The sequence below is a fragment of the Dromiciops gliroides genome, chromosome 2, assembly GCF_019393635.1.
Source record: "Dromiciops gliroides isolate mDroGli1 chromosome 2, mDroGli1.pri, whole genome shotgun sequence".
Lineage (NCBI taxonomy): Eukaryota > Metazoa > Chordata > Mammalia > Microbiotheria > Microbiotheriidae > Dromiciops > Dromiciops gliroides.
The window spans coordinates 154,048,054-154,336,411 of record NC_057862.1 but is presented as its reverse complement, the minus strand read 5'-3'; the positions used below and the strand labels follow the sequence as shown (position 1 = coordinate 154,336,411).

General features: G+C 40.2%; 3 protein-coding genes across 9 annotated transcripts; 1 reads left to right on the top strand and 2 right to left on the bottom strand.

The window, feature by feature from the left end:
• The first annotated feature begins 79,255 nt into the window (after positions 1-79,255).
• On the top strand, positions 79,256-81,964 carry LOC122742585 (60S acidic ribosomal protein P1). Its single transcript, XM_043986908.1, has 4 exons — positions 79,256-79,471; positions 80,999-81,073; positions 81,419-81,536; positions 81,847-81,964. The coding sequence occupies exons 1-4, from the start codon at positions 79,400-79,402 to the stop codon at positions 81,924-81,926; spliced, it is 345 nt and encodes a 114-aa protein (XP_043842843.1). The 5' UTR covers positions 79,256-79,399; the 3' UTR covers positions 81,927-81,964.
• A 3,793-nt stretch (positions 81,965-85,757) lies between these two features.
• LOC122739741 (60S acidic ribosomal protein P1-like) lies at positions 85,758-90,202 on the bottom strand. Its single transcript, XM_043981400.1, has 4 exons — positions 89,977-90,202; positions 86,873-86,947; positions 86,337-86,457; positions 85,758-85,910 (listed from the first exon to the last, which is right to left on the bottom strand). Exons 1-4 carry the CDS (start codon positions 90,043-90,045, stop codon positions 85,828-85,830), a joined length of 348 nt encoding a protein of 115 aa, XP_043837335.1. The 5' UTR covers positions 90,046-90,202; the 3' UTR covers positions 85,758-85,827.
• Positions 90,203-93,104: 2,902 nt separating this feature from the next.
• On the bottom strand, positions 93,105-235,057 carry KIF23 (kinesin family member 23). Of its 7 annotated transcripts, XM_043989238.1 has the most exons (29): positions 234,986-235,057; positions 234,216-234,448; positions 176,832-177,037; positions 170,238-170,365; positions 166,498-166,703; positions 162,324-162,450; positions 119,996-120,065; positions 117,259-117,387; positions 114,424-114,529; positions 113,825-113,961; positions 113,456-113,565; positions 113,030-113,200; positions 110,657-110,698; positions 109,937-110,049; positions 109,667-109,788; positions 109,004-109,106; positions 106,395-106,474; positions 106,187-106,306; positions 105,872-106,031; positions 105,203-105,361; positions 104,400-104,557; positions 103,050-103,223; positions 102,567-102,746; positions 101,759-102,070; positions 98,325-98,555; positions 97,338-97,420; positions 97,077-97,155; positions 96,199-96,269; positions 93,105-94,024 (listed from the first exon to the last, which is right to left on the bottom strand). In XM_043989238.1, exons 3-29 carry the CDS (start codon positions 176,880-176,882, stop codon positions 94,009-94,011), a joined length of 3,438 nt encoding a protein of 1,145 aa, XP_043845173.1. In that variant the 5' UTR covers positions 176,883-177,037; positions 234,216-234,448; positions 234,986-235,057; the 3' UTR covers positions 93,105-94,008. The 7 variants fall into 7 exon arrangements, with proteins under 7 accessions (XP_043845173.1, XP_043845167.1, XP_043845169.1 ...); XM_043989232.1 differs by lacking the exons at positions 162,324-162,450; positions 166,498-166,703; positions 170,238-170,365; ... (1 more) ...; positions 234,216-234,448; positions 234,986-235,057 and adding an exon at positions 125,134-125,298 and having other exon boundaries at positions 93,110-94,024; XM_043989233.1 differs by lacking the exons at positions 93,105-94,024; positions 162,324-162,450; positions 166,498-166,703; ... (2 more) ...; positions 234,216-234,448; positions 234,986-235,057 and adding exons at positions 94,687-95,648; positions 125,134-125,298.
• Positions 235,058-288,358: the final 53,301 nt, after the last annotated feature.

The window sequence follows — 288,358 nt, the reverse complement described above, 5'->3', positions numbered from 1 at the left end:
CACTGTGCCATCTAGCTGCCCCTGACCCACTTATTTTTAAGCCACTCCTGCATCAAGCTCTCTCAATTTGGCTTGCTAAGGGAACTACTTGCTCAATGTTTCATCTTCTTCCTCTGCTTTAGGTAGGACTCTATTGTTGTTGTTTGTCCTTCATTCTCAAAGAGGACCCATGGCATTGGAAGGTGATGTCATGACTTGCAATGAATTGGATTTAAGTGAGGGAAGGCTGTGCCAGGTGACCAACTTCACTTTCTCTTTCAGAGCTATTTGCAAGGTAAATATTTGGATAACTGGAGATGGCCCAGGATGCAGTGGGAGGCCTTGGCCTTTTTAAGCCTTTAAGCTAAGGTCTTTCCCAGGTCTCAGTTTGCCTGAGGCAACCTTCAATCAGTGAATAAGGCTAGGTAAGAAAAGAGGAAAAGAATGGCCTCCTTTACCTGGTCAAAACAAACAAATAAATAAATATATGGAGAAAGAAAGAGAAAGGAAGGAAGGAAGGAAGGAAGGAAGGAAGGAAGGAAGGAAGGAAGGAAGGAAGGAAGGAAGGAAGGAAGGAAGGAAGGAAGGAAGGAAGGAAGGAAGGAAGGAAGGAAGGAAGGAAGGAAGGAAATGAGAAAGGAAAAAAGGAAGTGAGGAAGGAAGTGAGGGAGGGAGGGAAAGGCCCTGATAAGAAGCTATTCAGGCTATGTCACCAAACGGTGGCTGATGGGACTCAGAATATAGAGAGAACAACAAAATCTGTTATTGACTCTTCTTTCTCAGAAGCCTCCATGGTTCTATGTGGTAAAGGACCTGAGGGCAAACTCCATTTTCTCCAGTCTTCCCAGCATTATTTCTGCATCAATCCCCAATTGTAATGTGAGCACACAGTTTATAGGAAATAGACTCCTTGTTCTCTTTAGACCCAGGCATCCTGGGAAATGTAGTCCTTTCCTGCCTCAGTCATGCCTTTTAGACTACAACAAGAGTCCAAGTTCCCAGACGTTATAACCTTCTCCTCTTGCCTTAGCTCATCAATCTTTGCTTAGTAGGCATTCCACACCCTCCCCAGTTTTAAAACGTTACAATTCTTGAAAGATGTCACTGTCAGTTATCTTCGATAAAAAGGCAACATTTTGTATATTTAGATTTTGATACATTGATGATCCTAGACAAAAAAACTTCTATAGTAGGAATAGTACTTGACAATGATCCAGGAAGGCTGGGTTCTGGTTAACATCTTGCCCATCATTAGATGTTTGACATTGAACAGGTCACTCAATCCCTCTGGCCCTTAGTTTGCTCAACTTCAAAATGAAGATATTAGATAAGGGCCTGTTTTTCTATGACTCTCAAATCTCAAAGTCATAAACACTAAATAGGAAATTATCCTAGGGATCATCTGCTCTGATTACCTGACCTAGATTAGTCTAGATTATCAAAATAGCCTGCTGGTTGGTCTCCCTACCTCATGTCTCTTTCCATGACAATCCACCCTCCATTCAGCTGTCAAAGTGATCTTCCTAAATCCCAGATCTGACTGTCACCTCAATTCAACAAACTCCAGTGACTCCCTATCACTTTGAGGATCAAATATAAAATCCTGTTGGCATTCAAAGCTCAGTTTATGGTGACCTGGCTCCCTTCTATTTTTCCTATCTTTTCACTGCTTATACCTGTTTCACATACTCTAAGAGCCAGTTACACTGATCTCCTTGCTTTTCTTTCTCTGTGCATTTTCGCTGGCTGTCCTCCATGCCTGGAATTCTCTCCCTCCTTATCTCTTCCTCTTAGCTTCCCTGACTTCTTTCAAGTTTCAGCTAAAGTCTCATTTTCTATAGGTAGCCTTTCCTGATAGAGCTTAATTACAGTGCCCTCCCTCTGGTAATTACTTTCAATTTATTCTGTCTATGACTTATCTGGACATAGCTGTTTGCATGTTGTCTCTCCCATTAGATTATGAGCTCCTTGAGGTTAGGGATTGTCTTTAGTACGTGGAACATAATAATAAGCACTGAATACATGTTTGCTGACTGACCAAGGTCCAGAGATAGAAACTGATTTGTTCAGTCACACAGCTAATAAGTTGAAGAGCCAAGAGATTCAAGCCTAAGTCTTCTGGCCCTGAGTCTAGTGCTTTCCCCACTCCCCCATGATGCCTCTGTGTGAATGAGAACTAATCCATGCTGAGCTATGGGGATGCTTTCTCACAGACATGGCTCACTGCCCAATCAGGCTAGAACTTCACATCTGTGAAACCTGGGAAAACTCCCCTGCTCTTTCAAATCCTTTGGCCTGACACTCTAAAAAATGCATTGTCCCTTGCAATCATCATAAAATAGGAATACTAAGGGGTGTGGGGGGTGAACTTGGAGAAATCCTTGAGAAACTGGAATCACATGTTCATTTTATCTACTGCAGTATCTCTAGGAAAATTTTATACCAGTAGATTCAGATTGTAATAAAACACTATGTAAACATTTATGTCAGTCCTGGTTTAATTTTGAAAAGTGGGGGTCAGGGGAGCCTTTTTTCCTCAACAGAGGACTCTTGCATTCTTTTTTTTTCTTCCCCTCCTTTCTTTCTTCTCTTTACCTCTCTGTATCTCTATCTAGCAGTCTCTGTCCCCCTATCTCTTTCTCTCTGTCTCCTTTTCTTTAATCAATAAAAATTTATTATTATTAAGAGCTTACGACATGCCAGACACTTTGCTAAGCACTGGAATCTTTATGTTTTGGTCTCTATCTCTGTTTTTGTCTCTGTCTGTCTCTGTGTATGTGTGTCTCTCTCTGTCTCTTTGTCTCTCCACTTTCTCCTCTCTCTCTCTCGATGTCTCTTCCTATCTCTCCCCTGTATCTCTTCTTTTCCCCTGTCTCAAGCCAAGTATATGAGCATTTATAAAATGCCTACTAGGTGCCAGGCATTGTGCTAAGTACCATCTCGGTTCTCTCTCCCTGTATCATCTCTCTCTCCATAATCTCACCCCTCCCTCTATCGCTGCTCCATCTCCCTCTCCACGATCTCTTTCTCTGTTCTCTTTCCCTGTCTCTTTTCTTTCTAACAAAGTATTTAGTTAGCTGGCAAACGCATTCTTTCCCTGGCATCGCCTAACCTGATTATACATTTTTGCAGGCCACCCCAAAATCTCTTCCTCAAAAAATATTAGAAACACACAACACAGAGATAAGAAACACCCAAAGGAGACAAATGTCTAAGTGGCAGAGAGACAGATACAAAGACAGTGCTATCAGCCCTTCAAGTCTACAGCAAATTACAAGGAATTTATTAGCGATTCTAAGCCAGCGGGGTGCCAGCTAAATTTAATACGGATCTACATACAAAGAAAGTGCCTCGTATGCCACGATGAATATTTAATCATGTGTGGATCAGGCAATTTTGCAGAAGTAATTAAAAGCACGCTTTTGTTTATTGCTCAAAAATTATAGTGACCCTGCTGACCCAGAGTTACAGATTCAGTGACATACCGAACATGCCACCTACTGACATTTTGTTATTAAAGAGGCATTAGGGGCAGCTTTCCGCCTCCCTTCAGAAGCTAATAGCTTTATTAACACTATCAAAACAACTACTGTGCATACTCATACGGGGAATCCGGGAGTAGAAAATAAAATCAAGATAAAGAGAAAAGGTTAAGAGAAAACCCCGGAAGAACAAAGCCTCTCTCTTCTACCCCACCCTCCTAAAATATGGAAATCATTATTAACCACCCAGGTCTACCCAGTAGACTAGCCTTTCCCACCTGCCTGGGAGTGATTAGGAAAGAAAAACTGCTCCTTACTTTCTATATTGCTATGAGAAGTATACAATAAGAGTAATAATAATGTCTGCTTGCGTTTACCTAATGTTTTACAGCTTACGAAGTCAGTCAATAAACATAATTAAATATCTACTATGTTCCAGGTGCTGAGCTAAATGCTGAGAATTCCAAGAGATAAGACAACCCCTGTCCTCAAAGACCTTATTATCTAATGGGGGAGACAGTGAAGCAAAGAGAGCGCTTTCCTCACAATTCTGAGGTAGGGAGTATAACTCCTCATTTCATACCTAAGAAAACTCCTGGGAAGGAAGAGATTGTGTTTTATTTCAGAAGAAAAAGGGAAGGGGAAGGGAAAAAAGGGTTGTTGTTGCTGTTTCTCCTTCCTTCTCAAAGAGGACCATGATATTATGGTGATGTCATGACTTGCAGTGACTTAGATTTAAGTGAGGGAGGGCAGTACAAAGTCACCAAACTCACTCTCTCCTCCAGAGATATCTGGATCCGGTGGCAAGATATAGATCAGGACAACTGGAGATGGCCATGGATGTTTAAGACAATTGAGGTTAAGCGACTTGCCCAGGATCTCATAGCTAGTAAGTATCTGAGGTGAGATTTGAACTCAGGTTCTCCCAACTTCAGGGCCAGTGCTCTATCCACTGCACCACCTAGCTGCTCCAGGCAGTGAGGAAGGAGGAGGAGAGAGAAAAGAGGGTGAGGAAGGGGAACGGGGAAGGGAAGGAAAGGACAGGGGAAGGGAAAGAAGGGGGGGGGAAGAGGGAGGGAAAGGGGAAGAGGGAAGGGGGAAGGGGAAGAGGGAAGGGGGAAGGGGAGAGGGAGGAAAGGGAGAGAAGGGGGAGAGGAAGGGGAGGGGGAAGGGAGAGGATTGTTATTGTTATTATTTAACTTTCAAAGTAACATTCCACTTTTCTGGAGAGCAGTTTTCAATCCTCCCAAATACAACCTTAAACCTGAAAGTGAAAGATGCATCTGAACAGCTGAAATAGATAATGTAATGATCTTATATGGAAGCCCAACCCTTAGGTTCACTCAGAGCCCAGCGACTTATTTTGTTTTATTTTTTAACTTTTAAATAATAAACATTTTTATTTAAAGTTTTGAGTTCCAAATTCTATCCCTCTTTCCCTCCCTCTCCTCACCCCTCCCTGAGGCAGTAAGCAATCATATATAGGTTATATATGTACAATTATATAAAACATTACCATAGGAATTTTGTATATGAAAACTTGAATAAAAGAAAAAAATGAAAGAAAGTGAAAAATAGCATGCTTCAGTCTGTATTCCATCAATATCGATTCTTTCTTTGGAGGTGAATATTATGTTTCATTGGTAGTCCTTTGGGATTGTCTTGGATCATTGTATTGCAGAGAATAGTTAAGTCATTCACAGTTCTTCGTAGAACAATATTGCTGTCATTGTGCCCAATGTCCTCTCCTGGTTCTGCTCACTTCACTATACATCAGTTCATACAAGTATTTCCAGGCCTTTCTGAAATCATTCTGCTTATCATTTCTTATAGCATAATAATATTCCATCACCATCATATACCACAGCTTGTTTAACCATTCCCCAATAGATGGACATTCCTTTGAACTCCAATCTTAGCCACTACCAAAAGAGCTGCTATAAATATTTTTTTATAAATAGGTCTTTTTCTCTTTTTTGAAATGCCAGTGACTTATTTTAAACTGATTTCTAACAAGCTTGATTATCTTCTTTTCCTATACACAACACATTAGAAGGGAAGGGTAGAAGGAAGGAAACAAGCTTTTATTAAATGCCTACTCGATACCACTGTGTTAGGCACTTTACAAATGTTATCACATTTGATTCTCACAATTACCCTGTGAGGGAGGTGCTATTATTATCTCCATTTTAAAGGTGGGAAAAGAAAACTGAGACAAACAGAAGTTAAGTGATTTGCACAGCATTTATGTATCTGAAGATGGATTTGAATTTGGGTCTTCTTGACTCTGGGGCCCAGAACTCCATCCACTGTGCTTGTGGATTTTTCAAGCAAATATGTGGATTAAAAGAAAAGTGACAACAAAAGTGAAAAGAGAAATAATAGCTGATACAGTACTTGTTGCACATTACAGCAAAAATAGATATTTATGATGATGACCTTGAAATACCAATAAAAGTTAAAATTATGTTATCTAACACAGTGGCCAGCCATTGATTGGTCAGCTGAGACCACAATCACTGGTAGCCTTCACTAATTTCTGTCCCTTACCTGTCCTCAAGGTTTGTCCTGTAACGATTGGAATGACGCCACCTGCTGGATACTTACTGTAGAAGAGTTCTGCCCATGAAGCGAAGGTCTTTGAGGGCAAGACCAGGAGTCTTTTCTTTGGCGGGGAGGAAGTGACACAGACTAGTGGGAGGAGGAAGGAAGAGACTGGCGCTCGGTCTGGCGCTCTTTCCTCTGGACTCTGGCGGAGAAGGGAGCTAGAAATGCGCTCTCCCTTTAATAGATAGGAATCTAGACCTTTCTCTCTCTCTTTACCAAATTCTTATTCTCCTTAATAAATGCTTAAAAGTCTAACTCTTGCTAAAGCTTATAATTTATTGGCGACCACTCATTAGATATTTTAGACAGTTTAGCTAGAATTTTAACCCTTAACAGATGGCTGACCACGAAGAGGAAAGCTAACCCCCAGTCTTCTTCTGATCTTCTGGTTGGGTAAGAAATTTCCCCTCCCTCTCCCTTTAACTGCTAAGTACTGGTGTACTGGCTATGTTTTCCTTCAAATTTTTTCGAATGGACCTTTTAGACTCCCTAATTATCCTATTTTTGATTTTAGTCTGTTTAACCAGACAAATGGGAGATAAGATCATGTTAATGCTTTGTTTTTGTGGATTTTCTATTTTTCTTTTTATTTTTGTTAGAAGAGCCAGCAACATACTCCCACAAAGAAATATCTCCCCCTCTCCCAACCATGCTTTTTCAGAGAAACCTGAAGAGATTCCTGCAGCTTTTCCCAGTTCTAACACTAATTGTTGCTCTAATTTTGCATGCCTGGAGGCAATGACCCACCCTCTAGAAGCTTTTAATCCCCTAGCACCTGGAGGCAAAGTGGGGGAAGAGGAATCCAGGCCTGAGTTCAAAATCAAGTCTGATTCAAATTGCGCTGGTCCCTCCCCTCCTCTCCAGACCCCACCCTCTACTCCTCCCATGGCCAAGCCCATTGCTTCCCCAGCCCAGGAAGTCCAAAGATCTAATGCTCATGCGCAACTTTCTCTAACTACATTTGCAGCTTCAGGCTCAGCCCTTCCCCAGCCTGGCTGTGCTTTTGAGACAATCTTAGAAAACTCTTTAAATTCCAGATATGCTCGTTTTGTTCATAATTTTGCTAACCTGCTTTTGTCTTTAATTAGTAATCTTATAAAGCGTTTGTATGGTGAAAAACCCGACAGACAATATAGAGGGGTTAAAGAAGAAAAACTTAAGCTGAATAAGAATGACAATCATCACCATAGTTCAAGACTCCGCTTCTTTTGCCATGGAAGGGTATATATTGTACAGAAATGTAGAAGTAAGCAGCAAGGTATTGATATGAGTATTGGGGATTTTAGATACCGAAATCAGAAGTGTTCTAAATTCACTCAGATTATTAATAGTATCAGTTCAGAGGTTACATAGGATTTCTGTGCTATTACATATACATTTTGAAATTAATGGTATGGGTTTCTTTTCATAGAGATTTTCATGCTTTTGAGATTGTGTCTTATACTTAGTTTCTAAAACAAGGAGAATATTTGTAAAAGCTTTTTATAGTCATGTGATCAAGTTTATATTTTATAATACTCTTATTGATATTAAGTTCATATTCATTTAGATTTCCTTAGTTTGAATTTCACTGTATTTTATTGTTCCATGTGTATTTTCTTCTATTCATTTGTCTATCTAATTTTGAAACATTGCAAGATGGTTTTGATTTTATTATACAATGTTAATTCTAGGAGTATTGTGCTCCCATATTCTGAGTTATTTGTTTTTGCTTTTTTTTCTCAACTGATTATTTGATCAAACTCTTTAAAGCATTTCCCTGGCAAATTGTTTGCCATGGCAAGTGTAAATTGATTCTAGAAGTATTATTTTTGATAAGCATATTCCAAAAAAAAAAAAAAAAAGAGGGGAACATTTGTAAAAGTTTTCTTTTTTCAAAAAAAAAAGTTTTCTTTGAGATTGTGTTGTGCTTTAACTTGTATTTAAATATGTTCAGATTTTTCAAAAAAGTAATTGTATACTAAGTTAAAAAAAAGGGGGTATTATTTGAAATTGTTGCATAATTATATATTGTGTTCTGAGTCAAGATGTATTCACATTTTTTGCAATCATTTATTATCCTCAATTTTAAATCCATATGAGACTTGGATTATGGGAACTTATCATTTAAGACATTAATTGCCTTTATTCTGAGTTATCAGATGCCAGTTGGCCAAGATGCCATCCAATCACAAGAGGAATACATGCAAGAGCAGACACTGAACTGTCACATGAGGGGAGACATGCATGAAGTCAAGGTATGGCCGAGGGAACGGCTTTTGACAAATGTTGAGGTTGGATTCTCTTGGTTTAATATTTTATTCTCTTTTTCCCCACAATATTGTACAGATGGCTGGAAGTATTCATCCCACCCATCTCACTTCTACACCTGGCTTCTATGCTCCCTCCTATATGCCTGATGCCATGGACATCTCAATCCCATGCATCTGATTAAGTCTGACTCAGTTTCTTCCAATATGTTCGGTGGCATGGACATATATTCCATCCACCTATTTTAAGCCTGGCATACTGTATGGGCAGTACATATTGCTCAAGTGTGGGAATGCTCATATCCCATCATTTCTCTGTTCTTTTATGGTAACCCCCATAATTATCTCAGGTGTCATGATAAATAACAGTGTTGAATTTGGCCTTGACACCTGTTACCAATTATATTAGATTTTCTAATTTCTCATAATGGCATGAGGATAATTAGGCAGATGATGCAAAAAGTGATGAAACAAAGATAAAAATTATTTTTAAAAATTAATATCACAGCAATTGTCTTCTCAGTAATATTATAATTTTAAAGAATGTTTCAATTTTGTTTTATTATATGTTTCATGTGTAACAACTAAGATTCTGAATTCCCTTAGACATGTTTTTGAGAACTTTCATTGTTTGATTTGATTATTGATAAAGCTATTTTAAAGTTGTGTTAAGCTCAATTTTGTAGGAAATTTTCCTGGCTGATTACCAGCATCCACACATCAACCCCTGAAAAGACTTCCATTCCACGATTACACCTAGAGGACATCTGAGAAAAGACTTTCAGAGACTTTAAATGAACAGTTTTGATTTGTTCTTTTTGTTGGTTTTTTTTCTCTTTCTGTTATAATATACACCATCTGTAACATGTATTCTCTGCAGAGGCCCTCCCTTTGCAAGACTAATGTCAAAGCGTCGGTTCATGAGGACAAAAAAAAAAATCGCCCCTCTGGACAAAACTTTCCTCTCTTCCTTTTCTATATTGTTGTTCACATATTATTAGTTAGCAATAGTTATTATATTGTTTTTACTGTTCCGTCAAGGAAACATTTTGTTTCTTGAGGAACAACAGGGGGGACTGTAACGATTGGAATGATGCCACCTGCTGGATACTTACTGTAGAAGAGTTCTGCCCATGAAGCGAAGGTCTTTGAGGGCAAGACCAGGAGTCTTTTCTTTGGCGGGGAGGAAGTGACGCAGACTAGTGGGAGGAGGAAGGAAGAGACTGGCGCTCGGTCTGGCGCTCTTTCCTCTGGACTCTGGCGGAGAAGGGAGCTAGAAATGCGCTCTCCCTTTAATAGATAGGAATCTAGACCTTTCTCTCTCTCTTTACCAAATTCTTATTCTCCTTAATAAATGCTTAAAAGTCTAACTCTTGCTAAAGCTTATAATTTATTGGCGACCACTCATTAGATATTTTAGACAGTTTAGCTAGAATTTTAACCCTTAACAGTCCTGGATTTGTTGCCTATTTTCCCAGTGGGGGCAATGAAGTTCCACAGGGCTTTGATTTCATTCCCACCAAGGATTCTGGAGAACAATTCTATTTTGGGGTCTATTCCATGAGTTCTCCCCAGAAAAAGGGAAAAGGAAAAAGGCATCCAGAGTACCAACAGTCATCAGGTATGGATCAGGTAATTTGATTCCCACACAGAAAAAGAATTCCAAGTCCTCTTCTTCCCCCCCAAAATATCAGAGAATGATTAGAAAAGAATCCAGTAGCATCATTCCTCGTAAAATTAGTTGAAAGGGTCGGTCAAGCCTTGCCAATACATTTGCAAACTGTGACGGCTGTGAACTAGCTATTTTATATTTTACCTTTTCTAAGTACAGCTCTATCAGCATCAAGGGGGTTCTTTCTTTCCAGTGGTCTATCTCTTTTTCTTTGACTCTCCATCTCTATCTCTGTCTGTCTATGTGTCTGTCTCTAGTTCTGTCTCTGTCTCTCTTTCTGTCTCTGTTTCTCTGTCTGTCTCTCTATTTGTCTCTTTCTCTGTTTCTGTCTCTGTGTCTTTGTCTTTTTTTCTCTCTGTATGTCTCTGTATCTCTCTCTGTCTCTGTCTCTCTTTCTGTATGTCTCTGTATCTCTGTCTCTTGTCTCTGTATCTCTCTGTGAGTGTCTGTGTGTGTGTGTCTCTCTCTGTGTCTTTGTCTCTATCTCTGTCTCATCCTCTGTCTGGGTCTTCCTGTCTCTCCATCTCTCTCCTTCTTTGACCAGTCTGTCAATGCTGCTATCGTCATTACTAATTTTCTAATAGATCTTACCTTTATGCTGAAATACCTGGGAAAGGGGAAGATGCCAGCTGCCTTTTGAGATTTCACAAAAGAAAGAAAGAAAAACAAATGAGAAAAGAAAACACAAAATGAGAAGCAGGCCCATCCCATGCCCAGGCTTGCTAAGGAGGTCATGAACTCAGTGCTTGTGGTTTGGTGGGATTGCATATACTGCCTGAATAACAAAGAATTGACCTATGGGGAGTAGGGGGAGAGGAGAAGATACCTGAGGAGTAGGGATTACTCTTTTTGCCTCTTTAATATATTCACAGAGTTCTAGCTCAGCTGCCATTTAAAGGCTTTCCATCACCACACATCAGAAACCTCTGACTTCCATCAATCAGCAACCATTTATTGAGCACCTACTGTGTGCTAGGAACTGCTAGGCACCAGCAATAGAAGCATAAAGTAGGAAGTGCAAGGCTCATGACCAACAAGTAGAAGTCAGAGGATATCTGGGTCTGCTCTGGAGTTCGTGTTGGGAGAGGAGCAAGCAAAGACAGGGACCTTTTATCATGAATGCTGGGAATCAGGCTTACCCAAAGCTATTTGCTTGACTGAAATGCCAACTGAGCATGATCTAATCTTCTTGCTGGGAGTAGGGGGTGGGAGGGGGAGAAGAGGGCAGGGCGGGTTTCCTTTCCTACTTCTGTCTAAAGTGTTTAAAATAAACCATGTTTTGCTTTCCTGTAGGAGTAAGCTTCCATTACATAGAAAAAGTCACTTATACAGAACACTTCAATCTTTGTGACAATACCAAATAAATGAGGCATTACTGTATCACAACTGTTACTAATATTCTATTTCTCTACTGACTTCATGACCAATCTTGAGCAAGGTTTTCCACTTCCTTTTCAATCTATGAGAATAAGTACCAGGAAAACTTCCTCCCACCTACTTTCCTAAAAAAGACTATCCCAGGCCAACCATGGGCCCCATTAAAGGGGACATTGCTCTGTTTATATGTGGTACTAACCATATCCACAGACAAATTGTGCCACACGGGGAATTTTCTCAGCGGATCTAACTTTTAATCTACTTACTTTCCCAAGTTTCCCTGACCATTAGTGAGGCAGAGAGTTTATGAATAATAATTTGGAACAATCCCAAGAGCCTCTTTCATGAGACATCAGTTTATTCTCTTGTCAGCAAACCAAGATGGCACAGTCTGTGTATGCCCCCAAGAGGCAAGGCTTTCACTCATAAGGCTTACTTAATTGGAAGAAAACCTTATTTCCTCCTAAATTGGATGGGCATTGTATATCATTATCACTGACCAAACCAATGGGCTGGCCTTTGTGAGTCCACAAGAGAGATAACCAGGCCTCTCTTTCCCAGAAGACATCTTTTCTCTCTGAGACAAAGTTGAGTAACAATTGACTTTTGTAACTTTGCCCTACTTTCCCATTGCTCTCATCTACTTCCACCTCTAAATTTTTACCCTTTCTTTTTTCATTTCTAACATTTATTTATTTATTTTTTATTTTTTTTAGTGAGGCAATTGGGGTTAAGTGACTTGCCCAGGGTCACACAGCTAGTAAGTGTTAAGTGTCTGAGGCCGGATTTGAACTCAGGTCCTCCTGACTCCAGGGCCGGTGCTCTATCCACTGCGCCATCTAGCTGCCCCTCTAACATTTATTTTAAATGATCCCATTAAAATGCAACAAAACAAGGAGAGGCAGCCCAACATAGAGCATACAGAGAGAGATTGGAAGATCTTTGCACATTCTGCCTCTTGGATTGGGTGTCATATGCCATAGAAAGGTGAATTTTGACCCAAAGGGCCATAAATAGAGCAGTCCAGCATTTTGAATATACTGTCAGATGTGGTTTCTGTGTTTGTTCTGCTTAACTTTGTCATAATGGAGGTTTGATTATGCGGTGAGGATATAAGATATATATGGGAATGACTTTGATGTAAAGATAAATAGCATAAATATTTTTAAAAATTAAACTAGTTTGGTCAAGTTGCCCTTGTTGAAGGTGCCTAGTCCTGTTTCTGACACGTATTAACTGCTCTGCCTTAGACAAAGAACCCAGGTATTCATAATATGATAGGAGGTAAAGTCAAACTGAGGGCTGGGAAGAACTTTAATTTAGAAAGGTCAAGGTCATCAACTGAATCCTGGGCCATCACTAGTCATCTTGACCTTTGTCTTGCCCATGGACTTTGACGACTGGAGAAAAGAGTGAGGCTGATAATTTTGCACAGCTCTGCCTCACATAAATCCAATTCATGACACAAGTCAAGACATCACCCTGTGATATCACTGGTCCTCTTTGAGAATGAAGGATGAACAACAACAGGAGGTAAAGTCCAAAAATACCAAAAATTAAGTTTATGTTACACATTCTGCTTCTTGGATTGGGCATAATATTCCATAGAGAAGTGAACTGTTACCTGAAGGGTCATAAATAGAACAGTCCAAAAAAGGCAAATGAACCTCAATCAGAGGGAAGCCTAGTGAGTCACAAAGTTTCCTTCTAGAATAAGCAGAGAACCTAAATCACGATGAAAGATTTAGCACAGGGGGAGAAATAAGCCATCTTTTGACAAAAGGTAGAAATATTCTATGTTGGAGGGACTGTGGGAAGATAGCCACACTAATATTCCATTGGTAGAACTGTGAAGTGCTCTAACTATTCTAGAAAACAACTTGAAATTACATGAGAAAAGTCACTGAACTATTCTTATATCCTTTGATTCAGAAATCTCACTTCTAGACATATATCCCAAGGAGGTCAAAGAAAAAAAAAAGTCCTACATAAACCAAAATATTCATAGCAGCACTTTTGGTGGTAGCCAGGAGCTAAAAACCAAGTTGGGGCTTATCCACTTGCAAATGACTGAACAAAGTAGCATATTAAAGTAAATGCTCTATTACTTCATTATAAGAAATGGAGAATTCTGTGAAACATGGTGAAACTATACAGGAATTGATGCAGAGTAAAATAAGCAAAACCAGAACAACTGAGTTGTTCTATACTGTAATACCATAAATGAAAAGAACACTGATACAAAGTTGCACATGAAAGTAAATGCTCTATTACTTCATTATAAGAAATGGGGAATTCCATGAAACATGGTGAAACTATACAGGAATTATAATATCTGAATGACCTCAGAGAAGAAATGAGTATCTACACTTTCCTCCTTTCTACAGAAAGGTCAATAGGTGTAGAAGGTTGAATGTACTGTCAGATGTGGTTACTCTGTTTGTTTTGCTTAGTTTTCTTTGTTAGATCATTCTGAAGAGCAATTTGGAACTACGCCCAAAGGGCTATAGAACTGTGCATATCCTTTGATCTAGCAACACCACTGCTAGGTTTATATCCCAAAGACATCCCCAAAAAGAGAAAAAGACCTATTTGTACAAAAAAAAATTTATAGCAACTCTTTTTGTGGTGGCTAAGAATTGAAAATCAAAGGAATGCCCATCAATTGGGGAATGGCTGAACAAGCTGTGGTATATGATGGTGATGGAATATCATTGTGCTATAAGAAATGACAGGGGCAGCTAGGTGGCGCAGTGGATAGAGCACCAGCCCTGGAGTCAGGAGTACCTGAGTTCAAATCCAGCCTCAGACACTCGACACTTACTAGCTGTGTGACCCTGGGCAAGTCACTTAACCCCAATTGCCTCACTAAAAAAAAAAAAAAGAAAGAAAAGAAATGACAAGCAGGATCATTTCATCATTTCAGAAATATTTGTATGAATTGATGTATAGTAAAGAGAGCAGAACCAAGGGAACATTGTGCATAGAGACAGCAATATTGTTTGATGAAAAACTGTGAAAGACTTAACTATTCTCAACAATACAATGATCCAAGACAATCCCAAAAGACTACTGATGAAACATAATATTAACCTCCAAAGAAAGAACTGATATCAACTTTTGGGACGGAGCCAAGATGGCAGAGGAAAGGCAGTGAGCTCTCAAACTCATGACATGATTGCTCCAAAAAATATCCAAATAACACCATAGGAAAATGCCCAGAGCAGCAAAACTCACAGAAGAATGTGCTGAAATCATCTTCTAAATAAGAACGGCTTAGAAGGTCAGAAAGAGGAATCTGCTGTGCTGATACAGGAGTCGAGGCCAACCCTACAGTCACCCTGACACAGACCCAGTCCCAGGAAGGCCTCACCAGAGAAGGAGACCCCCAGAGCCTCTGAATCAGCTAAAGCGCCAGTGTCATCTGGAACTAAGCTCATAGTCTGGTGAGAAGGCTGAGCCCTGGGCAGGAGGGAGACTACAGGGGGTCTATGGTGGTGATGAGGCAGAACTTGGATTTTTCACCCCAGCTGAGAACTAGGAGGTAGGCTTGAGTAGCAATGGCCTAGGTGGGGGAGGGGCACAGGCTCCTCAGAGCTAACAACCACAACACGCAAAGTTGGTCGATTAGCAAGTTGGTCTGGGGTCATGTATGGATCAGGGAACAGGCCAGGTGAGTGAAGAACCTGATCCTCCTTAAATCATACCACCTGGGATTTCTTAAGCTTGGGATACTGCAGCCTAGAAACAGTGCCCCCACTTTAAGGAGCTAAAAGTCAAGTAAAAGAAAGGAAAGATGAGCAGACAGAGAAAGGTGAGGACCATAGAAAGTTTCTTCAGTAACAAAGAAGACCAAGGTGCACTCTCAGAGAAAGATGTCAACATCAGGGCACCTATATCTAAAGCTTCCAAGAAAAATATGAATTGGTCTCAGGCCATAAAGGTGCTCAAAAAGGACTTTGAAGATAAAGTTAGAGAGGTAGAGGAAAAAATGGAAAGAGAAATGAGGCTGATGCAGGAAAGACAGGAGAAAAAAGTCAGCAGCTTGAAGTCAAATTGGCCAAATGGAAAAGGAGGTACAAAAGCTCTCTGATGAAAATAATTGCCTAAGAACGAGGATTGAACAAATGGAAGCCAGTGACTTTATGAGAAACCAAGACACAATAAAGCAAATCCAAATGAATAAAAAAATAGAGGGCAATGTGAAATATCTTCTGGGAAAAACTGCTGACCTGGAAAATAGGTCCAGGAAAGATAATTTGAAAATTATTGGTCTACTTGAAAACCATGATCAAGGAAAGAGCGTAGACATCATCTTCCAAGATATTCTCAGGGAAAATTGCCCTGAATCCTAGAAGAAGAAGCTAAAATAGAAATTGAAAGAATCCACCAATCACCTCCAGAAAGAGATTCCACAAGGAAAACTCCTAGGAATAATATAGCCAAATTCCAGAGCTCTCAGGTCAAGGAAAAAAATATTGCAAGCTGCCAAAAAGAAAGAATTCAAGTACTGTGGAGCCCCAGTCAGGATAGCACAAGATCTAGCAGCTTCTACATTAAAGGACCGGAGGGCATGGAATATGATATTCCAGAAGGCAAAGGAAATGGGATTATAACCAAGAATCACCTACCCAGCAAAACTCAGCATAACCTTTCAACAGGAAAAATGGGACTCAAGACTTTTAGATATTTGTGATGAAAAGACCTGAACTGAATGGCAAATTTGACTTTCAAATACAAGACCCTAGAGAACCATAAAAAATTGGAGCTGGGGGATATACCTGGGGTCGTACAGTGGGCGACTGTCTTGTGTCTGAGGCCGGGTTTTGGCTGGGATCCCCCTGGGTCCAGGGATGGTGCTTTGTCCACTGTGTCACCTAGCTAGCTGATGACATCTTTAGGGTTAAATTGAGGGGTGAAGGGAATGCACTGGGGGAGGGGGAAGGGCAGAGGTGAAATCCTACATGAAAGAAACAGGAAACGGCTTATGAAGTGGGAGAAGAGATGGGAGAAAAACAAGGCAGTAAATGAATTGTACACTCTTCAGAAAAGGCTCAAAGACCTTAAACTCATCTGAGCTGCCTCAAGGAGGGACTAACACACACACACACATACCCAACTGGGTGGAGTAATCTATTTAGTCTGGGCAGTAAATGAGCCTAACACTCATCAGAATTGGCTCAAAGACCTAAATCTCATTAGAATTGTCTTAAAGAGGGAATAATGTACACACTCAATTCGGTGGAGTAATCTCTCTAACCCTGCGGGGAAAATAGGAGGGGGAGGGAATAAAGAGAGAGGGGCAAAAGAAGGAAGGGCAGAGTGGGGGAGGGGACAGACAGAAGCAAATCTCTTTTGAAGAGTGATAGGATGAAAGAAGCTGGATAATAGAATAAATATCATGAGGAAGGGAATAGAATGGAAGGGAAACAGTTAACAATAGTAATCATGAAAAAGAGAAACGGGGGAAAAATTGTACAAAAATATTTATAGCAATTCTTGGTGGAGGCTAAGATTTGAGAATCAAGGGAATGTCCATCAATTGAGGAATGATGGAAAAAGTTGTGCTATATGATTGTAGTGGAATGGTCTTGTGCTACAGGAAATGACAAACAGGATGATCACCAAAAAACCTGGAAAGACAAATGAACATCGATGTATAGTGAAGTGAGCAGAGCTGGGAGGACATTGTGCATAGTGACAGCAGTATTGGTCAATGAGCAGTTGTGAATGACTTAACTACTTTCAGCAATGCAATGATCCAAGACAATCCCAAGGAACAAATGAGGAAACTTACTATGCATAGAAAGAACTGATAAAAAGAACACTTGTGTATTGTACATATATAACCTGATTGTGATCTTGTGGAGAGGGGAGGAAAGGGAGAGAGGGAGGGAGAAAAATTCCGAACTCTAAATCTTATGAAAATGAATGTTGAAAACTACCCTTACATGTAACTGGAAAAAATAAAAATAAATAAAAATAAATGTTTGTTGCTAAACAAAGAAAGAACTGATATTGATGGAATACAAACTGAAACATACTGTTTTTCACCTTCTTTCATTTTTTTTTATTTTATTCAAGTTTTCATATACAAAATGACTAACATAGTAATGTTTTACATAATTGTTCATGTATAACCTACACAAGATTGCTTACCGCCTCAGGGAGAGGTAAGGGGAGGGAGAGAAAGAGGGATAAAACTTAGAACCCAAAACTATAAATACAAATGTTTATTACTTTTTATAAAAGTCAGCAAACAACTAAAATTCAAAACCAGAAAAAAATTTTTCTTTGTTATAATGGAAGTTTTATTAGGTGGTAATGGTATGAAATATATGAGGAAATAACTGATGCAAAAACAAACAGCATCAATGTTTTTAAAAAGTAAACTAACTTGGTCAAGGTGCTCTACAACAAGACTTTATTCCACTTTGGGACAAGGAGATATCTATTGTAAAATTTCACATGACTACCACCCAAAATGAAAGGGGCTAGTAGGTGATATAGCAAATCTCTGCATCCTTGACCTGAGCACAAACTTAACATGACTAGAAAAGCCAAATGATTATCATTTCTTGGCCAAAATAACCAGAAGCCATCAGCAAATATGTAAAGTCTTGAACGAGCCTCTAGATCAAATGGCATAATATTTGTAAAGCACTTAGCACAGTGTCTGGCACATAGTCGGCACTTAATAAATGCTTGCTCCAAGTGAAATGAACAGAACCAGGAGAACGTTATACACAATAACAGCAACATTATATGATGATCAACTGTGAATGACTTAGCTATTCTCAGCAATACAACAATCCAAGACAGTTCAGAAGGACTTATGATGAAAAAAAGCTCTCCACATCCAGAGAAACTGATAAAGTCTGAGTGCAGATTGAAGCATACATTTTCTTTACTTTATTTTTTGTGGCTTTTGGTTTTTTAGTCTTTTTTTTTTTTTCACAAAATGACTAACATGGAAATGTTTTCCATGACTGCATATGTATAACCTATATCAAGTGGCTTGCCTCCTCGATGAGGGGGGAGAAAATTTGGAACTCAAAATTTTAAAAACTAAGTGTTAAAACTTGTTTTTACATGTAATAGTACAAAGAAAAAAAAATGCTTGCGCCTTCCCCTTACCCCCCAACCTGGCCACAATCTGCCAATAGGCTATTAAGGGGGCGGCTAGGTGGAGCAGTGGATAGAGCACCAGCCCTGGAGTCAGGAGTACCTGAGTTCAAATCTGGCCTCAGACACTTAACACTTACTAGCTGTGTGACCCTGGGCAAGTCACTTAACCCCAATTGCCTCACTAAAAAAAAAAAATTAAAAATAGGCTATTAAAGCTGCTTATCAAGTTTAGCCCGGAAGAACATGCAGGCATGAATAGAGGTGCCAGATTCTATTCAACACTAAGATTTTCTGGAGAACCACATCGCACCTGTTGACCTTTGTACTTTGCCCTACTTTCCCATCCCTCTTCTAACTCCACCTCTACAGTTTTACCCATTCTTTTTTCATTTCTAACATTGATTTATTTTAAATTATCCCTTTAAGAAGAACTTTAAGAGGCAGTATAACATAGGGGTGGGGGGAGAGAGACAGAGGCAGAGAGAGACAGAGAGACAGAGAGAAATTGGAAGACCTTTGCATATTCTGCCTCTTGGATTGTGCATATGGACAAATGATGCATAGATAGAGTACTGGTTAAGTGATTTGACCAGTTAAACAGCCAGTCTGTGTCACAAGGCAGCACTTGAACCAAGAACCCCTGACTCTAAAGCCATTGTATTAGATATTATGCTACATTGTGTTTCATATATCCCAAGGAAATCCCTCTGTCTCTCTCTCTGTTACTTTGACAGTTCTTAAATTTGGGGAATTTTTGTGTTTGCATAGGCACCGGAGGGTGATTTGGACCAATTCAGTGTTCAGGGCAAAATCCCAGAAGTAGATGATAATATGATTGAGATGAACCACCTCCCTATGGCCCCCAAGTGTTTGGGTTTTTTTTTAAGGCAATCAGGGTAAGTGACTTGCCCAGGATCACACAGCTATTAATATGTTTTATGTGTCCGAGGCAGGATTTGAACTCAGGTCCTCCTGATTCCAGGGCCAGTGCTCTATCCACTGTGCCACATAGCTACCCTTGAACGCCAAGTCTTAAAACACCAAATCAGTTACAACCTCAGGATCTCAGTGTCTGAAGGTACTTCAGAGGTCACCTACTCTAATTCATACCTAAAGTAGAATTCTCTCTGTCAACATATCTTTAGCAAATGGTGATCCAGCCTTCTCTTCCAGACCTCTGGTGAGAAGGAACCAGCTCCCTCTAGAAATAATCTGTTCTACTTTGGGCCAACTCTAATTTTAGTCAATTTTTCCTTCTAATGAGCCAAAATCTGCCTCTGCTGCTTCCACCCACTTCTACTGGTTTTGCCCTCTGGGACTAAGAATAAATCGAATTCTTTTTCTATATTAAAGACCTTCAAATACTTGAACACAGTTACCAAGGCTCCTAACCTAAGGCTCTTCTTCTCCAACCTAAACATCCCTAGGCTTTCAAATCATTTTTGTATAACCTGGTTTTGAAGTCATTTATCAAGCTGGTTGGGGCAGTGAGGTGGCACATAGATAGAGCACTAGGCTTAGAATCAGGAAGACATCTTCCTGAATTCAAATCTGGTTTCAAAAACTTGCTAGCTGTGTGACCGTGGGCACCTCACTTAACCCTGTTTGCCTCAGTTTCCTCATCTGTAAAATGAGCTGGAGAAGGAAATGGCAAACCACTCTGGTATCTCTGCCAAGAAAACCCTCAGTGGGGCCATGAAGAGTCAGAAATGGCTCAACAACAACACCATGCTAAGGGCAGCTAGGTGGCACAGTGGATCAAGCACCAGTCCTGGATTCAGGAGGACCTGAGTTCAAATCCAGCCTCAGACACTTGACACTTACTAGCTGTGTAACCCTGGGCAAGTCACTTAACCCCAATTGCCCTGTTAAAAAAAAAGTACTGGGGCGGCTAGGTGGCGCAGTGGATAAAGCACCAGCCCTGGACTCAGGAGTTCCTGAGTTCAAATCCGGCCTCAGACATTTGACACTTACTAGCTGTGTGACCTTGGGCAAGTCACTTAACCCCAATTGCCCTGCAAAAAAAAAAAAAGTACCAACTAAGGGCAGTTCCTGGGGGGGAATCCACTAGAGCCCTCCCTCTAAGCTGACAATCTAAGTTGACAATGGCAATGATATTTTTTTAAAAAGACAATGACAATGTTAACTATCCTTTGAATCTAATGTTTCAACTGTTTTCTAATCTGCTCAACTATACTATAGGCTGGCTCATATCTCTCCATCCTTTTCTTTCTTTCTTTCTTTCTTTCTTTCTTTTCTTTTCTTTCTTTTTTTTTTAAGGGTATTGAGGGTTAAGTGACTTGCCCAGGGTCACACAGCTAATAAGTGTCAAGTGTCTGAGGCCAGGCTTGAACTCAGGTCCTTCTGAATTCAGAGCCAGTGCTTTATCCACTGTGCCACCTAGCTGTCCCCTCTTTCCATCCTTTTTACAAGAATATCATGAAAGTCTAGCAAATATTTTGCTGTAATCTAGCTAGTAGACATCTATGGCATTGCCCCAAGATAGCCATCTAAATGATCATGTTAAAAAAGGAAATTGTATTAAACTATAATGACCTATTACTTATAACAACCATGTTGATTTTAGGTGACTGCTTTTTCCTTATCTAAATGTTCATTCAGACCATTCCTTTATTAATATGTTCTAGGATTTTTCAGAGGCAAGCTCCCCATCCCTCTACAACCCTTATGTCATGGGCTTTGCTGATGATAAAAAAAAAAAGATCCAGGGCTGCTTTGGGAGGGAACTTCTCATTTCTCTGATTCATTGACCCACCCAGATGATCCAAGAACTTTACTCTCTGACACCTGCCAAAGAGACTTACTGACTTCCCATAGAGCACACAGGCTCACAAGGCTCAAAGCATGGACAACTTTATCTCCAGATACACAAAAAGAGAGTTTTCAACATTCGTTTTTGTAAAGATTTTGAGTTCCAAATTTTTCTCCCTCCCTCCCTTCTCTCCCCCCTCCCCAAGATGGCATAGGTTATATATGTACAATCACATTAAACATATTTCTACATTAGTCATGTTGTAAAAGAAGAATCAGAACAAAAGGGGAAAACCACAAGAAAGAAGAAATAAAACCAACAACAACAAAAGTGAAAATAGTATGCTTCAATCCGCACTCAGACGCCATAATTCTTTTTCTGGGTGTGGAAAGCATTGCCCATCAGGAGTCTTTTGGTATTGTCTTGGATCATTGCATTGCTGAGAAGAGCTGAGTGCATCACTGGATAGCTTTATTTCCAAGCAAATGCTGACAGATAGCACTCATACCTGAGGCCATGGAAAGTAATGCTACCCACCAGGAAGCAACTCTACGTACATCCTTGGTGACTTACGGTGCCAGGTAGATCCACAGATGGTGACAAACAAGTGTGCTCAGTGACTTGCAGTGCCAGGTAGTGCTCTAGAAGAAGGTGGTTGGGGTTTGTTCTTTTCCATAGGAGTTTGCCTCCATAGCCCTCTACCCAGTGCGCCACATCACTGCCTGATAGTCATGGCCTTTTATTCTTCTCAATGTGTTATTTTTGTCTAATTTTATAAAAAATACCCTCTCCCTTCAATTATTTGATGAGGATTTCTAACCATTTTCTGGGTTTGGGGGCTGTTACATGGCCATTATATGGGATGAGTTGGCTTTGGTTGTTATTGCAGAATTCTCTTCTGGAGACTTCTTCTGGCATGCTTATTCTCCTACAATAGTCTTTGTTGCATTGGTAGCTTTTCATTGCTTACTCATTTCTTCAGTCTCTGTGAGGATCTATGAAGATCGCATTGTGAGGACTTCCTTCCTTTCCCCTCTTTAATTTGTTGTTCTCTTACTTCACTTGGCCCTCAGCTAGCTGTTTTGATGTAATGAGTGGGAGCTGAGCTTAGATACAACCTCCCATGCAGCAGCCTTACCACAAACTTCCCTTTGCCTATTATCCTTAAACTTTGTCACATTCATTTCTAGAGCCCATATCCTACAGATAAGATCTTTCAGGAGTTATTGGAAACCCCTCCTCTTTAACCTCAAAAGTAGCTCTCCTCCCTCTCTCCCTCTCCCTCTCCCTCTCCTCTCCTCTCCACTCCACTCCGCTGTCTCTGTCTCTCTCCCTGTCTGTGTCTGTCCATCTATCTGTCTGTCTCTAGTTTCAAATGGGCTCACAGTTGTTGATTACAGGTTGCATCTTGTCTCATCCAACACTTAGTAGGTAGCCTACTCATGTCAGGACTTCAAATTGAATCTAGGAGCTTAGGGAAATACCCTGCTATTGCTCTCATTGTCCTATCCATACCTGTCTTCCCCAATATTACTTTATTTATGATAAACATTATAATATAATTATAATGGCATATTTGCATGTTATGCTGAAAGTGGGAATTAACATTCGGGTAATAGAATACTGTAATGCAATTAAGGACAAATACAAGCAATACAAAAAAATCAGGAAAAACATTTGTGAAACAATGCAAAATAAACCAACAAAAATTAACCAAAATTTAAAACCATATAAGAGGGGCAGCTAGGTGGCGCAGTGGATAAAGCACCAGCCCTGGAGTCAGGAGTACCTGAGTTCAAATCTGGCCTCAGACACTTAACACTTACTAGCTGTGTGACCCTGGGCAAGTCACTTAATCCCAATTGCCTCACTAAAAACAAACAAACAAAAAAAACCAAAAACAACAACAACATATAAGAAAGAAAGTGAATGAGGATAAATGGATAAATAAGGACTTGAGAGGTGATGACTGAAAAATACTTCTATTTTATGCACTTAAGTGTAAACAGTTACTGAACAAATTTAATTGGTTTTTACTAATGTTTAGTGTTAAGATAGAATCTTAAAACTGGAACGGAGCTCAGAGGCCATCTAGCCAACTCATACCTGATTAATTCTCCTTTAAAAAATGATTGTCCAGTCTCTGCTTAAAGACCTCCAAAGAAAGGGATCCAACTATCTCCCCAGGTAATTCATTCCACTTTAGAACAGTTCTAATTGTTAGGGATTTTTTTCTTTATATCAAACCTAAATCTACCTCTCTGTGACTTTTTTGCTTCCTCTCTCCCTTCCTCCCTCCCTCGCTTCCTTCCTTCCTTCCTTCCTTCCTTCCTTCCTTCCTTCCTTCCTTCCTTCCTTCCTTCCTTCCTCCCTCCCTCCCTTCCTTCCTTCCTTCCTTCCTTCCTTCCTTCCTTCCTTCCTTCCTTCCTTCCTTCCTTCCTTCCTTCCTTCCTTCCTTCCTTCCTTCCTTCCTTCCTTCCTTCCTTCCTTCCTTCCTTCCTTCCTTCCTTCCTTCCTTCCTCTCCCTATCTTACGCAGTCTAGAATTTCAATGGCCACTCATAGATGCAATCCCACTGCTACTGGCCAGGGAAGCTTTGTCCTCCTTATTTCCAACCCTGCACCTGTTTGCCCCTCATCAGGCATCTGATGATTCCCCCACCCCCAAGGGCTCCCTCTATTTGTGCTTCAGCACAGACACCTGATTGACTTAGCCCTCTTGCAGCCAACAACTCCCAAACTCCAGCAATCCATCAACCTCAGCCCCCTGCATAGCAGAGATTACTGGCATGTGTCCACACTCCCAGGCCTTTTCTGAAATTTCTACTCACTGTAGTTCTTCCCACTGAGGTCAAGCACAATAAATATAGTTCCTCCTCCAAATGACAAACCACCAAATGCTCAGAAACAGCTATCATGTCTGCACTTACATGTAGGTGTGTGCATGCACACACACATCTCTTCTACAGGCATTAATCAACCTCAGTTTCTTTATCCTTGTTTACCAGTCTACTAGGCAATGAGGTAGTACAGAGGTTAGACTTGGATTCAGGAAGATCTGAGTTCATTCCTGTCTCATACTTTACTAGCTGGGTGACCCTGGACAAGTCATTTAATTTCTATTTGCCTCAGTTTCCTTATCTATGAAATAGGAATAATAGTAGTACCTGCCTCCAAGAATTGTTGTGAGGATCAAGTGAGATAATAATTTGTATAGAACTTTGCAAATCTTACATTGCTATATAAATGCTAGCTCTTCAATTTGAAACTATGCCCAAAGGGTAATGGGACTGGTTCATACCCTTTGACCCAGTAATACCAATCCTAGGTCTGTATCCCAAAGAGATCATAGAAGAGGGAAAAGGACCCACATGTACAAAAATATTTATAGCAGTTCTCTTTGTGGTGGCAAAGAATTGGAAATTGAGGGAATGCCCATCAATCGGGGAATGGCTAAACAAGTTGTGGTACATGAATGTAACGGAATACTATTGTGCTGTAAGAAACAAAGAGCACGAGGATTTCAGAGAAACCTGGGAGGACTTACATGAATTGATGCTGAGTGAGATGAGCAGAACCAGGAGAACATTGTACACAGTAACAGCAACATTGTGTGATGATCAACTGTGATAGACTTGGCTCTTCTCAGCAGTGCAATGAACCAAAACAACTTCAAAGAACTCATGATAGAAAATGTTCTCCTCATCCAGAAAAAAGAACTGTGGATTCTGAATGCAGATTGAACTATACTGTTTCTACTTTTTGACTGTTTTTTTTCTTTTTTGAGGTTTTTCCCTTGTGTTCTGATTCTTCTTTCACAATATGACTAATGCAGAAATATGTTTAATGTGATTGTACATATATAACCTATATCAGACTGCTTTCCTTCTTGGAAAGGGGGGGGGGGAGAAGGGAGGATGGGAGAAAAATTTGGAACTAAAATCCTATGAAAACAAATGCTATCTTTACATGTAACTGGGAAATAATGAAATACTTTTATGATAAAAATAAATAAATGCTCTTTTATTTTTATATTATTATTCCCCATCCTGTTACTCTATTGTGAATATACCCCAGCTTGTCTTGTCTTTCCCAAATATGATGTTCAGAACTGAACATAACATTCTAGATGGGTCTTGAGAAGGAGAGAGTAGAACAAAATTACCACCAATAAGCATCATCTGAACCCTATGCCTCTTAATGGATCCTGGTTTCACTGTCATACCCCTGACTTTAATCGAGCTCATGGTCCACTAAACTCCCCCAATCTTTTTTCACACAGTCTTCCCTCTTCCCCAACTGTGTGCTTGCAATTCTTATTATTCTTAGCCCAAGTAGAGAACTTTATTTGTGTGTGTCCTTATTGAAGTAAATTTGATTTGCTTCAACTGAAGTCATACCTGTTGAAATCCCTTTTGTTAAGAATGTCCATCATTCAGTGTGTTACCTATCCCCTTGACTTTTATGTCATAAGAAAACTTGACATGCATACCCTCTGTGAGAGTTTTGTGGTTTAGTAGTTTTTCAGTCATGTCTGACTCTTTATGACCCCATTTGGGGTTTTCTGGAATATTTTGTTATTTCCTTCTCCAGGTCATTTTAGAGATGAGGAAACTGAGACAAACAGTGTTAAGTGTTTTGCCCAGGGTCACACAGCTAGGAAGTGTCTGAGGCCAGATTGGAACTCAGGAAGGTGAATCTTACTGACTCTAGGCCCTACGTTCTATCCACTGTACCACCTAGCTTCTCTATAAGGCTACATCCCCAGATAATTGTCCCTGCTAGATTGGAAGACCTTGTAAATCCAGTGTTGTAAGTGGATGCTGTGCCAGAAATTGAAGTGCTTTCTAAATTTCCCTCTGAAGACCTCCATGTGATTCTGAAGCCTCATCTCAGTGTAGGAGTGACCTTAGTTTTTCCAAGGCTGTATCAGTCAAGCGTAAGCTCTGGCAAAACCTTTCAAGCTGAAAAGGCTTTGAGTCTGGACCTACCAATTAACAGCATGCATAACATCCCAGGGCCCACTTAGCTAAGTGCAGAGAGGCTCATTGCCAGAAGGCTGACTGCTCCATGATGAATTCTTGCAACCATGGCAACTAATGACGTGGGAAGGGGTTGGGATCTTTGACAGTGAACAGAGTAACTGTATTGCAGAAATCACAGATCATTCATTTATTAATGAATGCTGGAATCCAGCTGACCTAGATAGGAAACTGGAACTGAACCAAATGGTGAACCCAGTCACCATTTAACAAGGCAAAAAACAACTAACTCCTAACTTCATAAAAAAAAAACAAAACCTATAATGTAAGTCAACAGAACAGTGGAGAGGAGGGGGAGCAGTTGTAACAAGAACATAAGGTCAAAGATCAAGAGTTGGAAGTTGGGGGCAGCTAGGTAGTACAGTGGATAAAGCTCCAGCCCTGGATTCAGGAGGATATGAGTTCAAATCTGGCCTCAGACACTTGACACTTACCTAGTTGTGTGACCCTGGGCGAGTTACTTAACTCTCATGGCCCTGCAAAAAAAAAAAAGAGAGAGATGGAAGTGACCCCAGAAGCCATTTATTTCACTCCCTCCTCATTTTACAGATGAAGAAATTGAGATTCAGAGTGCTTAAGTGACTTACCCAGGGTCACACAGTTATAGTAAGTGTAGAAGGTAGGATTTGAACCCAGATCTTCCTGACTGTCGATCCTGCATTTTATTCATTCCACCATGCTGTGATAGCCCTGAGATACTTTGTTCCAATTGGACCCAATCTGGAATATCGGGTTCATTTGTAGGTGGTCTATTTTAGAAGGACTATTAAGAGACCAGAGCTTTTGTAGAGAGAGTTGACCAGGCTAGCGAGGAGCCTGGAAATCCTGTCCAACAAGATAAGATGAAGATGCTTAGTCTGAAGAAGTAAAGTCTTAGGGAAGTGTGAGCATCATCACTGAGTATTTGAAGGGAAACTAAACATATGAAAGGTTAGACTGGCTCTGCTTCACTTCACAGTACAGCACTAGGAGCAATGGGTGGAGGCTCTAGGGAGGTGGATTTTCATTCAATTTAAGGGAAAACTTCTTATCAGTTAGAGTGACCCCAAAAATGGGATAAGCAGCTTTGGAAGGTAATGGGTCCCCTTTTCCTGGTGATTTTTAAGCATAGCCTGAATAGCTTCTTATCTGGGATGTTAAACCTTCCTCAGCCTTAATTTTCCCATCTATAAAATGGGAATAATAATAGCACTTCCTTCACAGGGTTGTTGTGAGAATCAAATAACATGCATGGTTCACCTTGCAAGCCTTAGAGCACCATATAAATGGAAACTATTGTTAAGATGTTAAAGAAGAGATTCCTAATGATCTATGGTTTTGTCACCCTTGAAGATCCCTTGCAACACCAGCATTGATTCTGTAATATCTGAATTAGGTTTTATGGCCTCTTGGAAATATAAGGTACAGTGGGAAGAGCACTGGCTCTTGAATCAGGGAACCTGGGTTCAAATCTTGACTTTGTCACTTTGGACAAGTGACTTCACCTCTCTGCACTCAAGGTCCCCATTTGAAAAATAAAAGGGTAGGACTAGAGAGCTGCCTTGGTCCCTTATGGCTCATAATCGATGATCCGTTAATATTGCCACACCTGTTACTTGTTAACTGATCCATCAGATACCAAAGGATGCTTCATACACTGATGGCTTTTGGGATCCTAAAGTTGTAAAGGAGAATTAGCTCTCCACTTGTTTTTTAAATGAATAGAACTGGATCCCCTTTGGGGAAGATCTGTTGTTTTACCATTTTCAGTCATGTGTGACTCTTTGTGACCCCATTTGGGGCTTTCATGGTTTGCCATTTCCTTCCCCAGCTCATATTACAGATGAGGAAACTGAGGCAAATAGGGTTAAGTGACTTGCCCAGGGTCACACAGCTATTAAGTGTCTGAGGTCAGATTTGAATTCAGGAAGAGAAGTCTTTCTGATTCTAGGCCTGGTGCTCTATCCACTGTACCATCTAGCTGCCCTAGGAAAAGTCTAGACCTGGATAAAATGCCTTCTGGTTCTCTTCCAAGAGTTCCCACAGGATGGCCATCTCTGGCCTAGTCAACAAGAAGATCCAGCCAGCTGGAACTGGGGGTCCCAGAACCAAGTTGTTCATACAATCTAACAGTGTATGTAGAAGACAGCTTCTCTGCCTCAATAGTGTTAAACAGATGTCAATAATCCTACTAATAGAAAAGGCCCTATGGCATAGAATGATATGTCACGTAGCGGGGATAAACCATGCATCTGGAAGTGGTGGTATGGAGAAGGGGAGTGACCTTTCCTGAGTCTCTCATAATACCTGAATTGTGCTATTATTCAGTCAATTTACCACAGCATTAACCCCAGCATTACCAGGAAGAAGGCAGTATGTATATATTTAGCATATATTTATTATATACATTATTTATTTACACCTACTATTTATATATATTTATTATTTATATTTATTAGTATATGTTTAGGCAAAGTACCTCACATTATTTCCCTACTCAGAACCCAAAAGGCTTGGTCTCCTGGATTCCTATTTTCAATTAAAATGGATGCCCACTGAATGTGGCACAATATCTCTGGGGTACTGACTCTTTGAGGTGTATGGGGTGTTCTGGGAGGACCAGAACCTCTGGTGTGAGGGCTTTCTAAGCCCTTTTCAGGACTGCTCATCTACCTTTGGTGTCCACCTTTACCCAAGTCTCACCTGTGGCCCCAAGAAACTGTAGCATGTGCAGCGACCACATCCCAGTAAAACCATCTTGGCAGATGAGCTAAACTAGACTGAGGGTAACCAACATGTCTCCAATCCATCAGTGAGTTAGCATGTGAAGATGTCCCCCTGGCAGAATGGGCAGATGAGAACAACTTGTTCCAACAACCATGAAGGTGCTTGGAGCTTGGTCAGACATCAAAGATGCCAAGATCATTCACTGCATCTTGGGCCATCACCAGTCATCCTGGTTTTTGTCCTGCAGCTGGACTTCAAGGACTATGGAAGAGACAATGAAGCTGATGACCTTGCACAGCTATGCCTCACAAATCTAATTCATGGAAAGTAAAGACATCACCCATGATGTCAACAAAGGATGAACAACAACTGACTCTTTTGGGGCCAGGACTGAGTCTGTAAAGTTTACAGAGGTTTTCAATTCACCATAACTGGGGGTGATGTGGGTGATTGTTGGAGCCCACCTTATAGCTCCTGTAAACTTATCTCTACTTATGTTCCCAAAGATGGCTCCCACAACTCTCCATCTAGTAGATAAGGATGAGGGGCTTCTCTGATTACCTTCATTACAATAGGATCCAAAATGCCCAGGGCCCTGTCATTTCAGTCTAGAGCAGGGCTTAAACTTTTTCCACTCATGACCTGCGAGAAATTTTTATGTGACCCCAGCTGTATATGGATATAAAATAGGCACCTTTTACTGTTGCCAAATTTTTTGGGAACCCCCACATTCAGTTACATGATCCCATATGGGGTTGCCACCCACAGTTTAAGAAGAGAATTGGAGGTCTAGAGGTCTAGAGAATTAGAAATATAAGGGCCAAGAAGTAGGAGGATCTAGTCTCATAAAGAAATGACCCTTCTCATTAAGGCCAACTTTTCCACTTGGCCACTTAGGATCATAGGTTCTAGAAATGGAAGGGAACTCAGAGGCCATCTAATCTAGCACCTTTATTTTACAGATGAGAGAACTGAGGTCAAGGGAGGTAGTTGCCTGTGGTAGATGCTGATGCAACTAGATGATAATAATCAAACATTGGACCTGGAGTCAGCATGTCCTGAGTTCAAATCCAGTCTCAGACTGTTTGACTCTGGGTAAGTCATTTAACCTCTACCTGTCTCAGTTCTCTCAACTGTAAAATGAGGATGAAAACAGCACTTATTTCAAAGGATTTTTGTGTGAGGATCAAATGAGATATTTGCAAAGATATTTAGCACAATATCTGGCAAATAGTATGGCTGTGGTTCAGTTGTGTACAACTCTTTGTGACCCCATTTGGGGCTTTCTTGGCAAAGATACTGGACTGGTTTGCCATTTCCTTCTCCAACTCATTTTACAGATAGGGAAACTGAAGCAAACAGGGTGAAGTGACTTGCCCAAGGTCACACAGCTAGTAAGTGTATGAGGCTAGATTTGAACTTATGTCTTCCTAAGTCCAGGTCCCACACTCTATCCACTGAGCCTCAGCAACTACCTCCTGGATCTCAGTTTCATCATCTGTAAAATAAAGGTGTTGGGTTAGAAGACCTTCAAGGTCCCTTCCTGGCAATCAGTAGGTGCTTTATAAATGCTTGCTCCCTTCCTCCTCTCATTTCCTAGATGTTCAAAGGCACACAGGTAGCAAGCATCAGAGGTGGGATGAGTCGGTGCTCACCCTACCACACCACATTGCTCCTTCCTCAAGTTTCATATAAAAACAGGGTTTCTAGAGAGAAATTTGCCTTAATAAATACTTGTTCACTGACTGACTGAATGAGTGATTGACAAGTCACTAGCAGCTAGTTATAATCAGAACAACGACTAGAATTCAGTTCTCCTGATTCCTCATCAGGACAAGTTAAATCACAATGGTGGACTAGAACAGGGCCTGCCTCCTCCAAGAAGTTTCCCCTGATCACTCAGGTCCACAGGGAACTCTCTTTCCTCTAGAACTCATGGTGCTCACTACCGTTGGTATCACTCATGTGCCACTTCTTAGTAAACCAATCTTATTTTGTGGGGGAGGCAAGGAAGAGTCAGAGAGTTGCTTAGACTCTAGTGAGTCATTATGATGCAGTGGTTAAAGCACTGGATATGGAATCAGGAAAGAGTAGGCTCAGATTCAGCCTCAGATGTTTGCTGTGTGACCCTAGATAAGTCACCTGATGACTCTGAGCCTCAGTTTCCCTATGCATGAAATAAGGATAATAATTGAATCTACCTTACAGGATATTTGGAAGGATCAAATGAGATAATGTATGTAAAGCGCTTGGCAAACATCAAATTGCTATGTAAATGGGAGCTATTATTTTGGTGCTTCTCGTAACATGAACGTGCTATGTAAATGTGAGCTACTATTTACTTCTCATATATTGCCTTATATTGTGGGAAAGCTGGGTAAAGATGAATGTAATCCGAGCCTTGCTAAAATGAATGGCCTCTCAACTACTTTTCCCTTGTCTTCTAGAATGTTCCCAATGCCAACTGGCTAAGAGCATGGGGAGTGGCTAGAGAGTAGATTATCCTGTCTGACAAGGCACAAGTGGAGACCATGTGTAATTTCTTGGCCTTTAATTCAGCAAGTACAGGTACAGATACAGATATAGATATACACACATATGCATATACATACACACATATACATATGCATATACATATACATGTGCACACACATATATATGCACATACATATATTTCAACATATGCCTATGTGTATATATGTATTTAAGTTACATATATTTATATATGTGTGTATATATCACTTATTGTATACAGAGTACTATGCTGGGCCCCATCTAGGGTCATCTCCAGTCATCCTGATGTACATCTTGCCACTAGACTCAGATGGTTCTGGAGGAGAGAGCGAGGTTGGTGACCTTGCACAGCCCTCCCTCACTTAAATCCAATTCACTGCAAGTCATGACATCACCCCAATGGACAAACAACAACAACAACCCCTGGTGCTTAGCCCAGTTCCTGGCACATAGTATACATTTAATAAATACTTGTTGATTGACTGTCTGACTGACTGACTGTTTAACTGGAGGGTACACACCCTCTAGGCCAAGTCAAACATAAAATCCCCTTTGTGTAGCCTATATTTTACATGCCAGAAAACAGCACTTGCTGATCTCTTGGTTAAGGTAGCTCAGACCCACCACTACCTGAGAATCTGTCAGACAGGGCAGCATTGCAAAGCAGAAGAATGGAGCAAAGGGGCCTGGAGCAGGGGGATGGGAAAAGTGACCCAGGCCTCAGCAAGCTGTTCAGGCTGCATTCATGAAGCCCTGGCTCCAAAAGTCCCATCTGGAATGTCATGATGCAGGGATGGAGCCTACCCACCACTAAAAATAGCTGATTGAGCTCCCATAAAAGGTCTGAGATGCTTCTCTCTTAGCCTGCTCTGTGTGGGCTGGGGGCGGGTGTTGCAGTAGCCATAAAAGAGGCCTAAAAGACAAGAGGTTTCCCCACAGCAACAGAAATTGCCTTTGTCCTCAGGATATAGAGTCACCTGAGAGACAGAGGCAGAAGTGTCTAGAAGGCTGGGAGAATTCTGTGCCCTGATCTCATTCAAAATAACCAAGAGCCTAGGGAGGCATCGGAATGAGGGAAACTAAGCCCGTAGCCCTGGCCGAAAGTCAACATTGCCCAAGGTCTCCATATGGTTGACCTTTTCCTTCCCATCCAGGCTGATCTCCCCACCACTCTGCTGAATGTAAATGGGGGTCTGTGAACAAAGGGAGATGCCAGACATGTTATAGGAGAAGAGATTTTAAGGCCTACAAGCCGAAGGGAAGGGGTTAGGAGAAGAAAAAAAAATTACAACCCCCTTAGAGAGAGTCAGCCTTAACACAATTTTCCTCATTTATAAAAATATCAGGATAAATGTAGTGTTGTAGAAAAAGCACGGAGCTTGGAGTCAGAGGAACTAGGTTGGAATTCCACCCCTGCTACTTAGTCCAGGTGTGATTTGGCGTAAGTCACTTAATTTCTTCAGGTTTTACTTTCCTTATTTGAATAACGTAGGGGGTTGAACTAGATGACTTCTGAGGTTCATCAGCAAATCCAAACCCTAATTTTATAATATCCCAGAGTATCTAATCACCTTGGGGCAGGATGCAGTTTATAGAATCATCTAAACAAAATGTATGTAATAACCACTATCCAGAGAAGACTGTGGGTTTCAGCCAGCCTCCCTGTTTTTTCTACATTAGTCTCCAAGGTCCTTTTCAGGTCTAAATTCTATTACCCAATATGTTTATCATTCCTTTCCAAAACAGAGGGATCCCTAAGGGCCCTTCTGTTCTATGATTTTGACTATTATTCTGCCCAGCCTTATCCAGGAGCCTAAGGACTGCTAGGTGGTGCAGTAGATAGAGTGCCAGGCCTCGAGTCAGAAAGACACATCTTCCTTACTTCGAATCCAGCCTCAGACACTTACTAGTTATGTGACCCTGGGCAAATCACATGAGCCCTGTTTGCCTCAGTTTCCTCATTTGTAAAATGAGCTAGAGAAGGGAATGACAAGCCAGTCCAGTATCTCTGCCAAGAAAACCCCAAATGGGGGTCACAGAGTATCAGACACAATTGAAACAACTGAACAAAATCCAGGAGCCTGGTCCTTTTTTTTTTTTTTTTTTAGTGAGGCAATTGGGGTTAAGTGACTTGCCCAGGGTCACACAGCTAGTAAGTGTTAAGTGTCTGAGGCCGGATTTGAACTCAGGTACTCCTGACTCCAGGGCCGGTGCTCTATCCACTGCGACACCTAGCTGCCCCAGGAGCCTGGTCCTTAATGCAACATTTGGCTACCCAGGGTCTCTCAGCATTCCCCAATGCCACAACAAATGTGCTGGACTTTATGGTATTACCTTTCTTTCAGTCAAACTGCTTCACCCACCCATTACCACCAGTCTTCTCTTGACTCCAAATCTTATGCCCTTTCCACTTCACTATGTGGTATAGACTTAATTCCACAAGTTTAACTCCTGGTTTTGAGGTTTTTGTTATTACCTTTCATGGCGTCTAATAATTTCAGCGGATGTTACAGAATGGTTTAAACAAAATGTACATAATGGGCATTCTCCAACAGCAGAGAGTTCTGTGAATTTCACCCAAGCTGATAAGCTTCTTTTTGTCAGGATCTCTGGGCAGTTGGCTGCCAATCACTCCTTAGTTCTGTTCTTCGATGGGTGGTGGCAGTTTCCACTGTCTGTCCAGTGGTGTGTTTATGCCTACAAAAAAAAAAAAAAAAAACCCAAAACAAAAAACAATGGGATCATAGGATTATAGACTTATCACTAGAAGGGATTTTGTTGTTTGTTGTTGTTGTTGTAGTACACTCCTGACTTTTTTTCTTTTTTTTTTCCTTTGGTGAGGCAATTGGGGCTAAGCGACTTGCCCAGGGCCACACAGCTAGTAAGTGTTAAGTGTCTGAGATCAGATTTGAACTCAGGTCCTCCTGAATCCAGGGCTGGGGCTCTATCCACTCTGCCACCTAGCTGTCCCATATCTGACTCTTTTTGACCCCATTTGGGGTTTTCTTGGCAGAAATACTGGATTAATGTGCCATTTCCTTCTCCAACTCATTTGACAGATGAGGAAACTGAGGCAAACAGGGCTTAGTGACTTGCCTAGGGTTGCACAGCTAATATGTAGCTAAACTCAGGTCCCTCTGACTCCAGGTCCATCAAGCTATTCACTGTACCATATTAATAAAGAGATTCCATTGTACTACTGCACATTCTACCCATATTCAGTCTTCCTTTAACCTTTTAAAGACCTTTTCATCAAACTTTTAAGAGAGGGGGATTTTTTTTTAATTAAAAAACATCTTGTTCTGTGTTCAGGTCATTTGGTGTGTTGTTAGGAAACATCAAGAGGCCTTTTTTAGTTGCTGAGCAGTGTGGTTTTAGGTCAAGAATTGGGCAATTGTTTAGACCAGGCTGATAAATACAGGAACTTCAGGGGATCTGGTGTCTTTTCCAAATGCTGCATACACTGGTGGGAATATGAAAGCAGCTAGAGCTGCCTTCCTTTCCCACCTCCCCATCCCACCCACATTCCCTTCCCACATTGTATACTTGGTCATCTCCTCTTGCCTGAGATGTGGCTCAGGCATCTGTCTCTTTACTCCTGGAACAAAGTCAGTTGGGTTTCTCCACATGGAGACATCATCACCTGGCCTTCAGAATTCTTCAAAAGGCAAATAGTGTGAATGGGGTGAATGGTATGGCTTGCTCCTGACTTCATTATTCTTCTCTCCTCTCCCTCTCCCACCAATCTCAGTCCATCATTCTTTTTTTTATTTTTTAGTGAGTCAGTTGGGGTTAAGTGACTTGCCCAGGGTCACACAGCTAGTAAGTGTTAAGTGTCAGAGGTCGGATTTGAACTCAGGTACTCCTGAATCCAGGGCCGGTGCTCTATCCACTGTGCCACCTAGGTGCCCCTCAGTCCATCATTCTTTACACTCCTGCTTGCTGGCTCCTCTGCCAATGGAAGAGAATGTTCTTTCTAGAGTCACAGAAGCAAGCCAAGATAGAGAGAGGAATGCTTTTCATTCCCATTACTCCTCTGATCCTCGACTTAAATTGTTCTCCACCCAGAGACTTGTGATCTGTAAGACTGTCATCTGAAGCAACTATATCCATGTGCCCAGATATATCTGTATTCATTCAATCAGTTCTTTCACAAACATTCCCTCAGTGCCTGTCATAGGTAAGGCACTGTCTTAGGCACTGTAAAGTAAAATTCAACATTGTTCATGACCTAGAGATCTGAGTGATGAGACAGGGTATATACACATAAAACCCCCTTATAATATGAGGTAGCATCTGGTGAGCAAACCAGACAATAAGGGTAGAAGGGTTAAGAGGAAGGAGAATCCAACGTAGGCTGGAGTGGGCAGAGAAGGCTTTATTGATTTGAATTCAATTAAGCACCTAGTACATGTAAGGCTCTGTACTACGCACTAGAGATAGAAAGACAATAATGAAATGGTTTCTGCCCTCAAGAAGCTTACATTTTATTGATGATAAAACATTTACAAAGACAAATGAATATTGGGTAATTTGAGAAAGGAAAGAATGCCAATGAATGGAGAGGTTGGAAAAGGCTTCATGGAGGAGGCAGAATGTGAGCTAAAACTTGAAAGAAGCTAGGGATTCAAAATGGTAGATGTGAGAAGGGAGGAGGCACAGCATTGGCCAAATCCACAGTTACAGGGGATGGAATGCTAAATGTGGATAATAGTAGGCTAGTTATGTAGAAACAGAGTGTGTGAAGGGTTGTGATATAAAATAAGTCTGGAAAGGGAGGTTGGAGTCAGATTATGGATGCTCTTAAATGTCAGGCTGAGAAGTTTGTATTTCATCTAGAAAGCAATAAGCAGTCAAGAGAAAGCTGAGAAATTGGATGGTTGCTGAAGCTAATTGACCTGTTTCTTTGAACTCGTGTCCAATTCTTAGTGAACCCACTTGGGGTTTTCTTGGCAGATACTGGAGTGTTTTGCCATTTCCTTCTCCAAATCATTTTACAGAACTGATTTATCCAGGGTCACAGATCCATATATCCAGTATTTTATCCACTGTACCCCCAAAATATCCGATTTAAGTGATATATGACTGCAATAAATCAGGTCAGTTGACTATTGTGCTGTAAGAAATGATTAGTGGGGGGCAGCTAGGTGGCGCAGTGGATAAAGCACCAGCCCTGGATTCAGGAGTACCTGAGTTCAAATCTGGCCTCAGACACTTGACACTTATTAGCTGTGTGACACTGGGCAAGTCACTTAACCCCCTTTGCCCCACAAAAAAAAAAAAAGAAATGATTAGTGGGCAGATTTCAGAAAAACCTGGAAAGACTTATATGAACTGATGCTGAGTGAAGTGAACAAAACCAAGAGATCACTATACATAGTAACAGTAACATTATTCAATGATCAACTATGATAGACTTAGCTCTTCTCAGCAATACAATGATCCAAGACAATTCCAAAGGACTCATGATAGAAAATGCTCTCTAGAGCCAGAAAAAAGAACTATGGAGTCTGAATAAAGATTAAGGCATGCTATTTTCACTTTTTTGTTTTTTCTTTCTTGTGGTTTCCCCTTTTGTTCTGATTTTTCTCTCACAACATGACTAATATGGGGATACACATAACATGATTGTACTGTATAACCTATATCAGATTGCTTGCTGCCTTTGGGACTAGGGAGGGAAGGGAGGGAGGGGAAAAAAATTGGAACTCAAAATCTTACAAAGATGAATGTTGAAAACTATCTTTACATGTAATTGGGGAAAAAAAACCAAAATACTATTAAGTGAAATTAAAAAAAAAACAGATCAATTGACAGTGATAGCCAAAGACCAGAAACTCTATTTGTCAAGAAAGCAGCTAGCTACCCAGTGGATATATAGTCATGAAGACCTGAATTAAAATCCTACTTCAGATATGTAGGTAGGACCCTGGGAAAAGTCAGTTAGCCTCTCTCAACCTCCATTTCTTCATCTGTAAAATAGGGATGATAATGGAACCTATCTCACAGAATTGTTGGGAGGATCATATATGACATGTTTTAAAATGCTTTGCAAAACTCAAAATACTATATAAATACTCCCTGTTATTATTATTGCATTGGCCCCAAAACCACAATTCACATTTCTACAGTGCTTTAAGGTCTGCAGAATGCTTTCCCAATAGCTCTGTGGTTAGACCCCATTTTCTCTAATGTCCCTTCCAGCTCTAAAGCAGAAGTAAGACACTCAGGGGTTATCCTTCTTTTATTGTACTATAACTGACCTTCTAGAGACCTGCATACTTCCCCTCCATGAAGTATATCTCCCATGAAGCTTTGGAGTAGAGAGCACATGACTCCTAAAGCTGATTTATTTCAGGGACAATTCACACATATCACTGGGTACCTGGTGTTTGAAGCTGAAGATTAGAGAGACTGAGGAGAAGCCGAGCAAGAGGGTCACTGCCAAGGGCATGATCTTTTCTCTGATCGAATCGGGATATCCTTTCTTTTACCTACCTTTTCCCTTAAGAAAAGTATTTCATCTTGAGCAAATATTTAGCAGAAAACCAAGCTTCTTAGCTCAACACTCAAGTCCTTCCATGGTTTTACCCAAAACTACCCTTTAAATATTATCTACCACTACACACTCTATACACACCCCAGGGTCCAAAGAAACTGAACCATAATAAACACCATGTATACACCTTTCACTCTCTTTGCCTAGAATGCCACTCTCAAAAATCCCCACCACCACCACCACCACTCCTTAGTCAGTGAGAGCATGAGTTTGGACATTGTGAGTGGTTGTGTTTCCAAAGTCACAGACATTCCTGATAAACCAAGTCAATGAGCAAGCAGCATGAGGAGCTTGTGGAGGAAATAATTGAAGTCTTTGCAGTTATCTTGGCCAGGGAAGGAAATCCCAGCTTCTAGCCACTGTAGGCTGTCATATGAGCAACTAAAACTACCCTTTCCCTGTACAGAAACTGGGAGGTTTGCATTAAGATAGAAATTTCAATATCTTTCATGCTCCTATAGAAGCCAAATGGGAGTGAGGCTCTGGTTGTTCAGAAGATCTGTGACAGGCACTGCTTTTGAAATACATATGTCTGTTATTTGACCTTTATTGACCTTTTAGTCAGTCCATTTAAACTCTTTACTAAGGTAATGACCCTTGCACAGAGGCTTGGTTGACACAGCTTTATGGGGAGGAAATGAAGGGTCATGACAAGAGGTTGGAAAGGTGAGAGAATTATCTGTGAATTGTTTGAGTCATAAAGAATGGAGGGTATATAATAGTACAAGTGAGATGCTGAGATGGATGAGAATCACTGCTATCCATGGTACTGATTACTTTTAGCAAACCACACAACCCCACTATCACATTCATACCATTACATTACAGATGAGGGAACAGGGGTGCACTAAAGTTCAGTAGCTTATGATACAGTGGGGAAAGCATTAGATTTAGGATGAGAGGGTTCAAATTCTACCAGTGTGATCTTAGGAAATTCACTTAACCTTAATATGTTGCTGCTTCCTCAGCTATGACATGAATAGGCTGAACTTGATGGCTTCTCTGGTCCCTTGTTGCTCTAAGTCTATGATCCTAGGATCATACAGGTAGTTAGTAACAGAGACAGAATGCCTCTGAATGCTCAATGTTTATCCAGGCTCACTTAAACCCATGCTTTTTGGTAATGGGATTTGTTATAATGGGATTCAGCCTGTAGTCAATTAACAAATATTTATTGAGTGCCTACCATGTGAAGAGAACCCTGGGAGGGTTATGAATATGTATTAGACAAAATTCTTGCTTTATAAGAAGTCTATTATCTAATTGGAGGAGGAAGAGATATGCAATAATAGATAAAGCTATTAGCAGGTAAGAACCAAGTGGGAGATTTCCTGCTCACAGAAACAGAGTTTGAAGAAAGTTGAAAGGTCATTTAGTTCCACCTTACCTGAATAGGAATCTCCTCTACAACAACCCTGGCAAGGAGGTATTTAGCCTCCACTGGTGTGGAACCACTGAATCCAGAGGCAGATCCTTCCATCTGGGGGCGAATCTAATTGTTAGGAAGTTTGTGGGGTTTTTTTTCTTACCAGGAGTCAAAAACTATATCTTGCAATTATTACCACTTGTTCTTGCCTCTACAGCCAAGCAGATAGTCAAATCTCTCTTCTACATGCCAATCCTTCAAGCACCTAAAGATATCCTTCATGTCCCAGTTGAATTAGAGCTTAGGTAGAGGTTAGTAGGTAGAGACTTACTCAGGTAGGGTATAGTAACAGTTCCATAGTAGTACTTAGGTAGAGACACTCAAAAGTCTCTTCCAACTCTGAGATTGGGTTATTCTTGACTCTTAGTTGACTTATCTTTCTAATACAATCTAATTAAGACTTCTGTTTTTCCTTTGTCTTTTCCCTTAAACAATTCTGTTCATCTCCAGTAAGTATATAGTGGAAAACCAGGCTTTTGGTCCAAATTTCTTAGCTTGATACCCAAGGCCTTCCATGATTTTATCCCAAACTACTATCACTAACATATCCCATGAACCAAGAAAATTGAACTATAGTCAATATCACAAACATGCCTTACACTCAAGTTTTGTGTCTTTGATAATGCTACTCTCATTGCCTGGAATGCTACCCTTCCAAACCCCACCTTCCCCTCAAAACCCTATCCATATTTTAAGGCCAATTCACCTAAATAAGGGTTTTCCCCTTCCTGCTTTACCCTTAGCCTGAAGTGATCTCTCCTAATTCCCATAGTACTTAGTCACCCTAAGGTAGGAATGACAACTATAGGTTTCTTGTGCTGTTCTTGTCATTTTTGCAACTTAAAAACAGAGTACTGAAGCTCTCTTTGCCCCATATATCCTTTATATACAAAAATAAAACTGTGATAGAAAAGACTTGTTTGCCTCATTCCATACTAGAGTGCAAGTTCTGTGAGAGTCTGTACCATTTGTTCTTTGTCTATGTATCCTCTAATGAACAATGTAGTATTTTGTATTTGCTCCAGTAAGAACTTGTTCAATTTTTTTTTAAATAAAAGAATGGCTGAATAACACTTTGATTTGACTCACTGGGCGGGGGGGGGGCAGATTATAAAGAGACTGTTCTAGGAACTGGGGGTATAAAGATGAAAAGGGGCACAAACCCTGCCCTCAAAGAGCTTATATTCTACTAGGAATGGGAAGAGGGGAAGACTACAACATGGACACAAAGCAATTACCAGTATCAGAGCTGTAACCAGCAGATTTGGTATCAAAGGCAAACAGCATGAAAACAACCTCAAATCAACTTTTAAAGACAACTCTGGTAAATTTGTATGGAGCAGGGGAGAGAAAACCAAGACACTATGTAGGGAGGAGGCAGAGACCACAGGATATGTTGAAGTCACTACTATGGAGACCAATACCCAGGGCAAGGTGGATCAGTGTGGTTGGGACAGACAGAAACTTACCTCCCATCTGGTACCTTCCTATTTTAACTAACCATTCTTACTAACTAGGTGCCAAGTTCATTTGTGACTAGACTTCTGAAGGACTCCTAGTACTATCAGTGCTCCCCAAATTTTAGTGTGCCCTGGGAAAAAGCTCTAGTCACCATGCCCTTGTTTTAGATTTCTCCACTAGATATGGATACATGACTCCTTTTCACTTCCTTTGCCTCTTCTCCTGTATCTTTGCTTTTTTCTTTTTCTTCTCCTCCCTTTCCATACTCCATGCCTTCAACTCTAGGCCAAATTATGAGAGAGGCCAAGTTTTTCTTCCTTGCCCTTTCTTCCCTTTGAGCACCATCAGCCCCTGGATATCTCTATCCCTCCTCATTCCCTAAACCTATTCTCAGCAAAGAATCTGATAAACTCTTACAATAAAGTATGAATGGCTGATATAGCCTTCTTGTATTAGCCCTCCTTAGGGAATATGAATTTTAATAGACGAAACCCTAAAGCAAAGTGATAAATTTCTATTGTCTGAATTTCAGGCATCATTGATAAGTTGGGTGCAGTGGGAGAAAGAAGATAAGGGTCCTTTCCAACTGCCCTCAAATCACATATAAGCAACTGCCTATGGCTGAAACTGGCCTGAGGCCTCAGGCATTGCTTAGTTTTTCTGAGCCCAGAGTAATAACAAATTTCCTAATCCTTAGTCTATTGACTTTCATTCTTCCTCTTTCATCAGAGCTCATCTGATCAGGCACCTCTTTCTACAGGTGAGCAATACCTACCCTATTTACTTTTGTGGGGCTTTTCTTCCTTGCCCCTTCCCCACCCCACCCCCCAAAATTCAAAGTTTTAAATTAAGGTTCATACTTTTCTTTTCCCAGGGTTGGGAAGTAATAATTCTATTTTTTTAGACATGTCATAAAATCAGAGGACCAGAGAACTAAAGCTATAAGGAACCTCAGAAGCCATCCAATCCAATCCCCTCATTTTACAGATGAGAAAAACAAAACCAGGGAGGTTAAGTGGCTTGCCCGAGATCAATCAATCAAATATCCACTCTATTCTAAGTATCTACTCTGTTCTAGACACTGGAGACCCAAGAACAAAATTAAAATCCCTATTCTTAAGATGCTTAAGACAAGTCCATATGTAAATACAGACATCTTCGGGCGTATTTCTAATCACATAACTTCAGTCTGCACATAGTTCAAGATGAAGCCCCAAATTTCACTTGGAAGACACTGGGACTGGGCCATACTGACTGAAATTGGCAAGGCCACACTTTAAAATAAGTCAGATTTATTTGCCAAAGGCAAGGAATTTAATTCCTTCTGTGTTCACAGAAGTGCCAGCCATTTATTTGTTGCTGTTGTTCAGTTGTTTTCAGTCATATCCAACTCTTCATGAGCCCATTTGGGGTTTTCTTGGCAGAGATACTCGAATGTGTTTTGCTATTTCCTTCTCCAGCTCATTTTACGGATGAGGAAACTGAGGCAAACAGGGTTAAGTGACTTGCCCAAGGTCACACAGGTAGTAAGTATATGAGGCTGGATTTGAACTCAATGAGATGAGTCTCCCTGACTCCAGGCCCAGCACTCTGTGCACAATGGTGCCACCTAGCTGCCCCATATGGTGCCAGATATAGCATGACATTTTATACGTCTATACATGCTACCAGCCAAGATAGGAAGTCATATCACAATAATCACTTGGCACAAATTAGCCCCACCCCCAGGGTGAGAATAAATGAATTAATTAAGTAATGAAAATGCATTTATTAAGTACCTATTGTGTGCCAGGCTCTGAGTAAGGCACTAGAGATACACGTACAAAAGGGAGTCTCTGCTCTTAAAGAGCTTACATTTTGATCATGGTGAAATCACATAGAAGAAAGAGAGTGATGACCAGGGAAGGGAATTTTGGTCTAAGAGGCACAGGGATTGTGAGTGAAGGCACAGGGTAGTCATTATACTATCATCTCCTTGCCATTAACACTGGTAGTATTGATTTGATTATTGTTCCCTGAGGCTGGCTAGAAATAGTACGTGATATCTCACTCTATCATTCACTCACCAGTCAGGGTCAGCTCATTCTCAGGGGAGGGTTCCAAAGTCCATCAGATGAACTCCCCTCAAGAGAGGAGCAGGAAAGAAAATGGTCTATGGAGTTCAGTGCTAGAGGGGTGGCATTCCAGCTGGGGTGAGGGGAGCAACAGCAGAACAGATAGCCAGATGTCTGGATAGACTCTGTTTTCCCAATGGATGGCTGAATGGATTGAGAAATAGCTCATGGGCAGGGAAGCTAGGTGGCGCAGTGGATAGAGCACTGGCCCTGGATTCAGGAGTACCTGAGTTCAAATCAGGCCTCAGACACTTGACACTTACTAGCTGTGTGACCCTGGGTAAGTTACTTAATCCCCATTGCCTCACTAAAAAAAAAAAAGAAAGAAAGAAAAGAAAAAGAAAGAGAAATAGCTCACAGGACCATCAACAGAACAATACACTCCCTTACTGTAAGGCAGCTGATGACCATGCTTCAGCTGACCAGACCATAAGTTCTCTGAGATGGCCACCAGGGAAGATGATGCCCTGTGGGAAATCATACAACCTCCGCTTCTGGAGATGTATATGGTCAATATTGTTACCTGGAAGTCTTGGGATTGTTGGGTCTAGAGATGGAAGATAGCTGGCAGATTAACCAGTTGAACCCAGTCATTTTACAGATAAGGAAAAGGAGAGTCACAGAGTCTAAATGATTTGGCCAAAGCCAAATAGGTAATAAGTTGCAGAGCAGGAATTTTAACCTAAATCTTCTAAGGACTCCAGATCTTTCTCCCACATCATGCTGTCTGTCCTATCATGCTCAGTTCTGCTTTTCTCTGCCTCTTTTATCTGTCTCTTTTGATCAGCCTGGAAATCCTGGTGCCACACTGACATCTTATGGAATAAAGCTATTTACAGTTTGGCTTCTACAGGACTGAGATACAAACCATAAGCCCAGCCATCCCTCTTGGCACAATCCTTGTTTTGTGTTTTGGGGGAAGGGGCATGGGCAGGAGGCACCGAAAGCCTGGAGGAAGCGGGGATTGGAGATACGCCTAACCTAGGGGTCATGGCAACCCACTACTCTCCCAGTCCAAGGATCTCTTGCTCTCTCTTCCCTCAGGGTGCCAGATGAATTAATAAATGGAACAAAGAAATACTGTTTTAGAAAAGGGGCACATTTTAGGAAGAACACTGACAAACTGAAGTGAGGGCAGAGGAGGGAGACTAAGAAGCTGAGGGACCCAGAGACCCTACAGTATAAGGATCTTGTAAAGGAAGTAGGGATGTTTAACCCAGAGAAAAGAAGATTTAAAAGGTTCATGAAAGCCTCCTTCGAGTTTTCACGTGGAAGAGGAATTGGGTTTCTTCCATTTAGCACCAAGAGACAGAACTAAAAGTAACAGGTAAAGAAAAAGAAAAGCCTCATTTTAGAGGCAGCTCGCTGGCACAATGGACAGAGAGCACTGGGCCTGGAGTCAGGAAGACCTAAATTCAAATCTGTCCTTGAGCCCTCTGTAGCTGTGTGACCCTAGGCAAGTCACTTAATCTGTTTACCTCAGTTTCCTCAACTGTAAAATGGGGATAATAATAGCACCTATATCCCAGAATTGTTGTGAGAAATAAAAGATTTATTTGTCAAGCACTTATCACAGGGCCTGACCCACAGTAGAAGTTTAATAAATATCTGTTTCTTTCCCTCCTTCCATGTAAGAAAATCTTCTTTATAGAGACTTCTAAAATTGGAAAAAGCTGCCTTAGAAGGTAGGGTCCCCTTTCACTATAAGACTTCATAAAGGGGGCAGCTAGGTGGCACAGTGGATAAAGCACTGGCCCTGGAGTCAGGAGGACCTGAGTTCAAATCCGGCCTCAGACACTTGACACTTACTAGCTGTGTGACCCTGGACAAGTCACTTAACCCTCATTGCCCTGCCCCCCCCAAAAAAAAAGACTTGGTAAAGAAGCTGAATTACTACTTTGGGGGAATATAATCTCTGAGATGTGTTCCAACTCCATTTCCATGATTTTGTGATCAGAAACCATCAACTGACCTTTCTGGAGTGTGCCTTCAGCTCCCTGCCTGGAGGCCTTAGTGCTCTGATTGGATTAGAGAGAGGCATTTGTCCTGCGCCCTACTCTTCGCCAGGTAGCTCATAAAAGTACGTGTCCAGACTACAGACATAGAGTGGTCACTAATGGGGACAGACTTGGACATTCTCCAGCTGCAGTTCCAACTCATCATCAAACCAATTATATTTCTGTGATTTCCCCAGGACCAGCTGTAAACACAGTGGTCTCTAGAGGGGACAGATTTATAGAGGAGCCCAGGGAATAAAAATATCTTCCTCTCACCCCTGCCAAATGATGACTGACATTCAAAAACTTTAAAATTCCTTTGAACTAACAGGGTCTTTTTCTTAAAATCTAAACCCCTGCCTTCTCCCCACCAACAGGTGATCTATTGTCTAAAATTCATTTACTGAGAGGGACAGAACCTTTTATTCCTCCATTGAAAAGAAGGTTCAAAATGCAAATTCCCCTGAAGAGGAAAGCAAGTGTCTTGAACTTATATAAAAGTATAAAAGACTGATATCACAGCTTCTCCTGAGATAAAGAATAGAGAATGAGGTCATGGGGCGCCTAAAAGGGACCCTTAGAGCAGGGGAAGGGGATCAGCCCAAGGGCAAAGAGAAACATTGTGCCATTCACAATTTAGCCTACAACAAGCCCTGTTCCAGTCTCTAGAAGGGAAATCCCTCTTCCAGCTCCCTCCTACTTTACTTCTTATAACAGAATCCAATGAAATCATTCATATAAAGCACTTTGCAAACCTTAAAGTGCATATTAACTAACGTTAGTTCTAATAACCAGTTATTTTTTGCACAGCTTCTGCACAAACCAAGCAAGCCTGCTCCATCCCTCCCTCCCCTGCTAACACAACCTTCCTTCTGATCCCTTACTCAACCTGCTCCAGCTTCATCCATGGCTTCCACAGTCGCCTGTCTACCTCCTCTCTGCCACCTCTACCAGGAAGCCCTCCCCAACTAACCCCAGCTGATATTTCATAGCACTCAGTCTGGCTGGGCTATACTTCAGAAAGCATAAGTTCAGGCTATTTATGATCTATCAATCAACTGGCTAACATTAACAGAGCACCTGGAAGCTTTGCAAAGTGTTATTCTAGACACCGTTCCTTGCCTGAGAAGAAAAGACTCAGTGATACTGGCCTCCTTGCTGTTCCTTGAACAAGACACTCCATCTCCCCATTCTGGGCATTTTTGTGTGTGAGGCAATTGGGGTTAAGTGACTTGCCCAAGGCCACACAGCCAGTAAGTATTAAGTGTCTGAGGCTGGATTAGAACTCAGGTACTGACTCCAGGGCCAGTGCTCCATCCACTGTACCACCTAGCTACCCCCCCCCCATTCTGGGCATTTTCAATGACCGTTTCCCTATGCCTAGACTGCTCTTCCTCCATCTCAGCCTCCTTATTTTCCAGGCTTCCTTCAAGTCTCAGCTTCCTTCAGTCCCATCTTCTGCAAGAAATCTTACCCAGTCCTCCTTAGTCTTAGTGCCTTCTGAGATTATCTCCAATATATATCCTGTATATAGGGCAACTAGATGGTGAAGTAGATACAGTACCTAACCTGGAATCAAAAAGATTTGTCTTGGGGCAGCTAGGTGGTACAGTGGATAAAGCACCAGCCCTGGATTCAGGAGGACCTGAGTTCAAATCCAGCCTCAGACACTTGACACTTACCAGCTGTGAGACCCTGGGCAAGTCACTTAACCCTCATTGCTCCACAAAAAAGAAAAAAGAAAAAAAGAAAAAAAAAGACTTGTCTTCCTGGGTTCACATCTGGCTGTCTGAAGCCACTTTCTAGTTGTGTGACCCTGGGCAAGTCACTTAACCCTGTTTGCCTCAGTTTCCTCATCTTTTAAATGAGAAGGAAATGGCAGAGCACACCTTTATCTTTTCCAAGTAAACCCCAAATGGGGTCACATGACTGAAAAATCAATGAAAAATATCATGTTCCTTATACCTTCTTGCAATCACAGAAACCCAACTCCCCCTTAAAGACCCTTATCCATGTTTCAGTCCTCATTCTTCTAAATATTCTTATATTCCTTGACACTGTTGATCACCCTCTCCTTCAGAATGTCTCCTCCCTGGTTTTCGTGACCCTGACCCTTCTAGTTTCTTCTCTCTATAGGATTGTTCTTCATCTCCTACCCTCTCTGCACAGGTATACCCCAGGTTTCTGACCTGAGCCCTCTCCTCTTATCTCTACACTGTCCCAGTGATATTCTAAGATCAGTTGGATTCAACAATCATCTCTATGCAAATTACTCTGAAATCTATATATCCAACCCTCATCTTCTCCTGATCCTAAATTTTGTTTGTTTGTTTGGTTTGTTTTGGTTTTTGGTGAGGCAATTGGGGTTAAGTGACTTGCCCAGGGTCACACAGCTAGTGAGTGTCAAGTGTCTGAGGCCAGATTTGAACTCAGGTCCTCCTGAATCCAGGGATGGTGCTTTTCCCACTGTGCCACCTAGCCGCCCCTTCCTGATCCTAAATTTTAATCCTGCATTTCTCATTGTTTGCTGGCCATCTCCAACTGGATGTTCCATAAGTATCTCAAACTCAACATGTTCAAAATAGAACTCATGATCTTTCCCTCCAAACCACCCCCCACACACACACACACCTCCTAGCTTCCCTCTTTCTGTTGAGGGAACCACCATTTTCCCAACCACCTGGAATCACAATCAAAAACTTGTCTTTGGCTCTTCTCTCTCACACAGGACACCCCTTCCCCTACATCTAATTAAAGTTGCTAGTTCTTCTCCTTTTCATCTCTTCAACATGTCTCAATTCTGTTCTCTTCTAGATAATCAAACCACAACCACTCTACCACTCTATGGCTACTTCCATAGCTACCTAATTGGCTCCTCTCTCCAATCCTTTCTCCCCATACAGCTGCCAAATTGTTGTTCCTAAAAGGTAAGCTTGACCATGCCACTCTGCTGCTGAAGAAGCATCAGTGGCAGCCCATTATCTTTAGGATAATTCACAGATTTATCCATCTAGCATTTAAGACCCCTCATACTTTGGCTCCAGCCTGTCTTTCCAGGCTAATTGCACATTAATTCCCCTCATGTACTCCACACTTCAGCCAAACTGGCCTGCTTCTGTGCCCCTATGACACATTCCATCTGGGCCTTCACTCAGGCAGCCCGTCCTCCATGCCTGGAATGCTATTCTCCTCAACTCTGTGTCTTGGAACCCCAATCTCCCTTCAAGGCTCACCTCAAACACCCCCTCCTTCTAAAGACCTTCATTTATTGCCTCAGCTTTTAGTGTCTCCTTCCTGATCATTGGCTATTTGGGGGGTGGTCTACATCCTCTATTTACTTAATCTGCATATGTGTTGTATCCCCCCTGGTCTAAAGGTACTTAACCCAGGCTCAGTGAACTTGTTATTTTTTAAAATAATGATAACTGCCTTGGCAATCCTATATGTTTTACTTTTGCATCTAAAACATTCTCAAAAGGGTCCGTAGGCTTCACCAGATGGCCAAAGGAAGCCATAACAGGAACAAAAAATGGTTAATACCTGCATAGATCCAAGCATACTATTTTCACTTTGGGGTTTGTTTGCTTTTTTGTGGTTTTTCCCTTTTGTTCTGTTTCTCCTTTCACAACATGACTAATGTGGAAATATGTTTAACATGATTGCACATGTATAACCTATATCAGATTGAGGAGTGGGGAGAGGAGGAAGGGAGGTAGAAAAAATGGAACTCAAAATCTTTTTAAAAAAATGAATGTTGAAAACTATATTTATAGGTAATTAGAAAAAATAAAATACTATTAAAAAGGAAAAAAAGGAATGCTGGCATAGAAGGTAAATTCCTTGAGGCCAAAGATTTCCTCATTTTTTTGGTCTGTTTTCTCAGTGCCTTGGTACATATTAGGTGCTAAATAAATGCTTATTGACTGCTTGATTAAATGATTCTAAAACCTACCTCTCGTGGTTATTCTGAGGATATAATTTGATAACAGAAACTCTTAGTACAGTGCTTTGGAAATTGTAAGGTACTGTTGAAATTCCCAGGGTGATTATTATGAGCCCCATCTCCATCGCCTTCTCTGGCTCTGACAAATGGCATCAACAATAATGGCTGTTTTTTGCTGCCTCTCCTCTTTTCTGACTCATGCTTACATTCTCACTGTGTGGTCAGCCACCGTGTCTCTCCCATTAAGCCATAAATGTTTTGGAACCAAAAGCCAGTTCAGTTCCATGGCAGAGACATCAGAGGGATTCCCAAAACATTTCATCTCAGCAGGAGCCAAAGTGCCTTTCAGATGAGAAAGCAGGGGATGTTCTTTTAACCCTAGGAATGTTGCAAGGCCATGATCCCCCCTGCATCTCAGCCTTCCATTGGCAGTCAATGTTTTTTCCCTGAACACTAAGTCAATAGCCCAAGATGGGTTACATGAGGCTGCTGCTCTTGACTGAGAGGCACTGGGGCAGTTCTTAGGGCTGGCTGCTGCTGCTGCAGGCTGGCTGGGGGCTGCAGCCACTTTGTTCCCTGCATGCTTCATAGGTTAGTATGCACCAAACCATGCTTGGGTGGCTGTTTTCCATAACTCTTGGCAGATAGTGGAGCAACATGTGTGTCCTCTGCAGAGCCCAGAGGTGATGACTGCATCTGGCAGGGTTGACTGATTTATTAGCACACCCTGCTCCATCCCTACCACAACCACCACCACCCTCACCACCAAACAATCCATCATGCAATGTGAAAGACAGGGCAGAAGAAGACATAGTCCCTGCCCTCAGGAATCTTCTAGCCACATCAGGAGAGATTAGACTAACATATAAGGCAGGCCAATGGCAAATCTGGCACAGTAAAAAGGACACTGCACCATGAGGCAAGAGACCTGAGCTCCTCAGCTCCCAAGGATTTAGTTATCATCTCTATGCAGTTGACTTTCAGATCTACGCATTTACCCATCCCCAATTTCTTGCCCAACCTCCAGCTGCCTTTTAGTTGAACTGTATGTCCCACATTGAATTCATTATCTTCCATCAGCAACCTTCTTCCCTTCCAAACTCTTCTATTGCTGTCAAGGGCATCACCATCCTCCCAGTCATGGGGCTCCCAACCTAGGTGTCATTCTCAACTTCTTACTCTCATCCCCATATCCATTCTGTTTCCAAGGTCTTCTCAATTTTTTTCCATTTCACCAATATCTTTTGCATCCACCCCCTTTTCTGCTCTGACACTGCCATCATTCTGATGCAGGTCCTCATCACCTCATGCCTCCATAGGCATCTGATTGGTCTCCCTGACTTATGCTCCATTCAGCTATGAAAACAACCTCCCTAAAGTGCCATTCTATAAGTATCAGTTGTTTCTTATTGCCTCCAGCAGCAAATGTAAAAATCTTCTCTTTGGCTTTTAGAGTCATTTAGAGTTATCATAGCGTCACCTGCCCCTTCCTACCTTTCCACTGACCTTACACCTCACCTCCTACTTACTCTGCAATCCAGTGACACTGGCTTCCTTGTTGTTCTTTGAACAAGACATCTCCCAACTCTAAGTATTTTTACTGGCTGTCCCCCATACCTGGAACTCTCTGCTTCCTCATCCCTACCTTCTGGCTTCCCCGTATCCTTCACATCCCAGCTAAAATCCAACCTTCTGCAAGAAGACTTTCCCAATCCCCCTTACTGCTAATGGCTTCTGTGTTTTACATCCAATTTACCTTGTTTGTATATAGTCGTTTGCCTGTTGTTTCCCGTGTGAAGAGGGGATATTTTTGCTTTTCATTTTATCCCCATTTTATTCCCATTTTCTAGTTGAGGAGACTGAGGTTTAGTGATTTGCCCAGGTCACATACCTCGTAAGTGTCTGAGGCTGGATTTCAACTTAGGTCTTGCCGACTCCAGATCCAGTTCTCTATCCACTGTGGTACCTATTTTAATATTTTGGGGGTGGCTCAGCAATTGGGGTTAAGTGACTTGCCCAGCGTCACACAGCTAGTAAGTGTTATGTGTCTGAGGCCGGATTTGAACTCAGGTACTCCTGACTCCAGGGCTGGTTCTCTATCCACTGTGCCACCTAGCTGCCCCTGATTCATTAAAGTATTAAAAAATATATATTCTTTGATTCCCACCTAGACTATAAAGTGCTTGAGATTATGAACTATATTTTAGACTTCTACACCATTCCTTATAGTACCCAGCAGAAATATAAACACAAAGTAGGGGTTCATTGAATAGATTTTGGTTGTACAGACTTTGGAGTCCTGAGAACAGAGGAGAAGGCAAAAAGATAAAATGAGAAGTAACACAGAGGCAATATATAAATCAGAAGTGAGACTCGTGCAGTAATTAGTGGGTAGTGGATCATTAGAAAGTGTCAGCTATAACTATTCCTCCTTTCCCATCCCATCCTCCAAATAGAGTGGAACCTCACTAAATTTATCAACGAAATCCATTGTTAAAGAAATGTTTTTATTACTTGGAAGTACATATAACAAATGGGCCAAGTAGGTGATGCAATAGATAGTGCTAGACCTGGAGTCAGGAAGATTCATCATCATGAGTTCAAATCTGGCCTCAGATACTTACTAGCTAGGTGACCCTGGGCAAGTCATTTAACCCTGTTTGCTTCAATTTCTATATCTGTCAAATGAGGTGGAGAAGGAAATGGCAAACCACTCTGTATCTTTGCCAAGAAAACTACAAATGGGGTCACAAAAAAATTAGACACAACTGAAAAGATTAAACAACACATATAACAAATAAAGGCTCATAAAGTGTTGCCTAGTAGAAGTCCTTAGGGGACCAACTTTAATGAATAGATAAGAGTGATCTTTAATTTGGAAAATCAATTATTTTACATGTGAATGATGCTTCTAAAGTACTTGATTGTGTGTTCCTTTAAACTGGTTAAACATTCCCCAATCATCTTATATCCACACTGTTTATTTGATTAGACTATTCTTTCCTTATAAATAACACAAAAGTGAGTTTTAGACCAGACACTGTACTAATTATTAAAAAATAGTAAAGTAGTGAGCTCTTATTTAATAAGGATTGTATTGTGTTTCCAAGGCACTTGGGACATAGTAAAAGAGATAAGAAAAAAAGAAGAGAGAAGAAGAGAGGAATAAAAAAGAAAGAAGACAAAATTGTAGCAGAAGAGAAAGGAAGAATGGAAGGAAGGAAGAGAAAGGAAGGAAGGAAAAGAGAAGAGAAATTTAAATGGAGACAAAGATGAGGCACTGTATTCTTTTTATGAGTATCTCATAAGGTAGCCTAAATAATTGTCCCTCCTCTTTCTTCTTCCTCTTTCCCTTCTCCAGTAGAGACCCTATTCCATGTGAATAGGAAAAGATTTTAGGTACTGAGTTCTTCTTGATACCTACCCAGAGAAAACCGGAGAAAGAATTGTAGGGACTGAGATATTCATTGCAAGCAGCACCTTCCTTCCTGCTGGACCAATGCCTTAAGCATTAAAAAATGGAGCTCTTTTCTTTACTAGATACATTAGACATTCAATTAATACCGGTGGTTGGTGATCAGGAGGAAGATAAAGGAACAGAGGAGGAAGAAGATGGATGCATTATTTTGATTTTCTCACTTCGTTTCCCATGGAAGAAATATCCTCTAGTGGTTGAACCTGACTTGGGCACATAGTCCAGGCATTAATGATCCTGCTATGCATGGACTATCAAGAGAAATTCCTAGCTCAGCATAAACAAATACATTAAAAATGACTCCTACATAATAAAAATAGAATCCTTAACAATTATTCTAGAAAAATGAGGCACACTCTATTTGGAGGATGGGATGGGAAAGGAGGAATAGCTATAGCTGACACTTTCCAATGATCATCTACTGTCCACTAACTACTGCATGGGTCTCACTCCTGATTTATATATTCCCTCCTTGTTACTTCTCATTTTACCTTTCTGCCTTCTTCTCTGTTCTCAGGACTCTAAAGACTGTCCAAACAAAGTTAGAAGGGCATTGCAATGGAAGGCAGGCAACCATATTTCTTTAATCATGACTAGCCTGAGCTTCATTGGGCAGGGCTGGACCAGGTTGATGTTTAGAAATGGAGACAGTGGGGCAGCTAGGTGGCACAGTGGATAGAGAACCAGCCCTGGAGTCAGGAGTACCTGAGTTCAAATCCGGCCTCAGACACTTAACACTTACTAGCTGTGTGACCCTGGGCAAGTCACTTAACCCCAATTGCCTTACTAAAAAAAAAAAAAAAGAAATGGAGACAGAGTCATCAGACCATGGAGAAGAAAGTGATTTATATTATTCTAAACACATTGAAACCCATCCAAGTTGAACGTAATCTACAGGCTCCTTGCCTGTCATATGCCTCCTCCCTCTCTATTTAGAACCATAGAGCTCGAAGGAACCTAAAAGTTCATCCAGTCCAACCCCTTCATTTTCTAGATGGGCCCCCAAAAGGCCCAAGGTCACACAACCAACCAGCCTCGGGCCAGGACCAGGGGCCAGGTTGCCTGCCTTCCACTGCAATGCCCTCCCTGTTTTGCTCCTCTGCCTGTTTACTCATCCATTTTTTTAATTTATGCCAAGATATTGACAACAGTTTGCCAGACTATCTAGGAAAATTTACTTAAAATCGATTTCTTATGGTCTGATAATTGGTTTTCCATTTAAATGACCTCCAAACAGATCTCAGCATCTGAGTTGGCTTCTCCAATCTGATATCAATCAGAATATAGTGAGAATGGCCTTTGTATACCAAGGGGCCAGATTTCTTGGAATAAGATGTGGGGGTGGGGGGTATACTTGGGGAGGGGAAAGTTGGAGGATGGGAGGGTCATGTAAAGGATAAAGCTACTGTGACCATAGGCATGGGGTAAAACCTGGGGCAAAGGAAGAAGAAAGCAAGATAATTCTTTCTCAGTATTTCCAGGAACTAAACAGAGTGATCCTGCAACAAACCACAGGCAGTGAATTATTTATGTAATAAACTATAAAATCTAGTCCAGTGGACCAAGCACTTCCCTTAGAGTCAGAAAGCTCAAGTCCCTCTTATGCTACTAACCACATGACCTTGAACAAATGAGAGAACTTGGAGCTACAAGGGATCATCTAGTCAATTCCATCCTTCCTCTTTTTACAGAAGAGGAAACTAAGGGCAGGAAAGTTATAAGCCATCCAGTCAACAAGTATTTATTAAATGATTCCTACGCACCAGGTGTGGTGCTAAGCACTAAGGATACAAAGAAAGGCAAAAATCAGTCTTCGGGCTCAAGTAGCTTGCATTCTAATGGGGAGACAACATGGAAGTAACTGGGCACATACAAAATACATACAAAGAACATGGAAGGCAATGAGGGAGGAAGGCATTAGTGGCTGAGGAAAAGGGGAGAAAGACAAATTATTTCAAGGGAAGAGTGGGACCAGGGGTAGGCCTTAGAGGATGGTCATAGAGGAGTGGGATTTAAGCTGGAGAAGGTGGGATTTGAGCTGAGTCTTGAAGGAAGCCAAGGATTTGCTCAAAGTCACAATGGTAATAAATAACAGAACTAGGATTTGATCCCCAGGTATTCCATCACTGCTCTTTTGATTATGCTGCATGGTTTTCTAGCTTCAGAACTCTCTGGGCCTCAGTTTCTTCATCTATAAAATGGGGATAAAACTCATACCTACTACAAGGAGGTTTATAGAAAGGTATGTGGCCAGGATTGGAGGCACACACCTGAGGCAGAGGCATTCTGAGCTGCAATGGGCTAAGATTGGGTTTCCATATAAAGTCCAGTAACAATATTGTGAGTCACCTACCAGGTTGCCTAAGGAGGAACAAACTGGCTCAGAAGAGAAATGGAGCAGGTCAAAGCTCCCTTCCCAATCCACAGTGGAATCAACACTTAGGTGGTCACTGCACTTCAGTCTAGGCAAGATAGGAAGGTTCAGACTTAAAGTAGTAGCAGTAGTATCAGTGTAATAGCAGTAGCAGTAGCAGTAGAAACAGTAGCAGCAGCAGTTGTAGTAGCAGTAGCAGCAGCAGCAGCAGCAGCAGCAGTAGTAGCAGTAGTAGTAGTAGTAATAGATTGTTAATTATTTTATTATTGTTTCCTCTACTTAGAATACCTTACCTACCACTCCTTTGTGACTGAACAAATCCCACCCATCCTTCAAGGCCCAGCCCAGTCCCACTTCTCCCTTGAAATAATTTGTTTCAGATGACATAGCTGGTCCTGTGGCCCAGCCAGGCCTCTTAACTCCCAGGGTTCCGCCATTTTCTACCCTGCTTTCCTGTGTCCTCACCTGCCAGTGACAAATTCCCAGAAGGGGGAGAAGCCATCTGGAGACCTGACGCTGGGAGCCTACAGAGAGGCCAAAAATAATAATAATTACTATTATTACCATGCTGTCCTAAAGTCAACAGGCAGGAGAGCAGGAGAAAGGGAGAGTGTGTAAGCAGTTATGAGACAATGTTTGACTGCCAGCTGGGGAGAAGCCCCGGGGGACCACGTGGTGTTTGTTTTACCAGCACTTAACAGTTGTCCTGTAGAAGCTGAGAACAAAGTGGAGGTGTTCTTGAGTCAATATTGTTCCAGGAAACAATGTCACTGAGGTTGTTCTTGGTTGATGTTGGTGGTAGAACAGGGCAGCCCCTGGGCTGAAGCTGATATGATTTCTCCAGAATGCTTTTTTTCCAGAGATGCGTGCCAGGGAAGATTAGGATCACAAAGCGCAACATGTTTATTCTTGCTGATGAGATTAGCAGCTTTGGGGGTGTTTTTCTCCCTGAGAAAGGAGGGTTTGGGGTTTGATTCCAAGTCACCCGTAATGAAGCCAAGCCTGTCTCAGATTGGGCCTGGGAAGTGAGGAAGCCAAAGCTGACGGGAGGAAACCCTCTGGTTAAAACTAAGGATTTCATCATCCAGAGAATGAGCCTGGGCTCTCTTTCTCCCTAGGTTATGGGCCTTGGAGAGAAAACAACTGAAAAGTCTGTATTCAAAGCTCATTGGGCTTCTCTTCCAAGACCTTCCTAAACCAAGGACTGGATCGAAAATCTAGAGGTGAAAAGGATAGCAGAAGCTATCTAGTCCAACAACTTCTTCCTTCCATTTTACAGATGAGGAAACTGAGATCAGTTAAGTGAAGTTAACTTATGGAGTTTAAGTGGCTTGCCCAAGGAAACACAGGTAGTATCAAAAATGGGATTTGAACCCAGGTCCATTAACTCCAGAGCCAGGGTGCTTTCCATAATGCCACATTCAAAGGAAGGGGGCCAAGTACCCAAAGCTTTCTCCAAACTGGTCATGTTTGGGGCAGCAACTCCCTTACGCCTCTGCTCATTAACCAGAGACAGAGCATATCCTGACTTCAAATGTGGATTTTAGGTTAACATAGTAAAACCTTAATGAACAGGCATGACTGTCAAGTGGCAGCCGTGGTCTTGTTCTGGCTAACTGAATTTTCTATTTAGAGTTGGAGGGGATGTGTGACTTACTAGCTGTGTGACCCTAGGCAAGTCACTTAACCCTCATTGCCCCACCAAAAAATAAAAAATAAAAAAAATAAACCTGAGTTCAAATCTGACCTCAGACACTTGACACTTACTAGCTGTGTGAACATGGGCAAGTCACTTAACCCCAATTGCCCTGAAAAATAAATTAAAAAAAAAAAAGATTATTTTGCTGAACCTCCTCATTGTACACATGAAGAAAATGTGAATAATACTTAGAGGGAGGAGTCAATTAAACCCCTTTGGAGCTCAGCGTCTTTATCTGTACAATAGCAGGTTGGATTAGGTGATCTCTCTAAAGTCTTTTCAAGATTTTAAATGACTTGTTCAAGGTCTCACAGCAAGTTACAGAACAAGGATGTCCTTACCTGAATATACTCCCCCTGGTCTCTATACTTCTGACTGTCTAGTGTAGGATTAACCCCAACCACCTTTTTTTGTGTCAGTCCTTATTGTTACAAATCTTCCTTAAACACCTCAAGGTCACTTTCCTTTCTTAGTCTAAAGAGTCTGGAGGCCAGAACTAAATCTTCCTTTGCTTACTGAGGATCATACAAGACCTTAAGATCATCTCTGTGAACAGAGATCCTCATGGTCCAAACCTCTGAGTAGATCAGAGGATGTAAGAGATTGGGAAGAGTATTCACTAAACCCAGGGCAGGTTGTAGAAGTTGTTACATATTAGGGAGGGGGAGGGATTAATCCAAATCTCTATTATTAACTTGTTATGTTGTCCTTTTCCTCTTCACCATGAACCAAAATTGGACAGATTTTCTTAGAAGCCAACATTTTATTTGACCGTCCCATTGGTTGATGCTTTAAGTTGGTCTCCTATTTCTTGGACGACATTATTTGTTTTTTCACGTTATGGTAAAACAGAGCTCCTAAAACTGTGAGTCTGATGATGGTAGAATTGGTAATGCTGGTACTAATAATGGTGGTAGAAGCAACAATGAAAATAATAATGGCAATAACTAATGGTAGTAGCTGTTGTTCATCCTCCAATAATCATGATGAAGGATAGTAGTGGTAGCGATGATGGTAGATATTGGGGATGCCAATAATGGTGGCAGTGAATACTGTGTCTGCTTCCTCCAGGCTATAGACACTTCTGGAAAGGTGTATCCACATTTCAGTATGGCTGTTACTTCCTTGTCCCTTGTGTTTCTATAACAAAACTCCATTAGACCTTTTTCTTCTGTCACTGTCTGAGTCAGCAATAAAAGAAAAGCAAGAATACCTCTCTGAAAAGTATTTTGGGCAGAGTCTGGGACAGCTCCAACCAAAGACTTTTAGGGAAGACCTTGAAGACAAAGCAATTGCTGAGTGTAGAGAAGTCATCCTCAGAACCTCAGAAGCCCATAAGCATGGCTACGCCAATGGCTCTGGCAGGCACCAACCAATGTCTCCCATTAAAGCTACCTCCTTTTTCATTGGTTACCCTCTAGTAAGAGAGCATGTGAGGGCAGCTAGGTGGCACAGTGGATAGAGCACCAGCCCTGGAGTCAGGAGGACCTGAGTTCAAATCTGGTCTCAGACACTTAATACTTACTAGCTGTGTGACCCTGGGCAAGTCACTTAACCCCAATTGCCTCACTAAAAAAAAAAGGGGAGAGAGCATGTGAGCTATATCCAGGAAACACTGAGGATATTTAATTGCACTAAAAATTTGTATGGCAAATATCTTTTTCAAAACACTTGACATTCCTTATGCCATCTGATCTTGTGTGATACTTAGAGAAAAGATAAGTGTTTCCATTTGACAGTTGAGGAAATTGAGGCCCAGAGAGGTGGAATGACTTCTGCCAGGGGTGCTGTAATACAACATTCCTAGAGAGAGCAGAAGATTAGATTAAATGATCTCTAAGGGCCCATCCAACCCTTAAGATACTGTGCTATTCGGCCTCAGACACTTAACACTTACTAGCTGTGTGACTCTGGGCAAGTCACTTAACCCCAATTGCCTCACCAAAAAAGAAAAAAGAAGATACTGTGCTATGGCCCAGGATAAACAGTAAATTAAAGACAAAGTAAAAACTAGAACTCAGGTCTCCCATTCTCTCATCCAGAGATAATTTCATTATACCATGCTGCCTTACATTTAATGTAATAAATATTTATTAAGTGCCTACTATGTACAGCAGTACATAGGGTAGGGGTCTAGGGATACAAATGTGAAAAACCTTATATTCTTTTCCCTCAAGGAACTTTCAATCTGGTAATAATAATTATTATTATAATGATAGCTGGCATTTATATGGGGCTTTATGCTCCAAAAGTGCTTGTTCACATATTATCTCATTTGATCCTCATAACGATCCTATGAGCCATGAAGTACAGATGTTCTTACCCCCATCTTACCCGTGAATCTCATGGATTCACAACATTAGTGAAGGAAAATATTTCAGTTTCCTCTCCAAAGCCACACCATCCCCCTCAGGCACCACCTCTCCTTGGCTCACTTGTGTGTCTCCCCCACCCCCCAACAACCATATTCTGATACTTTGATACTGATTTTTCCCATTCTTAGTCAATAGCAACAGAGTCTTATTTACTGAACTCATATTGATTCTGTATTGCAGATAGCAGTGTCCAGATGATAAAAGTTAATTATTTGTTATTTGAAAGTTAATTTGCCCAGAAGCTGGGTAATGTGTGTTCCTCCAAGCTTACCAGACTTCCAGACCCTAACAGTCATGTTATATTGGAAAGAACACTGAACAGGGAATCAGAGTCCTCGGGCCCAAACTGGCTCTGCCGCAGACTTGTTGTGTAATATGGCTAAATCACCCTAAGCCTCAGTTTCTTCATCTATATATTCTATATAATATATTCTTATATATCTTATATACCTGCCCTGCCTACCTCACAGACAGGGTTATCATAAAAAGACAACAGGTGTAGAGGAAAGAGTAAAGTAGCATGCTCTTGTTTCAGCTGTCATTTACAGCAGACAAATATCTTTGCCACTCTGGTTTTTTAGTTTCATTGTTAATATTAGGTGATTGGGGGGCAGCTAGGTGGCGCAGTGGATAGAGCACCGGCCCTGGATTCAGGAAGACCTGAGTTCAAATCCAACCTCAGACACTTAACACTTACTAGCTGTGTGACCCTGGGCAAGTCACTTAACCCCAATAGCCTCACTAAAAAAAAAAAAAAAAGCAAACAAATATTAGGTGATTGGGGCAGTTAGGTGGTGCAGTGGATAAAGCACCAGCCCTGGATTCAGGAGGACCTGAGTTCAAATCTGGTCTCAGACCCTTGACATTTAACTAGCTGTGTGACCCTGGGCAAGTCACTTAACCCTCATTGTATTGCAATAAATAAAAATTTTAAAATAAAATAAAATTAGGTGATCCCCAAGGTCCCTTCTAGATCTGAAGTTCTATGACTATAGAATTCAGTGATAAAGTATCTGGGAAATGATTGTGCAAGCTGTAGTCTTCACTGAGTTTGGAGTCAAAATACCTGAGTTCGAATTCCATCTTTGCCACTTAATACTTTTGTGATCTTAGGCCATTCATTTAACTTCTCTCTGGGCCTCATTTTCCTAATGTAGAAATTGAGTGAGATGTCCTCTGAAATCCCAACAGGTCCTCAATCCATGATCCTATGGCTGTAGGATCACATACCACTCACTATAAGGGGTTACTTAATTTGTACTGGTGTGTATTACATTTGGGGACCATATTTTATTGGGAAAAGGAACATCCTATATCAGTGTACATTAGCACCAGCTCTGGAATTTAGAGAGGCTAAGAGACACACCCAGGATCATACAATCAGTATATCTCAAAAGCAAGATTCAAACCCAAACTATCTTGAGTCTGGGACTCTATGCACTAAGCAATACTACCTCTCCTTGCTAAAGCATTATATGATGTCATGGAAAGAGCTTGACTATAAACATATGACCAAGTTTAGGATCCTGGCTCTTCTACTTACCCATTTGTAAGACACAGAGCAAATCACGTGCATCCTCTGATCCCAGTTTTATTATCTGTCGATTGAGAGGATTGGACTGTATGATCACTGAGGTCCCATCCAAAGGATCCTATGAGGAATGTCTCAGATTAGCTAGTCAATTACCTAGTAGAGAGTAGGGATCCTGAGGCAATAGGAGTGGTAAGTCAGGGCTGAAGAAGGGAAGACTCAGAGGGCATCATTCCACCCAGCAAGGACAGCCAGGTAGGACACTCACATGAGGAGTGATGAAAAGAAATTTTACCTATTTCCCAATTTTTCCCACAGTCAAGATTCTAAGGTTTCCTTAAGATTTCTCCCCACCCAGACCCATCTTTTGGGTCTGTCCTGGTTTCTCTACCTTGACAAAACTGCAGTGTGAAGAAATGGGAAATGGTCTCTCAATAAGAATATGGTAGTCACTGTTCAAACTACACTCCTCCAGACCCCTGTTTGAGGACAAAGGTCTCAGATCCTCTCCTCCCCCTCCGGCAAACAAAATCACATGGTTCTAGGAGCCCCAGCTGGTCTCAATTAGGTCATTAGGGCTGGGAATACTGTGTTCCAATTAGCTAGTCTTTACGTGTAGATTGTAACCCTTGAGTAATCAATTAGAGTTCAAGTTAGGGACTAGGGGATAAAACAGGCCTTTAAGCCTCCATTCTGGGCACCCACCAGCTGCACATTGGGTTGCCCATTCTCGAGAGAATGACAATAAATGAGTCTTTGACACATCACCACCACTGAGTTCCAGAGAATTATTGTTGGAGTAATGTTCCTCACATTCCTCAAACACTTATCAGCTGTGTGACCCTGGGCAAGTCACCTAACCTTTCTCTGCTTTATTTTCTTCATCTGCAAAATGGGGGCAAACCTTACAGACAATGCAAGAATCAATTTTAACTCTAGGCAAACCACATAACTGCCCTCAGTTTCCTCATCTTTAAAATAGTGCTAACAGTGCTTGCCTCCCTGGGTTGTTATAAATATCAAAATTGAAAATATACATAAAGAGTTTTGGAAAACTTAAAGTGTTCTATGTTAGCCATCATCACCACCACCACCACCACCATTGACATCATCACCAGAATCCTTAGTCTGACATTTCATTCTGTCTCATTTCCTATTGGAATAGTTTCGACCTTACTCTCAATTACACAGCACCACCTGCTGTTCTTACTTAGAAGCTGGGTCTCACTTCAAATCTCAGGTATCTAAGGAAGATGTTTTTCCCCTTCAGTGTTGAAATGGGAGGTATATCGAAGGTGTCTGAGATTTCAGGGTTCGTTTTTTTTTCAACAGCTTAGATGAAGATGTGGAAGCATGCTTACTGTATTTCAAGATGTTGGATGGCTAGAACAATGACCCAAAGCTCCCAAGATGCATGTTAATAAAAACAAAGGCCCCTGGGTTCAAAGAATCCACCACACAAATATAGGGTGGGGAAGACATGTCCAGAGAACGGGTCCTGTGAAAAATCTTTGGGGAATGAAGTGAGCAGAACCAGGAAAACAAAGCAGTCAGTCAATCAATCAACAAATATTTTAAAAGGGTCACTATGTGCCAAGGACCGAACCACAAAAAATGTAAATGAAAAGAACAATAACAAAAAAGAAACCCTGTACACTATTTAATTATAATGACTAATCTTTGACCCACAGAGAATAAAATGTACCTCCCTCCCTTCTTTGCAAAGGTGGACTCTGGGAGTGGAACACTGCATTTAATGTTGATGTATGGTTAAGATTTGCTGATCTCCTTTTTATTCTTCCTTTTTTTTTTTTTTACAAGGATGGCTCACCCTGTAGGGAATGGAGACAGATGAATTCCAAAATAAAAGTGATATGAAAACAAAACATATCAATAACTTTCTTTTAAAGAGATAGGTATTTTAATGATTATGTGGCAGGGAAAAGTGTCCAGAACAAGAGAAATGATGATGAAGCATTCCCTTTAGGCTCCCTCTCCAAACCCCCACTGTTATTGGCAGATCGGTCAGATCCCCAGAGGACAGATAATGGACTGCTCCTCCCCTCCAGATTCTAAGGGTAAGCCTGAGGGGTTCTGATTTCTATTTCAATCAGTTACTAGTCCCATCTGGTTTACTCTTCCCAATATCAATTAACCAGTTGACTTTTCTCCGATATCAATCAACTAGTTGACATCAATTAGCTTTTGCAAAAAGGAATTTACTGAGGTTTAGCAAAGAACAAAGGTAAAAATAATCCCCCCAAATCAGTGATGTACTCTCACCTCTGTACACACTAAGTCTCTGGGGAGAGTGTACTCAAACTGAATGTACTGAAATATACATGTAGGGATGATGTGGGGCCAAGGAGTATCAAGACTCCTGACCCCAAGAGTCTCCCCACCAAGTTAGCTCCTGGATAAGGTATTGATTGAGTCATTCTCCTTGCTCATTGTGGGTGGCTCCTTAAAAATATGACGTCTCAGCTGATAGTTCAATGCTTTGCTGGGCTGAGTCGAACAGGTCACTTATCAGGACTAGCTCCTAACCGGGATCAGCAGCACCATATTCAGTTAGTGGTCTCTGTTACTGACTGCTTGCTGAAGGAGGCTCTGCAGGACTTTCTTTGGATTTTAGGAAGGTTACAAGATCATGACCTGGTCAATTCCATTTCCAGATCTTCATCTATGGTCAAGAAAGGATAAACACAAGAAACAAGAACCAGAGACACTGTGTATTTGTAGGTACGGAGCAGCTTGGTGGGAGATAGGGCAGCCTATTGCTTCCCCCATCCGATGGGTCACAGCAATCCTCAATGGAAAGCTGTCAGAGAGTGAGCAGGCATCCATTTGAACATTTCGCATCCATGTCCAGTTCCTGCTCAGACTCTGCTCCTCCTTCTAACTTCTCCACCAACCAGAAGACCTTTCATCACCACCTAGGACTAGGCCATTGGGATTCAAATGGAGCTACTTGACTGTACCTTTAAATACAAATCACTCTGGCTCTCACCTCTTTGACTTCATTGACCTCTTTCTATCCTGATTGCTGCCCACAGGAAGGCTGGCTTGATTTATTTTCTCTCTGCCAGTTTCCCTCTGGTCCTATGTTCTGTCTGTCGTGTGATACTCTCCTCCTCCTATTGCACCCTAGAATCCCTGTCCTCACTCAACCTATATTAAGACACAGAACCAGAGGGGCAGCTAGGTGGCACAGTGGATAGAACACTGGCCCTGGAGTCAGGAGGACCTGAGTTCAAATCCGGCCTCAGACACTTAACACTTACTAGCTGTGTGACCCTGGGCAAGTCACTTAACCCCAATTGCCTCACTAAAAACAAACAAACAAACAAAAAAAGACACAGAACCAGAGAAAGAGATCAGAGATTTAAAGTCAGAAATGACCCCAGGGACCATCCAGTCCAACACCACCACCTCTTAATTTACAGATGAGAAAACTGAGGCCCAGAGAGGTTAAGCTACTTGTCCAAGGTTGCACAAGTAGAGCTGTGGTTCAAATATGGGTCCTCTAATTTCAAATCCAACACACTTTCCATTCTATCACACTTGCTCTATTCCATTTACTTCAAGATAGATTAGAGATAGCTCACATATAACCAGTTTGGGAGGTTGTTCCCTAAAGAATCGCCTCTCAGTCAGTGTGACATCACGGCAGCTGTGGCAGAAGGAGCCTTCTTATCACAAATAAGGTGCAGAAAAGGTAGGCCAAGACTTGAGTCATATGACAACACAAGATACCACAGTCTAGCATCCTGCTGAAGGACTGGTTAGGCCTAAGGGCAATGCAGCAAGATGCCCTAAGGAGCCTTCCCCTTCAGCTATCACAGAGAGGCAGAAGCTCTAAAGTTGTGGTTGTCTGGGTCAACAGGGCCCTGGGGGACAACGACCAGAGCTGATCTGTAGGTGACACTTTAAGGATTACAAGGAGCTTTACGTCCATGTTGCATCTGACCCTCACAATAATTTAGGGGACGTCTGTTCTCTTATTATCCCCATTTTATAACTGAGGAAACTAAGGTCCAGGATCACATGCCTAGTAAGATTTCAGAGGCAGGAAGAATCAAACACGGGCCTTACTGAATCCAGATGCAGGACTCTATCCATTATGACACACTGCCTTCTTGACAGGAGCCTCAGCTCTCGGATCCCCAGGCTTTGAGCCAATGGAAAAATAGAAGCCCTTTCCTTTATCAAAACAAAACAAAACAACAAAACACAATCCCCAGAAAAGCTCCAATATACCACACACTTAAGAAACTCTGCAAACACAACGCTGTTGTGTTTAGAGTCAGGGTTGGGTCTCCCTGGGAAACTAAATTGCAAACACCTGGGCTGTGAGAGGAAGACACAACTGAATTTCACGCAACAACCACACTTTACCTTTAAGAGGAGGACCTGAGTTCAAATCCAGACTCAAGACACTTGACACTTTCTAGCTATGTGACCCTGGGCAAGTCACTTAACCCCAATTGCCTCACCAAAAAAAAAACCAAACAAACAAACAAAAAGAGCAGTTCTCAACCTTTTCTAGTTAAAGGATCTGAGATTTAGTGTTAGAAGGCATCTTGAAGGTCATCTGGTTTAATGTCTTCACTTTATAGATAAAAACTGGGACCCAGAGAGATTAAATGATATAGGCAGTCAGTGACAGAGATGAGATTTGAACCCAGGTCTTTTGACTTAGAAGTCAGTACTCTTTCTACTGTGCCTTTCTCCTTACAAAATCTTCATTCTCCTCCACTAAATTTTCACCACAACTCTGTGAGGAAAGTAAGGCACACAGAGTGCAAATTCTTTGAGGACAGGGACTTTGTGGGTACCATCCAATTCAATTCAGTCCTACAGATGTTTAATTGAGTACCTACTATGGTTTTCATATGTTTCTTAATGATGGCTCACACCTAAGAAGTGGAGAACATTAGATCTGTGAGCTCCCTGAGAGCAGGGACTATCCTCTACCTTTCCTTTGTATCCCTTTGTATCCCAGTGCCTGACACATAGTAGGCACTTAATAAATATTGATTGACTCACATGCATGCTCAGAAAAGGAGGCAAGCTGGCCACATAAAAGGATTGAGGCTAAACAGCCCTATTATTTCACAAGTATCTGCGACATATTCAACAATACCAAAAGACCTCGAAAAGCATCGTGTATGGACCTTCTATGAAGGGTGTGGGAGAAAATATAGGAAAAAATTATATGAAATGAGAAGGGATGGATGGGTTAAGATCTGGGCATGGAAGCTAGTGCTAACATGACTGAGACCATGGATCCATTGATAGGCTGATATACTCCCAGTGCCTAGAATAGTGCTTTGTACATTAATTATTCATTCTATCATAGTGGGTGCTCCTTACACCAACCCATAATACATCCCATAGGCAACTGAGTAGATTGTCTTCAAGAGTTTTTGAACCAAAAGCTATGACCCCACAACCAATCTGGTGATATGCTTCATCTAATTTAGCTAGGCTGTTACTTGAACAACATCGTCTAGCACTGATCCTGTATTCAAATTGCTGGAGCTCACAGCAGTGAACACCAGAACTGGGAGGAGAGGGAGGCAGGTGGCACACTCTATCCACTATGCCATTAGCTAGGGGTGGCTGGGTGGTACAGTAAATAGAGCGCTGGCCCTGCTCACCTCAGACACTTACTAGCTGTGTGACCCTGGGAGTGCCACTGGGAGGAGGTGGCAGATCCCCAGCCAGAGCCCTGGCAAAACCATGAAATTGGTGAAATTGGCGTAATTGGCTTTCCACACGTCCACTTTCCCACCCTGACTCTTTGCTCCGTAAATATCATATGATACAGACAAAAAGAGTTTGAAGCCCAAGGGAGAGAGAGAGAGAGCTGGATCAATATGGCAAAGGCAAATCTTGAAGGATAAAGTCATAGGAACATGGGATTTAAAACTGGAAAGAGAAAAGTCTCTTTCATCTAATCCAACCTGTTCTCTTTACAGAAGAAACTGAGGCCCAGAAGGGGAAATAATTTGCCCACAGGCACAAAGGTAGTAAGTAGCAGAGTCAGAATTCCTGACTAGGTCCTCTGACTTCACATCCAGGGTCTTTTCAACTAGGAGTTTGAACTAGGTCCTAAAAGATGGGTTCACTTTGGATAGACAGAGGGCATTCCAAATAAGTGGAAGGACATGAGCAAAGGCAGGGAAGGAAGGGAAGGAACATGGCATGCCCTGGAGGATAGCAATGAAGCCCGCTGAACTGGAAATGAAGGGGTGATTGGAGGACCAAAAAACCGATCAATGACCATGAAGCTCATGGGTGGCATGCATGTTAGTTGTGCATGTGCATACACGAATACAGAAAACCCAAGCCTTCAAAGGGCACAAACGGCCTTTGGACAAGAAGCAATCACTTCCCACCTACTCTGAGCCAAGGTTAACCAGCCCTCTTTGGTTTGTTGACAGAGGGAAGAAAAAAAGTCATCAGTTTTTCATGGCCCTCTTGTAGTAAACTGAATGCCTCAGCATGTCAACAGTTTCCAAGCAACAAAGGCAAACCAAATATATACAGTCACCTCACCCTGGAAGACATTTTCTTTGTAAACACAGCAGCAGGGAGAAGGGATGAGGTAAGCAGGTGCAAATATTTCATCGTGGGAAAAGGGAAAGGAATAAGGATTTATTAAGCACCTACTATGTGCCAGCAGTTTTTTTTTTAACTTGGAACATTCAGAACAATTCATTGAAGTCAATCTCAAGCAAAATCTGGAATCAGTGGAATATCATTAAAAATCTTTCCAAATTAATCCTCACAGAAGCAAAAAAAAGCATCTGAACTCCAGAGTATTTGTAAAATAAAAAAGACAACATTTCAGTAAATAGAATGTACCAAAATTGTAATGTTGCCACCAGCATGCACATTCAATTCAGTAAGAAGATTAAATATTACAGGCAATTCTAAATATATTAGTCAACAGTAGGCTATCTATATACAGTTTAACCAAGCTTTACATGTTTCACACTATGCAATAGAATATAGGCCAAACAGCAAAACTCCCCAAATATCGTATATTTCAAAGTCAATAAGGCAACATCATGTCATAATACAGTAATGCCTCAGTGGAACATATCCAGGGAGAGTTAACACTAATTTGTTAGTGTTAAAAGCCTCCACCCGAGTCACAGAAACTCCTAGGAGCTTGACTTTAGCCCATATTGATGGTTTCCTATTAAAGGCTCAAGTGATTTCATTAAAAGGACATTTCACAGAATCTACAAAATTTGTTACAGATAAAGTCTACAGAAGACAAATTTACAAAGATCATTATTACAGATAAAGATCACACAGAAATGAAAACAGAGTCTTTTAGGTATCGGTGTTTATTGCACAACATCATTTAAAATGGGTACAAAAGGGCTTAAATTCTTATACCAGTCCTAAATATGAAAAAAAAAATCTCATTACTGCCAGCAGTTTACAAATATTATCTTATTTTTTCCTCACAACTCATTATCCCCACCTCACAGTTGAGGAGGCTGAGGCAGACAGAGGTTAAGTGACTTGCCTAGGGTCACACAGCTAAGAAGTGTTTGAGGTTAGATTTGAACTCAGGTCTTCCTGATTCCAGGGTCAGTGCTCTATTCACTGTGCCACCTCGTTGCCTTGTGTCTATTAAATCATTATAAAGGCTGTAGGATGCTATAATAGTATAAAAGATTATTATTGGGGCAGCTAGGTGGCACAGTAGATAAAGCACTGGCCCTGGATTCAGGAGGATGTGAGTTCAAATCCGGCCCTGGACACTTGATATTTACTAGCTGTGTGACCCTGGGCAAGTCACTCAAGCTCTCTCAGTCTGTTTCCTCATCTGTTAAATGAGGACAATATTAGCTCCTGCCTCCCAGGGTTAATGTGAGGATCAAATGAGATAATACTTGTGAAACTTACAGCGTAGTGCGGGGCACATAGCAGGTGTTCGGTAAATGCTTGTTACCTTCCTTTCAAATGAAATTATATATGTGAAGTACTTTGCAAACTTCAAAGTATAAATGCCGGTTATTACAACCAAGGCCTTGAACTCCATAGCTAAGCTTCATCCTCTCGGAATCTGTTTCCTCATCTATAAAATTATTGAGGTAGATAGATGATCTCTAAGCATCCTCTGACATCCAGGTCCTATGACATGAACGCAGAGCTTCTGACTCCAAGTCCGGGGCCCTTCCTATTTTTCTTCATGGCTAGGTGCATGGTAGGTGCCTGAACAAAGTTTGCTGCACTTGTAGCTGACCATCCTGTCCAGCACTGGTGCTGCCAGTCTCCTACAGGTCATTGTGGGAAAGAATGAAAGGAAGGAAGGAAGGAAGGAAGGAAGGAAGGAAGGAAGGAAGGAAGGAAGAAGGAAAGGGACATTAGAAAGAAGAAAGGAATGTTAGAAAGAAGGACGGAGGGAGGGAAAGAATGAAAGGAAGGAAGAAAGAAAGAAAGAAAGAAAGAAAGGAAGGAAGGAAGGAAGGAAGAAAGAAAGAAAGAAAGAAAGAAAGAAAGAAAGAAAGAAAGAAAGAAAGAAAGAAAGAAAGAAAGAAAGAAAGAAAGAAAGGAAGGAAGGAAGGAAGGAAGGAAGGAAGGAAGGAGGGAAGGAGGGAAGGAGGGAGGGAAGAAAGAAAGAAAGAAAGAAAGAAAGAAAGAAAGAAAGAAAGAAAGAAAGAAAGAAAGAAAGAAAGAAAGAGAGAGAGAGAAAGGGAGGGAGGAAAGAAAGTTAGAAAGAAGAAAGGAGTGTTAGAAAGAAGGAAGGAAGAAGGGAAGGAGAGAGGAAAGAAGGATGAAAGGAAGGAAGGAAGGAAGGAAGGAAGGAAGGAAGGAAGGAAGGAAGGAAGGAAGGAAGGAAGGAAGGAAGGAAGGAAGGAAGGAAGGAAGGAAGGAAGGAAGGGAACACACATTCTGTTCCTTTGGGCACGTTTCTCAGAGGATAAATTGACACTGAAGAAGTTCTTTCAAATGAAACACCCACATTTAAAACAAAAATGACAAGAGAACTCTCAGCAATACTGAGTACAAGGGTTGTTCTTGGGCACTTTCCCCAGCTAAGTGCCAGCCTGACCCAGGTCAAACTGTCTCCTCTTGTTTATTTTAACATTTCCCACTGAATGTCGATGAAGAATAGAGAATAAGTCAACCTAGATCCTCACAATAAAGGCCAAACCTTGTTAGCAGAGTAAACCATGTGCTTAGCCCAGTCTTAAAAGAATCTTTGCCAAGTAAACAGAACAGAGGCTGCACTTGAGAGTAAACAAAGGGAAAAGTCACTGGGACAGAGACTTCAGCTAGAATGTGGCTCCATTTGGCAAAGAATAAGGAGTTTGCCTTCCTGAACGTGCAGGAGGGGCAATGGAGCTCTTTCTAGAGGCAGAGAATATCACAGCTGGAAGGCATCTTAGAAGTCAAGCAGTCTAAGGCCCTAATTGTAACAGATGAGGTAACCGAGCTGAGAGAGGTAAAGGGATTTGAGGCAAGTCACACAGCAAATTAGTGGGATTCGAACCCAGGTTTCTAAATATCTACTTCAATTTTCTTTTCCCCTACCCTATGATCCCTCTTCCCTCCTCAAGTGTCATTTATTTTATAGGATTGCAAAACCCCTGACTCCTTCCCAAGAAAGAAATGGGGAGATCCCATTTATATTGCAGTGCTAGGAAATGGACTTCCCAAAAGATGAAGGGTCAGCTCTCTCTCAAATTCAAATTCAAGTTTTGACTCTTATAGGTCCTTAGAGGGAAAATGGGGCTTACAGGAAGGGAATATATATATATTTGTAGAGACAACGACATAAGCAATATTCTGATGTTCCCAGAGGAACAGGGGCAGCTAGCTGGTACAGTGGATAGAGTGCCAGGCCTAGAGTCAATAGGACCTGAGTTCAAATCTGACCTCAGACTCTTACTAGCTATGTGATCCTAAGCAAGTCACTTAACTCTGTTTGCCTCAGTTTCCTCATCTATAAAATAAGATGGAGAAGAAAATGACAAACCATTCCACTGTCTTTGCCAAGAAAATCCCAAATGGGGTCAAAAAGAGTTGGACATGACTGGGGGAAAAAAGATGACTCCCAGAGGAGACCTTGGGTGGGGGTATGAACAAAAGAGTGTGTAAAGTTTCAAAATTGAACCTGCTTCCTATAAACCAAGATCTCGGTGTTCTAGGTTTACACAGATTACATAAATATTCTCTCTCCTAGGAATATTTGCATTTAAAAAACTACAGAAAGAAAATGATCTTTAATCCAAAGGAATAAATAATGAAGAGCAAACTTTGAGGACTCAGTAGGGGAGAGGTTTAGGGTAGGGAGCCTTCCCATAATCCCTCTCACACACTGCATAGGCAGCTACTTACTCTACCAATACATTACCTACTTTTCCTATGTTTCACATTCACAAGAATATCAGTTCCTTGAGGGTAAGGACTGTCTCTGGTGCTCGTCTCACTGAGTGGCACAAAGCAGTTGATTAATAACTGCTCGTTGGATGAATGCTGTTGGATCTATGTCTAAGATGGACTATGTCCAATATCCTTTTTGTTCCTGCTGGATGACGAAACCAACAAACCAAGCTACCTTTGCTCTTTTGACCCCTACCCCCTCTAAAAATTAATTTCTCTATGACCTTATTAATAATACTAGTTAGCATTTACATAGCACTTTCGGGCAGCTAGGTGGCACAGTGGATAGGGTATCAGCCCTGGATTCAGGAGGACCTGAGTTCAAATCCAGCCTCAGACCCTTGACACTTACTAACTGTGTGACCCTGGGCAAGTCACTTAACTCCAATTGCCTCACAAAAACAAACAAAAAAGACTTCCAAAAAAAAAGCATTTAAGCTTTACAAAGCACTTAACATATACCATCTCACTTGACCCTCATAACAACCCTATGAGTTAAGTGCTATCATTATTCCCATTTTACAGATGAAGAAACTGAGGCTGAGAGAGATTATGTGTCTTGCCTAAAATCATTGTCCTTGCCCAACTAGTAAGTACCTGAGGCTGGCTTTGGGTTTGATTTGGTTTGGGTTTGTTTTGGGTTAATGAGGGTTAAGTGATTTATTTGCCCCTGAGGCTGGGTTCGTACCCAGGACTTTTTTGACTCCAAGTCAAGTACTCTATCCAGTACACCATATAGCTGCCTCTCATTCAAAAACAGTTATAACTAGTTCCTGTAGAGAAACCCAATGAGTTTCATCATTTTGGCCAGAAGAACTGTGTACACCAATTGTGCAGGCCTCTTTAAACCTCTTTGGCAACAAAGAAATTCAGGTTCACCTTTGTGATTGTAAATAAACTGAGTGCTTAAGAAGAAGAAAAAATATCTTTCATAAATCCAACTTAATTTTTTTAACAAAAAATAGATTTGAGGATCTAAAGAGAAAGTCAATTGTGCAAACTACATTACATGGGAGATAAGAGCAAGTCAAACTGCTTTTCTTTTCCACTTGACTTGTGAATGTGCAAACAAGTCTTTCTCCTTGGATCTGCTTCTGGGTTAGTGAATGGCACCACTAGAACCCTTGTGCCAGGACACCAGGCATGAAGAGCACCAGTTCCTTTGTGTGTGGGGGAGGTGGGGGGAGGTTGTGATTTTCTCCACATTTATCCACAGGTCCCACCCAGAGAACCTTGACAGTAGGCAGCTCAGAAAGCTGGCCACAGCTCCACACTTGCAAGCAAGACAGATAGCCTGGTATATAGAGTGTTGGACATGGAATCAGAAAGACCTGGATTCTAATCTAGCTGTGCAAAAATGGTCATAGCATTTAACCACTCTGACTTTTAGCATCTCTTTATGTAAAATGGAGATAATAGCTGAAGTATCCCTCCCAAGTTGGTTTTTTTGGTTTTTGTTTTTTGGGCTTTTTTATGGGGCAAAAAGGGTTAAGTGACTTGCCCAGGGTCACACAGCTAGTAAGTGTCAAGTGTCTGAGGCTGGATTTGAACTCAGGTCCTCCTGAATCCAGGGCCTGTGCTTTATCCACTGTGCCACCTAGCTGCCCCCACCTCCCAAGTAGTTGTGAGGCACAAACGAAATAAGGTAAACAAACCATTTGGCTAACTTGAAAACACTACATGAATGTAAGCTGTTTTTGTTATTATTATCCTCAACATATTTAAATTATTTGGCCACTTCCCAGTCCTTTCTAAACCATGGTTTGTTTGTTGTAGTTGTTTTTCCACTAAAACAAAACAAAACAGTATTACTTTCAGTACCACACAATGTGTATGAAAGTTGGATCCCACCCCAGGCCTCCTGGGCTGTCCTTTGTGATCCACAAGGTGTCCTCTCTGTGCCAGCCTCCTGCTTCCTGGGAGGATCCATACTCCTATCACTTCTGTCCCATTCCTATTCCAAGGTTAGGCTCCTTCTCAGGGTGCCATAGGGACATTCTCTCCAGAGTGGATGCTACCCCAGTCAATAGAGAAGAAGCTCCTACCAGAAGTGGGAACTAAATCTACCTCAATGGCTCCATGCACCTGGGAGTGCTGAAGGCTGCCAGAGCTGGAGATGGGCAACCTGACCACACAGGCCCGAATGTCTGATGCAGGGTCACTGTTTCATTGTCCCCAGTGTCTTCAACATTGAGAACCCAGGGCCTCTGGAGTCCGGAGCCCTTGAGTAAAAGGACCACTGTGGTGAGAGTGAAAAGCAGTGGGTACCTCTGTTAGCTTTCTGCTTTACTTCTAGTATTGATTGCATTGGTTTTGTTTGTGCAAAGCCGTTTTAATTTAATGTAATCAAAATGATTTTGCATTTCATAATGTTCTCTGTCTCTTGTTTGGTCATAATTTCTTCCCGTCTCCATAGATCTGACAAGTAAACTATTCCTTCCTCTCCTAATTTACCTATGGTATCACCTTTTGTGTCTAAATCATGCACCTGTTTCAACCTTATTTTAGAATGTCATGTGAGATACTGGTCTATACCTAGTTTCTGCCATACTGTTTTCCAGTTTTCCCAGCAATTTTTGTCAAACAATTAATTTTCATCCCAAAAACTGGAGTCTTTGCAACCCCTCATTTTACAGATGAGGAAACTAAGGCTCAGGGAGATTAAGTAATTTGCCTAAGATAACACAGTAACTGAATCAGGATTTGAACTTGGTTCCTTTGACTCCAAATGTGGTTCTCTTTCCACTTGACCACATAGCCTCCAGCATAGGCCCAATAATGCACTGTATGTCTATCATCCAAGCCTTGCTAATTTCAGAAAGGAACATTACCAGGTGATGAATTTTTCCAGCCACAGCAACTCTCCAAGACTATGTACTAAGACAAGGAAGAGATATGATCTACACAGCAGAAAAATGCTGTAAGCCAAGACCTAATTATTCCTGGTGAGTACCTTTGGTAGGCAGGATTTTGACACAATCTGGTTCTATTTTTACTAAACTGCAATACAAAAGTCATTGGGCTCCAGAGGGCTTTACACATGGAGCCCAACAGAATCCTAGAATTGGAAGGAACTTCAGAGGTCATCTGGTCTGACCCAACCTGAATTCCTGCTACAACATTGCCAGCAGGCCACCCCCATTCCACTTGAAGACCTCCAGTGAAAGTGAACCCCCTGCATCCCAAAGCAGCTTTGAGACTTTGAGACACTTCTGCTCTCTCTTCTAGCTCTTATTGTTTCCCTCTCAGTGACTACTATTGACACCTTGTTAGTTCTTTTTTTTCTTTTTTAGTGAGGCAATTGGGGTTAAGTGACTTGCCCAGGGTCACACAGCTAGTAAGTGTTATGTGTCTGAGGCCGGATTTGAACTCAGGTTCTCCTGACTCCAGGGCCGGTGCTCTATCCACTGCGCCACCTAGCTGCCCCACACCTTGTTAGTTCTTAAGCAATACTTCATCCCTCCTTGCCAACTCTGAGATTCATAATCTCTTCACCATACACGTGTGCCTGGGCTACTTCCTTCACTCATCCTCGGCCCACTTGCCCCATATCTCCAAGCACTATGGCCCAAACTACATTCCTTCATTTTTAAATTTGTCCTAACAATTTAAGGATCTTCAGTCACTAGAGAGGACCAGCAAGCTAGTCAGCCAGCGACCTAACTCGTCATTCCAAAGACTTGCCACAGGAGGGCAGCACGAAGCCAACATCACCCAGAAGAAAAGGAATTCTTTAAAACTTCCTTGGGCAAAGAGATTTAGGTTTCTCAATTCAATTGAGCGATGGAGCCCATAAAGAGGCCCTTTCTATGATGTTCACAAAAATCTCAGATTTGGCAGGGATATTTAAGTCCATTTGGCCAAGGTATACCTGACCAAGAATACTTTCAACATCCAATGATGAACAATAGAGAGGACACTGACTTTGAAGACCTGCATTCAAACCTCAGCTCTTGCACTGAATAGCCATGTGACCTTGAGGCAAAGACCTTAACCTCTCTGGACCCCAGTTTCATCATCCATAACATTGGGGGAGGGTGAATGAACTAGATGGTATTTTAGCTTTAGTCCAATCCTAGATAAATGATCTCTGACAAATGGACAGCCAATCTTCTTCTTCTTTTTCTTCTTCTTCTTCTTCTTCTTGGTGAGGCATTTGGGGTTAACTGACTTACCCAGGGTCACACAGCTAGTAAGTGTCAAGTATCTGAGGCCGAATTTGAACTCAGGTCCTCCTGAATCCAGGGCTGGTGCTTTATCCACTGTGCCACCTAGCTGCGGGCCCCCCCCCCCCCGGGGGCAAAGACTTCTAATGAAGAGCATCGAAGTACCTCCAAAGGTATAGTTATTTTCTGGTGATTCTTAACTGTTTTTGTATCACAGACCCTTTTGGCAGTCTTGTAAAGGCTAGGGACCCTTCCTCAGACCAATGTTTTTAAACACCTAAAATACATAGGATTATGAAAGAAATAAATTATATTGGAATACAGTTGACTAAATACTTATAAAAACAAGTTGATGGACCTCAGGTTAAAAATATCTGCTCTGGGGGGCAGCTAGGTGGTGCAGTGGATAGAGCACCGGACCTGAATTGAGAAGGACCTGAGTTCAAATCTGGCCTCAGATACTTGACACACTAGCTGTGTGACCCTGGACAAGTCACTTAACCTCCACTGCCCCTGAAAACAACAACAACAACAACAACAACAACAAAAACAGAAAAAAAAGCAGCCTTATTTTGTGGCAGCTAGGTGGTGCAGTGGATAGAGCACCGGCCCTGGAGTCAGGAGGACCTAAGTTCAAATCCGGCCTCAGAAACTTAACACTTACTAGCTGTGTGACCCTGAGCAAGTCACTTGACCCCAATTGCCTCACTAAGAAATTTAAAAAATAATAAAAATTTAAAAAACCTATCCTACTTATCTGTTTCTCTCTGAACTTCCTTCTGTTTATTTTGGCTCATTTTTTTTAACACCTTATTACTTTTATCTTTTTTTTTTAACCATCATATTGTTAATTCCCCTCCCCAACCTGACACACAAAAAACCCCAACTCATATAGAAAACATGCAATCAAAACACATGTATAGGGCAGCAGATAGGTGGTGCAGTGGATAAAGCACCAGTCCTGGATTCAGGAGGACCTGAGTTCAAATCTGGCCTTAGACACTTGACACTTAACTAGCTGTGTGACCCTGGGCAAATCATTTAACCCTCAGTGCTGGGGGACGACACATATATGCACTGGCCACATTTGAAAATCTATGTATCTATGTCTCATTCTGCACCTTGAAACCATCATATTTTTGTAACGTTTCATCATCAGTGCTTTGATTGATCAAGTTTCTTAAGCTTTTCAAAGTTGTTTCGATTTACCATAACGTGGGCATTTTCTGAGTAGTTCTTCCAATTCTTCTCACTTTCCTCTGCATCAAGTAATTTTGTTGTTATTGATCCTAATATGGTTTAATGTTTATAGTTTTCCTTAAGTTGAACCAACCCTTCATTTCTGATATAAATGCAATCTGATCATAGTATTTAATATTTTAATGTTGTTATAGTCTCATTTCTTATAGTGAATATTTTTCATCTGTATTCATTTATGAATTCTTTTTTATTTTTACTGGCAACTTGGTTTTCTTCTCTTTTAGAAAATCAAATTAGCCAGTTAATTTGTTAGTTTTTTTAAGTTCCTGGTTTTATTTATCAATTAATAGGGTTTTTTGTTTGTTTTCAACATTTCAGTCTCTTCAACTTTCAAGAAATTTATTTTGGCATTCAGCTGAAGATTTTGATTTGTTGCTTCTCTAGGATTTTGTTTTAGTTGCTTAGCCAGTTCATCGATCTGTTCTCTCTTTTGCTGAAAAGGATGTTTAGTGATACGAATTTCTCTCTGAAGACTGCATTGGTTGCTTCCCAAAATTTTTGGTATATTGTCTCATTGTAATTTTCTTTGATGCAATTATATATTGTTTCTATGATTTGTTTTTTTCTTCCATCAAATATTTAGGATTAAATTATTTAGTCTTTAATTTTTAATCCTTTCTTCTGAGACCCTTTATTGTACATAAATGGTATTTTGCTACAGTCATTAAAGGATGTATTATGTATTTCTGCTACTCTGAATTTGAGAGATTTTTAGGCCCTAAAACGTGGTCAATTTTTGTAAAGGTGCACCTTTAAAATGCACCATTGAGATCTCTCTCTCTCTCTTTCTCTCTGTATGCATGTATATTCCTTTCTGTTCCTATTAAGTAATTGCTAATAATTGCTGTTCTATCCAACTTTTCCAAAATTCTACTCAGGTCCTTAACTTCTTTCTTCTTTATCTTTTTGTTGGTTTGCGTAAATGTGAAAGCAGTACATTTAAGTCTTTACCACTAACTATGGTTTTACTGTCCACTTCTTCCTGATAAACTTTTCATTTAAGTATTAAGATGTCAGGGCAGCTGGTGGCACAGTGGATAGAGCACCGGCCTTGTATTCAGGAGGACCTGAGTTCAAATCAGGCCTCAGACCCTTGACACTTACTAGCTGTGTGACCCAGGGCAAGTCACTTAGCCCCAATTGCCACACACACACACACACACACACACACACACACACACACACACACTAAAAGATGTCAATAAGTATGTTATTAATTTGCCATCTTTGGTGATTAAAGCAATGTAGTATCTAATATGCTAATCTTTAGAGCATGTCTATTTTTATTGTTACTTTGTCTGAGATCATGACTGCTATCTCTATTTATTTGAGTTGACTTGAATAACTTACCAGCCCCTTATTTTAACTGTGTGAATCATGTTTCAAGTATATTTCTTATAAACAGCATATTGTTGGACTCTATTTTCTAATCCATTCTGCTATCCTCTTCCATTTTATAAGCAAGCTCATCTCTTTCACATTCATGATTGGAACCAAACATTTCCCTGTGGGGATGGTGGATAGTGTGTGGTCTTGAAAGGAGAATCTATAGACTTCCAGCTATTTCCCTGGGATTCCTGATTTCTAGGATACTTATATAAGGAATAGAATAGAAACTAAAGCTATGTTATCACTGATAAAAGGAACTCCCTTGATGAGGAAACTTCTGTCAAGGCAGGTCAGCACTTCTCTGCACTTTACAATCTTAAAGAGACTTATCTAAGCACTGAAAGTGTTCTATTTGCCCAGGGTCACATAGCCAGTAATTCTCAGAGGCAGAACTCGAACCCAGGCCTCCCTAATTCAAACAAGCCAGGCTGCTTGTATTTAGATTTACCTAAACAAATAAATAGAAGCTATAAGAGCAGGAAACTGCCCAGAAAACGATTCTGACATTAGAATCTGATAGTGTGGCACTCACACAGGGGATGTGCAAGCTGATTTCTCATGTCTTCTACCACTCAGTACTTGAAAATGCTTTATGTACTCTTCCTTTCTGTATTCCCCCCATCCCACTCCATCCCTTACAATAATTCTCCTCCTAGTCCACCCACAGAATCATAGATCCTCAGAGCCCATGGAGTCCAACCCCCTCATTTTACAAAAGAAAAGATGAGATCCAGAGAGAATACGTGCAATTCACAGGGGTAGTAAATTTCAGGGGCAACATTTGAACCCAGTCCCTGATTCCAGAACCAGGGCTCTATACCGTTAGTTCTGGAGGAAGGAGGACCAAAATGACATCGCTGAGTTAGAGTCCTTAGGGCGAGTGCGACTGTGGCTGATCAGACCCGGGCGAGTTCGGCATAATCCACGAGATCTAGCCTGTACTGTGCAGTATTCCCCCCTTTTTGCATGTCGTCATTTGCTTTTTCCTTCTTTCCCCCCTTCTATCTGTTCTAATTTACTGGATGGCATCCAGTAAATTGGCGGGAGCATCCGCCAAGAGAAAAAGGGACAGTTATCCTCTAGAGGGTGGGTCATGTCCCGAGCCAACTGTACGGGAAGTTGCTATACCCTGATGGAAAGTTTTCCTAGCGTCCTGGTACCAGTCTCCCGGCTGTGGTGGAAGTTCGGTTCATCAGAGCCTAGAGCTTCTCATAGAAAGAAAAGAGGGGGGTAGAGAGGAAGCGAGATGGAGGCCGATCAACTCTATTATGACTTCTGTATCGGAAGGCAGCAATGAGAAGTGGGTTGATTGATAGGTTAGATTGAGAAAACATAGATGATAGCAGAGGAAGGCGTGGCAGGGAACACTGCCTCCTCGTGGCGACTCAGGGGCAGTACAAGGCGAGGATGAGCCGCGGAGGCCTCGGCTCTCCGGCCCTTGCGGATCTGGGGCCCTGGGGCGGCAGCCGCCCCGCCCTTTCCGCCCGGAGCCGGGCGCTGATTGGCCGCGGGGCCGGCGGCGCCCCGGTCTCGGCGGCGCCTCTGCGCAAGCGCCGCGCTGCTTCGCCCCTCCTCGCCGTTTGCATGTAAAGGTGCTCGGTCCTTCCCAGGAAGCTAAGGCTGCGTTGGGGTGAGGCTGAAGCTCACTTCAGCCGGCGGCTAGCATCAGACCAGGCAGCCCCTGAAATGGCCTCCGTCTCCGAGCTCGCCTGCATCTACTCGGCCCTCATCCTGCACGACGATGAAGTCACGGTCACGGTGAGCCATGGGGTCGGTCGGGTCTGGCCCCGGCCGCCCGCGGGGACTGAGCCTCGGGCTGCGGGGCGCCCCGCCCGCTCCCGGCAAGGTGACTGGAAGCAGAGCACAGCGCTTGTAATCTGAGGCTCTGGATTCAAATCCCGACTCTGACCCTCTCCTGACCCCTCACTCGGGCCCCTCCGGTGACCTGGGACAAGTCTCAGGGCCCGGCCTCAGTTTCCTTGGGAATGGGTCCCGGTGACCTCCAAACCTCGGGATTCGGCCTTACAGGGATTGAGGTCTTTACAGGAGCGTGACGCAGGATGGACAGGCTCGCGGCCGGAAAGCAGAGGGAAGGCGGGGTGGGGGACCCGCCGGACCCTAAAAGCAGCTCCCCCTCCCCCGTGTTAACGCCTGCCTGCTCAGGTTTCTGGAGCGACGCTGCGCCCCCCCCCCCCCGCCCCCATCCACCTTGAGCAGTCTCAGGTGCATTGAGTTAGGGGCCGTGCCTGGTATCAGAGGCTTTCTCCGAGGAAGCTGCCAAGCAACGGCGCTGATATGTAATAACGCACCTACTGTGTGCCAGGCGCCGCGTCGGTATTGTCTCATTTGATCCTGGGAAAGAGCTAGTATCGTCGTTGCCCCATTTTACAGATGAGTTAAACGAGGCAGCAAGTTGAGTGACTTACCTGGGTTATAGAGCTACGTGTCAGAAGCTGGATTTGAATTAGGGTCTATTCGTGTCACCACCTAGCAGCTGAGTTCCATAGATCCGGTTGGAAGAAAATTCAGTAAGCCATGAAATATGCCTCTGGCATATTCTTTTCAACCCACTCAATTAAGAAATATGGAAACTCAAAGCCAAAAAGACATTTCGATAGATGGAATGGAACAAGGACTTGGGAATTAGGAAACAGTTTGAATTCCACTTCCGGACACTATGTGACCCAGCGCTACTCATTTAGCATTCTTGTCTTTCAAGTGGGAGTAAAATTTGCTCTTTTAACAAGAATTCTGAGGACCAAACAAGGCCACTTATATAAAGCATTTTGTCTTGTCCAGAGTTAAAACGGGCAGCTTTCTAGGTTTAAGTGTAGAGAGCCAAGGATCTAGGAGCCAGAAAGACCTGAGTTCAAGGACAACTTTTGACACTAGCAGTGTGACATTAGAGAAATCATGTAACCTATTTGCCAGTTTCAGTTATAAAAATGGAGATAATAGAACCGACCTCGAAGGACTTGCTGTGAGGTTCAAAGGAGATATTTGTAAAGTGCCTGACATTTGTGGACAAAATATAAATGCTATCATTATGAGAATATTAGGAGGCAGGATTTGAACCCAAGTCCTTTGATTCCAGATCTTTCTGGGTATGATGCTGCTTTGATCAACTTTGAAGTGTTGTATAACATGTTCTTATTTGACAGCATGTTTGGACCCAATGAATCTGTCCAGTGGTATACTATCTAATAGTCGATATGTTCTGGAAAGCTTATATGCCACATTATCAGCAAAGTGACTTATAAATATCATTTTATTGCTTTGTTACAGGAGGATAAAATCAATGCCCTCATTAAAGCAGCAGGTGTAAATGTTGAACCATTCTGGCCTGGTCTCTTTGCAAAGGTAAGGCAGCCTTGGTCTAGTAGATTGTAAGAACAAAAATACATGTCACTCTACAATACTACTACTGTATATTTCTATGTCGGGTATGACAAGCTTGTTTTATATTATACTAAGCACAAGATTGTCATGGCTTTGAATGGCCTACAGAAATAAAATGAAGCAAATAGGGAACGTTTGAAGTTATTCTAATTTTTCATCTTCATGTTCCACCCATCTTCTCTTTGCCCTGTTTCTAGAATACCTCAGAATCTCTTGTCCTCACAAATGGAGAGCTGGCCTAAATAACCCATAAAAATAAAGATGAACTGAACAGCTAATATTTAATTGCCGTTTGTGTGGTTGTAGGCCCTGGCCAACATTGACATTGGAAGTCTCATCTGCAATGTAGGAGTTGGTGGGGCTGCCCCAGCCCCTGGTGCTGCTCCTCCTGGGGGTGCTGCCCCTGCTGCTGGTGCTGCCCCTGGTAAGCATCTTTTCTCTGATCTCTGAAACTAGATGTAGTCACCATACTTTACAGCTTTAAGGATCAGGGATGTACAGGCCAGGTCACTGAGTGCCTTGTCTATGTTATGTATCATCCTCCATGACAGAATTTATTAAATTTGGGTAGAATAAAGCATAATAAGCAAAAATACACTATTTGCACTACGTGACAAGAAGATATCAGGAGACTTAGGACTCTGCTTTCTTGCACTATTTGAAGTAGCATTCAAGAAACACTTCTAAGTTTAATTCAAATATTTATACATGCATCTCATCTTGTCCTTTTTCAGCTGAAGAGAAGAAAGAAGAAGTTAAGAAAGAGGAATCAGAGGAATCAGATGATGACATGGGCTTTGGTCTTTTTGACTAATTATCTCATGTAATACAGCAAATAAATATTTCAACTCAGCTGTGGTTGGCCTGATAGTTCCTAAGGTAATAAGTCACTCGTCTTACAGCAGCATAAGGACATGCAGAAAAGTTGGGGAGCCTCACAAGCCTATTCTTTTCATTTTAACCTCTAATCCCCAATACAAATTTAGAAGCTGTAACATTGTTTTCCTCCCTTTCTGATCCAAAAGTATGTATATACCTGTGCAGCAGAAAGATCACAGAATTTAAGATGAGCAGTACAGTTAAAGTCAGTTTAGGATCCTAAATTATTCAAATAACTCAAATTTTGTCAAAGTAAAAGAATCTTGCTGAAGATTTCTTTTTAAAAAGCCAAATGTTAACTTGACTCCCAGTTAGTAACTCATTCTCAATGGAGTCTGTCTTCAATGTCTGCTATATATTTTTTTAATCCAGACCTGTGATATAACTGAGTTCCATAAATAATTATTCTGTAACTTTGGTTGCACTGAGGTAGTGACTTGCCTAGGCGCTCACAACTGGTGTTAAACTAAAACCACCTGAACTCGACATACCTAACTGAGGCTAGCTTATCACTATCCCACACATGGGTCTAAACCTATCAACCTGCTACTTTATCTTCAGTGATTCCCTATTGTTTTTAGGACTAAAAAAAGGCCAAAAATCAGTAAGTAAATTTCTGCCTAGCCATTTTGAATTGCCCATAATCTGGCTCCCATCACACTTCAGCCAGGTAAGCTATTTCCTAATGTCAGTGTTCCATGCCTTTTCATGTCCACTTATGCTTATAATGCATTCCCTCCTCACCCCTAAACCTTCAAGAATCACACCAGGTGCCACCTCTTGCATGGGAGTCCTTTCCTTATCCTTTTGCTTACTGTTGTCTTTCTGAAATTAAACCTGTTTCTACAATATCCTCTCACTGCTGCTACCACAGAAGTCAAGCTTCTTGAGAATAGGGACTTGGATCTCTGTATGCTAGCGCATGAATTCTGAATAATCTGAAAATCATGAACGAGCAGCAACCTTTTTTTGGGGGGGGGGGTTCAAAACAAAACATGCAGGGTTACTCTCCTTCCTTTTGGGTAAGATTGTAGAAGGGAATAGGGCAAACATAGTCTAAGAGCATGTCCTGGTACTTGTCCCTAGTTATCAACTGGCTCTCTAACCAGTATATTTCACAACTTTCCCAACAGTAGTGTTTAGTGGTTACATTATATTCTTTTAAGCCGACAGGTGAAGGGTCTAAAGGTTGGTGTCCAATAGTAATTCTGTATATTCTACTTTTTCCTAATGTTTTATAGCTGCCAAGGGCTTTCTGACCTCTTATAGCTCAAAGCAGTGTCATCCCCAGTCCTCAGCTTTGTTCTGATGCCAAGCAAGAGCAGGTAGAGGATCCCTTTGTTGCAGGCCTTGGACCAGAAGAATTGAGATTGTTTGCTTAAGGGTTATCACATTTTCATTCCAAGGAATAAGAATAAAGTCAGCAGGTCAGGCAGCTTCAATCACAGCTAAAGCAGCCACGTTCTTGGCTTCCTCAACATATTGTATTATATGACCAACTTCTAGGAAAATAAGGGTAAATTACTTTTGCTTAAATACTTTTCAAACACCCAGAAAGCGTTCCTCACAAACCTGTATGGCAGCACAGATGCACAAAGCAGTAGCCGATACTCATGCAGCTTAGTCTAAGATGCTGTCAAAGTTTAGTTCAGCAAGCACTTGTAAGAACCTATCCGTCAATCTTACTAATACAGCCAGTGCAGGTGTTTCCTCACCAGCAGTTCTCTACACCAATGAAATAAACTCAAACCAAGTGGAAGGAACTGAAAGAGGAAAATGAAAAATTATGCCGGTAACCAAGATACCTACAAACTTGATCGGCAAATGGTATTAGGGTAAAGGAGACCAGCAACATGCCCAAAGTATAATATAAGCAAGTGCCTGACCAAGCAAAGTCCTCTAAGAAAACTTAAAGATCACTAAAAGGCTTCAGCATTTAGTAACTTTAGCTGGGCCTTGAAATTAAGTTCTATCAGTGAGGTAAAGGAATATAGCAATAAGGAATGGTATATACAAAGGCAAAGATGGGAGAGGTGAGCAGGAAAGTTAGACCTGTTAAGGAAGGGGGGGGGTGGTGGTGGGAGAGATCACATGGAAAATAGAAATGAGAATAAAAACATAAGCAGTTAAATTATCACAATAATCCAGGATAAGTGAAAAGATTCTGAACAAGGGTAATGGGGTCCAGTGGAGAAGTCATTTTCACAGGTGTTTGTGTGAGATTCCAGTGAAATATAGCCATTGAGGTAACTTCTCAAATTACTTTTAGAAATTAAACATCAAACGGGGAAGATATAGGACAGCCCGAGATGATGACAGTGTAGAATGAGAGAAAAATTAAGTATGGTTATAAACCTGTACACTCCAATGAGAACTAGACATAAGAGACCAATGAAACAAATCCTGAAAGACAAAATCAAGGACACAAGCAGACTGGTTATGAGAGTCAACTAATTAATCCTCAGAAATTAGACAAAATGAGAAAGGCAAAATTTCTGAATGTCTTAGTAAATCAATACTAAATGGATTAAGGGAAACATCATGTAACCATAAATTAGTCAAAGTCAAGGGAAAACATAGGTATACTGATGGGTAAAATACAAGCCATTTTCTGAATTCAACCATACAACTGTATGTACAACTTAAAAACTCCTGTACGTTATAATCTAAGTCCTCCTTATTTGGATTATATAAAATGGACAATGTCCAGAACATTCCATGAGACCAATTCTTTTTTTAGTTGGTGAAATGGGGAGGAGCTGCATGGGGTAGAAAGTATGGGAGGTCCTGGAGCGTACATTATTACAGATCCATTCATGTATAAAATAATCCTAATGTACACAGTAAAAGAAAATTCCTTTGTTCTCAAGTAACTGGGAACAAGTGCTTACATATTCCAATAACAATTTCATTACTCAACACCCATCAAACCCTAGTATCTAACTGAGCAACAGCTTCAGTGATAACTGAAAATGATCATCTTTACAGTTATCACTAACTACAGAAGCAGTTAAAATTCTTTTAATTTTTTTAAATCACTGAAAGCCTTCCAAGCTCAGATAATTCATGACTATAAGATTGTTTTCTTTCCCTTTCTAGCTAGTCTTTCCAGGATTAGGGAATGAGGAAAAGCTGTACAATTTAGCATCTAAGTTTAACAAGCAAGCCAGTCCTTAGACTAGTACACTAAGAAGCAAAGTCAAAACAGCCACAAGCATCAGAGGTAAACTGATAACAGCAAATATTTACAGAGGCGTTTTGAAAAGCACTTTATATTAACCTGAAGTTCAATTATCCAATGACTCCTCAGAGAGGGTGGAGGGTCACACAGCCAATAAATATCTGAGAGAAGAGTTGAACACAAGTCTTCCTGACTCCAAGTCCAGCTGTCTACAACCATTTAAATGCCACAGTGACAATCTCCAGCACAACCTCATTTCCCAGTCACAGTCCACTGAAGTAACTCTTGTGGAAAGGATGGCCTCTTATTATTTTTCAAGGAACCCCCAAGTACAGGTAAGACAACAATACTGCCATCACCTGCCCCATGGAGATCCTGGTGAAGAAGTTCATCGTACCCTGTGCCCAGAAGCAGAAAAAAGCAGCTAGCTGCCAACAGACCAGAAAACCAGGTTCTAAGCAAAGTCATTATCAAAGGTTCTAAGTGAGAACTAGATATTCTTTTATCAATGGAAACAAAACTTTAAAGACTTTTCATTCTCCCAGAGTCTACCTCTCCTGAGCACTTCTGTGGTCCTTGCTGAGACCACCCCAAAATTAGCAAAACCACTCCATTTTTTAGTTAAGCTTTTTATTTAATGTTTCAAAAAATATATTTAGTCAAACAGACCAAAGCCCATGTCATCATCAGACTCCTCGGACTCTTCTTTTTTTGCTTCCTCTTTCTTCTTCTCCTCAGCTAAAAAGAGACAAGAATCAAAATTATACATCTGAAAACTGAATTGACTTTTAGTAGGAACAGCTAACAAAATCTAATGAATTTCCCATAAAGAACTCTATTATACCCTTAGATATAACAAATCTCAGCTTCCCAAAAAGCCTACTTTCAAAAGGAAAGTGCTATAGCAATGCCCAATTACAGAAGTTAGCTCTAATTTGCTTGTTATATGTGCCCAATGGTTTTGCCCATTTGCTACTATAATACCAAAATGTATGTATGCCATTACCATACTGAAGTAGGCTAGATCTTAGGCAAGACATTCCACAAAGGGTAATAACAGAAGTATTTTGTCTGGGAAAATGATTAAGGAACTGTTATTCCATGAACAAATCTACCCACATACATGATCTAACCCAAGTTGTCCAATAAATCAAGACTACTTACCTGGGGCAGCTGTGCTAGCAGGAGCAGCACCTCCAGCAGGGGCAGCACCACCAGCTGCTGGGGCAGGTCCACCAACTCCTACATTGCAGATGAGACTAGCAATGTTTACATTGTTCAGGGCCTGAAAGCAACATTCGATTATCAAACACTACGCCAGCAAAGTTTTCATCCTAACCCCAAATACTTAAGTCATAAACAACATCTGTGATAAATGAACAATCTGATACTCAACATCCTATCAAAACCCAGTCCTGAATCCTGACAGAGGCACTCTGCTTATAGGCTCTAATATTCCTCTCACCACTTGGGACTAAAACCCCTCATTTTTATACTTGAGCAAATTGAAGCTCAGATTACTCAGATTTGTATCATTTTAGGTTGTTTTTGGTACTCAACCACCACCATGTTACTTTTATCATCCAGGAGGTAACTGGCTCTAAAAGACCCAGTGATTTGCCCATGGTCACACAACTAGCACAAAAGAGAGTTCAAATGGTTCAATGTCTATACAACAAACATGTCCACGGTTGTCTTACCTTTGCAAATAATCCAGGCCAGAACGGTTCAACATTTACACCTGCTGCTTTAATGAGGGCATTAATTTTATCCTCCTGAAACAAATAAAATGTGGTTGAAATTCACATTCTTAGAATGACAATACAGAATACAAACTTCATAGACTGCACAAAAGCCATTAAGTAGAAACTAGGTAAAAAAAAAAAAGATTGCTGAATAGGACTACAGTTTTATTTATGGCAGTTTCCATTCTTATAAGATTCCAATAGCTTTGCTTTCAAATATTAACTGCTGACATCTCAAATTTTTATGTAAGGGAAAATAAATCTACAAGGGTCCGTCACAAATGATGGTGCTACAATTTCTAAAGAACTGGAATCAGATCCATACAAGATCTTCATTTCTTTAGAAATTGCAGCACCATCAAAATAAACACTTCTACCTACTCAGATCAACCCTTTCCCCCAATATTAAGGTATGGCAGCACTTCATTGCTGTTAAGCTAGAAACACATCTGGCTGCAAGATTTAACAGTGGCCCACTCTCCCCCAAGATTCTTGGCTTTTAATTTGTCTTTTCCAGGAGACCAGTCTCTTCCTAGTCTCACCCATTTGCCCACTTTTGGAAATTCAGGCCCAGAAACTCAACATCCAGTAAATCTCATCAGCCCTGGTACTCCCCACCCAGTCCCTCAGATTGAAGGGTGGAACCATCAATTTCCAAACCTCCATTTAAGGAAAGCTCAGTTCAGATAATCTCATTTCCTCACTTAACTAGTGTAATTACCTTATTGGCCCCCTTCCCCTCTTCAACCTCCCAGTATAGTTTTCTCAATAGACTTAGCTCCTTAAGGGCAACTACACCACCCTCACCCCCTTTTCTTTCAATCCCAGGGATTTAATTATCTCAAGGCCAGGACTCCCAGGCCTATACAGGACTGTTCAGAAGTCTTAGTTCAGTTTTTTAAATTTATTTATTTTGCAGGGCAATGAGGGTTAAGTGACTTGCCCAGGGTCACACAGCTAGTGTCAAGTGTCTGAGGCTGGATTTGAATTTAGGTCCTCCTGAATCCAGTGCCAATGCTTTATCTATCCACTGTGCCACCTAGCTGCCCCTTAGTTCAGTTTTAAGCTTTAATAACTTCAAAGTTTTAACACTATAAAATTACCAAAACATCATTTGATAGTTTAATGATTAAATTTACAACTTTGGAATTTTGTCAGGAATTGAAAATACTCTGGCCAATAATTTGCAGCTTTGTGAATGCTGAATAAGCATCTTTAAAACTTCAAAAAGATATGGCATACTGTCATTATACATTGCACAGGGTCAGCTTCCAGATTAAACTTTCTCAGAACACTTAGTTCGGCAAATCCTTTTACTTGGCCACTTTTGGTCATTTGATGTACCTCCATTAGACTTAATGGTGGGGCATCTCAAAACTGAAGCTGGCATCAAAATCTATTCCCTGAATGACCTTAGGGGCAGCAATCACAAAAGCTGATGATGTGATAGACTAAATTTTAACAAAAATTATACCAATGTCATGGGCCCTGGGCACCCCCAGAAGTTCTCTGGGGCACATCAAAGAACCTTCTTGAGAAACTAAACTAAAGGACAGACACACCTTAAGAGTTAAGTGGAACCGGATTGAACTGAGCTAGCTCTGGGACCCCCACCCTTCATTCTAGTCTCCCTCAACCGTGGAGCATTAAGACTTAGGTGTGGCTGCTTCCTTTGTATCCTGAGATGGCTTGAGATCTGCAGACACCTCTAACCCAATACGATGGTCCTCCCTCACTAAAGGAACTTACCAGTCAGATGGTCACCCCCATCAGTCCCCTATAAAAGTACCTGCCAGTCTCCTGCTCGAGGAGATTGATATCTCAGAGCCACGCTCTGTGCCATGCCTTCTCCTCATGAGAAGTCCAAGGGCTTCTTTCATGGTTTCCCTTCCCTTCCCCTTAATAAACTACCATCTCATTCTAATTGCTTTTGTGTGGAAGAGGGTGTAATTCTTTCAAGAGGAATTCCTAAGGACCCCAAACCCCTACCCCCGTACCCCATTTTTCCCATGACACCAATATTTTAAATATTAAATAAAACTAACCTTTAAACTGGCTTTTTTTTGGTTACCTTGTGGCATTCAGATTCTAGTTCTTAAAGCTTAAAAGTGCATTAAAGGGGCAGCTAGATGGCGCAGTGGTTAAAGCACCGGCCCTGGATTCAGGAGTACCTGAGTTCAAATCCGGCCTCAGACACTTAACACTAGCTGTGTGACCCTGGACAAGTCATTTTTAACCCCATTGCCCCGCAAAAAAAAAAAAAAAAGCATTAAAGACTTTTGGGATACCCTGGGGATTTCGACGCTCCAGTTTCGTCTCTTCCCTACAACTCAGCCCGCAATCTCTTGTCCTGGAGACTCTTCAAAATCAACACGCAAAAAATAACGTTCTTTCCTCCAAGTCTGATCACCTTCCCAATTTGTAACTGTCATGGGGTGCAGAACTCTTCACTTTGTAATCTCCAAGTAGTTTCCAAATCTTGCCATTCCTACCTCCGCAACGCCTCTCCCATGCTCTCCACTTTAGCTATTATCAACATAAATGCACAAATACTACACAAACCAAGTTAAACTTTGCGCTTTACTTTTGGAGTCGCTTCTATTAAAATGGAAGGGTAAGTTAACTCCCGCAGACTGGCCCTAGAAAGAAACGCTGGCCACGTAACCCATCGTAATCTAGGCCTGTTGGCAAACCAACCGACACTTAAATACTTGACTCGGAATAAAACGCTGCCAGAATCCCCGGCTGGCGGCAGCCACGTGGTGGAGGCTCCCCCTCCCCCAACCGGAGGCCGGAAGCCAAGGCGGGCCGCGTGCTCAAGCACCAGCTGAACCCGTCCGTCAGGCCGCGACTCCAGGAGTCTGTACGGCAGGGAGCTGCCCCTACAGGCCGGTCAGTCTAAATCGAGGGACTACCGAAAACATGGTCTGGCCCTGCCGCGTCTCTCCCTTTCAGGGCCGTTCGGCCAAACTGCACGCTGCGCGGAGGCTTAAGTGAGAGGGGACCCGAGCAAGGGAACGCCGGCCTAAAAGCCACCCCCGACCAAGCCCAACACTCACCGTGACCGTAACCTCATCGTCGTGAAGGATGAGAGCAGAGTAGATGCAAGCGAGCTCGGAGACGGCCATTTCGGGAGATATGGATGAGGAAACTTGTTTGTAGTGGTGCTAGCCGCCGGCTGAAGTGAGGGTTCACCCCAACGTGGCCTTAGCTTCCGAAGAAGAACCAAGCACCTTACAGACAACTGAAGAGAAAGACCCAAGGCCCGGCGCAGCGCCTTATATCCGCGCCGTCTGGCCAATCGGCGCGTGCGCTGAGCGGAAGTAGCTGGGCGGAGCTTTAACTTACGTGTACGGAACCATTAGCAGTGCCCCGATAGGGCCTTTCACTTCCGGTTCGTGCTCAGCGAATGGCCAAATGCACTTTGCTTCTAGGGAAGCAGCGGTTAAAGTTTAGGGAAAGGTAGTTTGAGCTACCGGTCAGGCGCGTGCGTGGAATTCATGCTGGAAGGCCTGTGAACTCAGCCGTGGGGCTTCATGAGGATATGCTGTTCCACGCTAGCCAAATCAAAGCCGTCGTTCTCCCAGCAGTGTGGGAGCCATCCAACTCGTTACACATACCCCACATCTAAACGGCCCCTTACCGCCTCATACCACTGCCACCCCCGGCTAGATGCCAAGGTCAGCTCGCCTACCTGCTATCCACCGCCGCCCAGCCCCCGCGCGGTACACATCCCATTCCCTGCACCTTTGGCTTCCAAGTCCAACCACCTTACTATACCCCAATTACCCAGTATGGGCGTGTGGACATTTAGACATCATGTATGGGTTTATATATGTCCGTCTCCCCTTTTAGAGAGTTAACTCCGTAAGAGCAGTTTCAGTTTCACAGCAAAGTAGTGTGGAAAAAGTACTGGATCTGGAGTCCTAAGAGACAAATCCTACCTCTAAGTGACCTTGTACAGATCAATTGATTGGGGTCTTGTGTCCTTATTTGGACTAGAAGTCCTCCGAGTTTCCTTCTAGTTCTGCTACAATCCTATAATTTGAATACGTTTGTCCACGGTAAAATATATGCTCCTTAAGGGTAGGAACTATTTCTATATCCCCAGTACCTAGGCACACCGTTAGACACTTTTGGTCGGGATCTGTGATTTCATCCATAGCTGATAGTGTCTATTCCATGGGGAAACTCCCTCTCGAATGCTGATCCGGTATTTGCACTCTGCAACAGTCATATAAATGCTATGGACACCAAAAGCTTAAGTGACTTGCCTTCCATAACACTCGGTGTAAAAGGGAGACAAACTTGAACTTAAATCTTGCAGCAGCAACTTTCAGTTTGTTAATCGATTAAAATGCAAGGCTCAATGACCCAAAGTTGGAAAGGGGAGAAATGTTATAAAACTCAGGGTGCAAAAGGAATTGAGTGAGGCGGCTTAACCCTACCCACCAAATTGTTTTGCTTCCCTTTGCTGGAGTACTTTCTTTCAATAAATGCCCCCATTTTCTTAGAAAGCTAGTTTATTTGATTAAAGAAATTATTTTGCACACTGAATTACAAGTGCTTGGAAGGCAAAACCATTACTACTGTAATAGCCACTTATTTCACAGCTCTAGTAACTTCCTGTCTTCTAACCAGGATTAACTTAAAACTTATTTGCATTCTTTTATCATCAGCCTGGAACAAACAAGAAAAAGGCAGAAATAAGACTTTTGAATTATGAATACCACAGCTCTTCTCAGATGGTAGCACTAACCCAAGAACTGGTTCTAATATGATTTTTGTCAGGCACCATCAACTAAAATATTGTCTAAGATTAGTTTACTTCCAGTGCCAATCACAACTCCAAGTCCCGGTTTCTCCATTTAGAAAATGGAAAGTTCAAACTACTGCTTCACTATTTCAAATGAAGTGCCCAACACACAAAAAGACCAGATGAATTATGTGACTTGTTGACTTTCCCACACAATAACAGAACAAAGGATGTTAGGTCTTTTCTTGCCCCATACAAGCCTTTTTTGCATACATATCATCCAGAAGCCGAAACTTCCCTGGCTTCTTACTCACAAGAGGAATGTGAGGGTGCTCTACTTGATCCTTTATACAGACACACATATGCTACCCTCAGCATATAACTCAAGAGGTATGACTAAATATTGGACTAGCAGTCAGATCCAGATTCTAGTGTCTACTATCTGGTCAAGCTTTTCTAAGCTTTAAATTCAGCTGTAAAAATGAGGAAAGCAGCAGATGCAAAAGGAAACTAGAAACTTCTTCCAAAATTTCAAAATAGCATTTTGTACAAGCAAGGGCAATACAAATTGAAAGAACCATTGTGATGCAAAGGGTCCTAATCCTTTTTGGCAATCAGATCATTCAAGGGATGTGCTTTACTGCTACAAGGGTAAAATCCTATTGGTACCAAGCATTTCCCTCACAAAAGACCAAAAATTTATGAAGCAGATAGGATCTTAAGATGCTACTGTTTTAGATACACATTAGACAGCTAGTCCAAATCCTGCATTTTACTTATAAGGAAAATGGGAATTGTTTCACTGTAAATTACCTAAAGTAATAAAATAGGCAGAAATAGCAATAGATGAAGAAACTGAGGCTCAGGGTTAAACAATTTCTAGTAATTTCTAAAAAACTTTCTTATAAGCCAAGTGATTTGTCCAGAATCATAATTAGTAAACATGTGCTGGTCTCCTGAGCCCAAGGCCTGTGGTTTTGGTACAATAGCATCAATAAAAATGTCTGTATAACAAAGTTATCAAGGTCCAAACAAAATTCCAATATAACACACAAAATGAATAGTCCCCTTGGTGTTTATCAAAACATGATTTCACTTTGAAAATCTCTAGGTCAACATAATGAAAAATTTCCTCACATTGACATCTATCCAAAATTAAAATGGGCTATCTCTTAAGGCAGTAAATTCCCCAGGCCTAAGTCTTCAAGCAGAGAGGTCAGATGACCACTCATCAAGGATTGCAGAAAGAATTCTAGTTCAAGTATGTAGGATGGATTGGGTCTCAGAAGCCTTTCCAATTCTAAGGAGGGTAGGGAGAGGAAATAAATTTTTTTAGCACCTATTATGTACCAGGGGCTGTGGTAAACACTTTATAAATATTCTCTCATTTGAGACCAAAAATTTATTCCTGTGCACTTATGGCAAAATATGTGTGCTAAAAAATCATTTAAAAAAGAAATTCAAATTTATGCAAAGTAAATAGGGTATATTCTTATTAAACATTTGGAAAGACAAGGTGATACAAAACATTTTAAATGTTTGCTAGTTATATTTTTCAAATTGTTCACAGATACATTATATATATATGTATATGTTTATTAACTGGTAGTTCCACTTAATAAAATACCCTACAATTTTTTTCTAATTTGTATAATACAGTTGCAATATAAAACAAAAATGTCTTTTCATATTATACACTTCATATTTTTAGTGCTTTTTATCCTAGGTCATTTGTCATAGTCAGATGTCAGAAAATTGATATGCATATAGAATATGAAATTCAACACAATTCACTTTCCAATATGAATTCTGATAAGACAATCACTGAATTCACTTTGTTATGAAAGTCTGTATTGTCAGCAAAACATGTCTAAAGTGCATTTTTGTAGCTAAATAAATAGCAGCATGTGTTTTATTTTCAACCTAAAAATCATGAGACCCAAGTTGGAAAAAGTCACTCTATTAAAGAACACATGAGCCAAATACACCACCCTCTTTCCCCAAGGCAAAGCCTTGCATGATTATCTACTATAAGAGTATACAGAAAATATACACAAAATAGCATAATCAAAAGTTAATATACAAACAAGGAAAGAGTTCTCTTTCTGAAATTCATAATAAGTATAGCAGGATGTATGGAGAATCTGAATAGATGTCTTTGGAGATAAGTGGGGAAGTGTTCTCTTTGCCAGTGTATAGCATAGCCAACAGCTATGAGGTATGCAATGTTAAATAAAGCAAGCTTGTGTTTTTGTTTTTACAAAACAGAACAGATGTTTGATTCAAAAGAAATCAATAACATGAAAAATATCCTTTATCACAAGAGAAGCTCAATTCATGGCTTTCTGCGCCTGAAAAATAAGAGCAACATTAGTTTGAATGTAATTACACAATATGAAGTACTGACATACTCATACCAATATATTTAGGTAGAAGGGTATTTGAATACTTCTTTCTATCACATCATACCAGAACTTTTACACTTGATGAAGCATACAACATTTATAAATACTCCTGCCCCATTACTGCACTAAGGGAGCAGTGCTTCCCAATGCTCATTCTATGGAATTTCTAAACTGGCCCCAAAAGACTGTCAGAGGAGGAAGGGGATGGGAGATGGAACTCAAGGTGTTTGATTACAATAACGGAAAAATAACAGTAAAAAAGAAATGCTGGTAGAGGGAGGGTCTCAGATTAGATTTATAGTACCTGAAAGTTCATGAGTTGGTAAGGGCAAAAACACTGGAAAAGGAATGCACTTAAGCCACTCTCTGTACATTTGAAGGACTATAGGAACCAGCCAAGTCCAACTTGTCACAACACTATATCTATGGATATCTATAATCTATATATAGATATATAGAGCATTGCTATCTCCCAACATAATGGTTGAGAAACAGTGTAACAAAGCCACTTACCTATGTCAAGAAGCAAAAGACACAAAAAAGAAAAGCAATTATGACTTTTTTGTCTAATATACCTTAAATAATATGTTTTATTTGCATTAGTATTTTAGAGGAAAGCTACAGTTTCAGGAGAGGGAGAAAAAGAGAGAGAGAAATATACACACATATACATTTTTCCAATCTAGATATCAAGATATAGCTTTATCTCAATCTAGATAGGGACAGAGATGTATATAAGCACACATACCATGTCACATGTCCTCAAATAGTATTTTATAGTATTATAATAGAAGTCTAAATCTTAGGATTAAAGGTTAAGATGAAAAATTTTAAAGCTACAACTAAATTGTATGGTAATAATTTGGTTAAATGGGAAGACCACTGGATTAAGAATGCTAAAGAAACCTAGCTCCTAATCCAAATCAATCACTGCTTCTCTTTGAGTATGTTTCCTTCAAGGTACAAAAGGGATAATGAATGATACCTAACCTATCTAGCTGACAGGTTCTTGTGAGAATTATTTGCCAGATTCGACTCAATTCCCATTTCATTCTTCCTGCTAGATATACTCTTCCTTAGCTCTCCTGACACTACACTCACAATTCTCTGCTGACTTCTCTAATTGTTATTACCTATGCTCTTTTTGACTTCTCATCCTCTTCCTGCCCCCTACACATGGACATCACTAAAGGGTCTGTGTTTTGTGCTTTCTTTCTCCATTCTCTCTTAATGACCTAATTCATCCCAATAACTTCAGTTACCACCGTTATACCAGAAATCATCATTCCTGGTAATCTTCAGAGTGATCTCTACCTGGAGTTCCAGACCGAGGACTAGAACCTGGAGCCTAAATCTAGCACAGTGCTCTTTCCACTTGCCCATGATTATAAAGGAACTTTAGTATAACATTCACAAGTCTACTTCTAAGCTGATGAAATATATACCATAGATATAATAATAGTCTTAACCTTCATTACATTAAACAATATTTAGCTTATTTCACTCACAATCACATACTATGCAGGGTGTCCGATATAAAACGAAAGCATTTTTATTCTTTCAATAAATCCTGAAATAAAAAATATGTATATAATATTTATTTTACATGATTCCATTTATATAGGACACCCTGTTTTTAACAATTATTAAGTTTCCCCAACTAATGTATTATTGCAGCAATAACATTAACACATTAACAAAATCTCTCCCTGTAAAACTGAAAATGCTGCTACAAAATTATTCAGCTGACTGACCTATGAAACTTGTTTAGTTTTGTACTCTTTGTGACCCCATTTGGGGCTTTTCTTGGCAAAGGTACTGAAGTGGTTTACCATTTCTTTCTTTAGCTGATTTGACAAAGAACTGAGGCAAACAGGGCTATGTGACTTGCCCAGGGTCACCTAGCTGGTAAGTATCTGAGGCCAGTTTTGAACTCAAGAAGGTGAGTCTTCTTTACTAAAGGCTCATCACTCTATTCACTGTGCCACCTAGCTGCCCTCCTATGGAACTAACCAGCCTCAAAACATAATTTTACCTAAAATTGTGCTTTTGAAAAAAAACAAAACAAAACAAAACAAAAAAATCAGGGAGCCTGTCAATTAAACTGTGAAATAACTTACTTAGGTTGTGCATGATGCTGATATCCAGGTCCAAGTTGAGATCCTGCCCTCATTTCCACAGCTACAGAACACTAATTGAAAAGTAAGAGAAGTTAAAAGTCAAATGTTTCCACTAGTCACAGATATCACAAATAACTACAATTTTCTACATAAATACCAGAACTGGATACATTGTGTCTTGGTCCCTTCCAAGCAATAAGACAACACTTGGTCAAGAGGTAGCCAAGGAAGATTTCTAATGATTTACTTCTGATATAAGCCATAGAATTGAAGAACAGGAAAGAACAGTTCTTAAAGATCAACACTCTCATTTTACAGAAAAAGAAACTGTGACCCAAAGAATTTAAACCATTTGCCTAAGGCAAATAGAACTAGAACCAAAACACAGGGCTCCTTACTACCAGATCTAGCACTTCTACCACCTACCAAAAGCAACTCATTTACATATTGTCTCTTGGGCCTGGGTTACTTTGGGAAAGACTATCACTTCTCTTAGATTCTCCTTATTCTAGAGTGACCTTTTTTTAATCCCCAATTCTAGAAACCCATCCTAGTGTCCCTTGCACAGAACATAGGATCATACAAGATCTGATAAAATTCATTAAGACCAGAAGTCAGTATAAAATATTCTTTTAAGTCTGAACATAACATCTATTTTGTATAAATTGCACAGGTGGCATGCTATCACACTTCAAATTAATTAGAACATAAAGTTGTATATTTAAGCTTCTAATATTGCATTTTAAGTTGTATATTAAGAAGCTTCTAATTACAGTTATTTGTTCTTTTTTTACTAAATAATTTTTATGGCTTTTTTGATCTACAATGCCAAAATCACTATTAAAATATTTCAGTAACGATTACTTCTTGAAGCTTACCCGAGTTTCTACATCTGTCCACTCAGACTCTGTAGCAACTTCCTGTGCTGGGGCGCATGGGGAAGACCTTCGTTTCCGACTGCAAAGAAAAAATGTAGAATAAAATATATGGCAAGAATAACTGTAAATACCTCAAAATAACACATCAAAAATGAATTTCACTAAAACTTCATAAAATTATTTGACAATGTGCTCCATCCTTATTAATTAGTGAAAAGGAAAGAACACTCCTTTCAAGTAGCATCTCTGGTAACCACTCACCCAGTTGGTGATTCTTGCTTTAAAGTCTCAATATCTGTGAACTGCACAGACTGCCCACCACCTCTTGTTTTAAAAACATCACCCTGAAACAACAACAAAAAAGACTTACAAACGGATAAATGGAATCAGCTAACTCACTTACATTTCATTACTGTCCTACTTCATTCAAACTCATATCCACAAGACAAAATTGTATCCCGAATACCCACAAATCAAGATTTCAAAGCTATTTGAGTAACTATTTAAGTTATTTCAACCTATGGTCATGGGAGGTTTGCTTGACCTACAATTAATTCAGAAGCTAAACAATGCTAAGGATCAGCACAATTTTAGGGTTTCAGATCTATATACCATTTTATTTTATTTTCTAGATGTGGTCCCCATATTAAATTATACTACACCTCACTTGACAGCTGCAACTAATGAGTGACTCTACTAGCTAACCCTATTTTCTTTCTTCACTGATTACCTATATTTCTCCAACAAGCAAAGAAAATTTTCAAAATTACAGTCATTTTGGACCTAAGACTCAGAAAGGCCCAAAATAGCAACCGAAAGAAATCTCAATACTTTTAAGTTTTTTAATGTGCCTTTTAAATTAAATCTGCAGAGTAAGTAAACATGCAAGTTTTTTCTGTTGTGATGGTTCCCCACCCTCCATCCTGTCCCCCACGCCCCAAAGTGGAAACTGAAATCAAATAGCAGCAGTTAAGATTGGAAATTAAAACATTCCAGGCCTGAGTGAGGATTGCCTAAGTCAACCTTGAGGAAAACAGCAAACCTAGTCCTTACTTGCAATCTACACAGCTAGGTCAGTATTTTTACTTTGACACACAAACATCAGCAAAAGCAATACAACAAAATAAAATGCTCCCCTTGTGTTTAAATCACACTGTTTCATGTGTCAAAGCAATAGTAGGAAAAAGAAGGGGAGGGGGTTGCAAACATTTTTTAGTAATTCTCCTCCTGTGTAAATTCAGTCTTTACCTTAATTACTTTAGTTTCAATCTCCCCATCGGAGGCTAGTTCCTGGTGGGTCAGCATGTACTTCTCACACTTAGCTAGTGCTTTTTCATTTGCAACAGCTACTGTGATGGAATGGGGGACATGTGGCTGCATGACTGTTTCAGTTTGCACATTAGAGGCAGGCTTATGATCTACCCATCTGTCCCCTGCAGAGCGTGATCGTCTGTGTCGGAGATGAACTGGTGGTACATTCTGATCAGATTGAAAGAGGAATCAAGAAACAAGCATAGCCCAGAATTAATTTCATTAAGGGTATTATTAGAAGTGCAGCAGGCTAGATTATAGTAACTGAAGACACAATATCAATATCAAAATCAAAGCTCAAAATCAGTTGAAAGCCAAAAGTGCTATTCAACTAATTGTAAATATTTTCCTTGCATTTAAATAAAATAACTACAAAAATAATTATAAGACATATTCTACCAGTGAACTTCAATTTTAGCAACCAAATAAGGAAGAATTCTGGGTAATATTGCTTGGCTTTTCTTTGTTTCAAAGGATTCATTTCCCATTTTATACTGCAAACCAGCATATTTCAAATTATACACACAAGACACTTTAATTTATAAAAGGCTTTCCTCAAAGCAAAAGGTGCAAAAACCCCTCTCTATACAAAGCCCTAAAATTTAAAAATAGTAAAATAAATAAAGATGTGATACTACACTCAAATTGAATATAACAAGTTTGAATAGTTTTGGTCAAAGCTTAAATTTCAAAAGAAAAAATAGGATAAAATATCTTGACCAGATATACTAAATGACTTCTCTCTGTACAATCCATTTACTTCACAAACCAAATGTGAAAATTACTTCCTGAATTCCCAAGAAGGAAGATGAGTAATGTAGCTGTCAATAGGCTCTATCATCACTATCATACATATGATAACACACACAGAGTTTGTATACTTGCTATGTTCTCACTTCTGAATTCTCTGGTCATTCATCTAGCAAGGACTGATCAAGTATGTTCTCTACAGGAAGAATGTAATTCATGCCTTAGGAGTTTAAATGTCTTCAATACATTTTCAAGTTGACCTGTGTCCATTCAGTCAACAATATTAGGGAGAACTTAAAATTCCTAACAACACATGCTGATGTGATTTGGCTCAATACAATTCAGTTTGAATGGGCAGCTAGCTAGTGCAGTGGATAGAGTGCCAAGCCTGAAGTGAAGAAGAATCATCTTTCTGCATTCAAATCTGGTCTCAGACACTAACTAGCTATGTGATCCTGGGCAAATCACTTAACCCTGTTTGCTTCAGTTTGCTCATGTAAAATGAGCTGGAAAAGAAAATGGCCTTGTCTTATTACAAGATTTTACTTCTCTAGGTTAAGATTCCTGACACAACAAAACCTAGACAGACCTAAAGCTCATTTCTAGCATTAAGAAAATAGTTTATCATCTACTAGGTGACAAAGGCAAAGCTGTCTTTGTATGGCTACTTCTTAGATGAGTCACGAGAAACAGTACCACCTAAAAGAGGTCCATCCTTCTCAAAATATTAACCTGGAGTTTTAAAGATTGTCCCTTTATATTTCCAGGTATAACAAAAAGCAATGATCAAGTCTTGAGTAAACTGTAACAGATAAGCAAACCAGAACTTCTAACTTAACTTTCCCCTTCTCAGAGCTTGATCAAAGTCACTAAAAGAGAAACAAGCATCCAATATTCAGTTCAAAAAAGAAAAACCCATAAAGAAATAACCAAAATACTATAATGGACGCTATATGTAGTAATGGAATGAATGTTCAGATTATCTGGGAAAGTAGGGGGAGAAAGTTTCCAGAAATTCAGCAAATGAATATATTTCTAAATAGGTTTTGGGGACAATAGTCTTCACATTCTACTTTATAACAGGGAGTTACAAAAGGTATATGCTTTCTCCTCACAATTCACATATAAATACTTTAGACTTCAACATGAAAAAACTGTCTAAAAAACCCAGATCCACAAAACAGATTTATATTAACTATTCTGCTGCACTTCTAAATCTTTAAGATTCTGGTTTTAGTAATGAAAATATAAAGTTTCATTACATCCTCTTAAATATCTCCCAGCCAAATAGTTTCAATAGACTTTAAATTATTTACAAATATTGAGCAGCCATATCAAGGCCTGGCAAGTAGCTTTAGAATTTTAAGAGGATTCACTAGAGTGGATCAGATAAAGACCACACACCAACTTTTGCTACCAAAAATAAAGGATTAAGGCAAAATTTGTAAAAACAAATGCTCTGGGGGCAGCTAGGTGGAGCAGTGGATAAAGCACCGGCCCTGGATTCAGGAGGACCCGAGTTCAAATTCGCCCTCAGCCACTTGACACTTAACTAGCTGAGTGACCTGGGCATGTCACTTAACCCTCATTGCCCCGCCTCATCCCCAAAAAACCCCCAAATTTTTAAAAAATGCTCTCAATACATTAAGAAATCAATTGCTTTGCAACACATTATTTTCTAAAAGAACAAAAAGCTAAAATTTCTACCCTTCATTAACATTGGGGAGTTTAGGATAAATTAAGATTTTACTAATTATAAATAATACTCAATGAGTAAATGTAGGAAAAAATCCATTTTAATTAAAAAGAAAATTACCTTAATCCTTATTATGAGCAAAAAGTATGAAACATACCTGCACCATTCTCATGCACACAGTGTACTATAAATTTTTTAGGACAAACGATGATAAATTAGAATTGACCTATTAGCACTCAAAACTGCAATACCAACTATACAATCCTATATCTTTGGATAAAGGGAGAGGAGATTGAGCAGGGGTGGGAGGTATAGAAAGGGGGGAAGGGCGTTGGCATGCTCAGGAGGCAAATAAGGAATGCTGTAAATGAAGAAAATTAAAATTGAAACTGTTTTCAACATGTATAGTCAGGGTTTGTGTGACACTCATAGATCACTTTACCATGATAGTTCAAAAAAGTTTAGGACACCAATATCCACAATGGTCATAGATTTCTGATATCTAAGATGTCCAAACTGAGGAAATAATTTTTTTAGGCTTGATAAATGAGTATCATAATTTTAAGGTAATATGAATGAGTAGCATTGAAATTAAAAGCAATGAGATTTGAACTAGTTTACATTGTTAAAATTCTAGGCTTAACCAATAATCTTCTAAATCAGGGGTTCTTAACCTGGGTTCCATGAACTTGGATAAGGAAAAAAAATTACATCTTTATTCCAATATAATTTATTTCTTTGGTAATCTTATATATTTCATTTTATGCATTTGTAAACATTATTCTGAGATGCCTTATTCATAGGTCGCACCAGACTTCCAAAGGGGTCCATGACACAAAAAAAAAGGTTAAGAACCCCTGTTCTAAATTAAGTTAAAAGAAAAAAAATAACTACAGCTACAATACTTTAAAATATTGGCACTAACCCTGCAGCACTGCTCCTCTTCTATTGCTATCTCATTTTTATATGAGGGAACCACCTCCCTGCCTCCAGGCCAGTATATCCCTCGCCTTCTGTCTGATACGATACAATTTTTATTTTGTCCTGGCTCCTGTTGCCTACGCCTTGCGAGAGATGTGACATTGAGAGGTGTGTTGTACGGAGGAATTTTCTGCTCCCATTCCGAAACACAGGAAGCTACAGAGATACTGCTGCAAGAATTTGAGCGCCTATGAAGCTGTGGCTGGCTCATGAGTTGTTGACCATTGGAAATCTGAGCAATATAGTTAGCAGAAAGCTAAAAAAATTGAAGAAAAATTAATTAGCAACACAATGGACTGAAATGCAATGATCTAACAATTACTGTAATATTATTCTATATTTTTTCTAAATGTACTACTTAATGTTAACGTCTTAGTGCACTTATTTATTTCTAATTTTTAAAGAAAACTGAGATTCTAAGAAGCAGAGTAGAAAGCTAGCCTTGGAATAGGGCACAGCTGTCTTTGACCTATACTAGCAATGTGACCATGGACAAGTCACTTAACCTTTCAGTGTCCTATAAGTTAAATTGTCAATCTACATCAATGGAGGGCTTTTCCACACAGAGAGTTCCCTCAGAGTGTGAGGGATCCTGAAGAAAAAAATACACAGATAATTTGGGAAAGTTATTAGGTTATTCCTTAAGAGAGGAAAGTAACAGATAACTTATTCTAATAGAGAATTAAATCAAACAATGGAATTATAAATTATATTCTTTGGTGTTTGTTACTGTCAAACTACCAATAACCTACAGTTATCGGAGATGGAGAAACTGATCTTTGAGAAACTTTTTCTCGATCTCGTTCCCGTGATGATCTCTCTGGTTTATTATTCTTTGGTTCAGTAACAATAGCCTTGAGTTGCTTCAGTTTCTCATCTTTGACCCAGAGTTTATTCTGCATCTCTAGCTGTTTGGCAGCCACACGACGTTCCTAAAGATTAGCAATATAAATTTATATTCAGATTTAATAGTAACAAAAATTAAGCTGCTATTCAGTCAATCTCCTAAAAGTGCCTTTTCCCCTATTCCTTCTGTGCAATATCTACCTAACATCTTGCCATAAGTTGTTAATAACTTTGTGTTTTTTAGTAGTGGAAAGGTAAGAAAAACTGATTTAATTGTAAATAATGCTGTTATCAGGATTTAACTCTACCCAAAAGTAGCATAATTTAAAACAGAAAAACTATCTGCAATCTCAACTTATCAAACTCTGAAAATGAAGCCTCCTACGCACACATTCTTTCTCCCACTTCATGGTAGTCTCTGTCACCATGCCTTGCAGCCTAGCCTCCAATCTGCGTTTGTCAGAAAATTGGCGCTGAAGTTTTTGGCTCTGGTTTTCAAGTTCCTGTTGCAGATTGCGCTTATCTTCCTCATAGATTGTAGTAGTTTTCTCTAAAATTTCAATCTGGAAAGACAGATTATTATTTTTCAATATGTTTGGAACACAAATAATTTATGTAGCTAAAAAGTTAAACTCTTCCTCCTCAATTTGCTCCAGGGAAAACTAAAAGAAAAGTTACTTCCTTTAAACATTAATTTAACATGTTCATTATATCCATCCAGACCTGGAAATGAGAACACCAATCAAATCCTTCTCCCTCAGTCAAGCTGCTTGTTTTTAGGAGAGAACTGTTTTTCTCCTAAGATGAAAGCTTACAATGATAAGTTTGGAAGTTAGTAAGGTAGAGCTCTTCTCCCTGAGGCATGAAGTAAATCTAGGAACATGCTTAAGACTTGAGAAAGAAAACACACCTCTGAGATTGCTCACAAGCAACAGAACTGAGAAGAGTTATGTTTTACAAGATTAAATATAGCAGCTACTGGCTGTCTATTTTTCTTTGGGAGTCCTGTTGTTGACTCAAAATGTTAACTCTATAAAAATAATAGCAGCTTACTTATGAAACCCATAAAGGTTTGAAAAGAGTTTTGCTCAAAACCATCTCCTAAGTAAAGTAGCTCAATTTTACAGATAAGGAAACTAATGCTCAAAGACCCTCTCCCATGGTCACACTGCTGATAAATACCAATCAGTAGGTGGACCCAGGTCTTGGGATTCTAAGACCAATATTCTTTCAACTCTATTATGATGTCTCTGCTCTCCCTCTAAGTTGTTTCAAGTTCTTTCTCGATTTTATGTTTTCTCTATCTCTCTTCCTCTTTATACAAGATAAACATGAGAAAATAATGTCCATGGAATTATAGGATTTGGAGTTGGAAAAGAATTCCTCAATTAGGAATAACCTTCAACTATATACTAACCACTGTTTCTGATATGCCTATAATTTCAGTACCTTAAAACCTAGGCTGGGAATCAATTAAGACTTAGGTTTAAATCCTATCAATGGCTGTGTACCTGGGGACAAATCATTTAACCTCTTGGTATTGCCAGGCAATTCTCTAAGAAAAAAAATTAAATTTTAATTTTAAATTAAAAAAAAAACAATAAAAATTGCTGAACAGTTGCTAATCTGCATTGGTTGAGGTCCCTCATCCAAACTCCCTCCACCAAGGGAAGGACAGGCCATAAACACCAGCCCACTCCCCCAACCCCCAATGCCACTAAAGTAAACCAACAGCAAACCTTATATTCCAAAGTTTTAGTTTTCTTTTCCAGTCGTTCTATTTCAGCTTTCTGTCCTGAGATCACTTTTTCCTTTTCATTTAGTTTGCCCTGAATATAGTTTTCCTTATTTAAAACAGCATTATCAAAGTCTTGCAGCATAGCTCTAAAAGCAACCACTGTAAAAGAAAAGTTATGAGGGTAATTTTTATTCCAAAGCCCAAATATTTCAACGTTGTTCAATCAAGACTGTGAATATACCTGCCATTAAGCAAATATTGCCTCTAACAATAGCTGATAAACTAATATTATTATTAAAAATTCAGGCAGAAATTCAAGCAGAAGGCTTGCAATTTTAAATTACAATATGTTTCAAAAATGCAGACGTTGAAAGTCATGATACCCAGAATTATCATAGACTTTCAATACAAAAATTATTTCTAGACTTAATTTTTCCAAAGTTTAACACAATCAAACCTTCCTCATTTTGAGTAATTCAGTGGCTCTAGAACATCACTCAAGGGCCAGATTTAAGATCCACCAGGAACAGCATAAAGAAAAGAATTACTAGTGCAAGTAGTATGGACACAACTTTTTGCCATGGGTCCTTCTAAAATGCTATTGTGATTAAATATTGTATCATGTGAATTTTCTTATTCTTGACAGAACATATTCCTATATCAATACTAAGGTGAATGATGAACTGCACTTAGGAAAAATGCAGTTTCTTGCCTATTACAAAATATACCTCAATCCATTCTAGCTGAAGATTATATTCTACTATAAATCTCATATCAATTACAAAGCACTTCAATTGAAATTACCTTGCTTATTAAATTCTTCTGTCATCATTTGTCGAATATGATGGCGTTTCTCTAACACTTCAATCAACCTTGGAAGCGTCTGTTCATCATTAACATCTAGAATTTCACATGACGGTAAAGGTGGAAAACTCTGCAGAAGTATCTCTGTAACTGATTGTTCTGTATCAGTGAATTTAAATAGAACACAAAAAGTTATAAAAAAAGATAGCTACTTATTCAAATGTGTTTCACTATTACATTTCAAGCTTTACAATATGGAGCAGCTAGATGGCGCAGTGGATAGAGCACCGGCCCTGAAGTCAGGAGTACCTGAGTTCAAATCCGGCCTCAGACACTTAACACTTACTAGCTGTGTGACCCTGGGCAAGTCACTTAACCCCAATTGCCTCACTAAAAAATAAAAAAAAAAATATATATATATAACCAGCTAATTTCCAGAAGAATCATACCTTCTAGAAAATGTAAATTGTAAAGAGTTGATAGGACAAGGGAAACAACTAAATTTAGGCTTTAGTTCACATTTTTATTCTAGCAGTTAAGTAAAATGTTGATTAATATAATTAATTAGAATTACATATCTTTTGTTTTAGTTTAGAAAGAAATGAATACTATTATATGGAATTAGTAACTTTTGAAGGTATGGATAATAGGTATAATTACAAATCATACCATCACCAACGGGTCCTCCTCGAAGCTCAAGTCGGCGTGTAAGTTCTTCCCTAAAGGCCTGATTTCTGTAACGTCGGCCTGGAGTTAAACCACATATTGCCTTGTCTACTGGTCTTGCTACTTCAACTTCTTGGGTCATTTCTGCAAATCGCATCACTTGCTAGGATATAAAGCAAATAAACAAATATTTTCTGTCTCAGAAATTACTCAATAAAGTTGCATTTCACAAGAAATTTTCCTAATCAAATAAGAATTTTAATTATGTTTTCCTATAGAGATCCAGAAATTTCTGAAGAATACATCAATTAAAATTACCAAGCTTTCCTCATAATCTTCAGCCTTTGGGTTCACACACACAATCATACGCACTTTGCCTTCCCCATCAAAATAGTTCTTGAATAGATGGGTTAACTTTGAGTCTCGATATGGAACCATCTGTAAAGACATTAAAAGCCAAACCAATTTATCTACCAAGTCAAAATAAATAAGCCACAAAACTGCCTGAAAAAAACCTCTTACTCACCTTGTTAGTCCCATACATTTGGTTTTCTCGAAGAACTTCCATGCATGTTCTTAGTGTCATTAGTGACTGATTAATATTACCTAGGAGAAACACATAAATTTCATAGCTCAACATATGACAATATAAATTTAAATAAAAACATTAGGTGAAGGTTACAAAGCAGAAGATTTTGTTCAACAAAAGGAAAAAAAATGAATAAAAGAGGTATCCAACAGTAGTATAGACCCTCCAATATACTACATAGATGTTGTATGGTCATCTGTAGTGGATGCTGCAGAAGATTCCTTCCTGAATGGGATATTAGATTAGATGATCCTTAAGTATCTAAAGTCCTTTCTGACTACGAATTCTTTGAGTTTATGAAATAAAATTTCAAACAAAGCTTACATTAACTTTTTTAAAGTAACAAGAAATTTACGAAGTTATTTATAAAAGCATATTTCCATCAAAATATCCATTATGACCAAAGCTTTTCCATATCATATTATTTTTATTATAAATTAAAATTTACACAATTCTTATGTCAAGGCCAACAATTTCCAACCCAACAAATACAACAACACACACTTATGGTGACTACCATTATGAAAGGATACCCAAAATTACATATTATTTTACTCAAACTGATTCTGAAAGAGATTAGTATCTCTGTAGTGGATCTATAAAAAGATATTAGAAGGGGGGCAGCTAGGTGGCATAGTGAATAGAGCACTGACCCTGGATTCAGGAGGACCTGAGTTCAAATCCAGCCTCACACACTTGACACTTACTAGCTGTGTGACCCTGGGCAAGTCACTTAACCCTCATTGCCCTGCCCCCCCCCAATATATTAGAAGCAAAGAAATCGTGTACTTATTAACATTGTTTTTTTAGTCTCTTGATACAATCTGAACATTGTGAAAACAATTATATTTTAGCTGAAAACATTCTTCTTTCTTTCTTTCTTTCTTTTTTTTTTAAGTGAGGCAATTGGGGTTAAGTGACTTGCCCAGGGTCACACAGCTAGTAAGTGTTAAGTGTCTGAGGCCGGATTTGAACCCAGGTACTCCTGACTCCAGGGCCGGTGCTCTATCCATTGCACCACCTAGCTGCCCCCTGAAAACATTCTTTAACAGACTCTCTCCTACAACACTGTACTTCTAAAGAATGGCATTGCAGGTAAACCCAAAGACTCTAGCCTGTGGGATAAGAACTCACCATTTAACAAAAATAGCTAGAAAACTGGAGAATAGTATGGCAAAAACTAGGCATAGACCAACATCTCACACCGTATACCAAAGTAAAGTCAAAATGGGTACATGATCTTGACATAAAGGGTGATACCACAGGCAAATTAGAAAAGGAAGGAATAGTTTACTTGTCAGATCTATGGAGAGGGGAAGAATTTCTGACCATAAGATGAAATAGAGAACATTATGAAATGCAAAATGGATCATTTTGATTAAAGTTTCTTGCACAAACAAAACCAATACAACCAAAATTAGAAGGAAAGCAGAAAGCTGGGGAAAAATTTTTATAGCCAGTGTTTCTGATAAAGGCCCCATTTCTCAACTATATAGAGAAGTGAATAAAATTTATAAGAATACAAGTCATTCCCCAATTGAGAAATGGTCAAAGGATATGAATAGGCAGTTTTCAGATGAAGAAATTAAAGCTATCTACAGACATATGAAAAAATGTTCTCAATCACTACTGATTAGAGAGATGCAAATTAAAACTACTCTGAGGTAACACCTTCACACCTATCCAATTGGCTAATATGACAAAAAAGGAAAATGATAAATGTTGGAGAAGATATGGAAAAATTGGAACACTAATGCATTATTGGTGAAGTTGTGAACTGATCCAACCATTCTGGAAAGCAATTTGGAACCATGCCCAAAACTCTATAAAACTGTCTATGTATACCCTTTGACCCAGCAATACCACTAGTATTAGGTCTAATATCCAAAGAAATTATAAAAAAGGGAAAAGGACCCATATGTACAAAAATATTTATAACTGCTCTTTTTGTGGTGGCAAAGATTTAGAAATTGAGGGCATGCTCATCAATTAAAGAATGGCTAAACAAGTTGTGGTAAATGAATGCAATGGAATACTATGGTGCTATAAGAAATGAGAAGCAGGAAGATTTCAGAAAAACCTGGAAAGATTTACATGAATTGATGCTGAGTGAAATGAGCAGAATTCAGAGAACACTGTACACAGTATCAACAACATTGTGTGATGATCAGCTATGACTTAACTCTTTTCAGCAATACAATTGATTCAAGTCAATGTCAAAAAACTAATGGTGGAAATGCTTTCTACATTCAGAAAAAGAACTATGGAATCTGAATGCAGATTGAAGCATACTATTTTCACATTCTTCTCTCACAATATGACTGATATGTTAATAAGTTTAACATAATTGTAACGTATAACTTATATCAGACTGCTTTCTGGCTTCAGGAGTGGGGAAAAAAGAGAAGGGAGAAAAAATTGGAACTCAAAATCTTACAAAATGAATGTTTAAAACTATCTTTACATGTAATTAGAAAATTAAAATAAAATACTATTTGAAAAAAAGAATGGCATCACAAATAACATACTAACTAAACTTGGCTTACCAGCTTCACGTAGTCTGTTGCCTTCTGCTTTTGTCCTATTGGTTCTTTCACTTCCAGCAAGATCAACTAATGACAACTGGCTTAAAGTGATTTGTTCTTTTTCCTGATAGAAAAAGTATGGATTCAAATTTATCAAATTATTTTTCATTATTGGTTTATGATCTCTGTTTTAAACAGAGACAATAGATCAATAAATAAGCCATGGAGCCTATTGACTAGAATCTAATGCATAACAACCTTAAATATGTATGAAAGTCTACAACTAAAAGCCTACAATCAATATTTAGAACATTTCCAAATTTATAAGTTGGCATCTGGAAGATTCACATTCCCTTATCAAACTATGCCTAATCTGATAATAACATTGAAATAGTCTATACTGCCTAGACACAGAAATATAAATGCTCACAACATAATGAATAGCTAGATATATTCCAAAATATCCAAGATAAACATGAATATTTTTTCCAATATTAAATTCTATTTAATTTATCCATAAAAAAAATTCCAAGTTAAAGTACTGAAATTTAAAATGAATCAGCTAGCAAAAAATACCACTACCTATAAATTCTACAGCAAGGCTGATCCTCGTGGCTTGAGGGGACCCCAAAGGATAAGGACACTGGAATCATGTAAGAAACGATACCAAAAAGGCAGTTTCACCTGCAATACATTGTCTCCATCTGCATCCAACGGAGCCTGAGCTAGTTTAATCATGAACACACTATGTGACCTACTAGATTCACGATTCAATTGAGTATTAGCTATGCGTCTCTTCTTCTGACCTGTAACAGAAAAGTCAATCATTAATTCTGAAGTACCCTCAAAGGCCTTCATTTCATACTATTTCTGCTAAATTAAGAAGTATTTGATAAGTTTAAGTGTTAACAACACTTAGGGCACACTATATTACGTTCTGGATATGCTTATTACCTCTCCAGAAAACTTCAAAAGCTTCTTCAGTAGATTTTACTTCTACTTCTGTGCATCCTGCAACATACATGTTGTGATTTTTGTCCTCACGCAGCATTTTAGATTGGGGAGGTCTACAATAAAGAAAGTTATGTGAGACTTCTACTCATAGGACTTCAAAACTTTTGTCTAATGGTAAAAATTTCTCTCATATAGAACAGAACATAGGTAAGACAAAAGGAACTTAACTATATTAGTTATACTTCAGCTATTAAAAGAAAGATTTATTCTAATCCACAAGCTACATTTTATACTCATGTAAACAAACATACAGCTATGTCACATGCAAAGGCTAAGCAACATCTAGAACTTCTCGAATTTTGCAATAAGCAGTTAGAGATAAGCTCTGAACTTCACAGCAACAGCAAAAGAAATTCAGCATAGCAAAATATATATATATATATACAACAGAAATAGGAAACCTTACAAAAATGGTATGCCAAGTACATGACTCTTTTCTGGCATGCCAAAGGCATGGAGAACCAGAGATACTGATTGTAACAAAGATCAGCACACTCCCCCATAGTCAGATGGCAAAGAAGGGGGAGAATAATAACAACTAGTAACTATTTATGAAAATTTGGCCCAGGTGCTATCTTTGGCATTCATGCAGCAGGTTGTTGATCCCTAAAATATAAATTGCACCATCTCCTTAAGAATAGGGACAGCACAGTCACGTACATAAAATCTGTGTTCCGCACAGGAGTGTTGCAACTGTTCCACCTACCAAAGGAATAAGGTATAAGTTACTGTTCCTATAGAAGCCATCCCATTGCAAAATTTTCATCATTCTACTATGTATGATGGGCTACTGAACTTTTTAAGTAAATTTATCACAGCATTTACAAAGACTTTGGGCCATAAATATATTCACGTGCAGTTTTTCAGTTCAAATTTAGAAATGCTCAACATATTCACTTCCATTTAAGAAACAAAACAATCTTGAAACATAATTAAAACTAGTACTGAGTCAAATAAACTTTTTTGAATTTCATCTTGAAAAACATAACAAAAAAAGTATACTGAAACAAGTATTCCTTGAAACAAGTAAAGCTAGAAAAGTGATGGAAATTTGGCATATAAAGAAAGTTAAATTTTATAACTTTTCAAATCATTATTTTTCTTTACAAGTACTTAAAAATATCTGTTTTGTAATACAAAGATAAATAATGGTGATGAACCTCTGAAATTAATTCATATGTAAAGATTCTTGTTTGAGAAACTAAGTTTAAAAATTAAATACAGTAAGAGCAAAAGAACAGGATATCCTTAAAACAATCAATTCCCAACCCTCAAAAGGAGAACATTTGGGTTTGTCCAATGTGAATTAAAATTTAGAGCTGAGCTAATACATCTAAGCTTTGAAACATAACTAAGTGGCAAGCACAGAGAAAGTTACTTTCATTAAATTCTTACTAAGAATATGTCACAGTTAAAGTCTGTAAGCCAATTAACATAAAAAGATGAAATACTCAGTATAGTGGATTGTATTAATACTTATTCTAAACCTAATGATTTATCCAACTAGTGACTGCTATCCTCATAAAAAAAATTTTAGGACATCAAAAGGATCTTTAAAGTAAACCACGGGGGCGGCTAGGTAGCTCAGTGGATAAAGCACCAGCCCTGGATCAAGGAGGACCTGAGTTCAAATTCGACCTCAGCCACTTGACACTTACTAGCTGTGTGACCTTGGGCAAGCCACTTAACCCTCACTGCCCCGCAAAAAAAAAAAAAAATCAAACAAAAAATACTATGAGACTACAACAATGTAAATGGAAATAACAAATAAATTCAAAATAACCTTGGTGGAAGAGGTGAGAAAATGCACCTACTTCCTTTCTTTTTCAAGGTAAGGGAATCTACATAGTCAGATTCAGAAGACATGGTGCTTAGTTTTGCTGAAAAGCTTTCTTTGCCATTTCCTTTTTTGAGGGATATATTTGGAAATTAAGGAGATTTTTAAAAGATCATTTAAAAGAACTGGGAACAAGAGTAAGTAGAACCACAATTAATATTCTTTAATGTTCTCCTAATAAAGGCATCAATTAATGAAAAGAAACTGAAGTGTTAACTTAAATACAATCAATTGATAGATATTAGGATGATATTATAATTGAAGTATACACAATTTGTTATAAATATATACACACATATACATATCTGTATGTATACAAATCTATATATCTACCAATATTCACAATGGATCAAAAAATTCAACTTCTCTTGTATATCTGTTATTAATGTTACTATCTAAGGGTATACTAGTACTGCTTATAATACCTACTTCACAGGGTAGTTGGGAGGACAAAAAAGAAAACACTAAAGTGTTTTGTAAACCAAAAGTATTATGTAACTTGGGAACTATTATTATTCTACAGATATTCTTAAAACAAGTTTTGACCACAGCTAGGTAGTGAGGTGGATAAAGCACTGGCCCTGGATTCAGGAGGACCTGAGTTCAAATCTGGCCTCAGACACTTGACGCTTACTAGCTGTGTGACCCTGGGCAAGTCACTTAACCCTCACTGCCCCACCCCCCCCAAAAAAAAACAGGCTAAAAAACTGATAACACCAAAGCCAGATTCTTCCAAAGTATAGGCAGAGTTTATGTATACTTTTGCTGAACGATTCATACTAGACACAATAAAGTTTGCTGAAAAATATCAGAATATGGTCTGTAGTCAAATTTGTGTTTTCCAGAGTAATAGGGATAGAACTGGAACTGTGATTTCACTGATATATGGAATTTTCAAATGTAGAAACCTGCTCTATTAACACAAGGTAGAGCACCATCTCTGTAACTAGGAAACAGTATGAAGAGTTTCCAAGGGCACTGAATTGAGTGTCTTGCCTGGAAGTCTTCTCTGCCTTCAAAGCTAGGTCTCTAGCCACCACACTATGTTGTCTCTTCAAGGGTAATACTGAAGTTAAATATTCTGACTATTGTATTTCTTGAATGAAATATCCCACCTGCATATTTTTAGCACATTATATTGTGAGATACATTAATACAACTACACATCTAGATATAGAACTAAGAAAGTTACTTACTTTGGTTTTATAGGATCAAATGGTACCTCCTCTAATAAATCATATATGTAGTTATTATAAATTTCAATATAAGAGACAAATACACCATAGACACTGTCTTCATCAATTTCTTCTGCTTTGCAAAATTCTTGCACAGTTATCATATCTGCAAATTCTGGATCAATCTGTCGTCTATAAAAACAAAGGTAACACAATGAGTCCAGTCCTCTAAGTCACAAAGAAAAGGATGTTTTTCTGGATCAGAGCCAGATTGGTCAAATATGTAAATAAGTACATTTGGTCAAATATGTAAATAAGAAATGTTCTATGTTAGTCCCACTAAAACAAACACACCGATTTTCTCACCTGGGATGGGATAAACCGTGCCTAATATCTAAGATACCAATTGATGATCTGATCACAAGTTTTATACAGAAATTTACTTACTTGCTAGAAGGAGTCTTTGGAATGGGCTGGGTCTCTCTTTTCTGACGTTCTAACAAGGCATCAACTTCACACTGGATATCCATACTATTCCTATCATTGGACTTAAAAACCTAAGAATGACACATTAGGGTATGTACTTAAGTTAAATGACAGGACAAATCTCTAAGAAGAGTTAAAACTTAAGGATTTTTAAAAGGGTCAAATAGTTTAACTTTTTAAAATAAATCATCCATTAATTATTGACCATTAGGGTCTACTATGTACATAGTGCTATAGTAAGCTGCGTGTGGATAATGTAGCATTCATTTTATCAAACAAGTTAATATACTGTAGTGACTAAATGGATATAAGAAGAAAAAAATCACTTACATATCGCTTGGCTTGAAATGATCCTATGCTATTAAATATCATGTCCAAACAACGAGGAAGCAGACCCCCCTCACCGGGAGAACCAGTCATTGTGTGGGTCTTTCCACTTCCTGTAACACCGTAGGTGAACAGAAGACCTATAATATGAAAAGTCACAATCATGGAAAAATCCTAAACAAGTTGGATGTAACTTTCCTATTCAGAATTGATTAACATTTTGTAAATTAATAGAAAATAATGAAAACTGAGAGGCAGCATGAGTGAAAAATACATCTTGAAGTCAGTAAGATCTGGATTCAAATCCTGCCTCTTACACATACTATAACTGCAGGATTCTAAGCAAGTCATTTAACCTCTTGGTGTCCCTAGGAAAATCACTGAGATTAGGAGCTGCAAAGATGATGCTCAACTTACACAGGCAGAATAAATTCTACACTGGGAGTTCCCTATGTGTTGAAACCACAGATTTGGGGGTGAGAGTGGGAGAGGAGGAAAAAAGAAAACTGGGCTTTAAAAAAAAAAAAAGCTAACTTATTTATACTGCTGTAACAGAATAAGTTGTAGCTTCAATACAAATTTAGCCAGGGAAAATACCATACCATTTTTGCCATGAATGAGGTCATCTACCAAAGGGTTAGCAACAACATCAAAGAGTTCCTTCTGAGTGGTAAGAGTGCCAAATACTTGTTTAAAGGAATACTGTGTCTGTGAAGGAGGAAAAAAAATTAGAATTGTTCATGATTAAGAATAATTATATTATCTATATGTATATGTATAGATATATATAGATATAACCTATATCAGATTACCTGCTGTCTAGGGGAGGGGGGGAGGGAGGGGAGGGAGGGAGGGAGAAAAATCTGAAATTGTAAAGCATGTATAAACAAAAGTTGAGAACTATCTTTACATGTAACGGAAAAAATAAAATATCTAAAATAAAAAAAAAAAAAAAAAAAGAATAATTATATTACCAAGATCAATAAATTTCAACAAAGTTTGAAACTTTCTTTGTACTTAACTTCTATAAATAGTCAAAGAAAAACTCAAATCCTCTTTTAATCTTGAATTCTTTTACTCCTTTTTGCTAATTTACTTTAAAAGCAGTCTCATACTATACTGATACTGTAAGGGGTGAATTTTTAATAAATAAATTTTTAATAAAATAAATCTTTACCAGAAATAGCCTCATTTTATAATAAAGTGGGAAAATATGAAATATTTCATGGAATCATATTTGCATAATAAATCAGCTTTTCCTTTATTTCTATTTAGAGCTCAAAAGAACCTATTAAGGATGGCATAGCATAACCCCAATGCTTTGATTTTTTTTCAAGGATGGAGAGGGATAGATAGATAGATAGATGGATGGATGGATGGATGGATGGATGGATGAACAGATGGATGGATGGATGAAGCATTTACGAAGTGCTTATTATGTGCAAAACACTGTGATAAGCAAGACAGTTTCTGCTCTCAAGGAGCTAAAATTCTATAGGGGAAAAAATATTAAAGAAGGTTTTAGCCAAAAGACTGAAGGAAAGGACCTATGGTTCTTTGGGTGCAGCCCCAAAGTAGATGATTACATCTCTTCTTTAATGTTATTTCCCCTGATAAAATCATTATCAGTTTCTAATGCAGAATCATTTGACAGTGCCAAGACTTAGGTGACAAGAACTTTTCTGGGTCTTCAATAGAAGTGCCTATAGTATCTGCAGGAGCAGTCACCAGGCCCCATCTCCATAGGGATTTCCTGCCTAAGATAGTTGTGGGTAGTAGATTGGAAGCATATCCCAGAGGCTCTTGGGTTCAGGGTCCTAGGCTGTTTTCATCAAGGTATGAGAGGAGATGGTAGTCTCTCTATCAGGCTGTTTTTAGGTAGGCTGGTTTGCCTGCCCTTTGGGTGGCAGTTAGTTGGCAGCTAGTGGGAGATGGTTAACCCCTTCTGCACAGAAACTGTTTCCCTAGATGATGACCACGAGGGTTGGGCTGGAAGCCCAGTGATCTACTTAGAGTTCTTGTGCTTATCTTATCTACCTATTATTGGTAGCAGCTAGTCAACAGTTGTTACACAAGGTGATGAGAAAGGTGGGTTACTTCTCCATGGATGATTTCTCCCTTCAGTGACAGAGAGTCTGAGCTAGAAGCCAGTCTGGTAGTTTGGGAGACACTTTAATTCCCAACACAGCTGGGTTCAGAATTCAAGGCTGTCTCCATCAGGGTCTGAGAAGAGATGCTAGTCAATTTGATGGTGATGATTTGACTTGCCTGTCTCTCCCTCATGGTACTCTGTTACTTCAATAAGTTGAAATCTAAATATAACTCATTTTTGAGGACTTACATAAAAAATATTTATAAAAATGAAATTATTCTTATTAAAACAATGGTTATATTAATAAAGCAGATTAATGCTATAAGCCTATTAATGATCCCTTTCTCTCTCAAAGCTAACAACTATTAACTATTCCCCCAAGCTTAATTTTGAGAATTAAAGGCATACACAAAGACACTGCAATTTTCTTTTTAGGAGAAACTCCCAGTGTACATTAAATACCAATTCAAGTGTTAGAGACCAATCCTAAAGAGTTTCCTAAGACACGTAGAGGTATACAGTTTTCATCTGAATTAAAATTCAATCAAATGTATAATTCACCTAAATTATAAAATAATCCATACTTATAACACTTTACAGCTTACAGACTGTTTGCCTTACCACCATGGTGCTATTACCCTTTTACAGATAATGAAACTGAGGCTCAGAGAGATTAAGTAATTAACCCAAAGTCAATCAATTAGCATCATAAGAATTAAACCTAGGTTTCTCCAGGGTCCAGCACTCTTTTCTCCACAATATACTCTCCTAGTGGGGAATGCCTAGAAGATTCAAACATTCAACTTCAAAATGAAAAGCATAAAACTAACCCAGGAGAATCATAAGATTACAGGTTTAGAGTTGGAAGGGACCTTACAGACTTAGTCCAATCACCTCACTTTATAGAGGAGGAAACTGAAGGTGGGAGAGGTGAAGTGACTGAAATGACATGTCTATTGTCACACAACTAGTGTTTAGAAGAACCAGAATTCAAACCCATCTCCTCTGACTTCAAGTGAAGCACTTACTCCATTCCACTATACCATCCTGCATCATATGACTCCACAATAATTTATGCCTGTATTTACACATAATAACCTAAAACCTGAATAACCAATCATATTAGTTGCTATATTTTAATAACACCCCCCCCCAAAAAAAAAAGGTCTATCAGCTTACTATAAGTGAATTTTAACACCACCAAGGGTAAAAGAGTTGGTTGCTGGCTGTAACCAACGAAAAGTGGGGAAGGGTGGGAATCAAAAGCTCTTAATCAACTTTTAATGGAAAAAAAAACTACATAAAAGTTCCTTCAGGTTTCCTTTTCATGAATTTAAACAAGTACCTCCTTATAGTCTCCATTTCTGTTTACTCTGTATCCTTCAGGAGTATGAAGCTGAACTGTAGTATTACTGATCACTTCAATGCAGCACTCTTGATCTGGAAAGCTCAGTGGGCGAACCCTGCAATATACCTGAAATAAAAGAAAGAATAAATACCCAAATTGCTATTTATTCAAAACTAAACAAAACCACATTAAGGAATGAAGTGTTATTTCTTTATCAGCAAATAACTTTGTTTATAGACTTATCAATTTTTTTTTTTTTAGCGAGGCAATTGGGGTTAAGTGACTTGCCCAGGGTCACACAGCTAGTAAGTGTTAAGTGTCTGAGGCCAGATTTGAACCCAGGTACTCCTGACTCCAGGGCCGGTGCTCTATCCACTGTGCCACCTAGCTGCCCCGACTTATCAATTTTTTAAAAACCTTAAAATTATGAAATGACAAAGCAAATAGCATACAACTTAGGATGGAAAAAAGCATGCACAAAAATAAAACTACAACTTAAAATTCAAATACTTTTCAAACCTTCACATGTCTAAAGTTAAATTAAAATCAGCATTCATAACAAAAACTTATAATAACACAATTAATAATCAGTAAGCAGACCTCTGGAGTATGCAGCAATTAAATTTTCAAACTTAACAATTAATAGAAATAAAGAGAAATCAGGCTTGATATTTAGTTTCAAGTACTGGTAAATGTTATTCATTATGTTCAAAGCAACTTTCTTCAACTCATGATCGAGTATAACTCTGAAGTACAATTGCTATACCATTAAAACTTCCATTAACTGATAGACTACATGCAGAAGTCAACTTTAAACTTACAGGCTTACACTTTAAACTATAAAGAGAACATTAGCAGTTATAGGCAAGTACTGCTGTGAAAGGAACCATTAAGTACATAGTTGGCCTCCAAGAAGAATTTAAGAATTAGATTTTTTTTGTCAGTCAATAAGCATATTTATTATGTGACAGACACTGCACTTAAGTGCTGGGATATAAAGAAGGACAACAAAATCCCTGATCTCAAAAAGTTCTTATTCTACTGGAAGTCAGAACATGCAAAAAAAAACCTATGTACATATAAGGTATCTACAGCAGTGTGTCAAACTTGAATAGAAAGAGAGGCTACTAAACCAAGCATAAGGACCCCTGCAGACTACATACTGACTTAAGTTTTAAAATGCAATTGTGGGGGCAGCTAGGTGGCCCAGTGGATAAAGCACCAGCCCTGGATTCAGGAGGACCTGAGTTCAAATCTGGCCTCAGACACTTGACACTTAGTAGCTGTGTGACCCTGAGCAAGTCACTTAATCCTCATTGCCCCAACAACAAAAAACAAAACACCAAACAAAAAAAGGTAATTGTGTTGTAATTTAAAATGTAACTACCTCTATTTTATTGTATTTTTATTTGTTAAATATTTCCTAATTACATTTTAATCTGGTTGTAACAGTAAGTAGTTTGTCATCTGACACCTCTGATCTACAGTATAAATAGAAAGTAAAAATCAGATGAAAGGGGCAAGGGGGCATTGTTCCTCTTGAACCCAGGGAATAGAGATAAGAGCAATAAGAAGTTGCAGAAAAGTAGATTGAGGCTCCACGAAAGAATAACTTCCAAACAATTTGAACTATTCAAAAGTGAAATGGGTTGTGGAGAGGTAAACCTCATTATCAGGTCTTCAAATGAAAGCTTGTTGACAATGTGGTAGAAATAGATGGTCTCTGAGGTTCCTTCTTACTCAGATTTTGTGATTCTGTTTTATTTTCTAATAAGCATGAAGGCAAAACTTTTCTTTTAAATTATTCATCGTACTGTACTCTTCTGAAAATGGGTTAAGTGTGGGGGCAGATTCTGAAATGTAAAGCGTTTCCTCTCACTCTGTGATAGTGGTAGATTTATGATTTATAAAGAATATCTTTAAAATGAATCAGTATTTTGAACTAAAATAATTCACTTGCAAACTTTACAATGAATATAGACAGAGTTGGAAACATGGTTTAATTAATAATTCGGACTTAATACAGTCAATTCTTATGTCCTCTCCCACCCATTCTTCTTCCTTGTCCACAAATAGACTAAGTAAGGTTTCCATCAAATGTCTTTATTTATATAATTGACCACCACTCTGTGATGCAGGTACTACAGGTAACATTAGTCTCATTTTACAGATAGGGAAACTTGAGACACAGAGAGAATAAAATGATTTGCTCAAAGCTACATTTCTACTAAGTTACTGAGGAAAATTCAAACCCATATCTTTTCTGCCCTTTTAAATATACTATACGGGGGCAGCTAGGTGGCGCAGTGGATAGAGCACCAGTCCTGGAGTCAGGAGTACCTGAGTTCAAATCCGGCCTGAGACACTTGACACTTACTAGCTGTGTGACTCTGGGCAAGTCACTTAACCCCAACTGCCTCAAAAAAAAAAAAAATTTAAATATACTATACGATCATGGCATGACCAACTCCAGGTTCTAAAAGGCCACACCAATAGAACACAAGCGCTGGCATGTCCCACCAAACTAGAGGGCTCAGAGTACCCTGAGACAAATTGTAGCTGCTATCTAAGAGCCAGCTAGCTAAGGCTCATTACCAATAGGCTGGCCACAAAACAATGAATTCTTTGGCCACAGAAACTCCTATTTCTCTTAATTTGCTTCCACATTTTTCCTAATATCTTAAATAACAGCATAAAGAGCAGATCAAAACCAAATTACACAGGGCAACCTTACCCCAACTGGATCTTTGAGACTTGCTTGGGTTCCTTTCTTTAGAAGTGGCTTCCTAGGAGTTTTACTTTTCCTGGTCATAGAAGAAAACAAAATTTTAGTGTAAAGTTAGCATACAAAAACAAATTCTTCCCTTTAAAGTTCCTATTTTTTATACAATCCTTCCTTATTAATAATAAAAAAGAATATACAGTGATAATCTTTCATTCTTCATTAAAAAAGCATTAAAGGTAACCCATATATAATGGAATATAACAAGGCACTATGACTGTGAAGAACATCAGTAGCTCTGAGAAGTGTCAACTCTATGGAACCTCTTGACTCTTTCAGGATAACCTGATTACATGAAATTTCACAACCAAGCAGACTGACTCAGTTTTTGATACACAACACCTCCTTAACTTCCTCAGTTCCCTCTCCCCTGATTGAAGGCTAGAGCTGTAGAGAAGGCTCAGAATTTTAGTAACTCCATTTTTTATCAGTGGCTCTGCTGGGCTTCAACTCCACAGAATATAATACGTTCTGAATATTTATTACGTAGGTTTTTGTTTTTCCAAAAAAAAAGTAAATGATATAAAATGGAAATGTATGGTTTTATACTGAATTCTCTCATTATGTTGTACTGTGTACATGGAAATGTTCTTTTTTCCTTCTTTTTGTATTTAAGTTCAAAATGAATTTTTAAAAATTTTAAATGCAAAAAAAAGAACTTAATACCTCCTGGCATCTCTCTGCCCCTTGCCTACCCACCCTCCCATACATACTTTTCAGCTTCCTTCCCTGTGTGGTCTTCCTTCATTAGACTATAAGCTCTTTGAGACTAGGGACTGTCTTTCTTTTTCTTCTTTGTATTCCCAGTGCTTAGCACAATGACTAACATGTAGTAGGTGCTTAATGAATTGAATGTAAACTATTACTACCAACTCCAAAACAAGTTTTTAAAAACTAGACATGTTAATATTAAAATTAGTTTGCTTATTTGCTTGTGGCTGATGTAAAATTTGCAGAGAATAATCCAAACTGAAAATGTACATATAACTAAGAACTGAAAGTAAACACTGTTTACCCTCATCCGCAAAGACCCTCAAGTAACAGGAAAATTAAGTCTGATGTTATCAATCCAAGAAGTCAGTGTCCAGACCAAAAAAAAACCAACAAAACCCCATAAAACACTCTTTTCCTACCTGCCATGAAGCCATTCCTGATCAATCTCTATTTAAAAATCAAGGTCTCCTTCCTCCAAATCCCATTGATGTTTGTACCTCTCCTATGAATTGATCACATTACACTTTATTGCACAGGTTCCTATATGTATGTCCTATCTCCCCTACATTTTCCCTCCTTGAGAAGAAAAAATTCATCTAATTCATCTTTGTGCCACTCACAGTAACACAGTGCCATGCATACAAAAGGTATTCACTAAATGTAATATTCAACATAAACTTTAAGTTCCTCCTATATGCAGATCCCTGTGTTCATCACTAAGATACAAAGTTCTTCCAAAACAATCCCTGCCCTCATGAAGCATACATTCTAGTGGAGATAAAATATCAAAACAGAAAATCATCATACACAATGTTACACCATAGGTACATGAGAGTTATGAAATAATGTTACTAAAGCAGGAAAGAAGAGTTCTCAAAGATGGTCATGGAGGAAGTGACATCATAGGTGGATTTTTTTAAAAGACCCTATTTGAGGTTTTCTTGGCAAAGACACTGGAGTGGTTTACCATTTCCTTCTCCAGCTCATTTTACAAATGAGGAAACTGAGGCAAAGAGAGTTAAATGATTTGCCCAGGGTCACCCAGCAAGTAAGTGTCTGAAGTCACATTTGAACTCAGGAAAATGCATCTTCTTGACTATCCGCTGCGTCACCTAACTTCCAGAGAGCCAAGTTAAGTCTATATTAGTGGGGGTAGTGGGAATAAAGAAAAGGGAGAAGTTAAAGAGGTAAAATTAACATGATTCAATAGTGGATTAGATATGAAAAGTGAGTGAGAAAAATAAAAAACAAGATTCCATCCTCGATTCCTTACTTTCCCTCACCCCACATAGTCAGTTGCCAAATCTAGCCAATCTTACCTCTTTGGCATCTGATCACTTCTGTCTACTCACACAGCTACAACCTTAGTTCGGACACTCAGCATCTCTCACCTACACTACTTTAAAATCCTTCTTATTGGTCTTCTTCCCATAAGTCTCTCCCCATTCGAGTCTATCCTACACACTGCTGACAAAATTATTACTTTTTTACTCCAACTCCAGTGGTTCCCTATTTCTTCTAGGAAAATATCTAGGAAACTGAATCACTTCCATTTGAACTGTCTTGGGAAGATTCTGAAGATCACTCTGTTGTGCAAGATAAGGTACTGAACACTGAGGTCATTTCTTTTTGTTTCTTTTTTTTTTAAGTGAGGCAATTGGGGTTAAGTGACTTGTCCAGGGTCACACAGCTAGTAAGTGTTAAGTGTCTGAGGCCGGATTTGAACTCAGGTACTCCTGATTCCAGGGCCAGTGCTCTATCCACTGCGCCACCTAGCTGCCCCCTGAGGTCATTTCTCAAGTTGAACTGTCAAGAATTCAAACTCTACAGCAGAGAGCTTAACTACCAATTGGCTTGCCTCATACTTTTGCCTAGAAGACTTTTCTGGAGAACTCACACAAGACAAGTACTCACACAGAGGTCAGAAGAAATGAAACAAGGATACTCTCAAGGTCTCTCTAAAGAATACTGGGATCTATTGTGAGACATTGGCATATGACTGCCCAGCATATCATGTCCACATCAAAGAAGTTGCTGTGCTCTATGAGAAAAGCAGAATTGCAGTAGCACAAATGAAACATAAGATGTGCAAATTTAGAGACATCTCCATTCCAAATGTTCATATGGACTATTTGTGCCTAGCCTGTGGTTGAGCCTTCTGAGCTCATATTGGTTTGATCAGCCAGTTGGGCATAATGTACCTTGACCCTGAAATAGGAATGTCATTTTGGTCCTCTTCAAGTATGAAGGACAACCACCAATCAATTTCTTCTAGAATCACATATAAACTCTTCTGTTTAGTTTTAAAGTCCCTATATAGAAACCTAGTCCCAATCTATTTTTCCAGTCTCAATGGACTTTACTTTCTCTCTTATACTCTGAGATCCAACTAAACTGGCCTTCTCTCTGTTCTTCAAACGACAATTCATATTCCATCTTTGTGCCTTTGTATTCTGTTCTCACATATGGAGTGTCCTCACTCATCTCTACCTTACAGAATTCCCCTCCTTTCCTGATGCCTCTTTTCCAGACCTCCTTATATTTAATATATTTGTATGTATTCTACATCTTGATTCTATACATACTTGTTTCACCTTGAGACCATAAGCACCATATGAGTAAGAACTGTTCCATTCTTTGTACTAGTATCTCCAGTGTATGGTAATTATAAGTTCTTAAGGAATTCTTTTTGATTGAAAGGAGTCATGGACAGACCCTTGAGAATTTTCATAGCAAAAAGTCATGGATGAATATGAGAAGCCAATAAGAAATAGTAAACAACAGGAACAGAAGGTCAACAATCAAAAGTTGCAGAGAAGTCGATGAGGAAGAATGACCTTTAAAAACATTGAATTTTGCAATAGTGTGCAGTTTCAGTAGAGTGGTAGGAAGGAGAAGCCTGACGGCAACAAGTAAAACAGAAGAGGGTTAATGGTTGAATTAAATGCTCAGGCCAAATACCATACTTCCTCCTCACAAAAAGTTATGCTTCTCATTCAAATAACTATGATCTTAATCTGTAAATTTCTTACTTGGTGACTTAGATTTTCCTTTTTTACTTCCATCCCAATGTATTTTGCAATGTCTATAGTTTCTATCACTTGGTCCGCAACCGTGAGTTCATCAATAAGTATCTAACTAATGTGGAAACTGGCCACTCTCCTTCATGGGCTCTAGACTTGGCTACTCTGATTCCCAGACAACTAAATGACAGTACATCATCTAACAGTACTCAATAACAGCTCACATATAGGATTTTAAAGGATTTTCTCAGAGCAACACTGTGAAGCAGACACGGTAACTGTTACCCTCTTTTACAAATGGGGAAATTTAAGGTATACAGAGGCCAAGTGTCTTGTGAAAGGTTATACAATATGTGGCAGAGACAGGTCCTTTTAAAACTCAGGTCCAGTTCTTTCTTCATTGCACCAACCTACATCTCTAAACAATACCAGGATTATCCCTTTAAAGACAAGAACAAAACTTACACAGAAGGACTTCTAAATAAAAAAAGTATTAGACCATCTTGGCTTGGGGGGGGGCGGAAATGGGGGAGGGAAACTACCAGGGTGTCCCCAAAACCTCAGCAGATTAACACAGCATTAAGACTTTTGGAACACAGCATTGCAATAGGCCATCAGAAAAGGTTGACATATTGGTTGGTTTTGTTGAACTGCTTCCCTCCCCCACTTTTTTTTAAAGGGACAAATGAATCAAGAGGGGAGGGATAAATTCTGAAATCCAAAGTGATGTCAAAACAAAAGACGAGAATAAAAAGCAAAGTTTAAATGTTAAGAAGTCTGTTCGTGCTGGGAGTAGTATCCTGACCTCCTCTTCTCAGAAGGGCACAGAACTAGATGGGATGGGGCAGAAGGGTGGGGAGGAGGGAAGCTGGGGGTGGAGGGGAGACAGGGCAGCTGGTGGTACGTTATCTCTCAAGTATGTTTGCCCGAGGAAAGTTTGGGGGCTGTGGGAAGAGGCGGAGCAAGCTACAGGGAAGGGCCTCGGAAGCAGGGAGAATGCCGGGTCTGGTCTGGAGATAACTGGGGGGGGGGGGGCCGGAGAGAAACGCCTCCTATTCCTAGACCTGAGGGCGGAGGAGGGAGAGGGGGCAACTGCTCCGTGCACCCGGAGGGTTCCCCTTCCCTTCTTGGGACTGAGGCCCAGGAGGAAGCCCGAGCGGTGGCGCTCGCGGGGATCGCCGTCCCCGGACGAGAAAAGGGGCCGGCATGGCTCGTCTTGTCTCGCCCCGCGGTCCCGCTCCGGCCCTTGGGTCTCGGGCCCTCCCTCCGCACCTCCCCTCCCTTCCCCTCCTCCCGTATACCCCCAGCCCCAGCCCAGCCCCCAAGTCCGGCTACCCCGGCCGGGACACTCACGCCGGCTTCATGGCCGCAGAATGGGCGCTCTATCCGCGGCAGACGGCGGGAAGAGCTCGGGGCGAGCTGGCGGGAAGGCTGCGTGGTCGCGGTCGCTGCGCTCGGGCCCCCAAGAGCTCCCCAACACAATCCGAACGGCTACTCACTTCCCCCTAGCACGGTGAGGCAAACAGAGCCTGTCGAGCGCGCGCCACGGCGCATTTCAAACGGGCCAATCAGTGCCCGCGGCGCCTCTCGCGTGCTCCGGGGCGGAGCAGAGGGCGGGGCTTAGAGGTAGCGTCCCTCTCGAGGCCGGAAGTTGGGCTCGTTTCTATGGAAACCGACTGTGGTGGGGAAACCTTCCCTCTGGGAATGAAAATAGAGAAAGGATGTCCTTTGGGATTCCCGCCCTGAAATCCCAAACGCCCCAAAAAGACTTGTTCCGGGCAGGTGATCTTGTCTGCCTTATTTTACTGAGCTGTGTGAGGCCATGCGGCGACATCCCTCACCTCACCTCAGGTATCTGTCCCCTCGTGCATCCTCCCTCCGAGCCAGTTAGTTAGTCACAATGTCAAACATGAAATGCCTCCTATGTGCCGAGCATGGTGCTAAAGCGCTGGGGAGATACCAAGAAAAGCAACAGACATTCCCTGCCGGCCAGGAGCTCTTAGTCTAATGGGGGCAGCGTGCAAACAACTATGTACAGACGCGACATAGACAAGACAAATTGGAGAACTTCAACAGAATGAAAGCTAGCCTAGCATTAAGAGGACTTGGAAAAGGCTTTTTGTACAAGGTGGGATTATAGCTGGGTCTTAAAGGAAGCCAGGAAGCGGAGATGATCTTTCCTTCTGGAAGATGATTCTAGGCATGGAGGACAACCAGAGAAAATGCCCAGAGCCTAGAGATGGAGAATCTTGTTGAACCCAGTGTCATTGGATCACAGGGAATGGGGGGAGGAGGAGTATAAGATATAAGAAGACTGGAGAGGGAAGAGCAGATTATGAAGAGCTTTGAATGACAGAAGATTTTATATTTGATCTTGGGGGTGATATGGAGCCACTGGAGTTGATGAAATACAAAGGTGTCATGGTCAGACTTGCATTTTAGGAAAATCACTGACAGGTGAATGGAGGAGGATCTGGAGTGGGGAGACTCCCACTAGCAGGTTATTACAGGTGTGAAGAGATGAGAGTCTTGACCAAGGTGTCAGAGGAAAGAAGACATATGGGAGAGGTTTTATGAAGGTAAAATCAGCAAGCCTTGGCAACAGATTGGAGGATATGAGAGGTGAGAGTAAGAAGTTGAGGATGAACCCCAGGTTTCAGGCCTGGATAACTGAAGGACTGGAGGATGGTAATGTGGACAGTAACATGGAAGTTAAGAAGAGGGAAGGGTTTAGGGGTAAAGATGATAAATCAGGTTGGAGCTGAATAAGTAGATTTGAGAATCATCAACATAGAGATGGTAATTAAATCCATGGGAGCTAATGAGATACAAAGTGAAGATTACAGAAGTTGAAGGGAGAGGGCAGGTAAATGATCAGGTGGTCAACTTGGGTGCCCTCCTCTAATAGAGGCTCTGAGAAGAGTTCTCTAATGTCTACCCTCCACCTTTTCCATTCAGAGGGAGAGTGGAGCCCCAGGGGCAGTGGGGACTGAGGATGGGTGAGTTTCAGGATTGCTGTGATGTTAAAGGATGAGGAGTTCCTGGAGACCAAGATGAAGTCCAGGAGAGCAGCCTGGTACAGCCAGGCAGAGAATTATGAAATGGATGTTTTGGGGACCCTTCTTAAATAGAGGATCTAGGAGGGAGAGGAAGGGAAATAGAGGCATTAATTTTGGACAGCCTTTTCTAGGTAAGGGATGGATTGCTCAAGTGAGGATTTTTTGAGGATGGGGTACACATGAACATGAGGCAAGCAGGCAAAAGAGCCTGAAGGTGATATAGGAGTCAATCTGCTTGAGAAGATGGGCCAAAATGGGATTATTTGTACATGTAGAAGGGTTAGCCTTGTCAAGGAGAAGGGCTACCTTTTCAAAGTGAAATGGGTCAAAGGGGGGAAAGTGACAGAAGAAGGCCTTTTAGTGATGTGAGATGAGGAAGAGAGAAATGGGAGCTCACTGCTAATACCTTCAGTTTTTTCATTGAAGTAGGAGGCAAGGTTCTCAGCTGAGAGGATGAGAGGCTGGAAGGATAAAAAGGTTTGGAAGAGCTACCCCCTTGTGATAAGTGGGAATGTGAATCAATTAAGATGCTTTTACACCTCCTAATGACCTAGAGTTAGTGAGGGCCAAGTGGAGATGATATAAAACAAATTTGTAGCAGTCCCAGCTCTATGATTTACTACCTATGTGACTTTTGGCAAGTGAAATGAAGGTTTTGTGTGAAGAATACTTTTTTAAAAGGCAGCTGTACATACAATGTCTAAGGAACCAGCAGGCTTGGAGACATGAAAGACCTAGTTGCACATTTCCCAGGCACATTTCCTACTTGTGTGATTATGCTCGTCATATAATCTCTTTTACCTCAACTGTGTAATAGGATAACCTCTAGAACCTTTTGAGAATGATCATTATAAGAGAGGCCACAAGGGGCTACAGCATGTAAAATACTAGCCTTCAAATTAGAAAGCTTGAGTCAAAATCTTGTCTCAGACATTTCATAACTGGAATCTTGAGCGAGTCACATAGCTTCTCTCTTAGCTGTGAAATGGGTTAATAATATCTACTTCACAGAGTTGTGAGGTTCAACAGAGAGAATCGCTAGACAAATGCTAACTAGTATTATGGGCAATATGATGCAAATGGAAAGAATACTAGATTTGGAGGCAGGGTCTGGGTTCAAGTACAAGTTGTTGTTTGGGGGGTTTTTTCGTTGTTTTTTTTTTCCTTTGGAGCATTGAGGGTTAAATGGATAGCCCAGGGTCACACAGCTCGTAAGTGTCAAGTATCTGAAGCCAGATTTGAACTCAGGTCTTCCTGAATCCAGGGCTGGTGCTACCCTTTTTTAAATTTTATTTTTTTTATTTTAGGGCCACCTAGCTGCCCCCCAAATACAAGTTCTTCATACTACTGCCTCTATGCTCTTGGACATTCTCTTTTCAGCTCATTTTCCTCAGTTGTAAAATGAGGGGGTAGACTACATGCCCTGTAAGAACCCTTCCAGCTCCAAATCTATCTGCCTCGATTCAATAAACATTCTCAAGCACCCACTTTGTACAATGGAGAGATCTTCTTGGTGGTCCAGACTTGTGATTTCTCTGTTGCAGGAACTCCCTATGTGGAAACTCCTTCCACTGATGCAGCTGCATAGTTGCTTTACTTAGAAAGCTGCCTGAGAGTTAAACATTATAGATACTAAGTATAGAGATTTTAATCTAGGTCTCTCTGACTCCAAAGGCAGGCCACTACTTTATGCTGGTAACATATGGATCAAAAACTGACAATCCTTGCCCTCAAAGAGGTTACATTTTACTGGAAACAATAGAACACGTACACAGAGGTTGGGAGGCAAAGGAGAGATCCAAAGTGCTCAAGCAAATTTTGAGGAAGGATGTGTTAACTATGTCTAAATGAAAGCTGTCTTCATTCCTGTTACCCTTGTGTTAGTGTCACTTCATCCTACTAGAGCAGAAATGTTTTCCACTTTTCTGTGTGTCATGGACCCCTTGGGCAGACTGGTGAAGTCTGTAGACTCCTCAGAATTCAGGTTTTTAAATAAAATAAAATATATAGCATTGCAAAGGAAACAAATTACATTAAAGTAGTTTTTTTTTAAATTGATGAATCCGAGGTTAAGAACCCCTAAAGTAACTAGACCACAATCTCTATTTGAATTGTTACTGTGTCTTATCTAAACTTTGCATCTCACCCACACTTCCCATATTCTCCACACAATAGAGGCTTTATAAATAAATGTGAGATGAATTGAAGTAAACCACAACCTCTTTGAAACTGTTCCCTTGTTTTCTGAGATTACATCATCCTAATTTTCCCTTCTCTTTAAAACCATTACCTTATCCTCTGCTCCTTTCTTCAAATCACACATTTTCCATCTTCCAAATTGGGCCTGACCGCTATACAGGTACTTCTTCAAAGTGCATGAGGGGAGTAATGTATAATCCTGCTGGAAAAATAGGCTGGAGCCAGATTGTGAAGGGGTTTAAATGCCAACACTGGAGTTCACATTTTAATCTAAAGTATTGGGCTGCCAGGGAAATTTACTAAGCTGAGGAATAACCTGCATCTTGTCAGCTAGGTGGAGGAAGGATTGGAGAAAGACAGATGGAAAGCAGGGAGATCAATTAGTAAGACTATTGCCATAGGGCGGGAGAGGGATCATGAGAGGGGGGTGGATGGGATCAGTAGTATAGGGAATGAGGAGAGACTTATGAAATGTTGAGGTGAAATAAATAAGATTCTGGCAACTGTGATTGTATATTGGGGAGATGAATGACAGTAAAAAAATTAAGGATGACATGTGAACCTGGGTTTCTAGAATAACAGTGGTGTCCTAGCAAAATTAGAGAGGTTAGGCAAAGGGTGAGTGAAGGGGGAAAGATAACAAGTTCTATTTGGGACATGCTTAGTTTGAGATGCCAATGAAACCTCAAGGTGGAGGGGTCAAGCAGGCACTTGGAGATGAAGTTCTCAAGCCCAAGAGAGAGATGAGTTCTACATATGTAGATTGGGAGTGACTTTTATAGATTTGATAATTAAACCCATGGGAACTGATGAGATCCACAAAAGAGAGTGTGTGTAAAAAGCCAATAGAAGAGGGCGTATGCAGTCTGGAAGAAGAGTAGTTACTGTTACTAGTGTAATGAGCACCCAGGAAGGAAAGAATATCCTGAAGGAAGGGCAGATCAACAGTCAGGTGCAGCAAAGAAGTCCAGATAAGGAGATAAGAATAGAGAAAAGGTGATTGAAGTGAGCAGGAAGGAGCAGCTGCCATACTGAAAGAAGCAGAGAAGTGAGTATGAAATGAAAAGTGAAGGCCACAAGTAGACAAGTAGAGAGTTATTTTTTTTCCTAGTGTAGATCTATGTATTCTGCCCTAGTCTTTCTCCTGAATTCTAGCCCTACATCTATGGACAGCTAGGTGGTGAACCTTGGTAATGTCCAGGAAAGAAATGTGGAGCTTGAGATGCTAATAGTGGAGTTATAGAGCTTGATGTTGTTTGTCTTTCATTCTCGAAGAGAACCATGACATGTCATGACTTGCAGTGAATTGGATTTAAGTGAGGAAGGGCTGTGAAAAGTCACCAACCTCACTTTCTCCTCCAGAGCCATCTGGGTCCAGTGACAAGCTATTTTATCAGGACGACTGGAGATGGCCCCAGATGTTTAAGGCAATTGGGGTTAAGTGACCTACCCAGGGTCACACAGCTAGCTTGTGTCTGAGGTCACATTTGAACTCAGGTCCTCTGAACTTCAGGGCAAGTACTCCATCCACAACAACCTCTCACATCTGACCCTTACTGTCCAATCCCATGGACACTCTCTTGGTTCCTGTCTCACTTGAACTACTTTGGTAGCTTCCTAATTAGTCTTCCCCTCTTTCCAATTCATCCTTCACATAGAAAGCACCAGGTTGACAAAGTTATTCCCCAACTCTTTAAAAGGTATTTCTGAAAGTGAAGTAGGGTTTTCTTTTTTCCTTTTTTAAAATTCTGAACTTAAGCACCAAAAAGAAAGAAAAGAGAAAAGAAAAAAGAGACAAAAGAAAGAAAATTCCATATATACACAGCAGAACACAAAAAGGGGTTCTAAATAAAACCACAATTCTGTTTTTTAAAAAATACATAATAAATTCTACATATAATTTTCAAAACTGTCCTGCTTGTTCATGATTTCTTCTGAGCTTCCTTCTGTTCTATTCAATTTAAAAGATGTTTCAATGACCTCTTATTTTGGAATCACTATTGTTTATTGTCCCTTAACTCTCTGACTTCTCTCCCTCCAATGAAAAACAGAAAGGAAAAAAAACACCTTTGTAACAAATAAGCATAGCCAAGCAAAATAGATTCACATAGTGCCATGTCCAAACATATATGTCTTTTTTTGCACCCTTGTGTTTGTTCATCACTCCTATCCTGAAGTGAAAAATGAAGCTTCTTCACAGGTTCTTTGGGGATGTGTTTGATTTTTGCTTTGGTCAGACTTCTTAAGTCTTCCAAAGCTGTTTTTCTTTACAATATTGTTACCTTTACATAAATCAATCTCCTAGTATATCTCCCTTATTCTCTGACATCATCTTTCACAATTTCTTAAGGTACAATATTTCATTCATTCGCATATCACAGTTTGTTTAGCCATTCCCCAATTGTCTAAAAGACCATCTTAAAGCACCAACTTATATTCTAGTTCTTTGCTTTCCTTCTTCCTCCCACACCATCTATTCAGGATCAGAAATTTCGTTTTGCTTAGGACAGTTCCCTTCTTGGTGTTACCTTCCCTCTTAAACTGTCTCCCCACCCCCAGCCCAGTATTTCTTTACCAAACTGTTTATATGTACACAGTATGTATTCAAACCTCTTTTGTTCATTTAAGATAAGAGTGAGGTTTATCTCATGCTTGTGCTTCCCACCTATTCCTCCATGTTTGCATATTATTTCCATATTCCCCAGTGATGATAGTAGTTTCATGCCCATCTTCCTTCCTCCTTTCCACTTTTACTTTCCCTCAGAATAAAGTCAATCCATGTTCTGCCTTACCCATTTTCACCCATTTTTCTCCCTCATATCCTTAAGGTTAACATAACAGTAAGGTTATGAAAGGACATTTGTTTCTTCTCTTTGATGTAGGAGACAAAAAAGTGGTTAACAGAAAAACCTAAGACCCAAGCTTTAATTCAAATATGAGTTCTAAAAGGGATTCAGACCCCAGTTAATGGATAACTTAAGATTTGGGAAACAAGTTAGGGCCTGGGTTCTCTTACCCACATAAATCAGTACCCATAACGGGAACATAAGGAGGCAGGCCATGAAGACCTTCAACAATAACAGTGATACATTGACAGGCTATAGAAACTCAAACCAGGAATAAATGAAAAATGAAGATATTTTGAAACTAGCCATGGGAATCAGAAAGAGACATGCGCAGAAAAGGCCAAATTTGTCCCCAGATTCACCTTATGACGTGTAAACCCCCAAAACACACTTCCACTGAAAAGGGTATCCACTTCGGGGGGGGGGGGGTGTCTTAAGCCCCCAGGAACTCCAAATTAGGATAGGCCCTCCACCGTACCTCCCTAAGATGGAGATTATTATAATGAGACTGATAATCAATTTATCCATACTATAAATATAACTCTTTTCTTTCCTAATTCAAGAGATACCTTTCCACTTTTCTGGTTCTCTCCCTGTGGCCACTCACAGTATTACAATAAAACTTGGGAAACTGAGTCACTGAGTCTTATAATTCTTTTGGGATGACTCACAATGAATTTGACCCTAATTCCATCCCACATCATCTCCATGTTAGTATCATCATTCAGCTCTTTCCAATTGTTCAAATAAATTTACCTTTCCAGGTTTCTCTGGACCGTGAGTATTTCAAAGTTCTTAATCACCTTATTCAACTGTGATCTTTTTCATCAGAAATACTTGAAAGTCTTTTGTTCCAGTACAAGTCTGTTTTTTTTTTCTTTGTAGGATTATACTTAGATTTACAGGGTAATTTATTCTTGGTTATAAACATAGATTGCTTTTTAGAACATTGTATTCCAAGATCTCTCCTATTTGTAGTAAAAGCTGCCAGGTCTTATGTGACCCTGACTATAGTTCTTCATCACTAGAACTGCTTATTTATGGAAGCTTGAAATATATTTTTTTCTTTGACCTTGGAGTCTTTGGATTTTGACTGTGACATTCTTGAGACTTTTACTTTTGGGGTTTCTTTCAGGAGATAATTAGAAGATTCTATCTTTGTTTTGCCCCCTGGTGGTAACAGATCTGGGCAATTTTTATTTATAATTCTTTAAAGCATAGTGTCCAAAATTAAAGAAATAAACATAGACAATTAGGAAATAAAACTATCACTTTTTGTAGATAATATGATGGTTTACCTAGAGAATCCTAGAGAGTCAACTAAAAAAGTAGTTAAAATAATTAACATTTTCAGCAAAGTTTCAGGATATAAAATAAAACCATGCAAATAATTTTTGTATGTTACCAACAAATCCTGCAGGAAGAGATTTAATCATCAAAACAGATTATGTATACAATATAGAAAAGAAAATGAACATAGTACTATAGTGTTGATAAACCTAAGAATGCCAGTTACTGGGAACAAGAACTCACTATTTGATAAAACTGTTGGGAAAATTGGAAAGTAGTATAGCATAAACCAGTATAGACCAATATCTCATACCATATACCAAGATAAGCTCAAAATGAGTGCATGATCTAGAAATAAAGAGCATAAGCAAATTAGTATATCAGGGAGGAAATTTCTATTTCTAGATCTATGGTTAGGAAAAGCATTTGTGACCAAAGAAGAAACAGAGGGGTTCACAGGAGGTAAAATGGTTAATTTTGACTATCTAAATTATAAAAGATTTTGCCCAAGCAAAATCAGTGCAGTCAAAATTAGAAGAAAATAAGGAAACTGGGAAAAAATACTTGCATCAAGTTTCTCTGACAAAGGTCTCGTGTGTAAAATATATAGGGAACTGGGTCAAATGTACAATAATAGGAGCCATTCCCCAATTGATAGTCAAAGAATATGAATAGGCAATTTTCAGAGGAAGTACTGATGGACCCAGAGTGCATGTTTTCATCTTGCTTTTGAGGGAGGAGGGGAACATAGTTAATGTGTAATTTTTTTATGCATAACTACATATGTTTGTAATAGGTTTTGCTTTTCATGCTTTCTCATTGGGTGTAGGAGGGGAGAAAAGGAGAAAAAGAATTCAGAACTAAAATAAAATTTTAAGCTCTCTGTACTTTATATATATATATATATATATATTGTCCAGGCTTTTATAAAAAACTGTGGTTTTCATTAAGTCCAGTAATTCTTAAATTGTCTCCTCTGGACCTATTTTCCAGGTTAGTAAGTTTTTATTATCAAATATCTTATATTCTACTTTATTAAACCTTTTAAATTTTATTCTAATATATTTTTGCTATCTCATGAAGTCACTGATTTCTTTTTGGTTTATTCTAGTTTCCATTTCTTGGATAAAGTTTAACACATTCTATTCTATGCTATTTAATATTCTTTCAATTATTTCCTCCAGAGATTTTATTTCATTTTTTATGTTTTCCTTCATTTCTTCTATGTAGTCATGTAATCCTTGTAGAAAAATTCATTTCTTTTCCTTGTCACCTCTGCTTGCAGCTGTTACAAAGTTGCTCGTTTCTTCTTGGGGTGGGTGCATCTCTAGAGCTATGATATTTTTTTAATTTAATATTTTATTTTCCCCAATTACAAGTTAAAAACATTTTAACTTTTTTTTAAAGTTTTGACTTCCAAATTCTATCCCTCCCTCTCCTCTCCCCTCCTTGAGATGGTAAGCAATCAGACATAGGTTATAAATATGCAATCATGTAAAACATGTCCATATTAATTATTTTGTATAAGACGACTCAAATAAAAGAAAAAGAATGAAAATGAAAAATAGATTGCTTCAGTATGTCTTTAAATAATTTAAGTTCTTCCTCTGGAGGCAAATAGTATGCTTCATCATTAGTCCTTTGGGATTATTTTAGCTCATTGTATCATTGAGACTAGCTAAGTCATTCACAATTCTTCATCATATAATATTACTGTTACTATGCACAATACTCTCCTGGTTCTGCTCACTTCACTTTTTATCAGTTCATGTATGTCCAGGTTTTTCTGAAATCATCCTGCTAGGAATCTTTTTTTTTAATCATATTTTATCTCATTTTTTTCCAATTATATGTAAAGATAGTTTTCAACACCCATTTTTGTGAGATTTTGAGTTCCAAATTTTTCTCCCTGTCCCTTCCCTCCCCACTCCTGAAGCCAGCAAGCAATCTGATATAGGTTATACATTACAATCATCTTAAACATATTTCTACATTAGTCAAGTTGTGAGAAAAACAAAAGGAAAAAAAAACACAAGAAACAACAACAAAACCCACAACAACAAAAGTGCAAATAGTATGCTTCAATCTGCATTCAGACTCCATAGTCCTTTTTCTGGATGTGGAAAGCATTTTCTAACATGAGTCTTTTGGCATTGTCTTGGATAATTGTATTTCTGAGAAGAGCTAAGCTTATCACAGTTGATAATCACACAATGTTGTTGATATTGTATAAGATGTTCTCCTGGTTCTGCTCATTTCACTCGGCATCAATTCATGTAAATCTTTCCAGGTTTTTCTGAAATCTGCCTGCTCCTCATTTTTTACAGCACAATAATATTCCATTACATTCATATAACACAACTTGTTTAGCCATTTCCCAACTGATTGGCATGCCCTCAATTTCCAATTCTTTGCCACCACAAAAAGAGCAGCTATAAATATTTTTGTATATGTGGGTCCTTTTCCCTTTTTTATGATCTCTTTGGGATATAAACCTAGTAGGAATATTGCTGGGTCAAAGGGTGTGCAGAGTTTTATAGCCTTTTGCACATGGTTCCAAATTGCTCTTCAGAATGGTTGGATCAGTGAAATACAATAATTTTTGATACTGATTCATGTTTCCTTTGATTTACTCATTTCTCCAACTATATTGTTTCTGAATTAGAAATCTATGCCAATGATGGTCTATTCTCTAATGTACTTTTGTGTGCAGTGGTTGGCTGTCTTTGGTCTTGTCCTCAGTCATCTGCATTTTAGTAGTAACCTTCACCTTCCAGAGTTAAGAACTCTTGATCTTTGAGGCTCTGAGCACTGAATCTTCAGGGACCTCTTTGGCATCTCAAAACAGTGTTAGGAACCTCTGAGTCCCTGGGTCTGGGGTGCTCTGGTCTCTGGTTGCAGTGACTCTTTCTGGTTCTTAAGCTTCCCATCCTGTGACTTTCTGGCCATCCTGAGACTTTGTCTTTAGTGGCATTGGCAGATGCTGATATAGTTGCACTAAGCTGATGATGACTTAACTGATGGACCCCTTACCTATTGTCCTTGGGCTTCCAGCTGACCTCTTGTGCCATTCTGTGAGATAGTCATTTCTCATTGTATTCCCTGACCATTATTTGATCTGAAGTGAACATTAGAGTCTTAATGGAATAGATAAGTGGAGTAGGTATATCTAAACAAGGTTTACAAAAAGAAGAAGGACGTTTGATATAGAGAAGATAGATGACCATTCCAGATTGGAACAGTGGCACGTGTATCTAAACTGAGATAACAGACAAGAAAATGATCTTTATTTGTCAGAAAGCATTTACTAAGGACCTAAATAAAGCTTATCCACATTCATGCCAGACCAAAACAGTAAGGCTATATTGGCATTTTCTTTCTATCTAGGAAGAAATATGATAACTATATTTCTAAAGGGAAAGCCCTATTAACCAAGGCTAGAGAACATTCCTTTGTACAGTAGACTATTTAAAGTGTATTTATGAAGTGATTTTTAAATGACCAAAATAATGCAGAGTGAATTTGTCATAATAAATAAATTTTATTTTAAATGTTTTTTAAAACAAGAAATCCATATAGCGAGCACAATTTGAAAACACATACATATACATCTCTTTTTTAGAAAGGGGACTCAATTGACCTTATCTTTTCATCCAAAATGGATCTTTGGCAAGAAACTTCAACATTTGATTAATTCATGCTTATGGTCTAATCAGTAGTCAAAATATTATTAATATCATTTTTGTAATCATATAGTCTATAGGGTTCCCCAAATTATCATAATATCATATAGGTAACCATGAATTCATTTATTCAGAAGAGATGTTGCATAGCTATTTGAAGGAGTTGCAGACCTTTCTCAGGTACAGATCAAAAGGGATCAGTACAATTTGAACATAAATGACTTCTTCCAGACAAACATTTTACCTTAATTGCAATGTTAGTAAAATTGAGTATTACAAGATATACTTCTTGTCATGTCTACTTGTATGACAGTGAACTTCTTACCATCCCTTCAACTTTCTACCAGTACCTAGATATAACTGCATATCATTATATTTGATATTGCTTATTATATTTGTATCTCCTCTACTTTCTCCAAAGAGAGAGGAGGATAGGAAGGGAGAGGGTGTGGGGCATTGTCATAGAGTAGATTTATAGCTGGCCCCCCAGATCAGGAAGGTCTAGGTTCAGGTCCTGTTTCTGACATATATTGGATTTGTGATCCCAGACAAGTCACTTAACCCCTCAAAGCACTAGCTCTAGGCAATTCTGATGATAAGTTGCAGAGAAGGTACTGATGTTTATTGGTAGAGAGAGTCCCCACATCTGGAAGTTCTCTGTATCACTGAGCTCAGAGGTCCAGTTCCTATCCCCAGTGAAAGGTAATTGATATTTCTTGAACATGTAAATAATTCTTAGTTCACTTTAGAAGAAAATTTCTAAAATCCATGTCTTGTAAATTATCTTATGTTTTTGACCACAAACTTTATGAAAAAGCTTATGCATTCTATATCTACCCAAACCTAGAAAGTTTTTTAAAAATTTTATAGTTTATACTGTCATTTTTAACAAGGTCACATGCAAGTTGAAAGATAAAATCATATACATCTACATTATAAAACCCAATAATCCTTGTTAATCATTTCTGATTCAATTCTTGAGCAAATTATCAGTACTGTACAATCATACATAATAAAAATAACATTTCAGTCATCATCATGATGTTTTTTGCATAAGTAGAAAAAAGCATTTAAATTTTGTATCATTGAATGCTTTTTATCACAGACTTAAAATTACAGTGAGAGTGAGCTGAGCTAACAAAGGTCTAATATCTCTAATGTGTGAATATTCCTCCCAGTAGCACATCCTTCAGAGCAGCCTGTGATAAAGTACCAAAGACTTACTACCCATATAATTTTATTTTGCCTGTCTACCCTATCCACAGGAAGTAAACTGATAATACGATGAAATAATATTTCTTCACGATGCATCAACAATAAGTTGTTGCCTGAATGGGTGTGGGATTATTCTAGGATCTTGACCAGTTTCATTTTGAATTCAGTATTTAGGGAGTTCATGAATGAGAAAAAAATACTGTAACATGACCTGAGATAAGAGAGTTTATGGAAGAGTCCTTTGTAAATTAGTTATTTCACCATTTCTACCTTTCTGCACTTAATTTATTCCTATGAAACATGGTATTGGAACAGATAGTGAATACTAAGAGTTTGAACTCTGTTTAGAAGTGGAAACCATCGGAACCAAGATGGGGAAATTCTTATGAACCAAGATGTGGAATACTAAACTTATGAATACCGAAGATGTTCCTTATAGACAGGGCTTCACATATTCTGTGGCATTTCTTAGTTTCCTTCTTTGGCTTTTGGCATTCTTGGCACACTAACACTAATCCCTGTAGTATATTTAAAATTGAGGCAATGTTAAACATAGGAAGAGGAGAATACTTTTTATGTAAAATAATCCTTCTCCCTTCCCACAGTTTTCACATCAAAACTCTTTATGCTTTCCTAGTTGTTGCCCTTCTTCCCTTGGTGACAGCACCTTTGGAGAAACAACAGGAAGAGCTTCCATCCCATTCCCTTGAACTGACACTTCTAAATGAGGCAGTTCTGGGTCAGCTAGAATTTATTGCTAAGTAACATGACCCCTTCTTCCAATTCCTTGAGCCTCAGTTTTCTTACCTGCCAGATGGGAATAGTACCCAGCCAATCCCCAGGATGTTAGTAAATTCAAAGGCACTTTGAAAAGTTAAAAGCACTAAATAAATGTAAAATGATAATAGTATTAAAGTCTCCATGGAGCACCGCAGTGGGTTTTTAAATCCTGGTTCTGTGACAACCTAAAAACTTTTTATACATGTTAAGCTACTAGGAAAATGATAGCCTATAAGCCCAAATTCAAGCTTTTTCCTCTAGATGAGGCATGTTTGAATATCTGTTTTCTCATGGAGAATTTTGACCGATTTTTCTCTAAGCCCTAGTCTTAAAAAAGAGGTGATAGGGTAGGTAAGGGGAAAAGAAGAAAAGAACCCAGACTGGAAAACAAAGACTGTTTATCTAACTTATTAGAGAAATTAAGCAGACCTAGGAACAATTGATTACTTCTGATTTGGGGTTCAGCTGTACTCTCCCAGGTTTGCAATACTCAGCTCTTTATTTAGTCCTCAATTTCTTCATCTATAAAATAAGAGGTTTAGACTAGATGATTCTTCTGAGGTATCTCCCAACTCTGATGTTCTATAATTCTATAGAATATATATATGATTATTTGATTCAGTAGAAAAAACCAACAATCACAGTTTAATATTTAGTCACCAAAAGTTCATTATTTTAAATACTTCATGTCCATTACATCTTATATTCCTGCATCCTATTGGCACTAGGAAAACATTTCATAGCCTACAATAGTAAGGCATTGGTAGAGGATTCTAAGAATATACTTCTGAATCCCAGATCTGCTTATCAAATCTGGAGTGAATTAGATAGGATCTGCCACTTTGAATACCAAATGGAACTGTAGGGAAAGAGAACTCTGCTTCTATTTCCCTAGCAGAGAGAAGAAAGGAAGTTGACCAGTTGAGAAGGGAATGGACTCTTCTACTGTTCTCTAGGTTTCATTCCCACCTCAACCCCTACAGTACTTAGTACTCTTTTCTTTCTTTTTTTTCTGCATCCTCCCAACTGTCTTCTACCTTTATCTGTCTCCTTTTAGAAGGACTAGAAGCATGGAAGTTAAAGGAATTGTTGATAGATGATACTCAATATAAATCTCACTATAGAATACAGTAATTCTTCAAAAATTATAGTGTGAAGGCAGATTAGTGATTTGTTTAGCCCTTAATATGTAATGGGAGTTGAAAAATTGATCAAAATAAATTTCAACTTCATAAAATATTATTCATCTTGTCATACGGAGACATGTTCTAACTTCTCTCCATCTTTAACAAACTACATACAAAATCAGTGCAAATTGAGACATTTCCCCCACTTAAATACCTCTCCCACACCAGCTTACTCACAAAAGCTGATTCACAAATCCAATATGAATACCATAGCATTTTATGAGAAGTACTGGACCACTTTTCAGTGGTGACATAGTTAAAACATAATCACATTATCCTACAAATTTAAAAAGCATATAGGCTGGATCATGTTTCTTTTTTTTGTAATTCTGGCTCTGGAGTCTGATACAGAGAAACTGAGAAGTAAGCGATGTTAATGAGGCTGAAGATGATGCACAGAAATATTGCCCCAGCTGTCTGAGAGAAAGAGGGAGGTATTGAAGTAGCTAAAAGCCACTCTTTCCTCAATGTCATGTCCAGAAATATGGCTTCCATCTGCAAGTGTGTTGCCAAGATGACACATACATGAAAAAGCTGGTGACTATGACCTACAATAAAGAAACCAACAGAATTTCAGCAAGCAACATTAATTTTCTTAAACATCTATATGCGGAATCTTGGGGCTCAGAACTTGGTCACAAGTTACCTACTGAATGCCAGGGCCAGATACTTTATATTCTGGACACAGTGCATTAGTGCACAAAATTTTTATGCTCCATATTCAACCATATTTTCCACTGGAATTGCATCCAAGATCTTAGCATTGGCCAGTCATTTCAACATAATTGAAATGTACTGAATTAGAAGTCCTTTTCATCTGAAGACTGGCTGAATTATAGCTTAATTTACTTTGTTATTCCTAATGCACACCTCAGAAATAAAGGGAATGTAGAAAATTAAGAAATGCGATTGCCAAGATACAGGTCCTATAATATGGGTCATTAGTTACACTGTCAAGGAACAGTTTAGGAATATAGTTTAATGTAAGGTTGCAAGTCACCCCTGGTTGGTGAGAGGACAAGGGGGTATTATAGAACACCAGGAGCAAAGAGGAAGAAGTTATGGGAGCAGGTACATTGTGTCATCCGAATCAATTTTGAAAAGAAACAAGTAAACCAACCCCAAGTTTCTGTCTACCCATTTAGTTCCTTAATAATTTTACTTCCTCTGTTAAGCCTTTCCCAGATTACTTAGCAGAAACAGAGTCAAATAGAGCTGTGCTGAAGTGGGGAGTTGTGAATACTAACTTAGGAATCTAAGCCTTATCTTTTATTGCATATAGAGAGCTATGGTTCCTAAATTAGGAACCACTTCATAGCTAGTATTTCTAACCCATACCAGATTAACCAGTTCCTGTGCCCAAGCAAGATGCCTATGGAGAAAACTTCCCCTGTGCCTACCCTAGTCTGGCCAATAAGCGAATGACTCATTATTATTGTCCCTTGTTTAATATGACCTGTTTGTTTCTCCTGCAACAGAGTAATGATGCTCACTGTTTTAGTGGAACTGAACAGAAAAAGATGGCTTCATTCATCCTGACTTTCCACTTGTTGGCTACAGCCCCATGCTATAACAGCTGTCTCAAAGGTAATCAATATTTGACAGGTCTTAAATGTGACTATGTTAGGATAAGTAAGTATACCTCTACAGGTCTAATAATAGTAACAATCTCAGCATTAACAAAAATACTGCTAAGTATTCTGGAGAAGAGGAAATCCCAAGTTTTCTAGATGCATATATATATATATTTTCCCCCCGCGGGGCAATGAGGGTTAAGTGACTTGCCCAGGGTCACACAGCTAATAAGTGTCAAGTGTCTGAAGTCGGATTTGAACTCATGGCCTCCTGAATCCAGGGCCGGTGCTTTATCCACTGCGCCACCTAGCTGCCACCTAGATGCATATTTTTAAGGTGTGAAAAGTCCCCAGATATCTTCTTACTTCACATTGCTCGAGTGGAGGATAAGAGGTATAGGAGGAGCAAAATTCGCCAAGATCCTTTCTCTGTTCAACATGTTACTAATTGGGAAGTGGCATAATTTCTTAGGTGAATGAATATGTTGCTTATAAAAGGTCCAAGAGTTGGCCTTTGTGAGGCAATGGGTTGTCTCTCCTTTGGTTCCTGTGCCCTCCTCCCTTCCTGCTTTCATAGTCAAACAAATATGATGGGCTTATCCTGTGCTTCATCATTTCCTTTAAGCATTTCTTCACCCATTTTGGTTTTTTCTGAACTTTACACCAAAGGAGGAGGTTAAGAAACAAATGAAGAAGGGGCAGCTAGGTGGCGCAGTGGATAAAGCACTGGCCCTGGATTCAGGAGTACCTGAGTTCAAATCCGGCCTCAGACACTTGATACATACTAGTTGTGTGACCCTGGGCAAGTCACTTAACCCCCATTGCCCTGCAAAAAAAAAAAAAAGAAAAAAAAAGAAACAAGTGAAGAGGAGCAGAGTGTATGTGTAGCACAATGGAGAGTGTTAGATTTGGAGTCAGGGGAACAGAGTTAAAGTCTTAGTTTCCTCTTTGTAAAGTGAGGAAATTGTATCCAATGGCCTCTGAGGACCCTCCCAGCTCTAAAACTGGTGTCCTGTATGATCCTGTGAGGGAAATCAGAAATCAGACAAATGTTGCTGATTGAACAAAGCTCTTGGGTAAAGGAAAGTCATTTTTTCCAGATTCAGTTGAAACCAGTATTTATTAAACCCCTACTATGTGGGAAAGGCATTGCTAGGTCCTGTATTCTGTGTGGACCTGGGATCCTCCTTTCATATAGTGATAATGGATGATCAATATGTAGCCGTAATGATCACAGAGGCAGCTAAGTAGAGCAGTGAATTGAGTGTAGGCCTAGATAGGAAGATCTGAGTTCACATTTGTCCTCAGACACTTACTAGCAGTGTGACCCTGAGCAAGTCACTTAACCCTGTTTTTGCTTCAGTTTCCTGATGTATAAAGTGAGCAGGAGAAGGAAAAGGCAAACCACTCCAGTGTCTTTGCCAAGAAGACCCCCAACGGGGTCATGAAGAGTAGGATTTGACTAAAGTGACTGAACAATAACAATAAATAATGATCATACCTAGATTCACACAGTACTTTAAGAAGCTGTTTTATGACCATTCTTCCATGTTTAAGATTTATAAAGCACTTTTTATCACAGAAACATCTTGGCGTAGACCGTGTGAGTAGTACTCTTATCCCCATTTTCCAGATGAGGAAACTGAACTTCAGAGAGTTGATTTCAGCAATCATTTTATTAAGTTCTTACTCTGTGCCTGACAATATTTATATAACTTTGCTTAAGTCCCACAGCTATTGTCCCTTGGACTCAGTGCAAAATCTCTGGACTCTTAAAACCATCCCATGCTGTGCTGCCTCAATGTTATCTAATTTTTCTTTCAGCCAACATGGAAACCTTTGCTTTGAAACCCACCTGCTACTTTACCCCATCTAATCCCTAGTGGGCCATGACATAGGGAAATAGTCATGTAGGGAAGAAGGAAGTAGCTCCCACCAGCTGATGCTTTCTCTTTCTCTCTCTCTCACTCACACACACACACACACACACACACACACACACAAAGACTCTTTGACCCCCAATCAGTCGTAATTCCCACTAATAATAATAGCTAACATTTATGTAGCACTTACTGTATGCTAGGTACTTAAAATTATCTCATCTGATCTTCACAGCCACCCTAGTAGGCAAGTGTTATTATTATCCTCTTTTTACAGATGAGGAAACTGAGGCAAACAGGTTAAATGGCTTGTTCAGAGTCAAAAACCTATTAAGTGCCTGAGGCTGGATTTGAACTTGGGGCTTCCTGACTCTAGGCCCAATGCTTTATCCACTATACTACCTAGCTACCTACAGAATAAAGATCTACTCCCTTAGGATGTGCTTCTATGACTTTCAAGATTGTTCACTTGTTATTTTTACCTTATACTAAAATGTTTTCTGGAAAGAAGCAATGTTGCCTACTCTTGACCCCACCCTCTCCGTTAAAGACAGGCCTGGCTACATACATCTTGTTCTGCACCATCTTTTTTTTTTTTTTTAGTAAGACAATTGGGGTTAAGTGACTTGCTCAGGGTCACACAGCTAGTAAGTGTTAAGTGTCTGAGGCCGGATTTGAACTCAGGTCCTCCTGAATCCAGGGCTGGGGCTCTATCCACTGTGCCACCTAGCTGCCCTGCACCATCTTTTAATAACTCTTAATCTTGTACTATGTCCAGAGACCTTGGGGAAAAGCAAACTTGAAATATCCATGCAAGAAAACAGATAGCCCTAAGTCATCATTCCTGAAGTGTCATTTCCTTTCCCTAATCTCCTTAATGGACACATGCATTAGCTTCTGGAATATTTCAACCTTTCTCAAAGAGGGGGAAAGTTAAAAAGTCTTGTTTCCCACTACTTACCAATATAGTCAAAGCGTCCTGGTGCAAGCCTCTCAGGTAAGTGTGCAGCATAGAGGAAACAAGCAAGGATGGCAATCACGGTGTGCTTTTGGTGATAGGGGTTTGCTGCCTCCCCAGAACTCTCTTCTAATGATGAGACTAGCTGTAGGTATTTAAAAGAAATGTCATGCCTAGAAATTGTCCATAATATAATATTAATGATTGAAGGAGAATGGGAAGGGAGTGATGGTGGGCTTCATTTCAACCTACTTCACAGACTAACAATAATTCTGGAATCCATATTAACTCTAACACCAACATTATATATATATATATATATATGTGTGTGTGTGTGTGTATGTATGTATGTGTATGTGTACATATATATATATATATATATATATATATATATACACATACTGGATACAGTTATCTCATTGCATTTGTGGGTTTCATTAGTTGAAGCTAAGGTGATCTAGAGACAAACTGCTGAAACTGATAGAGATTCTTATTCAAAGTGAATCCAAAGCAAACACTTGTAAAAATACTGGAGAGATTTGCTGCTTCTTTCTCCAGTTTATTTTACAGAGGAGGAAACTGAGGCAAGCAGGGTTAAGTGACTTGCCCAAGGTCACACAGCTAGTAAGTATTTGAGGAATTCTAGCCATGGTGTCATCTAGCTGCCATATTTAAGTGTATCATGTACATATAAGAGATTCTTTATTTAACTGTTAAAATTTTGTATATCTAGTCACACCTAAATACTTGCTTGCCCAGCTTCTGGAGCCAGAAAAGTCTATTACTAGGCCTCTGTACACATCTTTATAAAGGTAACTTGTAAGTATTTAAAGTGCTACCAAAACCAGAATCAATTATGCTTAGCATTATCCTGGGCTAAGACAATATTTTGTTTTATTTTAATTCTTTGAAAACTGGCAATATATGGGGGCCTGATCTATAAAGCAAAAATATATTTGATTAGCCATTGTATTTTCTGGCCATTCTGAATAAAGTTTATATTTTTATAATAAATATATCTATAACCTATATTTATACCACGCCCAAATTTGCACAAAATGTTTCCTATGGTTTATTTGTTGTTGTTGTTGTTGTTGTTGTTGCAATCTAATTTCTCCAGATAGATTAGAACCACCATGGGAGCTGGCATTTTGTCATACTACTATATTTCCTATAGCACTGGGTATAATCCTGGGCAGACTGTCAGTATCTTCCCTTTCTTCTCCTTTGTCCCTTTCACAACAGCTTTTTAAACTCATAGTATCAACACCTATCTTTCAAATAAATCATATACATTCCTGACTCCGAGGCTTGAATACCCTCCTTCTTCTCTGCTTATTTTCAATGACACTCATCCTTCAAGATCCAGTTCAAGTTCCAACCATCCCAGTCCATGGTGGTCTCTTCCTCCCATGGAGTCATGGCACTTGACTGCCTTCGACACTCCATTCACATCCTTGTATTGTTAATTATCTTCTCGTGCACATCTCTTCCCTGTCCAACTCAAAGCTACAATGTCTGATATGTCTTTGTTTCCTCTCCAAAGCCTTGCACCTGTCAGCATCTCAGTAAATATTTGCTGATTGAGAAAATCTCATTAGGGGGCTTACATAAAAACATAACTGGGCCATCATACCCTGTAGATGATGGGGATGGCGTCCCAGGTATAGGGATATGCAAAGGCCAGGATGCGTAATATCTTACAGAGCCCGGGCTTCCGGATTTCAAGGAACCTGGATCAAATTAGAAGAAAGGAAGTGGAGAGAAAAGAAACATTTTCAGGGAAAATGCCAAAAATACATTAAGATCATAGCTAAAAAGAAAAGGACTAAAGCAGTTTTACATAAATGCTTCTGTTTACATGAAAACTTTACCACCATCATTTTCAATTTCTGACAAAAGTGACCCCATCTCAATACTAGCAGGTAAAAAAAAAATGTGTTCCAATCACTCAACAAGAAACAAATGAAACAAGACTGGAGGGGAGACCAGCCAAGTTAGGGAGTTGGTGATGAGAGAGAAGAGACACACAGAGGGTCATGTCATTCATTTTCCAAAGAGCCTTTTAAAATTCAAATAAGACATGAAGAACAATGACCATATGTTCACTAGCAGAGGGGAGGGAGGGAGGACATACAACAGAGCTGAGTGAAACAGGTCAGTTAACATTCTTCTTTTGCCTTCTGTATGTTTCTATGAAGGTTATGATATACCATAATTAGTCAGAACCTCAACAAGCTATTACCATTAAGCTTGGTGGCCCAATTAGGCATTTAATTACTTGGGGAGGTTTTTGAAATATTTAATATATCTTCAGCACAAGTCTTAAAGAAACTGAATTAATATGAATCCATTGTTTCTTTCTCCTTTCACCCCCTTTAAAGCTTAAGATAGATGGAACATTAAAATGAGTGATGATGATGGCTAGAAAGGAAGACTATAGCGAGGTACAGTCAGCAATACTGCACACAGAAATATGCTGCATTACTGAAGCTTCAGTAAATGACCAAGTGGAGTTTGGTGAGTTGAAAGTAGCACAAATAGAGAAATTGACCAAAGCAGGATATGGGGGCAGTTGGGGGTAAAAAAAAATGGGTTGCTTCAGCAAGGCATACAAGGTCTCTGTCGGTAAGTCTGTCTGCAGAGTTAACGTGCTGACCAATTCTTATGGCAATCTCACAAATTCAAATGAAGCTAATTGATTCAGAATGCTGGAGACAAGCAGAAAACCCTGACACTTGGATATGATGTATCTAAAATCATCTCAGTGCGCTACTGCTCTTGCCTAAAGAGCTGAGAAGGCAAGGCTATCTGACAATGAAACAGAGTAAAACAGTCTCTCAAGAGTCATTAAGTGCCTTACTAAAAACAAAGTATTCTTAGCCCTTTCAACACTAGCCAAAATTTTTGAATTTTGTAGCCACGATTTACATCAATATTTAATGTCCTGTTCCCACCACTTCACTTTTGTCCTTACATCTTACCACCTTCGTTTCTCTTTATAACTTGCCTAAAAGCCTCTCTTCCATCAAACAAATTTTCATACAGTTCCTTGAGAGATGATTTTTCAAATTCATCCTTATGTCTCTTTTGCAATTCTCAAAGTATTTTCAATGCATTATCTTATTTGATCTTCACAACAGTTTTGTGAGTATTATTCCCATTTTACAAAGCAGGAAAAATAAGGGTCAGAGCAATTACAACTTATCCAAGTTTATAAATTTGTGTCTAGTAAAGTGGCAGAGCTAAGAGTGTAGCCAAGGTTTTCTGACTTAAGTGCCATATGCTTTTTAACTACATCAGATTTCAAGCTTCATGAGACTCTAGAAGGCAGTGAGGCCAATTCCCAGTGAGAATGAACAGCTTGCCTCAAATAATACAAATGTTTGTAGCAGAACCAGCAGAATCTGCATCTTCTAATTTTAAATACAATGCTTTTCCCAATACATCATAGCTTTATCCCACTTGTTGTATAATTTTTTTTTTTAGTGAGGCAATTGGGGTTAAGTGACTTGCCCAGGGTCACACAGTAAGTGTTAAGTGTCTGAGGCTGGATTTGAACTCAAGTACTCCTGACTCCAGGGCCAGTGCTCTATCCACTGCACCATCTAGCTGCCCCCTGTTGTATAATTTTGATGGGGGTAGGTGTGGGGCAATGAGGTTTAAGTGACTTGCCCAGGGTCACACTGCTAGTAAGTATCAAGTGAGAGGGCAGCTAGGTGGCACAGTGGATGGAGCACCGGCCCTGGATTCAGGAGGACCTGAGTTCAAATCCAGCCTCAGACACTTGGCACTTACTAGCTGTGTGACCCTGGGCAAGTCACTTAACCCTCATTGCCCCACAAAAAAATAAAAAAGAAAGTAAAGAAGAAAAGAAAAAGTGTCAAGGGTCTGAGGCTGGATTTGAACTCAGGTCCTCCTGAATCCAGGGCCAGTGCTTTATCCACTACTCCACCTAGCTGTCCCCTAGTTGTATAATTTTTCCAAAAGCCATCAAGTGTCTAATAATATCTAGCATTTATATAATGCTTGGTTGGTTTTTTAAATATAATGTTTTATGTCTGCAAAGCACCTTACTTATGTTACCTCATTTGATCCTTACAATGACCCTTTAAGTTAGGTGTTTGAGTTTTGTAGATGAATCTGAGACTGAGACTTTAAGTGACTTGCTTAAGAGTCACACTGTAAGTATATGAGACAGAATTTGATTTCAGATCTTCCTGCCTCTAAGTCCAACTCTTTCTTCCCTTCCTAGATGTCTCTCAGCTAATACAGTTGTTCTCTATATTAATGGGGAAAAGGAATGATTTTCATGGGCTGTGGAAATCCACAGCTACCTAAAGACCTGACTTTTATCTGTATTTCCACTTCTACACCAAATCTCTAATAAAGCCTGCTACTAACATTCTTCCTTCACTGGCCAACAACTTGTTTAAAGTTTAAACTTGTCATAGTTTAAAAAACAAAACAAAAACCAGGTACAAGTTCAAAAAGTAAGCACTATAAAGGAAGAGAAAAAATAATAGAAAGGAGGAAGGAGAATAAGAGGGTGGAGGACTAGACTCAAAATTCCAAGATATTAAAAAATCAGCTGTACATTCGACCTTAAATTTCAGGATAACTAGCTTTACTTAGAGAAAAATAATGAGAATTCCTAATAGTTGGAAAATTATCTTTTATGATCCAAATCACTAAAATGACCTTTCTAATAACCCCAGGCACCAGATAAAGAGCCACAACAATCCTAGGTTGTAATTTTAACATCACATCATGAAATCCTGATGAAGTCTTTAACTCTCTGCCCCCTAACCAGAGTTTTTGTGCTACTTGGAAAATAACTGACTCCCAATAGTTCTCTCCCCTAAAATCCCACTCTGATTCTTCTTCATGCTATAGACCCTTGGTCTTTGAAGACTATACCTCCAAAAAGTAAGATCTGGCAGATTCTTCTACTGCATTAGAAAAAGCCTAACAATAGACTTCAAGTCTATTGTCAGAGGTTCAGACTCCCTAAGTTTGGAGAGGATCCCCATCGGACAAGCTATATTTAAGCAACAGCTCTCAGAAGACCATCTAACAAGTTGTGCTCTGCACTGATGGAGAGAATTCCCACACTGATGAAGTCATAGGTTATATAAGTATAATAACTCACAGAGTCATAGTATCCCAGAATTGAAAGGGACTTCAGAGGTGATCCAATCCAGCTAATGCCTGAACAAGAATTCTTGCTTTCTCCAATATACCCCAATGATGTCTCACCATTGCTTTGAAGACCTCTAGTTGAAGGGAAACCTACTGATCTCCAAGGCAGTTCATTCCACTTTGGGGTATCTAACTGTGGGGAAGTTTTTCCTTACTTCAAGCTTAAGATTCATTATAACTTCTACCTATTACTCATAGATTCTGTCCTCTGGGGCCAAGTGGGAAAAAAAGAAGCATCAATGTGACAGCCCTTTAACTATGTAAAGACAAATATTCTCTTCTCTTGGCACAAGTTAGGTGGTCCAGAGGATAGTGCACTAGGCCTAGAGTCAGGAAGACCTGAGTTCAAATCCAGTCTCAGATACTTAGTAGCAGTGTGACCTTAGGTAAATCATTTAACCTCTGTCTCAGTCTCCTTAACTGTAAAATGCGGATAATAATAATAATACTACCTACCTCTCAGGGTTGTTTTGAGGATCAAATAAATATTTGTAAAGCACTTAGCACAGTGCCTGTCACATAGTTGGTGCTTAACAGCTATTTGTTCCCATTTCACTCTTCACTTCCTCCTAAATATAATGAAGGATCATAGAAATCATATATCTAGACCCAGAAGGGATTTCAAGTGGCATCAAGTCCAACCATATTTCCCATCATAGTCTCATTTCATAGATGAGTTATCTAAAGCCCAGGGGCCCAGGTCTTTCAAATAAATCTTATATGGTAGCCTGTCAGGGCTCTTCACTGTTCTAGTCACCCTCTGTAAGATTTTGCAAGAGTGTGGTGGTCAGAATTTAACGTAATACTGCAGCTGTGTGGCCTGGCCAGAGCAATCATAGACACTATACCTCAGTGCAGCCTATGATTGCATTTGCTTTCTTTGCTACTGTACCACACTGTTGGTTCATTTTTAGCTCTAGTTTACTAAAGGCCCTAGATGTTTGTCATATGCACTGCTAACAGTCCTTATATATATATATATATATATATATATATATATACATATATACACATACATACACACACATATGTGTGTATGTATGTGTGTATATATACACATGTGTGTATATGTATGTGTACACATACATGTTTGTGTTTGTATACTATATATATAATTTAATTTTTGAACCCAAGTTTAAGACTTTACATTGATCCCTACTAAATTTCATTTCTTTGTTTGTTTGGTTGGTTTTTTCAAGGCAATGAGGGTTAAGTGGCTTGCCCAGGGTCACACAGCTAGTGTCAAGTGTTTGAGGCCAGATTTGAACTCAGGTCCTCCTGAATCCAGGGCCAGTGCTTTATCTACTGCACCACCTAGCTGCCCCATTTAATTTCTTTTTGATTTGGTTCCAGTGTTCTAGTCAGTCAAGATCTTTCTAAACTCAGACTGACATAAAATGTCAGCTTTATACCTCCCAATTTAGGTTACCAGCACATCTGAAAAGATGCTATCTATGCCTTTATTCAAGTCATTCATTGAATTGTCAAATTACTCAGGGCCCAGGGCCATGCACATATCTCTGCTGGGAGCACTCCATTAAGGTACATCCAAATGAACATTGAACCATTAATGACTACTCTTTGGGTATTCAACCATTTTCAAAGCCACTTAATTATGCTATCCTCTAGCCTACAGCTCTTTATCTTTTCCACACAAAGACTTGGTAAAATGCTTTGCTAAAATCTCTAGATAAACTCACAATATTCCACTGAGTCTGTGAAGTCATCAATTTAGGAACTCCCTTAGGACAGATCATCCCCCATCCATGCTTGTCCATCCTGTGAAATTAAGCCATGTCCAGAATGTCTCCCAAGGTGCTAGAGATCTCCCTTGCTACAGATTTTCTCTTGGCATCAGAGAGGGACCAGTGGAACACTGGCTGTCTATTTGTTATCCCTCATCCTTGCCATGTGACCAGTACATGTTCTTTTCCTATCCTTTGTATTTGTATCTCCAGTGCCTAATAAAGTGCTTGACACATAGCAGGTACTTATCAAATACTCATTGATTGACTAATTGACCATACATGTCCCTGACAACATCCTTTATTCTTGTACTTCAAAGCTTCTCATTGGTTACTTGTTGCAGCCTGTTCATATCCACTATGTACCTTTCCATTGTCCTCCATGTAATGCTCATTTTTAATTATTTGGAGACTTTCATATTTTACTGCCATACAGCAACATTGATAGATGTTGGTTTGAAAAAGATGGGCCTTTGTTTTGATGTTTGTGAAGACAATCCGGTCTGCTTTCTTCTTTGCAGTCAACTTTGGGCCCAACTCATCCATTTACACTGTCTACTCTAGATGTGCATATGTACATCTAGATAGACAAGTTCTATAGTTTATCCATTGCATTGTATGTCATAATCTAGGCAACATACAATAAAAGGCAATAAAATCTAAGCTTAAAAAATTGTTCTATTTGCTCTTCCTATGTGATCAGGCTTCAGCCTTTTGAGTGGCTAAGAATCTCTTCTTTGAGACTCTGCATTGTTCCAGGTTTCATGCAACCAGTACAACGTCATGTGCAAACAGGCAAAACTGAAGGACCTCACCCTCCACAAAAAATCCCTCTTCAACTTGGATTTGGTGTTGGATTGCCTTTCTCCTAAAGGCACACATCTCTGGCAAGCATACACCTCTCAGTGTCAGCATTGCTTAACAGTTATGATCTGTGGATTATTGAAGAGGGTTATTTCTGCTATATCTTTCAAGTAATCTTGAGTGATTTCAATGTGTAGATGGAAGACATTTATTAGGATAGGAGTCTTTAAGACTGCATTTTCCTCTCCCAAATCAAACAATGTTTCATAATTCACAAAAAAAAGATAAATGAAATCTGGTATCATGTGCAGCCTTTAGTCAATTATGAAATTGTAAAGCTATGGTGTATTGTTGAATATTGCTTGTGAAAATTTTCTTGTTCCCTACTAGGCAGCAGAATGGACATAAAGATTTTGTAGAGATGGAAGATTACCTATCAGGCATATTGGGCAGTAGTTGATGTTCTCTGGATCACTTTTTTTGGTTTTTGGTTTTTTTTTTTTTTAGTGAGGCAGTTGGGGTTAAGTGACTTGCCCAGGGTCACACAGCTAGTAAATGTTAAGTGTCTGAGGCCAGATTTGAACCCAGGTCCTCCTGACTCCAGGGTTGGTGCTCTATCCACTGCGCCACCTAGCTGCCCCACACACGTTTTAAAAGTGATCAATTGCCTCACTAAAAAAACAAAACAAAAAAACACGTGTGTGTGTGTGTGTATATATATATATGTATATATATACACATACACACACATACACACATATATACACAGTATGTGTGTGTGTATGTATGTGTGTGTTATAATCAAGGTTTGAGGGGTTTTTTCCACATACTCTTGGTATCGCTCTCTTCCCTATTTCAGATACTTTGTATGTTGATCCCTCAACACTCTCAAAATTGTGTCTCCTCCAGCATAGATCTCTAATATGTACTTGGTCCAATCCAGCTGTTTGTTTTTTCTCCTCAGTGCTATTTCTACCTCTCCAATGAGCCTATCTGCAACTGTAATATAAGAGTCCAAGTGAGGTGGCTCCACTGTCTTTAATGGTGAAAGCAGCTTTTTATAGTAACCTTTTATACTTAAAGCACAGGGGATACTGGTAAGTTATACCTAAAGAATTCTCATGATCTAGAAACATTTTCAGAGGTTTCTAGACATTTTTATAGTATCTCTGATTTTTGCAAAGTGCTGAAGAAAGGTAAATAGAGTTACTGCAATTTTTACAGATGAAAACAAGTTCATAAAGGATGATTTTTCCAGGGTCACAGGGATAATAAATGTTGGGAGTAAGATGTTAAGGGATGTAGAATCATAAATCTAGAGCTAAAATGGGTTTCAAAGTCTGCCTAGTCCAACCTCATTTTACAGATGAATAAACTGAGGCCCAGGGGAATTACATGATTTCCCCAAGGTCCTCTGACTCCAGTCATTGTTCTTTCCACTGTACCATGCAACCTACAGAACACAGACAAAGCTCTCATATTTCTAAGATCACTGCTTTTCACATGTTTTTTGCATGCTGTCTCCTAGGCAGCAATGCTGCTTCTGTCATCCCTGAAGAGGGATGGATGTTCTTCACCACCCTCATGTATAAGTAAATATTAATCAGTTAATGTTTGCAAAGTACCACAAGAGTTGATCACACGATTTACAATGGATTAAAATTGGATGATATTTTGAAATCTGGGTAGCATCAGATTTTGAAAGACTTGCTATTACATTAGCTTTCTTGTAGTATGTACTTAAGACTCTTATAAAGCATGTCAGAATCTGAGGAGATCTAAACAATCTAGTTAAACCCACTCATTTTACAGCTGAAGAAACTGGAACCCAGAGAGGTGACTTGCCTACTATCATACTAGTTACTGGGACTAGAACACAAATCTCCTGACTCCTAGTTCAGTACTTTTTCTCTGATGCTAGAATCTCAGACTTAGTAGGCACCATAAAATCCATCTAGTTCAATGGGTACCTGATTAGCAATTCCCTCTATGATATCCCCTCCAACCCCAAGTGCTTATTTAGTATTCACTTAAAGTAAAGGAGAACCCACTACCCAAAGAGGCAGCCCGTTTGACTTTTGGACCCTTCTAAAAGTTAAACGTTCCTCACATGGAACTGAGACTTGCCTCAGCAAATGTCATCAGTTGCTTTTACTTGACCCTCTGGGGCCAAGTAAGACAAATCTACTTTACATCCTGTTCCACATGATAGCTCTCCTAGTAAAGAGAGCTATCATATCTCTCTCCCCAATATTCTTTAAGCTTAACATCCACATTTCCTTCAGCTGATCCTGTTATTTCAAGATTTTTTTTTTCATCATCCTGATCACCTACTGACTTTCTCAGGTGGGACTAACCCATGAAACCAGATTACTAGGTACACTGCATCCAGGAACATGGGCCATTGGAATTCCCAGCTCCACAAGGGACCTTCTTCACTGAGAGAAAAATTCAAATGCTGATCATCTCTCCTTTGTCACCCAAGTCAAGACACCTGCTTCATTGCCTTCAGAGATAGGTCAGATCCACTTGAACCTACCTAATAACTAGAAATTTACTCTCTATTTTCCCCTTGCCCTTCCATAACTCATTTTCAAGGTAACAAAATCATAGAATCCTAGTCAGAAAAAAGCTCTCTTATGTTGTTCTCTGTGGTCCCTGCCCCTTCACTTCAGGGGCAGGATGGTGACTTGGCCACTTACACAGAAAGAAAGAGCTCTGGTGGCCATTCACAAAACTATGGATTTCCTGGGATTTTAATCAATATTTCACCCGTTGTGGAAGATGGCATCGATTAAGTGCTTCTGCAAAGGTGAGTAGAATGATGGTCTTCAGCTGCAAAGCTGAACCTAAAAGGAAAGAAAAAGAGGAAAGAGACAGCAATAGAGGAAAGAAGGAGGACAGGTGGAAGCTGGCAGAGAGAAATACTTAACAACTACATTGCAAATCTCAAAGAAGCCACTTCTGTCTCCCTGCTGAGGAGGTAGGGAGAAGTTAGGATGACGGAGGCAGGGCTGGGAGAAGAGTCTTTCTTTACAACCTTTGTCATCATAGAACATCAGACCAGAAAGAGACCTTTACAATCATCTAGTTCAGCCTCCCCATGTATAGAAGCAGCTGGGGCCTTAATCCCCAAAAAGTAGAGGGATGTCTAAAGGCCAGTTTCAGAACAGCAAAACAACTTTGCCTTTAATGGGGCTAGTGACCTAAAGAAACATAGAATTCTGCCCCCCCCCAAAGCTTCTCTTTCTTTGTCCACAAGAAAGGATAGAAGAGGGCCAAAAAGTCAGTTTTACCTTTAAGAACCCCATTGTTAAGTAAGCTATAGGTAGAATCTTGTGACAAGCAACTCTAGGAGGCCAAACACATTTGCATCTTGTTATATGAAATCACACTGCCTGAAATATGCGGGCCACTGAATCACAGAATATGAAATCACACTGCCTGAAATATGCGGGCCACTAAATCTTAAGGGAAAAAACCAAAAACCTTTTTGTCCCATAGAGATGTTTGTTGGTTACAGATAGTGTCTCATTTCAACTAACACTATGCCAAGGAAGGGGCCTATATAATAAATATATTTATTTCATGTGCCAGCTCATAGCTTATAGAAACAATTCTGTTGATCTAATTAACAACAATGTAGTCTATAAAACAGATTCTTTTTTTCTGGTCCCAGGCCATGTAGCATTCATACCCTATAAAACCCAGGATGTGGATCATAGCTTTAGATCAGAAAACTAAGACCTAGAGAAATTAAAGACTTGCCCAAGGTTACAATTCTTAACCAGGTTTCAAAATGAGGCCCTGTGACTCCAAAGTCATCACTCTTTCCATCACCTTTCATGAGCCTTCTGAATTATCAATGCTTCCCTACCTAAGTGAAAGGGAGAAAAGCTGAAATTGACGACGACATCTTCTTCATCTTCTTCTTCTTCTTCTTCTTCTTCTTCCTCTTCTTCCTCTTCTTCCTCTTCTTCCTCTTCTTCCTCTTCTTCCTCTTCTTCCTCTTCTTCCTCTTCTTCCTCTTCTTCTTCTTCTTGGCAATTGGGGTTAAGTGACTTGCCCAGGGTCACACAGCTAGTAAGTGTTAAGTGTCTGAGGCCGGATTTGAACTCAGGTACTCCTGACTCCAGGGCCGGTGCTCTATCCACTGCACCACCTAGCTGCCCCCCACAACTATTTCTTTATAGTTGGATTTGGGATAGGGGATTCCATCTTTAAACTGAAATTCTTCAACTCTCTTTGAGCTCCTTAGATTTGACCTAAACACATCCAAATCTCCCACTAAAACAAAATAGTAAGTACACAAAACCACAAACCACAAAATAATAGCATTTAGAGAAGGAAAATGGTTAAGAGCAATGAATGCATGACCCCTTTTCCCCCTCACTAGCTCCAGAGCTCTTCTTTTCAGTTGGTCATTCCCTACCAGAGAGGCACTAAATATTTGGCTCTTCTTTATTAGAGAAGCATAAATTTAAAATTGTAAAGGATGTCATCTAGTCCCCTCACACCTTGCAGATAAGGAAACTGCGGGCCATCCATAGTGGCTAAGTGACTTGTTAGATATCACATAGGTACTGAGTCAGAGCTATGATTAGCCCTTAATGATATGAACTGTGATAGGATGACCTGTGCTTTTTTTTTAAGGACTTGCTGATAAGTAATATTTTTCTTAGTTTAATAGTTTTCTTTGCTTGTTTAAATTTTTTTATTTTGAGCTTAACAAATAAAATGAACATTTCCATATATATAGTAGAACAGAAAAAAGAGGAATGTACATAAAATTGAAATTGTATATAATTTACTTTTCTTTTAAAATATATAATAAATTCAACATGTAATTTTCAAAGCTGTTCTGCTTGTCAAATTCTTTCTGGCCATTATATATGTATACATATATACGTGTGTGTGTGTGTGTGGTGTGGTGTGTGTGTGCGTGTGCACACACGTGTGCACAAGCACTTTAAGTATGCTTCTCTTTTTTATGGGGGGAGGTACTCTATCCCAACCCCTCACCAACCTTAAATTGAAAAGAAAAAAGAAATAGAAAATCCTTCTAACAAATATGCATAGCTAAGCCAAAGAAAATGTCCATATTAGCTATGTCCAAAAATGTGTGTTTGATTCCACAACAGAGGGCCGTCACTTCTGGATAGCATGTTTCATCATTAGTTCTCTGAAATCATGATTGAACACTGAATTGATTAGAATTCTTAAGTCTCAAGTTGTTTCTATTTACAGCATTGCTGTCATTGTAGAGGTGGTTCTCCTGGTTCTGCTCACTTCACTCTACCTCTATTCAGACGAATCTTCCCCAGATTTTCTGAAACTTTCCTTTTCATCTTATGATGCAATATTCCATTACCTCTATACTACCTCATTTGATGATCTCATCAGCTCCCATGGATTTAATTACCATCTCTCTGCTGATGATTCTCAATCTACCCATCCTGCCCCAACTTCTCCGCTAACCTCCAGTTCTTGCATCTCAAACTTTCAGACATCTCTAATTGGATGTACAGTAGACTTCTTAAACTAAACATGTCTAAAACAAAACTCATCTTTCTCCCTAAACTCATCCCCCTTTCCTAACTTCCCTATTATTGTGGAGAATAACACCATCCTCCTAATCATTCAGACTTGCAACCTAGGAGTGAGTCATTTTCAATTCCCACATCTCTCACCACTCCCCCTCCCTCGCCCCCTTCCCCACATGCAATCTGTTGTCAGAGCCTGTTGATTTCACCTTTGTGACATTTCTTGAATATGCCCCCTTCTTCCCTCTGGTGAAGGCCCTCATCACCTCAGAGCTAGACTATTGCAATAGCTTCTCACACCTTACTCCCAGAAATGTACTCTTCAATCCAGTGGCACTGGCTTTTCTGCTGTTCCATGAACAAGGCACTCCCTGTCTTGGCTCCAGGAATTTTCTCTGACTGTCTTCTGGCATGCTTTACCTCCTCAGTTCTACCTACTGCCTCCCCTGACTTCCTTAAGTCTCAACTAAAATCCCATCTTTTATATGAAGCCCTTCCAAACCCCTCTTAATTCTAATGCCTTCTCTCTGTTAATTATTCCCTATTTATCCTGTATATAAATTACTTGTATACAAATTGTGAGCTTCTTGAGGCCAACAACTGTCTTTTGCCTCCTCTTGTGCCTCTAGCACTTTGCACAGTGCCTGGCACATAGTAGGTACTTAATAAATGTCTGATTGATGGATTACCTTCATTTTCCATAATTTATTCAGCCATTCCCCAACTGATGGGCACCCCCTTAGTTTCTAGTTCTTTTTTTATAACAAAAAGAGCTACTATATTCTTGAACATATGGGTTCTTTTCCTCTGATCTCTATGAGGTAAAATATGGTAGTTGTTTTAATAGTCAAAAGATAAGCACAGTTGAGTGACTGTGGGGACATAGCTCCAAATTCCTTTTTAGAATGGCTGGACTAACTTGCAGTTCCAACACTGTCTTATTGTGCCTATTTTCCCACAGCCCCTCCAACAAATGGCATTTTCCTGATATGAGATGCATTTCTCTGTTAATGATTTAGAACAGTTGTTCATATTAGTTTTTGCATAACTTGGATTTCTTCCTTTGAAAACTGTTAAGTTTTTTAATAATTTGAAGAGGGGAAAAATGGTAGTTTTTTTTCTATTTCCTTCACAGCAGTTGAAGGTGCTTCTCTCAACCCACTGTTGACCATTCTACATATAGAGAGCTAAACAATCACAAGAAGGGAAGAGGAAGACCATATTAAAGGGTAAAGTTGGGTAAAAAGTCTTTGACAAACATCAGAACATTAAATTCATAGAATCTTAGGGCTAGAAGGGACCTCATATTTTACAGAATAAGTTTGGGTGGGTCATTGAATCTCTCTGGACCTCAGTTCCCTCATCTGTAAAATGAGGAAAGTGGTTCTGTTAGTGTTGAGTCTACTGATTCCTAATCCTAGTATTCTTTTTTCCCCTAGTATTCTTTTTTGGAGGGGGCAGGGCAATGGGGGGTTAAGTGACTCACCCAGGGTCACACAGCTAGTAAGTGTCAAGCGTTTGAGGCCAGATTTGAACTCAGGTCCTCCTGAATCCAGGGCCAGTGCTTTATCCACTGCACCACCTAGCTGCCCCCCCCCCCCAGTATTCTTTTTACCAATACACCCTCCGTGGACTTTAACCTTATATTTTCTCTCTATCCCAGAAAAAAAAAATGGAATGAAAACCTGAAGAAAAATGAAAAGAAAAAAAAAACATTGATAGAATAATAGGAGAAAGTAATAAACACAGAAATGGAAAGAAAAGAAATGAGGAAGAAACAGGGACAGTTTAAATCCCTTGCTCGAATTCCAAGAATATTCATATCCCTGAAAGGTAACAAAGTCATGGCTTTGCAGCCTACTCTACTCTCAGAATTTCCTGGCTCTTCTTTTCTGTCACTTTTGGCCCAAGTCTGTACGTGGCATAGTCTACTACTTTTCTTTTCTTTTCTTTTTTTCTTTTTTGCTGGACACTAGGGCATCTTTGCCAAGCACTGTTTTTGCAAAGATAGTGACATATTAAACCAAACTCCCCTCCAGAAAAAAAAAGAAGTCCTGATAGCTGAAGGCCAACTGACCTATTCCCAGTTAGAATGAAGGTGGAAATAATCCAACCTGATGGTTTGTTGGCAAGTTATAAAAAATCTACAAAACTTTTGCTCTTTTTGGAAAGCTAAAAATTCATATTATGCAATTTCATGGGAAAGTAGCACTCAGCCATTAATAAATCCAATCTTCCCCCACCTCTTTCCCCTTGACTATTCCCAGCCTGCAGTGATCTTCCCCTCCTCTGAATTCTGAGAATTATATAGAATGTGAAAGGGATTGTAGAAATAACCTAGTTCAATCTCCTTATTTCCAGATGAGGAAACTGAAATGCAGTTTTATGTTTGCAGATTGGACCAGCAGCCAGGCCTCTCAACAACCAGTCTAGTCCTCCTTGGATCATACTACACTGTGTCACTCATTTGATATTAATCATTTATTTCCTTGGTGACATCTCTTGTTTGTCATTACCCTTTTTAACTTTTTTCTTTGTATTTTTATCTTTTTAACTGAACTGTTAGCTCTTTTTTTTAAGTAAGGCAATCGGGGTTAAGTGACTTGCCCAGGGTCACACAGCTAGTAAGTGTTAAGTGTCTGAGGCCAGATTTGAACTCAGGTACTCCTGAATCCAGGGCCGGTGCTCTATCCACTGTGCCACCTAGCTGCCCCTGGACTGTTAGTTTTTTAAGAGCAGAATAACTAAGTTTTATGTATGTGTTCCCATATCTCTTAGCTAACACAATACGGATTTCTATTTATTTTGTATATTTTTACATATTCTTAAGTGACTACTTGTTCTCCCCAATAGAATGAAGCACCTTTCCTTGAGGGCAGGGACTGGGTGGTTTTTTTTTTTTTTGGTTTTTTTTTTTTTTGGCCTCCCAGCATCTAGCATAGTAAGTACCTGGCACATGGTAGATTCTTAAAAAATGCTTATTGATTGATTTGACTGAGATCCTTGAGAAGATGGTGGGAGGAGAAAAACCTTTATATCTTATTTTATTTATAGCCAGGATGGATCATCCTTTCCAGCATTCCTCTATTTCCTAAAAGATTTTTTTTTCTGGGAGCACTGTGCACTCTGGGATGATAAAGGGGAGGGGGAAAGAGTTTGACTAGGAGTATTTTCAAGAAGAGACAGCAACTTGTAAATCAGCATCTTTACAGAGAGAAATCAGGAAGGGGACATTTAAGCCAGAAGATATTGACCCACAGAAAATGGCAATGATATTAGCTCAGGACAGTAAGGGAGATACATGTTGTGATGAAAATCTTGATGTTATCCAAAAATCCATAGTGCCTTTTCCAAGAACTAATCCATCAGGTATGAACAAGTCACACACCTTCTGCCTAGTACCAATAAGCCTTAACTTGCCATTTTTATCACAGGCCTTTTATCATAGGACTTGAACCTGCTCTTCTGACTCCAAGGCCTGCTCTAGATATCATAGATCCTACCCCCGATCTCAAGTGCTAGAAGGTCCTGCCAGCTCATCTAGTTCAGCCCCATCATTTTACACTGAAGAAAATGAGACCCAGAGAGGTGAAGGGATTTTTTCCTAAGCTCACACAAGTAATAAGTGGCAAAGCTGAGATTTAAAATCAGCTCTGGTGACCCCAAGCTCAGTTGAGGATGCTGAGTGCCTAGCTCCCCTGTATCAGACTTCCTCTCCAAGGAGCATACAGTTTGATGCTAGAATTTTTTTTTTTAAAAAAGGACAGGAATTCTACTCCCTCATGATTTTGTGGGAGTACTATATAGTAATATGGAGAATGATATACAAATATTCAAGTGTCTATGGGGAACCTCCCCAAGTTGGTAACTACACACATCAGGACCAGTCTGTGACTTAGTAAATAATGCCTAGAGAAGAATACCAGAGACCAAGGACCACTTAGCTAGTAATTGTCAGAGGCAGGATCTGATGCCAAGTTTTCATGATTCCAAGGCCAATATCCTACCTACTATACCCCCTATGCTGCCTCTACATGATACTTTAGGCAAAAGTAAGTATTCTTACATGCCGTTCTAGGTTCTATGACTGGATATACCAAGTAGAGAACAGAACAAGATGGGGCACTGGAAATTAATGGAAGCCTAATTCAACTTGGACATCAATCTGCTGTGTTTAAATTAGGTAAAGCTGCTGTTTGGCCATCAATCTATATTTGTCATCAAAGACTTAGACCTGGAAAGGCCTTCGGAGGTTCAATCCCCTTATTTTACAGCTAAGGAAATTGAGGCCCAGAGAGGTTGTTATCTTACTCAAGGTCACATAGGCAGTAAGTAGTAAAGATGGAATTTGAACTCAAGTCCTCTAACTCCAAATCCAGTGTACTACTCTGCTCTCCCACTTAAGAGTCCCAACATGCCCCCTCCTCCAGGCGCTATCACCACCTGTACCAATTTAGTATTTCTACAAGTGAGACCCATTTTATGCTTCTCCTTTTTTGTTCTTCTTTCAAACCACCTGAACAGGTAACAGCTTCTTGGCAGTCAATTCCTCCCAGAGAAAAAGGATACCGAGGATACCTGGAGTAGCAGGAAAGTCCGATGCTCAAAATGGTATTCAGCACAGCCAGGGGCACAAAGTAGTGATGGAAGGTGGTGCCAATCAACGTGGCAGGGAATGTGTATGCAGAATAGGCTATGGCCGAACCTGTCAATGCAAGTGGTAGATAGATGGATGAGTCAAGAGAAGGGATTATTTTTGGAAAGTGAAAATTTCAAATGATGCAATTCCATGGGAAAGTAGCACTCAGTCATTAACTTAATAAATCAAATCTTCCCCCTACTTCTTTCTGCCTCCATGAAGCACTGCGTGACCAGACCCAGCCTACAGTGATTTCTGAATTCTGAGAATGAGATAGAATGTTAAAGGGATCTTAGAAAAGGAGCTTGGGTTCAGTGGGATCTGGTTCCTTAGGATGATTGTATAAAGGATATAGAATTCAACACTACTTGAACATGGTATAGTCTTTCCCACCTCCCATGCCTTTAGGAAGTTGAAAAGAACATACGCAAAGTACCTTTCTCTTCACCGCCCCTTTCAAGGCCCAGGTCAAGTCCGATAACACTTGTTGTCTGTATTATTCCTATGCCTTGGATTGCCAATCTTTCTATATACAACTTCACTCCACCTCTCCCCCCCCACCCCCCAACCCCCATCCTGCTTAACCAAAGATTCCTTAGGGGCAATGACCTTTTCATGAGCTGCTTTGAATTCCCCATAACACACAGCACCACACTCCCTTGCCCAGGGTAAATACTCAATACATGCCATTTTGACGTATGTTGCACTTTTCCCCTGAATTTATATGACTACTTCAGGACACAGTGATCTCTTCCTCCTCCTGAATTTCTATAGTTCTTCCATGTTCTATGCCATTATAAATAGCCTTAGAACATGCTCTGTTGTCCTTTATTTCATATGCATGTGTCTTCTCTCTCTAACCCATTTGTAGGTTCTTTCAGAGGATGGTCTCTGTGTTAGACTGTTTCATATTCCCCACAACACCCATCACAGTGTTGTACCATGTAGCACATGTAACAGGTGCTCAATATATGTTGATTGACTGATTAACCCAAGTGTTGTTTGTTGTTCAGTTGTTTCAGTCATGTCTGACCCTTCATGACTCCATTTGGGATTTTTTTTTAGCAAAGATACTGGAGGGGTTTGCACTTTCCTTTTCCAGCTCATTTTACAGATGAGGAGACTGAGGCAAACAGGGTGAAATGACTTGCCCAGGGTCACACGGCTAGTAAGTGTTTGAGGCTATTTGAACTCAGGAAGATGAGTCTTGGATTAGCTAACTTCAAAGTTATCTTCTAGATCTTTATCTGCCATCCTATGGTCCTTTATAATGTTGTACTTCAGTTAATCCAAGGGTTCATTAAGAACCTGGGGTCCATGAGCCGATTCTTAAAAATATTTTGATAACTGTATTTCCACACAGTTGGCACCTTTGTAATCCTGTATATTTTATTTTCTGCATCATTAGAAGAGCTTCCCATAGTATTCACCAAGCTGCCAAAGGGATCTAGGATACAAAAAAGGTTAAGAACCCCTGCTCCTTATTTGACAGTTGAGGCAACAGAGGCATGAGTGATCCATGCCCAAGGTCATGCAGGTAGAAAGTAGCAAAGCAAGATTTGATCCCAGGGTCACCAAATCCAGCACTCTTTACACTGCACCAATGGATGAAGGTTAGCTTTAGGACAGGTACCTTAAAAGGTGTGCAGAGGTTGTCACATACCTCTGACAAAGATCATTTGTGTAGTCTCCTTTACAGAAGCTTTTCTTTCACTTTATTCTTTTACTTTACTTTTCCTTTAGTATTCCTTTACTTTTTATTTAAGACTATTCTCTTTCTGGTAGTCAGATATGTCACATCCTGTTTATGGGAACATGGGAACAGAAACAATAGGTGGTTTTGCCAGGTTTCCTTCTTAGATTTAGGTTTTACTTTTTTCTTTTTTTCTTTTTTTAAGCTTTAGGGGCAGTTGGGTGGTACAGCGGATAAAGCACCAGTCTTGTATTCAGGAGGACCTGAATTCAAATGTGACCTCAGACATTTGACACTTACTAGCTGTGTGACCCCAGGCAAGTCACTTAACCCTCATTACCCTGCCACCCCCAACGCCCCCAAAAAAACTTTAGCCAGGGTTCTATTTGGTATAGCAATGGTGTCAAATGCAAATAGAAACAAGGACCAATAGAAAATGTATTTTTATTTATTTTGTTAAATATTTCCCAATGACAATTTAAGCTGGTTCAGGCCACATTTGGGACTGTTAAGGGCACCATTCTGTTTAATACCTCTGCTGTATAGGACAGTTTGACTACTTTGAACCAGCTGGGCTAAGATGCAAGTAATTTTTTTTTTTGAAGGACTTAAAACTCCTAAAACTCCTATGTCCTAGAGCTGAAAAAATAACTTTAGAATTAGAAAGAAATTTAGGGGTCATTTATTTAGCCCAACCCTCTTCTTTTTTTTAACAATTGAAGAAAGTAAGGCCCAGAGAAGGTAAGTGATTTTCCCAAGGTCACATAGGAAGTAAGGGACCTCAGGAGAGCATCTATTTTAGACCCTTGCCTTTAAGCAACATAGGAATCCTCATCACTTGACAGCAGGAACAACTGAGGGACTGTGAAAGGCTGACACAACTAATAAGTTAGTGCTAGAAGAGCCCTTGGAGATCATCTGGTCTAATCCAACCCCATCATTTACAGAGAAGGAAACAGAGGCCCAGAGAGGTCATGTGACTTGCCCAAGATGACACTACAGTGGTGAGGAACAAAAGCAAGATTTTAAACCCAGGTCTTCTAACTCGTTCCCACACAAAGCAGTGGAGACCAGAACTTAGTACTCTTCATGCTTCCATGCATGATGCTCTTTCCAAAATGCTCATCAAATTTCATCCTGTAACTCCTTATCCTGTAGAAGAACATGAGGTGCTCCTTCCATCTGGAAGCTGTCAGTAGATTCTCAGGGCTACATTCATTCATTCGTCACATCTTTTATCAAACACTTGCTATGGGTCATGAAAGACAGAAAATAAGAGCTCAAAAAGAGTTACTGTTTTAAGCTTTGTAAAATGCTCTTCCCATAACCAACTCTCGCCAGGTAGGTAATGGATGATTTTCATTTTACAGAGGAGGAAACTGGGGTCATGGATGTGAAATCTTGAACCCTAGTCTTCTGACTCCCACCTCAAGTGCTCTACTCACAGAGTCCTTGCCCTTTAGTAACTCACAGTCTCTAGTAGGGGGCGATGATTGTCGGATGTGCTTGGCATTACACAAACATAATGCAAAGTCAAGGGCAAGTACTCAAGGGAGGTGGTAAGGCATAGTTGTCCCAGGCTGCACCATGAAAAGAGAAATAGGAAGGAGAAAACATACTATAGTGAAGACAACACTTGGACCAGGAATGAAAAGTCCTGAACTCTAAAACTGGCAGCTCTAGGAGAGGCAAAATGAGGATGACAACGACGTCAGCAGTGATCATGAGGATTATGATAATGGAGGATGACAAAGGTGATGATGTATTGCTAATCAAACAACTGATGTTTCTATGCATTTTGAATTCTGCTGATCACTTTATATATATTACCTCAGTGGAACCTCACAACTCGGTGAGAGAGATTCTACAGGTATTAACTACTTTATATATGAGAAAACAGAGGCAAATCTAAATTGTATGAACTCTGCCACCACCCTAGATGTGGGACCCTTATACCAGACATTTAACCCCTTTTGTGGGAACCTAAAAGGTTCCTCATGCATTACATGGGAAGGTCTTGTGGTGAGGACCTTATAAGACAATGTGCCGAAAAACACTTTGTAAAGTGTTATGGGATTTAAAGTCACTTTGCAAAGGATAAATAAAGCATTAATGAAAATTGTAAGGTGTTATTATTCCATCTCTGCCAAGGCCTCTGTGGAAGGGTTTCTTAAACTTTTTCTACTCATGACCCCTTTTCACCCAAGAAATTTTTACTCAACCCCAGGTTATATAGGTATATAAAATAGGTATGAATAACCTTTTACCGTTGCTAAATTTTTCACAGCCCCCACATTCAGCTACCCACAAATTAAGCAGCTTTGTTCTAGGAGAAGGGACTGAGGCTGAGAGAAGTTGAACAACTTGATCCATCACAGGTCATGAGGGGAGCCAAGAATGGGGGAGAGGAGCACACTTACCCAAGCTGAAGAGATTGACTGCACCATAATCCAGGAAGTAACATATGTGTCTGGCATTCTTGGACATGGAGCTGAAGGTGTGGGCACAGCTGGAGGCAAAAGGGTAAATGAAGCTGGTACTCAGGTAGATAAGCAGAGGCCAGCAGTAGCTGTCATTCCAGAAATCAACCATGCACAGGGTGGTCATAAACCTCCACATGAAGTACCTGAAACACACGTAGCACTCCTCCACATTAAGCCAGGATGATGCCCAGCCACCTTTCCAATTCCCTGTACTTTGGTTAGGACAAACGGTGATATTTTTCACAGTCACCCCCTTCCCCTTTTTGTGGTTCCCTCTCAGTAACTGATCAAAGTAACACACCCCAGATGGAAAAATATACTTGGTTTCAAAGGAGGGGAGAAGGAATCAGAAAAAGAAGCACTTTTTGCAACTTAGAGTAATATATGGAGAGATACACACACATGATCACTATGATATCTGTTTGAACTTGGAGCACCTTTCTGGTCCTCATTTTCCTCATTGATAACAGGTAGAGGGTTATGGTGGATAATCTCTAAGTCCCTTCCAATTCTAAATAATCATTGGATCCTGGGATCTAAGAATGGCAAGAGCTTAACCCTTCCAAGCCAGTTTCCTTATCTGTGAAATGAGGGATTTAGACCGGATGATCCCTAAGATTCCTTCTAGTTCAAGGATTCTTATTCTCTGCTCTTTTTTTGTAAAATCAGATTTATGTCTTTGGAGAATGCTTGGCAGTTTGCCTAATACACTGCCCTACAGAAATTCATCATGTCTGTATTTGCTCGCTTCTCCAAAATGATAAAAACATTTTAAATGTGGGTCCTCTTATTTGGAGGGAAGGTGGGAGACAGCTGGCGCATGATTGATTGCACCCACCTCTGATGAGTGTACTGATCGCTGTGACTCAATTCCACCCAAAACTCAACAATAGCTCCTCTAATCAATTTAGACACAGTTAAGTGGAAGAGTGGATACTGTGGAATGTGGAGTGAGGAAGATCATGAATCCAGTTATGATCCAAATTCATAACTAGTTATATGCCTCATTAGTTATATGACCCTGGGCAGGTCAGCCTCCATTTCCTCATCTGTACAAAGGGTATAATAAAAGCACCTATCTCAGAGGGTTGTTGTGAAGATAAAATGAGATAATATAGATAAAGCACCATGAAAACCCTAAAAGTTCCATGCATGTTAGTTATTAATGTTAGCTCTTATTATAAAAGGGAAAGATTATCTAATTTATAATTTAGTCCCTTCATTTAAATTTTTTTTTTTAATTTTTGCAGGGCAATGAGGGTTAAGTGACTTGCCCAGGGTCACACAGCTAGTAAGTGTCAAGTGTCTGAGGCCGGATTTGAACTCAAGTCCTCCTGAATCCAAGGCCAGTGCTCTATCCACTTTGCCACCTAGCTGCCCCCCTTCATTTTTTACAGATGAGAAAACTGAGGCCCAGAAAGGGGAAAGAGACTCACCAAAAGTTACGTAGGGAATTAGCTCATCCTGCACCGTAAACAAGGTCATCCTGACTTGTCTCATGCTCTTTCTAGAGTCTGCTACTGCCTTCACTTAAGGCAAAGAAGGAGGAACCGTCCCTCTTCTGCATCTTCTCTGGCAATCCCCCTGCCTTCATCCTGCTCCCTGAAGTCCACATGCAGACTGGTACAGGTTCATAACTGAGCTTCCTGACAGAGGAAATTCTGTGCTACACATTACGTGAAGCAGAGCATTTCATCTCACACATGGTACAGGCTTAATAAACCGTTGTTGAACTGAACTACTGATTTATTTCACTAGGGTAGACTCATAAGCCTCAGTTAGCAGGGCTCAGGTTTAGAGTATTTAAAAGCTCCTTCCAGGTACTCCCTGTTGTCATCTCTGATTCCATTCCACCAAGATGGGGATTACTTTATTTCTTCTCAGCAGTTCCCTATTCCCATATCCCCAGGCCTAAGCTTCTCTCAACTCCTGGAGATGGGGGGAGACAGCAAAACATTTCCTAGTGGGTCACTAAGCTCATAAGATCATAAATCTAGAATCAGGAGGGACTATAGGGATCATCTAGTCAAATCCCCCATTGTACAGATGAGGAAACTAGGGGGATGGGGCAAGAGAATTAAAAGGACTTGCCCAAAGGTCAACACAAGAAGTAAAATGGTAGAACCAGAATTTGAACCTAGGGTCTTAGAACTCCAAGTTCAGTGTTCTTTCCATTGTAGAATAACACACAGAAATAACATTTCAAAATTTACAAAACACTTTTCTTGCAACATTCCAATGAGGTAGATAACAAGAATTTTATTATTGCCATTTTTAGATGTGAAATTGAGACTCAGAGGGATCAAAGGAACATATAAGTTGAGGGTTTTTTTGTTGTTGTTGTGGTTGGCTTTTTGGGGTTTTTTTGCCGGGGCAATGAGGGTTAAGTGATTTGCCCAGGGTCACACAGCTAGTAAGTGTCAAGTGTCTGAGGCTGGATTTGAATTCTGGTCCTCCTGAATCCAGGGCTGGTGCTCTATCCACTGCGCCACCTAGCTGCCCCTAGATTGAGTTCTACAAATTGAGGAAACAGTCCCAGAAAGGTGAAGTGACTAAACTTTTCCAAGGTCATGCAACTAAATAGGGGATAAGTCCTCTGATCCCACATTCAGGGCTTTTTCTACTATCCCAGGTTGTTTCTCTTTTGCCTTTAGGTCCAAAAAGCTGTCTCCAGTCAGTGAGGCTGGTGTCTCCTCTGTTTCTGTTCAGAGAAACTCTCTGGTAAGTATTTCTCCTTTGTTATCTAGATGCCATGGTGGTCTTTCCTAGTTCCCAGGCATTTCTTAGGTGCTATTCTCACTCACTTGCTTCCAACTCTGCCTTTTCCTGAATTGCAAGCACTGGGCAGGAAAGAGCCCCAGGCTGAGAATCAGGATCTCTCTCTACCTAGGCCCAGGTCGGCAGCTAATTAGTCAATTGTAGGGCCTTAACCAGTACCATTCTTCTCTGAGACTCAGTTTCCTCACCTATAAAATGAGGGGATTGGAGCAAATAGTTCCCTAGGCCCCCATCCAACTCTAAATCTTAGGAACCTCAAGTTCTACCTCCATCTGTTGCCTCTATCTCCCCCAGCCTTTATAATCAATCATGGGCAGAGAAACCCCTGTAAATTCCACAGATTTCATCTTTGGCACTCACTCTCCTACTTTCTGATATGGTTCTCCCACATATTCATCCTGTGTTCCATTGCTATAAAGTCTTTGCTGTGGGTTGGTAGTTATAATCTTCGCTAAGATGTCAGCTATTTAATACATAACAGTTCTCCAGAAGGTATCTGTATTGTTAAGAGGGAACTCTTCATGCCTAAAAAAAGCTCCAGGGGCAGCTAGATGGCGCAGTGGATAGAGCACCAGCCCTGGAGTCAGAAGGACCTGAGTTCGGATCTGGCCTCAGACACTTAACACTTACTAGCTGTGTGACCCTAGGCAAGTCACTTAACCCCAATTGCCTCACCAAAAAAAAAAAAAAAAAAAAAAAAAAAAAGCTCCAAGACCCAAAGGAATGACTATTTCAATGTGCCAGCATTCCAATCATATATGAAGCATTGCCTACCGCCCTTGGCCACACCCAGTACTTCTCTGCCCTGGCAAACAAACAAAATGTTCTTTCTCCCCACTCCCCATCATCTCAAACTAATTTCTACTTTCAAAGAGCTGGGGATAAGAGTCTGAAAATACCAAGAAGGGAGCAAATGTGTCCAGATGTTGAGGGTTTCATTGGTCATTTGGAAAAGGCTGAGGATACAGGCGGTGGCTGAACTCTGAGGATGCCGATAGCCACAAATTATGCCCCGTTCATGGAACACCTGCAGGGAGAGGAAAAGAAAATTTCACTTATTGTGGAAGTCTTGGGCACATTAAAGACTTGGGGCACACACTGAAACCAGGAAATGACTTTCTTGTAAGCTGTCATCTGTATGCCTGTAAGTCCTCTTCCCAACCCCTGAGCCCACAAAGCTATTGTCCTCTTTTCCCTCCCTTTCTCCCCTTTCCTCTTTCCTCCCTCACTTCCCTCTTTTCCTTCCTTTCCTCCCTCTCTCCTCCTTTCCTCCTTCCCTTCCTTCCCATTCCAAGAAGCCTTCCCAGCCTTCTTGGAGGAATAGCAAGTCAAAAGACTTCCTCACATCCCCTTCACTTTGCAAATAACCTAAAATGAAGTTAGCCTTTGCATGTACATAGCACAAAGACTTTGACTTTCTATCCCAGGTTCATGTCCTTATGCTGTTATGCAGTCACCCTCATGGTCCCATTTGTCTTCACGAGCATATGTGTCTTGGTGGATGAGCCCCAGGTGGCAGGGACTGTGTGAGATTCTATTCAGGTAGTGAGTATTCTAGTTCAGTAATAAACATTTCAGGGCACTTCACAAAGGCCTTTTGATGATGGTGGTGATGATGACGGATGATGGCGGTGGTAGTGATGACGATCATGAGGAGACCAACCCCCTTCTGGACAGGCTCCATCCCAATCACCATCTTCAATTAATTCAGCTTCAACACTTGTTTTAAAAAGTAAATTCATCCTTTCCAATATAATAGGGAACAACTGAGTAGACATGTGTAGTTAAAATTTAGCTAGAAGTATTCAGATCTTATCTGAACTGAAATGAAAGCCTGTTTAGCTCATCCTTTTGTTTGACAATTATTTTGACATTTTCATGCAAGAGCTTTAGAAAAAATTAAGAATCTTAGAATGGGGGCAGCTAGGTGGTGCAGTGGATAGAGCACTGGTCCTGAAGTCAGGAGTACCTGAGTTCAAATCTGGCCTCAGACACTTAACACTTACTAGCTGTGTGACCCTGGGCAAGTCACTTAACCCCAATTGCCTCACTTAACAAAATTTTTTAGAATCTCCTTGTGACCTCAGAAATCATTTAGTCCAACATCCCTGAAACAGAATCCCCTCCATTATATTCAAAACAAGTAATTTTTTCAAACAAGTGACAGAGAATTATCTCTTGCTTCCAGCCTCTTCCAGTTTTAGAGATCTCTAAGAAGTGTCTCCTTATCTAGAACTAAAACCTGTTTCTGTGTAACCTAGTATTCCTCTCTGGAGCCACATAGGAAAAAAAATCTAGTTTTTCACATGATGGATATTTAAAAACATCTTTTCTTAACCAGGCTAAGCATTTCCAATTCCTCCATCCAATGTGTTGATCTGTTTGTCATGACTATACCTATCTACTACAATTTTTCTACTTGGGACACTGGGGGAAGAGAAGGTACATTTAATAGGTAGTTACAGACATGAAAGAAAACATCAAACATTTTTTAAATACACAGAATGGGGGGATACAGAAGGTGACAGTAATTTTGTCATACTTTGTTAAACTTCATATATTTTATACATATACACATACACATGCACACACATATATATATCTAAAAACCAAGCTATATGTAACATGTAACAGGTCATAGTTTCTTATACAACCCCTTTTCATGTTTTTCTTTGTATCTTGCAATACTTATATTTGTAAATGATTGATAAGTTCACAATAAAAAGGAAAAATAAACTTTAATGTGGCACCCAGAACTGAACTCAGTACTCCAAATGTAATCTGACCAGCGAAGTGGTTATGATTTACCAGTATAGTAACCATCACCTCCCTTAAAAAGGCTTACTTCTGATGGAACTTAGATTAGCAAAGATGACAAAAGCAGAAAATCACAATTGTTGGAGGATGTGAGAGGTTAGGCATACTAATGCACTGTTTGTGGATCTGTGGATTTGTTCAACCAATCTAGAAAACAATTCGGAACTATAGCTTAAAAAAAACCAAACACTAAACTGCATATGCCTCAGCATATTCTTAGGCATATACCCCAAGGAGGTGAAGGAAAGGATCCACATATATGAGATTATTTATAGCACTCATAAACCTAACTTTCTCTCAAGACAAAAGGAATCATCCCTTATATTTGCATAGTAATTTATGCTTCTTGAAGTGCTTTTACATCCATTCTCTCAACTTATCATCATGATAAACTTGTGAAACAGGCAGCAGAGAGTTTACCATCCTTATTTGGCAGATAACCAAACAGGCCCAGAAAAGTCAAATAATCCTCCCAAAGGTGAACAGCTGGAACTAGATCCCAAGTCTCTAAACTAATCCTGTGCCAGGTAGTGGGGTCAGCATTTGGGTTAGCAGGACAATAACAATGAGACAGAATGGGGGGGAGAGACAGACAGAGGGAGAGGAAGAGGGAGACAGGGAGGGAGAGGGAGAAAGAGAGAGGGAGGAAGAGAGGAGGGAGGGAAAGAAAGGGAGGGAGAGAGGAGAGAGAGAGAGAGGGAGAGGGAGGGAGGGATGGATGGAGGAAGGGAAGGAGGGAAGAAAAGAGGAGAGGGAGGGAGAGAGCTGGCATCCCTTCTCTCAAAGACTTCCTTACGTTCTCTTGCCCAGAGAGACAATAAGGAGAGCTTGTTATACCTCTGCCAGGTTCTGTACTTGGTGCCAGGGACACAGGGCCAAATGAAAATAGGTCTTCCCCTCCAGTGGTTTACATTCTGTTGAACATAGATGTGTAAACACAAAATATATGACCTGTAATAATGCCCATCTAGGGATCAGACAGTCCTGTTGTAGGGGGCACCAGGTAACATTCTACTTCACATTATGAAATCCACCATTAACTTACTAAATGACGTCATTTCTGTTCCAAATGGCTGCGATCTGGTTATTTGTCCTTAAAAGCAACCTGAGCATTCTTGGTTTCAAAAAGAGTACCTGTTGCCATCATTACAAACTAACTTATATATGAAAAAATGAATGGAACACAGAGTGAAGAAGCATTTATTAAGTGCTTACTATATGCAAGGTACCATGCTAACTGCAAGGGACACAATTAGAAATGCAGGACAGTCTGTGCTCTCAAGGAGCTGCCATCTCATAGGGGCAGACAAGACATTTAGGAGGGTCAGCTTTAGGGCTGCAAGGGGGCAGCAGCATGATAGATAGTGATGTATCTTCTTTGGTATCATTTCCATTCATAAAACCATATCCATTAAATTATTTGGTGGTGCAAAGGATTTTGGTAATGAGAACTTTTTTCCCTCATGGTTCTTCAGTAGTTGTGACTGTCAAAGCATTAGGAGTCATAACACCTGCAGAGGTAGTTGCCAAGTCAGCAACTCCACCAGGGAGTAGCCCCTGGATCATGGCTTCAGGTGACTGGACTGGAAGGAGAGCCACTGATTTGAGGGGTGCTGGGACTCCCAGGACTCTGGAGTTCAGGGAATCTGCAGGGAGCTGGTTGCTGTGGTTTGAGCCTCTTGGCACATGTGACTGCCTCACCTAGTCCAGCTTACCTGCCCTGTTGGTGGCAGTTGGTCAGCAGTAATGGGTGGCTTCTTCTCCACATGGTTGTTCCCTGGATGAGGGCTACAGACTGGTGGTTTTGGGGAGAGTTGATGTCCCCAGGGCTCTTGGGCTTACCAAGATGAGATTAAATATGGAAACAAGTCAAACAACAGACTGAGGAGGTGACTTAAAGATGATGTTTACCCGGGTACCCCTGTTACACATAGAAAATGCTCTTCCTAATTTGGCTACACTTATAACTCATTCAACCCCTTATAGGTTATGAACCTATGAGCTGGGAAAAGACAAAAACTTGTATCAGACAGTTACTAAAGGACACTTTTAACTGCTCTCCGAGTGATGCAAGCTTTTGTCTTTCCCGTAGCAATCCTCCTCTTGCCTGTGCTCATCATTCTATTAGCACCATTTGTCCACCCCAGCAGAAGTTATGGATCCTTCTAACCACTATGACTCTTCTCCACTCCTGAAAAGGGCTCTTGTTTCCTGCTATTCCACTCTCTTCCAGCAGAGAGTGCTAGTTACTTTGTCTCCCAGTACCATCTCTTAAGCAGCTGGCCTATTCTAGTGATTAGTTTGAAGCTTCATGGAATATTGAGTGCCTTTGGCTTGTTGAAAACTGCTTTGAACCAGGGCCTCAGAACCAAAGACTACACACACACAGCATTCTTCAGGGGGTCATGGCAGTATCACCTCTTCCTTGGACCATTCCAGACTCTCTCTGTTTTCTACTTTAGATCAGTTACAGTCTTTCCCAGGAGCCCAGTGGTACCCACCTACTCCAATAAGTGCTTCCTACTAAGTCCTGCGGAATCCAGGGAGGAACTCCTCCCTTCCTTCCATTTGTCTCTCCTTCTTCTGTCTTTTCCCATAGCAGTGAGGCCAGGTCATAAAAATTACTCCTAGGCTGCTTCTGGGAGACCTCCCAAAGGGAAGGGGAAGGACTATAACAACTCCTAGCACCTGTACTCAGAGCAAGAATAACATCTTCACACACTTCAAATGCTAGGAGACAGCTACTATGTAACCCATCCTTTGATGATTCTATTTCAAGTGCCCCCAGCACATCAGCCACCCTCTTTGGGACATGTTCCAGCTTGCCAATGTCCTTATTCAAATATGGTGCCCAGATCTAAACACAGTGTTATAATATTTGTCTTCTGGCTCCAATGGATACAGATATTGCAAAACCACAACACCACCATTTCCATCTGATTTTATTGTCTGCACTCAGCCAGAGAAGACATTTGCATCTTTAATGTGTAAGTTGAAAAATTCAGGATTGGAATTTCCTCTTCATGGTATCTCATGGCCTCAAGTTTGCCAAAAACACATCAGAAACGTACATAAATTTACAGCTATGGCAAAATTAGGACAACAGGTAATTGTGGTTTTTGTAGGAGTTCTGACTCATTTAGTAATTGGCTCATTGCCTTCACTGCTTCCTACACACACACACACACACACACACCCCAATCCTAAAATCAAATTGCTCTGCATATTTTAGGAGTATTTTCAATATCAAGTTCCCTGGAATCAAATAGCTCGACAGGCTTTTAGGGAGAGAGTTTGGCAGTTTGCCTCATCTAATCTCCCATCCTTGGTGGAGAGTTCATTTAGGAACTCTTTTTTTTTTTCTGGAGAGAGTCATAAATAGTTGGCAGTCCCCTTAGTGAAATCTCTGCTTCGATCCTCAACCTGTAAGTCAACAACACATTCCTTGCTCTCTGTGAAATAACCACTTCCTTTTTGAGACCCAGCAAAAAGGGACATAAATACAGGAATGAAGAAGCAACATTTTCTTTGTCATTGAGGGTAGGCACATGGATTCATGGAAGAGTTTTTGTGTGGATTGGTTTCATCTAACCTTTTAAGAGGGCAACTGAGCAGACAAAAACATCTCAAAACCAGAAACCATTCAAGAATCTTTCATGGAGGTGTTTTCAAGCCAAGAAGTCCATTAAATCCCTATAAACCTTTAAAAGGATAATTACAATCCATGATCCTAAGTAGAAGAGGTCCTGTGGTACAGTAGAAATAGTGCTATCTCTGAAATCAACAGACCTGGATTCAAATCCTGCCTTGATGGTAACTCCCTCTGTGACCTTGGGCAAGTCCTCAGTTTCTTCATCTGTAAAGTGAGGGGGATGGACTAGATATCCTTTGAGGTTACCTGAAGCTCTAAATCTATGATCCTATAAGGAGACAAAGGTCTATTTTATGATCTTGGATGTAAGACAGCCCTGGTGACCACACTTCATCCTAGGAGTGTCCTGGGAAAAGACCTTAGAGATCATTTAAGCCAATCCTCTCCATTTCTCAGCACAGACCTAGAGAGCAATTAGAAAAATATAGTGGGGGGGGGGCAGCTAGGTGGTGCAGTAGATAAAGCACCGACCCTGGATTCAGGAGGACCTGAGTTCAAAGCCAGCCTCAGACACCTGACACTTATTAGCTGTGTGACCCTGGGCAAGTCACTTAACCCTCATTGCTGAGAGAGAGAGAGAGAGAGAGAAAGAGAAAATATAGTGACACCACACTCATATACAGAGCGATCCAGTGCCTCACTTCAGGGGAGGTAAAAGAAAGCCATTATCATCCAAAGAAATCTTTTCCTGGCCCATGGGCTGACACTCAAATTCCTCCATCAGAATTTCACCTCCTTAGCTTTGAGCCCTGTTACCCCCTGGGAGTTAGGGAAGTCCTTTTGCACCTTAGTGTGGAGGAAGACTGAGAATAGGTTTTGATGGCAGGAAGAACAGAAGAAAATATGAGTTCACTGGCCAGCTAAGGGGGAAAAGATGGGGAAGGAGTTGCCAGAGGCAATGGGCAGGAGAAGAGACAATAGGAAAAAGCTCCACAGGCAGGTTCCATTAGCTACATGATCGTGCTAAGGGCCCCAGCCTGACACCCCAAATCTCACAGCTTTGGATAAAACAAAGAGCACTTACCTGGGGTACTTGGTCTATTTTGAATAACTTGGGCAGCTTCAGGCTCAACATCCTGGGTTGATACTAGCCTCTCCTTCTCAGGAATTTCTGGTTAATGTTCTAACATGACCCAGAGCAATGTAGTTCTTTCTTTCCCAATCCCTATGGGCTCTTCTTCCAGCTTCTGGTTTCAAATACCTTCTTCGAATGCCCCTAATGCCTTCTTGCTAGGAGAAAAAACAAGGGGAGACAATGAAAGCCACCTGCTCTTGTCTTATTTTTTTTTTTTAACTCATGTTGGTTTGTCCTTGGCAGCTAGGTAATGCAGTAGATAGAGCTCTGGGCCTGGAATCAGGAAGACCTGAGTTCTAATCTAGTCTCAGACTCTTACTGTCTGTATGACCCTGAATAAGTCATTAATCTCCGTCTCAGTTTCTCCAATTGTAAGATGGGGATAATAGCACCTATCTCGAAAGCTAGGTGGCACAGTGGATAAAACACCAGCCCTGGATTCAGGAGGACCTGAGTTCAAATCCAGCCTCAGACACTTGACACTTACTAGCTGTGTGACCCTGGGCAAGTCACTTAACCCTCATTACCCTGGAAAAAAAAACCAAAACCAAAACAAAACCAAAATAAACAAATAAATTAATTAAAATTTAAAAATAGTAACACCTATCTCACAGTATTATGGTCATCATCAAATGAGATATTTGTAAAGCACACAGTACCTGGCACATATATAGATGTTATTATGGAATAAATCAAACAAGCAGCTAAAACTAGAATTTAATCACAGTTAACACGTGACATATAATATGATAGGAGAGGGGTGGGTTTCATTGATTGATGTTATGCTTTCCATGCCTAAACCACTGCTTTGTTCTCCAAGAGAGGTACTACCAATGAGGAGGTAGTAGTTACTAGAGATAAAGGCCAAATACCATAGACAACTAAGCAACCTCTACAAGGACAGACCCTAAAATCTCAGAATGGGAATAAGAAATGATACACAGGAGAGGCCACAGTGACAGGTTGCTGTCCAACATTCCAGCTCTGCTAATTGAGCTATCCCTTTATTTGGCACTAAGAAAATGAATTGGCTACCCCCACATAGTGTTGTACCACCTGTTCCTAAACACAGATCAAGAGCTCTTGATGTAGGAGGTGAAGAAGGGGTTAACAAAAAACCTAAGACCCAAGAATGCGCTCTAAAAGGGATTCAGACCCCAGTTAATGGATAACTTGTGTTACAAGTCAGATTGCTAGATTCTCATACCCACAGTAATCAATACCCATAACGGGAATATAAAGGGGCAGGTCATATAACAATGAAAAAATGACAGGCTATAGAAACTTTGACTAGGAATAAATGAAAAATGAAGATGTTTTGAAACTAAGCATGGGAACCAGAAAGAGACATGCGCAGAAAAGGCCAACTTTGTCACCAGATTCACTTTATGATGTGTAAACCCCCAAAACACACCTCCATGGAAAAAGCTACCCACCTCGGGGGTTGGCTTAGGACCCAGGAACTCCAAATTAGGATAGGCCCTCCCCTGTATCTCCCTAAAATGGAGATTATTATAATGAGACTGATAATCAATTTATCCATACTATAATATAACTACCTTTCTTTCCCTGTTCGAGAGATACCTTCCCACTTTTCTGGCTCTCTCCCTGTGGTCACCGACTGTATTGCAATAAAACTTGGGAAACTGAGTCACTGAATCTTATAATTCTTTTGGGACGACTCACAATCAATTTGACCCTTAATTCCATCCCACATAATTTTGAATATGAACACACATAAGCACATGAACACGAATTCACCACGAGTGGGTACGAACAGCAGCCAGAAATAAAGAGCCCAAGTCATTAAGAGAAGATCACAACCTCATCTAGAAGAAGGTGCTCCTACTCATTGATAACAACAGTAATGATGCGTCTTTCTAATCTTATACTTTACTCACTCGCTCTGATTCAGCCTTACTAAGCAATTTCCTGTTGTTCATGCACAATTCTCCCCATGTTCCACCTACATGCCTTTGTACTATCTTTGTAGATCCATGTCTGGAATACCTTCCCTTCTTCCCCTCTGCCTCTAGGAATACCTGGATTCCTTCAAAACTCAATTTGATTCCAGTTTTACAGGATGTCTTTCCTGCCCAACTCCACCCCACCTAGTCTATTCCCACTAAGGTTACCTTCTACTTAGTCTACATATAGGTTTATTGATGTACATGTTGTCTCTCCATTAGAATGGAAGCTCCTTGCTATTATCAAAATAGATAAATGGGAAACATTACAAATGGGCAATTTACAAAGGAAGAAATCCAAACTATCAATAGCCCTAATGGGGAAAAATGGTCCAAATCACTAATAACCAGAGAAATGCAAATTAAAGCAACTTCTGAGGTTCTACTTCACTCCATTGACAAAGCTGTCAAAAATGGAAGATGACAAATGTTGGAGGAGATTCAGGGAAACAGGCATCATTGGTGATTCATTGGTCTGGTCTTTCTGGAAAGCAATTTGGAATCATACTGAAGGAAGGAAGGAAGGAAGGAAGGAAGGAAGGAAGGAAGGAAGGAAGGAAGGAAGGAAGGAAGGAAGGAAGGAGGAAGGAAGGAAGGAAGAAGGAAGGAAGGAAGGAAGGAAGGAAGGAGGAAGGAAGGAAGGAAGGAAAGGCCACATGGGCAGTTATTGATAGCAGTTCTTTTTGTTATAGCAAAGACTTGAAACTAAGGGGATGTCCATGTATTGGGGAAATGACTAAATAAATTATGATATATGAATGTAATATATTATTTTGCCATAAGAAATAATGAAATAAACTTTTAGAGAAACCTGGGGAGACTTATGTGAACTATTTCATTGTAAATTGAGGAGAACAATTTATCATGACAACTCTGTAAAGACAAACTATTTTGAAAGAACTCTGATCAATGGCATGATCAACTACATTTCCAGAGGAATATGTTATCTACATCTTGATAGAGAAGTGATGGACTCAAGACGCAGGTTGAGAAACATATTTTTGGACATGCTCAATATGAGAATTTGACTTTGCCTGTTCATTACAAAGGTGTTTCTTCTTTCTCAGTGAGGGAGGAGGGGTGAAGAAAATAAATTGTTGCAAATAGGAATAAAATAAAATCTTCTTTTAAAAAAAAAAGAATGCAAGGGGGCAGCTAGGTGGCACAGTGGATAGAGCACTGGCCCTGGAGTCAGGAGTACCTGAGTTCAAATCCGGCCTCAGACACTTAACACTTACTAGCTGTGTGACCCTGGGCAAGTCACTTAACCCCAATTGCCTCACTAAAAAAAAAAACAAACAAACAACAAAAACAAAATAAAAAGAATGTAAGCTCTTTTTAGAGTGGGGCCTGTTTTGACCCTTTTTTGTGTATCCCAAACACTTAACACAGTGCCTGACTGATCCATAGCAAGTATTTAATCAATGTTTGCTCACTGATTGACTGATAATGATAATTGACACCTTCAAGGTTGTAAAGCACTTTATGTACATGATCTCATTTGAACCTTTACAAAAACCCCATCAGGTCAGCAAAGCAGTTATTTTTATTTCAGTTTTACACATGAAGAAACTGAGGCTCATCAAGGTGAACTGATTTAGTACCAGGTAGCAGGCAGTTTGGTGGTGCAGTGGATAAAGAGCACTGGGCCTAGAGTCAGGAAGACTTGAGTTCAAATGGAGCCTCAGACACTTACTAGCTGTGTGACCTAGGCATGTCATTTAACCCTGTTTGCCTCAGTTTCCTCATCTGTAAAATGAGCTGGAGAAGAAAAAATGGCAAACCACTCCAGTATCTTTGCCAAGAAAACCCCAATGAGACTCTGAAGAGCCAGACAAGACTGAACAACAAAACTTGGTTTAAATTCCACTTCAGACACTTTACCAGTCGTGTGACCTCAGGCAAATAACATCTCCAAGTCCTCTGTTTCCTCATCTTTAAAATGGGAATAACAACAGCAACTACCTCATAGGATTGTTGTGAAAATCAAATAAGATAATGCAAAGGAAATGTTTTATGAACCTTAAAGTGAGCTATTATCATAGACTGTGTTGTGGTAGAGCCCTATTCAGGATCACAGTGACCTGTGTTCAAGTCATACCTTCCACACATACTGAGAAGGTGTCACTGAAAAGTCCCTTAACCTCTCAGTGCCCCCAGACAACTCTAAATTGCAGAGAAGGTGCAGACTGCACTGGTGGAGGGAGTTTCCTCTTCTGGGAGTGCCCTATACCAATGAAATCAGAGATCCAATCCCTATCCTATGACATTGGCATTATCATTACTTTCCCTCTGGCAAAGTGGACAGGGGTATCAGGTATGGTTATGAGCATTCACTTCTAACTTGTCACATGGACAAAAGGACATGCCCAGAGTTACACCCACAGAGCCACATACCTCTTTTGCCCCCTGCGGTGTAATTTGGGGTGTTCAAAGACCATTTTACAGATAAAAAACTGAGGCCCAAGGAGTTCATTAGGCTTGGCTAGTTAGTGTCCGAGCTAGGTTCAGAATCCAGGTATTTCAATACACACAAACACATGCCATGAGTAGAAACACACATTAGAGGTATGTCCAAAAGGAAAATGAACAATACATGACAAACTCCTGAGGTAGTAGCAGGGGGAAAAAAGGCAATAAAACCACACCAGGTGCAAGATGACTTGTGACTCAGGAGAAATCACATTCCAGATATCTGAGAGTTGAGAAAAGCCCAAGGCCTTGGGGAGGAAACCCTTGGGGGTGTTTTATTATCAACTGATTAATCAATGAAGTGTTTATTTTATATTAACCCACTCTTAACTCCTTGCTTCTCCTCCCCCTTTAAAATGGGCCCAGATTGCCACAAAGGAAGGGGTCTGGAGATACGGAAAAAGAAAAAAGGAGAGAGTTAGAGAAAGAAGCCAATGGTAAAAGCCATGTTGACACTTTCCTTTTAACATAGATGAAGTCAGTATTGCAAGCACAGTCCCCAGGTGAACTTACTGAAGAATGTGGGTATGTAGGTCCCCTGCTGCCAAAGGGACTCTCAGGCTCCTGTTACCTTGGGAATTAGGGAATGAAAGGTGACAGTGACCAAAGGTCTCTCTGATCTTCAATCGCCCCAGCTACTAGTGCCTCCCCATTGAAACTGACCTCTATTTATTTGTGTGTGTGTGCATATATCTATATCAACACACAATAAAAAAATATAAAGTGTAAAATATATGTTTAGACATGTATATAATACATATCTAAAAAATAAAATGTATTTGTATATATACCTAAACATACAATAAAACTATATACACAAATTTTAAATATGTTTACATATGAGTATATATACATATAATATTAAAATGTGTTTTTGTTTTTGGTGAGGCAATTGGGGTTAAGTGACTTGCCAGGGTCACACAGCTAGTAAGAGTTGTAAAGTGTTTGAGGCCAGATTTGAACTCAGGTCCTCTGAATCCAGGGCTGGTGCTCTATCCACTGCGCCACCTAGCTGCCCCAAAATGTGTTTATATATGTGGATATATACATAAAAAATAAAACATACAAAAATTAAAAATACGTTTACATGTATATTATACATATACAAAATGTATCTATGTGTATATATGGAGAGGGGGGGTGTAAGTTTCTTGAGGTCAGGGCCATACCTTCCCTCATCATCCTCATCTCCACCCAGGAAACCTTACTATAAGGGAGAAAGGGTAAATATGTAGGGAAATTCTAGACCATGGAATTTAGAGCTGAAAAGACCAAGTTCTTTCTTGTTTTTACACTACGAGGAGAAGCTAAGGCCCAGAAAAACCATGGTGACTTGCCCAGGTGGTAAACACAACAGAGATAGGATTTGAACCAGCTCCTGAGGCTTTAAGTCAATGATTTTTCTAGCTAACCTACACTGAGCTATCAAAATATGCTTATTTCCTTTAGCCAGGGTCAGTGGGTGTGGGGACCAGAATAGGGTAGGGTTGGGAAAGAGTCATTGCCTCACCTCCCCCCCTCTACCAATCTGGATACAGGTAAGATCAGGCTAAAGTAAACACTTAGGGCAGCCTGGAATAGGGGGAAAAGTCACAAAAGGAGCAACTTTAAGCCAGTGGGTAGAGCAGGGAAGAGTAAGGCAGTCAGGAACTCAGCCACAACATGCTAATCACCTGCAGTTGAGGCTTTTCTCAGTCTCCTCCCTCCAGTACTTCTAGTACAGATGGTCTTAACATGGGGCCCAAGAACTTGTTTTTAAACAATTTATGATTACTCTATTTTGGTATAACTGATTTCCCAAAGGAATGCCCATCAATTGGGGAATGGTTAAACAAGCTATGGTATACGATGGTAATGGAATATTATTGTGCTGTAAGAAATGACAAGAAGGATGATTTCAGAAAGCCCTGGAAAGACTTCTATGAACTGATGTATAGTGAAGAGAGCAGAACCAAGAGAACATTGTGCACAGAGACAGCAATATTGTTTGATGAAGAACTGTGAATGACTTAACTCTTCTCAGTAATACAATGGTCCCAGACAATACCAAAGGATTCATGATGAAGCATACTATTCACCTCCAAAGAAAGAACTGATATTGATTGAATACAGACTGAAGCATACTATTTTTCACTTTCTTTCACTTTTTTCTTTTATTCAAGTTTTCTTGTACAAACTGACTAATATGGCAATGGTTTACATAATTGCACATCTGTAACCTATACCTGATTGCTTACTGCATGAGGAGGGGGGGAAGGGGAGATAAAATTTGGAACTCAAAGCTTTAAATAAAGGAGTATTTACTGAGAAAAAATATGACTAATTTCCTTGGCTCTCCTGTGTATTTTATTTTTATTCACTTAAGAACATTACCTGAGAGGGCAGCTAGGTGGCACAGTAGATAAAGCACCAGCCCTGGACTCAGGAGGACCTGCGTTCAAATCAGCCTCAGCTGCTTGACACTTACTAGCTGTGTGACCTGGGCAAGTCACTTAACTCTCATTGCCCCATAAAAAACAAACACAACAAACAAAACAAAACAAAAAAGAACATTACCCTGAGAAGGGGTCCACAGGCTTCACTAGTCTGCCAAGGGGGTATTGATACAAAATAGGTTAAGCCCAGTCCCCTCATTTTATATATCAGGAGATTGAGTATTTGGGATGGTGACAGCTATAAAAATATTATTCTCCAGGTTTTTATTAATTGATGCAATGACTGAAAGATTATAAAGCAATGGTTCAGTCTGTGATAATGGTTCAGTTCTAGGGCAGTTTACTGGTTGAATTTTCTAGGCTATTTGTAGTATGGGAATTTGCCATGGGACAATCCATCAGACTGTTGACTTCTGTTCTGTAACTTGTAGCCACCATGTTGTGTTAATTATCTATCGGGTAGGTGCTAAACTTTGCTAGCTAGAAGATGGTTCATCCTTCATTTTTTGAAGAGAACCAGTGATGACATAATGCGGGGATATGAATTGAACTTAAGTGATGTAGAGTTGTACAAATTCATCAGTCTCACTCTTCTGGAATCATTCAAGTCCAGCAGCAAGATAAGAGTCAAGAGAACTAGTGATGGATGCAGTGTCTGATGTCAAGCTCTAAGCACTCCACAGCTCCTGTTTCAGCCGCCTTCATAGCCATCGGAACAAATTATTCTCATTTGCCCATTCCATCAGGGGAAGTCTTAATATTCTTGGGGTAGATTACCCCCTTACTCACTGACAGGTTTGAAGCCTGTCAGTTACCCCCAACCTGGTTTAGTCCATTTGCCAAAATGGTTTATGGGGGTGTGGCAGCTGTACATGCTACAGTTTCTTGGAACCACAGGTGAGAGTTGGGTGAATCAAGTGGACACCAAAGCCCTCACACCAGAGGTGCTAGTCCTCTTAACATGTCATAAAGAGTACATGGTGGGCAACTAGGTGGCGCAGTGGATAGAGCCCTGGAGTCAGGAGTACCTGAGTTAAAATCCGGCCTCAGACACTTAACATTTACTAGCTGTGTGACCCTGGGCAAGTCACTTAACCCCCATTGCCTCACTAAAAAAAAAAAAGTACATGGGAAAGAGTAATGTGAAACAAAGCTGGAAAAATAGGTTGGAGCCAAATTGTGGAGAGGTTTTAATTCTGGGATATTTCAAAGGCAATAGGGAGCCACTGACAAATTTTGAGCAGGGGAGTGACATGGTTGGAATCATGCCTTAGAACAGTTCTTTTGGCGGTGGTACAAAGGAGAGGGATTGGAATCAAGAAAACCATTAAGAAGCTATCACAATGGTCCAGACAGATGATGAGGGTCTGAGTTAGCTTAATTGCTGTCTGGTAATGTTTATGACCCATTTCTCATGCAATATTCCTCTACATCATTCTTTGAGTAAGCCGCCACTTTGTCTTCTGGCGGCTGTGGTGGGAATTGTAGCCTTTCTGTGTTTTGATTTCCTAGACAAGTGTAGGAACTTCCTCTAACCACTCAGATCATCATCCATCTATAGTAGCAAGATAAGTGTGAGGAAGGTGCCTCCGGCTGAGAGTTTATTTTGCCCATGCTCACATAGCTATTATCCTGTAGATCTTCAAGTGAGGCTCACAGGTGTGTGCATACCTGCTTACTATAAAATGCTACCCCATGTCACCCCCCTTTTCCCTCTCATTTTTCTTTTTAATCAAGAATACCCTTCTAGAGGGGGCAGCTAGGTGGTGCAGTGGATAAAACACTGGCCCTAGATCTAGGAGGACCTGAGTTCAAATCCGGCTTCAGACACTTGATACTTACTAGCTGTGTGACCCTGGGTAAGTCACTTAACCCTCATTGCCCTGCAAAACAACCCAAAAACCAAAACAGAAGAATACCCTTCGAGAGTCATATCCTCTACTCCTTTTCAGAGTCCATCGCTAGAAAAGTTGTCTTTACTCCTTGCTCTCATTTTCTTGTCTCATTTCATTTCTCAACCCTTGAAATTTGGTGTCTGGTCCTAATGACTTTTCCCTCAACCACTTTCTCCTACTTTACAATTATCTCTAAGCTGCTACATCTTGACAGTCCTCCTTTTTCTTCACCTCTTTGTAGCATTTAACTCCATCCTCTCCTCCTGGACACTCTTCCCCCTTAGCTTCTGTGACATTCCTTTCTCCCAGTTTTTCTCCTACCTCTCTGACCACTCCTCTTATTCTCTTTTGTTGCATGACCATCGATCTATATCCTGCTCTAGAATAGACATTAGGTGTCCTCTAAGCTCCGTTCTGGAGTCTCTTCTATGTTCTCTCTAAAACTTCCTCTTGATGTCATCAGCTCCAATGACTCCCAAATCTATCTACCCAATTCTGATCTCTCTCCTGAAATTCAGTCCTGCATCTCCAACTGCCAAAGTATCTCAAACTTGAGATACTTTGTTTAAAATAGACCTCATTTTCTTTCTCCTTAAACCCAATTCCTCCTTCAACTTCCCTATTATTATTACTAAGAAAAGAATAATTTTTCCAATTTATAAATGATCAAAAGAAGAAATCCAAATTATCACTAGCTATGTATAAAATGTTCCAAATCATTAATGATTAGAGAAATGAAAATTAAAGCTACTCTGAGGTTTCTCCTTATAACCAGATTGGCAAAATTACCCCCCAAAAGGAAATAACAAATGTTGGAAGGGTTATGGGAAAGCGCTACATTAATTCATGTTGGTTGGAACTGTGAATTGGTCCAACCATTATGGGAAGTAATTGGGAACTATGCTTCAAAAGTTACTAAACTGTGTATATCCTTTGACCCATTTATATGACAAATAGACCTACACTCCAAACAAATAAATAAATAAGAACCATCACGTATGAAAAATATAAAAGCAACTCTTTTTGTTAATAGCAAAATAACTGGAAACCAAGGGGCAGCCTATTCATAGGGAATGACTGAACAGATTATGGTAAAAGAAATGTAATGGAATACTACTGTGCTATTAGAAAATAAGAGTTTCAGAGAAACCTAGGAAGGCATTTATGAAATGATGAACAGTTAAGAAAGCAGAACGGGGTGGGGGGCAGCTAGGTGGCGCAGTGGATGAAGCACAGGCCCTGGATTCAGGAGGACCTGAGTTCAAATCTGAACTCAGACACTTGACACTTACTAGCTGGGTGACCCTAGGCAAGTCACAACCCTCATTGTCTTGCAAAAAAAAAAACAAGCAGAACCAGGAAAATAATTTATACTATAACAATAACATTGTAAAAATGAACAATTTTGAAAGACTCAAGTACTCTGATCAACACAATAATTAACCACAATTCCAGAGAACCTATTGGACATTCTTTGAGTATAACTTTGGCAGAAATCTCTCCTCCTTGCCACTTTTTTATTCAATGAAAACAGTTTAAATCAAAGTCAACAAAAATGACACTAATAAGGAAGATTCACTCCAACTGGTGGTGAGTGGCAGAAGCATATCACACTAGGGCCATGGGTGACTGATGTGTGTGGGTAAGCAGGGCCAGAGCAGCAGTTCTTCCTAGCTCCCTCATCCCATGAGTACCTGTTTTCTTTTCACCTTCTAGGCATAGGCCCCAACCCCACAGGGAAAGGATTGGGTATTTATGGCAGTAGCCAACCCTATGCAATCTGCTGCCTACCCTGCATCTGTGTGATGGGAAGCCATGTTTCCACATGTGGATACGAAGGTCTGGGAATGTTTCCTAGATGTCAGATGCCAGGGGACTGCTACTCCAGGGACCCCTTTTTATGTTGATTTCTCTGTGCTTTGGTCCCGGACCTCCCATGTCCCCCTCACCCACAATCAAAGCCACCATTCTGGGGACAATTCTGAGGTGGGGCTGCAACCCACTGTATTTCCTTCACTCCTGAATCCTAGGTACATAGCATATCCTAGTCCAGAGAGCTTAGATGTCCCCTCTTGCCTATGGAGAGCATTGTGCAAGCGGAAAACATGTGAGATGTAGAATCAAGTTCAAATCCTAGTCCTGCCATTTTACCATCAGTATGATTGGGCAAATCACTTAAGGCCTCCAGCTTCAGTTTCCTCAACTGTAAACTAAAGGGAGTTGGACTAGATGACCAAAGACACTGCATCTCTAAATCTACCATCCTATGACCACCAAAGCAGCACAGCAATTATTTATTTTAAACAGTATTTTTATTGTGTGTTTAAAATTTAAGTTCTACAGAATGGCAACAAATTATTAATTTTATTTGAATATCATTTGAGATAAGAATACTATTTGCTGTAGGTTGCTTTACGAAAAACAGGGGGTACACAATTTTTTTTGGTCAAAAAAAAAATGTGGGATGTCACTACATAAAGTTTAAAAGCTACTCTAGTGGGGCAGCTAGGTGGCGCAGTGGATAGAGCACGGGCCCCTGGAGTCAGGAGTACCTGAGTTCAAATCTGGCCTCAGACACTTAACACTTACTAGCTGTGTGACCCTGGGCCAGTCACTTAACCCAATTGCCTCCACTAAAAGAAAAAAAAAAGCTACTGTACTAATTATTCTTTCTACTCCAGGCTCTCTGCCATCCAAACCATCCTCATTACAGCTGTCAAAATAATATTCCTAAAGGCCCAGATCTCATCAAGTCACTCCCCAATTCAAAAAATTTTCAATGACCCCCATGTTTGTTTCCAAGACTAATGGAAATTCCTCACCTTGACCTTTAAAGCTCTCCACAATCTGGCTCAAGCCTAACTTTCCTGTCTAATTTCACACTGCTCCCTTCTAGGTATATTTGACATTCCAGTTCCATTAGTCTCTGACCCCATCACTTGGCCTGCACCTGCTCTCCCTAAGTTTACCAGGGCTCTTTGAACTGCTACATCTGTCATCCTTTTCTTGCTATTCCTCAAATCAAAAGTCCATTTTCTAACTTAGCAGCTTTACATGGCTGTCCCTGGCCTTGAAATACATCCTTCCCTGCCAAAACCTCCATGGAATTCATAGGGTCATTCAGGGCTTCTTCCAGGGCCAAGCCTTTCCTTATCTTTCACCCATCCCCAGTTGTTTGTACCTACTCAGTCCTCAAATTGTCCTGCATTTATTTATGGGTACATGCTATTGATTCCAATATTATGTGAGCTCTTTAGAGGCAAGGACTGTTGTTTTGTTTTGTTGTTGTTTTTTGTGAGGCAATTGGGGTTAAGTGACTTGCCCAGGGTCACACAGCTAGTGAGTGTTAAGTGTCTGAGGCTGGATTTGTACTCCTGACTTCAGGGTCTGGTGCTCTATCCACTGAGCCACCTAGCTTCCCCCCAACTGTTGCTTTTTAAAAATTTTTATCTCGGTATGCCCAGTGTCTAGCACAGTGTCTTCCACATAGGATACATTTCAATCAAACAAGAAGCATTTCTTAAAGTGTCTACCATGTAACCCTCACCATTTGTATCTCTGGATACTAATAGAAAAATAAAACAGTTCCTGCCCTCAAGAAGCTTATATTTTATCAGGGAAGACCATCTGGACCATAACAAATATTAACAGCTATAAGGTCATTTCTTTGGGAGGGAGGTGCAAGCTGATGGGAGATTAGAACTAATCTCATGTGTGGGAGAAGGCACCTGAGCTGAGCCTTAAAGGATACTAGGGATTCTGAGAGGTTGAGGTGAGGAAGAAGTGCATTCCAAGCATAGGAGACAGCCTGCACAGATGCACAGAGATCGGAATGGAATTTCATGTATGAGGAACAGCAAGTTTGGCTGTGCTGAAAACATGTATTTAAGAGGAATGATGTGTAATAAGCCTTTGGAAAGCAGGCTAGAAGAGTCAGGTAAGGTTGTGAAGGGCTTTCAGTTCCTAACAGGTGGGTCTTATTTTATTCCTAAAGGTAATAAAGTGTCACTGGAATTTATTTTTGAGGAAGGAAATGATGTGGGAAAAATGAAAAGAAAATAGGGGCTGCTAGGTGGCTAGTGGATAAAGCACTGGCCTTGGATTCAGGAGGACCTGAGTTCAAATCTAGCCTCAGACCCTTGACACTTATAGCTGTGTGACCCTGCACAAGTCACTTAACCCTCATTGCCCCACCCCCCAAAAATGAAAAAGGAAATTATGTAGATGGACCTAAGATTTACAAATATCATTTTGGCAGTGGTATGGAGATGGCTTGGAGATTTTAGTCTGTTAGTCTTATAAACATTAAGCACCTACTATTGCAGGCACTGTGCTACATGCTGGGGGATACAGAAAGAGGCAAAAGAAATCCCTGTCTTCAAGGGCTTACAGTCTAATGGAGGGAGACAACATGCAAACACATATTGACAACAGGATATATCAACATAAATAGAAAATCACAAGAGGCACAAGAATTAAGAGGATGGAAAGGATTTCTGTAGAAAATGGGATTTTGATCTGATACTTAAATCAAGACAGGTAGGGAGTAGGTGGTGATGAAGAGGTAGGACATTCCAGGCATGAGGAATGGTTAGAGATGGTTGGAGATGAGAGATGGAGAGTCTTGTTTGTGAAAACTGTCAGGAGGCCAGTGTCACTGGACTGAAGAGTAACAGAAGTACCTGTAAGAAGACTGGAAAAATAGGAAGGAGCTAGGTTATGAAGGACTTTGAATGCCAAATTGAGGATTTTGTATTTGATCCTGGAGTAAGTGGGGAACCACGTGGTCATGCTTGCATTTTAGGAAGATCACTTTGGCATCTGAATGGAGGATAGATTAGAGAGGGGGAGATGAGAATACAGATAGATGCACAGCAAACTATTTATTACAGTGGTCCAGCATAAAGCAATGAGGGCCAGAATGGCAGTGGCTTCAGAGGAGAAAAGGAGGTATATTTGGGAGATGTTTCAAGATTAAATCAATAAGACTTGACAACAGATTGGATATCAGGGTGAGAGAAAATGAGGAGTCAAAGATGACATTCAGGAGGCAAACTTGAGGGACTGGGAAGGTGGTCTTCCTTCTATAGAAAAAGGGAAGGTAGGAGAGAGGGAGGGTATAGGGAGAAAGATAATGTGTTCTGTTCTTGACATGTTTGGTTTAAGACGTCTGAAAGAGAAGGTGGAGACATGGAAAGAAAGGTTGGTCCAGGATAGGTAGAAATGAAAACCATCAGCATATAGGCAGCAAGGGAGACCAATCAAAGTCTATACCAGCAGTCAAGGCAAGAGGTGACAAGTATGAAGGAGGTCAAGTGGTCACATTAGTAAAAAGAACATATGGAGTCAAGGTATGATTCTGAGATTTCCAACTTGGAGACTGGGAGGATAATTGTGCCCTTGAGAGAAATAGGGAAATCAGAAGACAATATGGGTTGGGGGGAAAGTTTCTTTTGACCATGTTGAGTTTGAGATGCCCATGGAACAACTAGTTTTAAGTGTTTAATAGGTGGCTGGTAATGTGGCACTGAGCTCAGGAGAGAGACTAGGGTTGGATAGATAGGCAGCTAGGTGTTTCAGTGGATCAAGTACTGGGCCTGGAGTCAGGGAGACCTCAGTTCAAATCTTGCCTCAGACACTTACTAGCTGTGTGATCCCGGATAAGTCACTTAACTTGTTTGCCCCCATCATCATCATCATCTTCTTCTTTTTCTTCTTTTTTCATTTTCTTTAAAAATGGGAGGGGCAGCTAGGTGGCGCAGTGGATAGAGCACTAGCCTGAGTCAGGAGTACCTGAGTTCAAATCCGGCCTCAGACCACTTGACACTTACTAGCTGTGTGACCCTGGGCAAGTCACTTAACCCCAATTGCCTCACTAAAAAAAAAAAATGGGAACAACAGTACCTCCCTCATAGAGTTGTTGTGAGGATCAAATGAAATGATATTTATAAAGTATTTAACATAGTGCCTAGCACATAGTAGACACTATAAATATTTATTCATTTCTCCTTCCTTCCCCACCTACATAGGTCTGGGAGTCATCTGCTTACAGATAATGAAAGAACCATTGGTGTTAATGAGGTCACTGAGAAATAGTTTAGAGCAGAGGTTAACTTTTCTTTTGTCATAGATGCCTGTGGCCATCTGGTCCAGCCCATGGACCCCTTCTCAGAATAATGGTTTTCAAGGCATAGAAAAAAATATAGGATTACAAAGGAAACCAACTATATTAAAATTTAAAATATAATTTTTTCCATCCAATTTCATGACCCCCTTGAAATCCATCCATGGATTCCTTGGATGTCTATGGACTCCAGGCTAAGATGCCCTGCCTTAGAGAGTTGACTGGGACACAGAGAGGTCAAGCCACTTATCCATGGTCACACAGCTCATATGTGTTATATTCAGGACTTGCACCCAAGTCTTCCTGATCCCAAGGTTGTTACTCTAGACACTATGCCCTGCTGCATTTGAATTTCCACATAATAGGCACTGAATAAGTGTTGGGTGAATCTGAATTTTCCTAAAGGAAGTAATATTTCAATTCAATTTAATGTTTATTTGCCAAATGCCTACTGTGTGCTTCTCTGCATGCTTGGTGCTCTAGAAGATATAGAAGAACTATTTGATTTTATTTCTTAAGAAGTTCATGGTTTCACTGGAGAGAAAAAAAATAAATTCATGAAAATGTGTTTCTTTATTTTGAGAAAAATATGAGACATTATGTGCCCACAATAAGAAATAAAAGAATTCAGAGAATGGAGACATCAGTGAGGTCATGAGTGTCAAGCAAAGACTTGGAGAAAGCAAAATGAGTTGACGCCTTGAAAGATTCAATCAAGCATTTATTAAATGCCTATTATATGTAAGACTCTGTGGCTATACAAAGATAAATGTAGCTCCTAATGGCCAAGGAAGCTGATGGGAAATCGAGTTTGGGGTTTGTCTGGTTCCCCCCCCACACACACACACACTTAAAGGAAGAATTGAAGGATCATAGGAAGAAGAAGCCTATAGGGATAGGGGAAGCCTAGGAACTCTGGGGCCCTGGGGAATGTAGGATGGGCAGAGGTTCACTAGGTCAATGGTCAGCCCATTGTAAAGAAGGGGCACTGCTGCCCCAAACTTAATATATCATGTGCAGTTGAAGCCTTGTCTGGAATCTGACCTACTTAAGGAGTGGTCTCCTGGAACAGAATGTGCAGCTATACTGGCTCTGGGGAATTTATCCCCTCTCCTCTTCCTTCTCTCATCTGCTTTGTGTCTTTGAAGACCCCAAATAGGGACTTCCTAAGTAAGACATAGTTTGTCCTCTCAAAGGGTTTACAATCTTAGGGATCCCTTTTTATTTGAATTTGACACCACTGGTCTAGGTCATACATGGTATCATGGAAAGAGCACTGGATTTGCAGTCAAAGGACCTGGACTCAAATTCTACCCCTGTCACTTACAAACTGTGTGGCCTTGGGCAGATCAGTTAACCTCTCTGGGCTTCAGTTTTATTATCTATAAGATAAGAGAATTGAACTAGCTAGACACTGAGATCCCTGGAAGCTTTAACTCAACCCTTCGATGATAGACAATAGCCAGCCACCTGCAGTTCAAGAACAAAGAGGGAGTAAATCAATGGGGACCATCATAAGACTATGGCCATGTCTGCAATGGATTCCACAAATGACTTTTTGGTTCTGTTTAATAGTTCCTGGTTAGTTGGGAGGAGAGACATACTCATTTGTATAATATTTACATGCATTTTGCTTATCAAGTTCAAGAGCAGCTGAACTCCAGGAATTTGAAGTAATGTGACATAAATGAATTCCTGAGACTCAGGGCAGCTGCAATCAAACCTAATCATTCAGAAAGATAACAAGGGGAAAAGATGCTCAGTTTGAATGGGCACCTAGGCTGAAGGCAATGTGGAAGGCAATGGAAGGAGTATTGGTTTAGAATCCTGGCTCAGACAATCATCACCTGGGTAAATGTGGCTGAGTCACAGCCTCTTGGGGCTTCAGTTTTATCATCTGTAACATTAGGGCACTGGACTGGGAAACCATGCCTTCCAGTTCTAAGACAGTGAAATGCTGATGGAAGGCGGGAAATCAAGGTGGGAGAAGCCTTTTCTCTTTGCCATCATCCATCCATTTTCCAGGCTTTTCTTTCTTTGCTCCCCAAAATGTACCTTTTGCTCAGTCTTGTCTCCTCCTCACACATGCCAGGTTCATGCTAGAAGTCACATCTTTCCTTGCAATCTTTCCTGTACCTCAGCCTCCATCCATGTCTCCAAATTTTGAATTCCTGTTACTTTCAATATATAGCTAAGCTCCCACTTCTTCCATGAGGTCTTCCCTGACTCTTTATTCTCAGTGATCCTCCTCTGTAGGCCTAGAGCATAGATAGTTTGTACTACCCAATAGGCACTAGTCATATAAATACATATTAGCATAAACATAGATGATATAAATTGTTACATGTGTATGACAGAGGCAGTGTGTTTCAGTGGCTAGAGGGATGGATTGGAATTCCCAAAGACCACATATTAGTTTTGTGATACAAAATAAATCACTCAACCTCTCAGTTACTTCACACTCTTCATCTTTAAAACTAAGGAATGAAGCTCAATGACCTCCAAGTTCCCTTTCAGATGTAAATCTATAACCCTATGTGTTATGGTTCCTCATCTAAAATATAGGTTCTCTAAGTTGGGGATTGGATGTAGCATGTCTTTGAAGCACCCTAAAGTATAAAAGAGTTCAAGGTTTATTCACATACTTAGATGGAGAAAGGAAGGAAATTAAGTACCTAATATGCATCAAGCTTTTACAAATACGATCTCATTCGATCCTCACAAGCACCCTGGGAGATAGGTGCTATTATTATTTTCATTTTACAATTGAAGAAACTGAGGCAGACAGAGGATAAGTGACTTAGTCATACATCTAGTAAGTGTCAGATTTGAACTCAGTTCTAGGTGAGCCACCTAGAGCTGCCTGTACTTAGATCTAACCTTGTTGCACCCCCTTCCCCACATACAATACAGTCCAGTTGAACTGGGCTTCTTGCTATTTCTAATACATTGCAGTTCAACTTCTGGATGACTTTGACCCATGTATTGACTGTCTCCCATACCTGGTTTGAATATACTCCTCACTTCTGTCCCCTATAATACTTAGTATCCTTCAAGGCTCAGCTTGTGTCACCTTCCACATGAAGCATTTCCCGATCTCCATAGCTATTGGTGCCTTCCCCTCAAATTCACCTTGTACCATGTGATATCTCCACCAGAAAGACTGTAAGCTCTTTGAGGGGAGGAAGTATTTTCACATTCAAGCTCTAGCACAGTACCTGGCACATAAGAGGCATCTAATGAATAGCTGTTGATTGATTGATTACATACTCAATAAGGAAGGAATTAACTTTCCAACATGAAATCCTATGATTTCCCTTCCCTTGTAATTCTGGTCCTCTACTATCCCAATGGATCACAAAGGTCTAATTGTCTGAGACTGCCTTTCAGGCATCATAAATAGATAAGTCATCCAAAATTGTCCAGATGTATAATTTGATTCCTGTGGTATGCTGCCTCTGACTACAAGTGATAACCATGAAATCCCAGTAACCAAAGCATTCATTCACTCAATGGTATCCTGGTAAATATTTAACAACCAGCCCTCCCCCCACCAAAAACCAAAAACAGAAACAAACTATATTATGACACATTTTTACATTTTATTATATTAACATTTTCTCCATCACTTTCTGTTGTTTAGATAACCAATAAAATGATCAAGACCTGATTTATAACCTTGACTGATTTCTGAGGTAGAAATGCTCATGCTGAAAATTTAACAACCAGCTGTCACAAGCTGGTATGGGCTAGCTGCTGCATACTTCTATGTTCACCCAAAAAGGTTGGTACGTATGGTGAAACTGATCGACAGTAGAGAAAGTAGAGTCACTGGATATGTAGCTGAAACCCTCGCTCTCCTTACTGGTTCTGTGGCCTCATTTTCCTCCTCCATAAAATAAGAGAGTTGGACTAACTCAGGGCTTCTAAATCTTTTGTGTGTGTGTGTGCCCTGGGCTGCTTTGACAATCTGGTGAAGCCTACAGACACCTTGCAGAATAATGTTTTCAAATGTGTAAAATAAATACCATGGAATTACAAAGGAAATTAATTACATTGAAATACAATTATCAAAATATTTTTTTTAAATCACATTCAGGGGCAGCTAGGTGGCACAGTGGTTAGAGCATTGGCCCTGGAGTCAGGAGTACCTGAGTTCAAATCCGGCCTCAGACACTTAACACATACTAGCTGTGTGACCCTGGGCGAGTCACTTAACTCCAGTTGTCTCACTAAAAAAAAAAAATCACATTCAGGGGGCAGCTACGTGGTGCAGTGGATAAAGCACCAACTCTGGATTCAGGAGGACCTGAGTTCAAATCCAGCCTCAAACCCTTGACACTTACTAGCTGTGTGACCTTGCACAAGTCACTTAACCCTCATTGCCCCACCAAAACCAATAAAACAAAAACAAAAACGAAAACCATACCACATTTACAGACCTCGGGTCAAGAACTCCTGAACTATATGATCTCTGGGATTCCTTCCAGCTCTAGCTTCAATCTCCTTAGCTTCATGGTCCCTCAAGCTCCAGGGGCAAGCCAATGACAATCAAATCCCCAAATAACCTTTGCCTTTACTCATTCAGAATAATTCTGGTATGGGTTAATCCACTTTGCCCCAGGAGGGAGTGAGGGGGAGAAGGGAGGACTTTGTGCTTTGTGCAGAAAGTGAAAAAGAAAAAAAAAATTCCCATTGATAAGAAACCCTTCCCCAAACACTGTTCCCAAAACCTTGTGTGCTTAAGGTGTAGTTGGAGATTATACCTAACAGAACAATCCCTGGCTTGGGGCTGTGTAAATCACAGTCTCATCTCACATTCACAAGCAGGGCCTGGTGTGATTTGAGGAGGCAACGTGTGCCAAATATACCTTCTAGTCTGCTATGTAATAACACAGCCATTGACATTCATAAATTCCTTCTGGTCTTGGATCTTCCCAGGTGCTCCACTAAAATGCAATTTGCCCTGGGAATGGGAGAACACCTAGTAGGGAGAGCTGGCTGGAGCAAAATGAAGGAGAAAGAATGAAAAAGAAGGAAAGAGAGGTCCTGAGAAGAAGGTTGGGAACTCAAAAACAATTCTTAATTTTAGACTTTTCAGCAGGAATCATAAGACCATAGATTTAGAACTAGAAGGGACATCAGAAGTCAACTGGTTCAAATCCTTCATTTCACAGAGTTTAACTAAACTAAGGCTCACCAGAGAAGCAAATGACATGGTCAGGGTCACCCAGGTGGTATCTAACTATGACCACTGGGATTTGCACCCAGTTTTGGAGACTCAGAATCATTTTTCACTTTCAGAGTTCATAGACTGCATTTTATACATTTTATTCTATCCTTCCTTCCCCCACCCCTCCCTGAGGTGCTAAGCAATCAGATATAGGTTATTCATGTACAATTATGTAAAGCATTACCATATTAGTCATTTTGTATAAGAAAACTCAAATAAAACAAACAAGCAAAAAAAGAAAGTGAGAGAGAAATAGCATGCTTCAGTCTGTGTTCAATCAATATCAGTTCTTTCTTTTGGAGGCTTTATCATTAGTCCTTTGGGATTGTCTTGGATTACTGTCTTACTGAGATTAGTTAAGTCCTTCACAATTCATCATCAAACAATATTGCTGTCACTGTACAACGTTCCCCTGATTCTGCTCACTTCACTATATGTCAGTTCATACAAGTCTTTCCAGGTTTTTCTGAAATCATCCTGCTTGTCATGTTTTATAGCACAATAATATTCCATTATAATCATATACCATAGCTTGTTTAGCCATTCCCCAACTGATTTAATTTCCAATTCTTAGCCACCACAAAAGAGCTGCTGTAAACATTTTTTTGAGGGGGGCTATAAATATTTTTGTACAAATAGGTCTTTTTCTCTTTTGGGGGGGGATGTCTTTGGGATATAAACCTAGCAGTGGTATTGCTGGAGATATGACAAGTTTTAAGAGGGATAAAAGCATAAGATATTAAGTTTTTAAGGACTGTGAAGTAATCTGTCAGGTTCTCAGACTCAGACACTTTACTATTTATGGATAACATCCTCTGCCCTTACCCAGAGAGGTAGGAGACATCCCACCACCCAGAGAACAGGTTCTGTTTCAAGTAGACTTTGAACAAAAAATGTACACTGACTACTATGGATTTATAACCTCAAAGTCCCTGAAAAATATATAGGAAATCTGAAGAGTGTATCTTTGGTATTGTTCTGGTAAAATGAATATGTATATATGTTTGTTTATAAACAAGGTATTAATAATTTGGCATGCTCATTTTCAATTCAATATTTATTGACCGCTTATCATATGCAAAGTACTATGGTGCCACTTAGACTACAAAGATAAAAGAAAACAATTCAAGCCTTCAAGAAACTTGCACTGAAATCAGGCTGGGGGCAGCATACTATATATAAAAAGAGAAATACAAAACAAGGTAAGGAGCAATAATGGAAAAGAAGGGATCCATACAAAAGACTATAGGAGTATTTGAATATGGATCTTTCATCTGGGAGGGAGTAGAGAGAGATTGAGGGAAGGCTACATGGAGGAGTAGCAATCTGAGCTGAGCCTTTTGGGGGGGGGGGAGAGGGTTGCTGCAAGGCCAAGATGGTTAAAGAATTTTTGGCATGATGTATGGCACTGTAAATGTAGAGAACCAGAAAAAGTCATGTGTTGAGTTCATGAAACAGCTAGCAATCCAGTTGGGTTAGATTATGCTGTATAAAGGGGAATACGAAAGTAAAATAACTGTGAAAAGGAGGACTGGTACAGGATTATGGAAGACCAATCTAAAGAGTAGGTAGTCTGTCCTAGAGGTGATAGGGAACCATTGAAGGTTTGGGGGTAGGGGAGGGCGAGGGTCAGAGCTGTCCCTTAAGAAAAGTACTTTGGTGCTTGTGTAGAAAATAGGTAGGAGAGAAGAGGGAGAGAGGAAGCAAGGAGACCATTTAGGAGGCAATTATAATAGTCTAGAAGAGAGGTAATAATAAAAACCTAGACTAGGTTGTTAGACACATGAGTAAAGAGAAGGGAACAGATGTGACATGTAATCATGAAGAGATAATCAGCAGGACATGATAACTGATAGAAATAAGGGAACAAGAAAGAGGGAGGAGTCAAAGACATCCCTGAGGTTACACACTTGGGTGACTGAGATAAATGGTGCTATTCTTAAAAGAAATCAGGAATTTTAAAGGAGGGAAAGGGTTAGGAGCCAAGTTAATGGCTTCTATTTTGGATGTACTGAATTTGAAGTGCTGCCAGGATGAGCCCATCAGACAGCTGTTGACACAGGGCTGGAGTTCAAAAAAGAAATTAGGGTGAGATATATAGTTTTGGAAGTCAATTGCTTGGACATGAAGTCAGTGAGATTATAAGGAAAGAAAAGAGAAGGCTCAGAACATAGCCTTGAGGGACATCCAGGCTTGGAGAAGGGAGAAGGATGATGACTCAGTAGGACCTATGCTCCCTGAAAAAGGAAGTGTCTCATTTTTACTTTTGCATGTGTCCAGTGCCTAGCACAAAGTAGGTATTTAATAAATGCTTATTGGTTGGTTGACTGATGGATTAATCCAGTAAACTAGGCTGGGATGGTGTAGTCATGGGAATAATAATAAGACCTACCTCCCAATAATGTTGTGGGATCAATTGAGATACAATTTGTAAAGTGCTTAGGGTACAGTACTTAGCACGTATTTAATAAATGCTTGTTCAAGGGGCAGCTAGATGGCACAGTGGTTAAAGCACCAGCCCTGGATTCAGGAGTACCTGAGTTCAAATCCGGCCTCAGACACTTGACACTTACTAGCTGTGTGACTCTGGGCAAGTCACTTAACCCCCATTGCCTGCAAAAACAAAACAAAACAAAAATAAATGCTTGTTCAGTTCAGAAGAGAGCAATGTCATGGAAACTAGAAGAGAAACCATTCTGAAGAAGGCCATGGTCAACAGTGTCAAGAACTCCAGAAAGGGCAAAGAAGGAAGAAGTCTGAGAAAGGGTCATTGGATTGAGCTTTGGCGGGAGCAGTGGTAACCTTTAAAAGAGAATTTTCAGTGGGCAGATAGGTGGCACAGTGGATAAAGCACCAGCCCTGGATTCAGGAAGAATTGAGTTCAAATCCGACCTCAGATACTTGATACTTACTAGCCATATGACCCACTTAACCCTCATTGCCCCAGAAAAAAAAAAAGAGAGAGAAAGAGAATTTTCAGTAGAAAGGTCGAGTTTACTGACAGATTGATTAGAAGTGGTGGAGTAAGTGGATAACCAGAAGATTAAAAACAAGGATTGTAGGCTACTTTATCTATGAGTTTCAGAAAGAAAAGGAGGAAAGATATATGCCAATAGCTTGATCTAAGAGGTGTTTTTTTTTTAATAGCCTATGATTCTGTGACCTGATCATGGTAGACAGTGTAGAAGGAACCAGTAGATAGGAATAGATTGCAGGGCTTGACTTAATGGGGAACGCTGTAGTGGCAATCACAAGACCTGGGTTTGAATTTGTCATTTACTGGCTTTATGACCTAGTCAAGTCAGTCAGTCAGTCAGTCAGTCAACAAAGACTTAAATGTTCCCTAAGGGCCAAGCATTGTGCTGTGAGTTGGGGATACAAAGAAAGGCAAAAACACAGTTTTTGCCCATAAGGAGCTCATAATGCAATGGAAGAGAAAACATGCAACCAACTATGTACTTAGTATTTACATATGTACTGTAGATGTGTGTATATATCTTGTGTGTGTGTGTGTGTGTGTATGAACATACTATATTCTCAGTATAATATGCAAGTCATTTAACCTTAGTTTCCTTACCTGTAAACTGGTAACATGTTTATTATCCACCTCTTAGGATGAGTATAAAGCACCTTAGAACACTATATAAACATGAAGTATTATGAGCTACTATTCTGCTGCAAGAGACGAGACACCCCACAAAGGGGAAAGGAAGGTGAGGTTAGCCTTGGCAAAAAAAGGTTTCTTCTTGTTGTTTGTCCTTTGAAGACGCCCATGTCATCGGGAGGTGATGTCATGACTGGTAGTGAATTGCATTTAAGTGAGGGAGGACTGTGCAAAGTCACCTGCCTCACTCTCTCTTCCAGAGCCATCTGGGTCCAAAGGCAAGATATACATCAGGATGACTGGAGATGGCCAGTCTACAGTGGGAGACCTTGGCCTTTTTAAGCTAAGGTCTTTCCTAGGTCTCAGTTTGTCTGAGGCAAGGCCCACTCAGTGATTAAGGCTAGGAAAGAAATGAGGCAAAGAATGGCCTCTTTTACGTAGTCAAAAATAAAACAAATTAATTGGGGTGGGGGTGGGGTAAGGGGAGGAAGATCCTTAAGGTTTCTGGCCAAAAGAGAAACAATTGTTATTTACATGCACTCTGAGGCACTAAGAGACCAAAGAATGGTCAAAGGAGGCATGGGCTGGGACTTATTTTTGGCCAATCAATGAGAGCCAGAGTTCTTTGGGTTTAAGAAATGATCCTAAGAAGAAATCCAGCATGTATAGGGCATGTTTCCTTATATGGAAAGAGGGAGAGAAGGAAGAAGCTCTAGATGCTCCTACAGTTATAGGAGACAGTACAGGTAGAAAGGAGAGCCAATATATTGGCTTCCAGAAAAGGGCTGCTCAGTTTCATAAGTGATAGTAAATGTCTTTGTAGTTTAAGAGCATTTAGTCTAACCCATCCATTTCAAAGATGAGGAAACTAAGACCCAGAGAGGTGACTTGACTTGTCTTCCTTGACTATTAAAGGGTTACTGAGGGACTGACTGGGACTTAGATCCAGGATGCTTGAGTCCTCATCCTGACACCAAACTAATGCCCTTGTTTTTTTTGTTTTGTTTTTGTTTTTTTTTGCAGGGCAAAGGGGGGTTAAGTGACTTGCCCAGGGTCACACAGCTAGTAAGTGTCAAGTGTCTGAGGACAGATTTGAACTCAGGTCCTCCTGAATCCAGGGCCGGTGATTTATCCACTGAGCCACCTAGCTTCCCCCTTCAATTAGTTTTGTCTGTCATCTCTCCAACTAGACTTTAAGCAGAGACAGGACATGAGTAGATGCTAGATAAATATTTGTTTAATGAATGAAAATGGATAAATGATCAAATATTGCACAGGCAGATAGCTATTTCTTACCATGTTTATAAAGAGTCTGAAATAAGGAATCTCATTTCAGTATTACCAGGAGAGAAATTGAAGTTGACAATCAACAAACATTTATTAAGCAGTCATTGTGTGCTAGGTACTATGCTAACTTCTGGGGATACAAGTTATAAAAACAATCTCTGCTCTTAAAAACTTCACATTCTAATGGGAGAGACAACATGTAAATAAATAACTGGATATTTACAAGATACTGTATATACAAAGTAGATGGAAAGTAATCTCCAAGGGAAGCCATGGGCAGCTGGGAGAAGAGGGAAAGGCTTTCTTGTAGAATGTGGGTTTTGATCTGAGACTTGAAGGAATCCAGGAAAACTAAAAGGAATAAGGGAGGAGGGAGAACATTCCAGGCAAGGGAGATAGCCAATGAAAAGGCACAGAGACAAGGGCAGCTAGGTGGCGTAGTGGATAGAGTACCAGCCTTGGATTCAGGAGGACCTGAGTTCAAATCTGAACTCAGACACTTAACACTTACTAGCTGTGTGACCCTGGGCAAGTCACTTAACCCTCATTGCCTCACCAAAAAAAAAATTATGAAAAGGCACAGAGATGGGGTGTGTTATGCAAGTAGGCCATGGTAGCTGGGTCTTGGATTGTGTCAAAGAGATTGTGCATGAGAAGACTAGAAAAGTATAAAGGGCTTTTGAAGAGCCTTAAATGCCCATCAGAGGATTTTATAGTTGATCCTGGAGGTAATAGGGAGCCACTGGAATTTATTTACTAAGTGGGAGTGGGCAAAATGACCACTAAAGCACTAGAAAATGGAAAATAAAATAATAGTCCATGATGGTGGGGGCGGTTGAAGAAAAACTTAATTTGAATGCTTCAAGGATCTGGGATCTCACTAATAAGAATACTCTTTCTATCAGTACTGATGCTTTGCTATGACTTACTCTTTGAGAGCTATTGTAGCCTAAACACATCCAGGTGATGAGTTTCGATGAACTTAGCAAGGTTGGTCCTGGGACAACAGACGTATTTCCCATCACTGGGCTGATGTTGTTTGTTCTCAAAGAAGAACAACTGGGCTCATACAATAAATCTTCTGTTGCCTCACTGAAGGGAATCCTGTCCTAAGTGCTACAATTACTCATTGTGGGGAATATGCAAGAAAACTAATCAGAGGTGAATAAATGAATTACAAACAGTAGTGAAGGGAAAGGGGCAGCTAGGTGGCACAGTGGATAGCACCAAGCCTGGGGACAAGAAGACTCATCTTCTTGAGTTCAAATCTAGTCTCAGACACTTACTAGTTGTGTGACTCTGGGTAAGTTACTTAACCCTGTTTGCCTCAGTTACCTCATCTGTAAAATGAACTGGAGAAGGAAATGACAAACCACTGTCTGCCAAGAAAACCCCAAATGGGGTCATGAAAAGTCAGACATGACTGAAACAACTGAACACACACACACACATAAAATGAAGGTCCAGTTGAGATTAGATAATAAAAATATTCCGTGTACACAGTCGGTATACTTTCTTCACTTCCTGCTGCTTTGTTCAGTAGCTCAGGAGTAGCCACAGAGGCTACTACTGATGTTGGATGGTGGTGACCTGTGGCTTATGATCAGAAGGATGTAGACTACAAAAGGACAAAGGAGCAAAGGATGTTTAAATTGTGCATGCTTATTTGGCCACTTCTTTTGTGCTGATCATTATAAAGTTTAGGGTTTTTTTTTTTAATAGATTAGAAAAGGAGAAAGAAAAACTTGTTCTGTCTTCTTACCACCATTCATCCATAGTGTTGGGATTGCCATAGGGACAGCTGAACAATACAGTTCTTTGATCAGAGCAGCTTAGAAGGAAAAGTTCTAGAGGATCATTTCTCTTTTGAAAGTAAAATCTGAAATTAACTTAACAATGCCATTTTCATGCTTCATAATAAGGTATGTGAGCGGCAGCAGGCCAAACCTCTCTTTGCCTACCTTTCTATACCTGATATAGCAGCCCTTCAGAGCTCTACTGGGGAGAATGCTAGGCAGAAAGTCAAAATAGTCACAACTACTGACATTTATGGGACAGCTAGGTTGTGCAGTGGATAGAGCACTAGGCCTGGAATCAGGAAGAACAGAGTTCAAATCTAGCCTCAGACACTTACTAGCTGTGTGACCCTAGGCAAGTCCCTTAACCCTGTTGGTCTCAGTTTACTCTTCTGTCAAATAAGCTGGAGAAGGACACAGCAAACCACTCCAGCACTTTTGCCAAGAAAACCCCAAATGGGGTCAGGAAGACAAAACCGAACAACAACTACAACATGGACATTTATATAATGCTTTAAAGGTTTCCATGTGCTTTATGTACATTGTGTCATTTGACTTTTGGAATAATCCTCTGAGCTCACTACTATATCTCCATTTGATGGATGAAGGAATTTAGGTTGGGAGATCACAGTAACTTGCCATGGCATATAACTGGCCAGTGGGCCAGTGGCAGGATTTGAATCAAGGTCTTCCTTACTACTAAATCAACCAGTTCTCTACCTCCCTGCTGCTTCAAAAGACTTGACTTCTGATGGTGGAATAAGCAATTAATTGCTGTAACTTTCCAAAGTTATTTACCACCAAATAACCATAAAATAGCACATCAAACAAATTCTGGAATAGCAGAACCAGCAAAAAGATGGGACAAAACAATCTTTTTAACCCAAGAAACTTGGAAGATCAGCAAGAAAGGTCTATCTCACTTGGTAAAAGGGGGATGCAGTACAGAACAGGAAGCCTCCCAGCAAGCCAGCAGTAAGCCCCACCTCAGAAAACCAATGGGAGATCCTGAGCTCCAGTGAGATAGAGCAGACAAATTCTAACACCAGCCCTTGGCACAAGAAGCCTGAAACAGTGCTCCTTCCATCTGGGAGCAGAGCTCAAATTTTTTAAAAAGAGGAAAAAAAACAGATGAGCAAAAACAACAACAAAAATAATCTGACCATAGAAAGCTATTATGATGACAGAGAAGATCAAGACACAAATTCAGAAGAAGATAACAATATCAAAACATCTATGGGCAAAACCCCAAAGAAAAATGGAAGTGGTCTCAAGCCTGGAAGAAACTCATAGATGATCTCAAAAAGGAGCTTAAAAATCATGTAAGAGTGGGGCAGCTAGGTGTCACAGTGGATAAAGCACCGGCCCTGGATTTAGGAGTACCTGAGTTCAAATCTGGCTTCAGACACTTAGTAGCTCTGTGACCCTGGGCAAGTCACTTAACCCCCATTGCCCCGCAAAAAACCCAAACAAACAAACAAAAAAAATCATGTAAGAGTAATAGAAGAAAAATCGGGAAAAGAAATGAGAGTGGTACAAGAGAATTATGAAAAAGAGAGTCAATAACTTGGAAAAAGAAAACAATTCCTTTAAAAAGTAGAATTGGGCAAGTAGAAGCTAATGACTCTATGAGACATTATGAATCAAACAAATTCAAAAGAATGAAAAAATAGAAGAAAATGTAAAATATGTCATTGGAAAAGCAACTGACCTGGAATCCAGGAGAGACAATGTCAGAATCATTGGACTACTGAAAGCCATCTTTCAAGAAATTATCAAGGAAAAGTACCCCAATATCCTGGAACCATAGAGCAAAATAGGCATTGAAAGAATCCACCAATTACCTCAGAAAAGAAATAAAACTCCAAGGAATCTTATAGACAAATTTCAGAACTATCAGGTCAAGGAAAAAAGAGTGCAAGTGGCCAGAAAGAAACAATTCAAATATCAGGGAGCCATAATCAGGATTACGACAAGACTTAGCAGCTACAACATTAAAAGACTGGAGGTCATGGAACATGATAGTCTAGAATGCAAAAGAGGTAGGACTATAATCAAGAATCACATAACTGGCAAAATTAAGCATCATACATCAAGGTAAAAGTGGTCATTCCATGAAGTAGAAGGATTTCAAGTTAATATAAGGAAAGGACTAGAAATGAACAAAAAATTTGATTTCCAATATCAAGACCCAAGAGAAACCTAAAAAGTAAAAAGGGGGAAAGGAAAAAGAAAACATAAAGGATTCAATGGAGCTAAACTGTTTACATCCCTAGATAGGAAGATGATATTTGTAAAAATTGTACCACTAGTAGTACAGCTAGAAGGAATATTCACAGACAGAAAATATAGGTATGAGGTGAATTTGAGGGAATGACATAAAAAAATTAAGGGATCAGAAAGAGGAGTTCACTGAGTGCAGGAGGTAAGGAGAGGTAGAATGGGGTAAATTATTTCACATGAAGAGGCATGAAAAACCTATTACAGTGGAAGGAAAGACAGAAGGGTGTGCCATAGGCATTACTTGAACCTTACTCATGAGAGGAGGAGGAGGAGTAGTAGTAGTAGTAGTACTCAGGAGAGTAATATTGATGACAATAATGGCTCAGAAAGGGAATAATATACAAATTCAGTCAAATATCAAAATCTATCTTACCCAACAGGAAAGTAGGAGAGGAGGAAATTAAGTAAAGGGGGGGGACTGACAGAAGAGAGGGTAGACAGGGGGAGGCAATAGAGAAAAGTAAAACACTTTCAAGGAGGGAAAAGGTGAAAGGAGAGAGAGGACAAACAGGAGGAAAGATAAGATGGAGAGAAATACACAGTTAGTAATCATAACTGTGAATGTGAACAGAATGAACTCCCCCATAAAACGAAAGCAGATAGCAGAGCAAATCCAAAACCGGATTCCTACAATATGTTGTTTACAAGAAACACACTTGAAACAGAGAGATATACACAGGGTGAAGGTAAGAGGCTGAAGCAAAATCTATTGTGCTTCAGCCGAAATTTTTTTAAAAAGCAGGGGTAGCAATCCTGATCTCAGAAAAAGCAAAAACAAAAATAGACCTAATTAAAAGAGATAAGGAAGGAAACTACATCTTGATAAAAGGTACCATAGACAATGAAGTAATATAAATACTAAACATATATGTACCAAGTGGTATAGCATACAAATTCTTGAAGGAGATGTTAAATGAGTTACAGGTTCATGACCAAACAGAAGATAGAGAGCATTATGAAATAAAAAATAGATAATTTTGAGTATGTTAAATTAAAAAGCTTTTGCACAGGGGGCGGCTAGGTGGCACAGTGGATAAAGCACCGGCCCTGGATTCAGGAGGACCTGAGTTCAAATCCGGCCTCAGACACTTGACACTTACTAAGCTATGTGACCCTGGGCAAGTCACTTAACCCCCATTGCCCTGCAAAAAAAAAAAAAAAAGCTTTTGCACAAACAAAACATGTTATCAAGATTAGAAATAAAGCAGAAAGCTGGGAAACAATCTTTACAGCAAGTTCTTTGATAAAGGCTTCATTTATCAAAAATATAGAGAACTGACTCAATTTTATAATACAAGCCATTCCCCAATTGATAAATAGTCAAAGGATATAAACAGGCAGTTTTCAGATGAAGAAATCAAAGCTATCTATAGGCATATGAAGAAATGCTCTAACTCACTTTTGATTAGAGAAATGCAAATTACAATAACTCTAAGGTACCTCCTCACACCTATCAGATTGGCTAATATGGCAAAAAAGGTAAAAACAGTGCATTAATATTCCAATTTCCCCACATCCTCTCCAACATTTATCATTTTCCTTGTGAACTGATCCAACCCTTTCTATAGAGCAATTTGGAACTATGCCCAAAAGGCAACCAAACTGTGTATACCATTTGAACCAGCAATACCACTACTAGGTCTGTATCCCAAAGAGATCATAAAAAAGAGAAAAGGACCTACATGTGCAAAAATATTTATAGCAGCCCTTTTTGTGGTGGCAAAATATTGGAAATTGGGGGGATGCTCATCAGTTGGGAAATGACCGAACATATATAAATGTAATATAAATGTAATGGAATACTATTGTGTAGTAAGGAATAATGAGCAGGCAGCTTTCATAAAAAACCTGGAAAGACTCATAGGAACTGATGCAAAGTGAAATGAGCAGAACCAGGAAAACATTGTACAAAGTATCAGCAACATTGTGGGATAATCAACTACAAATGACTGAGCTTTTCTCAGCAACACAGTGATCTAAGGTAAGTACAAAGGACTCAAGAAGGAAAATCCTATCCACATCCAGGTAAAGAACTGATGGCCTCTGAAAACAGATCAAAACATATGTTTTTCACTTATTTTATTCTTTTTTATGTTTTTTCTCTTTTGTTCTGTTTTTTCTTTTACAACTGTGATTAATATGGAAATATGTTTTACATGGTAGCACATGTATAGCCTATATAAAATTGTCTACTATTTTGGGAAGAGGGGAGGGGAGGGAGAAAAATATGGAACTCAAAATCTTGTAAAAATGAATGCTAAAAATTGTCTTGACTTGTAATTGGGGGAAAAATAAAATACCATCAAAGGAAAAAAAAAAGACTTAGCTTCCTGTTCTAGCTTTATCACCATTAACTAGGCAGTCTTAGGCAAGTTGCTTCCTCAGCTGTCAAATGGAAGTAAGAACACTTAAACTGCTCTCTCATGGGGCATAGTAAGGAGAGCAATTGGTAAATAAATGGCAAAGTGCTAAAGAATTCATTCCATCTCACACCTCTTCCATGGCCTTTCTAGAAACTTAAGAGAAATAAATGCCTTTGGAGAAGTGAGCAAGGTTCTCACTTATCATTAATAATCATATCTTACAAAATTGAGGCCTAAATAAATGACTTGCTCAAGGTCACCCAGAGAGTAAAAGAAGGGCAGGGCCTAGAAAGTTTGGTCTTCTGACTCACAGGGCCTATCCTTTCTCCTAGACTCCACATCTAGAAACATCCTGTTCTAACCTGGCCTTGGTTGACTTTTGAGAATGCCTTTGGAGGCAGGGTGCCAAGTTTATATTAAACCAAACTAGGCCAAGGCAGAGTGGAAGGAGGGATCAGTGGTAGAGCCATTAAAATGTAAGCCCCTTAGAAGCAAAGACCAGTTTTTGTTTGCTTGTTCTGTCCTGATACCCTCAGTACCTAGCACAGTGCCTACTAAGTACTTAAATGCTTATTATTGAAGAGAGGAAAATTAGCCAAACATTTAGCTTTTGTTTCATAAAAAATTCCTTTATTCTTTTTTTCTAATTTAATATTTTAGGCAAATTAAATCAATGGCAGGGGGTATAAGAACTAGGAAGAGGGAAGGGAGGAAAGCTGCCAGGTAAAGCAATGGTCAAAATTAATGGCTATCAATAAAATTCCCGCATAAAAACATCAGCTTTTTTTCAGTGAAAACAAAGTTAAAGTCAACAAGAGTAATGCTAACATATTGAATTCCCCCCCCTCCAACTACTTAGGGTGTGACTGAAGGGGAGCATCACTGTCATGCCTGGGATTTTTTTGGGGGGGAGGGGGAAGATTTGCAGCCTACCCTTTCTCACCTTCCACACATGGTAAAGCCCCAGCAGTTATGGCAGTGATATACCATAATGCCAATCTGGTATCTTCCACCAGCCCTACCCTAATATAAACAATGCTAGAGCCCATTCTATTCCCTCTGGGCTCCCTGGAAGTCAGTGCTATGGTGCTGCTCAGTCATGGGCTTCCATGATGACCGCTTGATGAACCCAGTCTCAGGCCTGAAGAAGGTTCAGGTTGGACTAAGGATACTATAAGGCCAAGGACCCTCTCCTACCTGAAGCTTAAGTTAGGCAGGGAGATCATTCCATGCCCTTCTTGCATCTCTGATTCTATGCACTTAACTCATAGGCTCAAAGGTTTGGGAGAGGCACCCGCATTCATTATGTTTTCCCTTTTTGTTTTGGAAGGCAGAATGGAACTTTGGAAATGGTGTTAGGTTTGGAATCAGAGGACCTGGATTCAAATCCTAATTCTGTTATTTACTACATGTGTGATCTTGGATAAGTCAGAATTGGACAGAGAATTTAAGAATTCTCTGGACCACCCTTTCCTCAACTGTAAAAGGAAAGAGTTGAAATACATGATCGAAAGGCTTTTTTCATCTCTAAATTTCACCCCTTCATTCCTCCATGGACTTTGTTCTTTCTCTACTATGCCTCAGCAGCCTTTTTACCCTGGAAGATCGCACTGTACCTCCAGCCTCTTCCTCCGATTGGTCAGTTCCTTCCAAAACCTCTATTTTAAGGAAAGTGCCTATGCCAGCCTTACTCATTCCTTCATTCATCTTTAGGCTTCATTCTTGGGTTCCCTTGTCCAGACTTCTTTCCCCACTATGCCCTATCTTCCTTCCCCTCCCCCTTTTAACAACCCCCTTTTGGGGCAGCTAGGTGGCACAGTGGATAAAGCACCGGCCCTGGATTGAGGAGGACCTGAGTTCAAATCTGGCTTCAGACACTTGACATTTACTAGCTGTGTGACCCTGGGCAAGTCATTTAACCCCAATTGCCTCACCCCCCCCAAATTACACCCTCTTGCACACAAATACAATTAGAATAAAATGATTTTTTTTAAAAAGAAAAAACCTCCCTTTTATGTCTTGCTTTTCCAAATATGTAAGCTACTTGAAGGCAGAGACTTATTCTTTTTATTGTTATCTGTATTCCCAGCACAGTGCCTGGCACATGGAAGCATTTTATCAAATGTTGTTGTGAATCGATGTGTCTATGATCCTCAGGCAGTGAATTTGTCACTATTGTTATTTTATAATGCTTAATATTTCTTTGTGTTGTTGTAAACTAATATATTTTACATTTTATTTGAATAGAACATGGACTAAGAAAATTATTCACATAGATTACTTGACGAAAAGTGTGTATGTGGGCATGTGCTATAATTTTTTTTAATGTAGAAAAATGGGAAGGCCACCATATAATGTTTAGAAACCACAGGCCTACTTACAGTGTGCAAGGAGGACCCTGTACTAGGGACTGGAGGAGACACAAAGATGAATCTGTCTCTTGCCATCCTGCAGCCTGGGGTGCAGTTGGGGTAGGCAAGGTAAACATTGAAAGTTAAATAAGGATAGAAGAGCTACCCCAAGGCAACAGGAGAGTAATTGTCTAGACAAGGACAAGTGTATTTATCCCCTTGTAACTTTTAGGCCAACACCCTTCAGTGCTATGAGATTTTAAGGGTCCCAAACAGGGCTCCCAGAATGCTTTTTGGTTTCTCAAGAATTCCATAGTAAAATATAGATACCTCTGGGAAAGGTCATGCCTCCATTAACAGCTAAACCTTAGAAGCTTTAGCTTAACAGCTCAATCACAGAATGTGAGAACTAGAGAAGCCCACTAAAGATCAGAGATTTGATTCAATGCAATTTACCAAGCCTTTATTAGTTGCCTCCAATGCTGGAAATGCAAAGTCAAAATTCAAAGCCAGCCCTGGTCCTCAAGAGGCTTATAACTTCCTGGGATGGCAGGATTAAGGCTCTGCTATTTGTATACCTTGAGCAAATCACTCCTTAATCTAACTGGACCTCAGTTTGCATATCTATAAAATTAGTCATTTGGTCTAAATGACCTTTGAGGTCCCTTCTACTTCTAAATCAGAGATTATGAAACAGGTTTTATATGATATAATATCACTGGATCTCAGTTTCCTCATCTATAAAATAAAAGAGAGGAGGAGATGACTTCTTGAGGCATCTAGGTGGTTCAGTGGATACAACACCAGGCCTGGAGTCAAGAAGAACTGAGTTCAAATCCAACCTCAGATGTTTACTAGCTGTGTGAGTCACTTAACCTCTGTTTGCCTTAATCCACTGAAGAAGAAGAAATGGCAAACCTCTCCAGTATCTTTGCCAAGAAAACCCCACAAACAGCAGTCCCTTCCATCTCTAGATGCTATGAATCGACCTTTCCATGATGCCAGAACTCGCTATGTGGCAGAAGTGGGAGCAGAACCAAGGTCTTCCTATCTAATGTTCTTCCTATCATAAGACCCACTCCAGCCCTCTGAATTCTGCAGCTAACACGTCAGCAAGGATTCAGTGATAATAAAAAATGGGACATGGGGACCCTGAATATCTGGGCAAGGAGGCTTCGAGAGTCAGGAAGAAGGCTACAAAAGACACGCTTCATCCACTGACCTGGTCTATCCTTATTTAGACATTTCAGAAGCATAACCTTTATCTCCCCTCACACCAGTCACCTGCAAGAGCTGGTAGAGGAGCTGGTAAGTAGTAAAGAGAATAGATCAGTAAGGGAGGCAGGTGGCATAATGGGAAGAGCCAAGTTGGACTTGAAATCCCAGCTCTGCTTTTCCTAGGCTATAAAGCCTTTACCTTCACTGGGCCTCAGTTTCCTCCTATGTCAAAAACAAGAAGGTTGGATTAGAATAGGAATTCTTTTTTTGTTTGCCTCATGGACCTCTTTGATGGGCTGGTCTGTAGGCTTATGGATCCCCCTTCTTAGAATTGTGTTTTTAAAAAATTCATAATTGAAGAAACAATCCATTTCAGTTAAAGATTAGTGAAAATAAAAATGTCAATTTTTTCCCATCCAAATTTCCAGGCCCCCCTCCTGGAATTTATACATAGAGGAGCCCCTATATTAAGGTTCCTTCCAGTTCTAAAAAGTATGATTTCTTTCCAGTTCTAACTTTCCTGGAGCAAAGTGAATTCAACTCTGCCACAGTTGCTCTCCAATGGGCAAAGGGAAAGGTGATTTAGGGGTTTGATTGCCATTGACTTGCCCCCTAGGGTACAAGAGTATGGGGGAAGATTGGGGCATGGTAGTGTGTATGTATGTATAGATACAGGTATGTATATATGCATGCATATATGTATATGTGTATATATGTATGTGTATATATATAGAGAGAGAGAGAGAGAATATATATTCCATATATAGAATATAGTATATATTCTACACACACACACACATATGGCATACTATGCCCTAATCTCACATGCCCACTTCTTTTCGGGAATACCTTTACTTTTGGATGATATAGAGACAAGACCACCAGATTTGATATCCAAGAACTGAGGTCCTAATCCTGACTCTACTATTAACTGCCTATGAAACCTCTGGCAAGTCACTTAAACCTCAGATTCCTCCTCCTTAAAAGCCAGCAGTAGGCCTAGGCTATCTCTAAGATAAGGTCCTTTCTAGTTCTAAAACCCCAAAGTTACCTCACCTCCATCTTTCTAGGCCCAACTCAAGTCCCATTTCTTCTGTAAGGCCTTCTCCTTTATTCAGGGAGGTAAAGTTTATATTTCTCCCAGCCATACCTCCGTGTGTCAAATAATAAAAACTTTTACTTAAATTTTGCTTGGAACACATGTGTAATTTCTTTCTTTTGTTTTGTTTTGTTTTTTGTTTTTAGTGAGGCAATTGGGGTTAAGTGACTTGCCCAGGGTCACACAGCTAGTAAATGTTAAGTGTCTGAGACCAGATTTGAACTCAGGTCCTCCTGACTCCAGGGCCCGTGCTCTATCCACTGTGCCACCTAGCTTCCCCTGAGTAATTTCTTGATAGAGGGCTATTTTCAGATCTAGTTTCCCAGTAGCAAGACTAAGGCTTAAAGAGATGCACCAAGGTCAGGGATCTCTTTCTACTCTGCACTTCCTAAGTCCTTGTCTATATAACTTGGGTGGTACAAAGGGGGCTTTGCCCCAGGGTGCTGGTATGGGAGTGGTCCTACCACTACCACCCACCAGATGACTGCCCTCACTCCTTTCTATGTCCATAGAAAGGACATTTGTTTCAGGGTTTCTCTTCCCTAGGACATGCTTGCCCTTCATTTCACCCCCTCCTCCTGGTTATCATCAGCTGCGCTACAAGAACAAAAGACCTGCTTCTCTCCCAGCCCAGTTCTACCAAGGAAGACTGTCCTTTGTGCCTCAGTGGTACACTGTCAGACCTGGGAAGAGAGCAATATTCCCAGACTCACCCACATCCATGAGGACTCTCTCCTGGACCTTTTGTTTCCTTCCCATAGAACCTTATGGCCTGAGTTCTGAGCTCTTTTTCAGATCAAAGGATCATAGATTAATGCTGTTAGGGACCATAGAGGACATCATCTCCAACACCCCACACCCCTCTCCACAAGAGGAGACTGTAGTGGCAGTCTGGTGGGACTAGTTGCAGTTGGGGATACTCTGACCCTAAGGAGGACACTCTTTCCATGGAGAAATATGGTTGATCAACTTACTGGTGTCAGAGATTACTCTTTCCTTGGAAGAGCAAAGTAGTTAATTAACCAGGTAGTGGTTAGTCAAATAGATAACAAAGAAGAAATGTCTTGGACACCCAGAAAGCTGGGCATCTTGAAATTTATAGCATGAGATTAGTTGGGAGCCAGTTGTGTTTGCTATGTGATTAGGATCAGATAATGACAATAATCTCAAGTTAGTAATGTGGCATATTTACTATTTCATATATTATACTCCCCAAATAGCTAGCATCCTAACTGTTACTTTTCAGCCCTAAGTGTCTCCCAAACACCCTCTTTTCTCCTCTATAAAATGATCACCTTCTCCTTTGTTCAGGGAGGTAAAGTTTATATTTCTCCCGGCCATACCTCCATGTGTCAAATAATAAAAACTTTTACTTAAATTTTGCTTGGAACACATGTGTAATTTCTTTCTTTTGTTTTGTTTTGTTTTTTTTTTTTAGTGAGGCAATTGGGGTTAAGTGACTTGCCCAGGGTCACACAGCTAGTAAATGTTAAGTGTCTGAGGCCAGATTTGAACTCAGGTACTCCTGACTCCAGGGCCCGTGCTCTATCCACTGTGCCACCTAGCTGCCCCTGAGTAATTTCTTGATAGAGGGCTATTTTCAGATCTAGTTTCCCAGTAGCAAGACTAAGGCTTAAAGAGATGCACCACAGTCACATGACTGCTGACCCTGAAGTCACCGAGGAGGGGTTTGGGGTTCCTACCTCCAAGTCCAGCACTATGTCAACTCGCTGCTCAGCCCCACCTTCCAACACTACCATTCAGCTGTGTCTATACCATGCACCAGAATTCCAAGAAATTGTTCTGATCTCCTCCCTACAACCAGATGACAAACTCCTTGAGGGTAGCAACTGTTTAATTTACTTTTCTTCTCTTACAATGCTCATAAAGGATCCTGAAAAAATAGTGATTAATTAATCCCAGAATTGGGGGGGTAGAGGCATGGGGGAAGGGAGAGAAGATTGGCCATCAATAGGCAAGGTATTGTGAACTGAAATGACCTACTAGAACTGCCCTCAGATACAGGAACTTGGGTTCGAGCTGTTGTGTCATCCATTTAACTTTTCAGTGCCCTAGGGCAGTGGTGTTCAAACAGGATCTCTGTAGGCCATATATTGACTGAATGTTATTTTTATTGTTGTTTCATCTATGTTGTACTTGCTGCAAGTCTGACAGCTCTGTCCTGGGCAACTCTCTGTGTCTATAAACTGAAATAAGTAAATAAAATAATTGGATAAACAATAAAATAAATGAATGAATAAAAGTGCTGACATACTTTGATAGAGTCTCCTCAACTAGGAATTTCCTATACTGTTACAACCACAGATCCAATCCCTCTCCCCTACAGTCGGGATTCTTAACCTGGGGGTCCAGAAACTTATCTTTTAAAAATATTTGATAGCTATATTTAAATACAATTGGCTTCTTTTGTAATCATATGTATTCTATTTTATGCATTTGAAAACGTTATTCTGAGAAGGGGTCCATAGACTTCAGACACCTTGAAGGTTAAGAACCTACTTTGTGTCATGGTCCATGGAAACTCTCCATTAAGGCCCAAAGTTACAGTCATTCTCTGAAACACGAAACAGAGAAGCAAGATTTTGTTTGTTACCCTTGCAAAAAGCCCTTTCCCTGTCCTGGAAAAATGCTATGTCCTTAGCATGTCTATGTCTCTCACAAACGGGCATTTCTCCCCTTACTTTTCCTTCCAAGGTCAGAAGCAGATCTCTGTGGATGAAGTTAATAAACAGCTAACTCCAGAGGAATAAACAAATGGAAGCAGCCCTGAGTCTGTGCAAACATCCAGCCCACCCCCTAACACTCCCCTCTGGAAATAATGTGGCCCAGCAGGGTGATCTGGCTTCTGGCAGGGACCGGCTCCCCCTTGGCCCCTCCCACTCTGAACTGAGTGTGTGTGGGGGGGGAATCCTGCTAGTGTAGTAGCCTTCTAAAGTGGCTGCTTCATCATTTGGTCTAAACCTGGGGCACGGGTGCTGTATTGGTCATCCCAGAGACCTCTGAAGGTAATCTAAGGTCCATGGGGCAGGGTGAAGGATAAGGCCTTGATGCAGGGGTCCTCAGGGAGAACAGTTAGCCCCTGCTATCTGCTGGAACTTCACAGATGCTTTCACGGCTTCCTTTCCCTTCAGCCCCAACTCCATGCCTGAAGGAATGATTATTCTTTCCCATGTTATAGTTCATCTCCAGCATAAAGGAGGTGCATATTATACTTAAGTTTTTTTGTAATCCTTAGGCAGTGCAGATTTTATTACCATGAGAGTCAGTTTATAAGTGAGGTAACTGAGACTCAGAGAACCCTGTCCACGGTCACATGGTTAATTAATTTTGAAGACAATATTTTAAATGGGAAAGCTGGAAAGTCCCTCAAAACAAGAATTAGGACTCTCACTTTTGTCATTGCATCCACAGGGCTTAATACAGTGCCTGGCACACAGTAAGCTCTTCATGATTTCTTGCTGATTGATGAATTGAGTTTTTCATTTACCAGATAAGGAAACTGAGACGCAGAAGTGAAATAATCTTGCCCAAATCACACAGAAGTGTCAGAGCTGCGATTCAAATGCAGATGCAAGGCTCCTTCAGTCATACCCTTCTAGCTCTGTTCTGGTCATTCTAATAGGCTACTAGATCACTGATTAACTACATTCTCACGACTATACTGGATGACCAGAATAATGCCCTGGACACTACCTCTTTCCCTTATGGTAGCAACATCCCAATGCCCAAAACAAGTTACCAGGGACAGCTTCTAGGAATTACAGGGTTCCATTATTTATGAAATACTGAGTCACGGCATGTGGCAATAGGTACTTTTCCATTAACTAAAGAACGACAATAATAATGAATGCAAGATGGGAATAGGAATTTTGGAAATTTTATCTCAGATCAGCATCTCCCAATCTGAAGGAAGAAGGGTGCTGTTCCCTTAACCCCCAGGAATTTGGAGGAAGGAAAGGTTAAGGGCAAGACTAATCCAATACACCAAAAAGGTGAGCAGTGGGGTGTGATTTATGGGTTACCCGGAAGGCCCTGATGCTGCAGGGTCTGAAATTTCCACCCGTACAGAATAATTCCTTTAAGTATAAGCATAGCCCCTGCTCAAATGCAAATCTCCCCAAGGAGAGGGAATGAGGGGTGGCTTATCAGACAGTCCCCTTAGACTTGGACCGAGAGGACCTGGAACACTTACACTTACTGTGTAACTTTGACTGTGTGGCTGTATGAATAACCATTTTAGCTCTTAGCCTCAGCTTTCTCATTTGTAGAACAGGGATACATGGTACTTGCCTACCTCCCCCAAAGACATGTTGTAAAGGAAGCATCATGTTAAGCATCATGCTGTACATAATTCGAGCTAAGGCTGCTATTGTCTCTGAGTTGCCTGTGTGACCTGGACCTCAGTTCCTGAATTATAAAATGGGGGGACTGGGCCAGATAACCCCTAAAATCCCTTCTAGCTCCTACAATTCCATGACTCACTTTCATCCCTCCCAGGCTACCCTGCTGACTTGTCTCCACAGGACTTTATCAAAGCCATAGAAACCTCTTCACTCTGGAAGCTTCCTTCACCTCTGGACTGCTTCTGAAAATGGAAGTACTCTCTGCCTCAGAGGTCTCACCTTCTGATTGGCCAATTCCTCCCCAAACCCTCCAATTTAAGGAAGAGACACAGGCTAAAGAAGTCTTCATCCCTTGCCAGGCTGTCCTTCTGACTCATCTCCACAAGGACTTTCTCTACAATGCCCTGGACTGGGTACCTTTATGTGTTGTTTTAAGCTCCTTGAGGACAGGGAACTATATTTCTATCTATTTCTATTAGTATTCCCAGCACTTAGCATGATAAGTGCTTAATAAATGCCTACTGTTTGAACTCTGAATTACTTTCCTTCTCTATAAAATGAGGGACTTGGACTTGCTGGTCCCTAACATTTCTTCCTATGAGAAACCATGACCTTATGGTCCACATAAAGGGCACAGGAAGCAGGGAACTTTATGAGAAATGAACCTTTAATTCCAAAGGGAAAGGGTGTAAAAGATAGCCCACTGCACCCATCAGGCACCCTACTTCTCCCCACACTTGTAGAAGGCTTTGGGGAGTGACTTTCTTCCATGTTAGAGTAAGAGAGCCCCTTGCACGTCTGTGTCACTTTTCATTCCCAAAGTGCTTTCATATCACATTTAGTTTTATCCTCAAACCACCTTTTTTGAGGAATAGACAAGGATAGAAATGGCTGAAACTGAGATCCCAGGGGTCAGAACTAGGAGCAGGGGGGCAGCTAGGTGGCACAGTGGATAAAGCACTGGCCTTGGATTCAGGAGTACCTGAGTTCAAATCCGGCCTCAGACACTTAACACTTACTAGCTGTGTGACCCTGGGCAAGTCACTTAACACTCACTGCCCCACCCCCCCACCCCCAAATAAATAAATAAATAACTAGGAGCAGGGTCAAAGTTGCAAAGACATAGAGTCAGGCTGGGTATAAGAGAAAATCTCCTAACAAACTCAAGTTTGTCTAAAAGTGAAATGGGCTCCCTGCAGGGAGTGGACCCCACCTCTGGAGGTCTTCATACAAAAGATAGATGTTGGGGGGCAGCTAGGTGGTACAGTGGATAAAGCACAGGCCCTGGATTCAGGAGGACCTGAGTTCAAATCCAGCCTCAGACACTTGACACTTACTAGCTGTGTGACCCTGGGCAAGTCACTTAACCCTCATTGCCCCACCCCAAAAAAGATAGATGTTAGGAAGTGGACTCTTATACTCTTATACTCTTATACAGATAGAGGCTGGATGAATGGCCTCTGAGGTCCGTCCGGATTCAGAAATTCTGCAGTTCTCTGGGGGCTCCATCAGATGATTTGCTTGAGATCATCCAGCGGGTTGAATTTAAAGCTAAGCTTAGACTGGCACCAGAGAAGTCAAGGGCATCAGGGAAGCTAGTCCTCACTTACCCACACTTTGTAAACCTCTGAGGGCCAGAAAAATGTAATCTATTAGTATTTTAAGATTTACCAAATTCCTTTCTGCAGTCTTGTGAGGTAGGTGCTGTAATAATTATTACCCCCATCTTTCAGAAGAAAAATAAATGAGACTCAAACAGGTTACATCATTTGCCTATCAACACAGTTGTGGCAGAGTTCAGGACACCTGATTTCTTTAAGGTTACTGGGCACATATGAAACCCTTCTATTTATTCTCTGGGCAGACAGGTATGCCGTATGCTCTTGGCTTGTTGGTTTTGTTTTGTTTTATTTTTTTATTTTAAAATCTGCAGCTAAGATAGGGCTGATTCCAAATGAAAGGAAACCGGGCCATGGACTTTTCTTGGAGGCTAAGAAGAACCTGTAGAGCAAGTTTTACTTGAGTGACAATATTCCCTAGAGGGAGGGGAGCAGGCTATCCCTGATGGAAAATGCTGAGATGGCTGTTGCTATGGGGTTTCCTGCCCAGGTTGTGGGAGAGAAAAAGACAGTCAGGATATCTGAACAGAGAATAAATCCTAGCAACAGCCCTGGTAGCCTCGGATACCAACTATGTGGGTGTTAGGGGGTAGATGGTCTTCAGATTTCTAGGGTCCCTTCCACCTTTATAACTTTAGGATTGATTTTGGGGAACACACTAGATAAACAAGAAGTACAAGCAAAGGAACACAGTAGTCTAGAAGAAAAGAAACACAATAACCCAGTGTTGGAAGAACCTACAAACACAATTGTTGTTGTAGTTCAGTCATTTCAGTCATGCCCAACTCTTTGTGGCCCCATTTGGGGTTTTCTTAGTAGAGATACTGGAGTGGTTTGCCATTTCCTTCTCCAGCTCATTTGACAGATGAGGAAACTGAGGCTAACAGGGGTAACTAACTGTCCCAGAATCATATAGTTTAGTTAAGTGTCTGAAGCCAGATTTGAACTCAGGAAGATGAGTCTTCCTGACTCCAGGCCTGGCACTCTCTCCATTGTGCCACCTAACTGCCCTGGGAAAGGACTGACTATTCAACAAAAACTTCTGGGAAAACTAGAAAGCAGTTTGGTGGAAAACAGCATACAGTACCAGGAAAACATACACAATAAATCCAACAATGTAAATGGAAAGAATAACAACAGCAAAAATTAAAACTGACTGTTGTAAAGTTATAATGACCAAACTTGGCTATAATAATAATAATAACAATAATAGCTAATATTTATATAGTATTTACTATATACCAGACACTGGGCTAAGTGCTTTATAGTTATTATCTCATTTGATCCTCACAACCCTGGAAGGTAGGTACTATTATCATCCCCATTTTACAGATGAGGAAAACTGAGACAGGGGTCAGGTGATTTGCTCAGGGTCACATAGCTAGTAAATGTCTGAGGTCACATTTGAACTCAGGGCTTCTTGCCTCCAGGGCTCACACTCTATCTACAATGCCACTTACTTGCCCGGAAGGTGAAATATGAGAAGGCACCTCCCTCACTTGTTTGTAGAAGTGGGGGACTATGAGGGTATAAAACAAATACATACATCGGTATTAGTATGATATAATAACACTATATACAGTATGATATGTTAATTAGTTTTGCTCACTGATTTTTCCCCTTTGTTTTTATTCTTTGTCGTAAAGAATGGCTCCCTGGGAGGGTGGTATATCAAAAAATTAAGGTAATATAAAAATAAATAATTTTTTTTTTTGGTCAGGGCAATGAGGGTTAAGTGATTTGCCCAGGGTCACACAGCTAGTAAGTCTCAAGTGTCTGAGGTGGAATTTGAACTCAGGTCCTTCTGAATCCAGAGCCAGTGTTTTATCCACTGAGCCACCTAGCTGCCCCAATAAATAAAATATTTTAAAATTATTAATATGGTGAATAGAAGCTTGGGAAATTTTACATGAACTAATACATAATGAAATAATCAGGGAACCCAGAAAAACCAGGAAAATAATATACATAATGAGTACCCCCCAAAAAGGCAAGAACACCACTAACACCAAAACTCAATTGCTATGAAATTATGAATCAATTTGACCCCAAAGAAGAGACATGAGAATATACCTCCCAAACTCCTTTGAACAGGTAGGAAGCTATGGCTATGGAATACTTCATATAATATCAAACTGGGTTTTACTACAGGTTTATTTTTCTCTTTTGTTATTTTTTTTAATAAGAGATGCATCTATGGTGGGGGAAAAGGATATATTGAGAAATTAAGGTGATCTAAAAACAAACAAAAAAATAAGAAAAATTTAAAGGGCTGAATAAGATAATCCCATGATTATCTGGAAAGAACTTAAAGATCATCTTATCTTAATTTCTTATTTTACAGGGCAAGGGAACTGAGGTCCTCAGAGGTCATGTGACTTGCTTGCTGCCAAGCTCACACAGGGGGAATATAGCAATCTTGATTTGTCTTGGATCCAAGTCTCAAGTTCTTCCCAGTGTACAATGCTATACCCTATCTCAAAGGTCTCTTTTAGCTTTTGAAATCAATAAACTTAGCCTAATAACCTGCATTTTCCTCAAGTCCCTCAAACCCCTTACTTTTTGAAAATTACAGTAAAGTAGTGACTTTACTGAGAAAAACCAAGGCCATCTTTGGCCAGCTCCCTCATCTCTCTTATTCCATACATTTCCCATCCTTTTTTACAACCTTACTCATCCTCTCCTGTTCTGGCCCGGTGTCACAGGAAGGGGTGGTCTTTCTTGCCAATGCAAACCACTTCTACCCTCAATGCCATGGCCTCCTATTTCCTCCAAGAGGTCACCTTATCAATCCCTCCCTCTTTGTCTCTTACCTTTAAGTCTCTGCCTATTTATTGGCTTCTTTCCCTTGGCTATAAACATGCCCACATCTCCATCCTTAAAAACAAAAACAACAACACTCTGCTCCTCCTCCCAACTTCTCTTGACTCTACTGTCCTCTCAGGCAATCTTCCTATGTGTTTCTACCTTTTCCTGTCAAACTTCTCAAAGTTATCTACTTTGGCTACCTCCACTTCCCCAATCTACTCACTGCTCACCTTTTTGCAATTTGGCTTCTGGTCCCACCCATTCTGCTGAAACTATTTTCTCGAATGTTACCAATTATCTATGATTCTGTGATCTAACTGCTAAATTTAATTATCTTTTTTATTTCTTTTTCTTTTTCTTGTTATTCAGTCCTTTTTCAGTCATGTTTGACTCTTTGTAACCCCATTTGGGGTTTCCTTGACAAAAATACTGGAGTGGCTTGTCATTTCCTTCTCCAGTTCATTTTACAGATGAGGAAACTGAGGCAAACAGGGTGAAGTGATTTGCCCAGGGTCACATAACTAGTAAATGTCTGAGGCCACATTTGAACTCGGGGGGGGATGAATCTTCCTGAACTCCAGACCTGGTGCTCTGTGCACTATGGCACTACCTAGCTATCCTTTTTCCTTTGACCTCTGCGATTTTTGACACCTACGTCTTTTGACTTCTATGACATTATTTTCTGGTCCTGTTTCCTGTTTGACCCCTCTTTCTCTTTCTCCATCTCCTATCCTTAATGTCCCTAATCCCTAATCCTTAATGTCCCCAAAACTTTATCCTGGGCTCTGTTCACTGACTTCTCTTGGTAGATTTCCTGTGTTCCCTTGAGTTCAATGATCATTTCTAATGTAGATCTGGGGTCCACAAACTACGGCCCAGAGTCAAATCTACCCTGTTTTGTGTCTTTGTAAGAATTATTTTATAGGGGCAGCTAGGTGGCTCAGTAGAAAGAGCACCAGCCCTGATATCAGGAGGACCCGAGTTCAAATATGGCCTCAGACACTTAACACTTACTAGCTGTGTGACCCTGGGCAAGTCACTTAACCCCAATTGCCTCACCAAAAAGAGAGAGAGAGAGAGAGAGAGAGAGAGAGAGAGAGAGAGAGAGAGAGAGAATTATTTTATAATTTTTAAATACAATAAAACATTTTTAATGTAAGAACCATTCTCATCTTTAGGACCTGTGTATTTAGCCTGCGACCAAAGCTTGGTCATAGTTTGCCAACCTTCTGACCCACATGATCCCCAAATCACATATCCAGTCCTATTTTATTTTCTTAATTGCATTCTTGCATCATCAACTGCTAGCTGAATACCTTCACTTAGATGTCCTCTCTGCTCCCAAACTGACCTAATCATTCCTTGCCCCTCTTCCTACTGAATACACCACTATCTCCTCCATCACCCAGGTTTAGAACATCAACCTCAACTCTTCACTGTCCCTAGGTTCAATTAGTTGTCAAATCCTATTCATTCTACCTCCACAAGATCTCTCACATTTGCCCCCTTCCTTCTGCTCACATGGCCAATACTCTGCTTTAGGCCTTCATCACCTTTCTCTGGATAATTGTAAAAACCACAACAACCAACAAAAACCCCTTCTCTTGCCCTTTCCAAGTTATCCTCCACACAGCTGCCAAAATAGTCTTTTTAAAGTACATTCCTGACTATGCCACTCCCTTATTCATTGACTTCAGTGCTTCCCTAGTAAATCTAACATAAAATACCTACTGCTCAGGCCAGCATTTAGGGCTTGCCAGACTATGACTTTGATTTTCCTTTCCAGTTTATTTCATATTATTATTCCCCTTCATATATGTGATATGGTCCATTGGGTCACTAACTGTCCCATAAACTCCACAGTCTATCATACACTTCTGTGTATTTTCCCAGACAGTCTCTCATCACTGCAACATACTCACTCATTTTTGTCTTACAGAATCTGTGTCTTCCTGCCAAGCTCAGCTCAGGTCCTACCTCTAAGAAGCCTTTCCTAATACTCGACATTTCACATCCCTGTCTTCCCCCATCCATGGTTAATTTTTTTCTCTCTCTCTGCTTATCTTGTATTAACTTATCGGTGTACAGGCAAGCTTTTTACGGTCAGAGATTGGCTCATTTTTGTTATTGTATCCCAATGTTGAATACAAAAGGTAGTACATAACTCAAAGCTCCAGATCTGACACTTAGTAGCTGTTTGACCTTGGTCAAGTGATTTAATTTCTCAACTTCAATTTTTTCACCGGCAAAATGGGTGAGGTTTCAGGGAATAACATATAGAAATCACTTTGTGGTGGTGAAATGCTACATAAATGTAGCCGTATGACTTACCTGCAAAAAAGACCCTACATTTCTCATTCTCCATCCCAATTCTTGCAGAAGTGGGAGACACCAGAGACACCTGTGAGATTAAGCACCAGGGTGGAGCTAAGTGGCAAAACAGCTTAGAAATAGGTTACAGATATCAAAGGCAACCAATCATCTCAATTACCCAAGATGGTAGGGGGCAGTGGTATCATTGAGGAGTGGACCCCAACCTATGGGCCAAGGACCCCTGAGAGACTTTGGCATTATTGCAAGGGATCTATAAGCGCGCGCGCACACACACACACACACACACACACACACACACACACGCGCGCGCACGCATTGCCATTTTAATTTTTATTCAGCTAGACCTTCCAAAGACTAAATAAGTATCTCTCACGCATATAATTTTTTAAATGTATTTAGATCCTATTATAAAGAATAAAATACAAATTCATTAATAGGTACTGTTGAGTTCCTAGTAGCTTTGTGTTGCTGTGTATTTTACTCAGTCAAGCTCTGGCAGGTTTAACCAAGCTGGAGAGGTTTCAAGTATGAGCCTGATGACAGATTGTGTTTGTCATCCAAGGAAGGACCAGTCAAGTGAGTTTCAGAGAGGCTTATCATCAGTAATATCCATAAAGGATAATGAATTGTGTGGGTTCCTTTGATAACCTGCTATATTACTGAAATTACTTTTTCAATTTCTTTTTTCATTGTATCACTGGAATTCTCTAAGTAAGTAAGCTATCATGTTTTCTACAAATAGCATAATCTGCTTCCTTTCAGCATAGGCTTATTCCCTCAATCTCTCTTTTTTGTCATTGTTATAAGTAACACTGCTAGAACTATATTAAATCAGTGTAGTACAAACAGACATCCTTGCTTTTTCCTTGATCTTACTGGAAAGACTTCTAATGTTTCTCTGATAAAAATTAAAATAATATGCTTAGTTTGGGATGCTATTTATGATATTGAGGGAAAGTACATTTATTCTTATGTGTTTTACTAGTTTTAAAGGTAATTTTTTTTTATCCACAGCATCTCTATGATCTTCTATAAAGTCATAGGTCATTGAAGTATTTGATCAATCAATGTATACTTCTGGTACAACTACTATCTTACTGGTTTCTCCTCACATCGTAAGAATATTGGGAACCACTGTTAGAGGATTATGTTAGAGGATTATTAGCCCACAACTACTATTGAATTTCATTTTAGTCAATAAGCTTCATTTGTTCCATTGAATCTTTGAATTGGGGGGGGTGGCAGGCAATGAGGGTTAAGTGACTTGCCTAGGGTCACACAGGTAGTAAGTGTCAAGTGTCTGAGGCTGAATTTGAACTCAGGTCCTCCTGAATCCAGGGCCAGTGCTTTATCCACTGCATCACCTAGCTGCCCCTTGGATCTTTGAATTTTGTTTTGTTTTGTTTTGTTTTTTGTTTTTTTAGTGAGGCAATTGGGGTTAAGTGACTTGCCCAGGGTCACTCAGCTAGTAAGTGTTAAGTGTCTGAGGCCAGATTTGAACTCAGGTACTCCTGACTCCAGGGCCGGTGCTCTATCCACTGTGCCACCTAGCTGCCCCTAGGATCTTTGAATTTTTAAAAAGTGTTTATTGATAGCTTTTGTTTATACATCATCTATGTTCCCTAATATAGCACTGTCTTCCCCCACAGAACATCTTAACAAAAGAACCAATACAGTGGGGAAAAAATTGACTTCATATGCAATGTCCTACTTCCACAGTCTCACACTTGGCTTTTTATACAAATCTGTTTGAGGGTCTTCTCATCTATGGAGGTAGGAAACTACACTGGAGAAACAGAATCCACAACCCTAGAGAATTATCCAGTCTTTTCCACCTAGCCTTCCCACCTGACCTACCCTTCCCCACCCCCCAGTAATCAAGAGCTAGTTAAATTCAGTCCAAATGCACCTGTTGTAGCAAGGAGGAATGCAACAAGAAGTCTAGCTGAAGTGTGGGTGAGGAATAAAGGGGGAAAGGAAGGAATAAATGTTAATACTGACTCACATTTAGATGGCAAAGCACTTTCCTCACAACCACCCTGTCACATAGGTAATACAAATGTTATTACCAATATTTTACTCATGAGAAAAATGAGGCTTAGCAGGTGAAATGGCCTGTGCAGGGCCATAAAACTGGAACTTAAACCTAGGTCTCTTTATTTCAGAGCCCAGTATATTTCAGAAGACCATTTGAAGTCTTGTACCCACCATCTAGCCTCCTCCTGTGACTTCAAGCTAGGTAAGCAGCCACGCCAGGTGCTGGAGTCACCAGACCAGGCCAACAGCCACTAGAGCACCATCTTCCATGCCCTAATGTCTCTAGATCTCCAGGGTGCCACACCCCAGGGGTGCAAACCCTTATCTGGTTTAACCACATTGGTACTATGGAAACATTTTCCCCCATCTGTTCTCACTCACTTATTCCAAAATCCAAGGGTCAACTCTTACCATACTGAAGATAAGCAAGGATTATATAACCATTGCTTATTCCTTTGAAACCCATGGATGCTCACTTAAAGCTCAGTAAAGGAAAAAAGCATCAAAATCATCCTCTTCTTCAAGGTGTTTACATTCTACTGGGGTTAGGAGAAGGGATAACAAGATCTACCCGAAGAAGAAAATACAAGGGGATGCCCACAAGGAGAGAACACCAACAACCCTGTAATGGGGAGAAAGGAGCAGGGAATGGTATACAATAAGGAATCAGCCATCATTCTTCAATAAATATTTGGTTAGTTTTCCCAAGGTCCCATTCTGCCCAAGCTACTCTTGGTCTCTTCAGTCCCAGAAAAATGGGGATCTTATCAATTCATGCCCACTCAGATGTTGGGACCTTATGTTAGTGGCATCCTTTCAAGGAAAGTAGGGGGAAATGTAAAAGAAATTCCCAGGGCACCCACTACATACTTAGTCTAAAAGGAATTTCAGATAGAATTTCAAACAGACAGGCCAATATGGGGAAGTAGGGAAACCAGGGATAGGCCTGCAGGGAAACCATAGAGGCAGCTGTTCTGTCAGGTTGGATTTATTGTAGATGTTACCTATGAGCAGGGACTAATTTTTCTGTTTGTATCCCCAGTGCTTAGCATGGTGCTTTGTACATGGTAAGAGCTTAATAAATGCTTCATTCAATTCATCCATAATGAAACTAGTACATGGAGTAGACAGGGTGCAGGGCCTGGAGTCAGGAAGACTTGAGTTCAAATTTGCCCTCAGGCACTTACTAGCAGTAAGTAGTGACCCTGGTGAAGTCACTTAACCTTTGTTTGCTTCACTTTCCTCAACTGGAAAATGGAAATAACAGCATCTACCTCACAGGGTTGTTGTGAGGATCAAATGAGATAATATTTCTAAATCTCTTAGCACAGTGCCTGGTACATAGTGGATACTATATAAATGCTTATTCCCTTCCCCTTCACTAAAAATAAATACCACAAATACACAAAATGGATACAGGCTAGTTGGGAAGGCAATGGGTTCTCAGCTATGAGAACCAGGGAATGCTTCATGTAGGTGACCCTTGAGCTGAGCTTTATCGAAAATAAGATCCCAGGGGGCAGCTAGGTGGAGAAGTGGATAAAGCACCAGCCCTGGATGAAGGGGGACCTGAGTTCAAATCTGACCTCAGACACTTGACACTTACTAACTGTGTGACCCTGGGCAAGTCATTTAACCCTCATTGCCCCACCCACAAAAAAAAAGAAAGAAAGCAAAAAGAAAACAAGATCCTAAGAGGCTGCAGTAAAAAGGGAGTACATTCCAGGCATGGGGAATGGCAAATACAAAGGCCTGAAGATGAAAAATGGAGGACTGTGTGTGTAGGTTATGTGGCTGGATCACTGAGTGCATGAAAGGGAGCAATTACCCAAAGATATAGAGTAAAAGAGGGGTGTAGGGTTTTTCAGGTTTAATTGACATTGGATATGATGTACTTTACTTAAGGGTGATATAATGGAAAGATATTGAACATGAAGGTCTGAATCTTGGCTCTACCACTTAATGATCCATTGTGGGGAAGTCACTCATCTTCTCTGAATCAGTTTCTTCAGCTGTAATATGGGAATAATAATACTTGTTTGCTTCACAGGTTAGATGTGAGGAAAATGCTTTCTAAAGAAAAGCACTCCATAGGCGTTAATAGTTATTTCTAAAGGTAGCTTCTTGAATTGACCAACCACAGCCAATCAAGAGAGAGGTGGTCCCTTCTCAGGCTGACACCTTCGATGGCTTCCAGCACTTGTCAGAAGAGACCTCACTCTGCACTTCAAAGACCCCTCTATCATCTCTCTCTGCCACTCTCTGATGGTCCAGTCTAGTAAACCTGCCAACAGAGCTTCCCCTTGCATTTCTCAGGGGTCACTTGTAAACCTAGATGGAAGAATCCCTTTCAAGAATTTCTTCACTGCCATCTCTTCTGAGGGTGAAGGGCATAGAATATAAACTCTAGCTTCTCCATCAGTGTTTGTAGGTAGGTAATCACCTATTGGAGGTACAGGTAGACCCGTCAGGAAACCACACAGGGCAACTGGCCAGTTGTTCTGGATTTACTGTAGATGGTACAGGATACAATTGCAACAACTAGTCCAGCAATTTTTCTTCCCTTGGGGATAATAATTCGGGCCATCAACAAGGATTATGAATCAGGAAATGTGTTTAGCACAGTGCTAGGTGCTGTGTATGGAAGACAAGGAAATAGGCAAAACATGGCTCTTGGGTATAATAGAAAGGGTCCTAGATTTGGAGTGAAAGGATGTAGGTTCAAAGTCTGGTATTGCTATTCATGATTTTTGTTACTTTGGACAGGACACCTCACTTCTCTTGACCTCGGTTTATTCATCTGAAAAAATGAGCATAATGAATTGCAGATTGACTTGTAAAGTTCATTACAGCTCTAAGTCTATGCTGCTCTTTCACTACTTCCTAGGACATTAATAAATTAGATTGTCATTGGGGTAGTAATCATGATTTCAGACAAAGCAAAAGCAAAAATAGACCTAATTAAATAGATAATCTGGAAAGTAAATTATGCTAAAAGGTAGCATAGACTGAAATAATATAAAAATGTTACAATAAGTTTCTCTGATAAAGACCTAATTTCTCAAATATATACTGAGTTTAGAACTCCATCAAGTTTATAAGGATACAAGTCATTCCCCAATTGATAAAAGGTCAAGGATATGAACAGTTTTCAGACAAAGTAATCAAAGCTATCTATCTTCATAGGAAAAAATGCTCTAGATCACCATTGACTAAAGAAATGCAAATTAAAACAACCCTGAGGTACCACTTCACACCTATTAGAAATGATAAATGCTGGAGTAGATGAGGGGAAAATAGGTTCACTGATGAATGGTGGATTATTGAACTGACCCAACCATTCTGGATAACAATTTGAAACTATGTTTAAAAGGGCTACAAAACTGTGCATACCCTTTGACCCAGCAATACCCCTACTAGCTCTGTGTACCCCAAAGAGATCAATGAAATAGGGAAAGGATTTATATGCACAAAAATATTTATGGCAGCTCTTTTTATGTGGTGGCAAAGAACTGGAAATCAAGGGGATGTTAATTAATTGGGGAATGGCTGAACAAGTTGTGGTACAACTGTGATGAACTACTGTTGGGCTATAAGAAATGATGAGGGAGGTAGTTTCAGAAAAACATTACCAGAACTATATGAACTGATACAAAGTGAAGTGAGAAGAACTGGGAGAGCATTGTGCACAATGTAACAGCAATGTTGCAATGATAATCAACTGTGAAAGACTTGGCTACTCTAATTAACACAACGATCCAAGACAATTCTAAAGAGCTCATGATGAAAAAATGCTCAGGATGTTCAGGTTTTACTTTTATAGGAAGACCATTTCCCCTCCACAGCTAAGCTAAGATGTTCCCATGAAGCAGAACGACCCACTGGTCTTAGAGTCAAAAGGCTGTAATTTAGTCAGGTTCTGATACTTACTAGCTATTTAGCCTCTTGGAGCCTCAGTTTCCTATTTTGTAAAATGAGGACAATAATATTTGCACTGCCTACCTTCAGAGTTTATAAGAACGGCACTTTCTAAATTTTGAAGCAGTGTGGAGAGAGGAACCAGCCCTGGAGTCAGAAAGATCTGGGTTCAAGTGTCGTCTCTTGACATATACTGGCTCTGTGATTCTAGGCAAGTCACTCGATCTCTGAGGGCTCCCAACAATTTTCTAAGACTGGAAGTTGCAGAAAAGTTGCTGATCTTTTTCAGTAGAGGGGATTTCCTTACTTGGAGTTCCCTATCATGAAATCATAGCTCCAGACCATTATTTTTAAAATGTCAGTCAGTAAGCATTTATTATGCAACTGTTACTGTGCTAAGTGCTGGAGAGACAAAGAAAACAGAAAGACAATTCCAACTCCCAAGGAGTCCCCAGTCTAATCATATAACCATGTACAAACAAGCCATGGAGAGCATAAATAGGAAATAATCAACAGAGGGAAGGCACTAGAATGAAGGGGGATCCTAAAGGGCTTCCTGGAGGGCTTCCTGGTGGGATCTTTACTCTGACTTTAAGGAAGCCAGGAAAACCAGCAGGGAAGCAAATAGAAAGGAATCTTGCAACAAGAACCAAGTGACTCTGGAAAACCTGCATCTGAAACTCAAGAATCACCATGAAAAGCTCAAACTCCTTTTTCCTTCTCCTTTCTGTGGTTTAGAGGCTATTTCTTTGATCAAGTGTTCCCAGTCCCTCCCCAATTTAATCTGAAGTATAGAGGACAGAGAACAATCTCAAAACCAGAAAGACCTAGTTTAAGTCCAGACTGGCACCTACTGGCTGTGATGCCCCTCCGAGTCACCTCTCCTCTCAGTACTCTAGGAATGCTGTAAGACTGTGTAAGTTATGGAGTAGCTGCCATTACAATGGCAGAAGTTTCCTTCCCTAGAGTGGTGAAATCAGAGGCACAGTCTCTATCTCTATCCCCCTACCCAGTCTGGATAAGAAAGTTCTTCATTCCATTCAATACAACTTGGTTACTTACTGGTTGAATGACCTTGAGCAAGAAACTTGACTTTTCTGGACCCCAATTTCTTTATCTGCAAAATGGAATCATAATATTTGCACTACCCACCTGACAAAGCTGCTGTTCTGATCAAGTGAGATAATATATATATGCACAAATAGCTATAGTCAGCTATTATCGATGGGGTCTTATCTGATCCCTTTTCTCAAAGAAATCACAAACCCGTAGGTAACCCCAGGAAACTCCAATTTGTCTCTGAACCCAAACTTTAAGGAGCACTAGTTCCCCTTGGGACCAAGATTCTCTCGTCTCCAGTGTTTAGAGGCTCCCCAGCCAGATCCCTAGGGGAATCTTTATCAGTTTTGCACAATCAGACTCTTATTGGATATTTGAACTGAGGCAAATGACAAACACAAGAACATTGCCTAAGAAATAGCATCTGTCTTTGTCACCTCTCAGAGATACAAGGCTAGGGGCAATGGGGGCGGCGGCGGCAGGGTGGGGGTGGGGGGTGTGGATAGAGATAAATAAAACTAATTCAAAGAAACTCTGCGACTCTTCTCTCTGTACTCTAACTCCTCCTTCAAGAATGGGGGCTCTGAACTGGCTGAGAGCCCCACTCCACTGTAGCGTTTAGAGGGCTCCGCGCGTAGGGACAGGGCGAAGGGTGTGTAGGGCAGTGTAGAAGTGGGGTCCGGACAGAACTTAGCTGGGATAGGTTGTTTCTTGGAAAGTCTGTGCAGCGAGAACCCACAGGTTCCGAGAGCCCGTGCAGCCAGAACGAGGCGCAAGGGGAGTTCAGGATTCAGTAGAGGCAGCTGAGGTGCGTGGAGAGGGCGAGGGGGCACAGGTGGTGAGCCTCTAGAAGTTAGGGAGGGGGGCGGCGTGGCCAGGCTAGAGGGCGCATGTGGCGGGGAGCGCCGGGCCAGTTTAGACTGCTTGAGTAGGAAGGGACATTAGAGATCGTGTATGTACTCTGACGCTTTATGACAGAAGAGGAAACCAAGGCCCAGAGAGCTAGATATATGGTGGGGAAAGAGCCAGGGAGGACGCGGAGCCGGGCGCAAGAAGTAAGGAGACCCGTAGCCCAGCGCAGATAGGGGCCAGGAGGAGAGGAGGGCGTCCCGGCTGCTGCTCCCTTACCTGGGCTCCGCGGGGCCTTGAGTGGGAGGCAGAGCGATGGGCCGGAGGCTGGGGCTGCTAAGGCGTCCACGCTCCTCCCCGGGTCCCCGACGGCGACGGCCACAGCCTGGCCTCCCCTCTCCTGGACAGACTGCGCGGCACCTGGCCCAGCCCGGTTGGGCTGCTCAAGCCGGGTCCGTCTCCGCCCCCGCCGGCCGAGGGAGGAGCTGAGCCGGGGCGGGCCGGCCAGGGAAGCGGGAAGGTCCAGCTCGCCCTTTTTTCCCGAGGCCGCACCAGGACTGGGAGTGGGGCAGGCAGAGGGGGGTTGGCATTGACCTTGCAGGTCCTGGCAAGGCCGTTCGCAAAGGTGATTGTCTTTTTCCCTCCGCAGTTGGCCGGATTTGCATCCAAGTCCCGGGTCCCACCTGCTGAGTCTCTCCTGGCCTGCGGGGAGTAGGGACCTACATCTACGCTCTGCTTAATTCTCCTCCGAGTCTTAAAGACGCTCCCACCCCTGCCCTCACCCCCACCCACGGATGGAGAGAAAAAGGCATGCTCAGATTGAGATGTGGTCCAGTGGAAAGTGTCCTGACCCTAGAATGAGGGGTCCTGGGTTGAAATTCCTCCAACACTACCAGCATTAAGTTAGACGAGTCTCTTATCTTAACTTTGTTATTCAAGCCGTTTTTCAATTGTGTCCGACTCTTCGTGACCCCTTTTGAGGTTTTTTTTTGGCAAAAAAAAACCCCAACCCCCCAAAACAAACAAACAAAAAAACCTTGAGTGGTTTTTTAAAAAGTAATAGTTTAAAAAGTTTTTTGTTTTGTTTTGTCTTTAAAAGAGCATCGAATGATGTGGTCTCGGAGGTTTCAGCTTTAAATTGAGGACCCTAGAGGAGGGGTAGGGTGGCAAAGGGAGCCTGAACTTTGAACCACAGGATAGGCTCGTGGGGTGGGTGCCTATTGCTCCAAATACAGGCCATATCCCAAATCTTAAAACCAGGAACGAATATATACATTTTTTGTTGTTGTTCAACTGTGTCTACTCCTGACCCCGTGGACCAAACAGTCCGGAGGGTTTCCTTGGCAAAGATACTGGAGTGGGTTTATGATTTCCATCTCCAGCTCGTTTTACAGATGAGGAAACTGAGGCAAACAGGGTTAAGTGACTTTCCCATGGTCAGGAAGCTAATAAGTGGCTGAGGTCAGATATGAACTCTGTTCTTCCTAACTCTGGAAGATGCACTTTATCCACCTCTGGATTAATGACCTCATATAAGTATTCCTTCCAACATATCCCTGCCATCCTGAGTGAGTTTTCTCCAAGTCTACCCATAAATCCTCTCCATAGAGATAATCTTCCCAATGTGATGAGAGGTCAGGGCTTCCTAACTGGGAGTCCCCAAGGTTTTTTGTTTTCTTTTTAATTCTCCTTAAAATGTGTTGGTAACTGTATTTTTAATTTAATTGGTTCCCTTTGTAATCCCACACGTTTTATTTAAAAACATTATTCTAAGATGTCCCTAGGCTAAAGCCTAGTGAACTAGACTGTTAAAGGGGTCCATGAACCCCCAAATTGTGGTTAAGAACTCCTGTTCTAGGGGGCAGCTAGGTGGCGCAGTGGATAGAGCACCGGCCCTGGACTCAGGAGTACCTGAGTTCAAATCCGGCCTCAGACACTTAACACTTACTAGCTGTGTGGCCCTGGGCAAGTCACTTAACCCCAACTGCCTCACTAAAAAAAAAAAAAAAAAAAAAAAGAACTCCTGTTCTAGATCTTCCAATATTCTGTAAGTCCCTATGCAGTTCTATTGTTTATCACAAGGCCACCTCCCACTTTCGAGTCCCCTCCTCCTTTTATAGAAGCCAGGTTGAGGAAATTAACAGGGTGAGAAAGGGGAGAGCCCAAATAGAATACAGGAAAACACCAATGCCTTGCCTGTGGGGCTTGGTAAGATTACCTTCTTATCTTCTGTTCTCCAGCAGGAAAACTGAAGTCTTAGCTTCAAGAAAGTTGTAAATAAACCAGATCTGGGGGTTGAATATGCCCCAGAAGTATGCCATGTACCACACTGTCGTTAAAAAAAAAAAAAGACAAGGCACTGTGTGTCTTCTTTCATCTTATTCAGCTATACCAGGGGTTATGGAGTCCAGAAGAGAAGAGAAGATCAGCACTCACTCTGGTCCACTGGCTCTGTGGAGAGAAGGACATGGAGTTTTTGAAAGTGAAGTGAAGTCTCTCTCTCCTTTTTAGGACCCATCCAGTAGAACTGGCCTTTCTACCCTCAGGTCCTGGTGTTCAAAAGGCTAGAAGTTTTCCCCATTTTTCTTTCTGGAGAATTTCCAGGATTCTGGAAAGGAAAACTTGCAAGTTTTCTCAAAGGAAGCAATGTCCAGAGAATCAGAGGTCACCCTGGGGTAACCCTCTTGGCTACCTAACCCCCAAAGCAGAAAGATTTGAGATCCTTCCCATACAGGGGGTCTCCTTCCCAGGAGATAAAGGTGGACTGACTTCATCCCTTTTCCCTCCCCCTCACTAATGAAATTAGTGAAAACAAGTTCATAAAGAATAGAAGTCAAGGAAGCGACCACCAGAAGGTAGCTTCTAGAAAATAATTTTTCTCCCATTATCCTAACCTTGCCCTCTTAATTACTGATTGGAAAACCTATACTGGTTTTCTCAATCTCACTTTTCCTCCCAGTTGGTTCTTTGAAGACCCTCTTTACCCACCTCTTTGCCTTGGTATCTATGGTGGCAGCTTCAGTGCCCAGAAAAGTCAGAAAACCTGGCTTTTAGTCTTGGTTCTTCTCTTAACCTTGGGTGTGTACCTCTTCTGAGCCTCAGCTTCCTTATCTGTAAGGTAGGGGACCAGATAAGCTCTCGACTTCAAGCCTACTTCTAGGGTAACATGCAGATCAAATGACACTTAGGAATGGTAAGGTCCTACATTTAGGGACCTTAGAATCCAATCCCCCTCATTTTACAGATGAAAAAGCATGAGGCCAAGAAAAATGTGACTTGCCCAGGGTACTAAGAACAGAGTTGAAGTTGCTTCCTGTATGACCACAGAGCAGGTCACTCTTTATCTAGGCCTCAGTTTTATTATTTGTAAAACAAGAAAGGTAGAAAGATGTCATCTAACGCTTCTTTCATCTCTAAAAAACCCTTGATCCTTGAATATTATCTATTGGAGTTTTATTTGCTAGTATTGTCTTATGCTTTTGCATATTCTTTAGATTTGTTCAGATCAATGCGGCCTCTTAGATCTTAAAGGGCTGGGGACAGTGGGGTGAATTGCTTCCTAAAGAATCCAGTTTGGGGGGCAGCTAGGTGGTGCAGTGGATAAAGCATAGACCCTGGATTCAGGAGGACCTGAGTTCAAATACGGCCTCAGACACTTGACACTTACTACCTGTGTGACCCTGGGCAAGTCACTTAACCCTCATTGCCCTGCCAAAAAAAGAAAAAAAAAAGAATGCAGTTTGGATAGTTGCTTTGGAAATTGGAAGAGCTGAGTTCTAATCTCAGCTCTGTCACTAAATCGATGGGAAACATGTCACTTCCCTTCTGTTATACTCAAGCTTCTTTTAGCAGAATGAGGATGAAAATGAATACCTGCCCTGCCCATCTCACTGGGGTGTACTGAAGCTCAGATAAGATAATAGCTTTGAAAGCCCTTTGAAAGAGAAAATGCAAATGTTACCATGATATATTTTGATGATGATTGTGATGAATGCCTTTAAAAGACATAACGTTCCCACAGAATGTTCACCAAGAGATAAACGCAAACACAATTCCATCCTCCCCACCCTGTTCAAGCTGCTTAGGACAGACTGCTTAGGAATCTAACCCCCACGCCCCCCACCCCGCAAAAAATCTCAACTCCATTTCATGATGGCCAAGATAAACAGGGACTCTTGGTGCCCCACCTGGAAACATGAACACTCTCCAGCTCCCATCTACAAGCTTGTTTTTATGCTCATGGTAAAAATGCAAAGATTCCATTCATTCATTCATTTATATTTGGACACGTGATTTTTTTTTTTTTTACTTAGAGAATCTGTCTGGAGGAAACTGTTATTACTAAAGCAGATGGAGTACCTGTTTGGCAACTCACAGAGGGTTGGCTGGGGCACTGAGACTTAAATGTGTTGCCCAGTGTCACTCCCTGGTCTTCTCCCCGCAGCTTGATCTTCTACCCAATGCCCACCATTGGCTGCTGTATATATTCAGTAGTTTTTCAGTTGTGTCAAGATCTCTATGACCCAATTTGGGATTTTCTTGGCAAAGATACTAGAGTGGTTTGCCATTTCCTTCTCTGGCTCATTTGACATATGGGGAAACTGAGGCAAACTGCGTTAAGTAACTTACCTAGGGTCACACAGCTAGATTTGAACTCAGGAAGATGAATCTTCCTAACTCCAGGCCCATCCCTCTATCCACTGAGTCACTTAGCTGCCCTGAGTCAATCAAGAGATAATCATTTTATTAAGCATCCATTATATGTCAGGCAGTAGTGATACAATGATTACAAGATGAAAAAGTCTTTGTTTTACATTCTATCCAATGTAAAACCACATGAGTGAGCACGGACCTTTCTAGTGCCTTTCTGTATTGGTGAATGGGATCAGGCCTGATTCTACCCCTGGCAGAATAAACCAAAGTGTTCTAGAGAATCAAGTCTGATGATAGATCACTTTTAACTGGGAGATCAGGGAAGGCTTCACAAAGGTGGTGGCCATTGGCCTGGGCTTTGAAGGATAAGAAGAATATCAATATGCTTACTTTAAATATAGCCCAAGAGAATGCACAGGGAGGGAATGGTGGTGCAGTTATGAGACTGAGAGATCAGCTGGAGGTTGGTCTAATTTGGTGAGAGCAAAGAGCCCTTCATGGTGAGTAATATGGAAAAAAAATGGGCCAGTCAGGAGGACAAATTTTGGAGGACAAACACCCAGAAGAAGTAATTTGTAGTTTATCCTCCACACAGAAGGAAGCTTCTGAGAGTCTTTAAGCAAAGGGGGCAACATGATGAGAGCTGGGTATTAAGATTATTTTAGCAACTGTGTGAAGGATCAATCAATCAAATGTTTGTTCAGCACCTACTATGTGCCTGGTGCTGGGGCAACAAGTATAAAGAATGAAACAATCTCCCTTTGCAAAGAGCTTAGATCCTAATAGAGAGAACAGATATAGAAGGTATATAAGGTGAAGGATTGGACCTGTGATTTCACTAATTTAGGAAACTCCCACATGAGGAAACTACCAATGCAGGTTAGCACTTTCTTTGTGATTTATAGTCTCAGAGACTTGCCCCAAGAGCTGAGAGATTCAGTGGCTTGCCCAGAATTGCACAGTCAGTATGTGTCATAGGCCAGACTTGAATCTAGTTCTAGTCTTTTCTTTTTAGAGGGAGTGGGGGTTAAAATGACTTGCCTAGTGTCACATGGCTAGTAAGTGTCTAAGGTCAGATTTGAACTCAGGTCCTTCTGACTCCAGGGCTGGTTGCTCTAGTCACTGAGACACTTAGCTGCCCTGATAATGCATATTCCTTACAATACTCTGAGGTAAGGAAATATAAGTAGTATTATTCCCATTATACAATTGAGAAAACTGACAGGCATGAATCACATGACTACAGGTCTAATATTGATTCCATTATACTATATTGTCTTCATCCACAGCAAGAAGTCATCTAGCCTCCACTCAGATGGAGATCTCACAACCTCCTGAGGCATTCTATTCCCTTTTGGGACAGTTTTAATTCAACCAGTCAGTAAGCATTGATTAAGAACCTACTAGGTTCTGCCAGATGCTGGAAAAAACAGACAAAAATGAAAATCTATCTATCTATCTATCATCTATCTATCAATCCATCCATCTATCCTTCCTTCCATCCTTCTTCCATCCATCCATCCATCCATCCATCCATCCATCCATCCATCCATCTATACAGCCATACACTAATGGATGAGATTCTCTTTCTCTCTCTCTCTCTCTCTCTCTCTCTCTCTCTCTCTCTCTCTCTCTCTCTCTCTCTCTCTCCCTCCCTCCCTTCCTCTCCAGCTATCTATAAACACACGCTCACATACATGTGTATATACAAATTCTAATGGGTGAGGTTTTATATGTATGTATATATGTATATATGATACAGAAAAAGTAGATACATAGTAACCTTGGAGGAGGGGATACTGGCAGGTGAGGGGATCAGGAAAGGTCTCCTACAGAGATACCTCCTGAGACTTGAAGGAAATGAAGGCTTCTAAAAGGTGAAGGTGAGGAACAAGAGCATTCCAGGTCTGAGGGAGAGAAAGTACAAAGGCCTGGAGGTGGGAAATGGAGCATGGTATTTTGGGGGGTGGGGCAATGAGGGTTAAGTGACTTTCCCAGAGTCACATAGCCAGTAAGTGTCAAGTGTCTGAGGCCGGATCTGAACTCAGGTTCTCCTGAATCCAGGGCCAGTGCCCTATCCACTGCGCCACCTAGCTGCTCCATGGAGCATGGTATTTGAATAGCAAGTAGGCAGATATGGCTGCTACAGGAGAGTACTACACAAGAAGACTAGAAATGTGGGAAGGGGATAGGTTATGAAAAGCTTTGAATGCCAGGCAGAGGAATTTCTATTTGATCCTCCAGGTAATAGAGAACAACTGGAGTTTATTGAGTAGGGTAACACAATGCTCAGATGCATACTTTAGGAAAGCCATCTTGGAAGCTGTGGGAAGGATAGCCTGGAGTAAGGAGAGTCCTGAGTCAGGGAGACCTATTAAAAGGCTATTGAAATATTCTAGGCAAGGAATGACGATGGCCAAGATTAGGGTGGTGGCTGAGAGGAGAAGAGATGAATGCAAACGATATGGAGATAGAATCAGATTTGGCAACTGACTGGATATGTGGGATGAGTCAGAAGGAGGAAGCAGAGATGATGCCATGGTTGTCATTCTGGCACCTGAAAGGATAGTGATGCCCTTGACAGTAATAGTGACATTCAGAAGACAGGTGGGTTTGGGGAAAAAGCTCATCAGCTAGCTCTCTTTTGGACATAGTGAGTTTGAAATTCTTGTAAAACATTCAGTTCAAAACGTCTAAAAGGCAGTTCATGACATGGGACTGGAACTCAGAAGAGAGTCTAGGAGCAGATAATCATATGCATACAGATGATATTTGAAGCCATGAGAATTGATGATTTCACAAAGTAAGGAGTGGAGAGAGAAAAAAGAGCCCAGACCGAGTTTGGGGTATACATCCACAGCATGACATGGATGGAAATCCAGCAAAGGATACTGTCAGACAGGTTGGTTGGTTGTTGTCCTTTGTTCTTGATGAGGACTAAAAAAAGTCAAGTTACAGTGTGTCAGACTGAAGCTGATCAGACCAATATAAGCTTGGAATGCTCTCCCACAGGTCCGGCACAAATAGTCCATGTGAACATTTGAGTTGGATTCTCTAAATTTGTATACCACGTGTGTCTTTTGAGCTAGTTCAGTCCTGCTTTGCTCATAGAGCACAGCACCTTCTCTGATGAGGGCATGCCATGCTGGACAGTCTGATACCAGCGTCTCCTGCGTCATGCAATCAATTCCAGAGTTCTTTAGAGAGAGACCTTGAGAGTTTCCTTGTACCGCTTCTTCTGACTAGTGTATGAGCACTTTCCTTCTGAGAGTTCTCCAAAAAAGTCTTTTAGGCATGCCTCTGTTTGATTCTCCTGCAACAAGAGCAATCCATCTTTCAGGTCTACTGGATGTTGTGTTGTCTATAAGGGTGCACACATTCCATGTACTAATGGTGAGTGGAATCATCTTTACAGAAGTTTATGCACATTTTTTTGGTGTGCGTTTTGACTGCATGGGGGGATTCCTCACTGCCATGGTAAATAGGCAGGGTTTGGGTAAGCAGACAATTTTTAGGGCACCTTTTCTAGCCCCTTCCTCACACAGTCCTTTAATAGGCTGCTCAGACACCCAGAGAGCTGCCAAATCCCACCGCTGTTTCCGGTGAGAAGACTACCCTATGGCCTTGGCTGCCTATGTGCAGGGTTGTGACTACAGCTCCCAATGTATCTGCACCCGCTGCTTCATCTCTTACCTGTAACCACAGGACCTTGAGATAGGTAAAATTGGTAAAAATGGCATGGGAGGGGCAGCTAGGTGGCGCAGTGGATAGAGCACCAGCCCTGGAGTCAGGAGGACCTGAGTTCAAATCTGGCCTCAGACACTTAACACTTACTAGCTGTGTGACCCTGGGCAAGTCACTTAACCCCAATTGCCTCACTTAAAAAAAAATAGCATGGGTGATGTCTTTTGACTTGTGAATAAATTGGACTTGTGAGAGAGATTTGTTCCAAGTCCTCGGCCCTACCCTTTCTTCCAGAGTCATCACAGTCCAGTGGCAGGACAGAGTCAAGATGGCTTTAGACGCAGTGGCTAACCATAGCACCTTCTATGTCTAGCCAAGCTCTAAGTGCTCCACATCTCCTGCTCTAGATGCCTTTTATTCTCATCCACCCGTTCCATGTGTGTGGGTAGACGCCTCCCTAATTCACTGGTGGGTTTGAGACCCCTCTGTCACTCTCAGCCTGTCTCCCAAGATGGTTTTACCAGAGTGTGACTGTTGTATATGCTACAGCTTCTTAGAGTCCTAGGTGAGAATTAAGTGGATCAGGTGGACACCAAGGGTAGAAAGCAGCCCTGAAAAGGGCTGAGTGGTCCTCACACCAGAGGTACTAGTCTTTCCTGAACATACTCTATATACTCCAGTCAGACAGGTAGGAGTATAACGAAGAGAGAGCCATATGACAGAAATCCAAAAAAGAAGATAGTATTCATGGGGAGAGAGTGTCCAGTGGTGTCAGATGCTGCAGAAAGGTCAAGAAGAATGGAGACTGAGAAAAAGCCACTAGATTTGGCAATTAAGAGATCACGGATACTTTGGAGAGGGCAGTTTCAGCTGAGTGATGACATCAGAAGACAGATTGAAGAGGGCTTAGATGAGAATATGAGGAGGGGAATTAGAGAGGTATTGATCATTGAAAACATTTTCTAGGGATTTTAACTGAGAAAGGAAGGAGAAATATAGTATGAGAGCAAGGATGGTTGGATCTTGTTGGTTTTTTGGCTTTTAAAAAATAATAAACATTTTTATTTAAAATTTTGAGTTCCAAATTTTATCCCTCTTTCCCTCCCACCCCTACCCCGTCCCTGAGGTAGTAAGCAATCAGATATAGGTTGGTTATACATATGCAATTATGCGAAACATTGCCATATTAGTAATTTTGTATAAGAAAACTTGAATAAAAGAAAAAAATGAAAGTGAAAAATAGCATGCTTCAGTCCATGTTCAATCAATAACAGTTCTTTCTATGCTTCGTCATAAGTCCTTTGGGATTACCTTAGATCATTGTATTGCTGAGAAGAGTTAAGTCATTCACAATTCTTCATCAAACAATATTGCTGTCACTGTGCACAGTGTTCTCTTGGTTCTGCTCACTTCACTGTGCATCAGTTCATACAACTATTTTCAGGCCTTTATGAAATCATCCTGCTTGTCATTTTTTATAGCACAATAATAATCCATCACCATAATATACCTCACTTGTTTAGCCATATACCAACTGATGGGGATAACTTTGATTTCCAATTATTAGCCACTACAAAAAAAAAGCTGCTATATTTTTTGTACAAATAGTTCTTTTTCTCTTTTTTGGGATGTCTTTGGGGTATAAACCTAGGAGCAGTTTTACTGGATCAAAGGGTACGTACAGTTCTTTTTTTTCCTCAACCCTCTCTTCCCTCCCTCCTCCCCAAGACAAAAAGCAATCTGATATTAAACATATTTCTGCATTAGTCATATTGTGAAAGAAGAATAAGAGCACAAGGGAAAAACTTCAAAAAAGAAGGAAATATTTTTTAAAGTCCCAAACATAGAAACAGTTTGCAATCTGCATTCATAATCCACAGTTCTTTTTTCTGGATGCTGAGAACATTTTCTATGAGTTCTTTGAAATTGTTTTGGATCGTTGCACTGCTGAGAAGAGCCAAGTCTATCACCTTTGCTCATCACACAATGTTCCTGTTACTGTGTACAATGTTCTCCTGGTTCTGCTCCTCTCAGTCAGCATCAATTCATGTAAGTTCTTCCAGGTTTCTCTGAACTCCTGCTCATTGTTTCTTACAGCACAATAGTATTCCATTACATTCATATACCACGACTTGTTTAGCCATTCCCCAATTGAAGGGAATTCTCTCAATGTCCAATTCTTTGCCACCACAAAGAGAGATGCTATAAATGTTTTTGTACAAGTGGGTCCTTTTCCCTCCTCTATGATCTCTTTGGGATGCAGACCCAGCAGCATTATTACTGGGTCAAAGGGTATGAACAGTTCCATAGCCCTTTGGGCATAGTTCCAAATTGCTCTCCAGAATGGTTGGATCAGTTCACAACTCCATGAACAGAGGATTATTGTCCCAGTTTTCCCACATCCCCTCCAACATCCAATATTTTCCTTGTTTGTTATAATTTTGGCTTTTTTTAAAGATGTGGAGGCTTGGTTGTGTTCATAAGCAGTAGGGAAGCAATTAGTACGTATGGTGTGATTAAAAATTAGACAGAGAGGATGAAAGTGGAAGCAATCTTCTAGAGAATATAAGAAAGGATGAAATCAAGAGTCATATATATATATATATATATATATATATATATATATATATATATAGAGAGAGAGAGAGAGAGAGAGAGAGAGGTATTGACCTTGTCAAGAAGGGCCACTTCATCAGAGACTAGAATAAAAGAGAAGATAGTAGGCACTACTGTCATAATGGTGCAATCTTAGGAGAGAGAAAAGAGAGGGAGCTTGTGACTAATGGCTTCAGTTTTCTCAGCAAAAAATATGAGGCAGTCTTCAGCTCAGAGTTGCTATGGGAGTCTTGAGTAAAGAAGATAAGGTTTAGAACAACTATTATGGTGAAGAGAACAGAGAATCAATAAGGGAAGAACATGTTCATCTTTCTACAGTGAGAAGCCATTTGAGATTATGTAGAATGAATAGATAGTAATCTTGACTTCCTCCAGAATTTATAGTCACTATGATTCCATCTAGAGCTGTTCAGCAGCATGTGAATAGGTACAGAGAAGGCAGACGATTAGTGTTTGGCAAGACTTTAGGGAAGATAGGATTAGAGAACAAAGGATTCAAGGGCAGAGTATAATATAAAATGATATGAAATGATTTATTAAAGGGTTGAAATAGTAAAGATTGGAGGCTATATCCAAAGCAAGATTTTTAAAAAATACTGAGGGGTGGAGAGATTGTAGGTTATTGTGAAGATGATAAAATAGTAAAGTATAGGGAGAAGTGGAATGATAGATTATTATGATCAGAAAGAGAAATTCAGAATTCTTGGATTTGGATTGGAAGCTGGATAATTATCTGATAGACTAAACTCCCTGAGGGCAGGAATTTACTCATTTTTTGTCTTTATTTCCAGGTCCTAACACAATGCGCAGCACAGAATCAGTCACAGAATCAAAGACACAGAGCTAAAAGACTCCTCAGAAGCCATTTGGCCCAACCCCCTCATTTCACAGAAGAGGACACTAAGACTAGGTAGTAGTAGTAGGCCTCCACCATTAGCAGACGACCGTGGATCACCGCCTTGAAGAGCCACAGGCCATAGTGTGGCTGTGCAGTCTCATACGGGAGCCACAGCTCCTGAGTGACTTATAACCGGTAACTGCCACATCCCTTGTTGTATCTACCCCATAAGGAGTAGCTGGAGTGTCCTCTCCAGGGTGCTGGCCTGGGCGGATCAATATGGAAAACAAGCTGTTGCCCATGCAGCAGGTTTTCCCTCTCTGTGACATTGGTGGATCCAAAGGAGAGGCAGAGCCAGTACAGTTTGGCACCAGTGCCACCGCAGGAGTTGCCAGAGGGATGTGATGTCCAACATCCAACTGCCTAAGGGACTCTGACTCCTGATTTTTCCTTGGGGTTAACTCCCGAAGCCTTTCCCATATATGGGTATAGCCGCAAGGCAGCGGAGGTTTAAAATCAGGGTTCCTTCCCCTAGGCGGGAAGACTAATGACACTAAGACTAATGGTTGACAAATGTAAACCCAAGGGTTGGGTCGACTAGTGCAACTTCTCTGTCCTACCATGGGGGGCAATAGGGGAGGGGGTGCATCATGAGCTCAGAGAAGGTGACAGTTCATGTTTTTTTCTTATTTTAATCTTTTTTGGGGGTTCCAAAAGAACTTTGAGATTTGGATATTATGCCTTCTTTTAGGTTCCAGGTGTTCTAAATGATGAAGAAAGCCAAAGTTGTTTTGTCTTTGGCACATAATTTCTCTTTTGGAGAGGTTTAAGAAGTCATGGGAATCAGAGAAAATGTCTAGTCCTCCATTTTGTTGGTCACATGACCTGGAAATCTCTTCCAAGTCCTACATTTTGGCCATAATCTCCAAATTAAAAATATATAGAGGGGTAGCTAGGTGGCGCAGTGGATAGAGCACCAGCCCTGGATTCAGGAGGACCTGAGTTCAAATCTGACCTCAGACACTTAACACTTACTGGCTGTGTGACCTTGGGCAAGTCACTTAACCCCAATTGCCTCACCAATATATATATATATATGTATGTATGTATATGTATATGTATATATATATACACACACACACACACACACACACACACACACATATATATATGGGGCAGCTGAGTGGTGCAGTGGATAAAGCACCGGCCCTGGATTCAGGAGGACCTAAGTTCAAATGTGGCCTCAGACACTTGACACTTACTAGCTGTGTGACCCTGGGCAAGTCACTTAACCCTCATTGCCCAGCAAATATATATATATATATATATATATATATATTGAAGCTTCAAATATATATATATATATATATATATATATTGAAGCTTCAAATCTAGCTGTGGATGATGCGACTTATCCAAGGTCATATAGAAAGTAAGTTTTAGAGGTAGGATTTGAACCCAGGTCCTGTGACTCCAGAATCTTTCCCCTGTACCATACTTCCCTTCTTAATAAATGTTGGCTGAATTAAATTGAATTTCTAAAGGTCCCATCAACTCCTAACCCCCACCATTTTTAGGTCAAACATCTAAAATTCAAATGACCCCTCACCATTGAATGGTGTATTTGGGGGGAAGCCAATATTCCAGTCTGGCTGAGGCATGAAGTAGGTGGCAGAGACATGACAAACTAGAATGTATTCACTGGAGGATGACTATGTCAATGAAAGGACCAGAAACCATACTCTATGAAGATGAAGGGAAGAAGTACAGACATTTAGCATGAAGATGAAAAGACCTGAGGGAGGATGTGATAACTATCTTCAATTAATTGAAGTGTTGTCTCATAGAGGAAAGATTACATTCATTCTACTAGGCCTTTAAAGGCAGAACTAGGAGCAGTGAATAGAAGTAGCCAAGAGGCTGATTCAATTCCACGTAAGGGCAAACTTCCTAAAAAAGTGGTACAAAGTGTGTTGAGGTGACTTGAGAAGACTTGTGTCTTTGAGCAAAGACTGGATAGCTATATGCCAAATATGTGGTAGAAGAGATTCCTGTTTAAGGTGCTGAACCAGTTGACTTTTACTTCTGTGTTGATATTTTTGAGTAGATGGTGGTACCACACCCAGGCTGGGTATGTGTGGCAAGAGCCAAGAATACAAACAATAAGGGAGAATATTGAGTCATTCAGTTGTGTCCAACTCTACGTGACCCCATGGACTTTGTCCATTGAGTTTTCTTGGCAAAGATATTGGAGTGGTTTGTCATTTCCTTTTACACTGTGTCCCCATTTTACAGATGAGAAACTGAGGGAAATGGGAATTAAGTAACTTGCCACTGCATCACACAGCTGGTAAGTGTTTGAGGTTGGATTTGACCATGTAACTAACTCTTTGACTCAATAAAGTCTGGTAGCAGCCTTTTGCCTCCAGAATGAGATATAAGTCTCTTTGTTTAGCTTTTAAAGGTTTTCACAACTTTGCCCCAACCTATATTTCCTGACTCTATACATTACTCCCTCTTCCAAACTTTGATTCAGTCTGACTGACCTTCTTATAGTTTCTTCCATAATACTTTGACCACTCTACCTCTGTGTCTTTGTTCTAGCTCTCATATATACCTAGAACATACTCTAACATCTACCTCATGGGATTCCTCTCTTCCTTTGAGATTAAGGACAGCACCTCTGGTGTGAAGACTTGCTGAGCCCTTTTAAGGGCTTCTTGTTCACCTTTGGTGTCCACCCAACTCTCACCTGTGGCTCCAAGAAGCTATAGCACTCATAGCAGCTACACATGGTAAAACCCTCTTGGCTAAACCAGGTTGAGTATAAATGACAGTCCTCAAATTCGTTGGTGAGTTAAAGGTATAGCTACCCAAGTATGTGAAGACTTCTAGTAGAATGGGCAGATGAGAACAATTCATTCCAATGGCCATGACGGCCGCTGAAGCAGGGGATGTGGAGCGCTTAGAGCATGGTCAGACATGGAAGACTCCAACATTATCCACAACATCCTGGGCTATCGCCAGTTGCCTTGACTGTCATACCACTGAACTTCAATGACCCTGGAAGAGAGTATGAGGCTGACTACTTTAGTAACCTTGCTTCACTTCAATCCAATTTATATGCAAGTCAATATATCGCGCTATGATGTCATCGGTCCTCCTTGAAAATGAAGGATGAACAACAAGCACCATCTACATGAAGGCTTCCCTACTCTCCTCCAAATACTAGTGTCTTCTCTACCTTTATTTAGACTACAACGTATTTATTCCCTTTATATTTATTCTGAATGTCCTTATATATGTTGTTCCCCTACCCCTCACCTCAATTAGTTTGTAAGATCCTGGAGACTAGAGATTATTCCAATTGTATTCGTGTGTATGTGTGTATAGGGGTGTGTGTGTGTGTGTGTGTGTGTGTGTGTGTGTGTGTGTGTGTAATCTCAGGGCCTAACACAGTACCTCACACATCGTAGGTAAATCAATACTTGTTGATTGATTAAAAAGGACAACTACAAGGCAAGGTGGCAGGGAAGGCACTAACATTTATGGGGAAGAGGAGAAGCTTCATGTAGAAGGTGGAACTTAAGAGATGTGGTATCTCAGAAGGAATTCTGGGTTCTGGTCCCAATTCCACCAATGACTTGCTCTTTGACCCTAGGCAAATACTTCACCTAGGTAAGAAATCCTAATCATCCATCTGCCTTAGGCCATTTAATTCTCATGTCTTGTAATTTTGGTGATAGAAGGAGCAATTGAGAAGGTCCATGGTTAGGGAATCCTGAAGGGAGACAATCCCTCCACTCTCTGCTTCTTAAGTCCTCACTCTGCAGAAAAATGGAAGATCCTGGACCATTGGCATCTGGAGAATGAAGAAGAGGGAGGACACAGAAGGAAGGGAGGGTCTGAAGTCACTGAGGCAAGGCAGGTTAAGACAGAATGGTAGGTGGGGCAGCTAGGTGGTGCAGTGGATAGAGCACCGGCCCTGGATTCAGGAGTACCTGAGTTCAAATCCGACCTCAGACACTTAACACTTACTAGCTGTATGACCCTGGGCAAGTCACTTAACCCCAATTGCCTCACTAAAAAAAAAAAAAAGACAGAATGGTAGGGACCTAATAAGTGGCATTTATATATTTCCAAAGTGCTTTTGCATGTCATGGCATTTGATCCTCACAGTGATCCTGTGAGGTCAGTACTAATATTATCCCTTGATTTACAGATGACATTAAAACTTAGAAAAGTCACATAATTCAACCAGAATCAAATTAACTAGTATCAGAGATAGGATTTGAACTCAGGTCTTCCTAACTCCAGATCCAGTCCTTTCTCCAGTACCACCTATCTGCCTAAGGTCAGAGTAAGGAAAATAGGGCTTGAGGAAATGGTAGGGATGATTGGGAGAGAAGAAAAGGGTACGATATTGTGTGGCATTAATATTGATAGTGTAACCCAGACTTGGTGTATACTCAGATCACCTAAGATGGAGGTGCCTATGAGGTTGACAGTCGGGACTTGCTCCTGGGGGAAGACATTCTTTATTCTCCAACCATATGGGTGAGAACTACCTCTTTCCTTTTTTGCATAGCTGGAATAGGCTGCATCTTTAAAACTCACAGACTGCATGCTGTTCAGGGGTGTGGATCTTGTTTACCCACAGCACAAACACCACACACTAAGCTGGGGTCCTGGAAGGAAGGTAGAGTGAACATCCACCTTCCACTTTGTCTTAGGCCCTGGGACCTGAGAGATGGGTTTGAGGTTTTGGGCCATTTGGTTCTAAGCGGTAGGGTCCTGGACCTAGGAGCTAGAGTTGTGGTGACGTTGGCCTCATCCAGCTTGTTTCTGCCAGCTGAGCCAGGAAGTCGAGGTACACCACCTGCATGCAAGCCAAGGGAGCTTTGGACTTGCAACTTGGTGAGACTACACTGGTAAGAACTGAGCTTATTTATGAACTTAATCTTCCTCTTGTCCCTAGAGACATAGGAGGGATAGAGAAAGGGAAATTGTGCCCCCAAGATGTTGGGGGTGGAACATTTGACTGTATGTTCTTGTTATACCTTTGAAGTAAATATTCATTACTAAAAACTAATGACTGATAATTTGAACTGGGGTACTGGGGACCCCTAAAATTGGGGGAACAGAGGGGCTTGAGCCAATGGCAGAGATAGAGACTCCCAACCCTCGTAAGGGTGTTGCTGGAGAACCCTGGGGAAGGGGTGAAATGTGATGCACTGCACTTGACCTTCAGGTAATGAGGACCAGAGGAGTCACAGTTACAATAGGAATGCCATAAAAATCAAGACTGTAGACAGAAGCCAAGGGATGATAAAAGACAGCATCATTGTGAGTGATAAATTCTTTATTATGCCATTAGGAAAAAAAAATCTGGCTCCTAAATTTATGAGCTGGCTCCTGGATCCAAAATGTCTTCTAGAAACCAGTCCATATGCTTCACCAGGCTGCCAAAGGAGTCCATGACACCCCAAAAGGTAAGGACTATGTGTCCTTCCAACTTTCGGACTAAGGGATTCTAGGACTGTATCCTATACCTCAAACATTCAGCAGTGCTTGTTGAATAAGTGAACCCTTTGATCTGCAAAGATCCCTCTAAGCCAGGGAAGACACAGACCCAGTGAGGGATTGATAGTTTCTTTTATCATCTCTCTTTCATTATCAAGACCTTCTGTATCTGATTGTCCTGAGGCACTATGCTCACTTTTTTCAGTACAGAGAGAATTCCATAAACTGTCTCTGCACTCAAGGACTTTATAATCTAAGATTTCCAAGTTTATCCATTATGTGACCCTTGATTTTACCTAGGGGTGGTGAAAGGTGGGAAAGATTTAAGTTCCACTAGAGTTTATCACATGTGATTTTATGTGAGAAGGAGATAGGTGGGTGGGACATGGGCAAACCTGCACTTTAGGAAAATCACTTTGGCAAAAAATACTTTTGGGGGCTCTCATTAGATATAATAATAATTATTCATAGATTGATAGTATTAACACTAATATTTATACCAAAACCAATGAGACTGAATGCTTTATTATTTTTGAAAATGTCACTTTAATGCTTTGCAGCAGAGATTAGAAAGTATAGTTTTAACTTCAGTTTATTTACTTGGTTTTAATAGTGGTCATAGCAGAAAAAGAGACCTCACAAAGATCCACAGATGCAAATGGAAGTACATCATTGGCTGTGCTTACTAAGTCATGACACTCATTTTTCAATACTATCCACCAATTCTGCAAAGGTCTCATTGCAAAGACAAGGAAATTTCCATCTTCCCTGAAGACAATCATCTGTTCTTACAGACTAATTTGAAGGGTTGCACTTTGTTGTTTTTTTTTTTTTAATATTCTTAACAAACAGGTTCAAAGTCCATGGAAACTCTTCATTTGGAAGATTTAAAATTTTTAGTTTTGTTTCCAAGTTTTTAAAGTGTGTGGATATGCATTTTTAATGGATGACACATTTTGGTGGGGGCAACAAAAGCTTAATCTTACATGTCTTTCTAATGATGGTGGCATCTTACTATTACTGGCTAAAATCTCGAGGATAATATATAGGTTGGGCAGCAAGGTGGTTCAGTGGATACAGTTTCAAGCCTGGAGTCAGAAAGACTCATTTTCCTGAGTTCAAATCCAGTTTCAGACACTTACAAGCTGTGTGACCCTGTGCACACCCTACCTCAGTTTTCTTATCTGTCAAATGAGCTGGAGAAGGAAATGACAAACCACTTCAGCATCTTGGCCAAAAAACACAACCCTATAAATGGGATTATGGAGAGTCAAACACGACTGAACAATAGCAACAACAGGCTGGGGTTAATTGTGAATGATAATGTATTGGTATGAAAGTCCTGATTTCAAATAATCTTCTTGATAACTTTGAATTTAAGGGATCAACTTCTTGTCAAATCTGGTTAGAGGGTCATTATTGATTTTCCCTCATGTGGCCAGCAAAGAGCTTATACTTGTAGTTCTTGCCTTCAAGTAGCTGCTAATGTCTCTGATGGTTTTTTGTACTTGCATTGTTAGTATTATCTTCAAACTGGTTGTCTTCTGGGAATCTTTTACACCCGATTGTCCATTTTATGGGGGTTAGTTTATTTAAAGCTGGACAGTATAATCTGCAAAAACACTTCAAAATGTACATGCAAACTTCAAAACACTGTGCCACAATCTGGGGCAAGCTAAAGAATGAGTGAGGGCATCATTGCCAACTCCTCTGCATCATGGAACTCTCACTCTTCCCTCAGGATAACCCACCTCCTATATGTGACATCTGTCTGTATCTGACATCTGGATCAAGTTATGGTGACAATACTGATCCATATGCTAGATGATAATAAAGTGTAATTTATCATTATTTGCATAAAAATGAAAATCTTCCCATATCCAAATGGATTGTGTTGACCACCCTCTGAGATGAGTACAACCCACCTTGGGGCCAGTGGAATAAATGAATTAATGCTTAATAGAGACCCTTCACTGCACAGCTAGGTGGCATAGTGGCTAGAGTGTTGGACTTGGAGTTAGGAAGACCTGAGTTCAAATCCAGTTTCAAATACTAACTAACTGTGTGAACCTGGGCAAGTTATTTAACCTCTGGCTGCCTCAGTTTCCTCTTCTGTAAAATAGGAATAATAAAAGCATTAACTTCACAGGTGTTTTGTGAGGAAAAAATAAGGTAATATATGTGTAATTTTTGTAGACCTCAAAGGGTGGCACATCATGATAATATTGTTTGCATTTTAGTAGGAGACAAGGATCTAAGCAAAATTGTAGAGTTTTAGTTATCATAGGCATTGATTGTGTGTGTATGTGTGTGAGAGAGAAAGAGAGAGAGAGAAAGAGGAGAGAGAAAGAGAGAGAGCAGTAGTAGGGGTCTTGAAACCACATAACTCATAAGAATACTTCTTCACAGAATCTCAAAGTTGGAGCGGGGCTTTTATTATCCCCATTTTACAGAAGAGGAAACTGAGGCAGACAGAGGTTAAATAACTTGCCCTGGTTCACACAGTATCTGAAACTGGATTTGAATTCAGGTCTTCCTAACTCCAAATCCTATTTGAACAAAAATATCTTGGACAAAATAGCTAACAAGTGGCTATCCAGCCTTTGCTTAAAGACTTTAAGGGAGGGGGAACCAACTAGCTCTGAAAATAGCCACCCCATTCCACTTGTGGGTGGCTCTAATTGTTTGGGCATATTTCATAACATGTCTCTCTTTAATCACCACCTATATAGATACTAATTCTGCTCTCTTAGGCAGTCCCTGCTCTCAAGGTCAGCAGTTCATCTATAATTTATGATTTTGGAGAGTTGCCCAGGGCACTGGGAATTGAAGTGATTTGCCCATCTATTATGTATGAGCACAGGACTTGAACCCAGGCCTTCCTGACTTCAAGGCTCATCCTACATCCACTTCTTTCCTAAAATGCCATGCTCATCCCTGAATCAAATATTGCAGATGTGGTCTGACTTAGGCAGAGCACAGAAGGACCATCACTTGAATAGCTCAGGATACATTATCTCCTCCAGTTGAGGTCCTTACTTTGATAAACCAGTGATTTCATACTTTCTACTATGCCAATGCAGATCTCAGGTCCTCTATTTCTCCTCATTTAAGTGATTCCTGTCCAAGTCTTTCCATAAATTCTCCATTAATGATCCACAAATCTCCCCAGAGGCCTTCTTCCGTTTTGTTTTGTTTTTTAAACTATATATATATATATATATATATATATATATATATATATTTGGGTGGGGGGCAGGGCAATGAGGGGTCAGTGACTTGCCCAGGGTTATACAATGTCAAGTGTCTGAGGTTGTATTTGAACTCAGGTCCTCCTGAATCATCCAGGGCTGGTGCTTTATCCACTGTGCCACCTAGCTGCCTCTGTTTTTTAAACTATATTGGAGTTCCCAATGTGGCACTCAGGCTGTTTATCAGTTATATATCATTCCTGGCAAACTTCACTCTTCTCAGTTCATACTGAGACCCCTCAGCAACTATACAAAATCAAGTCTTTTTGCTAAATGCTTTCTGAGTTGGAGGTGGGGGTGAGAAGATGGGAATAACACCCCCTTGGCTAGAATGTTGAAACTCTGTAAGCAGTAAAGTGGCCCCAAACTTGTGGCAAATGTGATGATGGGGAATAATCTTGGGGTTGTAACTTTAGAAGTATGAGTATTAAGGGGTAGGTGGTCCAGTGGTTAGAGTGCTAGACTGGGAGTCAAAAAAATATGGGTTTAATTCCACATCTGACACATATCAGCTGTCATAACCTTTCTGAATCTTTGTTCCTTTATCTATAAAATGGGGATAATAATACCTGTAATAGTTATTTACACTGTCATTAACCCTTATGGGAGTAGGTTTATTTGGAGACATCTAGTTTTTTAATTACGGGTCCCTTGATGCATTGTGGTTATGTTCTTTCTTCAAAGAATTCGGTATGGAGTTACAAGTGGGGTCTTAACTGTTCTATGTTCTTCAATTCCTGAAACAGTAAGACAATCTTTCTTTGCTATGCTTTTGCAGCTATTATCTTTTATACTTTAACCTCTGCTTTATATCTAATTTGTACATGTAGCCATTGTCAGACAAGGAAACTACCCCTTACAGAAATTTTAGAGATAACTGGGAGGCTTCTTCTCTCTTCCCTTTCCTCAACAGTTGCCCTTATCTGCTCATTGATGCTTTCAGCAACCACAATACAAAAGCGGTCTTATTGTGTTACGACTGTGCCTTGATTTTTGTTATTGTTGTTAACTTTCTTAATCTTTTTTCTCTTTCTTTCTTTCTTTCTTTCTTTCTTTCTTTCTTTCTTTCTTTCTTTCTTTCTTTCTTTCTTCTTTTTTTTTTTGTGGGGCAATGAGGGTTAAGTAACTTTCCCATGGTTACTCAGCTAGTAAGTGTCAAGTGTCTGAGGATACCTAGCTGCCCCATTTTCTTTCTTTTTTAACTAAAAAACATATTCCCTAACTTGGCCATCAGGAAGGATTTTGAGATGTTTCTAAAATTCAGATCTACCTGCAGAAGATGAATTGGACTAGAGTTTTTCCTGCTTTAGATAGTCCAATTATGTCTTGCATGCTTTTTCTTCCTAATATTCAGTTAAGAACACTATTTCTAATTTTGTTAATTGGGGTATTTTACATTATATTTCCTTTAATTTATCTTCCTTAATTTCTCATTATACTTTCTTTAATTTATTTAACTTTATCTATTTCTCCTCTGATTTAAAAAATTTCTTCTTTCAAGATTAAGATTGTTAATTAGTTGGATTTTTACCATTTTAAAGAATTTTATGCTCAGTTCATTAATCTTTTCTTTAAAAAATTAACAAATTTTCAGAGTTATACATTTTCCTCTGGGGACTTCTTTAGCAGCATCCCATAAATTTTGGTAAGTTGTGTGATTATTGTGTAAGTTGTGTAATTAATTCCCTGAGAAACAGACATTTGTTGTTTTTTGGTTTTTGTTTTTTGTTTTTTTGCGGGGCAATGGGGGTTAAGTGACTTGCCCAGGGTCACACAGCTAATAAGTGTCAAGTGTCTGAGGCCGGATTTGAACTCAGGTACTCCTGAATCCAGGGCTGGTGCTTTATCCACTGCGCCACCTAGCTGCCCCCTTTATTTGTGTTTTGACCCATGAATTATTTGTCATTTTGCAACTTATTCTCCACTTAAATCTATATGGGATAGAAGGAGGGGACTATACATGAAACTGTGGATCTCTATTATGTAGATCTGGCTTTTCTTTTAGCTATATAATAAATTCAACACGTAACTTGAAATCTGTCCTGCTTGTCTGGCCTGCTTTTTGTCCTTTTCTCATTTACCAGGAAGGGGTGGAGATAGAATTCTATCCATAGACTTTCTCTTCCTCTCCTCTCCCTTCCTTCAAATTAAAAAAGGGGCGGGGGGGATCCTTTTAACAACTTTTCATAATTAAGCTAAACAAATTCCCATATTGTCCATGTCCAAAATGTATGTCTCATTCTGCATCTCAAGTCCATCACCTTTCCTTCAGGTGGTGGGTAACATGCCTCAGATACATTATCTCTTCACAGTTTATCTTCAAGCTCAATTTCCTTCATTTGTAAAAAAGCTCATGATTTCTTCTATTCTCATTATTCTTTTTTCTGTTTGTTTTATTTTTTAATTTCTAATTTATTTTTGTTTATTTTTAAATTTTAATTTAACATATTTTTATTCTCACTGTTCTTTGGTTTAATTCAGTTGATTTTCTTCTACCTCTGAATATGAGAGTTCCATATTCCTCTTTCCAGAGAATCTACTGTTTTGGAAGGTTTAGCTATCATTTGATCTCATTTCTTATTTTCTTTTTTGTCCCTTTGGCTGCAAGTTCCATCCTGATATCTAAACTTACTTCTTTTATTTCTTTTTCTAAGTTTTTTAATTGTTTTTTTAACTATTCTGAACATTTTTTTCAATTCTTCTGTTATTTCAGGGGGTTGTACAGGGTTATTCTATATGTTCTTTAAACATCTCTGCAAACTTTGAAGTACTGTATAAAGGGTAGCTATTATTATTACTGCTAATAACCACAATAAGAGGAAATAGATATGGAATTTGGGAAAGAGGTCATAGAGGCAGGATACATCAGGGATGGGTGTGAAAGTACATTAAACAAATCTCAGTTTTCAGTCAGACTTCAGTGTGCTAGAGAAGGGAAGAAGGAACTCCTGAACAGGAACTAAATCATTTTGTTCTGAGAGTTTTAACAATAGGAACTGAAACTGTTTGTTTAGAAGTCTCAGTAGTTAAGCCTCCTCATTGGAGTGTCTTTGAGACTGTCCATCAGCCAATCAACAAGCATTTATGAAGTATCAACTATAACCACATATGAATTACCTAGGACAAGCAATAATTTTCATAAGGCTTCACTTCATGACAGAAACCTCAGGTTTGTTTGCTTCTACTAACCCTAGGCTACCTCAGAACATCTCACCTTGGCCAGATGTAACTGGTTTCCCCACCTTAAGTAATACTCTATCAGTCAAATGTTGCATTTTCTTCCTTACAGACGTGCTTCATTGTAAAAGTTCTTAAAGAGTGTGTGTAGTTCTTAGAGAGCACATTCCATTATTTTAGGGATAATATAATGACTATTAATGTGGGGAAGTCAAGAGTTTTAAGAATTATTCCAGCCCACAATAAAATAAGATAACCCTTATCAAAGTGCAAAAGAAAGTATGGTTGAAAATTAAAAAACACCAACAACTGACAAATGATTGCTTCAAAACAGGCTAATTATTCCCCAGAAAATAAGCAAAGATCTTCAGAGGAATTAGAAGCAAGAGTGGTTATCCATTCTCCTATAATGTGGTGTGGTCTTCTTAAAGATGGCATAATAGCTAGAAGACTGGTAAAAATTTAACTTCTAACACTATTAGAAAGAAAAAATTCTCAGGATCAAGATAACATAAAGAATTGAGTACTGAAGATTATAAAAAGGTAATTTTTTTTCTTCATTCAGGGCTATAGTAAAGCCAGTGTCAGAAGCAGTCCAGGTGAACCTGTAGTATCTGAACACTGTCGTCAGACTGTAAAACATTATCTTCTCCCTCCCCCCCCCTTTTTTTACTTCTAGTAGACATGAAGTATTGTCTACTTTAAGAGATTGACAAATTATGATAAATATATTACTGATATATTGACATGTAAAATCATTCTGGAGTTAACAGAAATTCCTGAATGGAGATGGAATACTGCAGCAAAACCTTGAACCATGCTTTGTTGTTCAGTTGTTTTCAGTTGTGTCCAACCCTTTGTGATCCTATTTGGGGTTTTCTTGGCAAAGATACCAGAGTAGTTTGTCATTTCTTCCTCCAGCTCATTTTACAGATGAGGAAATGGGGGCAGAGTGAAGTGACTTGCCCAGGGTCACACAGCTAGTAAGTTTCTGGGGCCATTTTGGAATACAGGTCTTTCTGAATCCAGTCTGATACTATATCCACTATGCCACCTAGCTGCTGAGCCATGCTACCTATCACATAAAAAATCATGAAATGTATCCAATAGCCAGAGAAAAACACTCTTCACTGACCTGAGAACCCATTTTAAACTCCATTGAAAGCTTATAGGCTTATAGATGAGACTTGGAAAAATTGACTGATTGGCAAAAGTACACTTTAAGTTTAGCTAATATAAGGAAAGTGTAGTTTCATGATGGAAAAGTTAAAGAATATAGGTCAAGATTTTGTGAATTCATGAGAAATCATGTAAAAAACTGTAACAAAAGGAGGACATATTACATATTAAATTTTAAAAAAGATGTTAAGTTATATAAGTCAATTTCATAAGTCTAATTATATAAGTCAATAAATGCAGTTATTACATTATCCGAGTTTTTATGACACTGAATGTGCTATGTCTTATCCCATGAAACCTATGAAACAATATAAAAAACCCTTGACTTTACTTCCTTGATATAATAATTTTATCCTGATTTGTAACATTTTACAAATAGTTATGTGGTAATAAATGCCTAGGTTAATTTTTGGATATTTGAACTTGTTTGTTTCTTGACTTGCCTTAATGATACTCTGATACTTCAAAAGGTAAAAGTACCAATGAGGGAAAATCTATTCTGGATTTGATTCTCACTAGTTGGGAGGAACTGGTTGCTGGGGTGGTAATGCTGAGAATCTTAGGGGGAAATAACGATTCAATTTTAAAAGTCATGATAAAGAAGGGAAGAGAAGCCAAATACATTCTGAAATAAACCCTATATTTTTGGAGAAGAGATTTAAAAGAGTTTGGACAGGCAGGATTCCACCATACCTCAAAATTCTAGAGGGGAAGTCACCCTGTAGAGCTCTTAAGAATGAAATTCCAAGGACACAAAAAGAAACATTTTCAAATTAGAGGGGAGAGGAACCAATGCAGGTGCTTAGGTAACTCACCAACCAACTTAGACTTTAAAAAGACATTCACGGGGCAGCTAGGTGGCGCAGTGGATAGAGCACCGGCCCTGGATTCAGGAGTACCTGAGTTCAAATCCGACCTCAGACACTTAACACTTACTAGCTGTGTGACCCTGGGCAAGTCACTTAACCCCAATTGCCTCACTAAAAAAAAAAAAAAAGACATTCACAAGAATTTGGGCAAGATGGTAGCTCGTGAGATCATTAAGGAGCCTAGCTTTGCCAAAAAAGCTCTAAAATGTATCAGCTCAGTGCCAAGGTAGCCTACCTACATCACAGTAGGAGACAGAACTATACCACTATTTACACATTGAAGTTCTCTGGCAGTGTACACCCATGGAATAGCAGGAGTCAAAGCATAGGAAAGGGTCACAGCAGCAGTTGGGAGGCCAAGGAGCTAGGGTGTGCCAGGCATCCCCATTACCAGAATGATCAATATTTGTTTAGAGTCTGTCAGGCTCATGGCAAGGTACAGAACCAATGTTGGGTTTGGGACCATGCAAGGAAAAGGAGACAGGAATGGAACCAAGTCCAAAACCTAATTCAAGACATCAAGAGACTAACCCATTAAAACCCAGGAGTTCCTACAGAAGGCATAAGTTAGCTTTAACTACAACATTCAGCACCAAGTGTGGGTACTGCCCACACCATCCAAGAGTATAGAAGGCAACACAATCTCACCCAAGTACAAAGCCTCAGTCTAGAAAGTGAGGCTAGAGATTTAAATAAACAAAAGAAAAAGCCCAAGTCAATGAAGAAATAAAATGAGAAGCCCAAGAGATAAACCTAGTAGAAGAGAGTCACTTCACAATAAGGTCTGACAGAGCCTCAAGGTAAAAGAATGTCCTGACCATAAGCACTTCAAGAGTACTCAGAATGGGGAAGGGGCAGAGCAAAGATGGCAATGTAGAGGCTGCAATCCTGACAAACTTTCACAACATGCCCCTCTAAACAACTTTAAAATAATGTCTCAAATTGAGTTTTGGAGTGGCAGAGCCAACAAAAAGTTGGGGTGAGACTTTTTTAAGCTTCAGACAATTTAGGAAATTGACATGAGAGTTATGTGACATCAGGGAAAGGGCTGGCCTAGAGTGCATAGCTGCCACAACTGCTTCAAGAGCTCTCAGCCCAGAGGTGGTGCAGGACCTGGCACCATTTGGCAACTCTATTGCCCATATATAGTTCTCCATTGAAGTTCCAGGGCTGGGGTGGGGAGCATTTGTGGTTGGTCACAAGGGAGTAAGGGCCCTGGTCACAGTTCTAGGGTCAAGGGGAATACTAGTAGTTTTGGCTACAAGGGAGCAGGGGACCTTCCTGGATAAACACCTGAGCACAGTCTAGGATAGCAGTGACTATACCTCTTCCTGGATCACACCACTTTGGAGGCACTGAAAACTTGTAGACCTCCAAAAGTAGCTCTGAAAGTAGCAGCACAAAAGAGCCCGAATCTTGGGAAATTACTTTCTTATCTGCAGGTAAGTAGAGCCCAAACTTAAAATAAAATTTGAAGTCAAGAAATAGGCTATGAAAATAAGCAAACAACAACAACAAATGAAGTAAGCAGAGCCAAGAAAACAATATACGCAATGACTACAACAATGTAAATAGAAAAATGATGACTGAAAAAACAATTGCAAGTGAATATTGGGAAAATGCAAAGGAGATTACATCAGAAACAAATTAAGGGGCAGCTAGGTGGCGCAGTGGATGGAGCACCGGCCCTGAAATCAGGAGTACCTGAGTTCTGAGTTCAAATCTGGCCTCAGACACTTAACACTTACTAGCTGTGTGGCCCTGGGCAAGTCACTTAACCCCAATTGCCTCGCTAAAAAAAAAAAAAATTTAAAGGGGGGCAGCTAGGTGGCTCAGTGGATAAAGCACTGGCCCTGGATTCAGGAGTACCTGAGTTCAAATCCGACCTCAGACACTTGACACTTACTAGCTGTGTGACCCTGGGCAAGTCACTTAACCCCCATTGCCCCGCAAAAAAATCCCAAAAACCCAAAACCCCCCAAAAAAAATCTTAAAAAAAAATTAAAGGGAAAAGGAAGAAATTACCTTTGGGATATATCAAGAGGGGAACAGCTCATGATCAAACAAGTAGTAGAGAGAATCACACAAAATAAAAGGTGCTATTTTGAATTTATAAATTAAAAAGCTTTTTTTTTTTTTTTTAGTGAGGCAATTGGGGTTAAGTGACTTGCCCAGGGTCACACAGCTAATAAGTATGAAGTGTCTGAGGCCGGATTTGAACTCAGGTACTCCTGACTCCAGGGCCGGTGCTCTATCCACTGCGCCACCTAGCTGCCCCAAAAAGCTTTTCACAGACAAATCTAATGTAATAAAAATTAAAAGGAAAATTAGTAATTGGAAGAAAATTTGCATCAAGTTTCTCTGATAAAAGTCTCATATCTAAGATATGAGTCAAATGTATAAAACTATAGAGCCATTCCCCAGTAGAAAAGTGGTCAAAGGATATAAACAAGCAATTTTTAAAAGAAGAAATACAAGCCACCAACAATTATATATACACACACATATACATATACACATACACATATACACAATAAATTCAACATGTTATTTTCAAAGATGTCCTGTTTTTGTGCCATAAGAAATGAAGAAATGGACAATTTCAGAGCTTACTGGGAAAACCTCTATAAACTGATGCAGAGTGAAGTAAGCAGAACCAAGAGAACAATTTATACATGGCAACATTATTAAGAAAAACAATTTGAAAAGACTTTAAGAACTCTGATCAATGCAGTGATAAACCACAAGTCTAAAAGAATGAAGAGAAACAACACTCATCTCTTGTCAGAGAGGTGATGACTTTAAAATGCAGATAGAGACATATAATTTTGGATGTGGTTAATATTGGAATTAACTTTACTAAACTATGCAGCAATATATTGAGGACTTTGTTTTCTGAATTTCCCTTTTTAGTTGCTCAGTTGAGGGGGAAGTGGGAAGGGCAGATAAAATATAATTTTAAAAAAAGTAATTGCACCTGTATCTGATTTCTTATCGCCTCAGGGAGGAGGGAGGGAAGAGGAGGTAAAATTTGAACTCAAAACTTTAAATTAAAATGTTTATTATTTTTAAAAATGAGAGAAATTACAAATAAGCTTGGCCCCCAAGAAAAGACGTTTTCCCCCAATCTTTTGCAGAGGTGTGTGTATGTGTGTGTGTGTGTGTGCGTGCGTGCATGCGTGTGTGTGTTCATGAGTGTAGAGCACTGTGTATATTGTCAGACTTTTTTTTTGATGTATTGATTGGTTCTGCTGAATTCCTCCCTTTTTCTTTTTTTTTTTTTTTTGCAGGGCAATGGGGGTTAAGTGACTTCCCCAGGGTCACATAGCTGGTAAGTGTCAAGTGTCTGAGGCCAGATTTGAACTCAGGTACTCCTGAATTCAGGGCCGGTGCTCTATCCACTGCGCCACCTAGCCGCCCCTCCCTTTTTCTCTTTAAAAAAATCTTTGTTATATGAGGTGGTTCTCTAGGATGGAGAAGGAGCAGGAAAAATACAAGGGAATTGTAGGTTGTAAATAAATATCAATAATTTTTTTTTTTGCGGGGCATTGGGGGTTAAGTGACTTGCCCAGGGTCACACAGCTAGTAAGTGTGAAGTGTCTGAGGCCAGATTTGAACTCAGGTACTCCTGAATCCAGGGCTGGTGCTTTATCCACTGAGCCACCTAGCTGCCCCTCTCTCTCTCTCTCTATATATATTTTTTTTTAATTAATTTTTTTTTTTTTGGTGAGGCAATTGGGGTTAAGTGACTTGCCCAGGGTCACATAGCCAGTAAGTGTTAAGTGTCTGAGGCCGGATTTGAACTCAGGTCCTCCTGACTCCAGGATCGGTGCTCTATCCACTGTGCCATCTAGCTGCCCCTCAATATTTTTTTTTAAAGGAAGAAAGTAACAAATGGAAAAACAGGTCAAGAAGACCTGTCAAGACCAGGTCCAGAAGAGCTAAGCTATGAATCATGAGACCATCTGAAAATCATGACCAGTACAAAAGTCTGGATACCACATTTCAAGAAATCATAAACGAAAACTACCCAGATCTGTTAAAACTAGAGGGCAAAGTGAAAAAAGAAAGAATCTACTGGTCAGTCACCTCCATAGTGAAAACTCTCAGGAATGTCAAAGCCAAAATCCAAAGCTTCCAGGTCAAAGAAAAAATATTATGAACAGCTTGCTTTTCTTTTTAAGTCTATAATAAATTCAATGTGTTCTTTTCAAAGCTGTCCCATTTTTTTGTTTCCTACTAACATTTGTTGTCCTCACTTCTCTGCTTTTTACAAATGCTTTGTTGATTTTTTTCTTTCTTTTCTTCTTCACTGTAGTAACCTCAGAGTTGGCCTCTTTCCCTGCTAAATTGAGAGAAAGAAAAATGAAATGCATGTTTCTGATAGGCTTAGTTTAGCAAAACAGCCTTCCCCCCTCCTACCCCAGCACATTGGACATATCTGAAAACTTTAAGTCCCCTTGTCTGGAGGGGAAATACAGACTTAATAACTATTTGAAAAATAAATGTAACTTCAAATATATGTAAAATAAAATGGGGTTGTGGAGATGCAGGTACATTCATTTATTGCTGATGGGATTTACAAACTTGCAGGCTCTTTTTGGAGAGCAATCTGATGCTCCGGTGAAACTTACAAAAATAATCATACATTTTGACACAGTAAGTTTATTGTTGGGGATATTTGCTGAAAGTGTTAACAAATCTTTGAAAAGAGCCATCCATTCAAAGATTTTCATAGCAGTATTATATGTAATTGCAAAAAAGCCCTTAGGCACTCTAAATGTGCCATCAGTAGGAGAATAGTTAAAGAAATACAGAGCATTAATATAAAGAATAACCAATATGAGAAATGTAAGGAAATATGGAAAGACTTTTATGAATAAAATAATGTAAAGCAAAACAAAATCAGAGGCATACAAATGGACTACACCATAACTATGGTCATACAAGGAAAAGTAGATAAGAATGAAAAGACAAGGAATCCTGATGTGACTTTGGAGGGAGTGACTAAAGTCATATTATGATATTTCTTGCATTGAAATTAATTGAAAAGTAAACAGTTATAAACAGGTTTAGTATCATATATATTCGATGTTACATTTATAATAAAACAATAATATAAAAAAAGAAACTGCACATGGTAGCTACCATATATATGATTTATGTGGAGTGTTGGAATAATGTAAATAATGGACACTTAGGGAGAAGGAAGGCAACTAATGGTCCATTAGGGTCCTAGGATGTAGGGCTGGAAAGCTACCTTGGAAGTCCTCTAATAGCACATATTTTGATGGTGTTTTATAGTTTGCTTTCCTCACAACAATCCTGTGGGTTGAGAGAGCATGTATTATTAGCCCCATTTTACAGATAAAGTAATTGAGGCTCAGAGTGAAGTAAACTATCTGCCTAAGACAAAGCTAATAAGTGGCACTTACATCAGGCTTTCCACTGTACCGCTGCCTAATGTTGGGGAGTGGTAAGAAATAACAGTAAACATTAACACATAAAGAAAGGTCTACACTGATTTAAATGAGGCAGCCTACCCTAAGCAGAACAAACACTAGCCTAGGAGACAGAAGAACTGGTTTTTAGTCCCCAGGTTCCCACATTCTAACTGTGTGACTATGTGACTAGCATCACTGAGCCTCACCTATACAATGGGGTTAAAATATGGGTAGTATCTTCCCTACAGTGTTATCTTAAGGATCAAAAGAAATGATGTGTGTAAAGTGCTACGTACAGCAAATGTCAATTAGTATTACCTGGGAAAGAAAGCCCTTTTAAAATGGTAAAGTGCTATTCAAGGATCCAATATTTGCAAATCCAGAAATACATGAAAGATTAATTAGGGAGTGATCCTTCATGTTATATTGGGAAGCATAATAGGATTGCTTCAAATAGTACTCCCCCAGTGCACTTAAAATAGAATTCAATTTTCAAAAGTTTAATGTAATTACTACTTTGCTAGGAACATGTCTAATGTATAAAGCTCAGTGCACGCCAAGTTTGGGTTCAAATTGGACTCCATAGTAGTAATAAATTTCACATTAGACAGCTAACTTTGACAACAATTGTCTTTCCTGGGTCATGTTTATCATGGATATAAGGAGTCATTATTTCATCATGATAACAGCTAGCATTCATATATACAAATATATCTATATGTATATATATGTGCCTGTGTGTGTTTATGTGCATATATACATATATGTATGTATGTATACACACACACATATCACTTTACAATCTACCTAAGCCCTTTTATCACAAAAACCCTTTGAAGTAGGTATTCTTGGCAGGTGAGTGTCAATATCAGCCACCTGGCAAATCTCTCATAGGATCCTCTGGTTGTAAAAGCCATCATTGATGTCAGAGACCATCAGTTCTTTCATTTTAAGGAAACTGAGAGCTCAGGAGGGGAAAGGACATGCTCAAGGTCACAGGGTAATAAGCAGCAGAGTTGAAAATCAAATAGATCCTTTGAATATGTACTCCCCACCCCCACCCCATAGAGGTTTGCAAGCAGAAGCTGGACCATCACTTGGGATATTGTGGCAAGGATTTTTGTCTGTGTATAAGCTGGACTCAATGGCATTTGATATATCTTTCCAACTCTGAGATTCTATGCTTCTCTACGAGACCCTAGAGACCATACATTCCAACTCCCTTATTTTACACAAGTCTGACCTGACTTTTTTCAAAAAGGAAACAGGACTTGGATATCGGTCGAAAAAAAAAACAAAAACAAAAACAAAAAAACCTTTGCTGCCTTTCTCCACAAATCAAATAACTGCATGAACTATAAATTGGGTCTGGAAATATTTCCCGAAGACCCTGCTAAATATTTTAGCCTCATGAGGGAGTCACTAAGGAATAGGGAAAGAAATGAGAACTATGTAAATATTTAATTTAGCCCTAAGCCAACATCCTTAATTGTGTACATTAAAGGCTTGTTTTTTATACCATATTATTCTAGAGTCTATCTACTGATAAACAACTCTTCCTACAGCATGCAGAAAAGCTCTTGGTTCAAGAAGCCTATTCTTTCTACTACTCTGCAATTCTATTCATGGTGTTCCCTGAACCTGAGACTCCTTTTTCCCAGAGTCAAAATTGAGGTAGTTGGGTGATCTGGTCTTTTTTCCAGGTTAATGAAATTGAAAATGATTCCTCCTTGGGCAGTCTTCCAGCCTTCTATCCTTATATGTCATGGACCTTGCATCTACCAGGCAACTGCCTCTGTTCCCTATATTTTGTACTCACATAGTTATTTGCATATTCTCTCCCCCATTAGAATGTGAGTTTCTTGAGTGGAATTGTATTTTCACTTTTCTTTTCCTAGCCCTTGTGCCTAGCACATAGTAGGTGCTTAACAAATACTTGTTGACTGGCTCAATATAAATAGATCAATAAAGTGCTAAGCACTGGAGGCATTGTACTGTAATGGAAACAGAACTGCTTTTGGAGCCAGAAGATTGGGTTCAAATCCTGACCTTGCCACTTACTACTTATATTAACTTGAGTAAACCACTTAACCTCTTGGTTCTTCATTTTTCTTGTCTGTAAAATGAGGGGACTTGAACTGGATGATGTCTAAGATTCCCTTTCAATTCTAAACCCTATGAAACCAAATGGCAGAGATTGGATTTGAACCCAGACCTTTTGACCAGGCTAGGAAACAGACCTGTTGACAGTTCTCATGATATAGATTTCACATGAAGCCTGTTGTTTCTTATCTCCATTGCCAATCCCCTATCTCTTCTCTACCTGCAAAGATTAACTATGAGGAGATAGCAAAGATTAACATAGGGGGATAGCCAAGGAACACTTCCTAGACATTTTAATAGATAACAACCCATTTGTCCTTGCCCATTCTGGGCAACATTTGCTCTTGTCCTCCCATAAATCCAGTCCTGAGGGTCCACTCATCATGCTGGGGTCCTTCTAGAAATTTTACTATTTTGTAGACATCAAATGAGGTACACTGGTTGTCCATCAATAATCCTTCATTCTTAATGAATGATTGGTATATCCAGTCATATATCATTCTGATGACATCCTTTATACCACTTTTCTTCCATAGCTTTTCACATATGATATGTTGCAGTCTACTCATATCCACCAGGGACACTCTTCATTGCCCTTTGGGCAACTAAGGGTGATAATTATTCTTGCCTTCAGAAGGCTTTCCAGAGATGGGGGAAAAACACTACTCAAAAGATAACATGGAAATTAATGCAAATGAACACAATATAACTCCACTACATGAGTGTTTAATCAACCAACCATCAAGCAACAAATGTACCATGCATTGTGCTAAGGGCTGAAGTCGGAGAGAAAAAGCAAAAATAGTCCTTGGCCTCAAGGAGCTTACCTTCTAAGGGGAGAGACTACATAGAGAAGATGAATACCAACAGATGGAAGCTAGCCTTAGAAGTGAGAGCACAAACAGCTGGGAGCCTGGATAGAGTAAAGGGGTGGTTCGTGAAGCAAGGTTTGAAAGGAGGGGAGAGATATGATTGGTGATCATGAGCTTTCTGGGAAGGTTGAGCAGATTTGGGGAAACAGTTCTAGAATCTGGGTGCAAAAGGTTACCATTGTTCTTTTCCTTTCATTGTGTCAGGAATTAGGGAGAGGAAGGAAAGGGAAGTTACCTGGGAAGAAGAGACTTTACCTGTTATATTACTTGAGGGAACTTTTATGCAGTCCTCTTCTACAATAGACAGAGATGGGGGTTCCATTTCCAGGAGAGTTTAGAAGCAGATGTCCCAGATTTAAGAAGCTGATCTTAGAGAAGAAGTAGGAAAGTATGCTGGGAAGAGAGCTGGCCTCAAAGTCAAAAAGACCATATGTGCTTCAAGCCCTGCTACTGACACATTATTGGCTATGAGCTTGAACAAGTTATTTAATCTTTTAGTGACCAGGCAGCTCCCTAAGGCTATAAGTTTCTGAACCAGTGATGATCTGCATTGGTAGAGGGGTGTTTCCTCACTGGGAATTCCCCATACCAATGAAATCACATATCCTGTCTAAAAATCAGTTTAGGAAGACTTCCAGGGAATTTCTAAGGAGAAGGAATGCTGTCTTAGACATGCTGGGGAAGAAGTGAGGGAAGGACTACTCAAACCCAGGAAATAGAACTTTTAGCTAAAGGATAGGGAGAGAAAAAAGGCATAGTATCATGGATTTATATTTGTCAGGGACCTTAGAAGTCAGCAAGTCTAACTTCTTCATTTTATAGATAGAGAAACTGAATTCCAGAAAGTTTATATTTTTGCCCATAGCCAAACAGTTGGCAAATGTCAAAGGCAGGATTTGAACTGAGGTCTTCCTGGTTCTAAGTCCAGCACTCTATCCATGATGTCATACTGAAGATCTAGACACTGAGGATAGACATTTAAAAGAATTATCCTGAGTGTTTTGGGGGTTCAGAGTTGACTTAGGTAAAGAGCAAGAGGGAGAGGTGATTGGTAGGTCAGGATTGGAGAGTTGGGAAAACAGAAGACAGGAAACTGAGCCTTATGCCCCTTGTCTTCATTCCTCTTCCTGACATCACTTCCTGACCCACTCTTGCTCTTTGTAGGGACATGGAGAAGGAGGCTGCAACTTAGATTCAAACTTTCTCTTTCCTTGGGGAGTCCCAGGTTCTCAAGCCTGTTTCATTGCAAAATGTCCATAACTGAACACCAGATGGCGACCTTGTGTAACTCTAGGCAGCAGCAGACTCATACCTGTTAACCCATTCCTACTTCATATTTAACACTATTTTTTTTAGCTGTCACCCATCACAGCGGGAAGGTCCCGGCTGATGATGGTGGTGGGAAGAGTGTCACAATAACCCTCCTGGGCCTCAGTTTTCTCATCTATAAATCAGGGAGTGGTGGTAGTATTGAACAATAGACCTCTAACGTCCCTTTTAGTCACTTTTCAGGGTGGCAAATAGAATTTTTATAGTGACAAGGTACAAGAAATAGATGTGAGGTACACAGAAAACTCTCTGCAAACCTTAAAACACTATATAAGTAACCATTGTTATTATTATACATATAAGCAATTAAAGAAGGAGTTCCAACTGTGGCCCACATATCACCCAGGGAATTCCAAAATGACCCATTGTATAGTTATGATCTTGCCTCTTCTCCTGAGATCAAGACCCGTCAACTATCCTTCCAAAGATTATGTGAAAGGCTGCCTTTGCCCTTCTCCAGAGGGGGGAAGGGGAAAGGGAAAAGGCCTTCTTTTAAAAAATAGGGCCGTGTGGTAGGGTAATCCTAGATTTACATGGAGGTAATCTGAAGGATATATTGACATCTAAGATTCCTTTTGACCCCAACCCTGTGAAATAACCAGAAAAAAGCAAAGGACTAAGTGCTACCAGGGAACTTAGAAACCTTCTCATTCAGTATCCTCGGTTTATCGATAAAGAAATGGGCTCAGAGACAGGAAAATGATTTGCTCAAGGTCACACAGGAAATTAGCGATAGTCTGGACTAGAGGCTAGGTTTTGTGTCTCTCAGGCCATGTTCTTCTATTATACCTCAGGAATCTCTTTTTGGACCTGGCATCACCCTCCCTTTTTCATCCCATAAACTATTAAGGCAAATTATTAATTAACAAATGGGAAGGGAATGGGGGTGGGAGATGTGGCAGGAGTAGTAATAGTAATAGTTTTTTTAAAATAATACTTTTTTTACTGAGTGACATGAAACTTTACCCTTTCCCTGAACTAGAAAAAATGTATGTAACATTAAATTAACCAATATAGATGAATAATTTGGGGGAAATGAAGTTTATCAGTCACTTCTAAAGTTTGCCTTTTGTCAAATTGTCCATTAACTAGCACCATTACAACATAAATAGATCTTCAAGTATAACTATCTTAGGAAAAGGCCATTAAAAGCAAAATGCACCTTTCCCCAGAATGTATAATTTTATTTACTTTTCAGTGACATTCTAGACCCTCTAAAGATATTGCACTGAGGGGCAGCTAGGTGGCGCAGTGGATAGAGCACCAGCCCTGGAGTCAAGAGTGCCTGAGTTCAAATCCGTCCTCAGACACTTAACATTTACTAGCTGTGTGACCCTGGGCAAGTCACTTAACCCCAACTGCCTCACTAAAAAAAAAAAAAAAAAAAAAAAAGATATTGGGGCAGCTAGGTGGCGCAGTGGATAGAGCACTGGCCCTGGAGTCAGGAGGACCTGAGTTCAAATCTGGCCTTAGATGTTTGACACTTACTAGCTGTGTGACCTTGGGCAAGTCACTTAACCCTCATTGCCCAACCAAAAAATAAAATAAAATAAAAAAGCTATTGCATTACCTGAATACCATGTCCTAGGGCCTTGGCATAAAAATGGCCACAGAGTTTGGCTAGCACCATTTTTTGCTTTGTATACATATGTACATCTCTTGTCTAAACAGGATTCAGTTGCATCCCAACCATCTCCTTCAATTTTTAGAAAAGCTTTGTGTTCCCTTTGGCTTCACAGGAGTGCTTATAGCCTGAGGCCACGCAGCCTGAGGCCATTTTGTTGTTCTAGATGTCCTGTCTCCAGTAGGTTTCCCAGGCTCTAATATGACACAAAGAGGAAGAAGAGCATGTCTTCACCTTCTGGATGTCTTAACACAGACTCAGGGAGGTTTGGGAAACCATGGTCCAGTATAGGAAAAGGGGGCAACCTTCCTTGTTTTCCACTTATGTTGATAAGGAGAAAAGCCTTAGAAGTATGTGGTTCTAGGAGGGGCCTTAGTCACAGCCCTGGTATCAGCGTGAAAGAAGGAGGCCTTACCACCTAGAGCATGTATTTCTTGACTCGACCCTTGCTATCTACATTCCTTACCTCACCTCCTTCGCCCTGAGATGTTAAGCAATATGATATGTTATATATGTTCAAACATGCAAAACATGCTACCATATTAGTTCTCTTGTGAAAGAAGACACAGACCCAAAGGGGGGAAACATGAAAAAATACAGAGAGTGAAAGACAGTATGCTTCGATTTGTATTCAGACACCATTAGTTCTTTCTCGGCAGGTGGGTAGCATTTTCATTGTGAGTCCTGTGGATTGATCTTGGATCATTGTATTGCTGAAATTAGCTAAGTCATTCACACTTGATCATCATATAGTATTGCTGTTACTGTGTACAATATTCTCTTGGTTCTGCTCACTTCACTTTGAATCAATTCTTATAAGTCTTTCCGGGTTTTTCTGAAACCAGCCTGCTCATGATTTCTTACAGCACAGTAATGTTCCATTACATTCACATATCACAACTTATTCAGCTATTCCCTAATTAATGAACATCCCCTCAATTTCCAATTCCTTGCCACTACAAAAAGAGCTGCTATAAATGATTTTGTACAAATAGGTCCTTCCCACCCCCACCCCTTTTTTATGTCTTTGGGATATAGACCTAGCAGTGGTATTGCTGGATCAAAGGGTTTGCACAGTTTTATAGCCCTTTAGGCATAGTTCCAAACTGCTCCCCAGAATAGTTGGGTCAGTTCACACTCCACCAATAAGTTAAGCAAGTTTTATTGGGGGAAAGAGGATCAGTCAAGGAAAACGGATCCAGATCACTCTGCAGAGATCCTGGATAGAATTAGGTGCCAAAAAGGGGTGAAGTAGGTTTTGATAGAGTTCTTATGTGGGTCAAACAGCTTAGGGCAGAGAACAGGGAGCCTGACCTGGGGTGTAAATTAGGGTTTTGAATGGACCATCTCATATTGTATGGAACGCTGAGGAAGTTGCCAGCTAGTTGATATTCAGACTCTTGACTAGAGGAAAAGGGGGGCCTTCGGCCATTATTTCAGGCCTTAGCTGACAGGATAAGTTAGGGGGAAGTTGAGTTTTCACAGCAAAGCTGGTAGGGGAAGCTACTGTATTCCTTACACTAGACTAGGTCAGTCAAGCAAGATTTTTCTCCACGCCCTGGGAGGGATGGGTAGCATAACTCTTTTGGCTTTGGAATTCAGCCCTAGGCCTTGCATTGTATTGATTTGTGAGCACTTCAGGGGACCTATTATATCAAGCCAGCTCCAGGCCTGCTTCACTTTACAGGCTGGTCTGTGCACCCTCCCCAATTTCTAGAGCTGGAACCATAACAAATCAATACTTCTATTGCTACTGGAAATCATGTGTCAGTCTACTCCCCTAAGGCTCCCCTCACCATCCCTGAAACTTTCCAAGCCCAAACACCCTTCCTTGGCCACTACTTCCTTAAATGCAAAGTTTCTTCCTATTAAAATGGATGCTCTATGAAGAGACAAGCCACGTCAACCATTTTTGTACTTGTATCCTCAGGCTTAGCATGATGATTGGCACAGAATAAATGCTTAGTAAATGTTTTTGCATCCTTCCTTCCTTCTCTTCCTTTCTTCCCTCCTTCCTTCCCTCTCCTCTTTCCTTTCTTCCTTCCTCCCTCCCTTCTTTCTTTCCTTCCCTCCTCTCTTCCCTCTTTCTTTTCTCCCTTCCTTCATTCCTTTCCTCCCTTCCTTTCTTTCTTCCCTCTTTCCTTTGTCCCTCCCTCCCCCTTCTTCATTCCTTTCTTCCCTTGCTTTCTTCATTCCTTTCTTCTTTCTTTTCCTCCTTGCTTTCCTCCTTTCCAACTTCCTTCCTTATTTCCTTCCTTTCCTCTTTATTTCCTTCTTTCCTCTTCCTCCCTCCCTCCTTTCCTTTCTTCCTTCTTCCCTTCCTTAGACCCTCTCTCTCTTCCTTCCTTCTTTTCTTCCTTCCTTCCTTCCTTCCTTTTTGATGATGGCCTCAATTTTGGGGGAGAAACATAAATAAGGGCCTCAGCTAAGAGGGCAAAGGGGAGGGGGTAATGAAGGGAGGATTGAGGAGGAATAAAATGGTTTGTAATAGCTTCTATGGTAAGTGTGATAGTGAACCTATTAGAGCCGCCCTAGGGGCAAGGTCCTGTTCTAAATTCCGGGTTAGGAGGTGAGGAGGTGAGGAGAGGAGAGAGCTGAGAAGATATTTAAGACCCCAGTGTCTGCTTTCAGAAAACTCTGAGTGTAATCATTAGCTCAGACAAAGAGATTGAGAAGAACAGCTATGGGGTGCTTTGCAGGATTTAGTCAAAGAAGGTCTTTCCAGCATCTTTCCCCCTTCCCCTACCAAGGGCTGGCCACAGCTGTTTTTCATAGTCTAGAGGGAGAGGATGCTGCGGGTCAGGCAATGTCCCTGCCCCCACACCCATTCCTTGGCTACAGTGCTGGCTACCTTTTTCAGTTAATCTATTTTAATTCAGTTTGTAATTAAAAATATTAATGCACTGACAAGATCTGCTTACAGGGCATGTAAGAGCTATGAATGTGTCACTGGAGGGGTCTCTGGTGCATTGATTTAAAGCCCATATGCAGAACGAATAACTTTCTGAACAAGGCAGAAAATCTCTATTTAGAGCTATTCATGAATTCATAAATGGCCAGTCTGGGCATTATTTTCCCAACTGCTTGGGAGGAGTGGAAGGGAAACAAGAGAGGCCTGGTATGTAGTTCAGGCTTCAGGATGTGGTTGAAGGATAGGCCTTGGATGATTCGAAATTGTGAAGTCAGTCTTTGCAGTTCCCAGCCTTAGAAGCACAAAATCTCAGAGGGAAAGAGGCTTTGGCTTCAGGGGCATTCTATTCTTACCTTCCTCAAGTGCCCATTGCCTTCCTGCTTTTTAATGTCCCCTGCTCCGAGGAAGAGACCTGAGTATCTCATCCAAACTGAAGTGAAATGAGGAATTGCAGCTTGAATAAGTGATTTCTCGTTGAGTTATTCAAACTTTCCCGAAGGGTTAAGGGTTAAAGATAGTCCCAGGGACCTATATCTAACATATGGAACTCCAAGGTGAGGTAACTCCTTTTTACCAATGCAGATCAATACCTTCTCTGAAATTTAATAGCCTCAGAGACTAAAAGAAATTAAGGAATTCCCCCAAGGTCACCCAGCCACCAGATGTCAGAAGTAGAATTTGAACCCAGTTCTTCTTATCTTCTAGACAGACTCTCTATCTTCTTCTTCTTCTTCTTCTTCTTCTTCTTCTTCTTCTTCTTCTTCTTCTTCTTCTTCTTGTTTTTCACAAAGATTGGCTTTAAAAAAACCCAGTAGCATTGGGGCAGCTAGGTGGCACAGTGGATAGAGCACCGGCCCTCAATTCAGGAGGACCTGAGTTCAAATCCAGTCTCAGATGCTTAACAATTACTAGCTGTGTAACCCTAGGCAAGTCACTTAACCCCAATTGCCTCACCAAAAAAACCCACAAAAACCCCCAACAATAACAACAACAAGGGGCAGCTAGGTGGCGCAGTGGATAGAGCACCGGCCCTGGAGTCAGGAGTACCTGAGTTCAAATCCGACCTCAGACACTTAACACTCACTAGCTGTGTGACCCTGGGCAAGTCACTTAACCCCAATTGCCTCTCTAAAAAAAAAAAATTAAAAAAAAATAACAACAACAAAAAACCAGTAGCATTAACCTTAGTGACATGACACCAATGTGATTAAAACCATCTTATACTCAAAATTCAATCTTTCACATTATAATCATGCATAGCAGTAAACTGTTATAAAATAGTGACTTTGCTATGAGAGACAGGTTATAGTACTAATACCTGACTTTTTGTAGAAAACTATAGCTTCTCTGTCTATTCCCATATGAAAAAATGCTCTAAATCTCTAATGATTAGAGAGATGCAAATTAAAACAACTCTGACACCTATCAGATTGGCTAAAAGTACAAAAAAGGAAAATAATAAATGTTGGAGAAGCTGTGGGAAAATTGGAACACTAATGCATTGTTGGTGGAGCTGTGAACTGATCCAACCATTCTGGAGAGCAATTTGGAATTATGCCCAAAGGGCTATAAAGCTATGCATACCCTTTGACCCAGCAATACCACTTTTGGGTCTTTTTCCCAAAGAGATCATGGAAAGGGGAGAGGGACCCACATGTACAAAAATATTTATAGCTGCTCTTTACGTGGTGGCAAGGAATTGGAAGGTGAGGGGATGCCCATCAATTGGGGAATGGCTGGACAAGTTGTGGTATATGAATGTAATGGAATACTATTGTGCTGTAAGAAACAATGAGCAGGAGGAGTTCAGAGAAACCTGGAGGGTCTTGCGTGGGCTGATGATGAGTGAGATGAGCAGAACCAGAAGAACATTGTACACAGTATCATCAACATTGAGTGTTGATGTACTACTGTAATGGACTATATTCTTCTCACCAATGCAATGGTATAGAAGAGTTCCAGGGAACTCATGATGGAAGAGGATCTCCAAATCCAGGAAAAAAAAAAAAAGAACTGTGGAGTATAGATGCTGAATGAACCATACTATTTCTTTTGGTTTTGGTGCTGTTGTTTTTCTATTTTGAGTTTTTTTGTCATTGCTCTGATTTTTCTCTTATAGCATGATTAATGCAGAAATATGATTAATGTTATTATGTGTGTGTATATATATACACATATATACATATACATACACACACACACATATATATATATACATATAAACACACACACACACACACATATATATATAACCTATATCAGATTACCTGCTGTCTAGGGGAGGGGGGAGGGAGGGGAGGGAGGGAGAAAAATCTGAAGTTGGAAAGCTTGTATAAACAAAAGTCGAGAACTAGGAAAAAAATAAAATACTTTATTAAAAAAAAGAGAGAGGGCAGCTAGATGGTGCAGTGGTAAAGCACCGGCCCTGGATTCAGGAGTACGTGAGTTCAAATCCGGCCTCAGACACTTGACACTTACTAGCTGTGTGACCCTGGGCAAGTCACTTAACCCTCATTGCCCTACCAAAAAACCAAAAAAAAAAACCCCAAAAAACCAAAAAAAAAGAGAACCATAGCTTGTGTTCAGACTGAAATAAACTGCTTACATTCTAAATAGAAGGTAACACTGTAACAGTATGTAGAGGAAAAAATTTACTCAATTACGTGGTCATTTTAGTATGACACAGTAGCTGACTAAATTCAAAAAAGAAAACGCTGTCATCTTTCATTACAAATGCAAACACAGAGGAATACAACATTCATACCATTTTGTTCACTTTGTATCTCTCTGAATCAACAGACTAAAGGTTTTTATTGGAAATAAAAAGGTTCCCCCTTACCCCATTTAAAAAGAAGGCTCTTGTCAGTTTTCATATTATTTTTTTTAACAAGTTCATATGGTTTTTACCTCTTCTCCTTTCTTTAACATATTTTTATTTGTTGTGGACACACAAATGCTGTATATATGTTTTGTTTTGTTTTTTGTTTTGGGGTTTTTTTGTGGGGCAAGGAGGGTTAAGTGACTTGCCCAGGGTCACACAGCTAGTAAGTGTCAAGTATCTGAAATCAGGTTTGAACTCAGGTCCTCCTGAATCCAGGACCAATGCTTTATCCACTGTGCGACCTAGCTGCCCCTTGTGTATATATATATATGTTTATTATACTATTTGTTACATATATATACACACACTATTCTGTTAATCTTATTTCTCTCCTAAGAGTAAGATGAAGCACTTTACCCTCAATTTATGAAGATAGCAATTTACAAAATACACTAAGCTTCTTCAATGACAAGTCAAAGAGATTCTGAACTAATGGTAGCATTTTGTCAATCAGAGATGGACAGGGAGGGTTGGAGAAGACCATGTTTAAAGACCGTAGTGTTAAAGTGTGACTCAGGGGTGGGGCAGCTAGGTGGCACAGTGGATAGAGCACCAGCCCTGGATTCAAGAGGACCTGAGTTCAAATCCGACCTTAGACACTTAACACTTACTAGCTGTGTGACCCTGGGCAAGTCACTTAACCCCAATTGCCTCACCAAAAAACAAAAAAGAATGACTCAGGGGTCAGCTAGGTGGTGTAGTGGATAGACCACCAGCCCTGCATTCAGGAGTGCCTGAGTTCAAAATCCGGTCTCAGACCCTTGACACTTACTAGCTGTGTAACCCTGGGCAAGTCACTTAACCCCAATTGCCTCACCAAAAAAAAAAAAAAAAAAAGAGAGAAAGAAAGAAAGAAAAGAAAAAAAAAAGGATGACTCAGGAAAGGGATAACATCCCCCGCTTCTTCCCATCCTCTTACCGCCCCCGCCCCAGTCCATGAGAGCAGGGGTGTATGTGTGTGTGTGTGTGTGTGAGAGAGAGAGAGAGAGAGAGAGAGAGAGAGAGAGAGAGAGAGAGAGAGAGAATATATGTATTGTTAGCCTCAAAGGGCTAACAAGACAGTATGCTAAGTAATTTGTAATCATTAAATTCTTTGAGTCTTCTTTGCTTCCTGTGGAACATTCAAGAGTCACAACTGCCAATGCCCCCACTCTCTCAGCCACTCTTTTCTAGTAAGACATTACCTCTTCCCAATCCCTGCCTGTTTCTCAATAGGATTCAATGATGGATTGACAGTCTCCTCCTCCCCCAGCCACTCCCCATCAGTGGTTGATTATCTGGAAAAGCTAATGTATCTGTGGGCAGTTCCACTTGGTAGAAGAAGAGGTAGCAGCTTTCAAGAAGAAAACCCATGAAATTCAGTTGGAAGGAGCTGATGGGGCCCTTAGGGTTCAACCCTTTCATTTTACTGATGAGCAACTGAGGTCCAGAGAAGGAAAGAGACTTGCCTAAGGTCATGCCAGCAGTAAGTTATTAGCAGAGCTCAGATTCAAAGGTAAATCCTCTCACTCTGAGTCCAGCATGATTTCCATTCTATTAACCTGCTTCAGCTTAAAGTCTTAACCTCAGTATCCCAGGCAAGTCTCTGAGTGATTCACTCAAAGTCACACATTCAGTATGTGTTCTAGTAGGGGAGCCTGAACCCTGCTTGTGCTAATTCTGAGGCTAGTCCTCAGTTCCTTGTGCCACAATCCCTGCTCTTAGGCAAAATTGCTTTTCAGCACTGATCTCTATATATCTCAAGGTGCCAGCCCCTTCCTCACTGCCAGGATTCCCCACTACAGAACCTTTGCACTCAAGCCAGGGCATCAAAACTTTATTCTGATATTTCTTCCATGCAGAGAACATTGGTTCAAATCATTGCTTTGTAACTCAATACCCATGTGACCTTTTGGGTGAAGTCACTTTGTGGCCTCAGTTTTATCATTTATAAATGATGGGGGTGAGCAGCTAGGTGGCACAGTGGATAGAGCACTGGCCCTGGATTCAGGAGGACCTGAGTTCAAATCTGACCTCAGACACTTGACACTTACTAGCTGTGTGACCCTAGGCAAGTCTCATTGCCCTGCAAAAAAAAATTAATAAAGTTTTTAAAATAAAAAAAAAAGATAGAGAATGGATTATATGACCTCTAAGACCCCTTCCAGGTCTGAGCCTATATCTAAATTCTCTCTGAAATGTGCTACTGGAGGTTCAATGAGCTAGTGTCATGTCTCAACTCAGGGTGAAGCAAAGATGTCCACTGTTACCACTTCTACTTGACATGGGTCTAGAAATGCTGGTTATAGCAATAGGACAAGAAAAAGAGCATGAGGGAACAAACATAGGTTAAAAAAGGAGCAAAATGATCACCTTTTGCAGATGATATGGTGATGTACTTAACCCTCAAGAGTCCACTAAAAATTAATTGAAACAAAACTTCAGCAAACTTATAGGATATAAATAATCCACACAAATCATAATCTAGATAACACTAATAAAACTTAGCAGGAAGAGATAGAAAGAGAAATCTACCTAAAATAATTACAATATATATAAAATACTTGGGAGTCTACCTACAAAAACACACACAAAAATTATATAAATACAACTACAAACCACTGTTTAAAAAATAAAGACCTAAATAATTGGAAAAAATAATAATTGCCCATGGATATGGCCAGTTGATATAATAAAAATGAATGATATTCCCTAAATGAATTTACTTATTCCATGCCATACAAATCAAACTACCAAAGGATTACTTTATAGAACCAGAAAAATAACTTTTAAAAATTCACATAGAGGCAAAAAAGCTCAAGAATTTCATGGGAAATAATGAAACAAAATGGGGGTTAAAGGACCCAGTAATGCCGATCTTGAACTGTGTTACAAAGTAGTAATTCTCAAAACAATTTGGAACTATTTTTAAAAAAGAGATTAATCAATGAAAGAGAGTAGGTATGCAATATACAGAAGCAAATGTATCTAGAATTCAATAAACACAAAGACCCCAGTTACTAGGATGAGGGTATTTGATGAAATTGCTGGGAAAATTGGACAGCAATATGCAAGATATTAGATTTAGACCAGCATTTCACACCTTATACCAAAATAAGCTCCAAATTCATGTGTAACCTAAATTTTAAAAAATCAATTAAATTATAGAAATATTTATCAATCTCCTGCCATGTCAATGATATACACTGGGGATATAAAGATGAAAAATTACATAGTTCCTGTCCTCAAAGAGTTTACCATATAATGAATTAGGACATGTACTCAAACAAGGATGATACAAAGTAGAAGTTCAAGGCATCAAAGAAGAGAATGAGACAAAGTACTACAAGAAAATTTGGAGACTGAGGGAACACTATAGAATCAGGTAATTTCACCAGTAGAATCAGGGAAAGTTTGGTGGAGAAGGTGGTAAATGTTCCTTGAAGAAACAGAAATTTCAATAGAGATGAAGAATGAATGTGCTCGAAGCTGGAGGGAAAGAGTGTTGAAAACCAATGCAAACACATAGAGAAGCAGGAGAACAGAGAACTTAGGAGAACAAAGAGTAGTATTGCTTGCCTAGAAGGTATAGTGTGTGAAGGAGATGCTATGAAGTAAGTCTTAAAATAAGTTGGAGTGATTAGGAAAGGTCTTAAATATCAGGCTAAAATGTTTGTAATTTATCTTAAAGGCAAGAAGGATCCATTGAAGGTTTTTGGAACAAGGAAGTGACAGTGAGATTTGTGTGTAGGTTAAACTATTATCTCTTAGGTAATTTGCTCATCTGTTCATTGGATAAACACTTGTTGGATACCTATTATGGTTTGTGGAAAGGCCTGTGTTTGATACTGAGGAATATATGAATGTGCATTTTTCATATACAAAATAAAATCTATGATTTTTGTCTTTTCAATTCACGCCCTCCTTTAAAGTCTAATTAAAGCCACCATCTTTATTAAGTTTTTCCTCATTCTCCAAGTCAATAATAATCTTTTTCAGCTAAAACTTCACAAGGCACTTTGTTTTACAATTCTTTGGTGTACTTATCATTCATTATTTTACATTATAGTTATCATATAAATACAACAACAGAGATAACTGTGAGAACTATTTTGGTTTTTTGCTTATCAATACTATGTGAGACATAAAATAGAGAAATATGCTTGTGAAAGGTGTCATGGAAGATTGCCTATGCAAAGTCCAAGTAGAACTCACTGTAGATTAGGAGTCTAAAAAAATATATTTGTATTGATATCTTTTGTTTTTTATATCATTAGAATTTCTATCTACAGCTTTCTCCCTTCTTATCCCAAAGAAAAATCCCAGATAAGAAATAATATTTTTAAAGTAAAAATAGAATAAGACAAAAATCAGCAAGACATATTAAAACACCAAAAAAGTCTGAAAAAATATTCATTATATAGTGCTTGTGGACCTCTCACCTCTGGAAGGGAATGGAATGGGTGTCTTCTCATCTGTTTTCTTTGAGATCATGCTTGTTCTTTTGCAACATTCACTTTCTTCTTTTTTAAAAACGGGTTTTTATTGGTCTTTTTTATATCAGCATAATTTTCCCCAGTATATCTATTCCATATAATGAATAGCATTTTTTAAAGACATAAAAAGAAACAAAGAAAAAAATCAACTGATCAATACATTGGAAAAGTCTGAAAATATGTACAACATACTTTTGTGAACCTTCCACCTCTGCAAGAGGGTAAAGGGGGTGGGGTATATTCTCATATCTCTTCTTTTGAGCTTGTTCTTTGTGATTTTGCAACATTCACTTTCAAATGTTTTGTGGTTATTTTTCCCCCATTTATATTGTTGTAGTAATCTCATTATTTCCTTGCTTTTTCTTTCTTCACTCTGTGTTAGATCATGTAAATCTTTTTTCCTTCTCCATATTCATCCTATTCATTTTTTCTTACAGCACAGTAATATTCCATTATATTCATGAACCACAATTTTTTTAAAGCTACTCCTCCACTACTTTATTTCCAGTTCATTACTACCACAGAAAAATGTTGCTATAAATATTTTGCTGTTTAGGGGGAATTTCTTTTTATCAGTGACTCCCTTGGAGTATAAGCCCAATAATGGAATGTCTGGGGTGAAGGGTATGAACATTTTAGTCACTTTATTTGCATAATTTCAAATTGCTTTCCATAATGTTTATATTGACCCACAGCCCCACCAACAATGAACTAGTGTGTCTATCTTCCCACATCCCTTTCAACTTTGATTATTTCTATCTTTTGTTATCCTGGACAATTTGAGGGTATGAAATAATTTGCATTTGTTATAATGATCTGAACATTTTTTTCATATGGTTGTTAAAAAATTTGCAGTTCATTTAAGAGCAGTTTGTGTCCTTTGATCATCTGTCAATTGGGGAATGGTCTTATGTCTTATACTGTTAGTTTTCTATACATCTTGTTCACCAAAGACTTATCTGAACAATTTAACACAAAGGTGTTTTTTTCTCCCCATGTGACTACTTCCCTTCTTATTGTTGCTGCATTTGTTTTGTTTGTTCAGAAACTTTTCAGTTGCATGTAGTTATGTTTTATCTTTTGTAATTATATAAGTTTGTTTGATTAAGAATACATTTTCTACTCAAAGCTGTGAAAGTATATGATCTCTTCTAAAATAACTTTTTAAATGGTATGATCATTAAGTCCATGTATCTATTTTTTACTTTATTGTAGAAATAAGACAATAGGTTCTTAACCTGATGTCCATGAACTTGGATGGTAAAAAAAAAATCACATTTTTGTTTTCAATTAACCTTTAGCTGAAATTTAGCATTTTCTTTTATTATGTACAAAAACCCCTCATTATTCTGAGAAAGAATCCATAGACTTCATTAGACTGCTAGAGAGGTTAATTTCCTAAAAAAATGTACTAACAACCCTTTCTGTAGATGGTGAGGTTCCCACTTGCATATGACATTGTTCTGATTGTATTAAGTCCCAGAAGGAAGAAAAGAAACAAGTATTTATTAAGTACCTACTATGTGTGAAGCACTATGGTAAGTATTTTACAAATACAAATTCATTTGATCCTTCAAACAACCTTTGGAGGTAGGTGCTATCATTATCTCCATTTCACAGTTGAGGAAACTGAGGCAGGCAGAGATTAATCAACTTTTCCAGGATTAAACAGGTAACAAGTGTCTAAAGCAGGATTTAAACTCAAGTCTCCCTGGCAACAGGCCCAGTGCTCTATCCACTGTGCCACCTAGGCACCTCCAGAGCCCTATAGGGTCTCTTCCAAGAGATCCACAATCACTAAAGAGAAATCAGTCTAGCAAGTCATATAAAAAAATCTAGTAAATGAAGAATCCGAATTGCCCAGATTACATGTATGCATTTGGACAAGCAACCCGTTGACTTAGTTCATATAACTTGGACAGCCATTCAGTGTGAAGACTGTAATGTCTACAGAATGAACCCTCAGTAAACACCCTTTGAATTGTATTGACCACACAGGACATTCTTCAGCTCCTCCTTCAATTCCCAAAGGCTCTGATCTTGAGTTTAAATTCTGTCCTCTCCTCCATGGCCCTCACTAAATTTGGGGCTTCTTGGGTGCTGGGACCTAGTACATCAACAGATGAATGTGGAGTGTTCGGGGGATAGGAGAGTTAGAAACAGGAGAAACCTTTGTAACGATTGGAGTAATGCCACCTGCTGGGAGTTACTGTAGGAAAGCTCTGCCATGAGGAGAAGGCATCTGAGGGTAAGCCATGCGGTTTTCCTTGGCGTCAGGAAGTGACGTTTGCTCGTGAGTACTGTCTATAAAAGAGGTGAGGCTTGCTCTCTTGCCCTCTTTCTGGAGGACCTCAGAGGGGAGAGGAGCTGGAGACATTGGCTCACTGAGATAGACAGCTGAATCTAGGCCTCTTTCTCTTCACCAAATTCTTATTCTCCTTGATAAATGCTTAAAAGTCTAAACTTTTGCTAAAGCTTATCATTTGTTGGCGACCACTCATTAGATATTTTAGACAGAATAGCTAGAATTTTAGCCCTTATACCTTAGAGATCATCTAATCCAACATTTTTATTTTTTAGATGAAGAAACTGAAGCCCAGGGAATGGAAGGGACCCTCAAAGGTCCATTCTCCTTCTCTGTCTCCTCATCAAAATATATCCTATTCGATTTCCTCAAGACTCTGAGTTCTGGAATCGAAGTTTGTGATAAAATAAACTACGAATATTTAACAAGCATTTATTAAATGTCAACTATAAATGCAGCAGTCAGTCAACAGACATTTATTAAATACCTACTGTGCGCCAGGTAATATGCTAAATGTTGGAGATACAAAGAAAGGCAAAAGACTGTTCCTGCTCTCAAGGAGTGCATTGTCTAATGAGAGAGATAACATGCAAACAACTATGTACAAACAAGGAAGATACAGGATAAACAACCGAGGGAAGGCACCAGAATTGATGGGATATGGGAAAGGCTTCTAATAGAAGATAGGATTTTAGCTGGAAGTCAGGGAAGCCAGGAGGCAGAGATGAGCAGGGAGAGCCTTCCAGGCTTGAGGGAGAAGCAGAGAAAATGCCCTCAGTTAGGAGATAGCGATGTTGTTTTTTGGTTTTGTGTGTTTTTAAGGAACAGCAAGGGGGCCAGCTATCACTGGATCACAGAGAACATGGGGGAGAATAAGGTATGAAAAGGTTGCAAAGGTAGGAGGGAGTCAGTTATGAAGGGTTTTAAATTCCAAACAGAGGATTTTATATTTGATCCTGGAGGTGACAGGGAGCCACTGGAGATGTATGGAGGGACGTGGTCAGACTTGTTCTTTAGGAAGAACATCTCAACTATTGAGTGGAGAATAGACTGGAGTAGGGAGAGACATTAGGCAGACAGAGCATCCAGCAGGCCATTGTTTATTTTTTTTATTATTTTTTTTTGGTGGGTTTTTTTTTTTTTTTTTTGCGGGGCAGTGGGGGTTAAGTGACTTGCCCAGGGTCACACAGCTAGTAAGTGTCAAGTGTCTGAAGCCGGATTTGAACTCAGGTACTCCTGAATCCAGGGCCGGTGCTTTATCCACTGTGCCACCTAGCTGCCCCCCCAGCAGGCCATTGTAGTGGTCCAGGGGTGAGGTGATGAGGGCCTACAGTGGACTGGTGGCAGTGTCAGAAAAGAGGAGACCATTTGATCTTCATGACAACCCTGGAAAGTAGGTGCTATTATTATCCACTAAAAAAAAAAGAAGTGGGTGGCAGAGGGACACCAAAGGTAGATGAGCAGCCCTGAAAAGGGCATGGCCCTTACACCAGAGGAGCTAGTCCTTCCTGAACTTCACAGGGATGGTCATGCTTATTGGCCTGAGCCTTGAAATGTCAGTAGGATTTTAAGTAATAAAGGAAAACATTTCAGACAGGAAAAGAGCTATGAGCAAAAACCAAGAATGAGAAAAAGAAAACTAAACTGACTAGGAAAGGAGAAAAAGGATAAGTAAGGACTAGATTGTGAAAGGCCTTGGATGCCAGGTAGAAGACATTAGACAAGATATAGGAGAAAGAAATAGGAAACTAATTTTTTTTGGGGGGGGGGCAGTGAGGGTTAAGTGACTTGCCCAGGGTCACACAGCTAGTGAGTGCTCAGTGTCTGAGGCTGGATTTGAACTCAGGTCCTCCTGAATCCAGGGCCGGTGCTTTATCCACTGTGTCACCTAGCTGCCCCAAAGTAGAAAACTATTAAGGCTTAGAGCATGGGATTGATATAATGAAAATAGTTTTAAAGAACTTCTTTGGCTAATTATTATTCAGTAAAATGAGAAAGAATTGAAAGATCTGGATTAGGATTGAGTCCTAGGTTCTAATCCTGGAACTCTCACTGTCTAATTTTGGATAAATCCCATTTTGTCTTTGAGATTCAGTTCCCTCTTCTATAAATTGAATTTCCTTTTTAAAGGCCACCATGGGCTCTGCTTTGGAATATCTTTCCTGGGATCAATTCAGAGAACAGTAAAGGGAGACCCTAGGATGTAACAGATGGAAAACCCTACATTTTCCACTGTTTCCTGCCAGGATTCTCAAAGGAGCAATTTGTCAGCCTCAATGTGATGTTATTAGCACAAGTCAAAATTGTCCGCAATTGTTGAAATTTATTTCAGTGCCTCCTGGCTCTAAAGTCAAAATGACATTTAAATCGAGCCATGTAATATACAAAGAAAGTGAAGCTTTCAGGGGGAGGGGTTTCAGGCAGTTTCTTGGAGCTGGTGCCCAGTACTTACAGGTGATTTGCTTCCAAAAAACCCATCAATAGATACCAAAGATCCAAATTGCCTTCATTAAAGGCAAACTGTAACTGGTGAATTTTATCCCAAAGAGAGACATTTTTATTAAATGGATTTCTTTAACCCAGGTGCCAGCAAAGATGGTGTCTTTCTGGTGAATACCATTAAAAAGCTAATTCTGCCCTTGGTGGGGAGGGAGGAAACTTTTTTTTAAAGCTTCTTCCTCTTGGGCAAAGTTTACATGAGCAATGTAGCTGCAGTCAGTGACTTGGAAGAGACAGGGAAGGCTTGTTCAGGAAAGGTTTGTGCAGAGGAATGGCACCCTAAGCATTGATGGAGCATATGACCACCCCATATGATGGGTGCCACTTCCCTGCCTCTCCTCTCCTGTTCTCTTCTGTCTCTCTCTTTCCCTCACCCTCCTTCCTTCTCTCTCTCTCTCTCTCTCTCTCTCTCTCTCTCTCTCTCTCTCTCTCTCCCTCTCTCTTTCATGAGTATGCACACACACCACCCCCTCACACACAATCTCCCTTACTGGTGCCTCACATCACCACCTTCCCTTTCTTTATTCTCTGCCAAAGGAGGAAACATTTTATTAAGGCCCCTATCAGAATGGACATATGTTGCTTGGAAAAGTAAGCAGCTGGGAAGAAAGACTGGGAACTAGCCCTTTCCCATTATTCATTCTCTTCTCTCTATTCCCACTGTCACCACCCTAGTATAAGCCTTTTCTACCACCTGCCTTGGCTAGTGCAATGGCCTCTTTACAAAATTTCCCACTTCCAGTCCCCCCCCCCATCTTCTCCAATATCAGAATGATCTTCCTCATGCATAAATCCAGTCACACCACTCCTTTGTTCTACAATCTTCAATGGCTCTCTCTGGCCTCCCAAGCAAAATGAGAACTTTTTTTTTGATCTGGCATCTCTCCATCTGATGGCAGGCTACCTTTCCAGCCAGATTCTCTCCCACACTCTCTTTACTTCAGTCTAACGGAGCTATTTTCCCACCCTTTGAACAAACACTCTCCATTCTTGCCTTTATCCCTCTGCTAATGTTATTTGCTTGTCTGACATGCTGTCTTCTCTTCCTTTGCTTGTTCAATGACCATCTTTCCTTTGCTGTTTTGCTATTCATCCTCAAAGAGGACCATGACATTGGGGTGATATCATGACTTTCAGTGAATTGGATTTGAGTGAGGACTGTGCAAGTTCCCCAACTTCACTCTCTCCCCCAGAGCCATCTGGGTCCAGTGGCAAGATATACACCAGGACAACTGGAGATGGCTCCAAATGTTTAAGGCAATTGCGGTTAGGTGACTTACCCAGGGACACGCAGCTAGTGTCTGATGTCATATTTGAATTCAGGTCCTCCCATCTTCAGGATCAGTGCTCTATCTACTGCACCACCTAGATGCTCCATCCTTCCTTTAAAGCCCAATTTGAATGTCATCTCCTCCATGAAACTCTCCTTTCTTCCCCCCCCTCCCATTAATATTGATCTTTCCCCTTTCCTGACCTCAGAAAGAATTTTGTTTCCACTTATCTAATGCAATTATATAGTACTATGGACCCCAGTAATCTGTGCTTATGTCTTATCCCCTCACTAGACTGTTATGTCTAGGAGGTGTATTATGTAAACTATGAATCTCTGTCAGGGTCCTCGACATCTAAAATTCAACATGTCCGATCATATAGTTCTCCTTTCCACTCAGTTAGGTGGTATAGTGCATAGGGCACTGAGTCTGGAGTCAGGAAATCCTGAGTTTAAATCTGTGGGACTTACTAGCTCTCTGACCCTGGGCAAGTCACTTAACCTTAGTTTTTTTGTTTGTTTTTTGCGGGGCAATGGGGGTTAAGTGACTTGCCCAGGGTCACACAGCTAGTAAGTGTCAAGTGTCTGAGGCCGGATTTGAACTCAGGTCCTCCTGAATCCAGGGCTGGTGCTTTATCCACTGTGCTATCTAGCCGCCCCAACCTTAGTTTTCTTAACTGCAAAAATGGGGATAATAACAGCACCCACCTTCCAGGGGTCTTGTGAGGATCAAATGAGAGAATATTTGTAAAGTGCTTAGTATAGTGCCTGGCATGTAGTAGGTGCTTATTCTCTTCCACTGACAAACCCATTTCTTAAACTCTTTGCTAAGTATACAAAGTATAGCTATAGTATTGATACAAAGCATGTATGTATGTATGTATGTATGTATGTATGTGTATGTGTGTGTATATATATAAAATATGTATAATACACACACACACACACACACACACACTCACACACACACACAAAGTATGCTAAGTATACAAGGGCAAAAGTGAGAGTGAACAAAATAAGTGAAGCTGGAAAGGCCAGACTGTGAAGAACTTGACTTGTTAAACAGAGTTTATATCTGATCCCAGAGACAAGAAAGAACTGAAGTTCATTGAGGAGGGGAGTGATGTGTTCAGACCTAAACTTCAGGAAAGCAATCATGGTGGCTCGGTGGAAGATGGTTTGCAAGGGAGGGAGATAAATTAGGAGGCTATGAAACTATCCAGGTAAGAGGTGATGAGGGCCTAGACTAAGGCAGTTGCTGAGTGTGGTGAAGGGGATGGATATGAAATGTTATTCAGATAGAAATGAGCAAATCTTGCAATCGATTAAATATGATGTGAGGGAAAGTGAATTCAGTATGACACCAAGGTTATGAATCTGGCTTCCTGGAAGGATGATGCTGCATAAGCTCCTGTGAAGTATCCTCTTTCTGAACTCCTGCAGTACCCATAGTCTGTATTGGCAACCTAGCCCACGATTCTATGCAATTGTGTGATGTTCCCTCATTTCCTGTGTGTCTTCTTCAGACCAGTGTGTTGGTAAATGTTTCACAACAAGCTCTTTGGGGGGGGGACAGTGGGGAAATTACATGCCACACATTAAAAAAAAATTTTTTTATTTATGTATCTTTTGCTGGGCAATGAGGGTTAAGTGACTTGCCCAGGGTCACACAGCTAGTAAGTGTTAAGTGTCTGAGGTTGGACTAGCTGCCCATGCCACACACTTTTAAGTTTAATTTGCATTATTAAGTCTGAATAATGAAAGAAACTGAGCCCTGGGTTGATGTGTTTGCTTATATCTGTGGTGTAAATTGTTCACAATGAAAATTTAACAATCAGCTCTCATTGGCTGGTTTGAGCTGGTTCCAGCACACTCTTGTTCCAACTACATTCTGGTCTTCTAGAACTAGGGACCACAAACTGTTTCTTCTGTATCCCTCATTCTGGTAGGCACATAGCAACTGTTCAGCAGGGCCACTGTTCTGGCCTAGAGCCAGAAGATGTGGGTTCAAATCCCATCTTAGCCACTTATTAGCTATGTGACTTTAGATAAAACATTCAACTTCAGAAAAAACTTCTTGAGGGCAGGAGCTGATTTATTTTTATCTTTGTACTCCCAGAGTCTAGTAAAAAAAGTTAGCACTCATATATTGCTTTAAGGTTTGCAAAGGATATTACAAACATCATCTCATATCATCCTCACAACAGCTCTGGGACAGAGGTACCATTATTATCCCTTATTACAGATGAAGAAACTGAGGCAAATAGGGTTAAGTGACTTGCCTAGGGTTACACAGCTATTAGGTGACTGAAGCTGTATTTGAACTCAGGTCTTCCTGACTCCAGGCTCAGCTCTATCTACTGGGTCACCTAGATGCCTCAATACAAAGAATAGCACCTTGCATATAGCAGACCCAAGTTTCTTTTTCTTTCTTTCTTTCTTTTTTTTTTTGGTGAGGCAATTGGGGTTAAGTGACTTGCCCAGGGTCACACCCCTAGTAAGTGTCAAGTGTCTGAGACCAGATTTGAACTCAATTCCTCTTGAATCCAGGGCTGGTACTCTATCCACTGTGCCACCTAAGCTGCCCCTGCAAACACAAGTTTCTTAAAGTGAATTAGAGCTGGAGGGGAATCTTGGAGGTCATCTAGTCCAGGGCCTCTTAAACTTTTTCCACTCGTGAACCTTTTTTGCTGGAGAAATTTTTATGTGATCTTGGGTATATAGGTATATAAAATAGGCATACATAACCTTTTACTGTTGCCAAATTTTTCACGACCCCCACATTCAGTTATATGACCCCATATGGGGTTGTGATCCAAAGTTTAAGATGCTAGGATCTAGTCCAGCTCTATTTTTTC

Coding starts and splice junctions, on each gene's coding strand:
- KIF23 (XM_043989238.1), bottom strand. CDS start 176,882: ATGTTGAGCCTGAAGCTGCCCAAGTTATTCAAAATAGACCAAGTACCC. Junction 117,388..119,995: donor GTCTCAAAGATCCAGTTGGG/GTAAGGTTGCCC, acceptor CTTTTATTTCAG/GTATATTGCAGGGTTCGCCC. Junction 113,201..113,455: donor CCAAAGACTCCTTCTAGCAA/GTAAGTAAATTT, acceptor TTGTTTTTATAG/ACGACAGATTGATCCAGAAT.
- LOC122742585 (XM_043986908.1), top strand. CDS start 79,400: ATGGCCTCCGTCTCCGAGCTCGCCTGCATCTACTCGGCCCTCATCCTG. Junction 79,472..80,998: donor ACGATGAAGTCACGGTCACG/GTGAGCCATGGG, acceptor GCTTTGTTACAG/GAGGATAAAATCAATGCCCT. Junction 81,537..81,846: donor TGCTGCTGGTGCTGCCCCTG/GTAAGCATCTTT, acceptor GTCCTTTTTCAG/CTGAAGAGAAGAAAGAAGAA.
- LOC122739741 (XM_043981400.1), bottom strand. CDS start 90,045: ATGGCCGTCTCCGAGCTCGCTTGCATCTACTCTGCTCTCATCCTTCAC. Junction 86,948..89,976: donor ACGATGAGGTTACGGTCACG/GTGAGTGTTGGG, acceptor TATTTGTTTCAG/GAGGATAAAATTAATGCCCT. Junction 85,911..86,336: donor TGCTAGCACAGCTGCCCCAG/GTAAGTAGTCTT, acceptor GTCTCTTTTTAG/CTGAGGAGAAGAAGAAAGAG.